The 232,249-nt window shown below is 39.1% G+C and overlaps 4 protein-coding genes, 1 long non-coding RNA gene, 1 other non-coding gene and 1 pseudogene across 10 annotated transcripts; 3 read left to right on the plus strand and 4 right to left on the minus strand.

Annotated features, from left to right (window-relative positions):
• Positions 1 to 811: 811 nt before the first annotated feature.
• On the minus strand, positions 812 to 6,683 carry MAP1LC3C (microtubule associated protein 1 light chain 3 gamma). 2 transcript variants are annotated; one of them, NM_001101058.2, is given in 5 exon segments: positions 813 to 1,518; positions 5,761 to 5,867; positions 6,071 to 6,126; positions 6,232 to 6,317; positions 6,501 to 6,683. In NM_001101058.2, coding segments are annotated over 4 exon segments (447 nt in total). In that variant the 5' UTR covers positions 6,290 to 6,317; positions 6,501 to 6,683; the 3' UTR covers positions 813 to 1,292.
• A 10,844-nt stretch (positions 6,684 to 17,527) lies between these two features.
• Positions 17,528 to 64,302, minus strand: EXO1 (exonuclease 1). Its single transcript, NM_001304987.2, has 15 exons — positions 64,053 to 64,302; positions 63,657 to 63,850; positions 62,062 to 62,235; positions 59,043 to 59,162; positions 57,171 to 57,294; positions 54,677 to 54,814; positions 53,563 to 53,775; positions 51,900 to 52,087; positions 51,113 to 51,209; positions 43,663 to 43,888; positions 40,893 to 41,139; positions 33,227 to 33,785; positions 29,563 to 29,664; positions 23,772 to 23,965; positions 17,528 to 21,032 (listed from the first exon to the last, which is right to left on the minus strand). Exons 3-15 carry the CDS (start codon positions 62,220 to 62,222, stop codon positions 20,894 to 20,896), a joined length of 2,508 nt encoding a protein of 835 aa, NP_001291916.2. The 5' UTR covers positions 62,223 to 62,235; positions 63,657 to 63,850; positions 64,053 to 64,302; the 3' UTR covers positions 17,528 to 20,893.
• Positions 64,303 to 72,995: 8,693 nt separating this feature from the next.
• On the minus strand, positions 72,996 to 194,017 carry WDR64 (WD repeat domain 64). Of its 3 annotated transcripts, XM_024976544.2 has the most exons (28): positions 193,611 to 194,015; positions 182,649 to 182,779; positions 176,207 to 176,309; positions 173,389 to 173,492; positions 170,434 to 170,463; positions 169,052 to 169,162; positions 165,451 to 165,665; positions 161,477 to 161,611; positions 151,206 to 151,285; positions 149,496 to 149,635; positions 134,995 to 135,121; positions 131,213 to 131,361; positions 129,014 to 129,137; positions 126,941 to 127,116; positions 118,798 to 118,974; positions 113,673 to 113,803; positions 110,927 to 111,028; positions 109,664 to 109,733; positions 108,753 to 108,789; positions 108,035 to 108,177; positions 101,872 to 101,977; positions 95,234 to 95,292; positions 91,903 to 92,012; positions 87,501 to 87,689; positions 84,743 to 84,848; positions 80,771 to 80,851; positions 79,854 to 79,967; positions 72,996 to 73,720 (listed from the first exon to the last, which is right to left on the minus strand). In XM_024976544.2, the coding sequence occupies exons 1-28, from the start codon at positions 193,753 to 193,755 to the stop codon at positions 73,637 to 73,639; spliced, it is 3,279 nt and encodes a 1,092-aa protein (XP_024832312.1). In that variant the 5' UTR covers positions 193,756 to 194,015; the 3' UTR covers positions 72,996 to 73,636. The 3 variants fall into 3 exon arrangements, with proteins under 3 accessions (XP_024832312.1, NP_001192367.1, XP_059731557.1); NM_001205438.3 differs by lacking the exon at positions 170,434 to 170,463 and having other exon boundaries at positions 73,637 to 73,720; positions 193,611 to 193,755; XM_059875574.1 differs by lacking the exons at positions 72,996 to 73,720; positions 79,854 to 79,967; positions 80,771 to 80,851; positions 84,743 to 84,848; positions 95,234 to 95,292 and having other exon boundaries at positions 87,535 to 87,689; positions 193,611 to 194,017.
• Positions 95,454 to 96,237, plus strand: LOC101907876 (protein-L-isoaspartate(D-aspartate) O-methyltransferase-like; annotated as a pseudogene).
• TRNAC-ACA (transfer RNA cysteine (anticodon ACA)) lies at positions 97,691 to 97,762 on the plus strand. Its single transcript has one exon. It is a non-coding gene; the product is annotated as a tRNA-Cys (tRNA).
• A 7,742-nt stretch (positions 194,018 to 201,759) lies between the features above and the next one.
• CHML (CHM like Rab escort protein) lies at positions 201,760 to 217,116 on the plus strand. 2 transcript variants are annotated; one of them, XM_059875699.1, is made up of 3 exons: positions 201,760 to 202,168; positions 203,957 to 204,114; positions 206,319 to 217,116. In XM_059875699.1, the coding sequence occupies exon 3, from the start codon at positions 206,648 to 206,650 to the stop codon at positions 208,601 to 208,603; it is 1,956 nt and encodes a 651-aa protein (XP_059731682.1). In that variant the 5' UTR covers positions 201,760 to 202,168; positions 203,957 to 204,114; positions 206,319 to 206,647; the 3' UTR covers positions 208,604 to 217,116. The 2 variants fall into 2 exon arrangements, with proteins under 2 accessions (XP_059731682.1, XP_005216928.2); XM_005216871.5 differs by having other exon boundaries at positions 204,029 to 204,114.
• LOC132342456 (uncharacterized) lies at positions 212,216 to 228,322 on the minus strand. The gene is made up of 3 exons (XR_009490837.1): positions 226,109 to 228,322; positions 225,591 to 225,678; positions 212,216 to 212,306 (listed from the first exon to the last, which is right to left on the minus strand). It is a non-coding gene; the product is annotated as an uncharacterized lncRNA (long non-coding RNA).
• Positions 228,323 to 232,249: the final 3,927 nt, after the last annotated feature.

Genomic DNA, 232,249 nt, shown 5'->3' on the forward strand with positions numbered 1-232,249 from the left:
GAGGGGATAGCTGAGAAGCAGGGTCATCTGTGCTGAAGAGCAGGGCACACACACTTAGAGACAATAACAAGGAGAGAACGCAGGGAATAGACTTTCTTGAAGGAGCAGTGTAGCCCTGACTTGGAAGCCCTATGATGCCTGAAGAACCAAGAAACTCCTCCTATCAGACACTTGGCAACAGGAAATCAGTGAGAGTATGAGACTGTTTCTATGTGAGAGTGTCCATGTGTAGCCTGTGTGAATCCAGTATTTTTGGTGCAAAGTTTGATTTTACTATGGATGCCTACCACATCTTTCTTCCATGTTTGCTGGCCCTTATCGCCTGGGTAGGGGATATAATTGGTGTTGTGGTGATCCAAGCCTTCCCTGGATATTGGTTGGGGCCTTCTCTCTGCTCTGTGGTTGTCAGAGCCCTGTCAGGGGCCGGGTCTACTCCACAGTTGTTGGTTTTTATACCAGATCCGCTTCTAAGCTGCAGTGTGAGGTGGGCAGAATGGGCAGGTTCCTGCTGGTAACTAAGCCACTGAGTACCCCTCTGCAGGAGGTGTCCGCCCAGAAGTATGCTCTGTGTTGTCACCTATCACCCTCTGTGTGCACTCACAAAATACACTGTTGTTGGCACTGCGCTCAGCCATGGGCATGCTGGCAATCAGCTCAGGTGCTCCAAAGAAACGGCACTCACAAACTTCTATTGTAAGGAAAACTAGTCATTTAAATTATTTGAAACTGAGCAGTCACCACTTTGGCATAAATTTGTGAGGGGCACAGACAGACTAAAAGAATATAAGGGGAAACAACCAAGTCAAGTGAATGGTGTGTAAATAACAATAATCTCTTTAATGACACAGATAAGGCCACTTCCCCTCTGCAGTCATTCCACCCTCCACCCCCACCAGCCCCAAATGAGGCAGTTCACGATGGCTGCACCAGGCTCTATGGAGACCATCCACAGGTCACAGGATCTCCACGCCCAAGCATACTCGGGACTCCTGCCCACCAAGGCAGATCACACACCTCCAGGGCCTCCAGCTTGGCCTCCATCACAGGAAACACTTAAAATACCTCCCTAGTTCATTGAGCAAGTTAACTACTTCTTTCTCAGAAAAGACTGACTATTTCCAAAATTTTCAAGAGCCACCAAAGAGGGTGAGCACAAAACACGGCAGGTCTTGCCTCATTGTCATGGTTGGTGCTGATCACTGCAGGGGGCTTTGCCCCCAGATCATCACTGCACACACAGAAAGCAGTCCATACCTCCTACACTGGTGAACGCACCGGTTACAGGACACGTGCTAGAGAGGATGGCAGGGCCTGTCCTCCCCAAGGCTGCTCGCATCCTCGGGGGCTGCTGATCCCAAGCAGCCAAACATCTCCTGGGAGGCATAGGTCATGTACACAAAGCCATCCTCATCCTTGTAGTCCCTGTAGATCTCTGCCATGGTCACATTCATACTTCCCAGGCTCTTGTTGTTCACCAGCAAGTAAAAGGCTTCAGTGGCCCCTAGGACCATGCGGCTCCTGGGTTGGGGAGGAAGGGGCAGGAAGGGGCAGGAAGGGAAAAAGTTAACCCGGAAGGGAATGATTGCTGACCCACAGCCTTTCTTACCTTTATTTGGCCAGTGTAAGCCTATCTACCCAAGATACCCACCTCCCTACTCCAGGGCTGTTACCCTCAAACTTTAGAATTATCTAGGAGAGTCCTGTTGAAAGTGGACTCCATCCCACAGGTTTTGGTTTAGTAGATCTTGGAAGCAGCCCAGAAATCTGTGGGACCGTGAAGCAGGCAGAACTTGCCCTGAAACGTTACTCTAGACGCACAGGCAGTCTAACTTCCACTCCTGCTGCTGCCCGGAGTCTTTCAGAGTGTCATTTATATCTATTTGCTTGCTTATACTAGTGACTGCTAAAATAGGAATTTATATCTGGTCATTACTTTTTTTTTTGAAAATTTTTATTTCTTTATTTTTGTCTGTACTGGGTTTTCGATACTGCGTGCGGGCTTTCTCCAGTTGCGGCAAGCAGGGGCTACTCTCTAGTTGCTGTTCCTGGGCTTCTCATTAGGGTGACTTCTCTTGCTGTGCAGCACTGGCTCTAGGGCACTAAGGCTCCAGCAGCTGGGTTGCACAGGCTTAGTTGCCCTAAGGCATGTAGAATCTTAGTTCCCAGATGAGGGGTCAAACCTGCATCCCCTGCATTGGCTTGCAGATTATTAATTACTGACCGTAAGGAAAGTGAAAAGTCCCTACTTAACTTATTTATATACAACTTCAGTCTTTGTTCCATTTCATTCCCTAATAACAGATAAACTAAGGCACAGAAGCTAAAGAATCTGATGGAAGTAAGCCAAGTGTCCATCAACACATGAATAAACAAAACGTGGTCCATCCACAAATGGAGTATTAATCACCCTTTAAAAAAGGAAGGAAATACTGACAAGTAAATGCTACAATATGGATGAATTTTAAGGACAGTATGTTCAGTGAAATAAGTCAGTCACAAAAGGATACCATATGATCTCACTTATATGAGGTACCTGCTGCTGCTAAGTCACTTCAGTCGTGTCTGACTCTGTGCGACCCCATAGACGGCAGCCCACCAGGCTTCCCCATCCCTGGGATTCTTCAGGCAAGAACACTGGAGTGGGTTGCCATTTCCTTCTCCAATGATGAAAGTGAAAAGTGAAAGTGAAGTCACTCAGTCGTGTCCAACTCTAGCGACCCCATGGACTGCAGCCCACCAGGCTCCTCCGTCCGTGGGATTTTCCAGGCAAAAGTACTGGAGTGGGGTGCCATTGCCTTCTCCGATGAGGTACCTAGCATAGTCAAATTCATAGAGATAGAAGGTAGAATGCTGGTTTCCAGGGATTAGGGGAAGGAGAGGATGGGAAAATCAGTCTTTAATGGGGACAGAGTTTTCCTGTAATGGTTGCACAACAATGTGAATGTACTTAAAGCCATGATCTGCTCGCTTAAAACAATATTTTATCACAATTAAAAATATAATAATAAAAGAAATCAAAGAATCTGCTTATCGTAGCTGTCTCTCTGCAGTAAATAAGATAAATTTATTAGAAACTGGCTAAAAGATTGTTCATTTTTCTGGAGATTTGAAATGTCTTCAAACTCCTAGATGAGCTCAGACTGTGAGACCATCCCATTAAAAACTAGAAAAAAAAATATTCTTAGCTCAAAAATGCTAAGTAAATATGCCTCAGTTTGCTGTGAATTTCAAGTTGAGAATTTCCTGAGTGGTGCAAAGAAAACACATAATGCTGTGTATTTTGACATGTCAGTTAAGCAGCTTTGGGGTGACATTTGAAAAAGGTTGTTGTTGTTTAGTTGCTAAGTTGTGTCATACTCTTTGCCACCCCATGGATTATAGCTCCCAGGTTCCTGTGTCCATGGGGATTCTCCAGGCAAGAATACTGGAGTGGGTTGCCATTTCCTCCCCAGGGGAACTTCTGGACCCAGAGATCAAACCCGCATCTTCTGCATTGGCAGGCGTAGTTTACCACTGAGCAATCTGGGCAGGAATCGAACCCAGGTCTCCTGCATTGCCAGCAGATGCTTTACCATCTGAGCCACCAGGGAAGCCCATTTGGAAAAGCATTACTATGCAAAAGTATAAATCCCTCCCCTTGGGTTGGGGATGCAAAGGAGCAGCCATGTTTGGCTAGATTCATAGGAGTTCTGAATTGTTTTAGTAGCAGAGCAAGATGAATCTGTTGGCAATGGCTTGCCCTGTCTGACCACCCTCCATCCAGACATTAGAGGCACAGCCATTACACCCTAGTCTTAGCTAGGAGGAGCTAAATTTATGTGGTGGGTGGGAGAGGAAGTAGTTTCAGAATCTGATTAACTAACATTGGATAATCCAAAGACCAAACCCTGACCATTGCACTGCTCTCATGTGGTGAGCAAATGCCTGTTCTACATGGGAAAGAGTAGCTCTGAAGATGGGGCTCCTATATTCCCACATCGCACCTTCATCTCCTTTCTTCTTCCACTAGGGTCTCATTTTATTAAGGGTGAGGAGTCTCCAAGAGTGAAAACTTTAGTTTGAATGTTGTTTAGCGTAGGACTTTTGGTCTGTGCTTTTCATTGCTGTTTGTGCAGCTCCCAGCACAGTGCATGATACATAATGGGTGCTTAATATCAGTGTGTTAATGACTTAATGTTAAGATTCAAGTCATCTAAACATATTAAGCACCCATTATGACTTAATGTAAAGATTCAAGGGCTTCCCTGGTGGCTCAGATGGTAAAGAATCTGCTTGCAATGCAGGAGACCAGGTTCTCCTAGGTCAGGGAGATCCTCTGGAGAAGGAAATGGCAACCCACTCCAGTATTCTTGTCTGGGAAATCCCATGGACAGAGGAGCCTGGCAAGCTACAGACCTGGGGGTTGTAACATGATTGAGTGACTAACATACATACAAAGATTCAAATTCTTAGGATGAAGGATGAAGAGTATGATAACTGGAGGTGTACCTACATGGAAAAAAGGAGGAAGTTGTGTCAAAATTCACTTTTTGGTGAAGGCCATGCTGTGCCCCAGCAGCCTGTAGGCTGACAGAAGGAGGGGTCTACACCCGACTGTGGTTCTCCTTGAGTTGCCCCAATTTCCATGGATTAACCTAACCCTTAAGTAGGTCTGAGAAGAATGTAGGGTCTTCGGAAAGAGCTCATTTTTTAAAAAATCATAATAAATTCTCAGATGAAACTGTCTGCATCAGCCAAAACTTTTGAGAGGTTATTTCCAGCACAGGGAGAGTCACATGCCAGCCATGTTTACGGAACCCTTAGTCAGCTATTTTTGGTTTCATATCATTTTTTATTGAGTCCAGCTGGCAGATGACAACTTCAATCCCTTAAGCTTCAAAGTCAGCAACACTGGTTTGACTACGCCTTCCCTTGTTCTGAATGGAAGAAAGAAGGATGTGGGGAAGGTGTGGTTCTCCTGCTCAGTGATTCAGCAGGTGGACAGTGCATTTTCCTACCCCAAATTCCCTCCCAGCCACAAGAGGGAAAATATTTAGAGGTAAAAAGCTGTCCTTGGGCTTTTATAATAGCTAAAAACAGGGTTTTGGACCAGTGTCTAAAAATTCTTAGAGAAATTTGAAGGTAGAAATTAAAACACAGTACCAGTAAAATGTGGAAACAAAGGAAAAAATAGCTGATACATCAATATTGGGAGTGCTCATTTATTTTAGGGCAGTAGCAAAATATTTGACATCATTTTTAAAATTGGTTACTCATGAGATCATTCTTTTTAAAGGCATAGTTGGGGCTCCCCTAGTGGCTCAGTGGTAAAGAGTCAAAGCGTCCGCGTGCTAATGCAGAAGACATGGGTTCTTCGATTCCTGGTCTGGGAAGATCCCACATGTCCAGAGCAACTAAGCCCCTGCACCACAGGCACTGAGCCTGTGCTCTAGAGCCCGGGAGCCACAATTGCTGAGCCCACGTGACGCAACTACTGAAGCCCACGCACCCTAGAGTCATGCTTTGCAACAAAAGAAGCCACCACAATGAGAAGCCCGTGCACCAGAACTAGAGAGTAGCCTCAGCCGGCCACAGTTAGAGAAAAGCCCACACAGCAAAGAAGACACAGCACAGCCACACACACACACATACACACAAGGCATATTGAAGAGAAAGGGGAAGCACAAATCATTCTCCTCCTCTCTGCCACATCCCATCTCTCATTGTTCCAAAAGCCCAAGCCCACACAACACACACCCCCACAGGCACTTAGCTACCTACCGAATGACGCTGAGGAACTGGGTCATGGTCAGTTCCTGTGGGACCAGGAACTTGGTCTTGTCCAGCCGGGGCAGGAACTTCTCCCTGGGGTAGCGCTCCACTATCACCTGTCAAGGGTTTCAACCTGAATCTCCTCTGAAGCAAATGTCAAAGGATACACCTCACTTTTCTATGTCTGAGGAACTTGGACTAGAAAGAAGGAGGTCATTGGCTGGGTTTTGGTGTTTCAAAGAATAGGCTCTCACAGCCCCCCTCCCCCTAATCCCTGCCTTCACCCTCACTCCCACTCCCCAGGACAATGGAGTCTTACCGGGATCTTGCCAGGGAACTTCACTCTGATTCCAGCAACTTCCTCTCTTCTGGTTGCTGTGAACATTTAAGATTAATGAGCACATCAGCATACACAGAAGTCTGTACCTTCCCTCACTGTCTCAAGGGCCAAAACCCAGACAGCTATTCTGAGAGCTTTACCTAAGCTCTTCCTCTGCTTGAAAGGTCTGAGGCTTGGGCTTTTCTGTGGAGTCTGCATTTTGCTCAACAGTTGTGTCTGTGTCTGCCTGGAAAAAAAAAAAAAAAATCTCACCACCAGGACCTAATTCATCCTTCCAGCTGCTTCCAAACTGCCGGCAGGAGCCCAAAGGAGGCTTTTATGTAGGGCTGTGTGACATCAGCCTTCTCCAACCCTCCCTTCTCCCCAGGCAGGAGGAGGTCAGTTCTGAGAAAGGAAATGAAACAGGCACCTGGTTGCTGGTTCAAGAAAGTTACTTCACTCACTACTATTTAAAAATTTTGTTTTTGCTAAAGAAATTAAATTTTATAATGTCATTCATTGGTCATCGAGGCTTCCCTGGTGGCTCAGAGGTAAAAATCTGCCTGACATTGCAGGAGATGCAGGTTCAATCCCTGGATCAGGAACATCCCCTGGGGAAGGAAATGGCAACCCGCACCAGTATTCTTGCCTGGAAGATTCCATAGACAAGAGGAGCCGTGGGGTGGCAAAGAGTCCGACATGACAGTGACTAAAACAAAAAGCATTGGTCCTCCCTATAAATGGTTCTATGAGGGGCCTTGTTTACCGAAACTTGGTCTCACCATGTCGTTCTTTCTCTTACCTTCTGGCTGAATTATTCAGCCTCTTTTCTACACTGAATTTCCTCACTGAGCTATCCTTATTTCAGCCTCTTTTCTCCACTGAATTTCCTCACTGAGCTATCCTTATTTCAGCCTCTTTTCTCCACTGAATTTCCTCACTGAGCTATCCTCATTTTATTACTCTTTATATCCTTAATTAACGTTTAATTAAGCAGTTGTTTCCTGATCTTTGCCTACGCCGTCTCTCCTTCGAATACCCTGGATCAGCTGGGGCTGGTCCCCGGCAAATCAGTATTCTGCCCCAAATCCAAAAAAATCTGCAAGGGAAACAAACACGGGGACGAGACAGCAGGCCAACACGGAGCGGTGCAAGTGTGCGCAGCATGGGGATGAGATGGCAAGCGGACACGGAGCGGTCAGGAGTGTTTGGGGCATGGCCCGGCCTCTCTGAGAATCCCCCAAGAAGATCAGTGCAAAGACTTCTCCATTTAGAACTACTGCCTTCAGCCATTTGAATAACACTGAAAAGCACTGAAGCATGTGAGACCATAGCACCCCCATCAGGGATCAAAGCCGTGCCCCTTGCAGTGGAAGCACAGTCTTAACCTCTGGACTGCCAGGGGACTCCCGAGGTTCCTTTGCATTTTAAGTTTGGGATCAGAGTAGAGGAACATGTCTTAAAAAGTGTTTAGGGGAACTTAATCTAAAATTATGCTAAGTTGGGTTGGTGGAGGGTGAGCCATACATAAGGGGATGAAAGCCCTATTTCGGGTGGGCTTGATAATAATGCAAATGAAGATGGATATGAGAAAGAAGGTGAAACAAGAGTAGGGTTAGTATTTGATGAAATAAAACAAAACAAAACTGAAAAAAAAAAAAATGGTTCTATGAGCCTAAGCTAAGAAGTTATGGGTAGAAACAGTTTCATGTGAGGACATTGTAATACTACAGTAATGAAGCAAATTGAAGAGTGATTCACCTTATCCTGAAATATATTGCTATTTTTCACAGTAAGAAATATTAATAGGTATTCCCAAAAGGTTGAACAATTTGTTCAGATAAAAATAGGTAAAACCAGCGTTAAAATCCAGATGTGTAGCAAAGTAGTATTTCCAACATATTTTGTTCATATTTTTACAGGTCTAGGAATGTGTGTAGAACACTGATTATTATTCTCAGTGCATTTAAAAGATGATAAAACTGAGATCCATGGAAACTGACTCACTGGTCATATGGACAAACAGACCCAGTTCTTATTCTCGGATCAGGGTGTTTCACCTGATTGTGCTTCTTTTATGCATTAATTATGGTTCTAGCGATTCAGCTTTCCCATTTGATGCTGATCACCTCCTTACCTTACATCCAGGAGCACAGTGGTCCCGCCATCTTATTCAGATATGTCCTAACAATAAATAGGACCATTTGGATTTCTTCCACTGTCTCTGAAGGTACCATGATTTTCATAGGTCATCTCTGGTTCTGTTCCATGCAGGACACTGGACATTGAAGTCTTCAGCCTAATGATGATGACATAGAGAAAACCAAACATTCTCTAGGTTTGTTGAGGGACACAAAGAAAAGTAGGTTAGTCAGCTTTTTTATGGGCTTCCCTTGTGGCTCAGCTGGTAAAGAATTCACCTGCAATGCGAGAGATCTTTGTTTGATCCCTGGGTTGGGAAGATCCCCTGGAGAAGAGACGGCTACCCACTTCAGTATTCTGGCCTAGAGAATTCCATAGAGTGTATAATCCATGGGGTCACAAAGAGTTGGACACAAATGAGAGACTTTCACTTTCACTACTTAAAACTTCTCCATTAAAACTTTTTTTTTTTTTTTTTGCCTTTTCTCCTGCCTAGGAAGCTAGGTAGGCTTCCCTGGTAAAAAATCCACCTACTAATGCAGGAGATGCGGGCTCAGTCTTTGGGTCAGGAATATCCCCTGGAGAAGGAAATGCCACCCCACTCCAGTATTCTTGCCTGGAAAATTCCACAGAGAAGCCTGGCAGGATACAGCTCATGGAGTCACCAAAGAGTCGGAAGTGACTTAATGACTAAAGAACAACAACAGGAACCTAGGACTTCATAAAGTTGCTGGACTCACTCTGAGTCCTTGAGTCCACAGGGAAGAGAGGGAACTTGGCCTCACTAGTCAGAGGGTGTCTTAGAAGGCTTGCAGATCCTAGGGCCATTCCTCCATGGACAATGTCCTGGGAGTAGGTTGCGGCAATGACTAGAGGTGCTGGCATTCTGTTATGGTCTGACAGTCTTCCACAGAAACATGATTGCCTTGGGACCCTTTTCTTTTCCCTTTCTTGGTTTTGCCTTCCTTCTCATCTCCACTCAATATCATCTAACCAATCTCTTAAGCTCTGGGCTTTAAAAATGTCTTTTTATTGCTCAAGAAGAAAGAATCTTACATATTTCATATTAACTTTATGATATTTTTCTTTCCTAGATACTTATACTTGAGAAAAATAATCATTATTTCCATTTAATGGTTAAAAATCAGAGACATCACTTTGCTAAAAAGGTCCATATAGTCAAAGCTATGTTTTTTCCAGTAGTCATGTATGAATTTTAGAGCTGGACCATAAAGAAGACTGAGAACTGAAGAATTGCTGCCTTTGAATTGTAGTGCTGGAGAAGACTCTTGAGAGTCCCTTGGACTATAAGATCAAACCAGTCAATCCTAAAGGAAATCAGTCCTGAATATTCATTGGGAGGACTGATGATAAGGCTGAAGTTCCAATATGTTGGCCACCTGATGTGAAGAGCTGACTCACTGGAAAATATCCTGATGCTGGGAAAGACTGAACAGGAGGATAAGGGGTTCACAGAAGATGAGATGGCTAGATAGTATCACTGACTCAATGGATATGAGTTTGAGCAAACTCTGGGAGATAGTGAAAGACAGGGAAGCCTGGTGTGCTGCAGTTTATGGGGTCGCAAAGAGTCGAACACAACTTAGTCAAGTCCACAAGCTAAGTCAAGTCCAACTCTTTGCATCCCATGCATTGTAGTCCCCCAGGCTCCTCTGTCCATGAGATTTCCCAGGCAAGAATACTGGAGTGGGTTGCCAGTTCCTTTTCCAGAGGGTCTTCGTGACCCAGGGATCAAACTCACATCTCCGGCACTGCAGGCAGATTCTTTACTGCTGAGCCACCAGGGAAGCCCCCTAACTTTAATAGATAAACATAAAGAAAGTTGGTTTTCACCCACATTGCACTCCAGTACAGGTAGGAGACTCCCTGTTTGGCATTGTTTCAGAAGAAATTCAAGTGTACATGCTGCTGTACAATTGAAATTCTGCCATCTCAAGGTTCTGTTTCCACAAGTTCAGATGAGAAAAATAGGTGGAAAAGAAACTTACACTTAGCCTTCTCAGACTTAAAGTGTTTAGCGTGGTAACATCTCAGAGTGTTCACTCATATTCCTTTGATGAACATTAATCATATGACCGTACCTATAGAGAGGCCTCTATCATAATCACTACTTTTTCCAACATAGTGATTATATTCCAAGCAATTAATATGTCCTTTATTAATTTTACATTTCAATATTCCACAAAAATAGTATGCATACCATTTGGTATTCATATACATACTTGGAAAAGTAAATGGCAACCCACTCCAATATTCTTGCCTAGGAAATCCCAAGGACAGGGGAGCCTGGTGGGCTACATCCATGGGGTCGCAAAGAGTCCGATGTAACTTAGTGACCAAAAGAACAAAAGCAAAAAACATACCACTTGGGGCTGAACTCTGGATCTTTTACCTACTAGCTATGTGACCTTATGGCAATTGATACAACCAACCTCTCTCTCTGCCTCAGTTACCCTGTTGTTGGGGTCCTTTACTGGACCGGACCTGGAGGTCCGGAGTCGACGATAAGAAAGTGGAAGAGAGAGAGCCGGAGGGAGGGAGACAGAGAAAGAGAGGAAGAAAGAAAGAAAGACACAGGGACTCAAGCTCTGATGGAGCAAAGGTGCTTTATTAGCAGAAATGCAGGCTTATATATCTTTAGTAAGATGATTACTCAGCTATTACCCAGGATGAGATTTTATCAATAGCCACAATACGGATAGTCTAACACATACAAGGTCACTGACGCTGAAAAGAGTCACTGCATGTCTCATCCCATGACCTCAGTCCTGAGAACTGCATGCAGCTTTACTCATTCTTGGAATAGGAACTGATAAGGAACAGAGAATCCTTAAGAAATAAAAAACAGCATGCAGGAATCCTCCTGTTAAATGTTCCCTGACACCCTGTGTGTAAAATAAAAATAATATCTACCTTGGGGGACTGTGAGCATCAAATGAATTAGTTAATATATGCAAACACTTACAAGAATGGCTTGTACATACAACTCAAAAAGTGTAAGTTAATGTTGTCACAATTTAATTGATGAACAGCTTGAGGATCAGAGGGGTAATGTTATTTGAAAAAGACAAGGTCAGTCTGGACAACAGACTTGGGTTATCAATATCACAAATGTCTTCATCATCACTATTTCCCTCATTGGAATAGGCAGGAAGCACACATCATGTTTGATACTATACTTGCTAATTACTACCTATATTTTCTCATTTCTTCTGAAAAAGAGAACTGAAGCTCAGAGAAAAAGTAACAAGCTCTGTATTGCACAGGTGGTAGGATCTGAACAACACAAAAACCATGCTGCTAACATGCTCTCGAATTTTAAGTTGAAAAGTTGGGAGTAGAAAATATTGTGCTCTAGGGGAAATATTTTCTTAAACATTTCTCTGGCAACCTCCTCATCTGCACAGTTCTTAAAGGGCCAGACACTGTCATTCCAGTGTACAAATCTTCAAAGTTCAGATCAAAATGAAGAATACCCCCTCAATACCTCCAAATGTAGGTATTAAACACTTTAAGTCTATAAATGAAGAATACCCCTTCAATACTTCCAAAGACTATTTCTTCCTTTAGTCCCCAAATACCATCACAGATGGTCTCTTCAGAAATCAAAAGATGGCATCCCAGAATAAAGGTGAGTAGGCTGCCTCCAGGTCCTATGGAGGTAAGTATAAATGATTTAAGGTCCTGCCCCACAGCTCCAAAAATCCAGTCATAATTCTTGGTATCCTTTAATGAGTCAAATTTTCAGGTGTTTGTGTCTTATTAAACAAAACTTTTCTGACATCAAAGCATCCCGTAGACCCAGGGAAGTAGAAAGGGGAAAATAAGCCTAATGTGAGTTTGGACCACAGTTTGAACACCAGGTTGGGGAGGTGGCAGGCCTTGATATCAGCCACAGAGGGAGTTCCAAGCCCATTTTATTAAGATCCTAGGCAAATTCTTGCTTCTGCACCTCTTATTTATTCTAATGTATGGATTGGCACAGTGGTAGAGAATCTGTCTGCTAATGCAGAAGATGCTAGAAACGCTGCTTTGATCTGAGTTGAGAAGTGCCCCTAGAGAAGGAAATGGCAACCTACTGCAGTATTCTTGCCTGGGAAATCCCATGGACAGAAGAGCCTGATGGGCTACAGTCCGTGGGGTCACAAAAAGGAGGACAGGACTGAGCACACACACACACACACACATTCCTGACAACACCTAACCGTTGGTCCTGTAGCCTCCTAACAAACCTCCATGTTTAGAATGGTGTGGCTAATTTCACTTTTCTGCAAACATATTCTGTACATCCCTTTCTCTAAGTTTTGGTCACAGAAAGCATCCCAACTGCCTCTTTACCTGTCTTGGTTTCACACATCCCATTCAAGGACAATCAGGTTCCAAATTCTAAAAAAGTTCCAAAGAAGAGCCTGTCTATTTCTCTGGGAACATTTGCTACGCAGCTGCTACTGCTGCTAAGTCATTTCAATCGTGTCTGACTCTGTGCGACCCCATAGACGGAAGCCCACGAGGCTCCCCTGTCCCTGGGATTCTCCAGGCAAGAACACTGGAGTGGGTTGCCATTTCCTTCTCCAATGCATGAAAAGTGAAAGTAAAGATGCTCAGTCGTGTCCGACTCTTAGCAACCCCATGGACTGGAGCCTACCAGGCTCCTCCGTCCATGGGATTTCTCAGGCAAGAGTACTGGAGTGTGTTGCCATTGCCTTCTAGAGTTACACTATTACAATCATTGATCAATATTTGCTATAGGTACAACTTATATCCATTAATACCACCAAGGGCTTCCCAGATGGCGCTAGAGGAAAAGAACCTGCCTACCAGTGCAGGAGACACAAGAGACGTAGGTTCATTCCCTGGGCTGGGAAGATTCCCCTGAAGGAGAAAATAGAAACCTACTCCAGTATTCTTGCCTGGAGAATTGCATGGACAGAGGGACCTGATGGGCTACCGTCCATGGGGTTGCAAAGAATCTGGCACAACTGAGTAACTTAGCGTGGACATGTGCAGTAACACCAGACATTTGTGTGTGTGTGTGTGTATGACATATAAACAGCTCTGGCTTATTCCCATCAAACATGTCCCTCACAGTGTAGAGGACAAAGACGTAACCAAAACATAGAACCTACCCTCACTGGGTAGCCACACTTGAGTCTTTCTTGTCTCTGTTCTGTATTCATTGGGCCATTTGTTGCCTAGGTCTAATCTTCTCTACAACAAAAACATATCTGTGAAGCACCCTAACAGTAATGGCATCTAGAATGATTTATATCACGAAATGGATTAAATTTTCCAAGGGAGGCTGTTAAGTGTTTCTCCTTCTTCTAGCCCCTTTTCTGTAACATCTTTCCTGTTATATATTTTTGTGGCTAGTAAAATCACTAAAACATTCCTCTTTTGGTTGAATAAATTAGCTTTCAAATCTTAATTACTATGAAATCTTGAGAGGGAGAATTTTCACTTTTTTCCAAAATGCAGTATAGAAATTTTTGATGCAACATTGTTTAAATACTGAAAACATTATCTAAACGTCATTAAGAAATAAGTTAATTATGACATGCATTTTATGGAGTTAGAATAATTAAAGGTAAACTAATCTATCTAGATTAGGAAAAGATGTTTAAATCCTATGCGGATTAAAACAAGTTAGTTTCAGAAACTGTTTTAAAGAAGTCACAGAAAACTTCATAAAAAATAAAATGCCCACAACCTGACAGAAGGGAAAATTAGGATTGGGGGTACTAATTAAGAGACTTGAAGTTAGTCTGTAATGCTGGAACTTTTTCATAAATGTGACTATATTTGTGCCTGACTTGTACCATTAAAAGAAACAAAAGTAAAATATTGTATGCAAGCCTGAGTTTTTATTTCCAGTTTTTTAAGGAATCTCCACATTGTTCTCCATAGTGTAATCTCAAAGGGTGAGTTTTTAAAGACTTAAAGACTTGCGGAATTCTTTTCAGACATTAAGCAATGTGGAGGAGCTGCCCTCTTGTGGAGCCTTTGGAATAGACTTTAAAATGTGTGTTAGTCGCTCAGTCCTGTCTGACTCTTTAAAACCCCCATGGACTGCAGCCCGCCAGGCTCCTTGATCCATGGAATTCTCCAGGCAAGAATACTAGAGTGAGTAGCCATTCCCTTCTCCAGGGGATCTTCCCAACCCAGGGCTAGAACCTGGGTCTCCTGCATTGCAGGCAGAATCTTTACCATCTGAGCTACCAGGGATAAATCAGAGAATTTACTGTTTGGGTCACAGGATTTTGGAGCTGTAATGTTTGTTCTATGAGAAAAAAAAAAAAAAAGACAACAAAAGTTCAATAGTTTACTCAAGGTCACTTAAGAGTTTTGGGCAAATCAGAATTATTAATATATATCAAGTCTTCTGATCCCTATCTAGCATTCGATTATTCTTCTGTCGCTGCTAAGCAATGAGTCAACAACTGTTAAACACTGACAACGTGTTTATAAAGACTTCAGGTGCTATACAATACGCAGTGCCCGGTGGCCAGAAGTCATGTGATAAGAACGTGAAATACTGATCATATTGCTAGGAACTTTCTAGGCATTGAGAAACAAAGGTGGATAATACTGATTGTGCAGTGGATTATAAAGTCAAATGTAATTGATATAGTTTTACGTTACCCTCAGGCTACATCTGGGCTTCCCAGCTGATAGCTGGGAAACTCAGCTGGTAAAGAATCCACCTGCAATGCAACAGGCCCCGGTTTGACACCTGGGTCAAGAAGATCCCCTGGAGAAGGGTTAGGCTACACACTCCAGTATTCTTGGGCTTCCCTGGTGACTCAGATCGTAAAAGAATGCATCTACAATGCGGCAGACCTGCAGACCTGGGTTTGATCTCTAGGTTGGGAAGGTTTCCTGGAGGAGGGCATGGCAACCCACTCCAGTATTCTTGCCTGGAGAATCCTATGGACAGAGGAGCTGGGTGGGCTATAGTCCATGGGGTTGGAAAGAGTCAGACACGACTGAGCGACTAAGCACAGCACAGCACAGGCCGCACTGCATCTAGTCATTAAACAAGCAACAATAAACAACAGTGTACTGATGGAGAGGGGCAGGGGGTTGAAGAGAGACCCCTTCTGAGACATAAGCGCATGAAGAAGGCTAAAAACTGAAGATAGAGCAGGAACACTGAAAAACAAACAAAACTAAAAACCCTAGCACCACACTAGAGGACTTTATTGTCATAGCAATAATAAACCCAAGCCAGTTAAACTCCTGAGTAGACTTTACAATGCCTCACACTAACCCCTAGTGGAAGATGCATGCTCATTTCCAAGTGTACTATTTACTTCGGTCACTACTTTCCTATATCAATATATGGCATACAAGTCAATCAGAAAACATGATACACACACACACAAAACAAGGAAAATGAAAACACTTTCAAGACACAAGATGCAGAACCAGACTCAGAGATGACCCAGATACTAGAAATATCAGACAAAGTATTTAAAATCACTATAGTTAATATGCCTTGCATAAAATATGGACCATATGTGCATGAGCGGGTTGGGGGAATGTCAGCAGAGAGACAGAAACTGTAAGTTAGAAATACAAGAAATAAAAACAAAAAGCAGAATAACCCAGATGAAGAGTCAGGGAAAGAATTGGTTAACTAGAAAATGGGTTCATAGCAATTACCCAAACTGAAAAACGGAGTAGAAAGTAAACGTAACAGCCCTAATAGCTATGTGACAACTTATAGCTTTCTAATGTGTGCAGCTGGAACCCCAGAAGAAGAGAGAATGGGACCTATATAGGGAAGTGAGACCGAGTTCAATTTGTTGTCACTTTATCCCATCTTTTCCTCCTTGTACTTTCACTGTGCTTCATGTCTTTCAAGAACAGAGGTTGTCTGGTGCCGACTGTCCAGTTAACTTTTGGAAACGAGGATAGTTGCTGGATTCCGTGCCCAAGGCACAGGATGTGTATCACTGAATTGTGGCAGGGCCTATAGTCTAAGGTACGTATTTTAACATTTTTAAGAACAGTGTATACCTTAAAGTTGATGGAGTTTATTCCCAACGGTACATAAATTAATGATGCCTCTTACAATCATATTTTCAATTTGATGGAATACTATTAAAATAATATGATTTAAAAAAATTGTTGTATGGCAGAAACCAACACACCATTGTAAACATTTTAACAAATATTTACATAAATGAAAAAAACAGAATATGAAGGGCCACACAAAACAAGTAAATGGCCTAATAAATTAGAAGGCCACCATTTTACTTTCTGACATCAATACCCTAATAAGCTATTATGAGCAAACCTTGTCATAATTCGAGAAACCTGGGTTCAATCCCTGAGCTGGGAAGATCCCTTGGAGAAGGGAAAGACTATCCACTCCAGTATTCTGGCCTGGAGAATTCCATGAACTCTATAGTCCATAGGGTCACAAAGAGTTGGACACTACTGAGCTCCCTGTAACCACCACCCTAAATTTTATAGCTATCGCTTCCTTATATTTCTCTTATTGTCTAATCACCAGAGTGGGCCTCCCTAAATAATTTAGTTTTGTCCTTTTTTTAATATGGACTTTTCCTCTCCCTTTCCTTAAAATTTATCTGTTGAGAATCCAAAGGCATTTAATCTGTAATTTCTTGCTGTCTGAATTTTGCTAATTGCACACTCAGGTTGCAGTTCCCTATTTCCTCTGTCCTCTGTATTTTCTGCAATTCTGCAGTTGGATCCAGAGGAATGATGTCTCATCTCCAATCCCGTGGCAAGACTAGAGGATGCTGAGTTCTTTCATTAAGAGAAATGAAATGTCTAGTTACAATGTTAATAGCAGCTGACACTCTAAACCTAAATCCATTAATCCACTGGGGATTGCAAAACAGTAATATCTCTTTTTCATTGTTAGAGCACTAAAAAGAGATTTATCTTCTGTTTGGTAACCCACTGGTACAGTATAAAGATGGGCATTCCTTGTAACTCAGTTGGTAAAGAATCTGCCAGCAATGCAGGAGACCCAGGTTTGATTCCTGGGTTGGGAAGATCCCCTGGAGAAGGAAGTGGCAACCCATTCCAGTATTCTTGCCTGGAGTATAAAGTATACAGTATAAAGATAGGGGAAATGCCTGATATTTCTCCTTTTACTTTCCCATATTCAAGATAATGCGTTGATACTCTGTCATCTTCTGAAGGTGACCAATTTTTTAAAATATGTTTATGATGGGATCAAACAAAGGACAGTTCCTATCTTTTCAAGATCAAAATCACCCATGTTTGGAGAGTGGGGTCCTCTTCAGGTGTCTCCTTATATTTCTCTTATTTTTGAATTTACATTTTTGAAATTACATATTACTCACTAAAGACTTCTGTTTTAACAAGATCCCTCAGGCTTGCTTTTATACGTCTTTTCCAAGCTCTCATTTCTTTCAGTAAAAAGTGGTATATTAAGACTAGTGATTGGGATGCTCATTGGTAAAGGATTGGTTACTTTTTTCTGGGTCTCTTTAGTATGTGTGGGTAGGTCTCCCGCACTGTAGGCAGACGCTTTACCATCTAAGCTACCAGGGAAGCTCTATGTATGTACACATACACATATATGTATATGTGTGTATATACATTCATAAGTTTACTAGTACTTCCAACTCAAGTTTATAACTACATTAAAAAAAATTAAGCTGTTCTGTATTTTGTCTTAATCTTTTTCCTAGACATTAAGAATCTTGGGGGTGGGGAAGAATCTTGGTTCTCAAGAAAATTGGGGATGAATTAAAATATCCCACAAATACTCGTTTACCCTATCCCACATTATATACACAACAGTCCTAAAATAACAATTATCAGACTACTTCAAACTAAACCAAATGTTTTGCATATGGTCTCTTCTCTGTAGCTGTACTGTCTATATCATCTGGGCACACAGTCATTGCATATCATATTTCCCTTTTAGCTCTCATTTTTAGTTGTACAAATCACTATGTTTGATGGTCATCATCAATAGTTATGGTGCTATTTCTCCAGTTATTTTGGTTATTTTCTGATTTCTCAGGAAGAGCTTAAGTGAGCAATAATTTCCAAATTCTTGTTTGATAGATGTTTGTATTCTTTATACTTGAAGGTGATTTTGTTGAATATAAAATCTTTTGCTTACATTTTCCCTTGAGTATCTGTAACACATTACTCAATTTCTTCAGGTATAAAGAATAATTGTGGAAAAATCTCATGATTATTATTTTTTTTCTTACATGTCACTCACTGTCCTTGCCTATCCAGAGGATTTTTCCTTCTTTAAAGTAACTTGTTGCTTACGTCTTGGTGTTAGCTGTTTGGGATCAATAATCCTGGGTGAAAGAGTGCATTTTAAAAATATTGTTTCAAATCTTAAAATTTAAAATTTTGCTGAAATAATAGGTTGTGTTTTCTTCAGAGACTCTTATTATCTGTATATTGGACCTTCTGCTCCATCTTCAGTATCTGTGACTTGCTAATCTTTTAAGGTGTTTTTTCCATTTTGGTTTTTTTTTTTTTAACCTATTTAAGGCATCATCTATCTGTATGATATTTGCTTGTGTTCCTTCTAGCTTTAATTTCTGCAATTTTTATTTCTAATGCTTTCCTGAGCTTGCCTTTTCCCCCCCCCGCCCCTCTGACTTTTTCCAGTTCGAAATTTCCTTCATATTCTATAGCATTTCCTTAACTTTTAGCACATTTTCAAATGTACTGGTTTTGATTGGCTCAGTGGGCCTTTCTGGTAGATTTTCATTATTTGTAGAGATGTTATACTGCTTGAGTCATTAAATCAGTTTTGTAAAGGACTGACCTAAACATTTTTCTGTAGTTTCTTTTTAAGTAAAAATAAATTTCCTAAACTTTGAGCAGGCACGGCTCATGGGAGCTTCTCAGCTGTTTTGCTGCTTTCTCAGTGTTCAAAGTATACTCAGGCAGTATCCTGCTGAGATTTCTTGGCCAACTCTTCCTCTTCCTTTGTGTCTACTGCCTCTTTCCCACTCAAGCTTTTGTTTTACTTGCCAGCAGTTTCTCTTCTGTGAGGGACCCTGTTCCCCTAGAAGGAAGCCTTGGCAAATATGGGAAATCATCTCAAAAGTTCATATGGACTACACTGCTTCAGTCCTTCAGATATAATTGCAGGCCTCATTTACCATTGGATTGCATAACAGTTTTAAATGCTGTTTGCAACTTGGTCTGCTCTGTGTTTCAACAACTACTCTGTAAGTTCTGTAAGTCCATTAGATGACCTATTGCCATTCTCTACTTCTCCCATATAGATGTCAGTACCTCCTTGCAGTCTTGTGGCTGTTGGTGGCTTGTCTTCACCTACTTACATTTTGGGATTTAAATACATGATGCCATCTGAATTTGTTGTAATGTTGTTCACTGGTATTTTGACTTTGTCATCCAGTTGCGGTTATGTGGGGGTTCGGAGACTGAAAAACTACAGCACTGTTGCCATTTCCCTTTCTCAATTTGTTCTGTAATAGGAAACATTCACAGAAAGTTCCATTTTGCTTTTGTTCTTTGTATACCTTTTTCCAGATTTTGAGAAAAAAATTGTCTCCATTTAAAATTTTTATGCTGTTTCTTAAAACATTATGTTTTTTTCCACTTGGACTCTTTATCCAAGTCCTCTACTAAGTCTCATAAAAATTAAACTGCTCTGAATCCCTTTCATTTATCCTCTATATCTCAGACACTTTTATAACTGTTTTACTTCTGGTCAGACTGTCACTTCACTTCCTTACTTCAGATCTTCACTTGCATACCTGGTTTTGGTTCCCATCTATTTCTTTGCAGAGTATGGACAAATCATCGATTCTGTAGCTTTAGTAGTAATATCTTACATCACACCTAGGACATAAGTTTTAAATGTAAGTTAAGGAATTTTTAGCCTACACTTCAAAACAGATATACAAGAGAAACAGGCTATTTTGGAAGTTTAAGAATATGAATGATATAAGTAGTTCCTTTCATAAGATGCTGAAAGCAATTTTCCTTCACTGTCAATCTGTAACCTACCAAGCTCTTCAGGGATGACAGAGCACTGTCCCATTTATGCAGTGATCTTTAACCCTTCCAACTACCCCTCCCATCCCAGCAACCATATTTCCAATTCAACCCTGAAAGACAAGAAAGGCAGGTGGAAAAAAATGAAAACATGGAAAAGTATAGTAATTTCTTATAGTACAAAATGATCACAGAATTGTGGTTTTCCATTTACCATCTTTGTATTTGACAACATTATAGAAATCTTTGGAATAGATTTTTGTTTCTTTAGAATAGATTTTTGTTTTAAAACTATGTATTTTGGCTGCACTGGGACCTAGTTGCAGCATGGGGACCCTTAGTTGTGGCAAGTGGGATCTAGTTCCCTGATCAGGGGTCGAACCCAGGTCCCCTGCATTGGGTGCAAGGAGTCTTAGCCGCTGTACCACAGGGAAAGTAGGAGAGTAGATTTTCCAAAGTTCTTTCTCTAGTTAGCTTCTTATAAAAATATAAAAAGCCAAACAAGAACAGTTACAAAATTATTATAAAAAATTGTGTTCTATTTAAAATAAATAGCATAGATCTAAGAACAAATCTTTCAGAATGGCCTCATTTCCAAACAGGACTCGAAATTGATAGAGATTCTCTTGCAGGCAACAGTCTCCCAGCTGCTTGCGTTTACTGGAATAGTGCTCTCTGAACAAGCATACATTCAGAATTGTTAAATATATCCTCTTCTTCTGGAGTTAGCTGGATGTTATCTTTGACTGGAGACAGGGGATCTGGCTTCTTACAAGAAGGAAGCTTTTCAGAATCTCTGCAAAATATAATAAAATGAATTTGGTGTTTTTATGGTAGTGTTTATTCGATAATAATCTGCCTGGACAAAATAGAGGTATATAAAGAGGATAAGAACCTCTACTGTATAATTTCTCTCAATTCATTATGTAACACAATCAAATTCTCCTCTGAGTATGCCCCACAGAATTTGAGTTTTGCTTCTTAGTACCCATTCCTGCTTTCTAAATCATCTTTCAAAGGAGGTACCACACCACTACTAAACAGACACTAGCTAAGGTAGAATGATTTCAGTAAACAAACTTTAGTTTTTTTCTTTCTAGCATCCTTCTCAAGTCTGGCTGAGAAGCAGCGTGAGTGAAGCATGAACAAACGTTTAAGCCCTATCTTTTCACTCCTTCCCCTCTCCCAACTTTTGGAAGGAAGTTCTACGTCTATAAAAACTAATCCTATTCCCAAGACCCTTTTGGGGGGTTTGTAATATTTAAAACTATTTTCATAATAGTATTTAGACTTTATATACTTTTCATACTGTGATGATACTTGTATCAATAACCTAAAAAAGGACACTTGTGTTGATAATAAGCTGCTGACAATGAGTCAACACAGTATCACCAAACTGTTTAAGAAATATTGATAGTACTAAAAGAAAAGTCAGTCTCACTATGGAAATTCAAATTTAATTATTTAGCAAAGGGCTTCTCTAAAATGAACAGAGATTGTTTGTTATTTCTAAGGAAAAAAAAAACAAAACCTAACAGCATTAGTTGCCAGAGACAAAAATTCAAGCTTTCCAGTGAAAATTAGAATTTTGGAAAACTTATATCTGTCCCTTGACGCCTTCCCAATACTTAAAAGACTGCTGGCAAGACTGTGATTTTTAAAAATATTGTATAATGAAATGTGTCAACAATTGAAAGATAAGCACAACTCAGTAAGTCCACATTTTTCAAATGATTTACACCAATGTTATAAAATTATGAATGAGTAAAAGATGAACACCAAAATACAATATGAGCCAGTAGACTGTAATATATAAAAATCAATTAATATGGTTTCATATCCTATATTACAACTTTTGAGAAACTACCACGTACTGAATTTTGGTGTAATATAAAAGAAGAAAAATTAAAATTAAATAAAAAATGCTATTATGCTAAAGTGCATTTACATGTGGGACCAGATTTTCTTCATATAACTCAACCAAAACATAACAAATCAAACAAAGAAGCAGATATAAGAATGCAGTTCAGTTACATTAAATTGGACAGAAAAGATCTGCAAAAATGTAAAACAATGTCATTCTCACTTTTGTTTTGAAAAACATAGTTTTGTAAAAATATACTATCAATTTTAAGATGAAATGAGATTGTTGTTATTTTAAAATAAATAAATATTTTCTAAATGTCCCTTTTAATAACAGATTAAAAACAGATATAACCCACATAAAGCAAAGTACTTTTGGGCTCTCAGTAATTTTTAAGACTATAAAGTGTTCCTAAAGGCAAAAAGCTTGAGAACTGCTGCTATATGGTTTAATCTAGACTTTACACAATGTAAGTAAAAATTAATTGTCCAGCACTTATTACAAAGTATTTCCACTAATACTATCTCAACTGATTGTGATAACAATATCTACTAGGTAAAGTTTAATCTTTGGCCACCTCATGCAAAGAGATGACTCATTGGAAAAGACCCTGATGCTGGGAGGGATTGGGGGCAGGAGGAGAAGGGGACGACAGAGGATGAGATGGCTGGATGGCATCACTGACTCGATGAACGTGAGTCTGAGTGAACTCTAAGAGTTGGTGATGGACAGGGAGGCCTGGCGTGCTGCGATTCATGGGGTCACAAAGAGTCGGACACAACTGAGCGACTGAACTGAACTGAACTGAATGCTGGGAAAGCTTGAAGGTGGGAGGAGAAAGGGACAACAGAGGATGAGATGGCTGGATGTCATCACTGACTCGATGGACGTGAGTCTGAGTGAACTCCGGGAGTTGGTGATGGACAGGGAGGCCTGGCGTGCTGCGATTCATGGGGTCGCAAAGAGTCGGACACGACTGAGCGACTGAACTGAACTGAACTGAAAGTTTAATCTTACCATCCCATGTAAGTCACCTCCCCCGACCCCTTTCTCTTTGCTTTTATTCTTGGCACATTTGCTGTAATAAGAACAAGAAAATAAATTAACTATAAAGTCATGCTACTCTGTGGTTAATTTTGTTGTCTAACGGAAGTAAAGTGGTTCAAAAAATGTAGATATATGCCAGGTCAACTTTCTTAAAACAGTTGGCCATATACCATAGAAATCTGGCTAATTCATCATAAAAACTCATAAACTCATTGATTCTTCCCATTTTAGATGAGGTAATTTAGGGAAACAAACTGCCTTAAGTCCAAAAGTAACCATACAGCATTATCTTTCCGTTCTCAAGTCTGAAACAACTTTTAGAAGGAAAAAAAGCTGAGGCACTTAAGCCCTGGAAAAGTAGTTTGCTTAACAACATAGAGACCCCAAAGCCAGACTGAGAACTGAGGTTTTCAGTTGGCCATCTTTTCACTAAAAAGAAGATACAGAAACTGAGACTACATATTTCTTACAAAGAGTCAGTTACAGGGACCAGAGGAAATTAAAGCTCTTAGGGTAAGAGAAAAAGAAACTGATTCATATGAAAATAGAAAGAGGAGACAGGAATTAAGATTATAGAAAAAAAATGATTTATACTATTTTAGAATCAGTAACACGGTAACTCACTTTTTAAATACAAAATTTTTCCAGAGTTCATTGATTTTGATCTGCAGTCCTGGCTTGTTCTCGGCATTGTGATGATTTCTCTTATGGACACTTGGTGGCTTCTTGCTCAGCCCACTGGCTCTGGCAGGTACTAAAGGTTTGATCTTGGTTGTAGAAAGACTGTCCACAGAACTGGATTTATACAGCCCAGGAATCTGAAGATTAAATGCTTGTTTTAATACTACTGTGTTAAAACAAACTACCTTTAATCTCAAACTTTATACACTGAAACAAAATTATTTATACACTGGAACAAAAAATAACCTATAATCAATGTGCAAAAGTGGGTTTAGGTCTGCAAAACTTATATAATATTTTTAACAGGTGATCCATGTACCTAAATTCAAGAGTTACAAAAGAAAAGACAGAAAAGTGAGTCTCTCTTGCTTCGTCACTGCGTTTAGGCAATTGCTATTACTGGTTTCCTGTGCAATGACTGAATTCATTTACATACACACACCACATGACTGGCAGCATACTAAAAATTGTGTCATACTACAATGTGTACTTTTTTTCCTTGCTTAATATATCTTGATTTTACCAAGTAATGTATCTTGAAGATTTTTCCATTTCACATATAGAACTGAATTTTGTTTTGAATAGGCTGCTTATCTTTTCCATTGTATATATGTACCATAATTTACTTAAACAGATCTCTACTGACATTTAAGTTGATCTATTGATTTTTGAGGTATAATTTACAATATTGTATTAATTTTAAGGGTACAGCAAAGTGACTCAGTTATATACACATATATATTATATATATATTCTTTTCAGATTCTTTTCCCTTATAGGTTATCACAAGATACTGAGTATATTTCCCTGTGCTATACAGTAGGTCCTTGTTATTTTATATAGGCAATGGCACCCCACTCCAGTACTCTTGTCTGGAAAATCCCATGGGCGGAGGAGCCTGGTAGGCTGCAGTCCATGGGGTCGCTGAGAGTTGGACACCACTGAGCGACTTCACTTTCACTTTTCCCTTTCATGTATTAGAGAAGGAAATGGCAACCCACTCCAGTGTTCTTGCCTGGAGATTCCCAGGGATGCGGGAGCCTGGTGGGCTGCCATCTATGGGGCCGCACAGAGTCGGACACGACTGAAGCGACTTAGCAGCAGTAGCAGCAGTGTGTATATGCTAATCCCCAACACCTAGCTTATGTCCCTACCCTACTTTCCCCACTATCCCCTTTGGCAACTTAAGTTTGTTTTCTATGTCTGTGACTCTATTTCTGATTTGTAAATCAGTTCATGTGTATCATTTTTTAAAAAAGATTCCATGATTAAATGATGTCATATGATATTTGTCTTTATCTGCGCCTTGAATCCATTGACTTGTATGCTGCTAGAAATGTGGAGCCATTAAAGTTTTGTTACTGTTTTTTTTTAGGACAGTATGAGTGTGGTAATATAAAACAAGGATTTAAAATTGATGAACCTAGTAGAGGGTGTATAAAGAATGGACAGATTCACACCTGAAAGATGAAATATTAAATTAGGATGTTGGTGATAGGAAAAAAGGAGAACAAGAAATAAGACAGAGAAAGAAACAGGATTTAGATAGGTATAGATGTCCTGATTGTTTTTCTTTAGCCCTTGAAAAAGAAGGATCTAGCTCGATGTTATAAAGAAAGAGGACAACCCTAAGATTTTGAAACTAAGTGACACAGAGCAAATATTACTACAGCTGATAAGTGCTTTAAGAAGCACTGGTTATAGGTTAAAAAAGAAAGATGAGTTTGATTTTATATACTGAAGATGGACACCAGGGAGCAAGAGGGAAGGTTCATCTGGGGAGCTGTCACCAAAACAGAAGTGTCAGTTAAAACACTGACAATGCAAATCTGAAAGTATAATAATAATAAAAAGATGATGGTTTAATGTTCAGACGTAACTTCTTTTGAGAAAGTACTTTCTATATCTTTAGTCCTATCACTGCAAATAATTTTAATATCTTTCCAGACTTTTTACCATGATTATACAAACATGGGCTTCCCTGGAGGTTCAGAAGGTAAAGAGTCTGCCTGCAGTGCAGGAGATCTGGGTTCAGTCTCTGGGTCGGGAAGATCCCCTGGAGAAAGGAATGGCAACCCACTATAGCATTCTTGCCTGGAAAATCCCATGGACAGAAGAGCCTGGTGGGCTACAGTCCGTGGGGTCACAGAGTCGGATACGACTAAGTGACTAACACACACACACATACAAACATACACAATATGCGTATTGTCAAGAGTTTAAGCAAACAAAAACACCATGCTATACATATTATTTAATAGTATGGTTTCCCTTTTCATTCAAAAATGATATAGAAATTTTTACAACACAGAATCTGTTTGAAAAAGTCTTTCTCACTCAGAGATTTTTAAAAGAAACTTATATTTTCTGTTGGCTCAGCTAGTAAAGAATCCGTCTGCAGTGCAGGAGACCTGGATTTGATCCCTAGGTTGGCAAGATCCCTGGAGAAGAGAATAGCTACCCACTCCAGTATTCTGGCCTGGAGAAGTCCTTGGACTATACAGTTCATATACATCTAGTCCTTGGACTATACAGCTCATACTTTTGGGGGTCCCCAAAAAGTCGGACATGACTGGGCAACTTTCACTTTATATTTACATATTTTGCATTTATATCCTTAATATCTTTCAGTTTTATATTTACATAGTATGAGATATGACCTTCTTTCAAATAGATGTACTAGTCACTTATTAAAAATGTTTGTAAAGTTTCTATGCTTTTACAAATAAACATAAGAAAGTAACATTATTAACTATATAAATATAGCTTTCTTATATAAGAAAAATAATATATGTCCACTAAAACCAACAAAGTATTTAATGTATTTCACCCATTTATTTTTTAGATATTTAGATTTTTTCCCCCAATTTTTCACTATTGCAACCAATGCAAGAATAAGTTGTCTTGTATTTAAATTCTCATTATCTCTTTAAGCTCAAGTTCTAGAATGTACTTACTGGGTTAAATTATTTGAACTCTTTCAAATTGCTTTCCAGAAATGGCACTGCAATTCTTATTCTCCTCAATATGATTATCTTAAGTAATTATTATCCTAATTAATTAATTATTGGGATAATTAACATACCAATTAATAGTATTATGATATCTTAAATGTGATTATTCATCTCAGCACTTTATACCCTTATAAAATCAGTAAATTAAAAACTTTTGGAAAAATAAGAGGTAAGAAATTATATTTTATTACTTTGCTGCTAAGTCACTTCAGTCGTGTCTGACTCTGTGCGACCCCAGAGACGGCAGCCCACCAGGCTCCCCTGTCCCTGAGGTTCTCCAGGCAAGAACACTGGAGTGGGTTGCCATTTCCTTCTCCAATGCATGAAAGTGAAAAGTGAAAGTGAAGTCACTCAGTCGTGTCTGACTCTTAGCAACCCCATGGACTGCAGCCTACTAGGCTCCTCCATCCATGGAAATTTTCCAGGCAAGAGTACTGGAGTGGGGTGCCATTGCCTTACTTTAATTTGTGTTATTTGATTACTAATGAGGTTGAACATGCTTTTATATGTTAATCATCCACTTGGGCTTTTTGCTTTTGTGATCTCTGTTCATGTCTCTTGCCCATTTTTAAGTTAGGAATTAGTATTTTGATACTGGCAAGACACTTAATACATAAAATGGGCTTTTGACTTATGAGCTTTCACTATGCAGGCACACAAATATTTATATAGTCTGACTGAAAAAAACCCTTGACTTATCAGGGACCCAGTTTCTAAAAGGCCTTTTTGCAATACACATCAAAGCTTTACATCATACCTGCCCTTGGACCAGTAATACCACTCCACAGAATTCATCCCCATGAAAAATTAAGAACGTGTATAGTACTCAAACATTTATCAACAAAATCTTCATTGCAGTACTGTTTGGTATAACAAAAATGTTTAGAGTAAAGGACAAACATAAGAAGATTAGTTAAACCCACACCATGGCATATTTTAGTCATTATAAGTAATGTTACTTAAGTACATGAAATAGATCTTTAAATACTATAAAGAAAAAAAAAAAGCAAGTTTCACAACTTAAACACCTATTAGGTTGGCCAAAATGTTCATTAGGTTTTTTCCATAAGATGGCTCTAATAGCACTTCCTTGTCTATAACTTCATTTGAAACAATTTTGTTAGATAGCATTGTGACAGCTTTCATATTAGTGTGCTTAAAAAAAAAAAAATAGTGAATTTCTGTGCAGTCATTTTAATATTGAAGATGGAATTTTAAAAATATTTTTGGCAATATTATACTTTATTATTCCCTGATAGCTCAGTTGGTAAAGAATCCACCTGCAATGCAGGAGACCCTGGTTCGATTTCTGGGTCAGGAAGACCCACTGGAGAAGGGATAGGCTACCCACTCCAGTATTCTTGGGCTTCCCTTGTGGCTCAGGTGGTAAAGAATCCACCTGCAATGCAGAAGACCTGGCTTCAATCTCTGGATTGGGAAGATCACCTGGAGAAGGGAAAGGCTACCCACTCCAGCATTCTGGTCTGGAGAATTCCATGGACTGTATAGTTCATGGGGTTGCAAAGAGTTGGAGATGACTGAGCAACTTTCACTTTCATTTTTCACTTTTCATTCCAGGAAAGGTAAAAATTTCTTGCTAGATGAAGATCCACGGTCAGGTAGACCAATTCAAGTTGACAGTGATCAAAGGGAGATGTAAACTGAGATCAAAGTTATACCACACAGGAGATAGCTCACTCACATACTCAAATATCCAAATCACATTTGAAAATCATATGCACCAGCTTGCTTATTTTAATTGCTTTGAAGTTTAGGTTCCATATAAGTGAAAAAAAAAAAAACCTTGACAGTATTTATGCATGTGATTTTCTACTTAAACATAATTAAAACATTCTGTTATAAGAACAAATTGTGACAGGCAATCAAAAGTGGACACTGTTCAACAATGTGGAACAGAAGAGATCACGGAACAGAAGAACTACCAACCATACTGAAGGACAGTCTTTATCCAAAGAAAGTGATGTATACCTGTGGCGGATTCATTTTGATATTTGGCAAAACTAATACAATTATGTAAAGTTTAAAAATAAAATAAAATTAAAAAAAAAAAAGAAAGTGATGTGCATACGGTGGAATTGGAAAGGAGTCCTTTATTGTGAGTTCCTTCTGGAAAACCAAACAATTAATTCCAACAAGTACTGCTCCCAACTGGACCAACTGAAAGCAGCACTAGATGAAAAGAGTCAACAGAAAACGTGTCATCTTCCATCAGGATACCACAAGGTTTCTTTGATGACCAAGCAAAAATTTACAGCTAGACTGGTTTTCTGATTTAACTGCCACATTCAGATATTATAACTTCGGATTTTCATTTATTTTGGTCTTTATAAAATTTTGAAAATAATGTACCTGGAACAATTCTTTATTCAAAATGATAAAAAGTTTTGGGAAGATAGAGTTACGAAGTTGCCTGGAAAATAGCAGAAGGTAGTGGAACAAAACAATGAATATGTTGTTCAATAAAGTTCTTGGTGAAAATGAAAAATGTGTCTTTTATTTTTACCTAAAAACTGAAGGAACGTTTTGGCCAACCCGATACAAATCAAGTACAAATATGGTCTTAAAGATTTGAAGGTAGACATTTTTGTGTAAATAAGAATACAGGCACTTTGAGTTTTAAATTTGCTTATATACATATTTCCTGGTAATAAGCATGCCCTGCTTCTGAAATTTAAAAGTAATTTATATAAGTGTTTTACCTTGTTTCTTAGAGGCGTGTCTTTCTTCGAAAAATGAAACAAGTGTAGCTTGGATTTCTGATTACCTTGTTTATCAAGTGACTTAAAATTGCAATCAGATTCCTAGATCCCCAAGATCGAAAAATAAAGCAAAATTAGATTTTTACTATCAAGATTTTATGACAACTGACCAATATTCAACAAAACATAAAACAAGTAAATTGAGAAAAATCAGTGTAAATAAAATGTAACTTCTCAGAAGAAAAAAAGTATTAAAAGCATGAAATACAATAAAAGAAAATTAATGTGGAAAGAATGATCTTTGCCAGTCTCACTACAGAAAACTAGTAAGAAATTTCAGCTGGAGAAGTAAATTGTATAAAATATAAATTAAAAAGCTCTAAGTGGGGTCTCCAGAACCAGAAGGAGCACACAGCTCTTCTTAAAATTGAAGGTGTTTATAACTGGTGGCTGAGATGGTAAAGAATCTGCCTGCAATGCAGGAGACCCGGGTTTGACTCCTGGGTTGGGATGACCCCCTGGAGAAGGGAATGGCAATACACTCTAGTATTCTTGCCTGGAGAATTCCATGGACAGAGGAGCCTGGTGGGCTATGTCCATGGGGTCACGAAGAGTTGGACATGACTGAGCGGACATATGCCTGAGATGAAATTGACTTCTACCCAGGCAAGAGATATGCTTCTGTGTGTACAAAGCAAAGAACAATGCTCAACAAAGTCACAGTAATCTGGGGAAAAGCAACTCATGTTCATGGAAACAATGGCATGCTTCATGCCAAATTTCTAAGCAACCTTCTTGCGTAAGCCATCGGATACAGAATCCCTGTGATGCTGCACCCTTTCAAGGACTTTAGAAAGTAAATAAATAAATTCAGGAGACTTTACATTTCTGCATTTTTCAAGAGGATTTAAAACATATATATATTTATCTTGGGATTCTACATAACATTATATACTTAAAAAGCAATCCAAAAGTCAAAAATATTCCTTTAATTTGGATTGTAACTTACAGAAACACTAACATTCCTTGCTCATAGTAGTGATGACTCTGGGCTATATTGTTTCTTAAAAGAAAGATCAAGAGTAAGATCCTAAGATTAATTAACCTCAAATAGGGTTAATGAACTTAATAAACATAGAGTATACAGTTGTTGCTTTTCACAGTGAACCACCAATGGAAATCTCCAATGCATTTTCTTCAGAATCATACAGTAAAAATTATATTCAAAATGAAACGTCAGTGACACTCTAAAACATTTTCTGAATAAAGAAAGATAACATAATTTTTAAGTTACCTGTTATTGTCCCAATTGTTTGACCATTAATCCTTTTATCCTAAGGGAAATTTACCACATCTGGTGGCAAGAGATGATTTAAAGAAAGATTTTTAGTTTAGTTTGTTTTTTTTTTGGTGAGGGGAGAGAATTTATGTTTCTATAACTGTAAGCACAAAAATGATTGCCCAGAAGACAGACATGTGGAGAGTTTTGTCAGCATGACGAGCTCTTAGGCTGTGAGCTGGTAAGCAAGCTTTACAAAGTTAGTAAAACAGGAAGATGTCTATTGGAAAAGGAACAAAAATACCCTAAAGGAGTTCAGAGGACTTGAAAGTATCCTCACAGAAAGAAAAACACCAATACAGTATACTAACATATATATATATGGAATTTAGAAAGATGGTAACAATAACCCTGTATACGAGACAGCAAAAGAGACACTGATGTATAGAACAGTCTTTTGGCCTCTGTGGGAGAGGGAGAGGGTGGGATGATTTGGGAGAATGGCATTGAAATATGTATAATATCGTATATGAAATGAGTCGCCAGTCCAGGTTCGATGCACGATACTGGATGTTTGGGGCTGGTGCACTGGGACGACCCAGAGGGATGGTATGGGGAGGGAGGAGGGAGGAGGGTTCAGGATGGGGAACACATGTATACCTGTGGCAGATTCATTTTGATATATGGCAAAACCAATATAATATTGTAAAGTTAAATAAAATAAAATTAAAAAAAAAAAAAAGAAAGAAAGAAGTTCAAGAAACAACTGTGATGGAAACCAAATAGTGCCCTGAGAAAAATGCAGTAAGACGTGGAAAATGAAAAAGATGGCATTAAAATGGAGGCTCATATTAAAAGAAACAGTCTTTAAAACAGTATGGATGAACTGAACACAAAGTGAGTGAACAGGAAAAGAGTAGCAAAAGTCTCAAGGGTTTGGTTTGGCATTTTGTTGTTGTTTAGTTGCCAAGTCCTATCCAATTCCTTTGCAACCCCACGGACTGTACCCCACCAGGCTCCTCTGTCCATGGAATTTACTAGGTGAGTACTGAAGTGGGTTGCCGGTTCTTTTCCAGGGGATCTTCCTGACCCAGGGATTAAAACCTGCATCTCCTGCATTACAGGCAGATTCTTCACAGATGAACCACCAGGGAAGCCCCTCTTACTTAAAAAACTGGAATGGATTTTGGATTTGAAGACATTAACTGATTTCAGCTTTCCCTAAATGAAAATTTGTTTCCACATTTTAACTAGGCTTTTTTCTTTGAGTCCAATACAACTCAAGTTTCCTTTAGGAACCTGAATAAAATATTTTCCTTTTGATAAACACAAGATATACTGATTTATTGGACTTCCCAGGTAGCGCAGTAGTAAAGAATCCACCTGCCAATGCGGGAGACACAAGAGATGTGGGTTTTATCTCTGGGTCAGGAAGATCCCTTGGAGAAGGAAATGGCAACCTGCTCCAGTATTCTTGCCTGGAAAATTCCATGGACAGAGGAGCCTGGTGGGCTACAGTCCATGGGGTCGAAAAAGAGTTGGACACAACTGAGCAACGGACCACAGGTACACAGAGACATACTGATTTCTTAGATGTTTAATATTCAGGATTATCAGACCTCAAAATTCTGTCAAATATTACCAAGGTTATAATTGTTCTTACAACTTGGTAACTACAGTTGTGAACATAAAATGAAGTATGTGAAATTAGTAAATTTGAGATAACTCAGATTTAAAGAATGCTCTTATGCCATCATGTCATTTTAAAATATGACATCACTGGGTCTTCCTAGTAGTTATTTGGAGCTTTGATTTTATTTAAGTAAGAATAAGGCTATTTTATGAATAAGAAAAAATGGCTAGAATGCTTTTATTAATTTAAACAGAATAACATAAAATCCCTTACATTACTATCTTGTTTTATCATAAAGGGGACTTACAACAAGAATAATAAGAGTAAAAAATTTATATATTTCTTAAGTATTAAAACTTAAGACAAACACCACACGTTAATAGGGTCATTTAGTTATAAGGTTTCAAACATTGTCTGAAGGATTTAAATATTAAATTTATAATAACTTCAATAAGCTTATCATTCTTAGGTCTTAAGTGTTCCACAACTTGAGACACTTATCAGTGGAACACATAAGTGATGATTCAAGATATACAGCTAGATTAAAAGTATAAGAGTCTAAAATATGAAAGATACAGAGAAGTCCTTCAGGTGAGTAGAACATGAACTTTCTATACAGTAAGGTCTAGAGTGAAAAATTAGAACAACCAATTATTTCCGTAACACGGGCAAAGTTTCCTCAATTACCTGATTAACACCCTATTTTCTCTTACATATGAATTTGAAACCAAAGGCTTCAGAATGTGACTTACGTCTGAATCTGAATCCTTACTAGAAGGCTGAGAAAGTTTTGATGCGTTTAAATTGTGTGGTGACAAGTCCATGCTTTCCTGAGACTGTGAAGAGCAACCCACGTCATGTAAGGGATGTGATTCATCACTTGACTCATCGCTTTTTAACGGAGCTATATCAGACTTCTCAGTATTCTCAGGCAGAGAGGTGGAAGAATCACTCTTTCTCCGGAACTGCTGCAATGCTGTGCTTGGAGAGGGGCTCGGAGTTCTTGAAATATCTCCAAGACTTCCAGACCAACTGAAACAACTTCTTAGTGTCCCCAAGGTGGGTGGTGATATGGTCCTCGTGAATGTGCTGGTCTTAAAAGACTGAGACTCTTCAGCCATCACAGTCACGTCATCTGGAATCTGCTCACTGGAATTATGCGATACACTGGTATCAACCAACTTCTTGTCCTCTAGACAATCTGGTTCACCTGCATCGGTTTCTTTATCTGTGACAGCAGTTTCAGCTAGAGGCTGGCTGCTTGCTTTCTTTGATATACAGTCAGCAGAATCCAGAGAATTGGAAAAAAACCTAACAGAAAAAAACAGCAGAAACAGTGCAGAAATATTTGAGTTTGCTCATGAAGGTGAGAACATTCATAATGGAAAGATGCTTGCTTCTTTTTAAAAATAAATATATTAATTTCATAAATAAATATATTTTACACATGGCTGATCCGCCTGCCAATGCAGGAGCCACAAAAGCTGTGGGTTTGATCCCTGGGTTGGGAAGATACCCTGGAGCAGGTAATAGGAACCCACTCCAGTGCTCTTGGAAAATGCCACGGACAAAGGAGCCTGATAGGCTACAGTCCATGAGGTCACAAAAGAGTAGGACACAACTGAGCAGACATGCATGACACTCAAATATTTGAACAGATAAAGAAATATGCAACAGAAAGGACACTTAATAACTATTGTCTCTTATTCTGTAATTTGAATACAAATTAAATAAATTAATTAAAATACTAGTAAAATGAATTAGCTATTTACCTCTCATTTTAGCTTAACTCCTAGTAGTAAACTGTCTGGGAACTTGTAGTAGCATACTAATCTACCAAGCTTTTTATATTCCCTAAATATTTCTATACTATTTTAAATATTGAGGTTAAGACTTCCAAATCAATTACTAAATTCTATATTTCTAAAGAGGTACTACTTACTCAGGGTAGTAGCTTTAAGAAACTCATTTTAAAAACTCCAATATAAATGAAACAAAGATTGCATCATTACTCGGAAGGATGTATTCAAGTAGCATTTTTAGGTTTAAAAAGGAAATCCTGGAGCATATGATGGGTTAAATATGAAACTTACAAAGAATGTACCTCAATAAGCATTAATTCAAAACCAAGATGATAAGCTGAATATTTACTAAATGCTCGAGAGTAAAAATCCTCTTGGCTTTTCATCAAATCATTAGCTCATGTGTGTGGGTATAAGGCAGAAAGGAAGCAGCATGTGAAAGGAAAAGTCTTATCTGGTTTTTCATTGAGCAGAAAACATTAGCTCCTTTATCTGATCACATAGTTCATTTTTCAGCAAACAATCACCTCTATGATACCCAAACATTTTTCTATGTATTATTTCATAGGTAAGATAAACTAGAATAACAGAGCCCAAGGTTGTAAAATTAATCAGCTAAAGAACAGAGGATGATGGGTGGATGGCATCACCAACTCAAGGGACATGAGTCTGAGCAAACTCCAGGAGACGGTGAAGGACAGGGAAGCCTGGTATTCTGCAGTCCATGGGGTCGCAGAGAGTCGGACATGACTGGGTGACTGAACAACAAAGAACAGAATTAAAACCCAGAACTCCTCCCAGTTCATGGTTGCTTCTTTCCAAATAGCCTGTGGTGTTACTTAACTAGATCTCAAAAAATAAATATGCATTACTCTAGGATAAGTATCTATATAATAAAGATAAAGACTTAAAACAGACTTTCAAAAGACAGGCAATTGGAGACAAACTTTTGCATATTTAATACACTTCCTGTTATGTTACATCAAAAAGAATGGGGTGGGAACGACCACTGGCATATATGTTAGTGACTGGGCACCTGTGCCAGCTGTCTGATTCACATAACTGCCGCTAGTCTTGGAACAGTCTTATACATATTATCTTCTATATATTATCTAACCCATATTTTATAGTTAAAAAAATAGGCTTAGAGAAGTTAAATGGCACGTGAAAGTCTAAGTAAAGAATAGAGTGACAATCCAATCCGGGCCGACCTGACTGTGTGCTCCTTTCAACGCACCACTACACGGTATGGCTAATCAACTATGACTGGGAGTCTTTCCTAGCACTGTTACTAACTGCACAACCCTGGGAAAGTTTCTTAACCTCTTAGAGCCGCAATGTCTGAGCCCCAAATAGAGAAAATAATGCTGAGCTGAATATCTCATAATACTGTTGTGAAGAATAACATATAAAAAAATCTTGAAAATCAGCTGAGAAAACTAATTTAATAATATCTAGTTATTATTAGATATTGTTATATAATCTAGATCAGAAAATTATACATCAGAAGTTTCACTCACAATTATTATTTCACAGGAAGTTGATGCAGAAAAAAAATATTTTTCTAAGCTTTTCTTAATACATCCTCTGAACTATTAGTGAAACATCTCACTAAACTAGGTAAAGCAGCTATTTACAGCTTCGAATGAAGATTTCGTTAAAGCTTCCACAATGACTCAACAGCCAAGACCTGAAGAGATACACAGACATTCTTCTCATTTGTTTTGCTTGTTTGTGCTCAGTCATGTCCAACTCTTTGTGACTCCTGTAGCCCGCCAGGCTCCTCTGTCCATAGAATCTTCCAGGTAGGAATACTGGAGTGGATTGCCATTTCATTCTCATTAGCTGTCTCCAAAGAGGCAGAAAAAGGAAATTCTATTTTTACCCAAAAGGAAAGATAAAACACAAATTTCAAAAATTTCTCCAAATGACAGAACTCAACTTTCTAGAATGTATAAAGCAACATATATCATCTAGAAACCCATTTTCCATTTGTGCAGCCACGTTTTCATTATTGCATTGTTAACAAACACCTTTAATGAGGGTGTTAATTCCTTCTTTAACAAAGGAAGAATCAAAATGATCATTTCACTGCACTGTGAATGTTTCCTTGAGAAGATCTGATGGGAGAAGGGTTTGACACATCCCCTAAAAGGAGCTTAGGGATTACCAGTGGTTCATTCCTTCATGACCGTTTCCCATCATCATGGTTAGACAAAATTGGCTGCAACCTAACTTATTAAACTTGAAAAAAAAAAAAAATCACATTCTAAGTCTTTTGGAGAAATACAGAAGCTGATAAATTTTCCTTTTCTTAGAACTCCGGGAGTTGGTGATGGACAGGGAGGCCTGGCGTGCTGCGAGTCATGGGGTCGCAAAGAGTAGGACACGACTGAGTGACTGATCTGATCTGATCTGAAAGTTACTAATTCCTGTTTCTAGTTGTGGTACTACTATCCGAATTCAATGAAACAGAGCTATTCATTGTATGTCTACCATCTACTGGGCACTATTTTACATACTTTACTTAGGTTAATAATTTAACTCCATCAGCAATCCTAAGATTGCTATACTTGAAGAAACTGAAGCACCTAGAAATTAACTTGCCCAAGTCAAACATCTCATGAGTAAACAGGACAGGATTCAAAATCCAGGTGGTCTAACCCCAGGGTCCAAATTCCTAACCCCTAAGTTATATTGACTCTTCAAATTCTTATCTTCACTAGCAGGGACTATGACAACAGCCATTGGCCCTCTAGAATCCACTCTTTACAGTGTGTTCAGAGTGGTCCATCTCGGGGTCTCCAACCTCCGTGGCCTGTTTGGACTAGTGAAGTCACTCAGTTGTGTCCGACTTTTTGTGACCCCATGGACTGTAGCCTACCAGGCTCTTCTGTCCATGGGATTTTCCAGGCAAGAGTACTGGAGTGGGGTGCCATTTCCTTCTCCAGGGGATCTTCCCAACACAGGGATCGAACCCGGGTCTCCCACATTGTAAGCAGACGCTTTTATCGTCTGAGCCACCAGGGAAGGCCTGTTTGGAACCAGGCCACAAAGTAAGAGGTAAACGAAGGGTGGATGAGCAAGTGAAGCTTCACTTGTATTTATAGTCACTCTGCATTGCTCACATTACCGCCTGAGCTCTGCCTCCTGTCAGATCACTGGTGGCATTAGATTTTCATAGAAGCGAGAATTCTACCGTGAACTGTACATGTGAGCGATCTAGGCTGCGTGCTCCTTATAAGAATCTAATGCCTAATGACCTAAGGTGGAACTGAGGTGGTGACGCTAGCTTTGGGCAGTGGCTGCAAATAGAGATTATCACAGGCAGAGATATACAGAGATCAAACAAATCACACGCTTGCAGACTTATATCAAAACCCTATCAGTGATGGCAAGTGACAATTATGCTGCATCTGGTGGCAAGCTTTATAGTGGTGAGTGAGTTGATATACTTCAGTTGTACACGTACATCTGGTAGCAGGCTTTAAGTCAGAATGCAATGCTTATTTTTAGTTCATGTGTGGCCCGCCCATTATTTTATTTACCACCTCTAATTCCTTGCCTCTTTTCCACCCTGCACACTTGTCTCAGTCAGTTTTGGTAAGCCCACAGGCTAACCCTAGTGAAAATGAGTAAAAAACAAACATTACTGGAGAACTTCTTTGAAAAGGGGGAAAAACCCAATGATGAAACAGCAGAACACTCTAAGACTGCCAACAAAAAGAAACCTGCATTTAAAAGAAAATACCAAGAGTCCTACTTAAATTATGGGTTCATTGAAACATGCAATTCACATTCTCCAGGCCTGCTTTGTATAATATGTGGTGATTAGCTATCTAGAGAAGCCATGAAACCTTCAAAACTACTTTGCCACATGGAGACCAAGCACCCGGGATTAAAAGACAAGCCTCTGGAGATTCAAAAGAAAAAAAATGTGAACATGAAGAAGAGAAGCAATTCTTGAAGGCCACCACTTCATTAAATGTGTCTACACTGAGAGCATCATTCTTAGTGGCTGACTGCAAGGCTAAAGTTAAGAAGCCCTTTACTCTTGGTGAGGAGCTGATCCCGCTAAGGACATTTGTCATGAACTTTGGCAGCACAGGTTCCCCTTTTGGCTAGCACCATAACTAGACAAACTGATGAAACAGCAGAGGAATTGAGGCATAATTGTTAGAGAGGATTAATGAGTCACCATGGTACACAATCCAGGTTGACAAGTCTACCGAGGTTGACAAGACAACAATGCTTGTTTTTGTGCGATCTGTTTTTTAGGAGGATGTGCATGAGGATATGTTATGTGCACTTCTGTTGGCAATCAACACCACAGCTGCAAAACTAAAGTCTCTGACTGATTACATACCAGGAAAACTGGTCATTTTGTGTTGAGATATGCACAGATGGAGCGGCTGCCATGACTGGACAGCTTTCTGGTTCCACTACATGGGTGAAAGAGCTCATTTCTGAATATGAGTCTGTGTACTGTGTCATCCATAGAGAAATGCTGGCTAGCTGAAAAATATCACCTGAACTTAACGTTTTGCAGGATGTGATTAAAATAATGTGATTAAAGTACACACCTTTAATTCAAGTCTATTTGCACAACTCTGTGAAGAGATGGACACATGTCTTCTCTTATATACAGAAGTGAGGTGGTTTTCTAAAGGTAGATCACTGGCTAGAGTTTCTGAGTTATGAGAGTCACTCCAGAGATTTCTTTTAGAAAAACAGTCACCACTGGTAGCACATTTCAGAGAAACAGAAGGGGTTGCAAAACTTGCTTGTGTGACATATTCAACCTGCTCAGCAAACTCAGTCTGTCACTTCAGGGGAGAACAACTGTGTTCAAGTCAGCAGATACAGTGGCTGCACTCAAAGCCAGACTGGAATTATGGGGGCGACAAGTGAACACTGGGATTTTTGACATTTATAGATTTTGAAAGAGATTGAGCCAGGGCCTTCTTTTTCCCAGCTGGATGCATGATCACCTGCCTCAGTTTTCACAAGAGTTTGAGCATTACCCCCCTACCACAAAAGACCCCCAGACTGGGAAGGAGTGTATCCGTGACCCATTTGTGAACAAGCCAGGTGAACAGATGTTGTCCATGCTAGAAGAGGATCACCTGCTTGAGATCGTAAATGATGGTGGCCATAAAAGTATGTTTGAGACAACCTCAAACCTCCATACGTTTTGGATTAAAGTCAAGGAGGAATAGCCTGAGATTGCCACAAAAACACTAAAAAGTTGGCTTCCATTTCCAACATCCTAACTCTGTGAAGCAGGGTTTTCTGCAGTGACAGCAACCAAAACGAGGTTATGGAGTAGACTGGACATAAGCAACATGCTTCAGGTGTCACCGTCTCCCACCACCCCAGGTGGGACCATCTAGTTGCAGGAAAACAAGCTCAAGGCTCCCATTGAGTGCACTCTCCCAGAATGTACCCCTTCTGCATTATGGTGAATTGTATAATTATTTCATTATGTATCACAATGTAATAATACTAGAAATAAGGTGCACAATAAATGCAATGTGCTTCAATCATCCTGAAACCATCCCCTCACCCGGTTCCTGGAAAAACTGTCTTCCAAGAAACTGATCCCTGGTGCCAAAAAGGTTGAGGACCATTGGTCTACCTAAACCAGGAATCAAATCACAACCCTCTCCTGATTAAAACCTTCTAAATGTTTCCTATCACCCTTAAAGACTCAAAGTTCCTTAGGTTGGGTCACAAGCCTTTCATGAACTGGCTTCCTTATTTTTCCTCCTTCATCAAGTATCTTCCTGCTCCTTTTTCATTCTTTTTCCAATTTACATTGTGGCAGAAGTAATAATAGCAGTGATCAAACAGCAAAGAGTTGCCCCCATGCTCCATACCTCTGTCCAAGTTACATGAGTCTGCTGGTAAAATACCCGGCTCCATTCTTTATCTGCTTCACTCACGAATCATTTAAACCTAGGTAAGAACACTTTACACGCGCCCCTTCCCTCTCACCCTTTCCAACCACTGTCTCAGCATTAGATGCCCGCAAAACACCTCATGCATGATTTTGTCACTGTACTTACCACAGGGTATGGAATGATTTTGTTACTGACCTATTTTTCCAACTAGGAAAACTATTCATTTCTCAAGAGCAAAAACTATGTCTCTCATTTCTGTAACCCAGCACCTAGTATTATATCAGATTAATATGAGATAATTAATTATATAATTAAATTAATTGTATTAATTAATATCAATTAATATGACAATTCCATAGTCATCTGTATTTAAATAGATTTATAAAAGTACTTTGTGAAATTATATTTAACTCTTAAACAAACTAAAAAAAATAGAAAAAAAGAAGGTGGATCCTCCCTGCCCCCTGGCAAAGTAACAGAGGATATTCTGATGCAAAATGCAGTAAGGTCTACAATTCTTATTTTAGTTCTGTATCAAGAGATAACAAAAGTAATAGAAGTCCAAGTGGAACTAAGGCAATACATGATAAACTGGATTAAGCCAAATCCTACACCTGTTTCATTAGATTCAATGCTATTCATAACAATGAAAATAAACACCAACAGAGTATATAATCTAATAGACACACAACATTCTATAGATGTAACAATACCTGCTTCTGGTGCCTGGAACCACAACTGCACCACTTTCTTCATTTTTTCTCTGCAAAAATGCTGCAAATTTGTTTCTTGTCGTAGGTGGTGTGCTTAAGCTTTTTTTAACAGTAGTTCCATCTACCAGGTCAGGCGTAAACAGTTCAGAAGAGTTCAGTGACTTGTTACCTTCACAACTATTTTTCTTGATCTTCTTTGTAAAGGAAGTAGAATATTGATCCAACATATCATCTTCTGACAGCTCTTCTAAATAAAAATAAGATTATTTGTAAGTTTTTCTTTCATGACTAGTTAGAGATTTGGTCTCAGTTTCACAGCCTATGTTCTATTGCCCTAAAGATGAAGTCTTTTTTTTTTTTTTGATTATGCATCAGAAAAGGAAATAAAACAATGATTAAAAAAAACTTCCCTTGGCTGTGTTTTACTGTTTCAAAATTAACTATGATTTAATGTCAATTATTTGTATGAATTTCAGGATACAATCAATTCTGCAAGGCTCTACACTCATTATACTATTTGAATATTAAAAAAAAAAAGGGCCTAATTTTGAATGCAAAAAAAAAAAAAAAAGAATTAAGTGAAGTGAAAGCCACTCAGTCATGTCTGACTTTTTGTGACTCCATGGACTAGTCCATGGAATTCTCCAGGCCAGAATACTGGAGTGGGTAGCTGTTCCCTTCTCCAGAGGATCTTCCCAACCCAGGGATCAAACTCAGGTCTCCCACATTGCAGGTGGATTCTTTACCACCTGAGCCATCAGGGAAGCCCAAGAATACTGGAGTGGGTAGCCTATCCCTTCTCCAGCGGATCTTCCAGACCCAGGAATCTAACCAGGATCTCCTGCATTGCAGGCGGATTCCTTACCAGCTGAGCCACCACGGGAAGAAAAAAATTAAACCTATGATTAATCTATGTTTGGTTTAAAAGAATGTTTCATTAAAACCAGGTGCTATACCTAATATATGTATATATACACCATCACTGAGATGGTTTTTGAGGTATATTTGATTGTCTTGTAGTGGAAAGTAATTTGTACTCTAGCTCTGATCCTCATTACACAGCTATAGAGTTCTAGAAGATTGTTGTGTAGCAATCTAATGGTATAAGAATAAATCATAAGACTAATTAACATAAAAGTGGTAAAGCTGAAATAGGCAAGCACATAGACAAAGCATTAATGTGCTTAAAATTAATCCAACTACTTCTCAGTCTAAATAGCTTCCACTCACATGGGAGCAAGTGCTCATGATTAAGACATGGGTAGAGCAGTGGAGGGTGCCTAAATACTAGAGACAAGGTGACACCTCAAATTCAAAAATGTACAGGTTAAAAAAAATACCTACAGGTCAGCAAACTTGTATAAACCAAAATCTGTTTATTACGCAGGAAACTGTAAGCTCTACAGAAGAGGAAAAAAAAATATTGTAGGATCCACAGAAAAGCCTTCACCAAGAAGTTACACTATGCTAACCTCATTTTCTTTTTATGATAATGTTGTTAGACTATCTATTTGGAGAAATTCATAGATTTAGTATATCCTGAATTGATCAAGACACTTCAGTGTCTCATATCATCATAGTGGACAATGCTTAGCAAAAGTTATTATATACTAGTTACAAGAATTTGCAGCGAGTTGAATAGCCAGACAGACTATTGCTGACTATTGGTCTGAAAGGGGGTCTGTCTCTACAACAGGGCTCTAGATTTCCACTAGAACTAATATGTGATTTTAGTAAGGTTCAAAATACAAGATTAATATACAGAAGTCAAGTGTATTTCTATATACTAACAATGAACCAAAAATTGCAGTTAAAAATATCATTTATAACGGCATCAAAAACCTGAAATATAGGGATAAATTTGACAACATATGTGCAAAGACCTGTACACTAAGAACTACAAAGCATTTCTGAAGGCTTAAACTAAAGAAGACTTAAATAAATGGGTCTGAAAACTTGGTATCATTAAGATGTCAGTTCTCCACAAAATAATCCATGCATGTGTCAAGTTGCTTCAGTTATGTCTGACTCTGTGACCCTATGGACTGTAGCCTGCCAGACACCTCTGTCCAAGGGATTCTCCAGGCAAGAATACTGAAGCAGATTGCCATGGTCTCCTCCAGCGGATCTTCCCACCCCAGGGATGGAAATTGAGTCCCTTACTAAGTCTCCTGCACTGGCAGGTGGGTTCTTTACCACTAGCACCACCTGGGAAAATAATCTATAGATTCAACTAAATCCCAATCAAAACCTTAGCAGGCTCCTTTTTTTTTTTCTTTAAAGAAATTGACAAGTTGATTCAATCTGTATGGAAATGCAAAGAACACAAAATAGTCAAAACAACTTTTCAAAAGAAGAACAAACTTACAGACTCACATTACCTGATTTCAAGACTGACTATAAAGGTACAGTAATCAGGACAGTTTTTCTGGCATAAAGTAGGAGGAGACCAATGGTACAGAATAGAGCCCAGAAAGAGACCTGCACGTATATGGTCAACTGACTGTCCACAAATGTCCCAAGACAATTCAATGGAAACAAATGGTGTTAGAACAACTTAATTGCCATATACAAAAAAAAGTGAACCTTGATCCTTACCTCACACCATATAAAAATTAATTCAAAATGGATCAAAGGCCTAAATGTAAGAACTAAAATTATTAAACTTCTAAAAGAAACAGGAAAAAAAATCTTAACAACCTTAGATTTAACAAAGACTTCTAAAATGTGACCAGTTCTCACTAGTATTTCACAAAAACAAAATACATACCACTTCTTGGTCTTTTTACAATGGATGACTTCCTTGGAAGATTTAACCCTTTAATACTAATCACTTGTTTAATGCCCACAGTACTTGGATTTTCCTTCACCTTTGTAGTATCTGAAACAATATCCAGTTCACGTCTAGGGCAATAATTCCTATGCCAAATGCTATTAATATTAGATGATTTTTGACATGCTTTGTCAGTCCAACTATGACTTCTTGATTGGGCAGGCTAAAGTAGTAAAAAGAAAAAGGTTACTTAAAGAAGAAAAATGGTTAAATCATTTCCCACTGTATCAACATAAATTATAAGCAAATAATTAAACTACTCCTTTGAACTGCTTTTGATGAAATATCCATCCTCTAATAACACTTTCTACTTTGCTAGTCCTATTTGCTGTTGTTGAGTTGCTAAGTCATGTCCGACTCTTTGGCAACCCCATGGACTGCACCCTGACAGGCTCCTCTGTCCATGGGATTTCCCAGGAACAATACTGGAGTGCGTTGCTATTTCCTTCTCCAGGGCATCTGCCTGACCCAGGGTATTGAACCCACGTCTCCCGCATTGCAGGTGAATTCTTGATCATTGAGCAGCCTGGGAAGCCCATTTGCTAGTCCTATACTTTTCCATTAAATGTGTCTTGTATCCCCAGGTCTGTTTTTCTCCTAATGAGGGTCAAGCAAACTTGTTAGATCATTTTAAGCAATAAAAAAATATATCTTCCTAAGATAAGTGGTGCAAGAAATAAAATTACACTTGAAGAAGTATGACCAGAAAAAAAATACTTTTAAAATGTGAGTAATATTTTAAAATGTGAGTAATAGTTCAATATGCAATATTTAGTTTAATAATCATATAGCAAATAAGCCTCTAATTACTGACATACCCTTTACAAAGGATCTGAAAATCAAAACCATAAAATTATATATTTAATCAACTATCGTATCTTCAGAACTTGGATGAGCTTAAATGGAAACAATCTTATTTACAAAACAATAGCTTCTTTAGTGGACAATATCTATGTATTAAATAGGCAAGTATTAGTGAACAATACCTATGTATTAAACAAAAAGCTACTTTGGTCTACACTGAGTCATGCATAAAACTTTCTCTGAGAAAGAGCTTATTGACAGTAAAGATTGGTAAATAATCATTTTTAATGCTAATACAAATTATTCACAATAAATATATTTTAGATGACAATGATCTGCTAAAAGGGTGCCAATGATACTCTAATAGAGTAGAAGAGGCAAAGGGAAAAATTAACAATGGTATAAAAAATGCTGGTACTAAGGGTGTGAGTTCCACGTGACAAAAGTCCCACTTGAATTTGGAATCTAATCTTTCAGTTAAAGAAAGGATTAAATATAAAAATAAATAAAAACGAATGTGACATTATTCACAATGTATTTTAAGAATGAACAACAATCAACTGAGAAAAAAGGTATAATAAAAAACAGCTTAAGCAGTATAGGTCATGGCATTAGATCTCATTGATGGTTTCATTAAAAAAAGAGAAATAGCAGAGTAGAAAATCTGATTGGGAAGAATACATTTTAGATAAATAATAATAATTAGTTTGATGTACAATTAGTGGTTCTGAAAGAAATGTCCTCATGAAATAAAAGATCTGATAAGGATTTGGTCTCATGAAGGATGGCCATCTTAGTGATCCATAACATTCCCAATGATATCTGAACATTTGCAATACAACCAATTACTTTTGAGTTTCTGAGACAAAGGAGAAACTTGAGAATCATTCTTGATGAAATTATATTAATATCAGTAATTCAAATGTGTAAAGAAGATAGCAGAATAAAGACTTTTCAGTCCCCTTAGTCTAGAAATTTACAAGGTAAATAAGTCACATACTATAATGTACAGCACAGAGAATACAGTCATCCCTTAGTGGCTGCAGGGGACTGGTTATAGGATCTTTTCAGATATCAAAATCCATGATGTTCAACTCCCTTACATAAAATGGAGTAGTACTGTCAGCCCTCCACATCCATGGATTCTGCATCCAAGGATTCAATCTAATTGGACTGCGGTTGGTTGAATCTGCAGATGCCCACGGATGTGGAGGGCTGTACAGTCAATAATATTGTGGAACTTCTCTCATGGTCCGGCAGTTAAGACTCTGTGCTTCCAATGCAGGAGGCATTGGTTTGATCCCTGATCAGAAAACCAAGATCCCTCATGCTGGCATGGCCAAATAATAATAATAAAATTATAATAACTCTGTATGGTGAAAGATGATAATTAGATTGATCATGATAATTTATTAATGTATATAAATATGGAATCCCTATGTGTACACTTGAAACTAATATGTCAATAAGAATTCAATAAGAAAAAAATCACGCCCAAACCAATAAGAAGAAACAAATGCAAACTTCCTCTGCAGAAAAATTAGGAGATATCTGTGATTTCCAAACCATAGTGAAGATAAGAGTATAGACAGAAAAATTTAAAGAACCTAGCCCAAAGAGGGAGGGGTAAGATAGGGGTGGAGATTAAGAGGTTCAAACTATTAGGTGTAAAAAAGCTACAAGGATATACTGTACAACACAGGGAATATAGCCAATATTTTATAACTATAAAGTATAACCCTTAAAAATTGTGAATCACTATGTTGTACACCTGAAACATATATTATAAATCAACTATATCTCAATAAAAAGATAAAAATAAAGAACCTAGCTTAAGAAAGATCAAACTCATGTGTCTGCAGAAAAGAATGACGTTAATTCCACATACAGAAACTTAGAGAAAGACTTGAACCAAGTACCATGGAGGCCGCAAGTAGGGGGAGGGCTGAGAAAAGGATTATATGGCTCCTGGGCCATCATCTTTGATCTGTCCAATATGGTCAATTCATACCCATCTGCCTTCAGAGCAACCAGACCTTCGAAACCCACAAACAGTAACATAAAAACTTCAAAAGGTGAGAAGAGCCATTTGTCTACACAGGGATCAAATGCAAGGTTAAATACTGAATGGTGGCACTAGCCCTACCCCTTTCTAAAGAAAGAAAAGAAAGTTAGTCACTCAGTCGTGTCAAACTTTTTGTGACCCCATGGACTGTACCCACCAGGCTCCTCTGTCCATGGGATTCTCCAGGCAAGAATACTGGAGTGGGTTGCCATTGGGTTGAGATCTTCCCAACCCAGGGATCAAACCCCGGTCTCCCACATTGCAGGCACTCTTTACTGACTAAGCCACTAGGGAAATCCACCCCTTCCTGGTCCACCCCAATTTATTTTCCCTAGCTTGCTCTTAAAATGTTTACATAGCTAAGTAGAAATTGGAGGATCCCATTTTTGAAAAAAGAACTGTACAAAGAAAACATGCTGATGTTGAAGAATTCACAAAACAAAGTCAGCTTGTTGCTAACGAGTTCAACCAAGAGTAATAAAACCCAAGACTATAAGCCCCACTCATTTACACAAAGCTTGTTAAGCTTCTCAGTGCCTCTCCCAAATAGGAAGAAACTGACAAGAAGCTAGGTGTTAGAAAAGTCTCCACCATAAAAGAGAAAAGCCAAAACACATAGGAAAAAAAAAAATCCAAAGCTAACAGAAATAATGCAGAGAGAAGAAAATGTACAAGAGAAATGTACAAGAAAATGTACATGTATTTAATATTAAAATTAATATTAAATTTCTGAGAGGAGTGGGAAAGAGGAGAGTATATTCATGAAATGAAACAAGGTCTTAGAAAGGGTTCTTAGATATGAAAATGACAGCAAAAACTAAATATTCATCAGAATTTTCTGTAATGATAGAAAAGTTCTGTGCTGTCCAACATGGTAGCCACTAAGGACTTGAAAACTGACCAATGCAACTGGAGAACTAAAATTTAATTTAATGTTAATTTAAATAACCACATACTTTGCCAACAAAGGTCCGTCTAGTCAAGGCTATGGTTTTTCCGGTAGTCATGTATAAGAATTGATGCTTTTGAACTGTGGTATTGGAGAAGACTCTTGAGAGTCCCTTGGACTGCAAGAAGATCCAGCCAGTCCATTCTAAAGGAGATCAGTCCTGGGTGTTCATTGGAAGGACTGATGTTGAAGCTGAAACCTCAATACTTTGGCCACCTCATGCGAAGAGTTGACTCATTGGAAAAGACCCTAATGCTGGGAAGGATTCAGGGCAGGAGGAGAAGGGGATGATAGAGGATGAGATGGCTGGATGGCATCACCAACTCGATGGACATGGGGTTTGGGTAAACTCTGGGAGTTGGTGATGGACAGGGAGGCCTGGCGTGCTGCGATTTATGGGGTCATAAAGAGTCTGACACGACTGAGTGACTGAACTGAACTGTGGTCAGTGGCTAACATACTGGATAGCACAAAGTTGAAAGACAAAATAGAAAAAAAGTCTCCCCCAGAAAGAAAAGAAGACAAAGACGAATAAGATAGAAAAGTTCCAGAATCTAAAGACCAGGAAAAACCAATATCTAACTAATAGAAGTTCCAGAAACAGAACAGAGGAAACAGAAAAGAAGAAACAGCAACCTGAGTATAAGGATTATGTAATTTGAGCTGATGAACATAAAGTTCTTTTTTAGTACCATTATACATTTGTGCTGTCTTAATAAGCTTGGCTTATTTCAGCTGACAGTAATGATTCTTCTCAATGCTCAACTTGTCACCAGTTTCTCTGTGGCCATCTTCTTTAGGCTCATTTCGTTTTCTTTCTCAAGGTGCTCTGATTCATTTAGCTGGTAAACACTGAGACATTCTTAGTCCAGCCAGAATGAACTACTTTGAGTACCTTTAATATGCTATCCTCTTCCATACATGCTATTCCTTTAGCCTCAAACCACTCACCCATTTTGAAAATCCCAACTCATCTTTGTAAATCCAGGACACACTCGAGCTCCTCTATTAGGAGACAGTAGAGGGCTTGGCTTGGAGTCAGAGCTTCCCCATTGACTAAATGTATGACCTGGCAAGTCACCTAATCTCTAATTGTTTCCTCATCTGCAAAGTAGAAATAATGGTACTGCCCTCAGAGGCTTTTTACGGAGTAAATAAGTTACTATGTGTAATGTGCTTAGAAAGGCACTTAGAAAACAGCTCAATAAATGTCTCTTATTATTAGTAAAAGGTATTCTCTCTTTCAGTGGAGTTAAGTACATCCCCTTTGTCTCCATGGAGCCTAGAATACATCTCTATTATGGGACATACCATATTTCTATGTATATAACCACGTGTCTCTCCCTTAGACAATGAGTATGTTACAAGCAAGGATTATGTTCTGTTTTTCTTTATATTCCAGAACATTCCAGAGTATGTTCATTATAATAATTAATGCTTAGTAAAGAACTGAATGGTGAGTAAAGGTAAAGATCTGGACTAGACTAAAATCTATGAGAAAGAAGTAACTATTAACCAGAAAGACAAAAAAGAAGTAGGAGGACTTAGCAATGAAAGAGAAGCCAGGGGTGGGGAGGAGCAAAATAGATGAAGGAGATTAAGAGGTACAAAAGACTAGGTATAAAATAAATAAGTTACAAGGATGTAATGTACAGCAGTGAATATAGTCAATACTTTATAATAACTTTGTATGCAGTATAATCTACAGAAATATCAAATTACTATATTGTAGAATCGAAACTAATACAGTTGACCCTTGAACAATGTGAGGGTTAACCTGAGTATACCTGACAGTCGGCCCTCTGTGTTTATAGTTCTCTATCACCTGCGGAATCAACCAACCATGGATGGTGTGCTGCTGCTGCTACTAAGTCGCTTCAGTCGTGTCGGACTCTGTGCGACCCCGTAGACGGCAGCCCACTAGGCTCCCCCGTCCCTGGGACTCTCCAGGCAAGAATATTGCAGTGGGTTGCCATTTCCTTCTCCAATGCATGAAAGTGGAAAGTGAAAGTCAAGTCGCTCAGTCGTGCCCGACTCTTAGCGACCCCCTGGACTGCAGCCCACCAGGCTCCTCCGTCCATGGGATTTTGTAGTACTGTAGTATTTACTATCGAAAAACATCCATGAGTAAGTGGATGTGTACAGTTCAAAGCCATATTATTCAAGGGTCAATCATATAATATTGTAAGTTAACAATACTTCAATTAAAAAAAATTAAATTCCAAATTTTATAGTCTGAGAGAATAATAGAGATCATGTAACTGACATTCATTCATTACAAAAAATGGTAAATAAAATATGGCAATGAATATCACAAAATCCTGCCTTTATGAAGATTACAGTCTATTGGAAAGAATCAGAAAATAAACAGTTGAGACATAATTTATGGTGTTGCTGCTGCTGCTAAGTCGCTTCAGTCGTGTCCGACTCTGTGCGACCCCAGAGACGGCAGCCCATCAGGCTCCCCCATCCCTGGGATTCTCCAGGCAAGAACACTGGAGTGGGTTGCCATTTCCTTCTCCAATGCATGAAAGTGAAAAGTGAAAAGTGATGTCGCTCAGTTGTGTCTGACCCTTAGCGACTCCAGGGACTGCAGCCTACCAGGCTCCTCCGTCCACGGGATTTTCCAGGCAAGAGTATTGGAGTGATGTGCCATTGCCTTCTCCGAATTTATGGTGTAATAAGTGCTAAAAAGAATAAAGGTTATAAAAAGAAGCTGATAAGAAATAGAGTTTGCTTTTTATTGTAGATAGATTTAAGGTTATAAGAAAGTACTTATGTAGACACAGGAGACATTTACAATTATTGTGGCTGGTACACAGATTAGAGACTGTTAAAGATGTGCAAGTTCTCTGCATAAAATGAGATAATTAGAGTCAAGGTGGTGGTGGTTTAGTTGCTAAGTCGTGTCCAATTCTTGTGACCCATGGACTGTAGCCTGTCAGGCTCCTCTGTCCATAGCATTCTCCAGGCAAGAATACTGGAGTGGGCTGCTATTTCCTTCTCCAATTAGAGTCGTAAGAACTTATTAAGGAATAAATTTGAACATAAGAGAGAACAGAATCTGGAAATATGAACAGAAAAGAGAGAACGATGGGAGCATACATCACAAGAGACATACTATTGGGAAAAAGTAGAAGAAAATAGGAAAGGACTGAATGACATATAGCAGAGGTAGTCAGTAAGTACTGCTAAACTGTGATTGAGAGAAAAAAAAGTTTTTACTCCCGAGAGGTATTTCTAGATTTGAGTCTTCAACAATGCCAAATGCTAGAGGTAGGATTGGGTGAGATGAGAAAAAGGCACTAAGCACTTGGTATATTCAAAAAAAATGTTCAAGTATAAAGGTCTTATATTTTGTGGTCACTTTTTAACAAAATTAACCAATATACCCATTGGTTCTAAGAGACATATTTTCTCTAGAATTGAGTTGTTTTCAATCAACACTCTGTACAGTGCTCACATGTAGAAATGTTTAAAAGATGTTTACTAAGTGAAGATTTGCCTTTAGTATTAGTTCCTAAGCAATAACAAAACATGCTTTTAGAAAGAAGTCTTTAATATGTTACCATGGCAGTGTCTGGATTGTAGTGATCAATCTGCTCGAGAGTATTTATATCTTTATTCCCAAGTGCTATTTGAAGAGCTATAGAATCATCAACATACCTAGGTTGGTAAGATTAAGGAAAAACAATTTTACTAACAACAAAACAAACAATACTGTATTAAGACAGCAAAGTGTGGTCTATTGTCAGAGAAAACCTTCAGGTTTATGACTTCAAAGGACCCTACTTCCTTTCCACATTTGGCTTCACTGAAACCGCATGATAGTTTACTAGTCACAGCAGGAGTTGGCGATTTTCTGAAGCAAAGCCCCATGGCATCAGTTATTCCCTGTCAAGGGAGATGGAGAGGAAAGCCCTGCCCAGGTGACTCACAGCTCCACATCACCCAGTATGTACGTGGCCAGTGGCTCTGCGGACAGCATCCTCAACTGGTATACTCACATGACCAGAGCGTTCTTCCTGATTAACTGAGCTTGCTTACCATGAGTGGTTCTCTTCAGTGCCACCTCTGGAGTATGTACCTTAAGAGACTGACTGTACATGTTTCTGTCAAATCAACCTAAGTAATTAGCAAGTTATAATGGATGAGCTTCAGGTTTATAAACAAATAGTTACTCTAAATTTTTAACTCGCATGATAATTAAATTTAACAAAATAAAGATTCCACTATATAAAAAAAAAGAAAGCCAAAAACAATTTGCCAGCTTTTGACTGAATGTCTAGCTAAAAATACCACCACAAAGATATGGAAGGAGTGCAAAGTTCTACCATTCTGGTTCAGAAAGGATACTGCCCAGCATAGCTTAGTGTTTTGGGATCAACATCATCTTCATAGGCATTCAGAGGGATGAGTTTCCTTTTGATGGGATCAAAAACTAGCTGATAGAGGAAGGTATTGTTGGCCTGAATAAATCCTTTGATGTAATCTTCTGGTACTGTTATGTTCATCTTGAGATAATGTCCAATTTTCCTGACGACCTAATAATGAGTATAAATATATTTATGAGTTATTTAATACCTGAAGATAAAGAATAGGGGAAGTATTATTCCCAAGATCCATCACTTTACATTAGAGAAGGATGAGGAGGGATAGAAAAATCAATTGCCTTTTTTGGGGGGGTAGGTGGAATAATTGCTTCACAATGTTGTGTTAGTTTCTGCTGTACAATGAAGTGAATCAGCCACATGTATACATATCTCCTCCTTCTTGGACCTTTCTCCCATTCACCCCAACCCACCCGTCTAGGCCATCATACAGCTACATTAAAAACCTCAACCGGTAAACACGTCATGACTTAAAATTCAAAGATATGTTCTTCGCCTTCAAAGTCTCTTTCATCCAGAAAGCAAAAACAAAACACACAATTACCTGAGAATTAAAAAAAAAACAAAAAAAACAAACAAAAAAACACAAATATTTGTAGATCATATTTCAAAAAAGAAGTCAACATTTTAACTTCTATTAGAGTCATGGATGATTAAAGCTGGAAGAGATGAAGAAGAGAAGACCCAGAGACCTGAAGTGATCCTGAAGTCACAGGCTAGTTAGTACATGTTGCTCTATTTCAAAATCTGCTACTATCTCCCAACCTTGAGATCTGTCTACTTCAGTACACCACCCTTGGCCCTGAGGACTCACATTTTATAATCTTGGAAATTCTGCTCTGCAAACTCTAAGGGCTTAAGAGAACTACCCAAGGTACAGTGAGGGTAGGAATAATCTACTTCATTTTTTAAGGAAAAGACATCAGAGAATTTATACAGCAGTGATGTAATGAGGTCTCAGAGTTTCTTTAGAAAATACATGACACGTCCTCAAATTGTATGAAGAAGTAAGAATCTGGCTATATTTTATTAAGCCATGTTAAAGAGATTTACATAAATGTGCAATTCCTTTCATAACTTTCATTTTTTTAGAAGAGTACTTCTCATAAAAATACAATATCAATGTTAAAATGCAATGCATTAATTATTGTTAATTTTAAGTGAATTAATAAACATTAAAATTCTTCTCTTTTAATTTCTGACTCAGTAAATTTCAATAGCTATCACCCATATAAACAAAAATAATTGTCACAAAGAGTTTTTAAGAGTGTAAAGGGATCCTGTGAGACCAAAAACTTTGAGAACCGTTACTACAGAGTAATAGGACAGAAACAAAAAAAAAAAAATCGTGCATTTTAACATTAATTCAACCCTAGAATATCTTATCCTGAAGTTTCTTTATATTAGTCTTCATTTTCAAAAAACTACTACTAATCTTCTGTCAACTGCTGAAAACAGGATTCATCTGCTGCTGAAAGCAAAGCTGTAGTGTTAATCATTTCTCCTTTCAATGACACAATATTGGTTATGGATATAATAGAATATTTAAGATCCACATTCTGATTGATTCATCTATTACTTAAGAATTGCTTAGAAACTGAACACAAGAGTTGGTAAGTCACTCTTACCTTTAAAATATCTGGATTGTTGGCTAGTCTTAGTAGTTTGCAGGCCTTGGCTAATCCAATTCCACGCAGTGATGAAAGATAGTCACAGCCTGAAAGAATGCACATGTAACGGAACTTCTCTTCTGTGAACACATCCCCAAGCTGTTTGCACATTCCCAGACGAGCCTGATCAACTTCTAGTCCATTTCCAAACTGGTCCATTTTTAAAATAACCTTCAAGAGGAAGGGAAACTGTGAACACCTGTAAGAGTCATTTTTATTTTTTATCATCTAATCCACTGCAGCATTTCTAAGAAATCTTTCCTGTTCTTTATCATAAGTGAGCAGACAGATACGTAGGCCAGGTAATTATTGTGAAATTTGCAAATAAGTTAAATTGAAACACAGGCCATGGCTGGACAATGTCATATGCCAGCACTCGATCGTTTAGCCTCTGGTGTAAAGAAGGCTCTTTCTGCACCTACTTCCTACCTGCACTACCGGGTTATCATGTCAAACAGCAATTCTTACAAAAAGCATTTTCTCCTTACCTTCCACTTTTACATATTAAAGTAACCCTTTGCTTAGTCTTAAAGTAATACATGTTACTTGTAGAAAATTTGGAAAACAGAAATTCAGGAAGAAAACAGAAATTGCCCCAGATGTCTTATCTATCACTATTACCCAGCATCAACCTTTTCACAGATCCTTCTCGACATTTATGAAATAGATAATATAAAATAGATATTAACAAAAATGAGATCAACGTATAGTTTTGTATCTTAATATCATAATAAAAATTTCCATTAAAGTTTTATACATAATTTTAAAAAACTGCAAAGCATCTCATTAGTAGATAAGTTAGCTTATTCATCTAATCTAATTGAGAACTATAAAGCATATAAGTAATCGTTATTAAAAAATAAGGCTACATACCACTACAGAATTTAGAGAAAACAAAAATCCTCTAACTTTAAGGGCTTAATCTGAAAAATCATTCAGATTATACAAATGTCAAGCAGCAAAACCTTTCTTCCCACTTTAAATAAAATTATTATTAACATCACAAGTAGATATTAGTTGCAGGTATTATATAAGATAAAAAAACTTCAGCACCTTTATTTATGTTAGGTACCTTTTTACAGCCAAAAGCAAGGAGATCAGAGTCCTCCGTAATTACAGCTTGTACAATGCCAGCCTTATTAAGATAGGCCAGCTGCGCATCCGCTTCATATGGGGCCACAAGACAATCTACTCCCTGAGACCGAGCAGCCTATGAGAAAGGATGAGTCAGTCTCAAGAACAGCATCTGGAAAGCACTGAACAACTTCCTGTATCAAACCAATTTATCACCAGCCTCAACATGTATTGAATACATGCTAGTATTATTTTTGGAAGTCATTTCCTTTGAAGTACAGGTTTCTACTTTTAGTCCTAAATATTGAACTATCAGTTCAGTTCAGTCACTCAGTCGTGTCCAACTCTTTGCAACCCCATGAATCGCAGCACGCCAGGCCTCCCTGTCCATCACCAGCTCCCGGAGTTCACTCAGACTCGCGTCCATCGAGTTGGTGATGCCATCCAGCCATCTCATCCTCTATCGTCCCCTTCTCCTCCTGCCCCCAATCCCTCCTAGCATCAGAGTCTTTTCCAATGAGTCAACTCTTCACATGAGGTGGCCAAAGTACTGGAGTTTCAGCTTTAGCATCATTCCTTCCAAAGAACACCCAGGACTGATCTCCTTTAGAATGGACTGGTTGGATCTCCTTGCAGTCCAAGGGACTCTCAAGAGTCTTCTCCAACACCACAGTTCAAAAGCATCAATTCTTTGGCGCTCAGCCTTCTTCACAGTCCAACTCTCACATCCATACATGACCACAGGAAAAACCATAGCCTTGACTAGACGGACCTTTGTTGGCAAAGTAATGTCTCTGCTTTTGAATATGCTATCTAGGTTGGTCATAACTTTCCTTCCAAGGAGTAAGCGTCTTTGAATTTCATGGCTGCAATCACCGTCTGCAGTGATTTTGGAGCCCCAAAAAATAAACTATGACACTGTTTCCCCATCTATTTGCCATGAAGTGATGGGACCAGTGCCATGATCTTCATTTTCTGAATGTTGAGATTTAAGCCAACTTTTTCACTCTCCTCTTTCACTTTCATCAAGAGGCTTTTGAGTTCCTCTTCACTTTCTGCCATAAGGGTGGTGTCATCTGCATATCTGAGGTTATTGATATTTCTCCTGGCAATCTTGATTCCAGCTTGCACTTCTTCCAGCCCAGTGTTTCTCATGATGTACTCTGCATATAAGTTAAATAAGCAGGGTGACAATATACAGCCTTGACATACTCCTTTTCCTATTTGGAACCAGTCTGTTGTTCCATGTCAGTTCTAACTGTTGCTTCCTGACCTGCATATAGGTTTCTCAAGAGGCAGGTCAGGTGGTCTGGTATTCCCATCTCTTTCAGAATTTTCTACAGTTTATTGTGATCCACACAGTCAAAGGCTTTGGCATAGTCAATAAAGCAGAAATAGATGTTTTTCTGGAACTCTCTTGTTTTTTCCATGATCCAGCGGATGTTGGCAATTTGATCTCTGGTTCCTCTGCCTTTTCTACAACCAGCTTGAACATCTGGAAGTTCACGGTTCACATACTGCTGAAGCCTGGCTTGGAGAACTTTGAGCGTTACTTTACTAGCGTGTGAGGTGAGTGCAATTGTGCGGCAGTTGGGGCATTCTTTGGCATTGCCTTTCGTTGGGACTGGAATGAAAACTGACCTTTTCCAGTCCTGTGGCCACTGCTGAGTTTTCCAAATTTGATGGCATATTGAGCTATATGTAGTCCTATATATTGAATCATATAGCCGCTAATAAATCTTTTTTAAAAATCAATGTATGAATTAGGGAAAAAGAAATATTGCTATACATTTGGTGGGGGGGGGGAGGGGAATACAAGCTGCAAACTCAATTTTTCAAATTATAGAAATCTACCATCTTAAGAATGATTGTGCTCTAAAGAACACAAGTCACTTGTTTCCCCACAATCTCTTACCACAGAACACAAGCCTGACACTGAACTGATGAAACTAACAGACTCTATAACTATTTATCTTCCCATTTGTTTATCAAATAGTTTGAACACAGACCTGAAAAGGGGTTGTGTGGGCTGTGACTGTGGGTGTGCTGACACTAAGATTTATGGTAATAGGTAATAAGGAAAGAAGCTTCTAAGAAGCAGGTCAAGTGGAAATGATCTGCTGCAAATCTCGTGAGCTGGCCAGTTGACTTCAAGAGATTTCTGACAGACACTCAAGAGTAAGTGTTGAAGATTATGAGAGTGGGGTGGGATTGAACCTCTAGGAATTTATTCCTTCTGTCTCTGCAGAAAACATTTATCTATGTAAGTGACTCATCTAGAAAGTGAGAGCTGAGCTGTTTGTTCCTCAGGATTTCTTCTTTGGAAATTGCTGGACTCCTCTCTTTTACCTAGATATTCTTCTCTTCTTCCTCTGACAACCAGCTTTCCTAAAGGTTAGACCCAGAATAATCCTCCTCCCTTCACCTCCTTGCTCTCCCATTAACCTAAATGAACCGTGTAATCTGTTACTTTAGCTTCTTGTTTAGCTCACTTTAATTACGTTGTGGGCCATAGTATGTGTGATATTAATAGACCGTATGAAACATTCTCTGGCTTCTGAGACCTTCCCTTCACGAAGAAGCTGCTTTCCCTTAAGGAGATTGGCTTGTCGTCTTCTGCAAGATTAAAAAAAAAAAAAAAGTGAGAAGAGGACTCAAAATATTACAATATTATACCCTTGAATTGTATTCAAGAATTTTTTCTGGAATAAAAAATGCTTGACTCATATGAACGTGCACACCTGTTCCTTGACTATGCTAACCCAGATCTTTTGGGCTTGTAGACAAAAATAACACGGATTTACAGTGCCCATATGCACAAGCTAATCATCAGACTTTCTCACAGCACTGCTACATGTCAAAAGAAAGTGAAGTAATGAAGCCACGTTAAGAAAATGTAAGTCACGGCTTTTATACCATTAAAATTAACTTTCCATTATAAAGGTACAACTTTACCAACCCCACTTAGTGAGGTTTACTTCTATTTGGGGCTGACTCACACTAGCTTTAACAACTACGCCCAGTGGTGTCTCCTGTACAGCATAATGACTCCTAAAAACCAACAGAGGATAAAAACAAGAATCGATGAAAGTAGTAGAACAGACCCTTCACTAAAATGCTTCACTAAAATTCTTAAAAGAAAATACAGAAATCCTTTTTAAAGTCTACTGTAAAAATACTAGATTCTGTTGAGTTAAATATGAGATACAATTTCAATTAAAACTACTAAAAGAATAAAAATAGAGTACATCACTTTTCAACTAGAAATAAGGGACAACAATAAGAGTGGAAAAAACAATCAACCCAGAAATCAAACAAGGTAGGAGGTATATATTAGTAATTAAGATCAAGGTAAAAAGAATAAAACTACAGTTTTAAAAATGACAAAGACTGATGGAATCGATTAAAAAAATTACAGTGATATATTCTTTATAAAAGGCAAACTTAAAACCAATGACATAGTAAAAGTCAACAGAAAAAGAAATTAGAAACATACAAAAGAAAATTGTTATGGCTATATTAACATCAGACATAATAGACTTTAGAACAAAAAAGCACAGAAATTTAAAAAGTCAGTGCATATTGTTCTTACATGCCAAAAAAATAACAAATTCTAAACCTGAATGCTACCGATAAAATAGCTTCAAAACAAACAAAGCAGGAAAAAAAAATGGACAGAACTACAAGGGAACTGACAATTCCACTATTATAGTGAAATTTTAACATACTTTTCTTAGTAATTGATAGATTAAGTAAAGTGAAAGTTGCTCAGTTGTGTCTGAATCTTTGTGCCTCCACTACAGCCAGTCAGGCTCCTCTGTTTATGGAATTCTCCAGGCCAGAATACTGGAGTGGGTAGCTATTCCCTTCTCCAGGGGATCTTCCCAACCCAGGGATTGACCCCAGGTCTCCTGCATTGCAGGCAGATTCTTTACTGTCTGAGTCACCAGGGAAGCCCAAGAATACCGGAGTGGGTAGTCTATCCCTTTTCCAGGGGATCTTCCTGACCCAGGAATCGTACTGGGGTCTCCTGCTTTGCAGGTAGATTGTTTACCAGCTGAGCTACCAGGGAAGCTCATTAAGTAGGATTAAGTAGACACACATTTAAAAAAACATTCAAAAAATCAATAAGGATATGGAAGATTTGAATACTACAACCAATAAGCTTGATTTACTGGACAGACATAAAACTATCCACTCAATAACTGAGGAATACTTTCCTTTCCAGCATACATGGAACATTTAAGGAAATCCATTTAGGTACGAGTTTAAAACAAGCCTTGACAAACTAAAACAAAAGAGAAATTAGTATCATAGAGACCACAATGTCAAACCTTAAATAATTACATTAAGGTATCACTTACTCTCTTCTAGACTTTTCCACTTCCTTTTTAGAAGGTAAAGTACATCCATCAAATACCAGGATAGGCTTGATCCCATGAGATAGTAACATATTTACCAATTTCATACAAAATCCTACATACCTATGAAAATGAAGAAAAATAATTAAGAAATATAAACTCTAATTTAGACTTGGATTCAAATCCTGCCTTGGATCCTAATGGGCTACTGGCTATATGTTTTCTTCAGGTGTAGATTTAAGACTTTACATTCCTGAAGTTCTGACATTGCATTATTCTAAATCTAATCTTTTTACCTCTCCACCCTCCCACCCGTTTTCTTTTGCTTTGAGAAATTTCAAATCTATTGAAAAGTTAAAAGAACAGTAGAATACCTGATTTCTCCAACAACACCATTATTATACCCAAGAAATCTAATAGTAATATAATATTATCTAATATACAGTCTATATTAAAATTTATCCAATTGTCTCAGTAAGGTTATAACCAGTGGTGACCTAATAAACGTGCAACAACCAGTTCTGGGGAAAGGGGTGCCTGATTTGTAGTGTTTGTCAATTGCCTTGACATGCGTATTCTACAATGGTGGATAAACTACTAACGCAGGCTCATTAAATGCTGAACTGGGAGAAGATGGTGTATAGGAAGCTCATGTAAGTTGACTGTAGCACAGCTCTGCTACAGTTTTCCCCCAGTGCAGGATGCAAACAAGAATCATGTATTGCATTTAGATTTTTATTCTGGCAAGACAATTAAAATTACTATGTGTAGAGTCATTCCAGGGTCACAAGGATGGTTCAACACATGTATATCAAACAAGGTGATACATCACATCAACAAAAGAAAAGACAAAAACCACATGATCATCTCAATAGACACAGAAAAAATATGACAAAATTCAACATCCATTCATGATAAAAACCCTTATGAAAGTGGGTATAGAGGGAACATATCTCAACATAATAAAAAGTTATTTATGACAAACCCACAGTGAATATAATACTCAACAGTGAAAGCTCAAAGCCTTCCCACTAAAATCTGAAACAAAACAAGGATATCCTCTCTCACCACTTCTCTTCAACATAATACTGGAAGTCTTATCCACAGCAATCAGATAAGAAAAAGAAATAAAATGTATTTAAATTGGTAGTGAAGACATGATACTATGAATAGAAAACCCTGAAGTCTCCATACATAAACCAGGGGAACTGATAGACGAACTTAGCAAGGTAGCAGGATACAAGATTAACATACAAAATCAGTTGTGTTCTTATATATTAACAATGAAATGGCAGAAAGGGAATGAAAACAACAATCCCTTTTGAAACACTTAGGAATAAATCTCACCAGAGAGGTGAAAGACATATGCTGAGAAGTATAAAACATTAAAAGGAAACTGAAGATGACTCAAAGAATGGAAAGATATCCCATGCTCTTTTAATTGGAAGAATTAATATTGTTAAAATGGCATATGACCCAAAGCAACCTATGGATTTAATGCAATATCTATGAAAATACCAATGACATTTCCCCCAAAACTAGAGTAAATAATCCTAAAACTTAAATGGAACCATAAAAGACCTAGAATTGCCAAAGCAATCTTGAGAAAAAAAAAACCAAAGCAAGAGGCTCCTGCTTAACTTCCCGGACTTCACACAATACTGCAAAGCTATAGTAACCAAAACAACACAGTATCAGCACAAAAACAGGCACAGAGATGAATGGAATAAAATACACAGCGCAAGAATAAACTCACACACCTCTGGACAGCTGATCGTCAACAAAGGAGGCGATCTAGACTACAGGCTTGTGGTTGCCAGAGGCCGGACCTGTGGAGTTCATCTGGTAATAAAAGATATCCCCTGCACTCTGGATAGCTCTTCCAGTTACTCAAAAATATTAGAACCCTTAACAAATACCAATAAATAGGAGATAAAGTTCTCCTCCTAGGGAAGAGAATTAAAAGAAACACTGAAGGCAGCACTGAAAAACTTGCAGTTTTGAACTATTACTGCTACTGCTCAAATTCAGTTCAGTTCACTCAGTCATGTCCGACTCTTTGTGACCCCATGGACTGCAGCACGCCAGGCTTCCCTGTTCATCACCAGCTCCCTGAGCTTACTCAAACTCATGCCCATTGAGTCGGTGATGCCATCCAACAATCTCATCCTCTGTCGTCCCATTCAAATTCAGTGGTAGAAAACAAATCACTTTCCAAAAATGATTACAACAGTTGAGAGTGGCTGAAATGCCCAGACTCTCCACTTTTGGGCAAATTAACTTGATAGGCCTGAAAGCCCCAAACACACAGCTACTTTTCAATAATGATTTCTCTATTGCTGTCCATCCCCACCCCCTCCTCCATTTTCTGTAAACAAAAAGGATCATTAATGTCCTTTGTGCTTAAGTACATCGGACTAAGATCTGTGAGCCTTTACTCTAGGAGATAAAGCATGCATTGCAGAAAAGAAAATACATAATAGTGTCCAAATCCCTGTGGAAAATCTCTGTCTAAAAAGCTATGCTTGCTTGTTTTTCTAGTGTTTCTATTTAAAAAATAAAGAAGGCATTTGTACTGCCTCAAATGAAGGCACAGAGTTATGACTGGATATCAGGATGGCCACAATTTTTGGCCCCAAGTGAAGTAAAAGGGAATGAGAACACCATGTCCCTTAGAAACAACTGCCTTGTTTGGCTAACAGGGCTTAGCAAATGTGTTGCCTATGAATTGTGAAATCACCATGGATTTGTAGAATATTGTTAAAAAGTTTTACCTTAGATAATAGAAAAAAGAAGAGAGTCTTTGGCCTTTGTCCATTAGTGTCCTAATACTCTGGCTTATTAGAAAGAATGGAAACTAGACCTATATCAAAGAGGGAAATGTTCCTTGGCAATATTCTAAAGCATATATTCTCACTTCTTAATAAACCCTGCACTGAATAAAAATGACTCATTTCTGAAAAAAGGTCATTGTAAGTCTCATTCTTAACTGGCAAAGAATTAATATAAGATCCAAACTTACTTTTCAGTAGGTTCACCTTTGGCTAGCTTTTCTGCACAAGCAACAGCTCCTTTGTGAAGCCAGCAATATGTATCCACAGCTACCACCTGCCCTTTATACTTCCTTATGTGGATAGGTTCAGAAGCTTCTTTGATAAATTGCAGCAATCCGTGTATCCCCATAGTGCCAAGTTAACTATATGATATAAAAAGAGAAAGGGAAAACAGCAAAATTTAAAGCAAAATATATTTACTGCAGTTTTGGAAAAATAAAGAAAAGAGCTTGGAAATTGATATAGCAACTGTTATTGTTCAGATATTTGAGAATCACTGCTCTTTAATATTTTAAGTGGGCCCCTCTCTGTCAAACAACCTCCATAGTCTAGTATCCTAATCTAATGCCACTTGATAGTTCCTTAGTGTTTATTCTTTCTAAAGTGCTTTCCCATTTGGAATCATGTTTACTCTAAGCCCTTAACACTGAACAAAGCAGGTAGAAGGTACTAAAAAAGTATGAGTCTGTCTTCTCTCCAAAAAGGCATTGCTTTATAACATCTATAAAACTGTATATGCTATGATATCACCTGCATCTGCACAGGCATTATATGAAATAACATGCAAAATACTTCATAAGACATTTCAACTGAAAATAAAACAAACAATTCTAGAACTAAAGGTGTACTTTTTTAGGACTGAAATTTACCACCTTCAGAATGCTTTATTCCAAGAAACCAACATTCTGTTAATAAGCAGTGGTGGTGCCCAGGGGCAACTCCATCAGACTCTCTGAAAACTATCCCCAAATAAGGAGAAACTGCACCTACTGTCCAATTAGTTTCGAGAAAAATGTTTTAGCTTTCCACCATCTTCCATCCAAGTTGCAGCCCCAAGCCTCCTTTCTATACAGAAACCTGTAGCTGCCAATCCTTTCCCTAGCAATTACTGTCCCCTCCTCCAAACCCCGTGACAAAAACTGAGCAGTTGCTTAGCATTTCCTAAAATAAATCTCTCACAAGAGGTATTAAGTCTGGGAGGAAAAGAAGAATGTACAAGATCAAAAGACAGACTCACGCTGATGATACCCTGTATCAAAGTTCTGATAGTCTAGTACAGCAGTCTTCAAATTTCAGTTCTTCCTACAGTCTAAATTCCACTCCTAGGGACTATGATTCATTAGTCCTCGAGTGAGGTGGGAATTCTGCATTTTAAACAAGGCAGGTCATTTGGATGCAGGAGGTCCTCACACCACAATTTATGAAAAACAATTAGTCTCCGACCTCTCAGAGGTTCCTAAAAAGAGTTTTCTTCTTCTGAGGAAAATTGACATAGTGTATGCTGGTGCTTAGTCGCCAAGCCGTGTCCAACTCTTTTGCGACCCCATGGACAGTAGGCTGCCAGACTCCTCTGTCCATGGGACCTCCAGGCAAGAATACTGGAGTGGGTTGCCATTTCCTCCTGCAGGGGATCTTCCCCACCCAGTGATCGAACTCTCATCTCTTGTCTCCTGCACAGGCGGGTTCTTTACCACTAGCGCCACCTGGGAATCCCCAAGGCGGATTCTTTACCACTGAGCTACCAGGGAAGCCCGACACAATACATATATTTCGTGAAACTTACAAGTTTCTCCTAAATGTTTCCTCTTTAGCACGATGAAACAATGAAGGAGATCGGGGGGTTTTAGGCACAAAGCGTCCTCAGGGGACCGCCCGCGGCACCCGGCAGTACTGACAGCACAACGTCATCGCTCCAGCCTCTCTCACGGACTGGAAGGGGGGCCCACACGCCCTTTCCAGAAGACACGTTCCTTTGGCCTGCACAACATGAAGAATATACTTGTCAAGCATTTGGAAGGTGGGAGCTTGCAGGTAAGCCTGCCCTGGTAGCTTCCTCAGGAAAACGAAAGGACCCTCCTTCAGTCAGCCAAACCGCAGCCCTGGTCTGGCTGAGCGCCCTCCCCTGGCCCATATACCCCCGCACCGTCTCCCAGGGCCGCTGCAGGGTCTAGTAACTTGCCAGATGCTCCTCTTCTGCCCCTAAGACCCGGGATATCCAAGGGCAGGGGCGGGGACCAGCCCGGATCTACCGCGTGTTCTGCACAGCTGGCTCCGCTTGCTTCCCGGGGAGGTCCCTCTTCTCCCGTCCGTCCGATGGCAACTAGGTGCGGACTCAGAAGCCCAAGGCCACGGCCCGCACTCACCTGTGCCGCAGCGCGCCAGCCAGCTGCGCCAAAAGCTAGAAGCAGGGACGCAGCGCAGCACGGAGGGCCGGACTTTTCAATTTGCGCGGGATGGCCCGAGACTCCGCCCAGAAGTGACGTCACCTCCTCTGCGACGTCTGCTCAGCTTCCCACGGCTCCTCGCTTCCTGCCTGAGACACCAGGTCCTGGCCACCTGGATACCTGTATCCGCCACCGCAGTCAGCCCCTGGACTCCGAAGCGTCCTTATGGAGGGTGAGCGGAGCTGGCTGAGCTGCCTCACAGGGCATGGCTCCCGGAACGCTCGTTGAGCTCCTTTCGCAGGCTGATGGAGTCGTGGATCTCTCCCAATTGCGGCCTCAGGTCCAGGCGCTGAAGCTGGGAGAACGCCGCCCTGTGTTTATGTTGAGGTTTCCAAACTTAAAAAGGGTCCTGGCTGGAATTGTCCCTAGTGCTTGTGTTGTGCTGCTTACCCTGGCTCTTAACAGGCGCTGCACGTGGTTCCAGGAACACAGAAAGTGCAACTTGAAGTATACATTCTTTGGACCCTTCCTGTAGACTTCCAGAAGTGGAGGAAGCGCTTACTAAGTAATTTAATTGATAAGTGACAGAGAGTCTTTACTTAAACTAACTGGACGGGCTCCTCTGCCCTCTTCTCAACTAAGACTCAACCTTGCTCTATAAAGACTTGAATAGTAACATAGTTTGTAACATCAAGTCCACATCCTTGGGGCTTCCCTGGTGGCTCAGTGGTGAAGAATCTGCTTGCCAGTGCAGGAGACACGGGTTCCATCCCTAGGTCGGGAAGATCCCCTGGAGAAGGAAATGGCAACCCTCTCCAGTATTATTGCTGGAAAATCCATGGACAGAGGAGTCTGGCGGGCTACAGTCTGCTGCTGCTGTCGCTTCAGTTGTGCCCGATTCTGTGCGACCCCATAGACGGCAGCCTACCAGGCTCCCCCGACCCTGGGATTCTCCAGGCAAGAACACTGGAGTGCGTTGCCATTTCCTTCTCCAATGCATGAAAGTGAAAAGTGAAAGAGAACTCGCTCAGTCGTGTCCGACTCTTCTCGACCCCATGGACTGCAGCCCACCAGGCTAGTCTATGAGGTCGCAAAAGAGTGGAACCCGACTTAGCAGCTGAACAACTACCACCACATCCCTTGGGTCACCCCAGCCCCACTTGAAGTGCCTAACTGAGAAAGCTCAAGGCTACCAAAAGAATTCAGCATTTGTTCCCGTTAACATCCAAAGACAAGATCTCTATCCCCAGCGTCTCTAAGAAGGGAGGAGGTTAACTTCCATAAATTCTGCTTAGCAGTCTCAGGTCAGTTCTCCTTCCCATTCTTTTTTATTTTTCACTCCCTGACTCTACTGAGTCACCACGCACACACACCCGTATTTTCTCTTGAAACTGCCCAGTCACTTCTGTACAAATCCAGGGTGAGTTCACTTCATGATTGACACTTTTCCTTATTGCAATATATTACTGACTGAAGTCTGTCCTAACCACCTTACCTGGTGTCCTGCTTTATCTTTGGCCTGGAGAAACTAACCAAGCAGTCATGAAAATGGGTTATGGTGCATAGACTTTAAAGACATTTTTTATTTTGGCAGCCACATGGGGTGAAACTTCGAGTCCTCATGATACTCTGGACCTGATTACTGTCTTCTTAGGAATATTGCAGAAAAAGAAATTGGAAAGAACCTTAGGTTAGACCACAGAATATACTCTTGGCCCAGGGATGGGCATGAATGATAAATTCAGACTCAATTTAAGGAGTTAAAGGAGGAAAAGTGATTTTAAAAAGGCTCCCATTTTGACTGCCCACTCTGCATGTTTTTCCTCATACTTCTTTTTAAAGTCTTTTCATGATGAATCTAACATCTATCATGTCAACATACCACCTTATAAATTGTTGGAAAGATGCCACTTGGGGAAAATATGCTAAGTGGGAACGTGGCTGCCTCCCCCAGGTCTAGTCTTAATAGCTGAGGCTAGGAGAGGAGGTCAGAAAAACGATCTTCCTCTGTGGTTCCAACACCTTGTACAGCAGTAGACCTCACTCTGGATCAGCTTGGAGCTGCCTGTAGTGGAAGTAGGGGGAACAGTTCCAAACTGTAGTAAGTGGAAAAGGGATCTAAATGTGGGTGGGGAGGGGGGGAGGGTGGGCCTTAGAAAGGAGCCCAAACATCAAAAATATGCCCACTGCATCATGAGACTTGACAGGTTACTGCCCTACGAACAACCCATATCTTTATTACTAATTTGACTCCAAAGGTTCTAGACAGGACTCTTGGCTATAGTGTTTAAAAACTAAAGAAGAAAATATCAGTTAACAATGATTTCCTAAACAGAATATTTTTACACTTTGAGAAGGTAAAACCATTTGAATCAATTCATGCAGTTACTTACTATTGGGTTGGCCAGAAAGTTTAGGTATTTCCATAACATCAATGCATGCCTTAGGTGTGCCTGTCCGTACTAGGTGATATGGGGAACACAAAGAACTGGTTACTGTCTTTAAGCAAGTTTCTGTACACAAAACATATATTCATCAAAAAGTGAAATCACAAATCATGATGATGTGTTAATAATTCTGAAATGAGTGGCACAGACCACACAATTATCAGCTTAAAATTCAGTTGTCTTATCAGCTCTCTGAAGTCTTTCCTGACATGTGCCCAAATATCCTGTGATGACCTCTGCCTTGACACTTCTCATATTATTTTATTTGACTTTGTCCCCCAGATTTACCAGATAATAATATAGGCCCAGTTACATTTGAATTTCGGGTAAACAGATACATTTTTTTAGTACAAGTATGCCTAATGCAATTCTAAAAAAATTTCCACGTGTATCTGAAATTCAGACGTACCTGGACAACTGGGTACATAGCACATCTTCTTCATCCATTCACCCATCAGTAGACACTTGGGTTGTTTTCACATCCTAACTATTGTAAATAATGAACATAGGGGTGCATGCCGTAATGAACATAGGGGTGCATGCTGCTAAGTCCCTTCAGTCGTGTTCGACACTGTGTGACCCCATAGATAGCAGCCCACCAGGCTCCACCGTCCCTGGGTTTCTCCAGGTAAGAACACTGGAGAGGGTTGCCATTTCCTTCTCCAATGCGTGAAAGTGAAGTCGCTCAGTCGTGTCCAACTCTTAGCGACCCCATAGACTGCAGCCTACTAGGCTCTATCGTCCATGGGATTTTCCGGGCAAGAGTACTGGAGTGGGTTGCCATTGCCTTCTCCATAGGGGTGCATACAATTTTCTAATTAGTGTTTTCAGATTCTTTGGATAAATACCCAGAAGTGGAATTGCTGGGTCATGTGATATTTCTAGTTTTAATTTTTTGAGAAATCTGCATACTATTTTTCATAGTGGCTGCACCAATAGTGTAAAAGCTTCCTTTTTCTCCCACATTCTCTCCAGTATTTGTCTTTTTTTTTAAATTTTATTTTATTTTTAAACTTTACATAATTGTATTAGTTTTGCCAAATATCAGAATGAATCCGCCACAGGTATACATGTGTTCCCCATTTTGATAATAGGCATTCTAACAGAAGTGAGGTGATTTGTCGTGGTTTTGGTTTGCATTTCTGTAATAAGTATCCTTGAACATCTTTTCATGTGCTTGTTTGACATTTTATATCTTCTTTGGGAAAATGTCTATTCATATCCTCTGCTTTTGTATTGTTTGGATTTCTTTTTTTATGTTGAGTTGAATGAGTTATGTATATATACACCTATAAATGTAGGTATATATATATATATATATACCTGTATATATTAATATTTATATTTAAATATACATCTATTTACCTATATGTGCTTGAACATCTTTTCATGTGCTTGTTTGACATGTTATATTTTATTTGGGAAAATGTCTATTCAGATCCTCTGCCATGAACATGGAATATCTTTACATTTATTTGGGTCTTCTTTAATTTCTTTCATCAGTGCCTTATAGTTTTCTGCATACAGGTCTTTTATGTCCCTGGTTAAATTTATTCCTAGATATTTTATTGTTTTTGATGTAACTATAAATGGGATTATTATTTTTTTGTTTCTCTTTTTGATAGTTTTTTATCAGTGTATAGGAATGCTAAAAACCTGTGTGTTGATTATTTTAAACTGAAACTTGACTGAATTTATTTTAGCAGTTTTTTTGTGGAGTATTTAGAATTTTCTATGTATAAAACAATACATGTTTATGAAGGATACTAGCCTATAATTTCCTTTTTTGGATTGCCTTTGTCTAGTGTTTGTATTGGGTTAATACTGATTTTGTAAAATGTGTTTGGAAGGGTTCCTTCCTCTTCAGTGTTTTAGAAGAGTTTTAAAAAGATAGGTATTAATTTTTTTGAATGTTTTATGGAATTTATTAATACCAGTGAAATCATTTGTTCCTGGGCTTCTGTTTGTTGGGAGTTTTTTATTATAGTTTCAATCTTGTTACAGTAATTGGTCTATTCACATTTTCTATTGCTTCATGCCTCAATCTCGTAAGATAGTATGTTTCTAGAAATGTATCCAGTTCTTGTGTATTGCCCACTTTGTTGGTGTATAATTTTTCGTAATAGTCGGGTATCATCCTCCATATTTCTGTGGTTATCAGTTGTAACGTCCACTCTTTAATTTCTCATTTTATTTATTTAAGGCCTCTTTCTTGGTTAGTCTAGGTAAAGGTTCTTTTCAAAGAACTAGCTCTTAGTTTCACCAATACTTTAGTCTCTTTCATTTATTTCCACTTTGATGTTTATTATTTACTTTCTTCTAATTTGGGCTTTGTTTGCTCTTCTTTTTTTTTTTCCTAGTTCTTTTAGGGGTAAAGTTAAATTATTTGGGATTTTTCTTGTTTTTTTTTTTGAGGTATCCTGTGCTGCTACAAACTTTCCTCTTAGAACCACTTTTGTTGCATTTATAAATTTTGATATGTCCTGTTTCTGTGTTAATTTTCTCTATATATTTGTAAAATTTCTCCTTTTATTCTTTGATGACTCATTCATTGTTACTCACTGTCCAGTAGCATGTTGTTTAGTCTCCACATTTTTGTGTGTGTTTTTTTTTCTTTTGATTGATTTCTAGTTTCATATTGTTGTGGTCAGAGAGATTGCTGGATGTGATTTCAGTCTTCTTGAATTTACTGATACTTTTTTTGTGACCTTACAGGTGATCTATCCTGGAGAATGTTCCATGTACACTTGAGAAGAATGTGTATTCTGCCGATTTGGGATGGGATGAAGTATGTATGTATTAAGTCTATATGATCTAATACCATTTGAGTCTAATGTTTCTATATTGATTTTCTGTCTGGATGACCACTGATATTTATTCTCAGGTGTTCCCAACTTGGTAGGAGTAAAATCTGCTAGCTTGGAATAAATCTAATTATGTCATCCTAAAAGGTGCTAGGATATCACCCAAAATATCCTAGCCACACCCAGAAGGTTGGGTGGACTTGGCTTCAACACTGGGCCAACTAGCAGATGGGATTTCAGGATATTATGAAATAAAAATAACCAGGATTTTGTGACCAACATTATATCTTCCACAATAAATGAATCCAAGAATTCGTTTAAATTAAATTATAAAAAGTATAAGCTTTATCTGCATTTAAAAAATTTATAATTAATTTGACTAAAAACAAACTTAGAAAACAACAAAGCAAACAAAACACAAGATATATAAGTGAATACTAATAAAAAATGGCATATGTCCAAGCTTGGCTTCAACAGATTCTTCGGACACTCTGCTGAAGTGTGCATAGTCTGACAGCTCTGGTTAATATTTCTTTGTTGTTTGGTCCTGTGTCAAAATGTTATATCCCTTATTCTATAATCTTGAATTTTCTGTATTAGTAGAGCTACTTAGTGAAGACAGGCCATTCCTTTGGTGTCAGAATATTTTACCGTCTCCTTCACCCTCCTAGTTTACTACTTTTAAACTCTGACCGCAAGTGAGGAGTAATCACATAGGGAGATTAACAACAACAAAAGTGATGCCTAGACCTTGCCTAGGAGGCTGAAATTGAAATTAACTATAACCCCTTCTCTGTTTTTTTTTCTGTTGCTGTAACAAAGTATGACAATCTCAATGGTTTAGAATAATACACATTTGTTATCTTACAGTTCTGGAGACCATATTTCTGAAATGAATCTAACAGGGCTATGTTCCTTCTAGAAGCTCCAGGGGAAATCTGTTTTGTTGCCTTTTCTAGTTTCAGCAGCAGCCTACATTCTTTGACTTGTGGCACCTCCTTCCGTCTTCAAAGCATATTACACCCAAGTCTGCTTCTGTTGTCAAATCTCTTTTTATCAATGTTGACCCTCTTGAAAGTAAAAAGTGAAAGTTGCTCAGTCATGTCCAACTCTGTTACCCCATGTAGCCCACCAGGCTCTTCTGTTCATGTGATTCTGCAGGCAAGAATACGGGAGTGGGTTGCCATTCCCTTCTCCAGGGGATCTCCCAACCCAGGGACTGAACCCAGGTCTCCTGCATTGCAGGCAGATTCTTTACCATCTGAGTCATGAGAGTAGCCCTTGACCCTCTTGCTGCCTTTCTTATAAGACTTTTGTGATTAGTTTTTGTGATTTGTGTTTATCTACATACCAGGATAAACTTGTCTTTAAACCCTTTTTCTCCCCATATGTCTGAATTGTAATGTAAATACTGCATTTTAAATCAGTAAGGAAATTAAAAAGACAAAATTTTTCTACATATTTTGTATATCATTAAATATTATTATTATACTGCCATTCTTAACAGTATGCTGACTAAAATATAATCATATATTACATAATGTGCAAAAATTCCAAAATATTTTTTTAGTCATAAAAGGGTCAAGAAATTGTATGTTTCTGTATAAAGAGGCCGGAGAGAATCCTTCAGTGAAAAAAGAAGAGGGATGCTAATTTAGAGCCCTGAATGCCACATTAAAGGGATTTAGTGCACGGCAGGGTATTCAATATTGTTTTATTCTAGGAAATCTGTGGGGATGAAATGACCTTCTTTTACAACTGAGATTAAAGACAGAAATGAAATCATTTTCATGAGGTCCTTTGAATTTTCATCTTTACTTTTAGAATTTTTTTAAAAAAGGAGTCTTCTGGGGGCAAAATGGATGAAGGAAGTTGAGAGGTAGACATCCAATTATAAAATAAATGTCACGAGGATGTAACATATAGCACTGTGATGTGGTTAATGATTCTGTGTTGTATATCTAAAAAGTTCCTAAGAGTAGATCGTTTGAAAAAAATTCTTCAGCAACCCTCAGGTACCTGCACTGTAGCTGCTCCCCCATGTGGTCACAGAGAGTAGATCATGAAAGTCCTCTTGAAGTGAAGTGAAGTCGCTCAGTCGTGTCCGACTCTTTGTGACCCCGTGGACTGTAGCCTACCAGGATTCTCAGTCCATGGGATTTTCCAGGCAAAAATTCTGGAGTGGGTTGCCATTTCCTTCTCCAGGGGATCTTCCCAAGCCGGGTTCGATCCTGGGTTGAACCCACCTTGTAGGCAGATGCTTTACTGTCTGAGCTACCAGGGAAGCGTGAAAGTCCTCTTAGACTTTTTTAACACAAAAAAAATTGTAACTATCTATGGGGATGGATGTTAAGTTAATTAGACTTGCCATGGTTAGTACATGCCTATGTATGGATGTGAGAGTTGGACTGTGAAGAAAGCTGAGCGCCGAAGAATTGATGCTTTTGAACTGTGGTGTTGGAGAAGACTCTTGAGAGTCCCTTAGACTGCAAGGACATCCAACCAGTCCATTCTGAAAGAGATCAGTCCTGGGTGTTCTTTGGAAGGAATGATGCTAAAGCTGAAACTCCAGTACTTTGGCCACCTCATGCGAAGAGTTGACTCATTGGAAAAGACTCTGATGCTGGGAGGGATTGGGGGCAGGAGGAGAAGGGGACGACAGAGGATGAGATGGCTGGATGGCATCAGTGACTCGATGGACATGAGTCTGAGTGAACTCCAGGGGTTGGTGATGGACAGGGAGGCCTGGCGTGCTGTGATTCATGGGATCGCAAAGAGTCGGACACGACTGAGTGACTGAACTGAACTGATACATAATAAAAGGTTTTTTTAGTTTAGTTTTCCAAAGTTGTTATGATTTTCAGAACCATAAAACCCTTCCTAGAATGTAAAGGCAGTATCAAATGCTCAGGGACCATAGGTTTTTCTTCCCATGTGGCCTTGTGCTTTGTGGAAAACAGACTAATACTTGACAGCAGAATGCTTTTATTACTCATAACCCTAAATATTTTCCCAAAGAGACCTGGTTCAGCCAGTCTTTAGGCTTTAATTCTTGATACCTTCTTCATTTGACTTATTTAAAATCTCATTTATTATTCATCAAATGTAGATGCTTTTATTTTTTACATGAGTACCCAATGGTAATTAATCATTTGATCAAAATACCAGAAGCAATTAATATGCTGCTGCTACTAAGTCGCTTCAGTCGTGTCTGACTCTGTGCGACCCCATAGACGGCAGCCCACCAGGCTCCCCCGTCCCTGAGATTCTCCAGGCAAGAACACTGGAGCGGGTTGCCATTTCCTTCTCCAATGCATGAAAGTAAAAAGTGAAAGTGAAGTCACTTAGTCGTGTCTGACTCTTAGTGACCCCATGGGCTGCAGCCTACCAGGCTCCTCCATCCATGGGATTTTCCAGGCAAGAGTACTGGAGTGGGGTGCCATTGACTTCTCTGTCAGTTAATATAGGTATCAGTAAAAGATGGACCCTGGCAACATCAGATAACCATTGAAATTCTAACATCTGGAATCAATATAGACTAATTGCAAATAACTTCTAACTTTAAGAAACTCTGGACATTTTCTTCCATATGACATTTCTCTAAATAAATAAGACAAATGCTAGAGGCCTGATTGACACTTTTTTTAATAATAATTCTTGTTGATTGCACATAGCATGACACATAAGTAATTTGCCTCCTGCTGCAAGCATTCTGATAATAATTCAGGTTATAAATTAGGGTGAACAATAGGGAGAGGTGGAAAGCTAGTCATTGATAACTGTATTATTTTAAATCTACTTTATGCTATTTATTTTCTTTTTTTCTTTATGTGTCATTTTCCTGAGAGTGAATGAGAAATATTGCCTATTTCAGTAAGTGATTTCCATGAAGGAAAAACATTGGCAAACTGGCTGCTTGCTACTTGCTTGATATTCAGAGATGAGGTCATCTGAGCACCCTGAGTAATCTTACCCACAGACAGGATGGCATGAGGATACAGAGATGGATAACAATATCTGATTGATAGACCCTCACTTTCATCCTGAAATAAAGACTGGAATATAATTGAGTCCTTGCCCTTTGATGTATAGCTCAGATAACAGCAGCCACTTCTGATTTTTCTCTTTTCACTTGGGGATGGCTGGGAAGAAAGAAGAAGCCAGGTTTACTTGTGGGACCAAATTTCTTTTCAGACTTCTCCTTCGTTGTACCTGAGAAATAAAGGACAGATAATTAATAACTGGATTATATGATGAGCACAATTTTTCGGAGTCAAGTTTTGCCACTAACTTTTGTAGAGGTTTTAATCCTCCTAAAAGAGGATAGTTAAATAATATCCTAAAAGAGGATAGTTAAATAAATAGTAGTTTAACTCTCCTGTGTGCCTCCAGGGTAAAAATGTGTTTAAAAAAATACAGGAGGTGGGGCTGCAGCAGGGCATGGAAGAAGAGCAAAGGCTTTAAAACTACTTAACTCTGCAGTTATCCATTCTTGGGATTTGTTGCCTGATCTGTAAATGGTTAGTTAAAAGAAAACATAAAGAAGCTTCCTAGGTTTTTGTAAGGTATAGATATTCTCTATTAATATCATCAGAGTCCACTGACTTACAAAAAAAATAATAAAGTCAAGTGATGATCCCACAAATGAGAAAGTTTTCAATTAGGTATTTTTGGAAGACATGCATATAGAAAGTTAAACTCATTTGATTTCAAAAGTCCAGGTTAAGAAATGTCTAAATTTGTCAGAGAGGAGACAGGATGGTACAGTAGAAGGACTCGAGCTTACCTCTTCTCATGAAAACATCAAAACCACAACTAACTGCTGAAAAACCATTAACAAAAAAGACTGGAACCAACCAAAATGACAAGGAGATGCAGGAGGGGTTCATTTGCAATACAACCTGGCTCACCAGAGGGACAAAACTTAGTTCCACTGGCCAGAGGATAGGTACCAGTTCCTTCCACCAGGAACCCTGCACAAACCTCTTAGGCCAGACTCAGCTACCAGGGGCAAACACCAGAAGCAAGAGGAGCTACATTCCTGCACCCTGCAGAATGGAGACAGTAAAAAGAAAGGCAAAAAGATAGCAGAGGAATATATTCCGGATGAAGGAACAAAAAAGTGAAATGGAGATAGGCAGTATACCCAAAAAAGAATTCAATGTGATGATAGTAAAAACCATTCTATATTTTCAAAAAGAATGGAAGCACAGATGAAAAAGAATATAAAGAATAACAAAGTTGAACAATAGAGTAACTGTGATGCAAAATACATCAGAAGGAATCAATAGAATAAAGGAGGCAGAAAAATGGATAAGTGAGCTGTAAGACAGAAGAGAGTGACATGATATATTTAAAGTGGTGAAAGGGAAAAACTGCAACCAAGAATACTTCTGTATAGAGAGGCTCTTGTTCAGATTTAAAAGAGAAAAGGTTTATAGCCAAGCAAAAACTAAGAGAATTCAGCACCACCAAACCAAACTAGCTTTAAACAAGTGCTAAAGGAACTTCTCTCAGTGGAGAAGAAGACCACAACTAGAAAGAAGACAATTGCAAATGCAAAAGCTCACCAGTAAAGGCAAACATGCAGTAAAGGTAGGAAATCATCCACTACAAATGTGATATCCCAAATTAGCAACCGTGGGACTTCGCTGGCAGTCTGGTGGTGAAGATTCACACTTCCAAAGCAGGAGGTGCAGGTTCAGTCCCCGGTCAGGGGACTTAGTTTTCCACATGCTGCACATCCAAAAAAAAAAAAAAAACCGCAATGATGATAATAGGCAAGTACAAATGCAGAACATTGGAAATGCACTTGAAATGTAAGAGAACAGTAACTTCATCATTTATATATGGACTGTATATCAACACTTTGTGGTAACTGTAAATAAAAAATATACAACAGATATATACACACAAAATAGAAAAAACAACACTAAACATAGCCATCAGATCATTAGAGAAGAGAACAAAAGAGGAAGGGAAGAAAAAAAGATGAAAACAAATTCAAAACTGAACAGAATGGCAGTAAGAACATACATTTTGAGAATTACCTTACATAAGATGATTAAATGCTGCAACAGTCTAAAGACTTAGACTGGCTGGATGGATATGAAAATAAAACCCATAAATATGCTTTCTACAAGAGATCCACACTACATCTAGGGAAACATACATACTGAAAGTAAGGGTATGGAAACAGATACTGCATGCAAGTAAAACTCTCTAGAAGCTAGATTAATAATACTTGTATTGGTTAAAATAGACTTTAAAATAGAGAGTTTTGAAAGAGACAAAGAGAGACACTACATAATGATCACGGGATCAATCCAGGAAGAACACGTAACAATTGTAAATATATGTGCTCCCATATATATTGGAGCACCTCAATAGATGAGGCAAGGCTAATATAAAAGGAGAAGGCAAGCCATAAAAGGAGAAATCAGCAGTAACACATAATAGTGGAGGACTTTAACACCAGCTTTCATCCATTGATGGATAATCCAGAAACAAAATCAATAAGGAAACACAGCCCTTAAATGACACATTAGACCAGATGGACTCAATCAATATTTATATAGCATTCCATCCAAAAGCAGCAGAATACATATTCAGGTGCACATGGAATTTTCTCCTGGATAGATCACTATAAGAAAAAAAAAGACAATAAAAACCTGTGGAGGCTAGCTGATTTGCAACCGAACAATGAGTGGATCACTGAAGAAATCAAAGAAGAATCTAAAATATATTTGGAGACAAATGAAATCATGATGATCCAAACCAATGGGATATAGCAATAGGAATTCTAAGAAGGATGTTTAGAGCAATAAAAGCGTACCTCAGGAAACAAGAAAAATGTTAAATAACCTAACCTTATACCTAAAGCAACTAAAGAAGAACAATCAAACCCAAAATTATTAGAAGGAAAGAAAGCATAGAGATCAGAGCAGAAATAAATGAAATAGAGATGAAGAAAACAATAGAAAGGATCAATGAAACTAAAGCCTGGTTCTTTGAAAAGATAAAATCAATAAAGCTTTAGCCAGACTCATCAAGAAAATGAGAAAATAAAGGCTTACTTCTCTTACAAGTAAAAAAAAAAAAAAAAGAGGCTCAAATCAATAAAATTTGAAATGAACAAGGAGATAAGAAACAACACAGAAATATAAAGGATCATAAGAGACTACTGCCAGAAATTTATGCCAGTGAAATGGACAAACTAGAAGAAATGGACAAATTCTTAGAAAGGTACAACCTCCCTAGACTGACCCAGGAAGAAATAGAAAATATGAACAGACCAATCAGAAGTACTAAAATTGCAACTGTGATTTTAAAACTCCAAAAAAAAGTCCAGGACCAGATGACCTCCCAGGCAAATTCTATCAAACATTTAGAGAAGAGTTAACACCTATCCTTCTGAAACTATCAAAAAAAAAAAAAAAAATCACAGAGGAAAGAACAGTCTCAAACTCAGTCTATGAGACCAACATCACCTTGATACCAAAACCAGACCAAGTTACCACAAGGAAGGACAATTAGAGGCTAGTATCATTGATGAATATAGATGCAAAAATCCTCAACAAAATACTAGCAAACAAAATCCAACAATACATTAATAGGACCATACACCACAGAGTAGATTCATTCCAGGGATGCAAGGATTGTTTGGTATCCACAAATCAATTGGTGTGATACACCACGTCAACAAGTTGAAAAATAAAAACTATATGATCTTAATAGATCCAGAAAAAGGTTTTGACAAAATTCGACACCCATTTATGATTAAAAACTCTCTAGAAAGGGGGCACACAGGGAACCTACATTAATATAATAAAAAAACATATATGACAAACCCACAACTAACATTATACTCAATAATGAAGAGGTGAAACCATTTCCTCTATGATCAGGAACAAGAGAAATTTGCCTACTCTTGCCACTTTTATTCAGCGTAGTTTTGGAGGTCCTAGCCAAAAATAAACTCAAAATGGACTAAAGGCCTAAATGTAAATCCAGATACTATAAAACTCTTAGAGGAAAATATAGGCAAAACAGACTTTGACCTAAACCACAGCAATATCTTTTTCAGTCCATCTCCTAGAGCAATGGAAATAAAAACAAATGTAAGCAAATTGGACTTAAACTCAAAAGCTTTTGCACACCAAAGGAAACTATAGACAAAACAATAAAATGACCCACAGAATGGGAGAAAATATTTACAAACAATGTAATCGACAAGAGATTAATCTCCAAGATTTACAAACAGCTGTTTGTATTTATCAGTATCAAAGAAAAAAAAACAATTAAAAAATAGGCAGAAGACCTAAATAGACATTTCTCCAACGAATACAGACAGATAACCAAGAGGCACATGAAATTTTCTCAATATCACAAATTATTAGAGAAATGCAAGTCAAAACTACAAGACACCAGCTCACGCCAGTCAGAATGACCGTCATCAAAAAGTCTACAAGCAATAAGTACTCCCTTATTGCTTGTAGGTAGAGGGTGTAGAGAGATGGGGACCCTCCTACACTACTTATTTGAATATAAATTGGTACAGTCACAATGGAGAACAGTGTAACAGTTCCTTTAAAAACTAAAAGTAGAACTACCATATCATACAGCAATCCCACTCCACGACATATATCCAGAGAAAAACATGGGCCAAAATTATACTTGAACCCCAGTGTTCATTGCAGCACAGTTTACAGCACTGTTTAGCTATGACATGGAAGCAACCTAAATGTCCATTGACAGAGGAATAGATAAAGAAGCTACAGTACATATATACAATGGAACAACCATAAAAAAGAACAAAATGATGCCACTTGTTGCATCATGGATGGATCTAGAGATTATCACAGTGAAGTAATTCAGGCAGAGAAAGATACGGTATTATTTATATGTGAAATCTAAAAAATTATACAAATGCACTTATTTACAAAACAGAAACAGACTCACTGACTTAGAAAAGAAACTTATGGTTACCAAATGGGAAAGGTTGAGGGGAGAGATTTAACAGGTTGGGATTAACATATGTTGTGTGCTTAGTCATGTCCGACTGTTTGTGACTCATGGACAGCAGCCCGCCAAGTTCTTCTGTCCATGGAATTTGCCAGACAAGAATATTGGAGTGGGTTGCCATTTCCTTCTCCAGGGCATCTTCCGGACACAGAAATCAAACCCACGTCTCATTGGCAAGCGGATCCTTTACCACTAGTGCCACCTGGGAATCCCTGGGATTAACATATACATACTAATATATAGAAAATAATCAACAAGGACCTACTGTATAGCACAGAGGAGACTAGTTAATATGCTGGAATAATCTATATGGGAAAAGAATCTGAAAAAGACTAGAAGTGTGTATATATGTAACCTAATCACTTTGTTGTACACCTGAACCTCATATAACATTGTACTGATAAATCAACTATACTCCAATATAAACTATAAATTAAAAAATGAAAATAGAATTCCCTGGTGATCCAGTTGTTAGCTCTCTGTGCTTCCATTGCAGAGGGCTTGGGTTTGATCCCTGATTGGATAACTAAGAAATCCTACATGCCGTTTGTTGTGGTCAAAAAATTAAAATTAAAATTACTACTTGTTAGATCTTCCTCTTAATATTTGATCAGTTTGAATAACTAGATACATGGCCATAGTTTAAATTAGGCTCATACAAACTTCCTAGAACTAATACAGCAGTTTTAGTTTTTTTAGGCTGTTTATTTTAAGAGACTGAGCATGATATTTGGAGTAAAAAGTTGACTTCAGGTTATGACTTAATTTTATATGATCTTTGGTAAGTCATTTTAATCACCCTTTTGGTTCCTTTTTTTCCCCCCAGTTCTAAGATGAATGTATAATATTTTATTTGTGATCTTTGTGAAAATCAAAGAATCATTTATAAAAATACCATGTTAGCTATAAAGTTTTCTGTTAGTTTTCCTACTAATACATGGAAAAGATTCTCCTTGACTTGGCTGGTGAGCCAGAAACTTACTGTTATCTTGGCTCCATCCTGCAGGTACAATAATATTAGAAAGTAAGAATGGCTACACAGCCATCAGATATGTCATGCCATACTGCCTGGCTTTTAAAATTAGTCAGTGAACCTAAGTTTGAAATTAACTCTAGGATGTTAATTTGCCCAGGCTCAGAGATCCTGCTTGATTTTTCTGTCTGTCCTGGAAATTTATGTTTTCCTTCTCACTGAGCTAAAACATATGCATCCTGGAATATTTGTAGACAGAGTCCAGACCTGAGATAATTTTAGGCCCAGAAATAAGAAATAATCCAAACCAAAATGGTATACATTATGGAATTCTAAGTACTAACTCACTTTTTCATGTTGAACATGGCTTCCCTTCTTCTTTCCATGAATGCCATCTGAAGATTCCCTTTGTGCTTCTGAACCAATTAGTGGAAGGAATCTTAGACTAGTGGGGCTTGGTACCTAGGAGCCATAAATAAAGAATAAGACATACTTAAGGTGATAAATTCTGTATTATGAATTCAGGGATGGGGGATAGGAAGTGAGAAGGTCCAACTGCTTTAAAACATACCCACCATCCCGGGAGTCCACTATTAATTCTGATGCTTTCCCCTTAGCAGCATCTATAGCTTAACTGTTTAATACCTGTAGGAGGTTATCAACCTGGTCTTGGGAAAGAGAAGTAACATTTTATAAAACAATATTATAAGTTAAAATTAGGGTGCAATGTTTTGTCTTTGGTTTATTATTCTTGGTTAATTAAACAACAGAGGTTATCTGGGTTGGAGACTTGAAGGAGAAGTAGGGATCTGGAGGGAAACAAGGGGTGGAGGAGTTATTGGCAGAGGAGCAGCACAGGCAAAGTCACAGTAGAGGGAAGAGCAGAGATGCTTAAGGAATGGTAAGTCAGCACACTGGAGTGTAGTGTACATGAGAGAATATGGTGGAAAATGGGGTTATACGGTTCAGGTGGAGGTCAGACCATGAGATGCCAGGCTAAAGGCATTTAGTTTTATCCTATAGGTGATGAAGAGCCAGGGTAAAGTCTGAAATACTTTTCTGTAGTATTGTTCAATGTGGAATGACAGAAAATGATCAAAGCCACTGACGCAGAAACCCAAAGATTTCTCTGGTTTTGGATTCAGCATGTTTATGGAATCATCTTTCTGCTTGGTTCATGTGATTGCTTGCTTAAGGTCAGGAATGAGATGCCAGATTCCCTAATTATTCTGGAACCACTCTAGTCCTAGATACCTCCAACTCACCCTGTATATGGGCAGAGAACCAAAAACAATCCCTGCCTCTCTGTTTTCAGTCATGAAACCTTCCAAGGCATGTTTTCGAATCTGCAAAGAGAGGAGTGAATGTTTAATGAAAAGGGCACTTTATATCAGTGGCAAAATTCCTGGAATCAAATTCTGACTCTTCCACTTATTATTTGCATGGTCTTAAGCAAAGTCTTTCCCTGTTGACAACTTATGAGAACAAAACATATATAGTAAGGTGCTACAAATGTAAGATTTAAATCTATTGTATTATATTACTAATAACAATATGTCAAAAAGAAATGAAAAGAAGTGAACAAATTTTACACAATTGTGAATGAAAAGGAATGGGTAAAATAAAATTGCTAGTAGAAATCAGATTCCTACTTGAAATGTATTTTTATATCAAGCATTAAACCTTTGTTATTTTACCAACCAACTGAGAAGATAAAGATGTGGTAAGAAGAGGCCAAGCCTTATAACATTGAGTGCATTCATTTGTTTCAAGAGCTTTAAAACCTTTCTAAAGGTTTCCCCAAATTTATTTAACATTTCAGTTAAATTACTTTAACGGTTACCACTTCAAGTTGGAAAAGAATATTAAATGTGAATATCAATCTTTATTTTTAGGTTGTGCTGTTCAACACAATCAAGCATTTGTTACGTGCTATACATGTATCTTTGCCCATAAAGAGCTTATGATTTATTGGTGGAGGGGAGAAGTAAGAGTCAGTATACCAATGGTTCTATTTCAGTGTAGAACATGGTAAGTGAACCTGTTATGAGACACAAGACAGGGAGAGATGGGGGCCTTTGGGGAAAGTGGAATTAACATTTATTGAATGCCTACAATGTACCTCATATACATTTTCTCATTTAATCCTCAAAAAAACTCTTTGAGAGATTAGATTATTAGTTAAGATAAAATAACACCTAAGATTAAACTGAAGTCTGTTTCATTCCACAGCCAGTCTCTTTCTTGCCTGTCACCCAGTCTTCTGGGCGAAGCTATCCGAGTTCCCTTTGGACAGAAAATGAGGGTTTATAAAATGGTTTCATTTGGAAAGTGTTAAATACTTATCAAACATGAAGTTGATGCTGTGAAAAATGACATATTCCGTTTTACAAATTGGAACAATGCCATCAACTCGAGGTTGTCACTGTCCCGTGCCCAGTCCTTTTCATCTTCTCTCGAACGTAATGACCATCTGAATGTTGTGTTCTTAACTCTCTTGCTTTTGTTTATATAATTTTACCTTTTATATAACTTTTTGCCAAAACAGTATTTTGTTTACTTTTGCCTTTCCTCTATTTTTATCAAAATGAAATGACTATGTATATATTCCTATGCACAACTTGTCTTATTCAGTAGTATGTTTCAAACATCCATCCGTGTAGGGAAGTGTTATTTGAGTTCATTTATTTTTACTGCTCCATAGTATTTTAATTTATAAATAGGCCATAATTTAGTTACCAGTTATACTATTGATGAGCATTTAGGCTGCTTTCAGATTTTTGCTGTGACAAATAGTACTGCTATGAGCTGTCTTGTTCCTGCCTCCTAAACACATGTTTAGGAATTTCTGTTGGCACTTATTCAGTTCAGTTCAGTTCAGTCGCTCAGTCATGTCCGACTCTTTGCGACCCCATGAATCACAGCACGCCAGACCTCCTTGTCCATCACCAACTCCCGGAGTTCACTCAAACTCACGTCCGTCGAATCAGTGATGCCATCCAACCATCTCATCCTCTGTCGTCCCCTTCTCCTCCTGCCCCCAATCCCTCCCAACATCAGAGTCTTTTCCAATGAGTCAACTCGTCGTATGAGGTGGCCAAAGTACTGGAGTTTCAGCTTTAGCATCATTCCTTCCTAAGAACACCCAGGGCTGATCTCCTTTAGAATGGACTGCTTGGATCTCCTTGCAGTCCAAGGGACTCTCAAGAGTCTTCTCCAACACCACAGTTCAAAAGCATCAATTCTTCAGTGCTCAGCTTTCTTCACAGTCCAACTCTCACATCCATACATGACCACTGGAAAAACCATAGCCTTGACTAGACGGACCTTTGTTGGCAAAGTAACGTCTCTGCTTTTCAATATGCTATCTAGGTTGGTCATAACTTTTCTTCCAAGGAGTAAGAGTCTTTTAATTTCATGGCTGCAGTCACCATCTGCAGTGATTTGGAGCCCAAAAAAATAGTCTGATACTGTTTCCACTGTTTCCCCATCTATTTCCCATCAAGTGATTTAGGAATTTCTGTTGATACTTGGTAGAGTATGCCTATTTTCAATTTACTAGATAATGCCTGTCACATAATTTTCCAAAGTGATTCTAGCAATTTACACTATTTCCACCAGCAGATTACTGTTCTGATTGTTATAAATGCACACCGATTGTCAGACTTTTTGATATTTGCCAATCTGGTGGGTATAAAATGCTATCTTATAATATTATTGATGTGTGCTTCCATGATTACTAATGAGGCTGAGCATCTTTTCAGTTACTTATTGTTTGTTTTTTCTTTTGTGAGGTATCCAAGTATTTGACCCTTTTTTAAACTGGACCATCTTTTCTGATTATTGATTTTTTCCTATACTGGATACTAATACTTTGTCAGTGGCAAAGTAGGATGGACTTTGACAGAGAGAGATGATGGTTATGGCAGAGGTAGCCCAGGTGGACTGTACGGACAGGAGACTGAGAGAAATGTTCAGGAAAAAACAATTAGCCTGATTTATAGAGAATCAGATTGGAGAAGGAAATGGCAACCCACTCCAGTGTTCTTGCCTGGAGAATCCCAGGGACAGGGAGCCTGGTGGGCTGCCATCTATGGGGTCGCACAGAGTTGGACACGACTGAAGTGACTTAGCAGCAGCAGCATAGAGGGTCAGACAATTATAGGTTAGAAATGGGAGATAAGTTTTAATCAGAGGTAAATTTGGTTTGTATTGTGGAAGATCTTGAAGAAATCCATTTTTATTAATCCATTTTAATTATTTCCAGTTGTTGGTGGTGATGATGTTCAGTCGCTAATCTGTGTCCTACACTTTGTGACCACATGGACTGCAGCACGCCAGGCTACCCTGTCCTTCACCATCTCCCAGAGTTTGCTCAAATTCATGTCCATCAAGTTGGTGATGCTATCTAACCAGCTCATCTTCTGACACCCTCTTCTCCTTTTGCCTTCAGTCTTTCCCAGCATCAGGTCTTTTCCAATGAGTTGACTCTGCATCAGGTGGCTTTAGTATCAGTCCTTCCAATGAATATTCAGGGTTGATTTGCTTTAGTATTAACTGGTTTGATCTCCTAGCAGCCCAAGGACTCTCAAGAGTCTTCTCCAGCACCACATCTTGAAAGCATTTAGACCTTAGCCTAAAGGCTCAGAGGCTATATTCATTTTTTAGAAGTTTTAGAAATTGAAATACAATAAATCGCAATGTACATTTCTCTTCTATTCTGCGCAAAGAGAAGTTTTTCTATCTGTGATAGGCAGAATAATGGCAACCAATGATATTCACACACTATTCCTCCCACCCCAAATCTGTAAATATATTGCTTCATTTGGCAAAAGGGACCTTGCAGATGTGGCTAACATTAAGCAACTTGAGATGGATCATCCAAGTGGGCCCAATCTAGCCACAGGAATTTTTAAAAGCAGAGAACATTTCCAACTGTTCAGAGAGACAAGATCACAGAAGAATAGGATTTTCTGGCTTTGAAGGTGAAAGAAGAGAACCACAAACTAGGGAATATGAGATTCTGCCTAGAGGCTCCGGAAGGAGGCACAACTCTGGCGACACCAGTGAGACGCAAGTCAGACTTCTACAGAACTGTGAAATAACTAACTTGTATGGTTTAAACCACCAAGTTTCTATTGACATGTAACAGCAGCAATAGGAAACGAATACACTGGACATATTAAATTCAGAAAAACAAAAGCAAAGTGATATTTTTTGTTGTTTTTTAAAGCTACCTTAGGAGAAGAAAGAGACTTGAAAAACTTAAAATCATGTTCCACTTCAAAGGCCTTAGGAGGTGTACGTTTGAAGAGCAAAGACATCGAGCTCATTTTTTGCCATCTGCATATAAAGATACACACACATATTAAAAACATGGTTAAGGACATACCTATGCCTACTCAACAAGTATCCATCATGCCCTTTGTCTGGGCCTCCAAATTCTCTGGCTCCCATGACACCAGTCCTAATGATGTGACCTTTGCACTTAACTCTTATTTCACTTCCCAGAGTTCCCTCCAAAGAAATCACCAAGATTTCTACTAAATCTCAACATTCCATGAAGTTAACTTCATTAATAGCCATTGGGGGGAAAAAAAACAAAAACAGAAATCTCTGGTATAAAACTAATGTTTGATTTTTTTTCATATGACTCAGGTCAAATTTCCATTATATTTAAAACTTACTTATGTGTATATTTTAAAAGTCATAACTAAGTATTAAAAATGTAAACATATGTCTTCTAAATGTAAACATATATCCTACTTTAACGTATCCCAAATATATCATACTGTTTCATACTTTGTATCTATCATTTATATCTGTCGCCTCTGCTTGAAAGTTCTCCATTAATCATTATTTGTTCCACAGTATATTTTGAGTGCCTACTATGTGCTAAGCACTGAACTAAGAATTGGATATATAAAGATACATAAAACATGCTCCTAGTCTTCAAGGAACTCAAGAGAATAGTAAATAAGATGCATATTAACAAATCAGAATATAGTGTTTTCAGTACTAAGATACATGGATTCTCAAGACTCAGCAATTACCCAAGGAGACTTATCAACTTTGCCTGGTGAACTTTGCCACATCCTGATGAATCTTGGCTCTACTGTCACACTTCTTACATTTTAGCCAGATGTCTTCCCCAGTGCTCCTTACTGCCCAGCTAAGACAAGCCTTGAACCCTTCAGTGTGGTTTGGCAATCATTTGGAACCCTCGTTAATTGTTCCCCAACTGTTTCTGTTTTGAACCAAGTTCTGTGTGGCTTATGAGTCTTAGCTTCAGTTCCTGTTTACAACTGTTCTACCGACTTTTGGACTACATGATGGCCCAGCCTTGACTTACTCAGGATTTCCCTAAAAGACTCTATCTTAGACAGTCCTCTCTGATTCTTTCCCCTTTGGACTCATCTTGTCAGATATTCCAGTTCTGAGTGAGTGAATGAGTGAGTGAAAGTCGCTTAGTCGTGTCCGACTCTTTGCGACCCCATGGATAGTCTAGGAATTCTCCAGGCCAGAATACTGGAGTGGGTAGCCGTTCCCTTCTCTAGGGGATCTTTCCAACCAGGGGATTGAACCCAGGTCTCCTGCATTGCAGGCAGATTCTTTATCAGCTGAGCTATCAGAGAAGGCCAAGAATACTGGAGTGATCTGCTGGATATTACCAGTCTAGGTATTCTAGTTCTGTGAGGGCTAGACATTTAGACATCTACCATTTAGGGCTGGGCTTTGCTGATGTTGAAAGCTCAGATGAGCACTAGTCACTTCCATTATGACAAATATTCAGCCACAGTCAAAACCAGGACTGAACTTTGCAAAAGCATAAAACAACTTTTCACCAGTATTTTATTCTTTACTGGGGACTGTTCTTCATCCCCTATGCCTATAAGCATGCTCAAGTCTCCCTCACAAACAAGCAAACTCATGAAACAAACTCTTCTTCAGTCCTACAGCTATTTGACTTCCTAGCAAAGTAACCTATGCGGTCATCACCTCACATCTCCCATTTATTTCTCAACCATGATGATGCAATTTTTACCCATCACTCTTTGAAACTTAGAATCATCAGTGACCCTTCAGCTGACAGACATGCAGGATCCACTGTTTGCTTTTCTGTTGTCCGATGTGATTTCACCGCCACATTCTACAAATATGTCCTCTCACTTTTCTTCCTCTCTCGTCCCTTGATTTCCATCGCACCCTTTGTTTCTGGCTTTCCTTTCAACCTATTGGCTATTCCTTCTTAATGTTTTTCACTGGTTTCTCTTCTTTGGACTGCTCTTTACAGGCCATTTCTTGATTTCTTCCTCAGTTTTCTGTTTCTGCTCACTCTGTATACAGGACCTGAGTGACTTACCCAGATTGAAAATCCTATTATGCTGATGACACCAAAACCTTTACCCATAGGTCTGACCTCTTTGGGGAGCTCCAGACAGATCTGTCTGCTCATTAAATATCTCCACTTGGAAGTCCCACAAACATCTCAGACTTAAACCTGTCCAAAACCAAATTCACCATCTTTTTCTTCAGACCTCCTCTTCCCCTTATGTATTGTATCATAGTGATTTCTGTAAGGCCCTCATGTTGGGCCTTAAAAGTCTTATTGTGCTTTGGCCCCTATAGACTTTTCTTGCTTTATATTATGCAAGATATTATATCGTCACTACTTGCTCCCTGGACCCCAAGCCTTGAAAGACTATAACATGGTCTTTCACTATTTAGTGTGTATGCTTAGGCAGTTGCCTCCTTGATCTTTGTTCAATTAAATCCTGTCTGCCCTTCTGTGATTATTTTAAGAACTCATGTTCTTAGAGGTACTATTATACCAAATTATAGCTTTTGTTTACTTGTTTCTCCCTTTCCCTCAGTTGCAAAATTACTGAAAAGTTCTGGGCTTTTCATCTTTGAGTTCTCCATGTTCAGCACAGTATGACAATATCATATAGTTTAATTTCATCTGCTCACCTAAAGAATCCCAAATGCTCTTACCTTTGCCGGTCAAATACCAGAGGATATTCATATGTTAGCTTCTTCTCTGTGAATTTGCTTTCTTCTTTTATTTCTATGGGATATTCAGTAACATCACAAGGCAAAATAAAATCACTTGTCTGTGATAGTTCAAAGGTCCTGCGCTGTCCAAAATATCCACAGTAATGACCATTGAGGGCATGCCAGAGCCTGGGGAAAGGCAAAGGCAGAGAGAAGAAAGTAACTGGAATTCAGTGGAAGTTACTCTGTTTGGGTCATTTATGTAGATTTTTCTTGGCCCAGCAGGGATTTTAAACTCGAGTCCAGAACTCTACCTATTAAATATGTGGAGCTAATCATAACATAAACATTTTTACCAGTTGGAATTCTAATCTACAACAATTTTGGAAATGTCGTTTTAAATCTATACTTATGATAACCACTTATTAAACCCAGAAGACCAGAAATGGATTTTTCCCAAAATAGTAGTGCTCATTCAACTTAAATTGACTCGTCTGTTGAATTAGGCTGTAGAATGGGCCATATCTCAGCTGTCTAATTTCTGTATCAGCATCAACAGAACTTATGGGAGGAGACATCTACTAACGGTTTCACTCTTACCAAAATCATTTCAACCGCCATCTGTATTTTCTACTATTATGGAAACGCCATACTATTTTTTACAACTGAGTTCTGGAATAAGGTGGCAAAAGAAGTGATTCTTTATACATATGCATTATTTCACTCCAAGAGGTCCTTCTAAATAACCCACATGGTTTAAAGTCATACAGAATGTCATTAGCAAGAGTATGTGTCCTATGTCTTATGGAAATAAGACACAAATAAAATAATGTCCAACAGATCTTCCATTTATGTCTTGATTTCAAGCTCAAAATAGCAAGTGATGGAAACAATCATAATGTGCCTACCTCAATGACCCAGGAGGAGAATAATCTAAATGGATTAAGAGTAGATTCTACAAAGTCTAGGTGGTATCCCAGTTCGAAGAGATAGGCACTGAGGAGGAGGTAAAACAGAGGAATCCAGTCAGGGGTCCTCACACCTGACAGTGGCCTGAGAATGTGCCCTTCCTTTCATACTTTAATTCCCCAGTGCTACGTAGATGTTTTTATGGACTTCCCAGAGACTTGACCAAAGTGAAGTTGACAAGCCCTCTCAACGCAGAAGTTAGAGGGGTGAGGGCCTGGCTTCAGGATGACTCTAAATTCATTGTGCTGGAGGCAAGGACTGAAGTAATTTTTGGTCTTGTTTTCTGGTGTTTCCTGCTTCATGTGCAGTGTTCCCAAATGACTAACCCCATCTCTCAGCCTGATTTTCTAGGAGTCAGATATAGATTTGGATCTTTACCCCTCTCTAGCCTCTGTCCCAAAGCTAAGCCTTTATTATGCTTTTTCCTATGATAAAATCAATCTTTTTGACAAACAAGATTTAGAGTGTTAAATGCTTCCCTGGTGGCTCAGTTGGTAAAGAATCTGCCTGCAGTGTGGGAGACCTGAGTTCAAACCCTGGGTTGGGAAGATCCCCTGGAGAAGGGCATGGCAACATCCTCCAGTATGCTTGCCTGGAGAATTCCATGGAGAGATGAGCCTGAGGGGCTACATACAGTTCATGGGATCGCAAAGAGTCAGAGACAACTGAGTGATTTTCACTTACACTTAGGAAGTGGCAGTGAGTATTAGCAGAAAGACTTATTTGTGAAAAGAACTGTATTCTGAGATAGCTGTTAATAGAGCTAGGTTTTTTGAACTGAGTATTTAGGGATAGCTTCACTTGAAGGAATTGTAAAAGTAATTTCTCCATGCCATAGATAACTGGTTTGAGCAGGAAAAGCTTATAAATGATAGAGGTGTGCACACATGTAACGTGTGGGGAGTGTGTGTGTGTGTGTATGTGTATTATAATGCCCAGTTAACACTTATGATGACAACTAAAAATAAGCTAGAGCAGAGACTCAAGGGACGGAGTCTTGGAAAACACCTATAATAATTAAATGTAATTTTCATGTCAGTTCATTTTTCCTATGAATAAAACAACAGATCTCTTTGACAGAGAAAGCAGCTCTGTTTGCCCTCAAATAACATCTTATCCTAAAGATTCATCTTGAACTCGGTATTTCTGAAAGATTTTCATCTTTCCATATTTCAAATGTTTTCCTTTTGTAGTGCTTCTTTTCTCAATGAATGACACTAATATTCATCTACTTTTATAATGCCTGGAATCATTTGACATCTATCTCTTACCTTCTCTTTCAGTTAAAGTTTATGTCTTCTGGATTTTGCCTCCTAGATAGTTCTCAAATCCAAAATATTTATTCCTAGCACTGTTACCACTCCCTGCGTTCACACCACTGTATTCACCAGTGACATTTAACTGGTCTTTGTGCTCCCGATATTGCTGCTCCAAAATCCATACCTCACACATTATTAATTTTAAAACATATCTCAAATTAAATGAGTGTTAGTCGTTCAACTCCTCTGCCCATGGAATTCTCCAGGCAAGAATACTGGAGTGGATAGCCATTCCCTTCTCCAGGGGATCTTCCCGATCCAGGGATCCAACCCAGGGCTCTTGCACTGCAGGCAGATTCTTTCCTGTCTGAGCTATATATAAACTCTACTAATTATGTTACTCACTCACTTAATATTTTTTGATGGCTGTTTATTTCAAGATGAAGATCCAAATCCTGAACAGTGTCTGCTACATGCTGTATGGTCTTGTCCCTGTCTGAATCACCAGGCTCAAGCTCATAGCTGGCTAGGGTCTTCTGAATTTCAGACCACGGTCATTCACACAACATAAAATATTTCTTCCTTTTCATCTTTCTTATGTTTAAACTCTTGAAAACACTTTGAAACCTCTTTATCTCCCTTGATCTTACCTACTTTTATGCCCTTAAAAGGCCAATTCATTATCATGATTTTTAATGTAATGTTTTAAACTTTCATTTTATATTGAAGTATAGTTGATTTAAAAAGTTGTGTTGGTTTCAGTATAAAACAGAGTGATTCCGTTATACATGTACATGTATATATTCTTTTCCAAATTCTTTCCCCAGGTTATTACAGAGTATCGGGCCTAGTTCCTTGTGCTATGTACTAGGTCCTTGTTGGTTATCTATTTTGAGTAGAGCAGTATGTACATGTCAATGGCAAATTCCCAATTTATCCCATCTCCCTGGTAACCAAAAATTCATCCTCTAAGATGTGAGTCTGTTTCTGTTTTGTGAATAAGCTCATTTGTATCGTTTTTTTTTTAAGATTCTGCATTTAAGTGATATCATATGGTATATGTCTTTCTGTGTGCCACTTGACTTAGTATGGCCATCTTTAGGTCCATCCATACTGCTGCAAAAGGCACTATTTCCTTCTCTCTAATGGCTGAGTAGTAGTCTGTTGTAAATGTGTACTACATCTTCTTTATTTGTCAGTGGACGTTTAGGTTGCTTCCATGTCCTGGCTATTGTGAATAGTGCTGCAATGAACACTGGCTTGCATGTATCTTTTTGAAATATGGTTTGAATTATATGTAGCAATTTGTCTCAAGAATGGTCATGAAATTTCCTTTCTCTTTATGTGTGTGTATATATATGTGTGTGTGTATGTATTTTTAGCGTTTTATGTATGTATACTTAGCATCACTAGGCAATTAAAAACAAGTAGGTTTGGTAGACCATGGCCACTATAGTTATTAATTCCAAAGTAGTAGATCTCTAAAGTCCTCATTAGAAGGGAAAAAAAATTTTTATTACTATGTATGGTGACAAGTGTTGACTTATTAAGGTGATCCTTTTACAATATATACATATATTGAGTCATTGTGTTATAATCTGAAACTAATATTTATTATTTAAAACTTCAGTTTTTAAAAAAGCTGATCCTAAGGGGAGGCTTTCGTCCTAGTAAATCATCTCTGTTTGCTCCAATTGTAGCACTGTGCTCACCCCTCTGAAGTAAGAGGAGCAACCAAGGAAGAAAAGAACCACAAAAACAAGTAGACTTTTAATGTCAATTACATTTTCATTGAAACAATTACTTCACTTTCACTTTTCTCAGCATTAGTTGTTCTTTCCTCTATTTTGTAATGACTTCTCATCCTGTGTATCCTGTAGTCTTCCCTGGGCTTGGGTCTATCTCTCTGAGCTACCCATATTGCTTAATGATTTGAAATAAGTCTACAAGAACACTTGTATTGAAAGTATACCTTTTAGTGTCGATGAGCATGGCATCTCATTTTCTTGAGTGTGGAAAATTACAAATTAGTGACTACCTTCTCAAAGCCCTTTGGTGCCACCTTTTATTTGTTTTAATCAGCTAATCAAGATTCCACTTATGGTATATGCTCAAAGTTTAACTTAAAATCCTTGACCTCATACAACCTGAATTCGCAATATGAAGGTCCATACCTTACTGAGCCATCGATGGAGGCAGTAAGTACCACTTGTTTCTCTTCTACATAGATTATTTGAACAATTTCTAATGAATGAGCACGCCAGGCAAGAAGCTGCTTGAATTTCTAGAGAGTAACAATAAAGCATATCTCTTTTAATAAGTACATACCGATCCAAATACAATCTTGAACAAAAACATTAATCATTAAAGAGCTAAGCTAATGAATGAATGGTGTAGACATCTGTACAAGACAGTGAAATCCCCACTCCAGTTATCTCTTCTATTGCTTGTTGAAGTACCAAAAATTCTATTTTTAGATATTTGTTAATCTATGCATATCCCTGGGACAGGAAATATCTTATACCTTTAGCAGCTTATCATTTAACTGAGGATTAGCAATTCATTTAGTTGAAAACTAGTAGAAGACTAGATGAAAGAAAATCTTTAGGAGAAGGGTTGTGGGGGGACTATATAATATAGTAATATTGTATATAATATATCAGAAGCAAGAGAAAGCAGAGTTAAAAGAAGATGACCAAAGGGGAGATTGGCAAGAAGACTTTTCCTATTTCCAAGTTTTATCCAGAGATTCCTGGCTAATTGTTTTTTTGTTTGTTTTGGAGGGGGGGTGTTGGTGGTGATTGAGGGATATATATGTTACTTACATACCACAAAGAATTAACAAAAGGATTGGACCCAGCTCATTCTCTTGCAAAGACATCTTGACACTTCAGGATGTGACTTATCCTCAAGTTTAGAGCCTCTAAATTGGCTCCAGCCAATTTTAAAGCATGTGGACTAGAGTTGTCAATTGGGAGACTTATTCTGTAGTTATATCCCCATAAAACATGTTCCTTCTCTGTTACTGATGAATCCAGACTAAGTCCTTACTTCTTGCTGGTTATCTATGTGGGAGATAGAATTCTGGCAGCTCGGAGTTCTATGAGACCCAAATTCATTTAGACTTTAACATGGTAAGTTAGGCACAATTCTTCCAATATTTCTTGACCTTCTGATTCAGTTCCCTACTCTTAGAGAACCAGGGTAAAGTCTACCCCCTTCTACTTATTTTCTCAAAGCTTTTCAAGAACATTGGTTGCCCGAAGGTTCTTTCTCTGCCACAGGACGGAATTCTCTTAAGGCAAGGATTTCATTAATATGGACCATATCTATAGTAAGAAATACAGTTTACTTCATGACCCAGTAAACACATGTGGTACCTGCACATGCATCTGAAACAAGTTTCAGTATCCTTCACAAAGGATACTTAATCTATATTGTGTATAATGCACAATTGATACTATCTGTTGTTCTATTCAATTGTATTGGGTTGGCCAAAAGGTTTGTTTGGCTTTTTCCGTAAAATGATATGGAAAAACCCAAACACACTTTTTGGCCAACACAATATTTCATTCCACTCCATTCTCTTCTATTCTCACAAAAGTACTGCTTGCCACTTATTAAACTGATTTTATGACTCCCCCTAGTGTATTACAACGAGTAATTAGAAAAAAACATGGAATAAAACTTTTTTCTGTAAGCATGTGAACATATATTATTTGTCTTTATGTAGATAGATTTTGACTAGTGTATCTCTTAGACTATTGGTATTCCATGGATCATCTTTTAAACAGTATTGCCTCAAGAGAACCAGATTAACCTCTGATTTATAGACTGACTTATTAAGTTTTCACTGTAGTTGTAATCCATAACTGAATCTTGTTTAATGCATGGTACATATTAGTGTATGTAATAATGAGGCGTTTTATGACCAGAGTCCATTGTGCATTTATAAATAGGCAGCCAGATACAAACTGGAAAATCACATTGTTCAAATAAAGAGAAGGTTGAAATGAGGTTGGATAGGGAAGAATTTAGATATGTTATTAAAATAGATCCTCTTCTTTTCAATTAGTGAAAATGCTTTTAAAAATCAATCCCACTATTATTCTAATTCAGTATCAACACATAACTTTGTTTTAAATATTTTCTCTGAATTTTGAAAGGTCTCAGTTGCCAGTTTGTAGGAAGTCCGTTTGTGAAAATGTAGGTTTTGAATTGTATTTTTTATCTGCTAAAATTAATATAATATTGATAATTATCACAGATAAGAGAAAACAATTAGATAACCTTCTTCTCACACATGATTCAAGCATATGATTGTTGTTGTTCCTATCACAGCATGCCATATAGTTGATACAGTAAGTTGAAACTTAGTGCTTTCCATTTGCTGGTGGTATGTATTACATGTGGAAAGAGCATTGGATTAGAGGACAGGAACCCCGATTCTGGCTCTGTCTTCATCATTAATTATGATGTGATCCCAGGCAAGCTGCTTTCTGATTTCCCTTCTGCAAATTGAAGATAGTCATACTGAAGCTAAGTATCTGAATTTTATAAAAGCTATAATGGGTTCTTGGAAACAAAAACTCTGTAGATCAAATGAAATAATGTTTGAAACAATAAGCATTCTAAAACACTCTGCAAAGAATCCCATCCTAATCTATGTATCTATGCATTAATATCAATACCTATAATCCAGAAACAAAACATTTCTGTTTAAGCTACTATTTGGCTTTTGGATTTGAAGTATTAACTTACAGGGAAATAAGCCTATGATAAAATAGTGCTTCCTTGCTGTAGTCTTTAATTAGTTTTGAATTTTTATAATATATGTAGATATATTGGCATATCCACACACGCACACAAGAAGTGCATTTTTTGTTTGTTTGTCTTAGCCATGCTGCAAGGCATCTGGTATCTTAGTTCTCCAATCAGGGTTTGAACCCGCTCCCCTTGCGATGGGAGCATGGAATCTTAACCACTGGACTGCCAGGGAAGTCCCAGGAAGTACATATTTAAATGGTTATCAACTGACATTTACATTGCATTAACACTAAAAATAGAATAACATATTTAATCATAAGGATGATTTTAGACTATAGGGGAAGAGTTTCTTGAAAATAATAATGTCTGGGTACCAGGCGGGGCTTCTAGGAAAGGTTATGAAACTTCCTTCTATGAAGTTGTATAAGATAAAGGCAATGACTGGAGGACTGCATGATGTATGATGCTCTTAAGCTCTGGGCAGACTCTAACAAATAAGTCAAAACATGAAGCAGATGCAGAATGACCAGCGGCTTGTTTGCTCACTCAACTCATTCATCCCCTATTTTCTCCAGTAGACCACTGTTACTTGTCGTATAGCTTAAGTTTCAGTAGTATCACATATGACTTGAGAGTAGGTAGTCTTGTCCTGTATTTCTAGCTTTTGTGGCATTTGGCACAGAGAAATGCTCAGTAAATGTCTTGATTCATTAATTAAACTAAAACTGAAGTTCTTACCTTTTCATCATGAGGTGATTCCAAGAAGGAACTGATATTGCAAAGGATAACGTGTCCTTCTGCATGAAATTTAAACATTGGAATTTTTAATTAGATATTCTCTTGTCTAAGTAATTATTAATACTACTCAGACTTGTTTTGATCAAGTTGTTTTGATTTCAGCATTTAAAATGGTAAGTAAAATAGTATCTGAGAGGTGTAGTGCCGCTGCAGCAGCTACAGCAGGGACTCGAGCAGGGTGGTGACCATGCGGGGGGTGGTCTCACTCTTGGAGACACCCCAGGGCACCACTGCTGCACTGGTTCTGTACCTGCTCCAAGTGTTCTTAGCGATGGCCTAGAAATGTGGTGATGCCAGCCCCTCAGAGCTAATCCACAACCTCCACAAAAATGGAATCCTCAAGGTAAAGTATTTGAAGTAATGTTGGCCTCAGACTGCTCCCACTATGCGAAATAAAACCTTTATATGGATTCTTCACAATCTATGGGGTTCCAAGCAACAATTAGTACTCCACATATGCATGCATATGTACTAGAACTTCTGTCTGATCAGCTGCATGAAGGAGCTAAAGCTGTAGGAGCTGGAAGTGAGACCCTTAAACTGCATGTTTTGCATGTATGGTTGGGTCGACTGGAAAAATCATAGGAATTGATGACATTAAACAGCTACTAAACTATTCAGTAAATAATGTTGGAAAGGATGATCCAGTGCTTTTGTTTCCAGGGAGACTGCAGCTGCTTGTGGGGGGTGGAAGATGGAGTATGCTGAAGAAGCCCCTTATGGTGCTATTCAGGAAGGAGCCACAGACCCAGCTGTGTCCCCAGGCACTAATAGACCAGTTAAAGCCTGCCAGAAGATTGATATTACAAGTGGTCTGCAAGTGAAAACCAGATATTGGAGTAATGTGGCAAGCTACGTGTTGGCAGTGTCAAAATGAAATCTCACAATGTGTGATGTGGACAGAAAGGTGATTCAGTTATATACGTATATCCTTTTTCAGATTATTTGCCATTATAGTTTGCTGCAAGATGTTGAATAATATTTCCCTGTGCTATATAGTTGTTCAGTCACTCAGTTGTGTCTGACTCTTTGCAGCCTCATGGACTGCAGCACACCAGGCTTCCCTGTCCTTCACAATCTCCCGGAGTCTGCAAGAACTTACGTTCATTGAATCAGTAATGCCATCCAGCCATCTCATCCTCTGTCATCCCCTTCTCTTCTGCCTTCAATCTTTCACAGCATCAGAGTCTTTTCCAATGAGTTGGGTCTTCACATCAGGTGGCCAAAGTATTGGAGTTTCAGCTTCAGCAACACTCCTTCCAGTGCATTTTCAGGATTGATTTCCTTTAGGATTAACTGGTTTTCTTTCTCCTTGCAGTCCACGGGACTCTCTCAAGAGTCTTCTCCAACACCACAGTTCAAAGCATCAGTTCTTCAGTGCTCAGCCTTCTTTATGGTTCAGTCGCACATCCATACTCAACTACTCAAAAAACCATAGCTTTGACTATATGGACCTTTGTCGGTAAAGTGATGTCTTTGCTTTTGAATATATTGTCTAGGTTTGTCATAGCTTTTCTTCCAAAGAGCAAGCACCTGTTGTTTTCATGGCTGCAGTCAGCATCCACAGTGATTTTGGAGCTCAAGGAAATAAAGTCTGTCACTGTCTCCATTACTGTATACTGTGTTCTACGGTAGGACCTTGCTTGTCTGTTTTATATATAGTAGTCTGTATCTGATGATCTCAAGCCCTCAGTTCAGTTCAGTTCAGTCGCTCAGTCGTGTCCGACTCTTTGCGACCCCATGAATCGCAGCACGCCAGGCCTCCCTGTCCATCACCAACTCCCGGAGTTCACTCAGACTCATGTCCATCGAGTCAGTGATGCCATCCAGCCATCTCATCCTCTGTTGTCCCCTTCTCCTCCTTCCCCCAATCCCTCCCAGCATCAGAGTCTTTTCCAATATTGACCCTAATTTATCCCTCCTCCCCCACTTTCCTGTTTGGTAACCATAAGTTTGTTTTCTGTCTCTGTGAGTCTGTTTCTATTTTGTAAATAAGTTCATTTAAATAAAGATAGCTTTAAATAAATGTTGTAAATCTACTGGTAATACTGAATGCAAACATAAATAATTGTTTTCTACAATCTCCAGAAGACTCAGGTAATTGTTAATACAAAATAATACATTGAGACTTTTGTAAGGTAACTTTGAAATGAAAAATTAGTTTTTAAAAGAGGAGACATAGAATTTAAATATTAGTATAATAGCAATATCTGGATGCAGATCTCAAGATTACAGTAGAAAATAAGGGTTGGCTGTGATAAGAAGAAGGGTAGGCTAAGCTTGAGAGAAGAAAAGAAAGCTTAGGCTTAATTCAAAAGAAGAGAGGAAATAGGAAGGAAGCATTAAAAAAATAGTGTTACATGAAAAAATTAAGACCAACTATATTGGTTATGGACTTCCCTGGTGGCTCAGATGGTAAAGCGTCTGTCTACAATGCAGGAGACCCAGGTTCAAGCCCTGGGTTGGGAAGATCCCCTGGAGAAGGAAATGGCAATCCACTCCAGTCCTGGAAAATCCCATGGACAGAGGAGCCTGGTAGGCTACAGTCTACGGGGTCGAAAAGAGTTGGACACGACTGAGCGACTTCACTTTCACTTTCATATTGGTTATAACAATAAAAGTCCCCTATAAAGAACAAATAATCCCTTTCTTCTCGTGCATGACTCCCTTTAGAATGAAGGTCAATGCCACATAACCCTTTTAAGATTATAAATAAAATCTTTACATTATTCCCAATATGCAAATAAGGGGATGGGAGTCCTCTACAGAAATCCTACAGGACTGGGGAAGCAGACTATTGGAGGGCACAGCAAAACCTTATGCTCACCAGGACCTCGGAGAAAGGAGCAGTGACCCCACAAGAGACTGAGCCAGTCTTGCCTGTGAGTGTCCAGGAGTCTCTGGTGGAGCATGGGTCAACAGTGGCCTGCTGCGGGGTCAGGGGCACTAACTAAACAGTTCATGGAGCCATGGCGTGCTGACATAAGTCCCTTTGCAGGAGGTCACCATTATGCCATTAGCCAAAACTACAAGGAGGGAACACAGCCCCACCCATCAGCAGAAAATTGGATTTAACGTTTACTGACCATGGCCTTGCCCACCAGAACAAGACCCAGATTTCCCCACAGCCATTCCTTCCTACCATGAAGCTTCAACAAGCCTCTAATCCTCATCCATCAGAGGGAGACAGAGTGAAAACCACAATCACAGGAAGTGAACCAAACTGATCACATAGATCACAGCCTTGTCTAAATCAAAGGAATTATAAGCCATGCCATGTAGGGCTACCCAAGGTGGATGGGTCATGGTGGAGAGTTCTGACAAAACGTGGTCTACTGGGGAAGGGAATGGTAAACCACTTCAGCATTCTTGCCTTGAGAAGTCCATGAACAGTGTAAAAAGGAAAAAAGATGTGACACTGAAAGATGAACTTCCCAGGTTGGTAGGTGCCCAATATGCTACTGGAGATCAATGGAAAAATAGGTCCAGAATGAATGAAGAGGCTGTACCAAAGCAGAAAGAACACCCAGATGTGCATGTCTCCTGTTGTGAAAGTAAAGTCTGATGCTGTAAAGAACAATATTGCTTAGGAACCTGGAATGTCAGGTCGATGAATCAAGGCAAATTGGAAGTGGTCAAACAGAAGATGGCAAGAGTGAACATCGACATTTTAGGAATCAATGAACTAAAATGGACTGGAATGGACAAATGTAATTCAGCTTACCATTATATCTACTACTGTGGGCAAGAATCCCTTAGAAGAAATGGAGTAGCCATCATAGTCAGCAGAAGAGTCTGAAGTGCAGTACTTAGATGCAATCTCAAAAATGACACAATGATCTCTGTTCATTTCCTTGATTACTATCACAGTAATCGAGGTCTATACCCCAAACAATAATGCTGAAGAACCTGAAGTTGAAGACCTACAAGAAGACCTTCTATGAAGACCTACAAGACCTTCTAGAACTAACACCAAAAAAGATATCCTTTTCATTATAGGAGACTGGAATGCAAAAGTAGGAAATCAAGACATACCTGGAGGAGCAGGCAAGTTTGGCTTTGGATTACTAAGTGAAGCAGGGCAAAGGCTAACAGAGTTTTACCAAGAGAACACACTGGTCATAGAAAACACCCTCTTCCAACAACACAAAAGATGACTCTACACATGGACATCACCAGATGGTCAATACCGAAATCAGACTGAGTATATTCTTTGCAGCTGAAGATGGAGTCACTATACAGTCAATGAAAACAAGACTGGGAGCTGACTGTGACTCAGATCATGAACTCCTTATTGTCACATTTAGACTTAAATTGAAGAAAAGTAGAGAAAACCACTGTGCCACTCAGGTATGACTTAAATCCCTTATACAGTGGAAGTGACAAATAGATTCAAGGGATTAGATCTGATAGACAGAGTGCCTGAAGATCTATGGACAGAGGTTCATAGCATGGAATAGGAGGCGGTGATCAAAACCATCCCCAAGAAAAAGAAATGTGAAAAGGCCAAATAGTTGTCTGATGAGGCCTTACAAATATGTGAGAAGAGAAGAGAAGCAAAAGACAAAGGAGAAAAGGAAAGATATGCCCATCTGAATGCAGCATTCCAATAAATAGCAAGAAGAGATAAGAAAGCCTTCCTAAGTGAACAATGCAAAGAAATAGAGGAAAACAGTAGAGTTGGAAAGAGAATTAGAGACACCAAGGGAACATTTCATGCAAAGATGGCACAATAAAGTACAGAATGATATGGACCTAACAGAAACAGCAGATATTAAGAAGAGGTGGCAAGAATATACAGAAGAACTATACCAAAAAAAAAAAAAAATCTAATGATCCAGATAACCACAATGGTGTGACCACTTACCTAGAGCCAGACATCCTGGAGTACAAAGTCAAGTGGGACTTAGGAAGAATCAGTACAAGCAAGCTAGTGGAGATGGTGGAATTCCAGCTGAGCTATTTCAAATCTGAAAAGATGATGCTATGAAAGTGCTGCACTCAATATGCCAGCAAATTTGGAAAACTCAGCAGTGGCCACAGGACTGGAAAAGGTCAGTTTTCATTCCAATCCTAAAGAAGTGCAATGCCAAGGAATGTTCACACTACCCCACAATTGCACTCATTTCACATGCTAGCAAAGTAATGCTGACTTAGCAGCAGCAGCAGGCTTCAACAGTATGTGAACCAAGAACTCCCAGGTGTTCAAGCTGGATTTAGAAAAGGCACAAGAACCAGAGATAAAATTGCCAACAACTTTTGGAAAAACAAGAGAATCCCAGAAAAACATCTACTTCTGCTTGACTACACTAAAGCCTTTGACTGCATGGATCACAACAAACTGTGGAAAATTCTTCAAGAGATGGGAATACTCTATCACCTGACCTGCCTCCTGCGAAACCTGTGTGCAGGTCAAAAAGCAACAGTTAGAACCGGACATGGAACAACAGACTGGTTCCAAATCGGAAAAGGTGTACATCAAGGCTGTATATAGTCACCCTGCTTATTTAACTTTTATGCAGAATACACCATGGAAATGCTGGGCTGGATGAAGCACAAGCTGGAATCAAGATTGCCAGGAGAAATATCAATAACCTCAGATATGCAGATGACACCACCCTTGTGTAGGAAAGTGAAGAACTAAAGAGCCTCTTGATGAAAGTGAAAGAGGAGAGTGAAAAAGCTGGCTTAAGACTCAACATTCAAAAAATGAAGATCATGGCATCTGGTCCCATCACTTCATGGCAAATAGATGGGGAAGCAATGGAAACAGTGATAGACCTTATTTTCTTGGGCTCCAAAATCGCAGCCATGAAATTAAAAGATGCTTGCTCCTTGGAAGAAAAGGTATGACCAACCTAGACAGCATATTAAAAAGCAGAGATATTACATTGCCATCGAATGTTCATCTAGTCAAAGCTGTGGTTTTTCCAGTAATGTATGGATGTGAGAGTTGGTCCATAAAGATGGCTGAGTGCTGAAGAATTGATGTTTTTGAACTGTTGTGTTGGCGAAGACTCTTGAGAGAGTCCCTTGGACAGCAAGGAGATCAAACCAATCAATCCTAAAGGAAATCCATCCTGAATATTCATTGGAAGGACTGATGGCTGAAGCTGAAATTCCGATACTTTGGCCAATTCATGTAAAGACTTGACTCATTAGTAAAGACCCTAATGCTGGGAAAGATTGAAGGCAGGAGAAGGGGATGACAGAGGATGAGATGGTTGGATGGCATCACTGACTCAATGGACATGATTTTGAGCAAGCTCTGGGAGATGGTGATGGACAGGGAAGCCTGGCATGCTGTAGTCCACGGGGTCGCAAAAAGTCAGACACACCTGAGCAAGTGAACAACAGTCCTATACCCAATTTAATGACAGAAGAAATCATATGTCTTGCTTTAAATACAGAGCTAGAAATGAAATAGGTTCTCCTGACATCCTTTCATTCTTCTGTTTATTTGGCAGCTTGGGTATCCTTCCGTTTCAATAACTGTCACAGTGTTATCCTATATCCATTTTTATATCATGTAGGTTGTTAAGATACCTGTGGCCAGCTGCATAACAGCAGTGACTTACCCGTATTTCCAGTCAGTAGTATTCTTGTACATGAATCAGTGAACAGCGATGTCAGAGAAATGGCAGCATGTTTTGTGAAAGGTAGAATATCTTTCAGTAGTCTTCCCTGTATAAAATATGATAATAAATTATATAAACATCAGTATTGGAGTTGAGTTTATAGATAATTTATCCCAAGAGCTGTATACTAATTATAATGTGATTTCTCTTCTAATTATAACATGATTTCTCTTCTTCATAATAAAAATAATTTGAAATTATGATGCTTTTGAACTGTGGTGTTGGAGAAGACTCTTGAGAGTCCCTTGGATGGCAAGGAGGTCCAACCAGTCCATCTTAAAGGAGATCATTCCTGGGTGTTCTTTGGAAGGAATGATGCTAAAGCTGAAACTCCAGTACTTTGGCCACCTCATATGAAGAGTTGACTCATTGGAGAAGACTCTGATGCTGGGAAGGATTGGGGGCAGGAGGAGAAGGGGATGACACAGGATAGATGGCTGGATGGCATCACCGACTCGATGGACATGAGTTTGAGTGAACTCTGGGAGTTGGTGATGGACAGGGAGGCCTGGTGTGCTGTGATTCATGGGGTCGCAAAGAGTCGGACATGACTGAGCGACTGAACTGAACTGAACTGATAAGGACTTATTTCCTTGAAACTAAATATTAGTAAAAGTGGGGTCAACTGTTAACTATAACCATCTAGACTCTTAACTGCACATCACCTCTATACTTGTAGGTTGTTTTCTATCACTTCCGATAACCCTCTTCATGCAGTTCCTCAACCCCTTTCCAGTGATATATTCTCCTTTTAAATAAACATGATTTTCATATTTAAGTGTTTCTCACTTACTTTAAGCCAGAATGTTGTATTTGTCCTTTCAGAAATACCTATTTTTGAATATTGGTACAAGACAGATTGCAAGAGATTCAAACTTGGCAGGTTGTTTTTCAGTGCTTAGTGTAAGTCATCACTGACTTTCATATACATTTCTGTACTTACTTGGAGAATAAAAGTCAAAACATAGGAAGAAAAATTTTGAATCTGATACTTGTTTCCTGAGATTTAGTTGGATATGATATTTTCTCCTCCTATTGTTCACACACTTTTATTATTTACCTATTTTGGAGGGAGGGCGAAATGTCACTGCTCCAATACCTGGATCGTCTCAGAGAAAATCATTGTTTACAGTATTTCATAGCATTTTCAAACCAAGAAAGTGAAGTCGCTCAGTCGTGTCCGACTCTTTGCGACCCCATGGACTGTAGCCTATCAGTTTCCTCCATCCATGGGATTTTCCAGGCAAGAATACTGGAGTGGGTTACCATTTCCTTCTCCAGGAGATCTTCCCAACCCAGGGATTGTACTTGGGTCTCCCACATTGTAGGCAGATGCTTTACCATCTGAGCCACCAGGAATCAAGAGTTTCTCACTAATAAGTTAGAATCAACTGATCAGTTGGAGGTTTTATACAGCAGACAGTATGCTGTCCTGTGTTGTTGAACCTATCTGCCATACAAAACTTGCTGTTTTCTGAGTTTCCCTCTAGAGAGGAATCCGATAAGTGATGCCATCTCCCTTGCTGTTCACCATCATCAGTCTACTCAAATCCTTACTTCTGTCATTTCTGTCCACCTAATTCAAACCCCCTGCCCTACTTTCCACCCCCAAATCATTTAAAGTCTTTCAGTAAATGAAAGTTATCTCTTCATTGTAAAGTGTTTAGGACCCTCAATATAATGTAATAACTTCTTCCAGTAGCTTGGAAAGCTAAAATTTCATGTATAGTCCACATTTCAGTGTTCTTACACTGTTTAATGATGTATTCATCATTAATATTATATGTTATTTAAATCTTAGTTTTCTGAATGCTGTTTTAAGCCAACTTTTTCACTCTCCTCTTTCATTTTCATCAAGAGGCTCTTTAGTTCTTCTTCACTTTCTGCCACAAGGGTGGTGTCATCTCTGTATCTGAGATTATTGATATTTCTCCTAGCAATCTTGATTCCAGCATGTGCTTCATCCAGCCCGACATTTCCATGATGTATTCTGCATATAAGTTAAATAAGCACGGTGACAATATACAGCCTTGATGTACGCCTTTCCCAATTTGGAACCAGTCTGTTGTTCCATGTCCAGTTCTGTGATTCCTGATGTGCATACATATTTCTCAGGAGGCAGGTCAGGTGGTCTGGTATTCCCATCTCTTTCAGAATTTTCCACAGTTTATTGTGATCCACACAGTCAAAGGCTTTGGCATAGTCAATAAAGCAGAAATAGATGTTTTTCTGGAACTCTCTTGCTTTTTCCATGATCCAACAGATGTTGGCAATTTGATCTCTGGTTCCTCTGCCTTTTCTAAATCCAGCTTGAATGTCTGGAAGTTCACAGTTCACGTACTGTTGAAGCCTGGCTTGGAGAATTTTGAGCATTACTTTGCTAGTGTGAGTTGAGTGCAATTGTGCAGTAGTTTGAGCATTCTTTGGCAGTGCCTTTCTTTGGGTTTAGAATGAAAACTGACCTTTTCCAGTCCTGTGGCCACTGCTGAGTTTTCCAGATTTGCTGGCATATTTAGTGTAGTACTTTCACAGCATCATCTTTTCAGATTTGAAGCAGCTCAGCTGGAATTCCATCACCTCCACTAGCTTTGTTCATAGTGATGCTTCCTAAGGCCCACTTGACTTCACATTCCAGGATGTCTGACTCTAGGAGAGTGATCACACCATCCTGGTTATCTGAGTCATGAAGATCTTTTTTGTATAGTCTTCTGTGTATTCTTGCCACCTCTTTTTAATATCTCCTGCTTCTATTAGGCCCATACCATTTCTGTCCTTTATTGTGCCCATCTTTGCTTGAAATGTTCCCTTGGTATCTCTAATTTTCTTGAAGAGATCTCTAGTCTTTCCCGTTCTATTGTTTTCCTCTATTTCTTTGCACTGATCATTGAGGAAGGCTTTCTTATCTCTCCTTGCTATTCTTTGGAACTCTGCATTCAAATGGGTATATCTTTCCTTTTCTCCTTTGCCTTTCATGTCTTTTCTTTTCTCAGCTATTTGTAAGGCTTCCTCAGACAACCATTTTACCTTTTTGCATTTCTTTTTCTTGGGGATGGTCTTGATCATTGCCTCCTGTACAATGTCATTAAGCTCTATCCGTAGTTCTTCAGGGACTCTATCAGATCTAATCCCTTGAATCTATTTCTCACTTCTATTGTATAATAATAAAGGATTTGGTTTAGATCATACCTGAATGGTCTTGTGGTTTTCCCTACTTTCTTCAATTTAAGTCTGAATTTGGCAATAAGGAGTTCATGATCTGAGCCACAGTCAGCTCCTGGTCTTGTTTTTGCTGACTGTGTAGAGCTTTTCCATCTTTGGCTGCAAAGAGTATAATCAATCTGATTTTGGTTTTGACCATCTGTGATGTCCCTGTGTAGAGTCTTCTCTTGTGTTGTTGGAAGAGGGTGTTTGCTATGACCAGTGCGTTCTCTTGGCAAAACTCTGTTAGCCTTTGACCTGCTTCATTTTGTACTCCAAGGCCAAATTTGCCTGTTACTCCAGATATCTCTTGACTTCCTACTTTAGCATTCCAATCCCCTATACTGAAAAGGACATCTTTTTTCGGTGTTAGTTCTAAAAGGTCTTGTAGGTCTTCATAGAACCATTCAACTTCAGCTTCTTCAGCATTATTGGTCAGGGCATAGACTTGCATTACTGTGATAGTGAATGGTTTGCCTTGGAAACAAAGAGATCATTCTGTCTGTTTCTGAGATTGCATCCAAGTACTGCATTTCGGACTCTTTTGTTGACAATGATGTCTACTCCATTTTTTCTAAGGGATTCTTGCCCACAGTGGTAGATACAATGGTCACCTGAGTTAAATTCACCCATTCTGGTCCATTTTAGTTCACTGATTCCTAAAATGTCAATGTTCACCCTTGCCGTCTCCTGTTTGACCACTTCCAATTTGTCTTGATTCATGGACTGAACATTCCAGGTTCCTATGCAATATTGCTCTTTACAGCATTGGACTTTACTTCCATCACCAGTCACATCCCCAACTGGGTGTTGTTTTTGCTTTGGCTCCATCTCTTCATTCTTTCTGGAGTTATTTCTCCACTGATCTCCAGTAGCATATTGGGCACCTACCAGCCTGGGAAGTTCATCTTTCAGTGTCCTATCTTTTTGCCTTTTCATACTCTTCACGGGGTTCTCAAGGCAAGAATGCTGAAGTGGTTTGATATTCCCTTCTCCAATGGACCATGTTTTGTCAAAACTCTCCACTATGACTCATCTGTCTTGGGTGGCCCTACACGGCATGGCTCATAGTTTCATTGAGTTAGACAAGGCTGTGGTCCATGTGATCAGTGAGTTTTCTGAGATTGTGGTTTTCATTCTGCCTGCCCTCTGTGGGATAGGGATAAGAGGCTTATAGAAGCTTCCTGATGGGAGAAACTGACTGGATGGGCGGGGCCATGCTCAGTAAATCTTTAATCTAATTTCGTGTTGATGGATGGGCTGTGTTCCTTCCCTGTTGTTTGACCTGAGGCCAAACTATGGTGGAGATATTGAAGATAATGGTGACCTCCTTCAAAAGGTCCCATGCAGGCATTGCTGCACTCAGTGCCCCCAACCCTGCAGCAGGCTACCACTGACCCACACCTCCACCAGAGACTCCTGGGCACTCATGGGCAAATCTGGGTCAGTCTCTTGTGGGATCACTGCTCCTTTCTCCTGGGTCCTAGTGTACACAAAGTTTTATTTGTGCCTTCCAAGTGTCTGTTTCCCCAGTCCTGCATAAGATCTGGCAGCTCTATGGTGGGGTTAATGGTGACCTTCTCCAAGAGGGCTTATGCCCTATGCCATACCCACATTGACTGCACCCAGACCCCCTGCCCCTGGTGCACTCCATTGCTGTCTCCACAGAATACAGTCAAACACAGTTCTGGCTCAGTCTCTGTGGAGTCTCTGAGCCCTGGTGTGCACAAGGTTTGTTTGAACCCTCCAAGCGTCTCTGGCAGGTAAGGGGTTCAATTCTAAATGTGATTTCACCCCTCCTACAATCTTGCTGGGGCTTTTCCTATGCCCTTGGACGTTGGGTATCTTTTTTTGGTGGGATCCAACGTTCTCCTGTTGATGGTTGTTCAGCAGTGAGTTGTAATTTTGGAGTTTTCACAGGAGAGGATGAGCACACATCCTTCTACTCTGCCATCTTCATGACTTCATCTCCATTACTTCATGGCAAGTCGATGGGGAAACAATGGAAACAGTGACAGACTTTATTTTATTTTATTTATTTTTTTGGCTCCAAAATCACTGCAGATGGTGACTGCAGCCATGAAATTTAAAAATGCTTGCTCCTTAGAAGAAAAGCTATAACCCACCTAGACAGCATATTAAAAAGCAGAGACATTACTTTGCCAACAAAGGTCCATCCAGTAGTCATGTATGGATGGGAGAGTTGGACTATAAAGAAAGCTGAGCACCAAAGAATTGATGCTTTTGAACTGTTGTGTTGGAAAAGACTCTTGAGAGTCCCTTGGACTGCAAGGAGATCCAACCAGTCCATCCTAAAGTAAATCAGTCCTGAGTATTCATCGGAAGGACTAATGCTGAAGCTGAAACTCCAATACTTTGGCCAGCTGATGTGAAGAACTGACTCGTTGGAAAAGACCCCTGATATTGGGAAAGATTGAAGATGGGAGGAGAAGGGGATGACAGAGGATGAGATGGTTGGATGGCATCATCGACTTGATGGACTTGAGTTTGAGTAAGCTCCGGGAGTTTTTGATGGACAGGGAGGCCTGGTATGCTGCAGTCCATGGGGCTGCAAAGACTTGGACACTACTGAGTGACTGAACTGATTATTTAAATATCCAATGAAATATATAGTGGGATGTATTTGTAGCTCAATGTAAAGAAAGATCGGAAATACAGTAGTTGTCTTAGCAGTTTTGATGATTTGATCTTTTGAGTTACAAAATTGACCTAAATTTTTGAGTAGTATTTTCAGTGAGTAGACTGCAAAACCAGCCATTTGGCTAGAAGATTGAACACTAATAAAATTAGATGCTATATCGAACCTTAGGGGGCTAAGGTTTATTCAATAATCCTTTTTATCTTTCCCGTTCTTTGCTGTTCCAGGTAAATGACAGGCCCTGACCTCCATAGTCCACAAGCGGAGATGTCCGTCCTCATGTGCAGTGACGAGGATAGGTGGTGGTTGAGCATCTGTTTCATTGGTGCCTCCGGGAGGCTTTTTGTCCACTGGCTGTTGCTCTCTCACAGCAACATCTGTTTGCTCACCTGTTGGAAAATTAGTGAGTTACCAGTGTTTGTTGTACTTGGCATTTCAAATTTTATAGAATATAAAAGAGGAAGCAAGTAGGAAAATAGAAAAAAAAAAAAAACTCACATTCTTTTCCCTAGAATTAAAAAAAAATTTTTTTTTTAAATCTTAGAGAACTTCAGTCAGTGCAGAGAACAAAAAACTTTTAACAAATGGAATCCTGTATTACTGGAAAAAACTAAAAGAGCTCATTTTGGGTTCTATTACAAAAGCCTCTGTACTGTACATGGTAGTTAAAACTAGGTATACATCCAGTATGAGTCCTATACAGTAAAAAAAGGCTTATGAATCTAGTATAAGCTTCAGGGCAGCAGGCTGGAGACTAAGAAGCTCAGTAGTACTTTGGATTTTTAAAATCTAAAGTTAATAGTTATAAAAGCATCATAATAATGTAAACTCTGTCTCTTAGATTACTGAATCCTATAGCACCTCAGCATTTAGTCACAAAAAAGAATATACATTAATTCTAAGTAGTCTCACCTAAACTCCCTGTGGCAAAGAAGTGAAGAAAGGGAGGCGATTTCATACTAACCTTTAAGCTCACTCTCATGTATGCTCTGTTTGCTTCCCTGAATTTGGGGAAAAGAGAATATTTATGGTATTGTAAGGAAATGTGATACACTGAATGAATAGATTTTTGTCATAGTTAAATTTATATCTCCAAGCATTAACTTTAAAGTTACTTTACAATTAATTCTTTGAAAAGATGCATTGCAGTGATTTTCATGTTTATAAGTAGGGTATTTATAACACAGCCTTTTCCTAGTGGCTCCAGTGTAGCATAATAACGAGAGTAATTAAATACCTAGAGCTTGCTACATTCTTGGTGTATAATGTCTCTAATTCCATTAACAACCATACCAGTTAGGTTCTACTATTCCCTTTTTGTATTGCTGAAGAAATGGAAACTCAGAGGTTAAGTGACATCTCTAAAGCTTGGATTTAAGTACAAGTCTGTTTGATACATCCTTACAAGCTGATTATTTCCACTATGCTAGTGCTTTTAAAATAATTTATACAGTGAAAACTTTCCTTCAAACAAAATCTCAACTAGAAATAAAAATATATAAAAAAATATAAAATATGAAACCAAGAACACAGTTTGAAAACCATTTCATTACATTGTGTTGTAACATAATCACATGCTGTCTCTTTCCTCTGTGAAATGTATATAATACTTTTTAGCAAAAGAGATAGTCTAAAATTATTATTTAATAAACATAAAAATAGCCTATGTAATTTATTTTATTCATGAAATAAATAAATTTATTTATTTATTATTGCATATAGGAAAGCCTTGAAAAATAGTGGGAAAAAAGATAAAAACAGTTTAGACATTGCTTTTTAGGGAAAACAAAAAAGATTTTACCTACTACGTGCAACAAATTATTGAGCAAACATTGGCAATAACAGGAAGGCACACTCTCCTTTTCTCTTGCTTACCTTGCTACTCTGTGGACCCTTGCTAGAATCACACTGGGATGAAGAACATACAGAATCCTGACTTGATCTCCTATAAGGAGAGGGAGGAAGCCCAAGGAGGAAAAGTTAAGATATTTTTTCATACTCAGAAGGTGCTCTCCTCTGTTTTAATTTAAGCTGGTTACTTTTTTTTTTTTTTTTTAGCATCTCTGGATTTTAGTGTGGATACTGCTCAGGTGTAGGAAATAAAAATCTGTTCTTTCCCACTGTTACGGCTACATTTAGTCCCAGAGGCTCTGACACTGAAATGGTGAGGAGTGAGGTGGCTGTGAGGAGGCTTGGAAAACCTAGTAACTTCTGCTCTATAGTTTCTAATTCTGCTACAATGGGCTGAAAACTGGCATAGTGTTCTGGTGCAGATATATACAGATGAGGTCCTCAAAATATTCTCAGAACATTTCAAGTCAAGGAGTAAGGAAGATGTTATATTCTGGCTCACTTCTGGATGATGAGATAGTACATAAGCCTTTGATTTCTCTCCAGAGATGTGTTTTTCATTGCCTATTGAAATCAGAGCTCTCAGGCAAATATAAATAGGAAAAACACCTTTTCTTAAACTTAAAAAAAAAAAAAATCCCTTGCTCTCTTGGAATGGATGATGATTGCTCAGTTATAGCGGATGTCATATGAAACCTGCTTCCATATGATCTTTCATATTTTCCCTATAAATCTTTTTTTTTTCTGCTTTATATCAGTGCTGATAGAGTTGTATTTTAGCTGCAAGTGGGGTCAAGTGAGCAGTTTTCCTCTCTGCTGTGGGACTGAAATGGTAAGGGGAAACTGGATAACTACACGGCAATTAGATCCCCCTAGGGCCACCCATTTACAAAAACAGTAATAGGGAAGAAAGCTGAAGCCAAGTATGTCAGTCCAAATATATCTCCCCTCAGTTGTGTGTGTGTGTGCTCAGTCATTCAGTTGTGTCTGACTCTTTGTGACCCGTGGACCGTAGCCCACCAGGTTCCTCTTGTCCATGGAATTTTTCAAGCAACAATACTAGAGTGGGTTGCCATCTTCCTCCTCCAGGGGATCTTCTGGCCCCAGGGATCGAACCCACATCTCCTGCATCTCTTGCATTGTCAGGTGGAAGCTTTACCACTAGTGCCACCTGGGAAGACCCTTCTCTCAATTGTACCTTCCTAAATGCTGGGATGAGGAGAACTCTTTTTATATCATCCACTTAAGTCCCAGACAGTATTTCTTGATCAGTAAGTGCTGAGTTACCTTACACATTCAGGATTACGAAAGAGAAATAGTATGTCATTAATTCTAAAGCGTTTAGGGTCCAAATCAGGGTCTACAGTGAAGCAATCTTCTGGTCTATACCTAGGAATAAGCATACATTCACAAGATAAAAATTTACAAATAAGGTAACGTACATTATTATATATTCCACGCAGAGGTAATCAACTCCTGAAATGTTGATTATCATTGAACATGGAGAGAAAACCCAAAAGTATAGCATTTGAATTCTTTCTTAATAAACATCTATATAACAACATGATCTTTTAGTGTTTAGAAGTCTTTTAATTCAATCAGTTTGTCTATTAGTTCAGAGAGTGAACTTATACAACCTCCTGGAAGTTTCATACAGTTTAAAGAATACATTTCTACTCTTTGAATAAGTACAGTGAGAAATTAGAATAAAATGTAGTTACTACCCTCAAGCACCTTATAATTAAGCGGAAAAGGAAAGCAGGTAATTCAGTAATCATACTATTCTTCCTGCTCCAGTCTCCAATTGACTCAGATTCCCAAAAACACCTTCCTAGGTAGTTTCATGGAAGCAGAAGGCTGGTCCCCCACCATCTGCCCTGGCACTTCATAGTAGGCTTTTAAAGCCATGTTTGATATTCCTTATAGGAAATAGATGTTGTAACAAACTGTTCTTTTTCCTTTAGTGAAAATTACCTCTCCTAATTTGGATGGACAAGTGATGAAGGACCTGCTGGGGAGTGAACCAAGCTCAAAGGAGGAGACTGCAAATTTGATGACTTGTTGAGCTCCAACTTTTTATGTATTTCTGCTCCGCAAGTGAACTGCATGGTAAAGTGGATTATTCATTACCAATAACAATTTCTAGTTTGCACCCTCAAAAAAGCATAGGACTTGGAACAGAAAAAGAAGGACTATTTCTCCTGACTGGAGAAGGGCTGTTAGACAAAGTTTGAGGTAGAGGTAGAGATGGCCATCCTTAACTTTAGAGTCTTTAAACTGGACCTGGATTACTTTGGACAGTTAAATTATATGTTTTGCAAAATACTCCAGTGATTCTAAATCAATTGTTTTAATATAATCACCTTTTTGTGGGAAGAGGACACTGTATGACCCATTGTAGTCAGTTATTCTTCTTTGGGTGCTGGATTTGCATGCATCCCTTGGCAAACTGCCTAGCCCTTCAAGAATAGATTCAAGAAGAATCTCCACCTTTGAACTGGGAATATTCTCAGGGGAGCTGCAATCTCTTTTAAGCTGTGGCAGTAGGTTATGGTCTTTGCATTTTTAGTCTAGTAGCTGCTTTCCCAAAATAGTGAGTCATACATAAGCTGACACAGTGTGAAAACTGTATTAATAAGAAGATGAGGAATTGTGTGGTGTTATTATTTAGGAATAAAGTGACACGTATACAGTCTGTGAGAAAAGCAAGGATTGGAGGAAAGGAACTGAAGGATGACAGGAATTCTAGGGGCAGGGCCCAGCAGACCCTGGGCTGAGGTAAAGAGGAAGGGTTTGCAGAAACAGCTACTTCAGCTTAAGGTTCAAAGAAAAGCATACCCAGAGTCCCAAAAAGAAAGGAATATTTCCTCCCAAAACTTGGCTAAAAGTAAAAACTCTGACATGGACTGAAAAGGGGCATAGAGTCCAGGAAGACATATGCAGGTACTGTAGCTAGGAGAGGCAGAGATTTCTTTCGCTTTTTCTTCTTCTTTTCCCCTGTCTTCTCTGACTCTCTTCTCCTTTATACCTCTTTCCTTCCCCCAAATGCTTAAATAGAATTTATTTTATTTTTAATTCATTGTTAAGGTTCTTGGCCATCTTATACCTTGAAGTACAACTTTAGAAACTCTCTAGATATAGGGTGATATACGGCCCTTACTTAGAGCCCAATTACACAACTGAGGAAAGGTTATTATTTTTAACCCATCCATAACAAATAATACAATGTTACATTATATCCCTTATAACCAATGGTAAGCATATTTAGAACTAGATTTCCAGGGGAGGGTAAATTTTGTGGAACAGAGCAAATCTAGTTGGTTGAGATGTAGAATTGAATATGTAATGCCCTTGTTAGTACTGCCCTGTAGTATTGGGTGGAGCTCTTTTTCCATAAGAGCTTATGGAAAAACCCAAAAGAACTTTTTGACCACCCCAATAAACTGGATGTGTTGGAGTGGTGAATGAGAAGGAAAACCCATCTTAATTACCTCTCACCATTTGACGCTGGTGTCACTGGGAATACCAGACAAGATGGGGGACGGTAGATTGGGAGGAAATCTTGGGCATGGGGGGCTTTAAGGGTCTTGTTAGTCATCCATATGGTAATTGCTAATAGGCAATTGGATATGTGTGCTTGAAACTCTTAGATTATTGTTTAAAATTACTACATATTTTAAATATTTGTTAAAGTTATATATTTGGACAAGATTATACATGGAAAGCATATACTAACTTTAGTACATACTCTTTGTACATAAAGTACATACTCTAGTACATACTCAAGAAGAGTAAATGTAAAAGCACTTGGGAATACAAATAATAAAGGTTTACTTTATTCATATCATTATGGGATTTAAACACTTAGTACATACCCTGCTTATAAAGATAACCTCCAGGAAAGGCTCCTTGAGAAAATTATCATCACTTTTATGTATTGCTTTTTTTTTTTTTTAAGTAATGAATGTTACTTTGACTCTTCTGCAGTGCAGCTTTTTAAGGAAATAGTATTTAAGGAAACAATTCAACTCACACTTCTTTGACAGTTGATGTTACAAAATTCCATAAGATGATCACACCATTTAAGGTTCCAGCAGCTATCAAATTATATCCTTCTGTTTGTAATAGATCAATGCAGTTCACTTCTATACTAACAGCAGGATTCTGAAGAGGGAAAGAAACAGACCCAGTGACCATCATGAACACAGTATCTAAGCACCATGCAAAGACAATGTGTATACTTTGTTCTCTCATTAACTTAAACCAAAAAAAGTATATATTTAAATCCTAAAGCATGAAATTTAGTAAAATCTAAATTATTTTGGCATAAAATGCTTTAATTTGTAGAATTTAATAAAGCAAGAAAAAATATACTCATCTGTTGTCTTCTTCCTTCAGCCTAAACTATCAACCATTAAATTACCTTCCCATCTTTCTCTTCTCTTCAAACTTCTTGACAGAATATCCTATATTAGCTCTTCTAACTTGCTGACCTTCCTTTCACCCATGGCCTAGCTTCTGCTCCATGCCACTCTATGAAAGCTTTTTCTAAATATCACTAGGGACTTCTTTTGCCAGTGCTATTTGATATATTTCAGTTGTCTTGCCTCAAGTATTTTTTGATACCTACTATGTTAGGTTCTTGGGATATATAGTTAAACAAAATGTCAGTAAACCCAGAGAAATTTTTAATAAAATTCAAGCATTCAGATAACTGCTAATTCAGATAAAATGTTAATTACATACAATTTTTTTTTTTTTGAGAATTTATGTTTTATTTGACAGACGTCCAGGAGATAGCATCTTAAGTAATCCTGGGAAAACTGCTCCAAGGAAGTGAGGAGGAAGCTAGGATATATAGGAATTATCCAACAAAGGACACAGAAGATTACAGTTAATAAAAGAAAACTCAATTTAAGGAATTTAACACTTTTCTATATATGAGAAGATGCAAGAGTTTGGGCTCTGTTCATTCCTTTGATATGCACCTCAGCTATCTGGGGCCAGTATCCTGTTTTCACATCCCGAGTTTCCTCAGGGCTCACCATCAGAAGTGGCTGCAGTCTGATGGCTGCTAGATGGTAAGTATTCTTTGTTTCCTTCCTGAGTTCCCTCAGGACTTACCAGCTCACCGTCAGAGTTGGCTACAATCACTGATGACTGTGATATCTTTTTTTACTGATATGGCAGATAATATTTTATTTCTCAGTTCTTTACCTTGGTCCAAAGTTTGAGCAATACCTGGGAGACATTTCATGACCAATTTTTGTCCCATGGTGCTAGGACATTCTTTTTAGATTTGGCAAAAATTTTTGTTGATATGCCACTTTGGATGTTAATTTCTGAATTAGGTTCTGTTGATAATTAAAGATTCTCTGGATCCTCTGTCTTACTAGTCCATTATGATCCAGGAAATGTTTTCACCTTATTGCTTCTTTCCGTACCTAGAATCACACTATTAGAATTATTTTATGTGTCATAAATGTGATCTATTTCCTCAAAATGTTTAGCCATCATTAGTTTTGTCACAGGGCCTAGTTATAAGTTGGGTACAGTAAGAGACAACAACCTTATAAAATAGACAGGATATAAGTAATACAGCTAGTAATATTAACAAAGTCATAGGGCAGCATGGAGGCACAAAACACATTTGGAAATGAAGAACAGATTAAAACAACGATTACATCTTTGTTTACAAAGCTATACTTTATCAACTTTGTTGTAAGTTATAGCATAAGAGGAAACCTCGTTTGGAAAACAAAGATTAAAACTAGTATATTTTCCAAAAAGTCATAAAGTTATAAACCATGTTTATCAGTTCATCTGATCCCATAATGTTAATTCCTGTTGATCTGGATGAAGTCATCAGATTTTCCATTAGAGTTTTGTTTTGAGAGTTCTGGGGAAAGATAGCATGTCTTTCAGTTTATCAGTCATTTTTTGTTGTTCATTTGCTAAGTCATGTCTGACTCTTTGTGACCCCATGGACTGCAGCACACCAGACTCCTCTCTCCTCCACTATCTCCTAGAGTTTACTCAGATTCATGTCCATTCAGTTGGTGATGCTATCTAACCATCTCATCCTCTACCACCCCCTTCTCCTTTTGCCTTCAATCTTTCCCAGAATCAGGGTCTTTTCCAGTGAGTCGGCTCTGCACATCAGACGGCCAAAGTATTAGATCTTCTGCTTAAGCAACAGTCCTTCCAATGAATATTTAGGGTTGATTTCCTTTCAGATCAACTGGTTTGATCTTGCAGTCTAAGGGACTCGCAAGAGTCTTCTCTAGCACGGCTATTCAAAAGCATCAGTTCTTTGGCGCTCAGCCTTCTTTATGGCCCAGTTCTCACATCTGTACATGACTACTGGAAAAACTACAGCTTTGACTATACAGATGCCCTAAAACAATAAAACAATGGTGGCATGAAACCCACATCCTGCCCAGTGAGCTCAGTAAGTTAATGACCCCTGGGACAGGATACCTAGTAGGTGCTCATTAAAAATACATGCAGTGACATACAAAAGTCTTAAAAACCCACTAAAGAATATTTTAGTATATACTGTGTGATTCAACTTACATAGCATTCTAGAAGAAGGAAAAACAAATCTAAAAAAAATTAGAGCAGTAGTTGTCTTGAGTGAGGGGCAAGTATTGATTGGCAGGGTTTAAAAGTGTGTTTTATCTTGATGGGGTTTGGATTGTGTTTTGAATATATTCCTATTCAAATTCATTGAATAGCACACTTGAATTCTGTGCATTTTATTATTTTTAAATTTTACTAAAAAAACGTAAATAGTAAATTCTACTTGAAGATACATATACTGAATGTGTCTGGGGATGATATGTACTGATATCATCATCTTACTTTGAAATACATTTTAAAAACAAGGAGGATTGAAGGGTGAGTAGGGGATGAATATGTAACTACATATGCAATGAAGCAAATATTGCAAAATATTTGTAAAGAGTAAATTTTAAGTGAAGGGTTTTATAGGTGCTCATTATATAAAGCTGCCAGTTGTTCTATATTTGTGAAATTTTTCATAATGAAATGTTGAGAAAGAAAAACCTATGAACCATACACTATTCAGAAAAGAGATTTTATAATTACAAAGACTTTTTACACCCCTGGAAGTCCACCCATGGACAGAGAATTCAAGGATCCTAAATTAGGGCGTTACGGACCCTGGTTCTGTAACTCTAAGGATGTACTACTAAGGACTTGTCAGGAGATACTTCTTTTTATCTGTGTGTGGAAAACAATATTGGTTTCTTTCAATCTACTTACAATTTTGAAAATCGGAGAATATCCTGTAACAGAAATAGTCTGATGATATATTTTCCTTATTTAGATTTTTTAAACAATATTTAGGACAGCAAGAAAAAAATTAACCAGATATCAATAAGTGATATCACCAGAGCAATATAAGAAGCTTAAAAAATAAAAGCTGAAAACAAAAGGTTGAAATTTTATTAACTGATATTTGAAAATCTAATTAAAATCATATAATGTAAACATGGTGAAATAATAATTAGCCAGAAAATGTGAACAACAATTTTGTGACCTCTTGACATGATCCCAAACTTACCCTTCTTGTCGAAATCTAGGAGACGTTAAAACAACCTAGCTATTTTTAGATAGATGAAAACATGAAATGCTAATGGACTCCCTGAGTGGAGCTGAAAGAATAACTGTGATTATTTTCAAGAGTAGTTTCTAATAAAACTGTTGAAACCTCATCTACACCAAGCTGCTCAGAAATTAGCATTGCCATGGCAAAAGTGACCATACACAAAGTGAAAACACAAATAAGAAAATGGGAAAAAATATTTGAAACTTCTCTCACAGAGGACTGATATTCCTAATACATATTCCTAATCATTTTACATATATGTGTATATTCTTATATTCCTAATATATAAAGAGCTTTTTAATACATTAGAAAAAAGAAAAATCTAGATAGAAATATAAACAAAGAATAGACAAATGATGCATGTACTTAAAAATATTTAATCTGAAAACTTGTCATACCTGAAACTTATCCAGAACTACTAGGGTCATATCAAAAGAACTCAGAAACCTGAAGTGTCCAACTAGCTTGAGATGGGACAATTTAAGAATTAATCAATAATGCAGTAGACTGAAACACATCAAGAATATTTAAATTTGTGATCTGATAATGATACTAAACAAATAAAATGCACTGACCATTTTTGTAGGATGCTAGAAAACCAGTTTCTTACTTTGAAAACTGATAAATGCAAGAAAACAGTCAGTTACTTTGATTTCCTGTCTGAACTGTACCTCAACCAAATAGTTGATCATAGTTTTTGCTTAGAGACACATTCCAGCTAACAAATTAATCAGAGTAAGGTAAAATGGCAACTCTGAATGAAATAATAAACCTAGGTAGTGATCATTAATGGCTGCTGACATCCCCCCCCAAAAAAAAATTATGTGAACTTTGATGGAGGTAATGACACGTGTACTATAGTGACCTCCATGTAGTATAGAGTCTTTTTTTTAAATCAAAGCTGTATGCACCAGACATAATTACCAGATTAAACGAAGTAAAAAAGAACCTCTTCAATTTACCACAAGGGTGCAGTCAGCAAAATCTGGAAAATGAGAAACCAGGCACCAATTGTCTAGTATCGTTAAGAAATGAATTACAAGGGGAAAAAAGATAGGGAAAGATGATTACAGCTTTAAAGAGACATCAACCAAATGCAACAAATGGGCCTTGATTGGATTCTGGTTGAAACAAACTGTAAGAAGTATATATTGTATGAGAAGATCTGGGAAAATTGGAAACTGTGATGTGATTATATTAAAGATGTCTTATAAATTATCTTAGAAAATATTTGAGAAAATACTGGTACCATTGTTCTATTTTTGAGTCATTACTGTTTAGAGATACATACTGAAATATTTAGGGATAAAGTTACACAATGTTGAGGATTTGCTTCAAAATAATCCATCCATTGACAATGGTCATGAGGAAGTGGTAGAAATAATGAGGAAAAAAATTGGCCATAACAGATACTTTTTGAAGCTGGCTAACAGTACATGAAAATACATTGTATTATTTTCTCTACTTTTGTATATGTTTGTAATTTTTCATAATATAAAGGAAAAAAACTCAAGAAGAAACTTACACCAACACGCTGAGAAAAGTTTTTCTCAACTATCAGCTCTACATCTGGGAAGGGAATAGCCATGCTCCTTTCTTTAGTAGACACCCTTAGATGCACAATACGATTCCCACTTTGTAGGACAGGCACAACATCAGGCAGCTCCCATATCACCGCAAGGTAAATATCATCTTCTTTACCCTTTAATAGAAATCCAGTGAGTACATGAAAAATTCAGTTAACTATTTTGAGCTGTTTTAATGGCATAGAGAAAAATAGAACATACAGTGATATACTTACCACTCAGCTTTATCAGATATTAAGCTTTACCTGTCCCTCACTAATATAATTCCTCTTTCTTTACTTTCTAGAGGTAACTAGTAACCCACATATGGTTTTAGTCATCAAAGTTTATACCCACATGCCATATTCAGGTATTAGTCATATATATAGCTTCCCTGGCAACTCAGATGGTAAAGAATCCACCTGCAATGCAAGAGACCCATGTTTGATCCCTGGGTCAAGAATATCCCCTGAAGAAGGAAATGGCAACCCATTCCAGTATGTAGAGAATCCCATGGACAGAGGAGCCTGGGAGGTTACAGCCCACAGAGTCACAAAGTGTCAGACACGACCTAGTGACTAACACTTTTCATATGTATGTTACATGATATGATATTGCTTTCAGGCTTCTAACCTTTTTATAAAATGATATCAAACTTTATGGTTTCTTACTCAACTTGCTTGTTTCACTTAATTTATTTTTGAGATTTATACAAGTAATTACATGGCACTCTAGTTCATTTTGGAGAGGGCAATGGCACCCCACTCCAGTACTCTTGCCTGGAAAATCCGATGGATGGAGGAACCTGGTAGGCTGCAGTCCATGGGATTGCTAAGAGTCAGACACGACTGAGCAACTTCCCTCTCACTTTTCACTTTCATGCATTGGAGAAGGAAATGATAACCCATTCCAGTGTTCTTGCCTGGAGAATCCCAGGGACGGGGAAATCTGGTGGGCTTCCGTCTGTGGGGTCGCACAGAGTTGGACATGACTGAAGTGACTTAGCAGCAGCAGCAGCAGCAGCTGCTAGTTCATTTATTTTTAACTGCTTTATAGTATTGTATGAATATATGACTATTTACTTATCCATTCTCCTACTGGTGAGTGTTCAGGCTGTGACTTTTTCACTGCATGTTTTTATGGACAAATGGCATATTTTCTAGCACATGTACCTGGTGTAGAATTATTAAATTGTAAGATATGTGCATCCAGTTCTTTCTTAACATTCTTGTCAAAATTTGGTTTCATTTGAATTTTTAAAAATTATTTTTGGCTATCTGATAGTTTTAAAATAGAACATTTAAATTTTTTTAAATTTATTAATTACATTAATCACATTTTCCTAATTTTGTAAGTTGACCGTATTTTTCATGTATTTTTGAACCATCTGATTTTCTTATCTGTTCTTTGTCCATTTTCTGTTGGGCTGTCTCTTTTTCTTCTGGATTTGTGTTGTTTCTTTTGATAGTCTGGTTCCTAATCTTATTTACCTGGCATGCATTTGTCTTTTCACAGTCTGTGACTTGTTTTTCTACTTTGTTTTCTAAGACAGGTTTTTATTTTTAATTTGACTGTAGTGAAGATATCTTTGTGATATCCCATTTATTCAGGTTGTGCTTATGTCCTTTAAGATCCCCACCACAAGAGCCTTGTATGTTATTGCTGGATTTGTTTTAGGTACCTTTGATTTGTATTTGCTATTGTCATCATTCTTTCTGTTTTCTAGTTGGTTATTGTTGGTGAGATGCTTTTAGTTTTAGAATTTTCAACTTTTATATGGGAATAAAAGCTACTTTGTAAAGGTTATTTTGTTGGCAGAGCAGGGATCTTTGTAGGTTGAAAGGCCACTTGTGGTAAAATGAAGAGAATATTGGTTCTAGGCATGGTGACAATGTGTTTCTAGTCTTAGTTCTAGTGAGACCTTGGACAAAGCATATATCTTTATGGGGCCTTATTTTCCTTAGTTCTTAGACAAAATTCCTATTTTTAAAAACTTTATGTTCCTAGTTGTAGACCTAACATCTCTGTTATCTCATATTCAAAAGTGTGAGCCAATGGTACTCCTATATATTAATTGATTCTTTAGTGTTTGCACCATGGGATTAGAAGGAATCTCAGCAATATCCAAATAGTGATCAGATATTGATATACTGAGCAATAGCTAGGTTAGGGTCGTGGGCTCCCTTGATGAGATAAATTGGCTACAGTGGTTTTAATACGTTTAGCTGGTTTTAGCTGAACCATTTCAGATAGTAGCTTTCAGACTTTCTGAATTCACAGAAAACTAAATTTTAAAAAATATTTTAAAAGATTTATTTAGAGTTACTATTTCATTTTACCAAGAAAGGACATGTGAAAGTGAAAGTGAAGTCGCTCAGTCATGTCCGAATCTTAGCGACCCCACGGACTGCACCCTACCAGGCTCCTGCGTCCATGGGATTCTCCAGGCAAGAGTACTGGAGTGGGTTGCCATTGCCTTCTCCAGGACATGGGGGGGACCCTTATTCAGAGACACTCCTAGGATGAGATTTGAGTGTGATGTTTCATCTGCAAGTATCCTTAAATCCCCAGAGGTGTGTGTGGAGGGGGCAATGTGTGCTATGGTTTATGTGTAGTTTTCCTTGCTTCCAAGGACGTAGAGGAGTATCTGAACATGTGTGTAACAGCCTTTGGTACTTTTGAATTGGGAAGAGAATGGGCAGCAGAAAGGTGTACTGATGGTGTCTCAACAGAGGACTGCTGTGGGGAATGCTGAACCCCAACCCTCAAGAACACCATGGCTGTATATCCTCCCTTTGGGATTGTCACCTCTTGCATTTTTCTAGTAGCCAAAGCCCAGTGAGAAGAAAAACTGTAGTTAAATGGGCCTAGAATCTAGAGAGAATAGACGAAACATGCAGAACAGATCCCAGAGTAGCTAGAACTTCTGGGAAGTACGATAACTTGAGCAGTTCAGTCAGTTCAGTCACTTAGTCATGTCCAACTCTTTACGACCCCATGAATCACAGCATGCCAGGCCTCCCTGTCCATCACCAACTCCCGGAGTTCACCCAAACTCACGTCCATAGAGTCTGTGATGCCATCCAGCCATCTCATCCTCTGTTGTCCCATTTTTCTCCTGCCCCCAATCCCTCCCAGCATCAGAGTCTTTTCCAATGAGTCAACTCTTCACATGAGGTGGCCAAAGTACTAGTTTCAGCCTTAGCATCATTCCTTCCAAAGAATACCCAGGACTGATCTCATTTAGAATGGACTGGTTGGATCTCCTTACAGTCCAAGGGACTCTCAAGAGTCTTCTCCAACACCACAGTTCAAAAGCATCAATTCTTTGGCTCTCAGCTTTCTTCACAGTCCAACTCTCACATCCATACATGACCACTGGAAAAACCATAGCCTTGACTAGACGGACCTTTGTTGGCAAAGCAATGTCTCTGCTTTTGAATATGCTATCTAGGTTGGTCATAACTTTCCTTCCAAGGAGTAAGCGTCTTTTAATTTCATGGCTGCAATCACCATCTGCAGTGATTTTGGAGCCCCCAAAAATGAAGTCTGACACTGTTGCCACTGTTTCCCTATCTATTTCCCATAAAGTGATGGGACCAGATGCCATGATCTTCATTTTCTGAATATTGAGCTTTAAGCCAACTTTTTCACTCTCCTCTTTCACCTTCATCAAGAGGCTTTTTAGTTCCTCTTCACCTTCTGCCATAAGGGTGGTGTCATCTGCATATCTGAGGTGATTGATATTTCTCTCAGCAATCTTGATTCCAGCTTGTGCTTCTTCCAGCCCAGCGTTTCTCATGATGTACTCTGCATATAAGTTAAATAAGCAGGGTGACAATATACAGCCTTTGACGTACTCCTTTTCCTATTTGGAACCAGTCTGTTGTTTGAGCAAACCTGAACAATATTTCAGTTCAGTCGCTCAGTCATGTCCAACTCTCTGCGACCCCATCGACTGCAGCATACCAGGCTTCCCTGTCCATCACCAACTCCCGGAGCCTACTCAAACTCATGTCTATCATGTCAGTGATGCCATCCAACCATCTCATCCTCTGTCATCCCCTTCTCCTCCCACCTTTAATCCTTCCCAGCATCAGGGTCTTTTCCAATGAGTCAGTTCTTTGCATCAGGTGGCCAAAGTAATGGAGTTTCAGCTTCAGCATCAGTCCTTCCAATGAATATTCAGGACTGATTTCCTTTAGGATTGACTGGTTGGATTTCCTTGCAGTCCAAGGGACTCTCAAGGGCCTTCTTCAACACCACAGTTCAAAAGCATGGGAGTTCAAAACAGAAACAAAAACCAGCACATGATCTTCAAGTTTAAGAATTTGGTTGATGAGTTAAAGGAGACAGTGCCTGGCTGAGACTTGAACTAATAGCCTAGCAGTAGAGAAATATTTCAAGAGTCAGCAAAGCTAAAACAAAACAAAAACAGAGAAAAATATAAGAAATCTGGAGGACAAATTCAGAAGACCTAATGAGTCAGACACGACTGTGCAAGCAACTGAACTGAATATGCAAATAAAATGAGTTTCTGAATTAAAAAAAGAAACATATGCCAAAGAGACATCTAAGAAACGAATAATAATACAACAAAAATCCCCTGAGCTGGAAGAAGTATGTAGGACTTCAGATTGAGTTTCCTGTGGAATTGATGAGAAGAGATACAAACAGAGGCATAGACTTTAAACTCCAAGGACAAAGATAACATCTTATAAATGTGCAGAAAGAATAAGTTGCTTACAAAGGAAGAAGACTCAGACCAGCTGTGGATTGCTCATTGACAGCACTGTCACTTCAAGACAGTGCAGTTACATATAGACCTAATAAAAGGTCCTGTAACTCATGAATGGAGAAAGAAACAGCAACCCACTCCAGTATTCTTGCCTGGAAAATTCTATGGACAGAGGAGCCTGGCAGGCTACAGTCCATAGGGCTGCAAAGAGTCAGACATTACTGAGCGATTAAGCACACACACACAGGCACTAAAACTTTGGTCTGCTATTTACTTACTATATTGTCATCTCTTTAGTACCAGCTGGGAGATTTAGAAAATATTTTATCCACAGTGTTTCATGGCTTTCAGTGACTTTCCTGAGTAGTTATATAATATAGAATCCTGGGATTTAGAAAAATACCTACTGTATGTGGAGCACACAAAATATTTCTTGAATTGTGTTGAGTTTAGTTGGAAATCAGAGGAAAGCAGTCTTCTCTGACTCCCAGATTAGGCTAGGCACCACCTGCCATCATTAATTTCTATAGCACTTTGTGTAAGCATTCATAACACATATAACAGGTGGATCAATATCAGTCCTTCTTATTAAATTATAAGTTCCATTGTGAAATGGGAGATATCTTTGTGGTTCATGGTAAACATTTGGTAAATGGTTACTGAAAAAAATGAGTGAATAAATGAAAGTATTCCAAAAATTAAGTATGTAAATCAAACCATATTTTACTTTGAATAGGCAGATAATAAAATGAAGAAAGAAAGTGAAGTCTCTCAGTCGTGTCCGACTCTTTGTGACCCGTGGACTGTAGCCTACCAGGCTCCTCAGTCCATGGGATTTTCCAGGCAAGAATACTGGAGTGGGTTTCCATTTCCTTTTTCAGGGGATTTTCCTGACCCAGGGATTGAACCCAGGTCTCCCTCATTGTAGGCAGATGCTTTACCATCTGAGCTACCAGGGAAGGCAGATAATGTGATAAGCAAATAATAAGATATCAATAATAATAAAAATAATGTTTTCAACACTCTCCTTAATGTAAATTTTCCCCCTCAAGCATTAATAAAATACCGTAAAATGCCCCATAGATCTACTATTGTATACCTTACAAGGGGTTTCTTATATTTCTTCATTCTGTCAGTCCTTAGTGAACACCTACTCTGGGCAGAGCAAGAATACAAATATGAATAAGAGAGATTTTCAGTCCTCATCAAGTTCAATCTATGGAGTTCAGGAGACATAAAAAATCAGAATAATCAAAGCAAAAACTGCTATTGTAGATCTAAAAGCAATTTTGATGTGGGAACAGCACCATGCTACATTTTGCAGTTTTTAAAAAGGAGTGTTTATAATAGCAGATTTTGCTGGGATTGCACTAACTTAAAACAGAGAAATTAATACATTGTCACATTTGAGAGTATATTACTAATAAGTTCCTTTCTACAGTGCCACTTTTTTAGGGAGTAAGTGAGCTTGTTTTATTTATTACTTCTTTATTTTTTAAACATTATAGTAATTAAAGATTCCAAGGGATAAGAGGGTGGAGATGAGTTTAGTTTTATTTCATGTCTCTAGAAATTGAGTAGATTTGTAGACCAAACTCTGATGAAAGTAAAGTTGTCAACATGAATGACTGCATGAGCTGGGGCAAGGGGTGTGCACGTGTGTGTGTCAGGACCAGGTGGTAAAAAAATGGGAAATAAAGAATAAGATTGTTCAGTCTAAAGCCATCCATTGAAAAAAATGGTAAGCTATACGAAAGACTAGTGCCATCTCTGGCCAAAACTTTATTCAGGTCCAAAGTTACAGTTTCCTAATGACCTCTTTGCTTTGTGTCATCTTTTAGGTTCTTCCTTCACAGGCTGAAAACCCACAAGTGTCTATCCCAGTTTTCAAGGATAATGCTACCTGCAGGTTCTGTTTTCCAAAGGAATATGGCTATGTTTAGATGATACTTAAATTATTGCTTTATTTTGTCAATTCAGCAAAAAAAAGAAAAAGAAAAATCAGACCAAACGTTGATTTAGTCATGTATTGACTTGGCTATCAACTTGTTTTCACTTTACTACAAATTACTTAATACATAATTAAATAGAATTGTGTTGATTCCTTGACTGTTTGTGTCTAAATTATCTAAAAGAACATTAATCGTTTTCCTTTGGTCTTTATGTTATTCAAATTTTAACCACATTTCTCAGTATTTCATCTTATATATTGAGGAAATTGTGTCCCTCAGTAAGAATTCCACATTCTCATCATGGCAAAATTATAAAGAAAATCTTTTAAAAGAAATTTACAGCTATTTCTTTCCACTGAAGAACTTCCTTTCTAGTACAGGGCCATTTTGGATTGTTCAGAGGGCAAACAAAGATTAGTTGAATCAAGGAAGTTTTTCACTCCTGTCTTCAAAGGGGGAAGAATAAGGGCAAAGCATTCTTGAGTCCTAGGCAGGGAAATATCACTCAACAGCCAGAGTAAATGATACAGTTTTCATTTTAAGCATGAAGAAGGCTTTAGTGTACTTAGGTGGTAAAAGACACACAGGAAAAACAAATTTAGTCTACCTACTACTACTACTACTAAGTCACCTCAGTCGTGTCCGACTCTGCCCAACCCCAGAGATGGCGGCCCACCAGGCTCCCACATCCCTGGGATTCTCCAGGCAAGAACACTGGAGTGGGTTGCCGTTTCCTTCTCCAACGCGTGAGTGAAAAGAGAAAGTGAAGTCACTCAGTCATGTCCGACTCTTAGGGACCCCATGGACTGCAGCCTACCAGGCTCCTCCGCCCATACCTCAATCCTTCCAAAACATCCTTAAACAGATTGCCGTATTAACCGTTAAGTACACAAAGCAGTTTTGATGACAAACTGAAAAAGTGACTTGAACGTCCCTGAATGCATTATGGGTTATATGGTTCCGAGAGGAATCATTGCTCCCTTTCATAAAGCCTACTGGGGAGCAGCTCTGCCGGTGCTGCTGCTGCTGCTGCTAAGTCACTTCAGTCATGTCTGACTCTGTGCGACCCCATGGACGGCAGCCCACCAGGCTCCCCTGTCCCTGGGATTCCTCCAATGAGAATATAAACCATGTCAGAGGTGGTAGCTGTATGTAAATTTAATCTTCTTGATATCTACTCCAGAAGGATCCTGCTAATCCCTTCAGCAAACATTGGATGGGCAGTGTCGACCAGCTATTCTTTTTTGCTCTTTGCTTGGACATGGGCAGGGTTAATTAGGAACATCCTAGGAAGGCTGTGGAGAAATACTATCCTCCGCTGGCTGGCAAGAGAAGAGTTAAATGGGGATTATCCACGCTCAGTTGATTTTCCCCAGAAGAGCACATAGAGTATGTGGAAATGGGATTGCAAACCTGGATCATTTTGATCTTTCCGTTGCGCTCCAAAGAGAGGAGCAAGTATTGGTGTTTCTCCTGAGCTTTCAGGAAAATCAGGCGGTGCAGCCAGTGCTCTTCCTCTTTCCAGTCTTTCCCTTCTGGTAACACCTTCAACTCTTGTCCACTGCCAAAGTCCCAGATTTTAACTGTTCCTGAACACACAGAGAAAAGATTCTATAAGCAAAAAACATTTCTAGGAGGAATGGCTTTTATCTCAGAGAAAATCAATCTAATTGAAAGCTTTCTGCAATTTATCCTAAGTTTATTCCCTATTGAGACTGACACATAAGTCTCCTTAGCATTGCTGTGTACAAAGTATATTTCTGTATACTTTCATTGTCATAGGCTGATAAAAAATGAACAGGACCAGGCAATGTCTTGAAATTTGTGAACATATTCTTTGAAATTCCCAGACTCTCCTGTGTGAGTTTTCTGTCTTCATTGGGTCTTTTCTGCTTTTATTATCCCAACGCTTTCCAATTTGCTAAATACTCTCCAATATCTATCTATCTAAAATCATGCCACAGTGATTATTAACAGTAAAAGGTCACTCCAATAGTGTCAATTCCTAAGGTGCTAACATGTTTTAGAACTAGATCCTACTGGGTAATAAAAGGATTAAAAGAATTCCAGCAGGTAGAAAACAAAATGTTTGGAGTTGTTGGTTACATAAAAAGGAAATGCAAAAAGCGTGTCGAGTTTCTTCTTACATTTGGAATCATACATTCTAATTAATTTTGTTCGTGTAGGAAATCCTCATGAAAGGGCCAGGTGAAATGATAGCATACTTACTGAATGCCTGTTTCTAGGTCATTACTCAATGTAGAGAATTATCATCTAACATGGATTTTTAGAGTGACCTCAGGTTGCATTTATTCATACTCCATCAACTCAGCATTCTGGATTTTATTTCATGTATATTGTTATCTGCTCACACTTTAAAAACTCTGACTTTTACTCAAGATACTCAATCCATCAACTGGCTTACAAACAAGAATTTATCTAGTAAACATATCCCTAAAAGAAATATGGGCTTCCCTGGTGGCTCAGCTGGTAAATAATCCACCTGCAATGTGGGAGAGCTGGGTTTGATCCCTGGGTTGGGAAGATCCCCTGGAGAGGGGAATCACTATATATATATATATATATATATATATATATATATGTATATATATATAGTGATACAGATGGTCATTTTGTCTCTCTCATGGGAGTTCAGAATAAGGTAAGGTGAAAGGAGAGAAGGCTGGTTCCAACAAGTTCTATGAACTCTCCACAGCAGCAAATGACACAGCCCAACTGGAGCATGACATTCTCTCAGGGGTGACATGACACATGCCCTTAAGCATCTTAGACTTATAAACAAGTCCAGTATAGGATCCTAAATGTGATATGGCAAAGTTGGATGGATGTTTTGTCTGGTCCCATATTTTCAGTAAAAATATTATGAAAAGCACTAAATAGAATGTCTGTGTCAGCTGATGGGGCTTCCCTGGTGGCTCAGTGGTAAAGAATCCTCTTGTTAATGCAGGAGCCATAGATTCAATCACTAGGTAGGGAAGATCTACTGAAGAAGGACATGGCAACCCATTCCAGTATTCTTGCCTGGGAAATACCATGGACAGAGGAGCCTGGAGGGCTATAGTCCATGGTTGGGATCACAGAAGAGTTGGACATGACTGAGCAACTAAACACCAGTAATAACTCTTAGCTGATGGTACTCAAAATTAGAGGGACAGAATGAGTCAGTGCAACTCAGATAAATCTCAGTCAAAATGGACTGAGATGGTATACATGAAAGACTTTGCAAACTGATAAGCATCTATATAAGTAAGGTATTTATTATGATTAACACCAATATCAGGACATTAATGCCCATTAGAGAAGAGCCTAGCACTGTTCAGTCAGGCACAGCAGTCTCACTGGCATGCTTACATATTCCAGCTCGATTCACACTTCCCCTCTAACCCAAACAACTTGTGACGAGATCCTAGAACAAATTCTTGGGACACTAAAGAAGGGGGGGCATATTCTGGATATTAGTCTGACCATTATATGCTCCTGTGGCAAAAATAAATCCACTTTCATCGATAGCTGCAGCAGTCAGTTCAACATTGAAGCCATGAGGGTCTAAAATCTGGTATATTTGGAGGCCAGTTTCAAGTTCCCAAACCTACAAGAAAGAACAATAAAATACTTCATGAGACCTTCAGTTTTCATCAATTTTACAATATTCAAAATAACCTCAAAATTGGCACAGGGCATACCTAACACCTTTTCCAACATTCTGCCATGAATGTTGGTTTAATCAAAGAAAGGTCTAAAAGATGTAGTCTAATAGTCACTGTGCTACCCCAGAGTGTTTCTGTAATATATATAGGTGGGATGAGACAAACCACAACTGTTCCAGGCAGCCCCTGTCTATCTAGGAAGCAGTCAGATGCTACTCTCAGCATGAAGCAAGCTTAGCAGCAGGCTAGAAATGTAACAGGAGGTCAGTGGACAAAGAAATAAAGTTGAATGTATTCTCTGTTGTCATTTATCCAAATTGTCTAGAGATCATGGGACAGAATCTACAATTAACAGTGTGAAATCTGAGACAACCTGAGGAAAGGGCTCACTGACCTTTCCAAGGAGTGTTCTGATTAGGGACACGGGCCAGTTCTTAACAGAGAGAACAGGAGAGGAAGGGCAGGGGAGGCTGAGACTTCAGAGAAGGTTGAGTGTAATCAGAAAGCCTAGAAACATGTCAAAGCTCATCACTATCTCTTTAGAAATGCAGTAGAAGCGTGAGACCTGCAGTCTCGGTCTGAATCTTTCTCTTCTCATGGATCTGCCAACTTCAGGTGTCTATTAGATTTCCAGTAAACAAACTGAACTGGCAGCACAGTTTGAACTCGAGGTATTTGGAAACAGGCAGCATAAACAAAGGGCCAGAGCCGGGTAGGGGCACAGCTCCTCCAGGGAACCGAAAGTCAGTTGTCGCAGCTAGAGTGAAAGAAGGAGAGAGGGAGGAGATGTAGCTGATGTAATCACGGGTCTGGAGACCAGACAACAGGGCTATTGACTGAGCTGTGGTGGAGCCAAGATCTGAATGAAGTCAGGCTGGCCCTAAAGCCCATGCTTTTAATCTGTGTGCTCCCCTGGGTGTAGATGAGGTCCCAAAGGGAGAATGAGGACTAAGGACCACTACAGGAAGGGGTCTCAGGGGCCACCCATTTCCTGGCCTAAAGTATGATATGTCTCCAACCAGTCAGGTATGAAAATTCACCTAGATGTCTTCTTTTCCCCTCCCTACCTTGCAAGGAAGACACTTTCCTTTTAAGAGGTCAGTATTTCATGAAGACAGCCAGGTTTTAGTTTCCCTCTACTTATTCTGTAGGCATTTTTAGAAATAACTGATAATTACATGAATTTAGGAGATTTTGTCCTGAGAAGATCTCCAGCAGATGAGCACAGAAGGTCAAAGTTTGAGAGGGAATTTGAAGCGTCTCTGAGAAATGCTTTCTCCTGCTCGCTATGTCTCCTTTTGGAGAGCATGCATGAAATAAAAGGATAAACACTTCAGGCAAACACCTCCAGCCATCACTGCTAGAAGTCAGTGGTCGTAAATACAAATACAGTTAGTGTGGTCCAGAACTCTGGCCTCTGGGGAACACGTTAATGACATGGCCTGAGGATTGCAGAGGAAAGGACATTGGTATTCACCTCAGAAAACCCTGGGTTCGTATCCCAGCCACGATGCTTACTAGTTATATGAACTGAGGCAAGTTGCTTGATCTTTGAATCCTAATTTCCACATCTTTAAATGGAACCTCACACAGAAAACTAGTGTGAGGATTAAACAAGATTGTGGATTTAAGACACTTGGCACATATCCCGCACCTATAGGGGTCAGAGTAAACATCTATACATTTCTTTTCCTTCTTCTTAACAGTCTCCTATAGCTCAGTTTAAAATTTTTTACACACACACTAGGCTTTTTCCCTTGACATATTTCCCTTAAAATTCCTGTTTTAATCATAAGAACTAGCTTCATTTTTTTAAATTGAACTTGTAGCCTAAAAGCAAGCAGTCTGAGCTGCATTAAAAAGCTTACTTTTCATGTATTCATGAAAGCTTAAAAATAGCTCTAACATAAGGTTCCATCATATATGCCATTACCTTTATTTAATCACTCAAAGACTCATCTATAAGAGAAAATTCTATCTTTGCTTTTTTCTTCCTGAGGAGTCAATATGTACTCACCTTAATTATGGACTCAGAGCAGATGGTAAGTACTTGGTGAAAATATTTGTTGTAAAGCATGACATTGATTTCTCGTTCATGGGTGTGAGGGACCTGTTTTGTATCTTGTATCATCCTAGTTAAAGGATACATGTCCATAACACTAGATCCTTGAATAGAAAAAAGAATCTCATAAATAACAAATATTAGAAGATTTGAACCCCAAAGCATTTTATTCAACTAATTGTGTTTGGAACTAGCTGATCAGTGAGATTATTAATGCCTAGGAGACCGAATGAGGTAAAAACACATTCATTTATTCAAAAACATCTTTGACAAATAAAACAAATATGATTTAGCCAGAGAAAAGCATTCATTTGCGGCTTCATTAATTTCCAAGTGTAGGGCACTTGGACTTCCTTGATATCTTCTTTTCAGTGACCACTATTTTCCTACTTTTTATAGTCTAGTTTTTTCCTTCTTTAGAGTGCCTGCTACATTATCTTGTGTACAGTAATAAAGATGGTGGCCACCTTTTTGCTGATGGAAAACTTCCACTTAGTGACTGGGATATGTTAGAAAGCTGTTTCAACCAACAAATAGTAAAGCACTCCGTAAACATGGTCTTGTGCTTCCCTGGTGGCTCAGTGGTCAAAAAAATCTACCTACACAATGAAGGAGATGAGGGTTTGATTCCTGTGTCAGTAAGATCCCCTGGAGAAGGAAAGGCAACCCGCTTCAGTACTCTTGCCTGGGAAATCCTATAGACGGAGAAGCCTGGCCAACTACAGTCCAGGGGGTCACAAGAGAGTCAACCTAGCAACTAAACAGCAACAACAAAACAAGCCAGTGCTTGCAACAATATTAAATAAGATTAATTTCCAAATTGCCATAGTGAATTAGGTGGAGAGCAGGTATTTCTTACTTGCATTTTTTAAATTTATGTGTTTATTTTAATTGGAGGACAATTACAGTATTGTGATGGTTTTTGCCATATATCAACATGAATCAGCCATAGATACACATGTGCCCCCCCAATCCTGAACACTTCCTCCCACCTCCCTCCCCATCCTATCCCTCTAGATTGTCACCCAGCACCTGCTTTGAGTGCCCTGCTTCATGCATTGAACTCACACTGGTTATCTATTTTACACATGGTAATGTATATGTTTCCATGCTATTCTCTCAAATCATCCCATCCTCTCCTCCCACCGAGTCCAAAAGTCTGTTCTTTACACCTGTGTCTTCTTTGCTGCCCTGTATGTAGGATTGTCAATACCATCTTTCTAGATTCCATATACAAGCATTAATATACAGTATTTGTCTTTCTCTTTCTGACTTACTTCACTCTGTGTAATAGGCTCTAGGTTCATCCACCTCATTAGAACTGACTCAAGTGCATTCCTTTTTACAGCTGAGTAATATTTCATTGTATACATGTACCACAACTTCCTTATCCATTCATCATGGCATTTGGTTTGCTTTTATATTAATCCTATAAACTGCAAGTATGATTTAACTCTCAAAATCAACAATGTATTCTGTTTTAGTGTAATGTCTAGAAATATACATAAGGATCTCAAAGCATTCCACAGTTCAAACAGAAATGAAACTTCTTCCTAATTTATTGGTGTGGAGATTGAGTTACCAAAGGCTGGCCCTTCTTTTTCTCAAGTCTCTCCATAGAAATCTCAACTGCAGCAAAATTTTCAGCAAGAGTTACTGAACACTTTCCTAAAATGTTTGAATTCTAAGATAAAGTCTACTCATGTGTAAAGAGAATGAAGGAAGTATTTCTGGTAGTATTTCTGGCTCTTCTGGTAGTATTTCTCAATTCAAATATCACAGGGTGGAAATCTGAGAGGGATGCGGTAACCAGATAATCAAACAACACATGGAGTGCCTTCATATTCTACTGACTGTAATGGATTTTATTTGAACTGACAACAAAGCTAGATATGCTTATGAACAAGCGGCAATCCGCTCCATGTTTGGCTAGATATACCATTTAGCAGTATAGAAACAAAGCAATACAGAGAAAGAAAGTAGATCCAGGAGTCAGAAACTTTGGGACTGAATCCCACCTGTGTATCTCAACTAACGTCCTTATACTAGTCAGCTGAAATAGTTAATATTTAGTCTTATCATTTATAAAATAAGATGAATAATAATTCCTACTTCAGTGGTGGTTGTGCAAATGAAATAAAGTCCATGAAAGCACTTTGTGAAAGAACTAACCAAATGGTAGTTGTCTTATTAGAGTAACAAAAACAACAATGGTGACAGTAACAACAGCATATTCTATAACGTGGTGTTGCTGTCCCTGGGGTGTATAAGATTACTATGGCTGCTTCATTTGAACAAAAGCACAAATTAAAATCTGAGAGCTAAGCTTCATGCAATTCTGATGTCACATTGATGGTTGCAGTCAATGTATGTGATATTAGTGATTAAGCAATACACAGAGCTATATTGTTGTAAGCAGAGTATTATCCAAATTATATAAACTTAGGAAGAAATTTTGATCTTAGGGTTCTCTTTTGTGTTTTTGCTTTTGCCTTGATATTTGAAGCTTTAGTTACTCTGATGATAAATGGGATGGAAATGCTGAGCTTAGTAAATTAAACATGCAAGTTGGGGCACTAAGAGAAAACTTGATTGTAGCCATTTTTATGTTATTCTTAGAGGACATAGTATAGAGGAGGGGTGCTTACAACGAGAGTTAATTTCTGTTTTAGAAGGTAGAAGATTATCCATCAAACATGAAGTTCTAGTTCACTTCTAATCCAGAAAACACCTAAAAGTTAAAAATAACTCATATTCTCCACCAGGAGAGATAGCATCAATCATTTCTCTGCCCTATTAATCCCACAGGAACTCAGATAAGGTGGTCAATAGGAAATGCGTTCTGGGTTGGTGTTACAGAAGGAGGAACTATTGTTAATACTATTCATGTCTTTGAAAGCTTCTTCTGAGGATATGCATGTGAGCAATGTTCAACCCAAATGTCTAACAGGGTCTTTTGTTTCTTTAGTAAGCATGTTTATCAGGGGCAGCAGGAAAAGGAGAAAAAAAATCTGTGAGCATCAGTGCTGGTGGCTCTGTCATTCAGAACCCTATCCTCTCTCTTCACTGTCCTTTGTCTAGAAGCAACGGCAGATGGGAAGGTCAACACCCTATCCACTGAGTAACTGTCTCAGTACCAGAGTACATGGGGCCAAACTGCCTCCCTGAAGAAAAGGAGCACTGACAGCATGCTGGTGCAGCCATGCTAAGATGGGTCATATTCCTGCTCCAACACTCAATGCAGAGCTGGATTTGCCCTGTGTGTAGCAGCAGCCTTAACCCCACCACCTTGCATCCTAGGTTCAAGACCTCATCCACCAAGCTATAGAAAAATAGAAAGCCATAGAAAATAGAATTGAATTCAGTTATCTATTGTGAGGAATCACAGTTTATACGTTTCCCATCTAGTTTTGTTTTTCTTCCGGTCAGTGATCAAGTGTTAGTTAAAAAACAGATTTGAAAAAATTAAGATTTTATTTCTCATTAACTGGGTGCAGGGGTGCTAAGTCGCTTCAGTTGTGTCCAATTCTTTGTGACCCTATGAACCATAGTCCGGCAGTTTCCTCTGTCCATGGTATTCTCTAGGCAAGAATATACTGGATTGGGTTGACATGCCCTCCTCCAGGGGATCTTCCCAACCCAGGGATAGAACCCATGTCTTTTACGTCTCCTGCATTGGAGGGTGGGTTCTTTACTACAAGTGCCACCTGGGAAGCCCATTAATTGAGTGCACTTACCTGTAATAAGCACACGATGATTGGAATCAAATATCATAGAGTAAATCTGCATGTCTCCTGGTCCTCCCTGGCTATCGTGGAAGACTTGTAATAGTGAAAGAGTCTGTATATCCCATACTCTGAAAACCTGGAGGTATAAAGAACAGGGGTCACCATTTTTCTACTTTACTTTCCCTACTCAAAGCTATTGAGGTGAACCATCTTCAGAATCTGCGATATGCTCTTAAAAACTTGCAGGAAAGTATGATTTGTATGATGAGCACTCATTTGCTAAACTTTAATTTGGTTCTTGATTCAATTGTTATTCATTAATGTCAGAAGAAAATAAAAGCAGTGATTAAAAGTTTGCCAATAGGAACTAGACTTTTTCTGTCCTCAAAAAAGATAGGGGAAAGACATAGAATTTATTATCCTTTAAGAATCTGGACAAAGAATAAAGGGCTGGTTATGACTCACAGTTTATCTGAAGCCATATTTCTCTTTACACTATAGATTAGAAAATAGAGACACAGCATAGTTCAGGTGGAGGGTTTCAAACTGCTCATTCATGACTTAAGATGAGAACGTCTTACTAAATGAGGTTTCTAAGAACCTTCCCTGTTCCTGTCCAGGAATGAAGAATTACAGAAAGCAGTTCTTAGGGATGGTATAGATATAGGAGGGACTTCCCAGGTGACACTAGTAGTAAAAAAAAAAAAACCAAAACACCACATCTGCTAATGCAAGAGACCTAAGAGATGCAGGTTCAATCCCTGGATCCAGACAATGCCCTGGAGGAGAAAGATTATAGGTAAATACATTATTAGTGCTCTGCTTTGAGGAAGGAAAGAGACCTAGGTTAGTTACTCAGATAGAACTTGGGATAATATAATAGAAAGAACAATAAAATACAAATTCAGCAAAACTGGGTCAAGTTTGCTTTGTCACTTGAAACAGCTAGTCTTAGTATTCTTCATTATTCTTTTTTTCCTTTTTCAGAAAGTTACATTGTGATTAAACTTCAGGGAAGAAAAGTGATTTGATCAAGGATTACAAGTCCTAGCATGCATCAGCATGAAATAATATTTTTATGTCATAATAGTCATTATTATATACATTACCTATTGCTATATTATATAGTACTTCCTAAATTGGAATATTTGTTGAATAAATGAGTGATAATTTTATAGAACTACATATAAAGATTTGATAAGTAGTTTTGTTAACAGAGGTATTAACTTCTTACTTAAGACAGAGTTCAAAACTTCATTATTGTGAAGGCAGGTTGGTACTTATATGCAGGAACATAAAAATGTCAAAATCACGTGATCAGAAGCTTGGGTCACATGTATACCTTCTACAAGCCACTATTACTCAGAACCTGTGCAATTGTTACAAAGGAAGTCGTTACTTCCTTTGTGCTAGTAAAAATGTAAGTTTAGGAGGTAGCTACAATATTGAAACTTATCACTGTTTGCATGACAGAGTGGAGGAGTCCATTAGGACAATTTATGGAGTTAGGTTCAGAGCCTATTTATGAATTAGGTTCAGAGAGACAAGTAGGGGAAGTGGAATCAAGGGGTGTTAAGTTTATTTCTGTTTTGTTTCCAGTTCTATTGTTTTGTTTGAGATGCTTCATGGTTGGCGGTCTTTTCACTGTTCATGTATGTGCTCTGAACTGTGATTGGAGGAAAGAACAAAGTGAAAGTGAAAGTTACTGTTGTGTCTGATGCTTTGCGACCCCAAGGACTTCTCCATGGAATTCTCCAGTCCAGAATACTGGAGTGGGTAGCCATTCCCTTCTCCAGGGGATCTTCCCAACCCAAGGATCAAACCCAGGTCTCCCAAATGCAGGTGGATTCTTTACCAAATGAGCCACAAGGGAAGCCCACGGAAAGAACAAAGGATGAAGCAAAAGAGGCTTTGGGTTTCAGTTCTAGTCCATCATTTAAATTTCTTAAGCCTTCCGTTTTCTTGTTTCTAGAATGGACATAATAACACCAGCACTCTCCACCTCAGTGAATCGATGTGAATATCTTTTGAAACCTGTGATGTTTTCTGCACAGTGAGTCTATTTTCTACTTCTTTTGTGTGTTTTTAGGGAAGTGGTGATTGTTGGCAGAAGGCACAAAGACCTTCCTCATTATGTTGCATCTCTCCTCTAGGTTCTTCTGCTGCCCTCTCCCCTTAGGTTGTTCTAGTTACTGTGATACCAAACTGCTTCCAGTTCCAAAAACCTCTTTTTCTCTGTTGTCTCAGCACATTCACACATACTCTTGCTACCATCTACTGTTTCCTCTCCTCACTCTTATCTATCTAGCTAACTGCTGCTCTTTCTTTAAATCTGTCATAAAGATTATTAGCATTAGAGTTCACAATGCTACATCGCAGCCTGGGTAGGAGGGGAATTTATGGGAGAACGGATACATGCATATGTATGGCTGAGTCCCTTTGTTGTCTACCTGAAACTATCACAACATTGTTTACAGGCTACACTCCAATATAAAATAAAAAGATTTTTTTAGAAAAGAGTTAGAGTTCAGGTCACAATAGTGTAATGAATTTGCAGTATGGTACCTCGATGCACCATTTCTTCTCCAAACACAGACAGTCAAGTTAAAAAGAGAAAGCAGAAAGAAACAAAGCAAGATATGTAATCTCTGTAGATCCAACAAAGCTAGAGGAGGTGGAAATTCCAGCTGAGCTATTTCAAGTCAAAAATGATGCTGTTAAAGTGCTGCACTCAATATGCCAGCAAATTTGGAAAACTCAGCAGTGGACTCACAGGACTAGAAAAGGTCAGTTTTCATTCCAATACCAAAGAAAGGCAATGCCAAAGAATGTTCTAACTACCACACAATTGCACTCATCTCACATGCTAGCAAAGTAATGCTCAAAACTCTTCACGCGAGGCTTCAACAGTGCATGAACTGAGAACTTCCAGATGTTCAAGCTAGATTTAGAAAAGGCAGAGGAACCAGAGATCAAATTGTCAACATCCATTGGATCATCAAAAAGGCAAGAGAATTCCAGAAAAACATTAATTCTGCTTTAATGACTATGCCAAAGCCTTTGGCTGTGTGGATCACAACAAACTATGGAAAATTCTTCCAAAGATGAGAATACCAGACCACCTGACTTAAAATTGGGAAAGGAGTAGTCAAGGGTGTATATTGTCACTCTGTTTACTTAACTTCTATGCAGAGTACATCATGCAAAATGCCAGGTTAGATGAAGCACAAGCTGGAATCAAGATTGCTGAGAGAAATATCACTAACCTCAAATATGCAGATGACACCACCCTTATGCCAGAAAGCGAAGAGGAACTGAAGAGCCTCTTGTTGAAAGTGAGAGAGGAGAGTGAAAAAAAACTGGCTTAAAATTCAACATTCAAAAAACGAAGATCATGGCATCCGGTCCCATCATTTCATGGCAAATAGATGGGGAAACAATGGAAACAGTGAGAGACTTTATTTTCTTTGGCTCCGAAATCACTGCAGATGGTGACTGCAGCCATGAAATTAAAAGACGCTTGCTCCTTGGAAGAAAAGTTATAACCAATCTAGGCAGCATATTTAAAAGCAGAGACATTACTTTGCCGACAAAGGCCTATTTAGTGAAAGTTATGGTTTTGCCAGTAGTCATGAATGGATGTGAGAGTTAAACCATAAAGAAAGCTGAGTGCCGAAGAATTGATGCTTTTGAACTGTAGTGTTGGAGAAGACTCTTGAGAGTCCCTTACACTGCAAGGAGTTCAAACCAGTCAATCATAAGGGAAATCAGTCCTGAATATTCATTGGAAGGACTGACTTTGAAGCTGAAACTCAGATCCTTTGGCCACCTGATATGAAGGACTAACTCATTGGAAAAGACCCTGATGCTGGGAAAGATTGAAAGCAGGAAGAGAAGGGTATGACAGAGGATGAGATGGTTGGATGGCATTATGGACTCGATGGACATGAGTTTGAGCAAGCTACAGGAGTTGTGATGGATAGGGAAGCCTGACGTACTGCAGTCCATGGGGTCACAAAGAGTTGGACATGACTGAGCGATTGAACTGAACTGAACTGAACTGGATAGATCCAACTAAGAGAGGCATACAAAACAATGAATGGGCTCCAACCAGAGCCCGGGCACTGTCTGGGGCAGAGTGGCAGCAGGGGAGCAGCTCTAGCAGGGCAGACAGGACCACAGGCACTCTCACCACTCTATGGCAGTGCCCAGAGCAGGTCTCCTGGTTCAGGAAAAGGAGACTGAGAAGGAACTAAACCAAAGCAACCTCTGGTTCAGGGACTAGATCTATTTCTAAACTGAGGCGTACATGCCTATGTGAGGAGATATGGAGTAGCAAGCATATAGATACACACATATGCACACACACATATACAGACATCATGCTCCTAAATATTAAAAAGAAACCTATTTTTAGAAAAGTTTAGAGGACATCTTTATGAACTTGAGTTTAAAAATTTATTTTTAAGTCATTATTTTATCTTATTTTTCCATCGTTTTTAAAAGTGAATAAGCTAAGCAAATATATATTTTAGATTCTTTTCCCATGTAGACCATTACAGAGCATTGAGTACAGTTCTCTCTGCTATACAGTAGGTGCTTATTAGTTATCTGCTTTATTTATAATAGCATATTTATGTCAGTCCCAATCTCCCAATTTACTTCTCCTTCTTTCTCCACTGGTGACCCATAGACTTGTTTTCTACATCTGTGACTCTATTCTGTTTTATAAATAAGTTCACTGATACCATTTTTAAAAGACTCCACATATAAGCAATATCATATGATATTCGTTTTCTATGTTTGACTTACTTCACTTAGTATGACAATCTCTAGGTGTATCCATATTGCTGCAGGTGGCGTTATTTTGTTCTTTTTATGGTTGAGCAATATTCCATTTTATATATATGTACCACATCTTCTTTCTGCACTCTTTTGTCAATGGACATTTAGGTTGCCACCATGTCTTGGCTATTGTAAATAGTGCTGTGACGAACACTGGGGTGCATATATCTTTTCAAAATAGTTTTTGTCCTTGCTGGATATATGCACAGGATTGCTGGATCATATAGTAACTCCATTTCTAATTTTTCAAGAAACCTCCCTACTTTTTTTTAGAGTGGCTGCACCAATTTACATTTTCACCAGCAGTTAAGGTTCCTTTTTCCACACACCCTTTCCAGTGTTTATTGTTCTAGATATGTTGATGGTGGCCATTCTAATTGGTATAAGGTGATATCTCATTAAGATTTGATCTGCATTTCCCTAATAATTAGTGACGTTGAGCATCTTTTCACATGCTTGTTGGCCATCTGTATGTTTTCTTTGCAGAAATGTCTATTTAGATCTTCCTCTCATTTTTTAATTGTTTTTTCATACTGAACTGCATGAACTATTTGTATATTTTGGTGGTTAATCCCTTGCCAGTCACTATGTTTGCAAATATTTTCTCTCATTATGTGGGTTGTCTTTTCATTTAAAATTATTTTTAATTGGAGGATAATTGCTTTACAATGTTGTGTTGGTTTCTGCCATACAACATGAATCAGCCATAAATACACATATGTCCCCTCCCTCCTGAACCAGATCACTTACTCTTTCCTCTGCATCATTCAATTTACTACTTATGGCTTTTTAGCTCAGCTTTCATCTTGGCAAATGATTTTTTTCTAATTTTAATTGGCTCTTCATTATAATTTCTTTTTTTTTAATATTGATAGGCATTTCTATCAATAGCCTTTCTTAATTTCTTCAGTATTTTTATTATCTTGGGCTCTAGTAGGCTAGACAGGTCTGTTTCATTGTTTGTTCTTTCACTGGAATTCTCTTGATCTTTTAACTGAGAGAGGTTCCTGTGCTTCTTCATTTTACTTATATTTCTCTATGAGTTTTAACAGTTACCACTGTCATTTTGAAGGGCTGCTTTCATGTGAGACCATCCCTATGTAGCCCGCATGAGTCTAACATTTTTGGCACAAGGGCCCTTTTTAAGTCTGGATGCCTGACACGTCTTTCCTCAGTGTGCGGCTCTTCTTTTCACTTGAACACTTAGAGGACGATGTGGGGTTATTAATTGTCTATTTTCAATTGTTGTATCTCAGGGAATAGGGAGGCTGAAGAGGGGAGATATGGGGGAACAGCCAGTTGGTGGAGTAGTCAGAACACAAACAGTAACTATCGATTATATGGGCATGGTGTTTGGTGCCCTGAAAAAATTACAATAGTAACATCAAAGGTCACTGATCACCATAACTAATACAGTGTTAATTGTGGAAACATTTGGAATACTCAAAGAATTCCTAAAATTTGACACAGAGACACAAAGTGAGCAAATGCCATTGGAAGAACAGTGGAGATAGACTTGCTCAACTCAGGGTTGTGGCCAACCTTTACTTTGTAAAAACCTCAGCATCCTCCAAATGTAATAAAACAAAGCACAGTAAAACAAGGTCTGCCTGTATTCTATTATCCTCCTCAACTTTCTCAAATGGCTCACCCAAGGTCATAAATTAGAGCCAGAACTTAAATTTAGTTTTACCTGATTTCAGAGGCCATGTGCCTGGAATTGAGATAGGGCAGGAAAAAAATCTTCACTTAGGACAATATCTTAGACATAGTCATGGATAAGATAAAGTCCAGCTGAGCAGCAGGCCAGATGGGCAAACCTCTGACTTGCTATGAGTTATCTATCCACTTGGCACTTGGTTTCAGCACATTGCTTCTTGCTCTAAGCCACACCCACAGCCTAGTTAAGCTTTACCTTTCCTGGGGTCCTTTCATATCACTTTCCAAAGCGAAGATTTAAGAAAATAACAATGTGTAAACACTCATTTTCATCATAAAAGCATATTTCCTTCTCAGAAAAATAACCACTGGTAACTATAGAGTTGTGCTTGGGAAGATCGCGTGCGTGCTAAGTTGCTTCGGTCATGTCCGACTCTTTGTGACCCCACTGACTACAGCCCGCCAGGCTTCTCTGCCCATGGGATTCTCCAAGCAAGAATCCTGGAGTGGGTTTCGATGCCCTCCTCCAGGGAATCTTCCCAACCCAGGGGTGGAACCTGTGTCTCTTACGTCTCCTGCATTGGCAAGCGGGTTCTTTCCCACTAGTGCCACCTGTCAACCATTATTCTTGTTTTTGTTAATAAAATAAAAACAACTGAAATTTATATTTCTATTTTTTCAATGTTTGTCAGTTCTTCAGGAGCAATAAATGTGGCATAGCTATTAAATACTTGAGCTCTGTAACTAGAAAAAAAAATTTTACCAGTGCAGGAGAAAATAATATCCTGGTGGAAAGTCTGCAAATCTCAGAGGAAGGATGAAAATCTACTTTAAGAGCTTAGATAAAGGCACAGTGTAGGCACATGACTACCCATGGTGATTTATTAAAACTTGATGTGATGAAAGCTAATTTATATGAAGTAATATGAAGGAATGTTAAATGTGTAAAACCTGGCTATGATTTTTGCTGACAAGGAGGAGAAAGTGGGGAGGGGAAGGAAATTGAGAAGGAGAAGAGGAAGCTGGCTTAAGCAAAAATATGTATGTGCCTGGATTGCTATTCTTTGTGCCTAAATTGCTCCTTTCCAAGATCTTCATGGGGCTGGCTGCTCTGGTCATGGCAGGTTTCAACATTTATGTCACCTCTTCAGAGGTGATACTCAGTCATATCACATTGTTGTATTTTCTATTCATTGGAATAGTTAACATTCTGTTTTCTTACATGATTGTTACTTTGCTTGTCTCCCTCTTCCCCTAGAATGTACACTTCCTGTGGAGAGGGCCCTGACTGCCTGGTTCAGTTTTCTGTCTCTAGAACCCAGAACAATACCTGAAACAGAGAGGAAACTCAAGAAAGAAAGCTTGCTGAATAACTAAATGAATGATCTCTCTGTAACAGTCTTGTGAGCTAAGCACCACTACAGTTTACAGACAAAAAAACTGAGGGGAAAGATATTAAGTATTTTGCCCAAGTAGAGCTGCTAGGGTGCTTGAAAGAGCAGCACTGAAAACACTCACTATGTCTAAAGGAAACTAGAAAGCTTATCTCTGCTGTCTCTTCACCTCTGGACATGAATGGCCTGAACTTCTTTTGTTTGTTTTAATTTATTTATTAATTGAAGGATAATTGCTTTACAGAATTTTGTTTTCTGTCAAACCTCAACATGACTCAGCCATAGGTATACATATATCCCCTCCCTCTTCAACCTCCCTCCCATCTCTCTCCCCATCCCACCCCTCTACGTTGATACAGAGCCCCTGTCTGAGTTTCCTGAGACATATAGAAAATTCCCATTGGCTATTTATTTTACATATGGTAATGTAAGTTTCCATGTTACTCTCTCCATACATCTCACCCTCTCCTCCCCTCTCCCCATGACCATAAGTCTATTCTCTATGTTTGTTTCTCCATTGCTGCCCTGCAAATAAAGTCTTCAGTACCATCTTTCTAGATTCCATATATATGCGTTAGTATACAATATTTATCTTTCTCTTTCCAACTTACTTCACTCTGAATATAGGCTCTAGGTTCATCCACCTCATTAGAACTGACTCAAATGTGTTCCTTTTTATGGCTGAGTAATATTCCATTGTGTATATGTACCACAACTTCTTTATCCATTCATCTGTCGATGAACATCTAGGTTGCTTCCATGTTCTGGCTACTGTAAATAGTGCTGCAAGGAACAATGGGATACATGTGTATTTTTTAATTTTGGTTTCCTCAGGGTATATGCCTAGGAGTGGGATTGCTGGGTCATATGGTGGTTTTATTCCTAGTTTTTTAAGGAATCTCCATCATAATGTTTTAGTTTTTATGTCTCAACAATCTTACTGTCTTTCTAGTACCATTTTAAAAATTAAAAATAATTTCCTTTGTTGTGCAGAAGCTTTTAAGTTTAATTAGGTCCCATTTGTTTATTTTTTTCTTTTATTTCCAATATTCTGGGAGGTGGGTCATAGAGGATCCTGCTGTGATTTATGTCGGAGGGTGTTTTGCCTATGTTCTCCTCTAGAAGTTTTATAGTTTCAGGTCTTACGTTTAGATCTTTAATCCATTTTGAGTTTATTTTTGTGTGTGGTGTTCTAGTTTCATTCTTTTACAAATGGTTGACCAGTTTTCCCAGCACCACTTGTTAAAGAGATTGTCTTAATCCATTTTATATTCTTGCCTCCTTAGTCAAAGATAAGGTGTCCATAAGTGTGTGGATTTATCTCTGGGCTGTCTATTTTGTTCCACTGATCTATATTTCTGTCTTTGTGCCAGTACCATACTGTCTTGATGACTGTGGCTTTGTAGTAGAGCCTGAAGTCAGGCAGGTTGATTCCTCCAGTTCCATTCTTCTTTCTCAAGATTGCTTTGGCTAGTCGAGGTTTTTTGTATTTCCATACAAATTGTGAAATTATTTGTTCTAGCTCTGTGAAAACTACTGTTGGTAGCTTGATAGGGATTGCATTGAATCTATAGATTGCTTTGGGTAGTATACTCATTTTCACTATATTGATTCTTCCAATCCATGAACATGGTATATTTCTCCATCTAGTAGTATCCTCTTTGATTTCTTTCACCAGGGTTTTATAGTTTTCTATATATAGGTCTTTAGTTTCTTTAGGTAGATATATTCCTAAGTATTTTATTCTTTCCGTTGCAATGGTGAATGGAATTGTTTCCTTAATTTCTATTTTCTCATTATTAGTGTATAGGAATGCAAGGGATTTCTGTGTGTTGATTTTATATCCTGAAACTTTACTATATTCATTGATTAGCTCTAGTAATTTTCTGGTGGAGTCTTTAGGGTTTTCTATGTAGAGGATCATGTCATCTGCAAACAGTGAGAGTTTTACTTCTTCTTTTCCAATTTGGATTCCTTTTATTTCTTTTTCTGCTCTGATTGCTGTGGCCAAAACTTCCAAAACTATGTTGAATAGTAATGGTGAAAGTGGGCACCCTTGTCTTGTTCCTGACTTTAGGGGAAATGCTTTCAATTTTTCACCATTGAGGATAATGTTTGCTGTGGGTTTGTCATATATAGCTTTTATTACGTTGAGGTATGTTCCTTCTATTCCTGCTTTCTGGAGAGTTTTTATCATAAATGGTGTTGAATTTTGTCAAAGGCTTTCTCTGCATCTATTGAGATAATCATATGGATAAGCAAGGTGAAAAGACAGCCTTCAGAATGGGAGAAAATAATAGCAAATGAAGCAACTGACAAACAACTAATCTCAAAAATATACAAGCAACTCCTGCAGCTCAATTCCAGAAAAATAAATGACCCAATCAAAAAATGGGCCAAAGAACTAAATAGACATTTCTCCAAAGAAGACATACAGATGGCTAAAAAACACATGAAAAGATGCTCAACATCACTCATTATCAGAGAAATGCAAATCAAAACCACAATGAGGTACCATTTCATGCCAGTCAGAATGGCTGCAATCCAAAAGTCTACAAACAATAAATGCTGGAGAGGGTGTGGAGAGAAGGGAACCCTCTTACACTGTTGGTGGGAATGCAAACTAGTACAGCCACTATGGAGAACAGTGTGGAGATTCCTTAAAAAACTGGAAATAGAACTGCCTTATGACCCAGCAATCCCACTGCTGGGCATATACACTGAGGAGACCAGAATTGAAAGAGACACATGTACCCCAATGTTCATCGTGGCAGTGTTTATAATAGCCAGGACATGGAAGCAATCTAGATGTCCATCAGCAGATGAATGGATAAGAAAGCTGTGGTACATATACACAATGGAGTATTACTCAGCCATTAAAAAGAATACATTTGAATCAGTTCTAATGAGGTGAATGAAACTGGAGCCAATTATACAGAGTGAAGTAAGCCAGAAAGAAAAACACCAATACAGTATACTAATGCATATATATGGGATTTAGAAAGATGGTAACGATAACCCTGTATACGAGACAGCAACAGAGACACAGATGTATAGAACAGTCTTTTGGACTCTGTGGGAGAGGGAGAGGATGGGATGATTTGGGAGAATGGCATTGAAATATGTATAATATCATGTATGAAACGAATTGCCAGTCCAGGTTTGATGCATGATACTGGATGCTTGGGGCTGGTGCACTGGGACGCCCCAGAGGGATGGTACAGGGACAGAGGAGGGAGGGGGGTTCAGGATGGGGAACACGGGTATACCTGTGGTGGATTCATGTTGATGTATGACAAAACCAATACCATATTGTAAAGTAATTAACCTCCAATTAAAATAAACAAATTTATATTTTAAAATACACAAGGAAAAGAAAAAAAATAAAAAATTAAAATTAAAAATAGTCTTATTATAAAAGCAATGTATATTTTTTGTTAAAAAGATATAAATACAAGAAAAAAAAAAACACAAAAAGGGAAAAAAAATTAAATCCATCCACAACCTTGCTACCCACATAATCACTATCATCCCTGATAATATATGATAGACACATATATTAAAAATGGGTTAATATCTTACATGCTATTTTATTATATTTTGCATAATATATTGTGTATACATTCTCATATCAATATTCATCCATATGATGTTGAAAGTCTATGTGACAATTTCTATGATATAAAAAGAGATATCATAAATTGCTGATTTAAGGGGAGGAGGAATTAGAGAAAAGTGGTCAAATGATACAAACTTCCAGTTAGAAGATATATAAGTACTAGGGGTGTAATGTATAACATGATAACTATAGCTAACACTGATGTATGACATATATGAAAGTTGCTAAGAGAATAAATCCTAAGTATTTTCATTACAAAGTTTTTTTAAGAGCATTTTTTTCAATTTTTGGTTTCAGTATTAGATAATGAATGTTCATTAAACCAACTGTGGTAATAATCATTTCATGCTGAATATAAGTCAGATCATTATGCTTAATGATACATTAATGTTAATCTCATACAGTGTTATATATCAATTATATCTCAATAAAACTTAGGGAAAATAAATTACTGAATAAAAGCTTTATTTTTAGAAACTGAATTTCTCACTCTCTATCCCTTACCTTTCCTTTTTATTTTCCTTTTTATTCCTTTTCTTTTTTCTTTTTTAAACCTATATAAGCAATAGCACCATAAACATCCTTTTACATTGGTCTCCGGGCACTTTTCTGATTATTTTATTAGAATAAATGCCCCCCAAATTTTTGCCACCTTTACCCCCGGCAGCACTATGTAAACATGCCTATATTCTTTCCCTTCTCCTTCCTTCATCCTATTTTCCTACTGATTTGTTAAAGTTTTTTTATTTGTATAAGAATATTATTCCAGTTTATGTCATTTATATTACACGCTCCCCCCTCTGTTATCTGTCTTAACCTTTTCTATGCAGATAAGAAGGTTGTCTGGGGTCAGGATAGACACAAGATTGGCTACGTTTATTTAATGCAAGTATACAGATGTCATTTTTCTTTACATGTGCAAAATTGGGATAATTACAGGATTGTTACCAGCATCAAATAAGTTGTGATGTAAAATAATGAGGATAGTGCCTGACTCTTGGTAAGCATTTGATAAATGACAGCCTTTATAATAATTACAGTTTGAATATTCATATAGTCACTTTTTTTTTCTTTAGTTGTAGACGTTACACATAGGAATTACCTGATGGCTATATGAATATTCACCTGTGTTTTCTTCCGGAAAATTTTACAACTACTATGGTTTTATGTTTTACATTTAAAATATTTAATCCATATGGAATGTATTTCATTGGTAATTATGAAGTAATGATTTGATTACTTATTTTTTCCTAATATGGTTAATCAGTTTTCCCAACATTTATGAACAAACCATCTTTTGCTCATAAACTTAAAATGCTACTTCTATCATATATGAAATTCCCATTCACACTTATGTGTGAATCTTCTTTTGTTTCATAGATGTGTCTATTGCTGCATTGACTGCTGTTCTGTTTTATTTATTGAGGCTTTATTAAATGTTTTAATATCTGATAGGGAAAGTGTTATCTTGTAATCTTATTTTCTAAAGTTTCTAGGATATTTTTGTATGTCAACACTTTTATAGTAACTTTAGATTTGGCAAACTGAGGTCTAAATAATCCTTTCCTGTCTGTGCTAAGTCGCTTCAGTCATGTCCGACTGTGACTCTATGGCCTGCAGCCCACCAGGCTCTTCTATCCATCGGATTCTCCAGGAAAGAATACTGGAGTGGGTTGCCATGCCCTCCTCTAGGGGATCTTCCTGACCCAGGGATTGAATACATGTCTCTTATATCTCCTGCACTGGCAGGTGTGTTCTTTACCACTAGAACCACCTGGGAAGCTCCTAAATAATCCTAAATAGCATTAAATATACATAGCTTTATTTGATGCAGAATATCTTTTACAGTACTATACTCTCATTTAGGAAAGTCCCTACATTCATGTTCTTAAATAAATGTACCTCAGAACTTCATAGTTATCTTAACATTAATAGTGAATATTGTTTGTTAAGATTATTTCTAGGCATTTCATACAATTTTGCTCTTGTGAATGCTATCCATTTGACCATTTTTTCCTAACTGGTTTCTATTCTTACACAGAAATTTATTTTTATAAATTGCAATCATGAATATAACTACCCACTTTACTGAATTTACCTGTTCTAAAACTTTAAGCTGGTTTTCTTGAGTTTTTCCAGCAATCACATTATTTGCAAATATGCAGTCACCTCATTTCTAATAGTCATGTCATTTTTTCTTTTTTATTACTTTGTTTAGAACATTTAAAACACTGTGTAGTGATAGCAACGACAACAGAAATACTTTTTTCTTTCTTTGCTTTCTTAAAAATTGAAGTATGGTTGATTTGCAATGTTATGTTAGTTCCTGGTGTAGAGAAAAGTGATTCAGTTATACAAATATATATACTGATTTTCATCTTCTTTTCCATTATGGTTTATCACAGGATATTGATATAGTTCCCTGTGCTGTACAGTGGTGGTGGTCTAGGCACTCAGTCGTGTCCGACTCTTGCGACCCCATGGACTGCAGCCCACCAGGCTCCTCTGTCCAGGGATTCTCCAGGCAAGGATGCTGGAGAGGGTTGCCATTTCCTTCTCTGTGCTGCACAGTAGGACCTTTATTTTGTTTATCTAATAGTTGTTTATCTAATCCAAAACTCCTAATTTATCTGTCTCCCACCCACTTGCCCCTTTGGTAACCATAAGTTTGTTTTCTGTGTCTAGAAATCCTTATTTTTCCTGTCTTTAATGATCACAGAAGGGCCATATTATGTTTTACTATTGAGAATAATGGCTCTCTTCCCAGTGTTATATTCCTTTTACTCTTGCCTTTAAACATATGTTCTTTCTTATGTTGATATCAATAGAAACAAAGAACAGGGACTTCTTATTTTCTTATCCATATTAACAATATTTTTCTCTTTGACTATCAGCTATTTCAGTGAAAAACTGTATGCATCCTATATTTTCCAATAGTTGACTTTAAGGGAAAAAATTGTTCTGTTTCATTTTTGTTGTTTTCTTTTGGTTACCTTTGCAGAAGAAAGGCTGATAACATGTTGCTCTTTCTCATTTGTCACGATCTCGGTGATACTGAACATGTGCCCCACAAGTTTCCCCACTGGCTTGGTGCTGATGTTGGGGTGCCACAACCGGAGCACTTTATCATCTCCTGAAAGAAGGACATGTGAAGATTGTTTATGTTCTCAGGGATGCAGATGGTCACAGTTTAAAGAGTCTTTCTCAACTTTAATCATATCCTAATAGCTCAGCTGGTAAAGAATCCTCATGCAATCAGGAGACCCCAGTTTGATTCCTGGGTCAGGAAGATCTGATGGAGATGGGATAGGCTACCCACTCTAGTATTCTTGGGTTTCCCTTGTGGCTCAGCTGGTAAAGAATCCGTCTGCAATGAGGGAGACCTGGGTTCCATCTCTGGGTGGGGAAGATCCCTTGGAGAAGGGAAAAGCTACCCACTCCAGTATTCTGGCCTGGAGAATTCCATGGACTGTATAGCCTATGGGGTCACAAAGAGCTGGACACGACTGAGTGACTCTCACCATCTTTCTTCTAATATCAAATCACAGTCTGTTTCTTCCAGGATGCTATGATTGACTTGCTTTGGATCTGCTTCTTCTTGTCAAGGCTGTTTTGTAACCACTGTATCTACATATATAAATTTGAATTCTCATAAATATTCTATGAGTTCTTTTCTTGATTTAATATGTCCCTACTCATTTATGCATTAATGTATTGTGCGTGCATGCTCAGTCGCTCAGTTGTGTCTGACTGTTTGCAACCCCATGGACTGTAGCCTGCCTGGCTCCTCTGTTCATGGAATTTCCCAGGCAATAATACTGGTGTGGGTTGTCATTTCCTGCTCCAGGAGATCTTCCCAGCCCAGGTATCAAACCTGGGTCTCTTGAGTCTTCTGCATTGGCAGGTGGATTCTTTACCACTGCACCACTTGGGAAGCCTGAGATTGAAACTTAGAGGAGTTGAATAACCTATCCAAGGCTTGCTAGTGAAAAAACTAGTATTTATTCCTAGACAGTCTGACTCCAAAGCCCAGGCTGAAAGCCATCACAGGCTTCATATCCCAGCTTGACAGATAAAGAGTCAGGCCAGCAGGATAGCTCAGTCGTCCCATCTTTCTCCTCAAGTTTCTTGTATTTGTCATCTTTCCTGTTACTCTCAGCAGATAATCTGAGCCCTTAAATGTTGGTAGTTTTAAGCACTCTATCGTTAGTCCACTTCTCTGTTAATGCTAAACCATTGGCTTTTGATCTTTTTGTCAAGGACTCCTTTGAGGATTTGATAAAATTTTGGACTGTCTCTCCGGAAAAATATGCACGTGGACACAGTTATTCAGCCTAAGGGGCTATAGGACTCCCTTAAAGTCCACACATGGGCCCCAGGCTAGGAATTCATGCTCTCACACAATGAAACATTCTAGAGAGATTAAAGGTAAACTGTAAAACAAACAAATTTGTAGTAAATATAGGAGAATTTGTTTCACACAGTCTCAGGCTAGGGAGGGCCTTTCTAAGTGTGCCACCACACCAAAAAGACGCAAAGAAAAAGAATGACAGATTTGACTTTATACAAACTTAAAAATTCTCTAAAAGGTCTTATTAGCAGTAAAATGCAATAGCTGTGTGAAAACTCTGTAACTGTGCTAATTAAGGAGAGCACCATTTGCCAAGTAGAAAATCCCTGTGTAACGTGGACTGTCCTCTTACCTCCAGTGACAATCACGTTTGCTTTTATACAGTAACAGAAAGTGTTTGCTCCTCTTGGCATGGAAAACTCTCTGACAGGCCTGCAAAACACAAGCTAAATGTAAAACTTGTTTATTTTTCTTTCTAAAGTTAATTCCAACTTATAAATAATGTTCAAGAAGTTCATCTCTAAGTCATTGTGAATCTATTTACCCACAGGAAAAAAAATTGTAGGTAATGATTAAATTCTTACTGACCCACAGAATCTATTTATTCTATGATATGATATTAATACAGCATTTGCATTGTTTCTGTTTAAAAAGAAATCCATTCCTCTGCCCTGGAGCTGAGGTTGTGCTGGTGTTAAGAATGGACAGATATATCACCTCTTAAGCCAGAAAATACATTGTTCAGCTCAATGAGTCTTTTTCGTAGAACAAAATGGCAGGAATGTGTTTGGACATTTCTCCCTCTCTCATTACCCACATCCAACATTCTGTCAAGTCTTGTTGATTTTACCTCCTAAATAGACAGGAAATTGACCACTTCTTCCCATTTCCATCGTAATATCTTGCTTTGGGCTTCCCTTTGGTCCAGTGGTTAAGAATCCACCTTGCAATGCAGGGGACATGAGTTCGACCTGTAGTCCAGGAAGATCCCACATACCATGAGGCTACAAAGCCCATGCACCACAACTTCTGGGCCCACAGATCCTAGAGCCTGTGCTCCCAGCAAGAGAAGCCACTGCAGTGAGAAGCCCACACACCGCAACAGAGTAGCCTCTGCCTACTGCAACAAGAGAAAGTCCACATGCAGCCAAAAATGAATAAATACATTAAAAATAAATAATATCCTGATTCAACTCTCCATCCCCTCTTACCAGAACTACTGCAATAAACTAATTTCTCAGCTTCCACTATTTTCTATTCCTCTTTCCCCAATCCCACTCCAAATCCCGTTAAGTTGCAGCCAAAGTGACCTTTCTAAAACATGAATTGGATCACATCACTTTTCTCCAGTGGATTCCTGATGCTCTCAGGAATACCAGGTTCCATCACTTGGCCCACATGGCTTAGGTGGCGCTGGGTGGTCCCTGTCATCTTTCACCTTCTTCCTCGCTTTGATCCAGCCTTGTAATCTCTTCAGCCTCCTTTCTGGCCTCACTGAACTCTCTTCCTCCTCAAGAGCTTCTGCACAGGCCAAAGATGTTTCTCCCCTGGATTGTAGCCACACTAGCAACCACCCTCCTCCAGGTGTATGTGCTGTGCTTAGTTGGTCAGTCATGTCTGACTCTTTGCAAACCCATGGACTCCTTTGCAAACTCACCAAGCTCCTGTGTCCATGGGGATTCTTCTGGCAAGAATACTGGAGTGGCTTGCCATGCCCTCCTCCAGGGATCTTCCCAACCCAGAAACCGAACCCAGGTCTCCCTCATTACAGACAGATGCAGGTGTCTGCTTGAATATTAATTTCTCTGAAAGGCCTTTCCTAGACTCCACCCTCCTGCCCCCACCAACTACATTAAGCCTTTTGTGTTATTTTCTAGTCTGGTACCATGTTATTTTCCCTTAGGCATAAAGCACCTGACCTTAGTCTACTCTTGTCTTGTATGTTTCCTTTCCTTTTCTTTGTTCATAAATAAAATGGTAGTATATACTATTCTGTTCCTTGATTTTCCACTTAATAATAAATCTTGAAGATCTTTCCAAATATGTACATTAAAAAACTTCTTATTCTTTTTAAAATTGTCATACAGTATTCCCTTGAATGACTAAATCCTTTAATCTGAGGAACATCAGACTGTCAGATTTTTTGTGATTACAAATAATATTGCAATGAGCAGTCTTGTAAAAGTGTCATTTTTCTATAAGTTCTTAGAAATGATACTGCAAGTCAAGGGATACTTGCATTTGTAATTTTAAAATATATTGTAGTTTCTTTTTAATTATTTTTGCCCACTGGACTACACTTCTTTAAACGGGGCTCTTTCCAAAAACTGGGCCTTATAAAGCATAATTTATTATATATAGCTGGTATTTGAGGGCTATCTTTGAGATAATGAACCTAAGGGACTATACCCAGAAGCACCTTGGATTGCAATTATCACCTTAAACTTCAAGTAAGAATAAATTTTCTTTGTAAGTGCCCAATTGTGGATTTGGGTTATAAAAGAAATAGATATGAATTAAACACAAGCTGTAGAGTTCTCAGAACACAATCACAGAGTCAATGAGAGAACATGGAAATGAAATCTGATGGTTGGACATCATGTCTACAGGAATTCTTGGAAGAGTACTGAGACAAGAGACTAATTGGAGAGGAGAGCCTAGGGCAACAGAAATACAGAAGACAAGCGATTCAACAAGAATTTATAAGGAGATATAGACAAATTTGTGATTTATTATTTGTGAAAGTTGAGGGGAAAAGGAATTATGTGGGGTTGCTAAATTTTTGCCCAGAATGATTTGATGGATCATGGTGCTGAAATAGGAGGGAAGGGGGCATGGCACAAACGTTTAAAAAATGATGTAGCCTGAAAACACGACATAGACTGATTAGAATTAAATAGATCCTCAGATGTTCAAGAATCTGGCTGCAATGCAGGAAACCTAGGTTTGATCCCTGAGTCAGGAATATCCCCTGGAGGAGGAAGAGCTACCCACTTCAATATTCTTGTCTGGAGAACCATGGACAGCAACCATGTAGCCGGGCAGGCTACAGTCCCTGGGATCACAGAGTCGGACACAACTGAGCAACTAACACTTTTCAAGATGGCAAGCTAGTCAACTTCCGCTAGACCTTGAGCCTCAGTATATACTCATTGTACACCAGCAAGTTAAATGACACACTCACAGGCGCCATGATAGTTCCAAGTACTACCATCAAAGATCAAAAAGTGGGCAGAGGCCCATTTCTGAAAATTTCTGCCCTCTCCCCAAAATAGTTGGAATAATCCTCTCACTCATTAGTCTATGAAATTATTAACCAAACCATATTTCAAAGCCTTTCTCTCTCCTTCTGAGATGGCCTACACTGTCTATGGAGTATGTTTCTCTCCAAATCTATTTCTTACCTATCACTTTGTCTCTCACTGAAATTTTTCTGTGATGAGACATCAAGAACCTGAGCTTCATTAAGTCCTGAAACCAGGTGTGTGATCTCAGCTAAAAGGTTCAAGTCCCAAACTGAGGTGCACAGTTTCAGCTGTCAAGTCACGAAAGGACAGTGGTAAGGTAAGAAAACACGAGAGTTAGCTCTCAGTCCTAAAGGGGCCAATAGGACACCATGAGCCAGGTGTACTGGGGAGGATGCTCTGCCAATGTCTGCTCATTTTTGACTGGTGGGTCAACCCTGTATGCTTATGCACATCCAGCAGCAGGTCCAAGACAGAACTATTAATCTCTGTACTCTTTGACTCTGAGTTTTTGCTCCTACATTCTTAATCACTCCTGCTATATTTCTTTCTTTTGTTAACCCCAGAACACCTGTGTGACCACCAAGATGAACTTCTTATTTTACTCCCCTCTGTCTGATCCCTACAAGTGTTGACACTTTATTCCCAGCTTGCAGCCAGAGCAACTCCCACTCATCATGGACACCACTGGGGATAACTTCTGTTCTATTCCCTTTCAGCAACTTTTCAGGTACTAACACCTGGTTGGAAAAATACCTCGGAAGGGATAGCATCTAAAATCATAAGGGCAATCCTTGACCAAATTATGGATGGATTTTGACTTGAATGGAATTTTGGATAGCATAGGAGTTAAAGACATCTCCTCAGGTTTGGGTCTGAAATGAATCAGACTGCATCAATCCCAACAAATTACCCCTCTGGGCCATATCCTCCAGGATTGGGAAAGATTCAGACAACAGAAATTAAAAAGAAAAATATTTATTAGGTACATAACCTACCATATGGGCTTCCCTGGTGGCTCAGTGGTAAAGAATCTGCCTACAATGCAGAAGACACAAGAGACACAAGTATGATCCCTGGATCAGGAAGATATCCTGGAGAAGAAAATGGCTACCCACTCCAGTATTCTTGCCTGGGAAATCCCACGGACAGAGGAGCCTGGCGGGCTACAGTCCATGGGGTCACAAGAGTCAGACATGACTTAGTGACTAAACCACCACCAACAACAACCTACAATATAAGTTAGGAAGCCAAGAAAAGTGACACTCAGTGGGTCCCTGAGTTATACTATATTGCAGTTAGGAGCCGCTTTTTCAGTAGGAGCTACTCCCTGACCGCTGGGAGGAGCGATTGCCCCAGGGGAAGCCAGGGTACTAACCTCAGAGGTCACCCTGCTGGCCGAAGCCTCTCCTCCAGCTAAGGCTATTACCCCAGGGGGAGTAGCTAGAGATGAAAAGAGGTGCCTCCCCTCATATTCAGGAACCTCTTCTTTGTACCCTGAGATACTCAAAGGGCCCATCCTTAGCCCAGCTTGCACTCACAGCGATTATAAGTTACCAACCAACTGCCCCTTCAGTTTTGCCTCTGAGAGAAGGCCCTGATAGAAATCAGGGAACAGAAAGAGGTCCATGTACCTTTCGCAATGTCTGATCTAAGTATGGCAGAGGACAAGTTGAGAAGTTTATCTGAGGATCCTGAGCTTTTACAAAGGGGTTTACCCAACTAGTGAGAACTTTTGATCTCACCTGAGGAGATTTACAGATCTTACTATCCTGCTGTTGCACCCTCAAGGAAAAGCAGCGAACAATACTGGTGGCCAGAGCCCTTGCAGACCACCTGGCAGCCCGAGTCCAGTAGACCCATGCAGGGTCTACCACCAGGCAGGGAGTGACACTATCCCTGAGACAGACTCACAATGGATTACCAGGCAAATTCTATTGATAGAGATAGGACCATATGATTAACTGGTTAATAGAAGATATGAAGAAACTTGGGCTTCCCAGGTGGTGCTAGTGGTAAAGAACCCACCTGCCAATGCAAGAGACATGAGACATGGGTTTGATCCCTGCTTTAGGAAGATCCCCTGGAGGAGGGCATGGCAACCCACTCCAGTATTCTTGCCTGGAGAACCCCATGGACGGAGAAGCCTGGAGGGCCACAGTCCATTAGGTTGCAAAGAGTCGGACATCACGAAAGCAACTTAGAATGCACACACGCGCACGTGCACACACACACACACACAAAACACACAAATAACCTTAGAGTAAAACCTGTTGATTATGAAAAAGTAAAAGAGGTCCAACAGGGCAGGATGAACATCCTACAGTTTTCCAAGGGAGACTAGAAGAGGCTTAGGAAGTACAGAGATGTAGATCCCTTCTCCTCCAAAGGACAGACCCTTTTGGCTATGCATTTGATAGCCCGGTCTGCCCCAGATATCAGGTGCAAAATTCAGAAAGCTACTGCTGGTCCTCAAACTCCAATGAGTGATTTGCTCCAATTGGCTTATTCAGCTTTCAATAATGGGGATATTGCCAAAAAGGCTGAACGCACCCAAAGAAATATACTAAGGGTCCAAATGCTTGCAGTGACTTTGTCTGCTCAGAGACCACCAACTGGGAGGCTGACTTTGCTGAGCCAGCCTGTTCCTAGTGGACCACGGGGTCCATGGGTACCCATACAAGGCCAGTGTCCTCTGTGTGGACAAAGGGGGCATTGGAGGGAGGATGGCAATCAACATGCCTTTGCAAACAGCCAGAGCACTGGAAGAGGGAATGTCCCAGATGCCAGAGAGTGACCACTGAGGACCACTAATGGTTTCAGAATCAGAAGACTGACAGGGCTCAAGGCTGAAAGCTTCTCTGCCTAGAGATACTATCTACATAACTAATGTTGAGCCATGAGTGATCAGTGATGTGGTGGGCCACTTGATAGAATTTCTTGTAAACACTGTTGCAACCTTCTCCATAATAACCCAAAGGGTTGGAAACCTTAGCAATCCTAAGGAATATGTAACGGAGTGTCAGGGCTTCCCTGGTGGCTCAGTGGTAAAAGAAGAATTCACCTACTAGTGCAGGGACTTGAGTTTGATCCCTGGCTCAGGAAGATCAGAAATGGCAACTCACTCCAGTGTTCTTGCCTGGGAAATTCCATGGACAGAGGAGCCTGACAGGCTATAGTCCATGGGCTTGCAAGAGTCAGACATGACTTAGCAACTAAACAACAACAGAGTGTCAGGGAGGAGACAAGGGCATGGTTTCCTGGAACCCCTTCTGTGAAACATCAATGGCCAATTGTTTTCACATTGCTTTCAGTTTGTGCCTGATTGTCCCATCCCTTTAACAGGGAGAGATTTACTAACTAAATTAGGGACCACTCTGTTTCTGGAGGAGCAAGGAGATCACCCTCATTGCCAAATGGTTCTAACGGAAAGCGAAAAGGAACAGATTGAAGCTGATATGGAACCCTTAGTACACCCTGGAGTGTGGAGTATCGAGATTCCAGGCTTGACCAAAGATATCCAGCCAGCGGTTATTAAGTTAAGACCTAGGCAGGAATATCCCTGCAAAAAGCAATACCCCCTAAAATCAGAGACACAGAGAGGAATCTTTTCCCTTAGTAAAGGAATAACTTGGATGGATTGATGGTACTCGGTCAGTTACCATGTAATATGCCAATATTGAAAGTGAAAGTCGATTGGTCTTGTCCAACTCTTTGTGATCCCATGGACTGTAGCCCTCCAGGTTCCTCTGTCCACAGGGATTCTCGAGGCATGGATACTAGAGTGGATTGCCATGCCCTCCTCCAGAGGATCTTTCCAACCCAGGGATTGAACTCAGGTCTCCTGCATTGCAGGTGGATTCTTTACCAACTGAGCCACCAGGAACACATTTTCAAACCAACTAGGGAGTATCAATTTGTACAAGATCTAAGGACTGTTAATGAAGCAATGGAATCCATCTACTCTATTGTGTCTAATCCTTATACTATCATGACTCACATGCCCAAGTCCAGATGATACAAATATTTATTGGTAGTGGTAGACATTCACTGGATGGGTAGAGGTTTTTCCCACACAGAGAGAACAGGCCTCAGAGGTAACAAAACATTTGCTTAAGGAGATAATCCCTATTATCTATTGAGGATTACCTCAATCTATACAAAGTGATACCTCTAAATTTACCTCTAAAATGCCCCAGCAAGTAGCTAAAACCCTGGGGGAAAGTCCTCCCTTCATACAGCATAGAGACCCCAATCCTCAGGGAAAGTGGAAAAAATGAATGATACTTGGAAGTGAAGTATAGCCAAATTACGCTGAGAGACTCAGGAAAACTGAGTCCAAATATTACCAATTACTCTAATGAGAACAAGGGCAGCCCCCAAAGAAAAGCTAAGATGCAGTCCCTATGAATTAATGTATGGGAGACCCTTCTTAACAAGTGATTTTGTATTAGATGAAGAAACAGCTGTGCTTCTCCGGTGGCTCAAATGGTAAAGAATCTGCCTGCAATGCAGGAGACTCGGGTTCAATCCCTGGGTTGGGAAGATCCCCCCTGGAGAAGGGAATGGCAACCCACTCCAGTATTCTTGCCTGGAGAATTCCATGAACAGAAGAGCCTGGCTGGCTACAGTCCATGAGGTCCCAAAGAGTCAGACATGACTAAGCAACTAACACACAGAGAGATTACAAAGAAATTATGCTGTAAACTCAGACCAAGTACAACTTGTCCTGATAGATGGGAGACCCCTGTAATTTAATGATCACTCAAAAATGGATGGAGGAGCCTGGAAGGCTGCAGGCCATGGGGTCGCTAAGAGTCGGACACGACTGAGCGACTTCACTTTCACTTTTCACTTTCATGCATTGGAGAAGGAAATGGCAACTCCCTCCAGTGTTGTTGCCTGGAGAATCCCAGGGACGAGAGAGCCTGGTGGGCTGCTGTCTATGGGGTCGCACAGAGTTCAGTCACACGACTGAAGTGACTTAGCAGCAGCAGCAGCAGCAAAAAGCTATCAGATCATGGAATGAAGCAGGCCTGCTTAACTATAAAGTATGAGATATGCCCCGAGTCATTAAGTGAAAGAAAAAAATGTTACCACCTTTCAGCTGATTTGAATAAGCACTATGACAGTCCTAGTTTGACCTCATACGGTCAGACACTCTCCTGCCCAATAGGAATGAGGAGCTAGTGATGCAAGCCTGGCATCTACTTGAAGAATGAGGAAGAAGGCAGTCTTTTCCCCCTCCCTCACTTTCCTTTGATTATAAAAATGTAGTGCACTTAATCCTCAGGGCAGAATCCCGCCAGCCTGTTTGCATTTCTCACAAATGTCCTATGTTAGTGAATCTACTTCTTGCCTATCACTTTGCCTCTCACTCAATTCCTTCTGTACTTAGGCACAAAGAACCTGAGCCACAGTAAGTCCTGACACCAGGTGAGTGATTCTAATTAAAAAATCGTTGAGTTCAGGTCCCAGTCTGGCTTTAGCCTGAGTTCGAGTCCCACCACGTGGGCTCAAGTCCCATTCTGAGGTGCACCATTTCAGTGCTACCAAGAAAAGTTAAAATGCTATAAAAGGCATAGATTAAAAGGTGAGGGAAGTAAAATTTAGCTATGAACAATACATCTAAGGGGCTATGAGATATCTAGGTGGACATGGTGAGCAGGTATAAGTAAGTCTAGTTTCAAGACAGCTTGGGTTTCATCAGTATACAGGTATTAATATATTGGGATGGAGGAAAATAGCTCAAGATTTTGCATAGAAAGTGACTATTAAGGTTGGTTAAGGACAAAACTCTGGAGAATGCCACCACAAAAATAGCAGATGCAAAAAGAGAAATCACAAGGGAAAAGAACAAACATAAGATTCTGGGAGAAAACTCTGGCTTCCCAGAAGCCAAGAATAGAGTTTTAGGGAGGGTGATCAGTAATACTGCCCAACTATCTTCCAAGGTGGCTGTGCTCCTTTTACATTCCCAGCAGCACTGGATGAGAGCTCCTGTTGTCCCACATTCTTGCCAGCGTTTGATGGCAATGTTTTGGATGTTGGGCACTAGAGGTGTGTAATGATATCTCATTGTGACTTTAGTTTGCATTTCTCTAGTGATGTAGGATGTGAAACATCTTTTCATGTACTTATTGCCATCTGTATACCTTCTTTGGTAATGTGTCTGCTCAGATCTTTTGCTTATTGTTCAATCAGGTTGCTTTATTGTTGTATTATAAGAGTTCTTTGTATATTTTGGATAACTGTCCTTTATCACATATATGTTTTGCAAATATTTTCTCCTAATCTAGGGCCTGTCTTCTTGTTCTCTTGATGGTGTCTTTTTCAAAACAGAATTTTTAATTTGAATGAAGTCCAGTTTGCCAATGATTTCTTTCATGCGGTTGTATCTTAAATGTTATTGCCAAACCCAAAGTCATCTGGATTTTCTTCTAGGAGATTTATAGTTTTGCATTTTATCTTTGGGTATATGATCCATTTTGAGTTGTTTCTCTAAAACTTGTATAATGACTATGTCCAGATTGAGAGTTTTTATCAGGAATGGGTGTTGGATTTTGTCAGGTGCTTTTTATACATCTATTGATATGATCATGTGATCACACTTTCTTCTTTAGCCGTCCCTAATCCCAGAAAGTTCTCTTGTGCCCACTTGGGATCCCTGCTTCCCCCTGCTCCCAGGCATCCAGTAGTCTACTACTTTCTATTTCCACCAATTTGTCTTTTCTGGGCATTTCCTTTAAATGGAATTCTTCATATGCACTTTTGTGTCTGGCTTCTGTCACCTACATAATGTTTTTGAGGGTTATACATGCTGTAGGATATATCTCTCTTTAAAAAATACAATGGCTGTTTTATAGTTACTATATATTAGTATAACCTTGCTATACATCAATATAACTATTAATAAATATCTAACTAGGGAGTAACTAAGATTATACACTATTCAAACTCACCTGTCTATAAGAGAGCCATTTTGTGTATTTATTAAACATGAAACATGATGATTGTGCTACAGATACTCATAGGTAATTGGCTAGTCAATTGACCTATAAGAATGATTTTTAAAGTATAAAGTTTTACCAATAGAATTATGTTTGGAAAAAATAGCTATATCAACATTGATTTATTTTAATAGAATATAGCAATAAACAACAAATGAGCAGAATTGCTTCAAAGAAAAGAGAAATCATGATCATATTTGTGTAACTTCAACTGCCTTCTGGAAAATCTAATTAATCTTGTTGAACAAATGGAATATTTAACATCTGATTCTTCTAAGAACCAATTTAAAAGCTCCAAGGCTGCCGTGAGTTTAAGGAAAACACCTGAAAGTCACAAAATGTTTATATATATAAACAATTGTACTTACAAATTATCCTCAATTCTTTTCAAGGATTCCAAAACTAATGAATGAACGTTGTCTAAGGAGCAGGATCCAAAGCAATGTAAGGCTGAAATATATCTAATTTTCATAACCCAGTCATTATGTAGCTTCCTTTTAACACTGGGAATTACAAGAAAAAAGGGGATTATGTTAGACTCACAGACACATCATGTTGAATTTCTATTTGGTATTTCACTTTTACTTTAACCAAATTGCAACTCTGAGCTATAGTAAAGCCTCCATGTATTAACCCCACTCCAGTACTCTTGCCTGGAAAATCCCATGGACGGAGGAGCTTGGTGGGCTGCAGCCCATGGGGTCGCTGAGGGTTGGACACGACTGAGGGACTTCACTTTCACTTTTCACTTTCATCTACTGGAGAAGGAAATGGCAACCCACTCCAGTGTTCTTGCCTGGAGAATCCCAGGGACGGGGGAGCCTGGTGGGCTGCCCTCTATGGGGTCTCACAGAGTCCGACACGACTGAAGCGACTTAGCAGCAGCAGTAGCATGCATTGTGCAACTTTCAACTGTTTACGTTTTCACCATCTCGCATATTTTAAAATAAAAAATAAAAGTTTGTCATCAGATTTTGAGCTGTAGATTCAGAATTAAATTTTAATCTAGATGAATTTCAGTCCAATATTGACCCTATCATCTTTTGTTGCTGTTGTTTAATCGCTAAGTCATGTCCAACTCATTTGCCAACCCATGGACTATGACCTCCCAAGCTCCTCTATCCCTGGAATTTCCCAGGCAAAAATACTAGAGTGGGTAGCTGTTTCCTTCTCCATAGGATCTTCCCAAACCAGGGATCAAACCTGAGTTTCCTGCATTGGCAGGTAGATTCTTTACCACTGAGCCACCAGGGAAGCCACTGTCATCATTACCCTTTTGAAAAAATTCTGTTTTATAATATTTTTTATCTTATATGAGTCTGTTTCATAATATTTTAAATCTTATACGAGTCAATTCATTTTCATATTTCCCATGAGTACATTCAAAACTGAAGAACAAGGAGGTTTGCAATCCCAGATCACTGGTGAAGCTGAGGCTAGGGCAACTGCCATATGTGTGCCACGTCTGTGCTCAGTCGCTTCAGTTGCATCTGACTCTTTGCGACCCCGTGGACTGTAGCCCACCAGACTCCTCTGTCCACGGGATTTCCCAGGCAAGAGTACCGAAGTGGGTTGCCGTGCTCCCAAAAATAAAACCCGTATCTCCTGTACCTCCTGCATTGCAGGTGGCTCCTTTACCTCCTGAGCCACCAGGGAAGCCAGTGTATTTGTTTCCTCAGTCAAAAACACTGGTTGAGCTTTATGGCCTCAATCCTAGGTACTGAGGACATAAAGATGATTAATGTAAAATCCTTATCATCAAGTATCTTAGATTGTAGTTGAGAAATAAACATGTTTATAACTCAAGGCAGGAAAGTTTGACAATATTGGATGAAACAGAGTGAAGAGGGGATTTCTTTTTTCCATGTCACATTGTGTTAAATTTTGAACTCTGGATACTGGCTACTTTTTTAAATTTCTACAATGTTTTTGCCTCAACACTCAACCTAAGTATATATATATATGTGTATGTGTGTGTGTCTGCTTAGTCGCTTAGTCATGTCCAACTCTTTGCAACCCCATGGACTGTAGTCCACCAGGCTCCTCTGTCCATGGGGATTCTCTAGGCGAGAATACTGGGGTGGGTTGCCGTGCCCTCCTCCAGGGGATCTTCCCAACCCAGGGATCAAACCCAGGTCTTGCTCATTGCAGGCAGATTTTTTACCATCTGAGCCACCATATATACTTCAGTCTCAAATAATTTAAGTCATGCCCAAGAGTCTCAATGGTAAAGAACCCATCTGCCGATGCAGGAGACTTGGTTTCGATCCCTGGGTAAGGAAGACCCTCAAAAATGAAATGGCGACCCACTCCAATATCCTTGCCTGGGAAATGCCATGGACAGGGGAGCCTGGTGAGCTACAGTCCACAGTCGCAAAGAATCAAACACTGCTCAGTGACTAAACAGCAGCAACAGCAGACACATATCTCAGTAAAGAGAAGATTCACGTCTCAGCATCTAAGAGGCTATCATAACAGGAATAAAGTGCTTGATAATGGATAGAACAGCCTATCACATTTTGGGAAAGGCTCCCATTAGAGGCTAGTACTTTGGTGGAACTATGTCATACTGTTCATATATGAAAGATGGAAAATGGAGCCAGACAAGTATTATGTCATTCTTAGGGTTTCAGCAATGGACTAGTCTTAATTCTGTTGTAGCGATAGCTGTAAATGAGCTTTTAATTACATATTCTAACTCTGGTATAAAACATTTGCTATATTAATAACAAAATATAATCCTGTATTTTTAAGTTTTTTTTCTTACTGTGAAAGAAAAATTTTGTTTGTACAAAATTTAGAAAGTAGAAAAACATAAAGAAGAAAATAAAAGTCACTTCTCTTAGGTTCCAAAGACAATCATTGTTAATGTTTGGGTATATTTTCATTCAGCATTTTTCTTTCTGCATAGAAGTACACAGACACACACGGACATATATACATATGGACATCTATGCGTTTTAAAAATTAAACTAGATTCAAATGTACATAGAAAAACAAAAGTATTTTTACTTCATATTATATTATGAACATTTTCCATATTATTAAATATTTTTCAAAACATAATTTAATGGGGATGCATGGCATCCTCTAATATGGTTATACTGTGATTTATTGCATGCCTTTGCTGCCTTAAATATTTTTTAGGACTCTGATAAAAATGTATTTTACATATAAATGTGTTACACATGCATAGACACTTTTAAAATATGTAAATATACTTATAGAATTTATATAATATTATACATTTATATAATGCATGAATTATTTATTTAAATGGTTCCTTATTTAAATTAATCATTCCCCTATTGTTGGACACTGGATGTTTCATTATTAGAAATAATGCTGTGATAATCATGCTTAAATTTTTAAACACATGGGGATCACAGGCCTCAATGCATAAATGTTTTTTAAGATCTTTGATGCATCTGCACAAACTGCTTTCCAGAAAGGGATTCAATTCATTTTTTCACCACAAGCAGTAATCGAGAATGCCTGTCTCACAGCATCGTACCCATTTTTAATCTTTTCTAATTTTGTAAGTGAGAAGTTGTATATGACTTTAGGTTGCACTTCGATTAATAAAAAGGTTGTGTTTAGTCAAAAGTCTGTTTTTCTGCTAATAAAATTAATATATACCTTACTCTAAAAACTTCAAAAACACTACAGTTATAAACAAGACAATAGAAATCACCCATAATCTCATCAGTTGGAGATATCTGTTGTTAGCATTTTTGCCTGATGATCAGTTTGAAACATTCATTGACTATTTCTACTGTGTGGGTATGTTTGTAAATTATCTGTTCATCATCTTTGCCAATTTTTATCTTGAGAAATTATTATTTTTAATTGAATTCTAATACCTATTAAAGATTAGTAACCCACTGTCTGTTATATTTTTATATTTATCCCAGTTTGCTATTTATTTTCAAGATATTATCTTTTGATTTTGTGTATAGTCAAATCTATCAAACTTTTTATCTGAGTCCTGTATCCATTGTTTTTATGTTTAGAATCTTCTTGCAGATTTAAATACTAGGAAACAGTCATATGTACCTTTTCCTTTTTTATGATTTAATTTTTCATTGAACTCTTTAATTCATTCAAGTATCTATAGATTTTAACTGTCAATAGCATTTGAAATAGGGATTTCAGTTGCTGATTTTCCTGTCTTCCCTGTTATAATGGGAAGTCCCTTGAGGTGAAAAAAACAAAAAAGAAATTCTTTTTCAGCTTTGTATTTAAAATATCTACCATGGGGTCTGGCATATTATTTTCATTATATAAATACTTGAACAATGTCTATATTAAAACTATTGGAATATCCATATCATATCCTTACCTTTTGAAGTTCTTTGAGTCTAAGACCTGATTCTGTAATCTTTTTTTGGATTTTGCCTGCTTTAATCCAAAATCTTCACTATTTACTGTGAATTTGCTCACAAAACCACCATCGTCCCCCAAGAGGATATCATCTCGGCAGAGCTGGTCAGGCAGAGACACTACACACACGCAGAGGAGGCAATGATCCATAGGTTTTATGACAAAATAGTTTTCCTAGAAATAGAAGAACACTTTAAATGTTATTGTGTTGCTCTAAGTATCTACATATTAAATTTAAATATTGCTCTTATTCTTTATAAGATTTACTTTTCTGATGTTTTTCATTTTAGATACTCCCACTGTTAAAGGGACTTGAAAAAAACAAAGTTAACTAAGTAGAAGTTAATGAACACTTGCTGTGAGCCCAACACTGTGCTTTTGGGTGTTTTGTTGGAGAAAAGTGTGAGGTATCTATCTTTGGCCCAATAAATAATGAGATTTTCTGATATATAACTATGAATATTCCTTTCTTGAATTTGTAAGGCAATATTAACAGGAAGAAAAAAAAAAAAGTTCAGGTGTTAAAAGACCATTGAAATAAAAATGAGTGGTAATGGGAAAATCTAATATCAAAGTCCCAATTACTTTACAAGGAGAAAAATATCCTAACATCTACATGTATCCAGAAATATTCAGCAAGCATCTATCGAGCTGGCTCTGTATTATCAAACTGGGTTCACTAAGCTATATAGCCATTGCTTTCCTGGAACTTAGTTTCTACCTAAGAGAGAAGAAAAAAGTATTTTAAAATTTTTAAATCTGTCTTGTTTCCTATAGAATGAATAAAACTTGAACATATTGACAGGTTCATTCAGTTATTCAACAAATATTTATTGAGCACCTACAATATGGCAAGAACCATTCTAGGCACTGGCTGTTCAGATCAGATCAGATCAGATCAGTCGCTCAGTCGTGTCCGACTCTTTGCGACCCCATGAATCGCAGCACGCCAAGCCTCCTTGTCCATCACCAACTCCTGGAGTTCACTGAGACTCACGTCCATCGAGTCAGTGATGCCATCCAGCCATCTCATCCTCTGTCGTCCCCTTCTCCTCCTGCCCCCAATCACTCCCAGCATCAGAGTCTTTTCCAATGAGTCAACTCTTCGCATGAGGTGGCCAAAGTACTGGAGCTTCAGCTTTAGCATCATTCCTTCCAAAGAAATCCCAGGGCTGATCTCATTTAGAATGGACTGGTTGGATCTCCTTGCAGTCCAAGGGACTCTCAAGAGTCTTCTCCAACACCACAGTTCAAAAGCATCAATTCTTCAGCGCTCAGCCTTCTTCACAGTCCAACTCTCACATCCATACATGACCACTGGAAAAACCATAGCCTTGACTAGATGGACCTTTGTTGGCAAAGTAATGTCTCTGCTTTTGAATATGCTATCTAGGTTGGTCATAACTTTCCTTCCAAGGAGTAAGCGTCTTTGAATTTCATGGCTGCAGTCACCATCTGCAGTGATTTTGGAGCCCAGAAAAATAAAGTCTGACACTGCTTCCACTGTTTCCCCATCTATTTCCCATGAAGTGGTGGGACGGATGCCATGATGTTTGTTTTCTGAATGTTGAGCTTTAAGCCAACTTTTTCACTCTCCACTTTCACTTTCATCAAGAGGCTTTTGAGTTCCTTTTCATGATGAACCAAAGTTTCTGACTTTGTGGAACTACTATCCCAGTTGGGGGAGACAGATGAATAAAACAGATAATTCCAGATAATAGGATGTACACTTTAAAAAATAAGCCAGTGCGCTGTGATAAAGAGTTACTGAAGAGGTCACTTTGGGTCCCATGGTTATGGAAGTTGACCTTGGATCTGGGATCTGAATTGGTTGAGAGGAGGATTCAGAGGAGGTTGAAAAGGAGGATCCTAGGAGAAGAGATTAATGTCAAAAAAAGAGAAAGAGAAGAAGCTATGGAGCCTTGTTCTGGACAAGGCAGGAGGGGATGGGGGGTGTTGGATACAGAGAGTGTCAAATTTTGTTTTTAGAGAGAGGAACAAAGAAAGGAAGGAAGTAGTGTTGCATTCTTAATTAAAGCTTAATTAAGGCTGGAATTTGAAAGAGGACAAACCTTCCAGACTCAGTATTCTCAGAAACAGGAAGAAGTTAATCTGCTGAAAGGGAACACTTGCCAGGAGTGGGAAAGTGAGTTGGCAAGAATCAGAAACAGGCTGATAGAAGACGCTGAGTGCTCAAGCGAGGTGGCAGACCCTTACTTTGTAGCGATGCCAAATAGTGTAGTTCTGAGTTCTTCTCTAGCAGAGCTTAGCCACTGCAAGGGAGTAAAGCAGGGCTATAGCATCTACCTGAGATTCAAGTTTTGAAGGACAGAGATTTAAGAGATGACCCATCTTGGGGGTAATATGAGAAGGGACAGAGAGAAGAAGCAGGGGTACTGAAGCATGGAAGAAGATGCTTTCAACACAGTGGAGGTTTCTATGAGAATGAAAACCAAGAGTGAAAACAAGAGAGTGAGAAGGAAGAGATTATAATCAAACTATATGACACGAGATAGTGACACATCACATATTAAAATACATTAAGCAAACAGCTGTCTTCTTTAAAATCATCTTGGCGTCATTAGTTGGCCAATATTATGGACAAGCATAGGAAATTTACTTTTCATTGAGACTAGTATGGCACAGAGGAAGGGTAAATTATTTCTTAATCTTCCATGTCAGTCAAAATCAGCCTGCTTCCTGAGGGTGTATTTATTTAAATAAATACGCCCTCAGGAAGTTCTTAGTGATCTCACCTCTCCCTGAGCTCTTGTTCTTTTTTACATTATACTTTTCTGTACCATTGTATTACATGTTATGTTTGTTCACGAGATTCCTCAAGGCTGAGTTTTGTTTCAGTACAGGGAACATGTTCTTCTTTGTTTCTGCAGATGCTCAATAAATACTGTAAATTGGTTAAGCCGTAACATTTCATTTACTGAAAGGATTAACATTAACATCTACCCCATTAGATTCTTTTTGCCAGAATTAAGGTATTTGATTTTAGTAATTCTCTTGCCAAATAAAGCTGGACTGAAGGGAAAGTCTGAACTGGATAACATGAGCATAATCAAAGATAATACTTGGATTCAGAGAAAGGTGTAAAATGAGAAATGAACTAGTCAATCTCTCGCTCTCAAAAACAAAACAAATTAAACATACGCTAAATGAAAATATGTTCCCTTTTAATTAAGGCTCAGAATATTACTGCTGGGCTAGACTATTTTATTAACAGTTAACCCCTGATTTTATGGGCTTCCCTGGGGGCTCAGCTGGTAAAGAATCTGCCTGCAGTCCTGGAGATCTGGGTTCGATCTCTGGATTGGGAAGATCCTCTGGGGAAGGGAACAGCTACCCTCTCCAGTATTCTGGCCTGGAGAATTCCATGGACTGTATAGTCCAAGGGGCTGCAAAGAGTCGGACACAACTGAGCAACTTTCACTTCACTTTCATTTTATATATGAGGAAACTGATGTTCAATAGAGAAAGTGAGTTGCTCATATCCTACCTGTATGGAAAAGACAATCCAATTTCTTTGAGTATTTCCCTTAACACAGTACCTGGCTGCTCCCTTGAGCTTTATAATCCCAGACAATAATAGTCCTTTCGGTAGTAGCAACAATTCGTTTCAGCTGTGAGAGGTAATCGCATCCTGTAATCCAGGAGGTATCCTGATGGAAAAACATGGAATCAGAATGTTGTGTTTTGGACTATATTGTGTTTTGTTCTATCACATAATGACTGGCTACTAAGGAGTAGATTAGTTACATTAAAAGCCCCATTTTGCCCCCTTATTTGCAGAGGAGCCACACAATATCTCTTCTTTGATGTCTTGACAAGAGGGTCTCATCTTTTTCCCTTTTACCCTGAGTTTCTCAGCACCATCAGCTGGAGAATGGCACAGCCAGGGCCTTGGCACAGCTCCCTGGAAGCTCACAGCCACTGGTCAAGCAATCATCTTTGTGCACTGTTCTTCTGCATGAGAACACTTCTTCATAGGAGGTAAGACTAGATTTAGGGCGCTGATTAAGCAAGTTCTCTGGCCCTGTCCTCCTGCTTAACATTTTTAGCTGGATAAGACCTTGGTGATCATCTGGTCAGGGATCAACTTGAGGCCAACAAGTTTGCCTCATGCCTTCCAAAAGCCACCAGGTTGGCATGGCCTGGACCCATATACCACTGACAGCACACGATGTTACAGGAACAAAGGCTCCCACTGGGGAGTGTGTCTGTGCCAGAAACGGCTCCCGGTGCTCCAGGTATGCCCTGAATCTTCTGTAAAACCCATTAGGAATTTTAAGAAAGTTTAAGAAACAGAGACTCAGAGACTCCTCTGCCTGGTACCACAGTGCATTTCAGTGCATACAGGTAAGGTGAAAGCCAACCATTCCCTATCCCTCATAAAGCTACGGTGGGATTCCACAATGGGATTCCACCATGAGAAGCCATGGATTCTACAGTGGGAAGTCACCATAGCTTTACAACATTTGCGACAAGATTGCTGTTCCAATTAGTAATATGGATTGAATCAATTACAAAATTGCACTCAAATTTTTTATGCTGTTTTCAAGTTTAAAATGTTTTCAAATAACTATCACTGACTAGTTCCTTGTCCTCACAATGTGTGGGTTTTGTCCTTTTTTTTTTTTTTTTTTTTACAGTCCTTAACAGTGAGCACTTAGAAAAGCAGCCAAAGCTTTTAAATTGAAGCTTTCAGGGAATAATCAATTTCCAAGCAAATTAACTCAGAAAACAAGATCTGTGTCCTCTTTGCTGTTACTCAAGGTTTAGTTTGGATCCTAGTCAATAAAGATAAAACTACAACCTATGAAAACATCTTATTCTCAGAGCCTATTCAGGCTCTTCACTGAGATTTTGATTGGTTATGGAAGAATCATCATCAATCATTTTACCTTAATTAAGAATTTTAAAAAGTACTTACTGTAACATTGGTACTGGTCTGAACTTTCATCTATTAAAAAAGAAAAAGGAAGAGAATAATGAACCCCCGTTGGCACTATGCTTAAAGATGAAAATACTGGGTATAAAGCACTATGTTATCTCCTTGGTTTAACCTCAGCTGTCATTTCTACCTTCTGTGAGTCTTCTGGTTCCTCCTGCTTCTGAAAAGCCTGTCTCTGTGGAATAACGCACTGTTTGCTTTGGGCAACTGTAGGCTTCTGTGTCTTATCTTTAAGCCCAGTTACTGTGCTCTTAAACTTTATTAATTATTTTGTTCCTTCTATTTGTACAGTTCCTCACATTCTTTAAATATTCAGAGCAACCTCTGACACTAAAATTTGGGACTGTAAAATAATGCTAACAGCAATGGCAAGAATGGTAAATAGGTCAATATGAATATAGATCGATATAGGAAAAAAAAGCATTTCATTTGAAAGTTATTTCTCAAGTTACTGAGATTTAAGAACATTCTATCTAGTGGGTTTTCTCTTTTATTCAATAAATGTATGTGTATGTGTTGTTTCGCTCAGTTGTGTCCTACTCTTTGCGATCCCATGGACTGTAGCTCACCAGGCTCCTTTGTCCATGGGATTCTCCAGGCAAGATTACTGGAGTGGGTTGCCATTCCCTTCTTTGGGGGATCTTCCCAAACCAGGGATGGAACCCAGGTCTCCTGCATTGCAGGCATATTCTTTACCATCTGAGCCACTAGGGAAGCCCCAATAAATACGTATTGAGTGAGTATAATATCCTAAGTACTATACTAGTGAAGAATCATAGATTTATCTCAGGAGAGCTAGTAAGTACATGAGCAGCCTCTTATACCCTCCTGTTGTTGTTGTTTAGTTGCTAAGTCATGTCTGAGTCTTTTGTGACCCTGTGGACTCTAGCCCATCACGCTCCTCTGTCCATGGGATTTCCCAGGCAAGAATACTGGAGTGGTTGCCATTTCATTCTCAATAGTATTTTCCCAACCCAAGGATCCAACCCTCATCTCTCGTATCTCTTGCACTTGCTCTTCACCACTGAGCCCCCAGGTAAAGCCCTCTTATACCCTTAGGGCATGTTAACTGCTCCCAAGGTAAAGGTAAGGGTCTGAAGTTTATTAATGACCTAGTTTCTATTGCATGCTCAAATGGTCTTTGGAGAAGTTTAGAAAATGGCGTTCTAGAAGGATGGATTATGCGAAAAGAAGAAAATGTGAATCAAAGAGATTACTCGAACTGTTATTTGTAGTCATCACAGACTGTCTTTCATCTGAAGAGTTCAAAAATACTTTTGCAACCAGGGACTTTTTTTTAAAGGAACAAATAAAGGGATTAGAGAAATTCCTCTTCTATTTCTCTCCATCTTTAGTGGAAGACACTTTAAAATTCCCTTATCTGATCTAAAATTTTCATAATCCTATGTGTATATGAAAGAGAAAGAGACACACACGTATCTCTGGAAATTTGATAATGCCATCTCACTGAATTCACATAATCCTAAACTATTTCATTATGAACATCATAATTTTTCTCCTCACTGTTTTTCTTTAGATACCATATTAGTTCTATTTTTGAGGAATTAAAGGTAAAAAAAAATGAAAAGGATAATAATGCATAGAGAAAAAAAGAGACTGAGGAAGATTTTCATACTTAATGAGTGTTCAACTCTTTGTAACCCAGTGGACTATACAGTCCATGGAATTCTCCAGGCCAGAAAACTGGAGTGGGTAGCTTTTCCCTTCTCCAGGGAATCTTTCCAACCCAGGGATCAAACCAAGGTCTTCTGCATTGTAGGCAGATTCTTTACCAGCTGAGCCACAAGGGAAGCCTACTTAATGAGGCAAATCCATTTTTATTTTCACGTTATTTGTTCATAATTATAATTGTCATTATTTACTAAGGGTTTACAATGAAGCTAAGTGATTTGTATTGATGAAATCATGCAAACAGCACAACTACCTAGGGAGACATGTCCTCTGGTCTGGATGAGGAGGAACTGGGGCCTAGAGGTAACATGCATAGCTATGGTGGGGGTCGTAGGGGGAGCCAGTCTCCACACCTGCACTCAGAATCTCCTGCTGCACCTCTGGGTGCAGGTGGCTCCCTTTGACGCAATCTGTCTGCCTGTGATGAAAATCACTGAAAGGCTGAAAATCATTGTTGAAATTTTAATCGTGTGATAATTATTTTAAACATATTTTATTTGTCTAAAGCTTGACTCTACTTAAAAATAAATTAATAATTAAATCAATTTTTGTATATTTAACACCAAACACTTGTCTATATCATATTTTATCATGTCATCATACATTCCATTACAGTCCCTCATATTTTGAAAATAGAAGTCCAAAAACACAAATTTAGAAAGAAATGACATTAATAATAGCAATGCCTTAAAATGTGTCCATATTCATTATCTCATTTGATGTTCACTACAGTGCTCTGAGGGCGGGGAGACTGATCCTGTTGTCCTCATTTTACAAATACGAGAAAAAGAGACATGAAAAGATGTAAGTTGGCTCATTAAGTTCCCTGCTTAACATATAGGATGGTAAAATAGAGGAGCTAGCATCTGAGCCTTTTTTTAAACCTCAAGCACAAGGTTTCGTTTTGGAAGCTTTCATTACTTGGTAGTATTATGACAAAATCACTTGACTTGTGAGTTTTTATCATTTTATTTGAGAAATTATCTAAGGGCATCCTTTAATTGTGTTGATGCACGTGGTTCAATAGGTTACCCAGAGGAACAATGACAAATGTGGTTACTAAATTCTCAAAAGCTGCTCTGGGGTTGAGCAAACTTCTTGTTTTAATAATACTTGGTTTTATTTCTTGGAATAACTCTTAAATATGGTTACGGTTTCTGCTGCATCTGATACATAGGCATAATGCATAGACAAAACAAAAGAGAAAGGTAGGAGAGGAAGGAAACCAAGCTCTCAAATTACCTGGCTATTGAAGACTGTTATCATTCCTTTCTGAGAAGCTGTTATTAGTAAATCCAACTGAGGGATCTTGACAATGCACTTAATCACATCCCGTCTTCTACTCCCTGTGAATGGCACACACTCATTTCAGCTCCTAGCAGTAAAGACCCTAAAAGTCACTTGTTAGAGTTTTAATCATAAAAGAAAAAGGAAACAACCAACGTTAAGCTAGAAAGGCTCTAGTTACTTTAAAACTAAAGTAGAATAAAACCAAAAAAAATGAGCAATGATTGCTTTTTAATTATCCTTAGAGATACTAATCTGACTTTTTAATGCTTTCCAACTAAACGTGGTCCATGATCTCCCATAGAAGCTGTTAAGATCACAACATGCACATTTCAGAGAATGAGTTTTCCAAATGTCTTTTAGAATTATTTCAAGATCTTCACATTCAGGAATCCTTTCTTTGAACTGTCACCATGTGATTTACACAGAACGAAAGTCTAATACTATCTCAGGCTTTCCAGTACAAAAAAATGAAACTGCCTTAATACTGTTTTAGGCTTTCTTTTTTTTTTTTTAATGTATTTTGGAGAAAACACTTTCCTGTTTCTTTGCCTATGTGCTGAATGATAAAGCCACACATATTGAGCCTCTTCCCAGGATGATTTAAATCAAGATTTTATAATTGCAAATGTTTAGGGAGGAAAAGCAAGGGAACAAATTTCATACTCCAGTATTATCTGCCTAACCCACACATTCTCAACAGAGAAATTATTTTCTCCAAAAGGGTACAAATTGGTTCTTGGTGGGCAAGGCATGTAAACAACTCTTACTCTCTGTGTCAAAGTTCGGATGTACATACAATCCATAGGCAGAGACACAGTATCTGAGATATTAAAATGTCTGAAGCTTGGGGAAATGAGGTTGAGAGGGAGTTGGGGATGGATTTTCCTGCAGGAAAATTTTCCTGCAGGATTTTCCTGCAATTAGGAAAAAAGTTCCAAAAGACTGCTTGGAGGGGTCACTATGAAAAAAAAAACACAAAAACTGTTGAGAATATTTTATGCCAAGCCACCAACATGTTTCCTGCTTCCATTCCCTCCCCACTATAGACCACTTTAATCACAGAGGCCAGAACATTTGTCGAAGTGTAACTCCGGCCAGGCCCTCTCACAGTTGTTTGTCTCAGAAGTCTTTAGTGTGGCCTCAAGGCCCTGGACATCAGTGCCCTCACCGCTGCTGCGGCTCTAACCTCCCCCTCTTCTGCTGTTCTCCCTCCCCCACCACTCCACTTCAGCGTGGAGTGTGTGCTTTATTCGCGTATCTCCTCCACGTCTTTCCCAACTACCCTGTTTTAAGTCCCAGCACATGTTCGCGTGTCCAAACCAACTTCAACTTCCTCCCACACTCCTGCTTTATTTTTCTCCACAATCTGCTCATTTTATTATTTTTTTCTATAGTGCTTAATTTAGTCTTTTTTTTTTTTTTTTTAATTGTCTGTCTCTTCCCCCATTAGAATATAGATTCCATGAGGTCAGGGATTTATGATTGTTTGTTCACCACTGTGTTCCCAGCACTTAGAAAGTCACCTAGTTCACAAAGCTGTTTAGTCACTAAGTCATGTCCAGCTCTTTTGCAACCCTATGGACTGTAGCCAGCGAGGCTCCTCTGTCCATGGAATTCTTCAGGCAGGAATACTGGAGTGGGTTGTCATTTCCTTCTCCAGGGGATCTTCCCGACCCAGGGACTGAACCCATGTCTTCTGAATTGGCAGGCAGATTCTTTACCACTGAGCCACTAGGGAAGCCTGGCTTACAAAGTAGATCTTAACAAATATTTGTTGAGTGAATAAACAAGTTACAGAACTCAATGGCCATCTATAAAGATGCTTTTGAAATTCTAATTTAGGAGGCCAGAAACACGTCTCCCCTGGTCACTGGCCACTCAAGTGATGACAGCAGGATCACCGCTGCTCCCTAGCTTCTGTTCTTTGATGACAGTTCCCATGGAGAAGCCCGGAGTTTAGGCTCTGGTGAGCTCTATTGTTGGGCTAAGGAAGGGTCAAAAACCAGGGTGGGTTTTGTTCACAAAGGACTGAATTAAGTTCAGGGTTTTTTTTTTTTTCTTCTTTTTTAAAGAACACCAGATTTGATCTAGACTATGTCCTTCATCTCAGAATTTGAGATGAAATGCTTGAGGACAGAGACAGATTCTTTCCACATCCTAGACTTCTCCCACCCTGGAGGGAAGAAAAGAAGGAAAACCCATGGCTTCAATAGTGGACAGGGAAATGAATTCACGGGACCCAGGCTCAAATTTTACAGCAAATGACATATCTAAACTGGAGACCTCAAACTGAGCTAACACTCCTCTGTTATTGACCCAAATGCACAGTCTGAGAGGTGTTAAGGCTAACCTCTATAATATAATCAAGGATGGGAGCTTGGGAAAGAGCACTAGTAAGTGAAAACTTGAAAATTCAATTTTAAGAATATATATTTTTAAAAATGTGATTGATCCATTTGGTACTGGAGCACACATTATTGAGGTGACACTGTGGAGAGATTTAACTTGAGATCTGAACCATTTCTGAAAAATGGGAGTTTTCCCTCCTTATATTCCCTACTTAGTGTCCTTCAGAGCAACGATAATATTTCCAACTCGACTGCAAGTTTCTTCTGATACTGCATTTGAAGCTGTCACTCCCCTCTCTTGTTATAAATTACTGATCAAGTAAATAAGATGGAAAATGGTTCAATGGAAATGTATTCCCACTATTTATTTTTGATAAAATATTAAAACCCATGTTAATTTGTTAGGGAAATTAAATTATCACCTGAAATGACAACTCGCTGTTTTCTAGAAACGAGGAAAACCAAATTTTCTTCATCCATTTGGTTAATAAGAGAATCTTCTTCAGAGGAAAAGTAGCCAAAGATCTGAAAATCCAAACAACACAGGTAAACACTCACAGTATCTCAGAAATGGCTATAGACTAAGAGATTTAATGTCAGTTGAATCTGAAGGCTTACTTTGAATTAACAATCAACACATTGCTTTATAAATACAAAGTTCTGATATAAATATCAGAAGGCGGTTTAACATTATTCAGCATACTGCATGCTGATGGGCATGAGTTTTGAGCAGTCGTAGATTTTTCTTTCCAATGGATAAACTGATGTCCCAGGCTGATGTCCTTGCTCAGACTGATAGTTCAATTAGGAGCTGGCACTTGTTTGGAAATCAAATCAGTCTTCATCAGACAGTTCTCAGTGCTCAATTGAGAACACTGATGCTGAATTTTGCCACTCTCAAATAACTATTCCTACCCATTTTCCATAAATCTTCCTGAGCAAGACTTTTCATTTCTTTATTGGTGGTAGGGGAGGGGGGTGGGGGTTGGGCTTTCCCTGGTGGCTCAGGCAATTAAGAATCTGCCTGCAGTTCAGGAAACCCAAGTTTGATCCCTGGGTCAGGAAGATCCCCTGGAGAAGGCAATGGTTACCCATTCCAATATTCTTGCTGGAGAATTCCATGGACAGAGGAGCCTGGTGGGCTACAGTCTATGGGGTGGCAAAGAGTTGGACACAATTGAGAAACTAACACTTACACTCACTTTGGAATTTTACTGTTCCAAATCCTACCCTCCAGGAATTGCATTAATCAATTACTATAAAAAGAATATCTTGAAGAAATAAAGTACTTTTTATTTGTGAATAAATTGTCAAGATTGTGTAATTCCAAGGAATTTGAAACATAAGATAGCTATTTTTTCAGTTGTCTTATGATAAGCAGAAATAAAGTTCTTAGAAGTTAATGACACTGTATTTCTCATAAACTTGAGATTAGCTAGTCTTGTTAGTAAATGAGTAGAATGAGCTTCTGAAACTCAAGTGTGGATATGAACCACTGGATCCTACTCAAGTGCAGTTCGGACTTGTAGGCCTGGGAGCGCACCTTTCTAAGAAGCTGCCCGTGAGGGACCAACTATATATCAGTCTGTTATAATAACATTTGTTTATTTTGATGTAGGTAATGGCTTAGCTTTATGTGTTTACATATCCTTCCATCAGTTGTTTCACAAATGTTGCTACTTCCTCCTTTACATTCTCCCACATCCAAACCTCACAACATCTATCAACTGCCTTAATAATTTCCTACAATTAGGTTTTATTCCTTGGGAAGACCAAGATTATCAAAGACTCTTTTGTATTTTTCCATTTTTTTCTTCCCATCAGCAAAACCAATATTCATTAAAAGATTAAGAAATTTATTACTTTTCAGAAATTGAAGCTAACTTTCCATGAGTATGAAACATTCTGCATGCAGCATCTAATTCCCTTTGAAGGATCGAGAGCATGCTGAAAGGAAGGCCGGAGGTCCTCATGCCCTTGCTAACTGTCAGGTGGGGCTGCCCCTACCTTTCAGAGGCCTCTTTTCAGTCCTACTACTTGGGCCCCTACATCTCAGCACCAGCAGTGGTGCTTCACGTCCTTCACACTTAGAATCTTCTTCCGCCTTCTTCTTCCCTTTTTAAGGACTCCTGTGACTACATTGGGTCCACCCAGATAATACAGGACAGTCTATTTTAAGGTAACTAATTAGTCATTGTAATTGCATCTGCAAAGTCCCTTCACAGTCAGTCAGTCAGTTCATTCGCTGTCGTGTCTGACTGTTTGTTACCCCATGAATCGCAGCACGCCAGGCCTCCCTGTCCATCACCAACTCCCGGAGTTCACTCAGACTCACGTCCATCGAGTCAGTGATGCCATCCAGCCATTTCATCCTCTGTCATCCCCTTCTCCTCCTGCCCCCAATCCCTCCCAGCATCAGAGTCTTTTCCAATGAGTCAACTCTTCGCATGAGGTGGCCAAAGTACTGGAGTTTCAGCTTTAGCATCATTCCTTCCAAAGAACACCCAGGGCTGATCTCCTTCACAATGGATTGGTTGGATCTCCTTGCAGTCCAAGTCCCTTCACAGCAGTACCTAAATTACTCTGATGTTTTATTGGATGACCACAGGACAAGAATCTTGGGGCGGGTGGCTGGCATGGGGGACATCTTTAGCATTCTGCCTATCACATCCTCCTTTTATAAACACAATTCAACACAATAAGCTATTTGTGCAAAATACAACACAAATACCAATATTAGCAGGCTATTTAACTTCAGATAGTCGTGTGAGATAATTTTCAGATAATAATGTGAAATGACAATAGGAATGAATATTTGTGTTAATATCCTCTTTGCAAGTTCTAAACTGTCCACTGGGTACCTTTGCTGCTTGCCCGGTCAGTACATTAGCCATGCAATCTGTCATATATGTGGTTTACAGTCACATCTATGATAGGTGCCATCCTATAGGACATCTGCTCTTATGAAAATGATACATTTTGCTATTTTTAAGCTTAGTGATACAATATTGCAATACTTACCATAAGCAATTTCCAAAGAATACTAAAAACATCAAATTACTAACATTTATTGAGAAAAAATTTGAGATATTATACAATATAAAGGCCTTTCAAAGAGACCCCTCTTTAGCTGTCTTTATCTGTTATTACACTTTGAAAAAAAAGGTTTACAAAGAATGTTTTTAAAGAACAAAAAACATCTACTTTCTTGTGATGGGCTGTAGCCTCAAGAATCTCAAAATTTCTCTTTCAATGGTTTAAATTTCAGTCTAGTAACCAGTGGGACATTTTAGAGAATTTTATGACTATTGATGATGCTTTACAGTGTTAATTTTCCTTTTAACTATGTTATTTAAAGGGCTTGCTACATGCATTAAGTGATTCATCTTTTTTAACTATACTTTTTTTTTTATTCCCTGATTACCTAAGGAACACATGTTCAATGTAGAATATTTGGAGAAAATAAAAAGCAGATAAAGAAAAATAAAAACCAGTATGCAACTCATTTTTAAACCTATCCTGGAGCATTCTTTTCTCATTTTTGAAGTTAGCAAATAGTTTCAGGTTTACAGTATTTTTGTTGCTTAGTCACTAAGTCATGTCCAACTCTTTTGTGATCCCATGGGGCAGGAGGAGAAGGGGACGACAGAAGATGAGATGGCTGGATGCCATCACCGACGCAATGGACATGAGTTTGAGTGAACTCTGGGAGTTGGTGATGGACAGGGAGGCCTGGCATGCTGGGATTCATGGGGTCACAAAGAGTCGGACATGACTGAGTGACTGAACTGAACTGAATATACAAAATGCATGAAGGCAGTTTTAAATGTGCAATGAACTTTGAGAACCTGGCTATGATAAATTGGATTTTTTGAAAATGTAAAAAAAGAACTAATTTTATTAGATTGTCACAGCTGTCATATCAGCATGCATTTTTTAGAAAAAACATCAAATTGGTGAATTTTTATGTAGCCATTTTTAATATTGAATAAAGGAAAAAAGCAACATTTTGGCATATTATGCTTCATTATTTCAAGAAATGTTAAAACATAGTTGCAATGCAAAAAAAAAAAGGGCAAAAAGTTTGTCCTCTGTATGGAGAAGGTGCCATGACTGATGAAACATGTCAAAAGTGGTTTGCGAAGTTTCATGCTGGAGGTTTCACACTAGACAGTACTCTGTGGTCAGGTAGAGTGGTTGATGACAATCCAATCCAGACACTCACTGAGAACATCAATGTTATACCACCCAGGAGATAGCCACTATAGTCAAAGCATCCAAATCGAGCCTTGAAAGTCACTTGCACCAGCCTGGCTATGTTAATCACTTTGATGTTTGGGTTCCGCATAAGTTAAATGAACAAAACCTTCTTGGCTATATTTCCACATGCAATTCTCTACTGAAATGTGATGAAAACTTTCCATTTTTTGAAAAAAAAATTATGACAGGCAATGAAAAGTGGATACTGTATAATAATAAGGAGTATAAAATATCATGGGGCAAGTGAAATGACACCACCACACCAAAGGCCGGTCTTCATCCAAAGAAGGTGATGTAGTGTACATGGTGAGACTGGAAGGAACTCCTCTATTATGAGCTTCTTCCAGAAAACCAAAGGATTAATTCCAACAAGCACCACCTACTATTAGACCAACTGAAAGCGGCACTCAATGGAAAGTGTCAGGAATTAGTCAACAGAAAGTGCATAATCTTCCATCAGGATAATACAAGACCTCATGTTTCTTTGATGACCAGGCAAAAACTGTTACAGCTTGGCTGGGTAGTTCTGATTCATCCACCATATTTTCCAGACACTGCACCTTCAGAAGTCTTCACAAAATTCTCTTAATGGAAAAAGTTTCAATTTTCCTGAAGACTGAAAAAGGCACCTGGAACAGTTCTTTGCTCAAAAAGGTGAGAAGTTTTGGGAAGACAGAATTATGAAGTTGCCTGAAAAATTGCTGAAGGCAGTGGAACAAAGCATTGAAGACATTGTTCAATAAGGTTCTTGGTGAAAAATGAAAAATGTGTCTTTTATTTTTATTTAAAAAGCCAAAGGAGCTTTTTGGCCCACCCAATATATCCAGTGATCATTTTTGGATGTGAGAGTTGGACCATAAAGAAAGCTGAGCACCAGTCAATCCTAAAGAAAATCAGTCCTGAATATTCATTGGAATGACTGATGCTGAAGCTCCAATGTTTTGGTCACCTGATGCAATGAACTGACTCCTCAGAAAAGACCCTGATGCTGGGACAGATTGAAGGCAGGAGGAGAAGGGGATCACAGAAGATGAGATGGTTCGATGGCATCACTGATTCGATGAACATGAGTTTGAGTTGTTAGGTTAGATAAAAGGAAATCCTGCTGTTTGCAATAACATGCTGGACCTTGAGAGTATTATGCTAAGTGAAATAAGTCAGATACTAAGAATCAGGGTATGTGATCAGCTTGTGCTCACAATAAAAATCAGCTTGTGCTCAAATTCCCTGATTAGCTGATGGTTGGAATCTCCATTTTCAGTTTTCTGGTTCTAACTAGTCTGGGGGCTACATGCCAGGGGCATACTGATGCAGTGAACTTCTGGTTAAAGTTGCAGTCAACCTGGTGGGTGTTTTAATATCTGCAAAAGTTAGGTACTTGCTTCATACTTAGGGTTATGTCTTTAAAACAGAATCTGGGGTCTTTAGGATAGATCTGTTATGTTTAACTCTTTTAAGCTATAGCCATAACTGCTCGAGTTATAGGTACTCTCCTGCCTGACTCTCCTGTCTTTGTTTCTGCATTCTGTACTTCCCAAACTTTAACTGCTAGGGCCTGTCCTTCACTCTACACGGAGAGCCTAGGGAGTCATGGTATATTTCTATAGCTGCTTTTCCCAATCAACAACAAGCAGGGACACAGAGCAGTTTGTATTGTCCCAGACCTACTGGGAAGGTCCTGCAGGCTTTTTCTTGGTTTCAGTTTGGGAATTTTGTGTTCCTTAAAGAAATACTTTTTTGTTTGCAATTTTTCCCCCAAAATTAATTGATGAATTTATTTGTTTGACTTTGACTTTGAGGATCTGAGCTATCATTTACTATTGGTTTCTGATTTTATCAAATTGGAATCAATTGAAATATTACTTTTAGCTTTCCACATAGTCAATTTTGTGATGGCCCTATATATAATTGAGAAGATGTATCTCTTCTAAATCTTTGATTCAAAATTCTATATACACATATTTACTAGTTCCTTAAATGTGATAGTCAAATCCATTAAATCCTTGCTATTTCTTTTTCTACTATATCTACTGATTTTTCAGAGACAGCCAAATAATTTAAGAGATCATTTTGATTACTCTGTATGCAGTGTGCAATTTTTTCAATTCTAAGTTACCTCAAATCCTTTTAGATTTATAAACATATCTATAGAATGCAGTCTTCTGTGAGTTTTAAATGAGGAGTGAAGAATTTCCCCTCTCTTTTTCCATAGTTCACAGATTATTTTGCAATCAAATATGCTTCTTCACATATGTTCTTCCAATAACACCAGAACGATATCTAAGGAGTCAATACCAGACTGATAAGAAAATGACTTGGCAAACGTAAGAGCTGGTCAACCTCATTCTTCTCTTAAAAATATGGATATACTGAAATTTATATACATTGACACTACTGAAAAAGAATATCTCATTTAGAATGTAATGAAAACCTTACTCTGTCTGCCTTACTCACTTAATTATGGGCAGTGCCTTGCCTTTAATGGGTATAGGCATTGAAACCACGGCACACTGTGGTTAACCCCTATGGGGTTAACACTTATTTTTTGCTGAACAAGGGAAAATAATACCAGATTTTCATATTATAAACAAGAAAAGTGGATACCTCACACCAGTCTATAGATGCATCTGGGTTGTTGCAGAGCTTCCTATAAAAGCATTTCACATCTTGACTCTTCACTTCTGGACCAAAGAGTTCCTGTACCATCTTGTAAAACTTGTCATAATCAACTGCATCTGCATTGTAACAAAGCACAAGAACATTGTCAGAAAATTCAAAGGACTATACTGCATTTTTAGTTGCTTTTTCTATTTTTTAATTTATTTCCTGGTGGTGATGGTTTAGTTGCTAAGTCATATCTGACTCTTTGTGATCCCATGGGTTGTAGCCCACCAGGCTCCTCTGTCCATGGGGATTCTTCAGTCAAGAATACTGGACTGGGTTGCCATGCCCTCCTCCAGGGGATCTTCCCAACTCGAGGATTGAACCCATGTCTCCTTCACTAGCAGGTGGATTCTTTACCACTGAGCCACCTGGGAAGCCCAATCTATGTCCTTATTTCAACCTATAACAACTTCTAAAGTTTAAAGATCTTTCCATGGGAACATAACGAAGCTCTTGGCTAGAATATTATGTAGTCAGAAAGAAATAATTTACTTTGGTGTTTAGTATCTCCCCCATAGATTTTATTTCAATTATTTTAGAAGTCTTGTTCAGGAATACAAAAGTAAGAAAGTGAATTACTTCTTTCCTATTAGGAAGAAGTTTTACTAACAGGAGTATTTCCTCAAACTAATATTTGTTAGACAATAAAAGTGAGTAAAGAGCATGTCTTCTTTTGTTTTGTTTTTTTTCTCACCAAAATTATATTATTTCTTCCATTATGTCGTTAGTTCATCTCAGCATATTTTTACATATTATGTAAAGTGAGGGTGTTTCATTCATCTCTAAGAAGCAGACCCAAGACAGATGCAGAATTGCAAGAAATTTACTGGGGGTGGGGAGAACTCCTGTGAAAGAAAGAAGAATGGGAACAGGAGTATGTGATGAGAGAGTTCAGCTCATAATAAAGTTCTGATACATGTTAAAGGAAAGAGAGGTGAATTCATTCAACACATGAAAGACAGGTCTCCATACCACCTTTCAGTGGAACTCCCACAGATCCTGAGCCCTCACTTGCCCCTTACTCCTCTTAGGTCTCAGCAAAAAGGTTGTTACTGGAAGTCGTCTGGTAACAACCTACGTGCAGGTTCCTTGGTTCCCAGAATTCTCCTGCCCCTACACCCTTCTAATGCATTATTTTTCACAGTTTATCCCAATCCTTTACATGCAGAACCTATTCAGTAATGTTCTTTGTATCTACTGTCATTATTTGTGTAACTTCCCTCTTTCTCTTTACCATTTGCAGTTGTTCTGTAATTGTTGAAAGGCTCCAATCTGTTTTTCACTATCTCTTCTAAAATCTCTCTCCTTGAAATAATTTTTACTAATGTCAAATTTCCTAAAGTCTTGGATAACATCTGACTTTTCCTGAATTTTTATCACTAACTTGCCACGTGCTGCTGCTGCTGCTAAGTCGCTTCAGTCATGTCCGACTCTGTGCGATCCCATAGATGGAAGCCAACCAGGCTCCCTGATCCCTGGGATGCTCCAGGCAAGAGTACTGGAGTGGGTGCTAGACAAAGTAAAAAAAAAAAAAATCTGGACTCTAGCTGTATGCAGGTCAGGAAGCAACAGTTAGAACTGGCCATGGAACAACAGACTGGTTCCAAATAGGAAAAGGAGTACGTCAAGGCTATATATTGTCACCCTGCTTATTTAACTTATATGCAGAGTACATCATGAGAAACGCTGGGCTGGAAGAAGCACAAGCTGGATTCAAGATTGCCGGGAAAATATCAGTAACCTTAGATATGCAGATGACACCACCCTTATGGCAGAAAGTGAAGAGGAACTAAAAAGCCTCTTGATGAAAGTGAAAGAGGAGAGTGAAAAAGTTGGCTTAAAGCTCAACATTCAGAAAACGAAGATCATGGCATCCGGTCCCATCACTTCATGGGAAATAGATTGGGAAACAGTGGAAACCGTGGCTGACTTTCTTTTTTGGGGCTCCAAATCACTGCAGATGGTGATTGCAGCCATGAAATTAAAAGATGCTTACTCCTTGGAAGGAAAGTTATACCAACCTAGAGAGCATATTAAAAAGCAGAGACGTTACTTTGTCAACAAAGGTCCATCTAGTCAAGGCTATGGTTTTTCCTGTGGTCATGTACAGATGTGGGAGTTGGACTGTGAAGAAAGCTGAGTGCCAAAGAATTGATGCTTTTAAACTGTTGTGTCGGAGAAGACTCTTGAGAGTCCCTTGGACTGCAAGGAGATCCGACCAGTTCATCCTAAAGGAGATCAGTCCTGGGTGTTCATTGGTAGGACTGATGTTGAAGCTGAAACTCCAGTGCTTTGGACATCTGATGTGAAGAGCTGACTCATTTGAAAAGACTCTGATGCTGAGAAAGATTGAGGGCAGGAGGAGAAGGGGACGACAGAGGATGAGATGGTTGGATGGCATCACCGACTCAATGGACATGGGTTTGGGTGGATTCCGGAAGTTGGTGATGGACAGGGAGGCCTGGTGTGCTGTGGTTCATGGGGTCGCAAAGAGTTGGACATGATGGAGCGACTGAATTGAACTGAACTAAGCTTTGATAATTATTGATTTTTTGTGAGCCATACTAGTAACTTAATATTTCTAACTTTCTAGTTTCCCATGTTTTAAATGGACATAATTACAATCACTATGAAGAACAGTTGTTGACTATTTGACACTGTAAACACACATGTACACAAACCACACCATTGACTGAATGTTGATTTTGACAAATTTCATGATTCACTGGGGCGTAGCTATTGAGTTACAGGACAACAAGGAGCTAGACACAAATATACATTAAGCAACTTATGTGTCAGAGCTGAGCTAGACAGTGGTCATAGAATGGAAAACTAGGTAGGCAAGACCCCTTCTTCTGGTAGTTTATATTCTAATGGGATAAACAGAAAATCAAGTGAATAAAATATTTATGGGCTATGACAGGAAAACTAATTATTAGAGATGGACATTGGATTAGTGGTTATCCGCATAACAGGGCATGAGAGAACATTCAGGAATGGTAGAGATATTCTCTGTCTTGATTTAGTTGATACCTACAGGTATGTTTACATATGTCCAAATGTATTGAGTTATACACTTAAGAACAGTGCGCTTTCTATGCTTTACTGTACGTAGGTCATATCTTAGTAACAATGTGAGAATCGTTGAGAGTGAGATAAATGCTCAGAAGGAAATCAATAGGGAGATGTGATGTTAACAGAATTATCCTATGCTGGTGAGTGAGGGTGGACCCGAGGGAATCCCTTTCTAAGGACAGGTAAAAAGCAACAAAGCTGAGACCTGATAAGCAAAAGGAGTCAGACATATGCTAAAGCTAGAGAAGAGCATTTTAGGTAGAAGCTGACAAACACAAAGATGCTAAGGCAGGAAAGAGCTTGGTGTGTTCTGGAAAAGTCAGTGATATGAAGCATAGTGAAGACTGGGGAAAGTTATCATGAGGTGAGATCAGAGAGGAAGGAGGGCCAAGTTAGAGTTAGAAGTTTGTATTTTATTCTAAGCATGGTGGTGAGCTATTACCAGAGCGTTTGAAAGACCCTGGTTGCTATAAGGAGACAAGGATGAAAACTATAAAGTTAGTGAGGGGTTTGAGTATTTAATTCAGGTTTCAGATGTGGAGGCTTAGGTCAAGATGATACATTTATGCCTCTTTTCTCTGTGAGTGTGCTCAGTTGCTCAATCTTGTCTAACTCTTTGCCACCCCATGAACTGTAGCCTGCCAGGCTCCTCTGTCCATGGGATTTCCCAGGCAAGCATACTGGAGTGAGTTGCCATTTCCTCCTCCAGGGGATCTTCCTGACCCAAGGATTGAACTCACATCTCCTGCATTGGCAGGTGGATTCTTTACCACTTAGCCACCTGGGAAGCCCACCTATTTTGTCCACTTAATTATTAATAACAATCCCTTTCATTCTTGAAAGTGTCCTTAGCTGAATGATAAATGGTATAGGCACTGATGGTAAATAATCTGCCTGCAATCCAGGAGACCTGGATTCAATTCCTGGGTAGGAAAGATCCCTGGAGAAGGAAATGACAACCCACTCCAGTATTCTTGCCTGGAGAATTCAATGGACAGAGAAGCCTGGGGGGCTACAGTTCATGGGATCGCAGAGAGTCGGACATGACTGAGCAACTCATACACACATACACACACAGGCACCAAAGAGAGATCAGTGAGATGGTGAGATATGGCTGGAAGTAGAATTGCAAAGACTTGCAACAGCTTGTAAGTTTGGGGGACAGAATTTGTGAGTGAAGGACAGGCTGGATTCTAGAGTAATGGTTATTATTGGGAGAGTTTGCCCTACCTATTTGGCAATATCTGCAGACATTTTTGATTGTTACAATGAGGAATAAAGATGCTACTGACATCTGGTGGGTAGAAACCAGAGATGCCACTAAATATTCTGCAGTGCACAAGATAGCCCACCCCCACTCCTGGCCTTACACACATACCCATAGAATACACATACAGACAGAAGAAAGAATTATCAAGCCCCAAATGTCAACAGTATCAAGGTTGAGAAACCTTGCTCTAGAATGACACTCAGGTTTCTGATTTCAAAACTGAACAGATATTGGTACTATTTACCAAAACAGGGGAAAACAAGTAAGAGTCATATTTCTTGAGAAAAATAAACCATTCAATCTTGGTAATATTAAGTTTGAAATTCATATGAGAGATCCAAATTGCTTAGCTGTTTTAAATTCATACCAACTAGTAAAGATAGATGTCTCATTCTAAATGCCACTGGATAAGGAATGTAAGACTTTTCTTTCCTCAGATGATTTTAAGTCTATTGGGTAATTAACAAGAAGATTTAAGAGCAATATTGCACAGATGAACTCCTACAATATACTTGATATAGTTTTTGAGGTAAACAACAGTGCCATTAAGAAACATTCTCTGTAGTTCTCAGCTTCTTGCCAATCTTGCCTATGGTGAGAGGTAGATCCGATTTGGGGCTCCCCAAGTGGCTCACTGGTAAAGAATCCACCTGCCAGGGAGGAGACACAGGTTCGATCTCTAGGGTTGGGAAGATCACCTGGAGAAGGAAATGATAACCCACTCCAGTATTCTTGCCTTGGAATTCCAATGGACAGAGGGGCCTGGTGGGCTACAGTCCATGGTATCTCAAAAGAGTCAGACACAACTAAGCAACTAAACAACAACAACAAAAATGAATGTATGCCAGTATTAGCAGTCTGATCAAAATTCAGATACATTTCTCCCTTCTCAATCTTTTAGTTTAGTCCACTAGTACATTACACATTAGTTATAGTATAATATACTATAAAAATGTATATATATATGTCTATAATATATATGTGTTCTCTCTCTATAAACATAAATATATGTATATATATGTATATGTGTGTGTATATAAACATATATACTGCTGCTGCTGCTAAGTCACGTCAGTCGTGTCCGACTCTGTGCGACCCCGTAGATGGCAGCCCACCAGGCTCCCCTGTCCCTGCGATTCTCCAGGCAAGAACACTGGAGTTGGTTGCCATTTCCTTCTCCAATGCGTGAAAGTGAAAAGTGAAAGTGAAGTCGCTCGGTCGTGTCGGATTCAGCAATCCCATGGACTGCAGCCTACCAGGCTCCTCCGTCCATGGAAGTTTCCAGGCAAAAGTACTGAAGTGGGTCGCCAGTGCCTTCTCCAAACATATATACTAGAGAAAGAAATTTTCATTGTGGCTTTGTAATTGCAAGCTTGTAGATTTAAGCAAGGTTTATTTGTTTAGCACACATTTAAGGAGTGCTTCCTGGCTTCAGACTCTGGGCTAACCCTAAGGTTACCAAGTCTTCAAAGCACTCACAGTTCAATGCTGGAAAGAAAAGGCAGGAATACACACATGTATATCAATTTCAACAAGTTAAGATTAGCAGTAAATTCCTTAAGATGGCAATCAGTTCAGTTCAGTTCAGTCGCTCAGTCATGTCTGACTCTTTGCAACCCCATGAACCACAGCACGCCAGGCTTCCCTGTCCATCACCAACTCCCGGAGTTCACTCACACTTATATCCATTGAGTCGGTGACGCCATCCAGCCATCTCATCCTCTGCCTTCCCCTTTTCCTCCTGCCCCCAATCCCTCCCAGCATCAGGGTCTTTTCCAATGAATCAACTCTTTGCATGAGGTGGCCAAAGTACTGGAGTTTCAGCTTTAGCATCATTCCTTCCAAAGAATACCCAGGACTGATCTTTAGAATGGACTGGTTGGATCTCCTTGTAGTCCATAGGACTCTCAAGAGTCTTCTCCAACACCACAGTTCAAAAGCAGAGATGGCAATAAAGTGCATCAAAATTTCTAAGGATGGCTTTGCTCAGGAAAAGTTTGGAAGCTTTTGTAAAGAAGTGATGTTTGATTTGGATCTTGAAAAATGAGGAAGTATTCATAGACCCTCAAAAAGGGAGGAAATGTATACCACTTTGCAGGGATGATGCGTGCAAAATCAGAGTCGTTAACAGTATGCCAGGTTTGGAAATGCTGAGAACTTAATGTTAGGACAGAAGGTGCAGGCAGGGCAATTCCAAGGAGCTACAACTGAAGTAGGTTAGGGGATGATGCCAAGTTAATGTATATGGATTTTAAGGGTGCTCTAATATACTAGGAATATGGAAATTCTAAACGGATTTTTAATGGAAAATCTCCCAGCAGAACTATACAGAAAGGAATCACTCTTGGCAAGAAAACCATTATATAAAGAAGCTGTTATAATAACCCAAGAGTGAGATGCCGTGAAATAAACAGTCAACATTTATACCAAGACACCTGGCTTAGGAGACTAGTTAGTTGATGTCTATGCTGTAAGACTGAGAGACAATGCAGGCAAAGCTCAAGAAAAAAAGAGGCAAAGAAAGAATGAGAAGAGGAAAAAATAAGAGGAGAGTGGTGTTAATGAGTGACACAGAAGAGAATTTCTAGAAGCAGTAGCAGCTAACTGTTTATGCAGTGAAATGGCCAACTAAGCTGGAAAATATAAACAAGTTGTTGAATTTGGCAGGCATATTAGGTGATCGAATACCTTGGTAAGAGGATTTTTCAGCAAAGTGATGAAGGAAGCCATACTTGATTGAAAGCGAAGTGGTGACACTATGCGGATATTTAGCAGAGAAGCAAAGGAAAAACATACAAGCTTTAGAGAAAGTCAAGGTAAGGACTGTCATCATAATTTCAGTTTTAGAGGACAAAACCAGTGGAAAAGGAGGATTTTGCAGTTGTTGCAGCAAGGTAGTAACAGCTCTGGAGGGGAGGAGGCATGGAAGAGAGGACAGGTATTGCTTCAGGTAATTTGGAAGTGGAAGAAAGAGAGTTTGAGAGAATTCTTATCTTTTGGCTTTGCTTTCACTTATGATGTTGGAAGCTTGACTGAGAGGAGGTGAGATCCCATTGAGGACTGAGAAAAAGTGCAAGGGTTTGGAAAATCAGTTACAGAGAGAGTTAAAACAAACTAACAAGGGGACTAGGGAAACATGAAAGCTTATTGAGTAGTTTAGAAAGCCCAGCCAAGTTCTTAATCGTTTAACAAAAGCATATCTATTAATAAAAGGTCTGAGTCAGCTCTAACACTTAGGAATTGAGTGACTTGAACAGATGATTTTTACGTATCTCTTATTTGTTAACAAATAAAATGGAGCTAATAGCAATAAGGAGCCTGGCAGACTAGAGTCCAGTTCAGTTCAGTCATTCAGTCATGTCCAACTCTTTGGGACCCCATGAACTGCAACACGCCAGGCCTCCCTGTCCATCACCAACTCCCAGAGTTTACTCGAACTCATATCCATCGAGCTGGTGATGTCACTCAACCATCTCATCCTCTGTCATCCCCTTCTCCTCCTTCCTTCAATCTTTCTCAGCATCAGGGTCTTTTCTAATAAGTCAGTTCTTCGCATCAGGTGGCCAAAGTACTGGAGCTTCAGCTTCAGCATCAGTCCTTCCAATGAAAATTCAGAACTGATTTCCTTTAGGATTGGCTAGTTTGGTCTCCTTGCTGTCTCAGGGACTTTCAAGAGTCTTCTCCAACACCACAGTTCAAAAGCATCAATTCTTTGGCACTCAGCTTTCTTCAATGGTCCAACTCTCACATCCATACATGACTACTGGAAAAAACATAGCTTTGACTAGACATCCATGGGGTCACAAAAGAGTTGGACATGACTTAGCAACTCAACAACAACAAAAATAGCAATGACAGTAATATTTGCCTTTTAGAATTGTCATGAGAAGTAATTAAATTTTATTTATTAAAATGATTTGTAAATTCTTAAATACTATCAACTACAAATTGGCAGTTGCCAAGGGCATTTGCCATCTGCCTTTGCTGGGATTGAATCTGTGCTGCTGTAGCAGCTGACCTTTGACACTCTGAAGGGAGTTCAGTGTGGAGAGCAGGGGTTCCTAGGTGGCACTAGTGGTAAAGAACCCACTTCCCAATGCAGGAGTTGTAAGAGACTTGGGTTTGATCCCTGGATCGGGAAGATCCCCTGGAGGAGGGCATGGCAACCCACTCTAGTGTTCTTGCCTGGAGAATCCCATAAACAGGAGGTGGGCCGCAAAGAGTAGGATAGGACTGAAGTGACTTAGCATGCAGGCACAAGCTCCAGGAAAACTGGTGGAACAGGTCTTTAGATAGTTAGATATTTTCAGGAACTGATTTAATGATCCCATCCCTTGCAATCTCCTCCTATCTACAAAAGTCCTAAATCCCTTAATGGTGACATCAGCGCCTTGTGACTAGCAGAAAATCTTTTGTAAGATAAGTGCTTGATTGCATGAACTCCCATTTCTCCAAAATCTCATATGTTGACCTTCCCCCACTACATCTTGGAGCAGTCTCTCAGGCATCTGAGGTGCTGTCTCCCAGACTGCAGTCCCCATTTTGCCCCCAATAAAATTAAACTCGCAGCTCTCAGGTTGTGCATGTTTTTTAAGTCAGTAAGACTATTCAAATAATACTGGTTCGGGTTTGAACACCCAAAGTCAACATTTTCACTTATTTATGACTATGTTGTTGTCATTGTTGTTCAGTCACTCAGTCATGTCCTTCTCTTTGCAACCCCAGGGACTGTAGCCCAGCAGGCTCCTCTATCCATAGGATTTCCCAGGCAAAAATACCGGAGTGAGTTGCCATTTCCTACTCCAGCCTGGCATATTAAGAGGCTGGCCATGCTGACCCTCTAGCAGTTATGTGGGCCCCACTACTTCCCTTACAACAGCAGGATTTGTTCTGTTAGAATTTTACTCTACCATTAAGCCTTGCTCTTCACTGCTATCCTCAATGATCTGAAGCTACACACTACATCACTCCCCTTCAACCTTGACCATGGAGCTATACGTTCAGTTCTGTGTTGGTATCTGATTCTAGTAATCCTGGCAGATCACTGCTCACCACCATCTCCTTACCTTGGCATGCTTGAAATTATTCCAGCCTAGAGACTGGTAGGCTGCAGTCCATGGGGTCGCTAAGAGTTGGACACGACTGAGTGACTTCACTTTCACTTTTCACTTTAATGCATTGGAGAAGGAAATGGCAACCCACTCCAGTGTTCTTGCCTGGAGAATCCCAGGGGCGGGGGAGCCTGGTGGGCTGCCGTCTATGGGGTCGCACAGAGTCGGACACGACTGAAGCAACTTAGCAGCAGCAGCAGAGACATGAGGAGAGGCCCAGCGAGAACCATGGTGAGGCAGGAAACTTTGCCTTACTTATAAAATTCTTTATGATCTTGTGATACGCTTAAGGAAAGTGATGGCAGGTAGTTCATGTGGCTTACTAATGATCACTATGCACTAGTCACTCAAGTGGTAAAGAATCCGCCTGCAATACAGGAAACCTGGGTTTGATCCCTGGTTATGGAAGGTCTCCTGGAGAATGGAATGGCTACCCACACCAGTATTCTTTCCTGGAGAATTCCATGGGCAGAGGAGCCTGATGGTCTGCAGTCCATGGGGTCACAAAGAATTGGACACAACTGAAAGCTCAACATTCAGAAAAATAAGATCATGGCATCTGGTCCCATCACTTCATGGCAAATAGATGGGGAAACAGCGGCTGACTTTATTTTTTGGGGCTCCAAAATCACTGCAGGTGGTGACTGCAGCCATGAAATTAAAAGATGCTTACTCCTTGGAAGGAAAGCTATGACCAACCTAGATAGCATATTCAAAAGCAGAGACATTATTTGCCAACAAAGGTCCATCTAGTCAAGGCTATGGTTTTTCCTGTGGTCATGTATGGAGGTGAGAGTTGGACTGTGAAGAAGGCTGAGCGCCGAAGAATTGATGCTTTTGAACTGTGGTTCCCTTGGACTGCAAGGAGATCCAACCAGTCCATTCTAAAGGAGATCAGTCCTGGGTGTTCATTGGAAGGACTGATGCTGAGGCTGAAACTCCAATACTTTGGCCACCCCATGTGAAGAGTTGATTCATTGGAAAAGACCCTGATGCTGGGAGAGATTGGGGGCAGGAGGAGAAGGGGACGACAGAGGATGAGATGGCTGGATGGCATCACTGACTCGACGGACATGAGTTTGGGTAAACTCCAGAAGTTGGTGATGGACAGAGAGGCCTGGCGTGCTGCGATTCATGGGGTCACAAAGAATCAGACACGACTGAGCAACTGAACCGAACTGAACTGAACATTCAGAGAAATGAAAAGAGCTTCCTCAAGTCCACTTAGCTATTCAAGGACAGAGTCAGATGAGGAACTGTACACCACCCTCCCATTCAATGTCTTTGCTATTCAGCTATGTTGCCTATCCCTGTTACAAGAAGTAATTAAATTATATTTATTAAAGTAATTTGTAAATTATTAAATTCTATCGTCTTTCTGTTTGATAGTATTCCCAGTTCTAATCAACAGAGCCAACTAGACTGCCCCATGTTCACTGATCTTACCTTCTTTTGGGGCAAACACGCCGGCTCTTTCATCTCTTTTCTGGGCTGCTACGTGTTCAACCAATCTTTCAAACCCTCTCAAGGCTGTCCTGAAACTGCTAACCTGCAGTGCAGTGTTGATATGTTTTTCCTCCCTGATATCCATAAGGACATAGGGAATCTTTTATTTTGTCCAGAAATAACAGTGTAAATTTGCCAACTGGGAAAACCTTCCAGTTGTTGCAATGCCTCCCTGCTGCCTCAGTTTTTGCCCTAGGTCTCATTCCTTTGATCTTAACATCCCATACTGTGGGTAGGAGTATAGCAGGGAAAACACTGACTTAGGTCTAATGCATTTCATATAGGCAAACACTTCAGTAAAACTCCTGACCTCATAATGTTACCAGTGTCCTTCATATGGTCCTTATTGCATCATAATACCTTTGTAACATCCTCCTTCCTTCATAAAGAGGAAATTGAGATTTCTTTCTCCACAAATTTGTGTGTATGCATGTGTGGGTGTGTGTGGGGGGTGTGTGTATATACTCCCTAAGAGGAAAGAAGAATGGATAAAGGCCAAGTTTGGAAACTGGGCATTACCTTCTCCCCCCATATCTCTTTTCACCTCATTTTGCCTTCCTCAGGATATGCCCTGGAGAGTAAATTCACATTCACTCTTGCAGCCATATTTGATTGGATACCTGAACTTCTAAAGATGAAAATGTATTTCAGTATCTGACCTTTCTATGACAAATGAAGATGGTCTTTGAGGTCACAGAGAATAAAAATACTTTTTCTTCCTTTATGTATTGTCCTTCAATTAAAATAATAAAGCAAGTCAGTATGAGGAAGAGGTAATTCCTGACTGAGAGGAAAGTTCTTTCAAGGTATCATTAGTTGAATGAGAAGAAGCTATCTCCTTGTCTCCTTTCCTCTAATTGCAAGCTCCAATACTCCAATACTATTGGGGTGCAATTGCTATTCAATCAAGTTTTCCAATATTTAACTCTTTATGGGAAGGAGAGATTGTCCAATATTTTATCCACCATGAGCTAACTTCCTATGCTTTAGGTGAGTTAGATGAAGTCCATCTTTAAAAACATCGGCAAGACCTTGCATTCAGAAGTGAATCAGGTAGCATTGCTGGGTACCTCCAGTTGTAATACTGTCTCCTTAATATTCATCTCTGGCTACTAAAAGGACAAAATAAGACTTTTATGTAGGAAAAAAATCTCTTAATTTCTTTTGTTCCTTCTCTTTTCCCTTTAAAGCTTTCAAAATATAGGTAGTGACACAGGAAGGACCACTTTTCCTACCATTCTCATGCATTCTCATTTTCATTCATTCAGCAGATATTCACTGAACACCTGCTTCACATTAGGTACTATTTTAGGCACTGAGGAAACAACAGTGAACAAAAGAGCTTATTGAGCTTTCAATCTGATGGAGAAGACACACAAACAAGCAAGTAAGTAATATGGCAAAAGGTGATAAGTACGCTAAAGAAAAAGAGTAAAAGTATGTTGGGTTGGGGGATAAGTCAAAGGACATGGATGAGGGAGCTCAGAAAAGGACTCACTAATAGAAAGACACCTGGACACAAACCAGAGAGAAGGAAGGTAGCAAGCCATGTGGACAAATGGTAGAAAGGTATTCCAAGAAAAGCATGCATAAAGTCCCAATATCAAACTGTGCTTAATATGTCTGAGAAACAACAAAGCAGTCATGTGACTGGGGTGATGTGATATGGGAAGAGAAGGTGGGGAGATAACATCACAGAGTCAGAGGTGGAGCCAAATCTGTTGTAAGGACAGTCTATACAGTAATCACTAATCTGCTATTGAGTAGAATGCTGATATCTGAGTCACAATTGAAAACGATTGTTTCAACTGCTTGTTAGTCGCTCAATCGTGTCTGACTCTTTGCAACCCCATGAACTGTAGCCCACCAGGCTCCTCTGTCCATGGGATTTCCCAGCAAAGAGTACTGGAGTGGGTTGCCATTTCCTTCTCCATTCAACTGCTTAGTAAAGATAAGTTGAAGGAGAGAAATAGTAGAAGCAGGAAAACCAACTAGGTGGCAATTTCAGTAATCCAAGTAAGAGATGATAGTGGTTTAGATGAAGGTAGGGCTAAGATGTCAGGCTGTATGAAGATAGATATGATAGAATTTGCTGATAGATTAGATGGGAATGTGATAGCAAGAGAAGAATCAAGAATAATTCCAGGGATTCTGGGAGGATAGAATAGTTATTCACTTCTGGGGAGCAAGTCAGTGGGAGAAGGAGATTTTGAGAGGAGAATTAAGAGTTCAATTTGGGATGTGTTAAGTTCGAGATGTCTATTAGATAAACAATTGTGGATATCGAATAGTCAGATGTAAAAATCTAAGGTTTAGGGGAGAGCTTAAAAATCATCAGCACTTGCTCTGCTGTGTATAGTTGCTCAGTCATGTCCAACTCTTTGCAACCCCATGGACTGTAGCCTGTAAGGCTCCTCTGTCCATGGAATTTTCTAGGCAAGAATACTGAAGTGGGCTGGCATTTCCTACTCCAGGCGATCTTCCCAACCCAGGGATTGAACTCACATCTCCTGCATTGGTAGGTGGATTCTTTACCACTAAACCCCTGGGAAGCCACCATCAGCACTTAGGTGGTATTCAAAGCCATTAGACTAGATGAGATCTCCTTGAAGAAACAAAAAACTGAGGACCAAACCTTAAGCATGCCACTGTTCAGAGGTCAGAGTGATCAGGAAGAACCACTGATGGAAACTGAGTAGGAGTGGCCAGTGAAGTAGGAGTCAAGAGAAAGGAGTATTTCAGAAACCAAGAGGAGAAAGTGTTTTGAAAAGGAAGGAGATGTTGGAAAGACTAATAGTTTACTCAGTAAAGAAATTCAGCTATAGGTGCAAAGAGAATTGACATTCAGAACTTGAAGGTATGCCAGATTTTCTTTAAAAAAAATAAAATAAAAAAGTTCAATTACATTCACTCACTTATGTTTCCTAAAACAGGAAACGGTTTAGATATATTTGGCCAGAATTTCCTCAAGGCTTCTTCCTCTTTTCACTGGGGATCAAAGTTTAGACAGGCCTGGGAAAGATTTGCTCCTTGGAGAGAGATTACTTGGTTGAGTAAGGGTCGAAGTTTCCTCTTAGCTGTCATGTGCATGACACAGAAGGCTAAGGGTTATCAGTGATCCCGAACAAGAGTGGCAGATAAAACCTGTCGTCTTGGAGACTTCCCTGGTGGTCCAGTGGCTAAGACTCGGTGCTCCCAATGCAAGGGGCCCAGGTTCAATTCCTGGCCAGGGAACTAGATCCCACATGCTGTGACTAAAGATCCCACTCCAATGCAGCAAAATAAATAAATTAAAAACAACAACAAAAAAAACCCCAAAGCCTGTTTCCATTGACACTGTCATACTTTGTAAAAGATTTGTTTGAAATATAGATTGTAATGAATTAATGCTTCAGTGTGGGAGGATACTAAAATAGACTTCTTCCTGTCTCACCAGAGGTTCCATGGTACAATAGGGTTGAGGAATTCCCCCATTTTTTTTAAAAAAAAAGGGCTATACAGCCCATGAAGGATGATGTACAGAGGCACTGAGAAACCAATTCTTCACACGTAGAAGGCAGGTTCATTACAAGGTTGAGGAGACCCTTAATGAACACCTCCAGACAAAATTTTTAGAGTAGTCATGTGACCATAACTTTGGGAGGAGCTCTATTGGAGAAGACTTCCTGAAGGTCTAGGGACCCTAATCAGGGTGTTAGAGGGAGAACTAAGGCTCCAGCTAACAGAGAGGCACTGCCCCTGTCAACAGAGTTGTGGGAAAAATATCTCCAGTGACCTCAGGTCCTCTAGAGACTCCACAGATCACCCCAGGATAGAAAAAGGCAGACTGAAAATTTGCATAAGCAGAGGGCACCAACATCAGATGGCAGCTTTACCAATCAAGGAAGATTTTCCTCAAAATCCCAGAGGGGCCCAGAGCAGCATCAAAGGTGGTGCTTAAGGAAATGGGAGAAGCTGGTTATTGTTCCCTCCACTCCCACTTCCCCATCCCCCAAAAGTTCTCCAGGCTACAGCACACTGTTTTGGAGGGTTGACAGATGATTTTTCTATGAATTTTAATGTGTCAGTATTACAATATTCCAGACTTTATATTACTTGAAAGTGATCAGAAAGGCTTTGAGAACTGATAAAATGTCAACCAAGGGCAGTGAAGAATAGGTGGAAAGAAAATATTTGAAATGAGTAGTACCAAAGAGAATAAAATTACTTTTTGCTTGCACTGTGCTGGACAAAGGAGCCTGGCAGGCTACAGTCCATGGGATCGAAAAACAGTTGAACAGGACTTAGCAACTAAACAACATGCTGAGTCCAGCTCACTCAGTAAATTGGTTACATTTGTATATACTGTACTTTTCCTACTTTGGGGGAGTGAGATGCAGGCATAATTAGCATATGCTTTTTATTGCATTAAAATATACATCACATAAAATTTACCGTTTCAATCATTTTAAATGTACAATTCAGTGACATTAAGTAATTCACAATTCTGTGCAACCATCTCTACTATCCATTTCCAGAACATCTGCATCACCCCAAACTGAGGTTCTGTACCCATTAACCACTAATTCCCCATTTCTTCCTCTCCTCTGGTGACTGCTACTCTACTCTCTGTTACTATGAATTTGTCTATTCTAGGTACCTCTTATAAGTGGAATCTACAATACTTGTCCTTTTGTGTCAGCCTTACTTCACTCAGCCTAAGGTTTTCAAGGTTCATCTATGTTGTAGTATGTATTAGAATTTCATTTATTTATATTACTGAGTAACATTCCATTGTATGTACATACCACATTTTTTATTCATCTATTAATGGACATTTGCTTTATTTCCACCTTTTGGCTATTGTGAATAATACTGCTATGAAGACTTGTGTACAAATACATGTTCCAGTCCCTGCTTTCAATTCTTTTGGCTATACTTCTAGGAGCAGAATTACTGGATCACTGATAAATGTGTTTAACTTTCTGAGGAGCTGCCAAGCTGTTTCCACAGTGGCTACACCATTTCACATTCTCAGTAGGGGCACAGCAGGGTTAGTATCCTCCACATTCTTTTAATGCTTTTTAGTTTCCTTTTTGTTGCTGTTTTTAGTTTTTGATAATAGCCATCCTAGTAGGTCTGAAGTGGTATTTCATTGTGGTTTTGATTTTAAAGATCCTTTATTTTAAATTTTATTTAAATTTTAATTAGAAGATGCTCCCAGGAAGGAAAGCTATGACAAACCTAGACAGCAAATTAAAAAGCAGAGACATCACTTTGTGACAAAGGTCTATGTTGTCAAAGCTATGGTTTTTCCAGGAGTCCTATACAGATGTGAGAATTGGACCATTAAGGAGACTAAATGCAGAACTGATGCTTTCAAACTATGTGCTGGAGAAAACTCTTGAGAGTCCCTTGGACAGCAAGGAGATCAAACTAGTCAATCCTAAAGGAAACCAACCATGAATATTCATTGGAAGGACTGATGCTGAAGCTCCAATCCTTTGACCACCTGATGCGAAGAGTCAACTCATTGAAAAAGACACTGATGATGGGAAACACTGAAGGCAAAAGGAGAAGGAGGTGGCAGAGGATGTGAAATGGCTAGACAGCATCACTGACTCAATAGACATGAATTTGAGAAAACTTCAGGAGACAGTGGAGGACAAAGGAGCCTAGCATACTACAGTCCATTTCCTTCCATGGTTGCCATTTCCTTCTCCCTGGATCTTCCCTACCCAGGGATCAAACCTGTATCTCTTTCATCTTCTGCAATAGGAATCAGATTCTTTACAACTTGTGCCATCTGGGAAACCCCCAGTATAATAGATAACCTTAACAATTCATAGTATTATAAAAAAAAAATCTACCAAAATTCTTAAACATTTACGAAAAGCCTCTTGTTCCTTTTTTCTTTCACTATTATTCCTCTTACATAGGCATTGCCTTGGACTTTAAAGCCAAAGTCATTTTACTAAAATAGCCAAGAAGCTGCAGCCAATCACTGCTCACCTACTTCCCTGTCCTTATTTTGCAATTCTCATTCCACCCAGCCACATTGGTTTCTTTATTTTTCCTCCAATATGTCAAGCATGGACCCACTCCATTACATCTACCCTGTGCCTGTTATACTCAGGGTGGCTATGTGTAACCATGCTGTACAAAATAACAAACTCTTCCCTCCCTCCCAAATACCTTTCATCTCCTTCAGTTCAGTCACTCAGTTGTGTCTGACTCTTTGTGACCCCATGGACTGCAGCTCGCCAGGCTTCCTTGTCCATCACCAATACTTGGAGCTTACTCAAACTCATGTCCATCGAGTTGGTGATGCCATCCAACAATCTCATCCTCTGTCATCCCCTTCTCCTCCTGCCTTCAATCTTCCCCAGCATCAGGGCCTTTCCCAATGAGTGAGTTCTTCACATCAGGTGGCCAAAGTACTGGAGCTTCAGCTTCAGCATCAGTCCTTCCAATGAATACTCAGGACTTATTTCCTTTAGGAATTAAAGATAATCAGGAATTATCTGCCTTATTTATCTTTTAAAAATTTTTATGTATTTATTTACTTTTGGCTGTGCTGGGTCTTCACTGCTGTGTGAGCAGGGGCTACTCTGTAGTTGCAGGGCTCGGTAGTTGTGGTTCCCAGGCTCTGAAGCATAGGCTCAGGAGTTGTGGCACACAGTGTTAATTGCTGAGGCATGAGGGATCTTTCCCCACCAGGGATCCAACCCTTGTCTACTGCATTGGCAGGTGGATTCTTCACCACTGAGCTACCAGGAAAGCCCTGCCTTATTTTTCTTAAATCCACATTCACAACACTACATATGTACTTAGTTGATAATTGTCTGTTCTCCCAACACCACCACAATGTAAAGTTTATGAGCAGGGACTCAGTACCAAAGAATGAATGATGCTTTAGGGAAAAATATGAGTCCTTCTTCATTCATTCAACTAATATTTATTGAGACTTTACTGTAGACTAGACAGTAAACATAGTCGACATTAAATATATAGAACTTGTTAAACGGTTGCATAAATCTAAGATACAAAATTATATGTTTTTTTTGTTTTTTAATAAGTGGTTGGGTTAATCTCACAGGTAAGTCCAGACTGGAAGCCTCAAGAACAAATCAAGATTTTGAGGGCAGCACACTGCCCCTCAGCTATTGCTCAATGCACCATGATGGAGAGCCACCCTGCCCTGACATTTAGACCTTACCTCCAAGACACTTGTAATGGGAGTTCACAGACCCTACTCATTCTCAACCCATCTTTTGAATACAGGTGGGAGGAGGCACACACCTTCGTGGAGGGCAGGTCCTTTGCCCTTGAGCAGACACTGTGCAGGCCAGCGGTGCTCAGGACAGCTTGCGGGTCTGAATAGTGACTGCATCCTCCTTGGGCCCTTTGTGGCTTGCGTAGAGGCAGTGGCGCAGCCCTGTAATGACTTTTCGGTTCACAGACCTGTGTTTAACTTGCTATCTCTTCACAGTATAAAAGGTCAGAGGAAGTGTTCTGCTTCAGAGATCACCTCTGCACCTGCTAGATGTGATGTGGAGCTGGAAGGTGATCGTAGCAAGGGCCTTAGTGACTGGGTGTATCCATTTTTACTGCAGGGAGGACACGAAGGACAATATGAGCAGGCCTGGGGTGCTGCCTGGGTTTGCATTAAATGTGTGACACCATTTGGCAGCGGTTCCTAACAGCTTCCTGGAAGGAGAGAAGCCAAGGCTAGGGGTCGCTCGTGTAACCCCCTCGTGAGCACGTGGTGGGCCAGAAACCCATAAATGTTCCTGAAGGAGTGAGTGAGAGGTGAACGCCAAGAGGTCTTCCGGCTGGGCTGGGGGAGGGGTGGCGATGCGAAGTGAGGAGCCACCGTGGTCGATCTCCCTTCCGGCTCTCATGGACTGGGAGGGCTGGAGCCAGCGTACAGGTTGGGGAGGGAGAAGGGGGCCAAGTGAGCTCGGACTCCGTTAAGACTGCGACAGGGGACGGGATTAGGCGGTGCGCCAGGATGGGTGGGGCTACAAGGCGAGTAGGGGCGGGGCCACAGTGGCAGGAAGGGGCGGGGTTACGAGGCGCGCCGGGGGCGGGGAAAAGGTCCGGAGCCGCACTAATACCATCTAATGCCTCGGGGCGCCCTGCGCCCCGCCCGGAACCGAGCGCGCCGGCCCCCGTAGTGCCAGCGGGGAGGCGCGGCGGCGGCTGGCGGAAGGGCAGGGTAGTCAAGCCTCACCCTGCCTGTCAGCGAGGGCGCCTACGAGCGCGTGGTGTTTTGCTTGGCTCCGTGGGGCTTCCGGGCGTGGGCAGCAACCTGCTAGTGCTCGTCATCTACCTCAAGTTACCGCGGCTCCGCAGCCCCGCCCGCCTCCTCCTGCTCCACGTCAGCCTCGGCGATCTGCTACCGTCCGTCCTCCAGGCCGCCCTGGCTTTCGCGTTCCCCCTGAGGGGCAGCAGGGTTGGGGGGCACCACGATCGGCGAGTGGGACGGCGAGTGGGCTTCAGCAGCAGCCTGTGAGGTGAGTGGTCGGAGTGGACCTCCCTCCCGCTCCTGCTCCCGGCCCCGCCCCCTCCCGCTTCGGGACCTCAGCCTCGCGGCGGGGCTCCCCTGTGGTCACCTCCCCACTGACCTCTATTCCTCTGACCTCCCCTCCTCCCCAGCCCGACTTTTCCCTCGTGACCTCACCTCTCCCCCATCTCGCCCCCTCCGCGCACCTCTCCTCCTCCCCCGCTGACCTCGTCCTCCTGCGCTCGCTCACCTCCCTCTTTCCCTCTGCTCACCAGGCCCCACGCCCACCCAAACCCCAGCCTGTCTGCAAGCCCCCGCTCCCCGGTGGGCCCAGTTCCTCCATACCCCATCTCTGGTCGCTGTCCTGCTCATCTACTTCTCTGCTTTCTGTCTCCTCATTTAATTCAACAGGGCACGAGACAATGGCTTATACACTTTGAGAAAAGAAATTAAGGGCCGTGGAGTTAAGAGATTCAAGGAAAACGGTGATTGATCTGTGAAAGTTGGAGAGGGTGATGAGATCTAATTCCTATATTAATTTCCTAAAATGAGAGATAGAAACTTAACATAGTCGCGATGTGTAAATTCTTTTTAAAAATTTGCCCATTAGCAGTTGTAAACCTTTGATTGCTTCCTAGGAAGTGAGATAGTTTTATTCAGGTCCTCAGAATGCACACTGGCATGTACCCTATTAGCTATTTTTTCTGTGTTTTCTTCCTTATAGTTTCCAGCACACGAAAGTCCCAGGTGAGATTGCAAATGGATGAGAGAATCCCAACTCAAAATGAACATATAATTAGCTGTGAAACCAGTAGGTTTCATTAAGTAGAACTTGATAATACAATACTCTTAACCCAGATGCAAGATTTAAATCTCACTAACATTTGACATTTTGAAGGATGAACCACCCCGCTGTTTCATTGAAGACATTATTTTCTAAGCTTGAAAAAGAAATTGTCATTTTGTATGTGCTCCAGAAATTTCATTTGTACAAAAGTTTGAAATAGAAATGTATATTTCTCAGGTCTTAAATTTCCTTAAAAAAAAAAATCCTGAAATTCATTGATAATTCATTACTGCTTTTATCTTGGCAAGTTTACAAGAATAAAATCATTGTAGCATTATCAAGAGTATTTTCTTATTCACCAGCCTTCTATGTGATGACAAACCCGCATATTATATTTGTTATGATTCCTTTTTTATATGTTGAGGGACACAAGAAAATGCCATAGAAATCATAATTTTATTCGATTGTCTCAATGATTCTAATATTCTACTACTACCTACCCCTTCCCCAATAAGCATTTAAAGTTCTTATCTTCAAGAAGTGCATTTTCTGTGCTGGGAAATTCAGTTTCTATTCTAACTCAGTGCCTGGGAGTTTGGAAACAGGGGTATGGTGAGTTTTTTCTTAGTACCAGCATTTGTTTTCTTCCTCGTCCCTTCTATCTTGTGGCCTCACCCTACTGTATCTCCTTTTCTCTTCCATCCTTTTCCTCCCTCATCATCCCTGCTCCATTCCCACCCCAATCTGAAAGGATTTTCTAAGACTGCTAAAAATGTTCACCACACAGTATTTTGCCTGACCACTACTCTTTTTCTGGGCATTTAGTTAGTGCTTTCAACAATGACTTTAACCTGCCTTTAAGTTAGAGGTGGAAACTCTGGGACAGAACGTTCTGAGTCTTGTTCAAGCCCTGGGAGACAGGTCAATAGTGGATTATGATAGAGCTGAAAACATTTTTGTTGTTTAATTGCTAAGTCGTGTTTGACTCTATTGTGACCCTGTGGACTATAGCCCACCAGGCTTCACTGTCCATGGGATTTCCCAGGCAAGAATACTGGAGTGGGTTGCCACTTTCTTCCCCAGGGGATCTTCTCAACCCAGGGATGGAACCTATGTCTCCTGCACTGACCGGCGGATTCTGGAGTAAATTCCAAACATTGTGCTTCTAGGTAAGAGTTAAAGATAAAGAGAGGGAGGGTGCTTTCCTCATGTTAGCCCTAAGCAAGAACTAACTAACCCTGGAGTAGTGAAGGGCAGGACATTCTAAAATATCAAAAGTGACTGCTTACTTCAGAGGCTTCTAGAGAGGCTGCTCTGTCAAGTGGAAAGACCACTGGCCTGATGGTATGAGCATGGGTCCCACTCAATCCTGTGGCTAACCCGTCATGTGGACTCTCCCAGTCACTTAATATCTCTCCAGCCATCAGTTCTCTTACCTGGGGTTACAGGGTAATTGAGCTAAATGTTCTTTAAGGTTGTCCTGTCCTGCCTTGTGTTACGAGAATTCCTTTGATACCTGTAGGTTAGGAGGTGGCTGGTTTCAGCACTTATGGCTTATATCGTCTCTTACTCCCAAACCTCTGCTAGGTACATAGGTACATACTATGTAGGTACATACTAGGTACATACTATGGTTACGCTTCTTCACATACCCTCATGGGTTCTGTCTTCCTCTCCACACTCTGCAGGAAGAAAGCAGAATAAGTAATTCACATATATATATATATATATATATATGAGTAGGCCAGGCAACCACTTCATTCTGTGCTCAATTCCTGGTTTCTTAGGGAGTGCTGAAAGCAAGTAGAATCCCTAGTATTCTTCAGGGAGAGGCTTTGACCAGACAAGACTATGAAGATTGCCATCTCATTTGAACTGGCAATTCAGTGAATTCGTCACTTTAAGTTCCAATTGAATGGCTTGTTATATGGGTATCCAGGATAATTAGTCATCTCAGCCTAGGCAGACCCAGTATGCACTGATCTAGGTTTCAGTAAGTGTAGCAGTAGGGAAAATCAGAGCTTAAGAAACTTACTCTTACCATGCAACGATGAGTGATAGAAAGGCCATCAAGCATGTGGTGTGTGTAATACTTCCAGGTGACTTTGCCTTTCAGCCCTTTGGCTATTGCACCTCTGGCAACACCTACCACCATGCAGGTGTTCTGCACATGGAATACAACCAGAATGATGCTACAGATTAACAGGAGAGACTTTCTTTACTACCACCTCCTACCCCTTCAAAAATAAGAACAACAAACAACATGCTGATCTTGGCAGAGGATGTTTAGACAGACCTTCATCTTGAGATGAAGAGATTCAGTCTCAGAGCTAGGGTCTTATAAAATGCACGTCACCCTATGGTGACGTGGGTTTTAGAAGCTGTACTTCAGTCACTCGGTTGTGTCCGACTCCTTGTTGACCCCGTGGACTGCAGCACGCCAGGCTTCCCTGTCCTTCGCTATTTCCCAGAGTTTGCTCAAACTCATGTCCATTAAGTCAGTGATGCCATCCAACCATCTCATCGTCTTGTTGTCTCCTTCTCCTGCCCTCAGTCTTTCCCAGCATCAAGATCTTTTCTGATGAGTCAGCTCTTTGTATCAAGTGGCCAAAGATTGGAGCTTCAGCTTCAGCATCAGTCCTTCCAATGAAGTAGATGTTATTTTATATTGCAGTGTTTTAACATATGGACCCAGGACTTTTCCTTTTTAACTTACACCTAAAAAACACACCTGTGCATATGCACATTTATATAAGGATTCTTACAAATACATTTTCAGTAGACTAATTCTTTTATATACCTAAACATTTTAATATGCTATTTTATTGAATTAATCCTTTTCTGATTATAGCAGTGGCCCATTCAATTGAAATAGTCTCATGTTGTTCCCATGAGAGCCTAAAGGTGGGTGGGGCATGAGAAAGTCTTCTGTTCATTTGTCTTAGAAGCATCCACAGACTGTATGGGCCACAGAAATATGCATAATCATAGCAGCGTGCACATAGTATATAGTATGTTTCCATAAACAGTGGAGCCACCTGTTCCTTGCAATTTAATCTCCTAGTTGTGCACCATTTATTCAAATACTTAAAACCAAAAGTTATAGAATTGTATTATACTAATTCTTTATTTTTGTGGGATGTTGTTATATCCATTCTTCATTGTTGAATTGCCTGACTTGGAGGAGTCTATGTCTTTTGCTTATTTTCAAGAAGTTAGAAAACGTGAGAAAGCATGTAATGACTTGCTTTAGTAGAATCTTATGTCCTGATATCAAGTTGTGCTCCATAGGATTATAATTATTGATGCTTGAAATTATTATTCTCTTAGTGTTGTTAATAATTGTATTCTTTCTTGAATTTTCTCCTTTCAGAGCAGAATTCCAGTCACAAATGCATATGTGATACATTTTGACATTCACTGCTAAGATGAAACACAGAAATGAACACCGTATACTTGTTTTATTATTCTCAGATATGATTAGATGTACTTTATCATGGTTTTATGCTACTGACCTATAAGAAAATAATTCTAAAAAAGGATAGCAGTTGAATACCTGGGACCTGCAACTTCAGTATTTCTGGGATGATCTGGAATATCACAAGGAGAGATTTTATTACAGTGTAGTCACACCTTCTCCGAACCCTCAGCCCAGATTCGTATACATTTTCTTCATTAGACGTCACCAGACACTTTTCCAGGATGGCCAACAGTCTCCCAACAGAATTTGATGTGATAGTGATGGGGACAGGTCTGCCTGAATCCATCCTTGCCGCTGCATGTTCCAGAAGTGGTCAAAGGGTTCTGCATCTCGATTCAAGAAGTTACTATGGGGGAAACTGGGCTAGTTTCAGCTTTCCAGGATTGCTATCCTGGTTGAAGGAACATCAGCAAAACAGTGACACTGGGGAGGAAAGCCCTGCTGCATGGCAAGACATGATCCATGAAACAGAAGAAGCCATCCCTCTTTGCAAGAAGGATGAAACCATTCAACACGCCGAAGTTTTTTGTTATGCCAGTCAGGGCATGGATGGCAATATTGAAGAGCTTGGTGCCCTGCAGAAAAATCCTTCTTGTGTAGCATCTAGTACCCTCATAAAACCTCTGGATTCTGCATGCTTGTCTGAGGAAACACACTCATCACACATTACTAGCTATGAAGTGCCTACACAAGACACTCCAAAAAACAATGAAGAAATAACTGATACGGCAGAAACTTCTGTGAAAGAAGAATATTGTGGGTATGATACTTATAAACACACAGTTTCAGATGGCACTAAAGATGAAATCAAACCTGTACTGGAAGACAACAGTGTGCCACCAAAGAGAAAAAGGATTGCTTACTCTCAAATAGTTAAAGAAGGCAGGAGGTTTAATATTGATCTGTCATCGAAGCTGCTTTATTCTCAAGGACTGTTAATCGATCTGTTAATCAAATCAAATGTTAGTCGTTATGCTGAATTTAAAAATGTCACTAGAATTCTTGCATTTCGAGAAGGAAAAGTAGAGCAGGTGCCTTGTTCCAGAGCAGATGTCTTTAATAGCAAAGAGCTCACTATGGTTGAAAAGAGGATGCTAATGAAATTTCTTACATTTTGTTTAGATTATGAACAACATCCTGAGGAATACCAAGCTTTCACACAATGCTCATTTTCAGAGTACTTGAAAACCAAAAACTTAACCCCCAGCCTCCAGCATTTTATACTTCACTCGATTGCCATGATGTCAGAATCCTCTTGCACTACAGTAGATGGCCTTAAAGCAACAAAAACCTTTCTTCAGTGTCTTGGACGGTTTGGCAACACTCCCTTTTTATTTCCCTTATATGGCCAAGGTGAAATTCCCCAGTGTTTCTGCAGGATGTGTGCAGTTTTCGGTGGGATATATTGTCTTCGCCATAAAGTACAATGCCTTGTAGTTGACAGAGAATCTGGAAGATGTAAAGCAATTATAGATCACCTTGGTCAAAGGATAAATGCTAAATATTTCATTGTGGAAGATAGTTACCTGTCTGAGGAAACATGTTCAAGTGTGCAGTACAAGCAGATATCCAGGGCAGTGCTCATTACAGATCAGTCTGTCCTAAAGACAGATTCAGATCAGCAGATTTCCATTTTGATAGTACCTCCGGTGGAACCAGGAGCATATGCTGTCCGAATCATTGAATTGTGTTCTTCAACCATGACATGCATGAAAGACACCTACCTGGTACATCTGACCTGTTCATCTTCCAAAACAGCAAGAGAAGACTTAGAATCAGTGGTGAAGAAATTATTCACCCCATATTCTGAGACAGAAGTAGACAATGAAGAACTTCCAAAGCCAGGACTCTTGTGGGCTCTTTATTTTAACATGAGAGATTCCTCAGGAGTCAGCCGTAGCTCATACAATGGCTTGCCTCCCAACGTTTATGTCTGCACTGGGCCTGACTCTGGACTCGGAAGTGAGCATGCCGTCAAGCAAGCTGAAACACTCTTCCACGAGATCTTTCCAAGTGAAGAATTCTGCCCCCCACCTCCAAATCCGGAAGACATTTTCTTTGACGGTGATGAAAAGCCATCAGAGCCTCTTGGAACCAATAATATAGTAATGGCCAAACTAGAATCCTCTGAGGGAAGCAAAAACCTAGAAAGTTCAGGGAAGCACCTTCAAAATTAGAAAAAAAAACAAACTGGAAATGCTACTTTGGGCCTTCATCCTGGCATCAGAATATTCTCATTTAAAGGACAGTTTCCTATATGAGTAATTAGATGTGGTTATATGATGAATGCCATGCAGATGTTGTCTATAATTCTCTTTGTGACTTTTAGTCATTGGATGCCTTTGTTAACCTATCAATGACGGATGTATTGGTTATTGGACTTGTTTTTGTTTCAGAATGGGCTCCATGACCCAGAATTAGCTTTATTTTAGTACTGGGTATATATGTGAGAGTTCCGTGTTAGCAATGGTGCTTAAAGGAAGATGATATTATATCTGCTGATTATCTTCAAATTTTATTATTGTCTACAGAACGGTGATATCTAAGGAATATTTAAATTATTTTTACAGCTATTACAGTTGCTACCACCTCTGAGAAGTGAAACACAGAGGAAATTACGTGGGTCTTTTGTTTATAATATAAACATACAGATATGGTGGCAGCAATAGCAACTAATGCAAGTGCCAATGTGATAAAATATGTTTGTAATTGTTGGAAGAATAGTTTTGCATGATCTTTTATTTGTGAAGGTGATGTTTAGAATGTATCTTGCAGTTTAATTCTCCTGCTTGACCCTTGTAATCAATGAGGCAGTGATGTCATCCCAGTCTTATACATTGGAAAGAGTCAGAGAGTTCAGTTAGTAGTTGCAAAGCTCATTCTTGGGAGGTTTGGTCCAAAGAAAATCTAGGGGGAAAGATTAGTTCTGGTTCAATACTTCAGAAAATTTATGCAGAGCACTGCTCTGGCACCTAAAAGAAAAGAACTTCTAAGTAATTCAGGCTAAAGAAAAAATAAACTGCTCCAGGAAAAGATATTTCAGAATGCCTATTCTGAAATTGCTAAGGAGAAACTTGAGTGAAACATTTTTATCCTGGGAATACAGATGGTTTTAAAAATCCATCTGTGAGTAGATTTCCCAAGATTTCACAATGAAAGTGAAGTATATCATTTTGTTGGCCCCACCACTTTAATTAGTAACACTACAGTTGTTAGTAAATCAGAGGAAGCTTTACCATGCCCCTTTGGTTGTGTCCCAGCAAGTAACAAGGTGGACGCCTTCATAATCAGCTCCTGCCTCTTAGCTGTTATCTAGAAGATAGAAACATTTTTTTCCAGAACCACCAGAAGTTATAAAGCTGCTTATATTCTAGCAGGACAAGCTTGTGGAACTGTCAGAAAAAGTAAACTTCCTTCCTAAGTCACCATTTCCATTCCTCAGAGAATGATAATCCTATAGGAAATAAGCCCTTTAATTATGATTTTTTGCCCGGGAACAGAGCATTTACTATGTGCTACGCACTCCAGTACTCTTGCCTGGCAAATCCCATGGACGGAGGAGCCTGGTGGGCTGCAGTCCATTGGGTCGCTAGGAGTCGGACACCACTGAGCGACTTCACTTTCACTTTTCACTTTCATGCATTGGAGAAGGAAATGGCAACCCACTCCAGTGTTCTTGCCTGATGAATCCCAGGGATGGGGGAGCCTGCTGGGCTGCCGTCTCTCGGATTGCACAGAGTCGGACACGACTGAAGCTACTTAGCAGCAGCAGCAGCAGCACGCACTTATTGTACTCTCTCATTATAGTTTCTCAACAACTCTGTGAGGCAGATAATACATTTTCAGAGAGAAAATAAAGACAATAATTCACTCTGATTCGTGGCAGAGCCAACATTGAAATCCAGGCTTTCATGATTTCAAAATCTTTCAACCTCTGTTAACTGTTAGAAGAGTATAGGTACTAAAGGAGAAAGAAAAGATTACTGGCTCATGAGAACCAGTCTAGCATTGCTAGTGAAGCAAAGTAGGCAGACAGCTTATTACTGAGTCAGAGAAATAGGAAAGTAAAGATTAATTAAAAATGCATGTAACTTAGAGCTATGAATCTCACTGTAGTAGAATTTGTCTGAGCTTTAACACAATTATTTTAAATTTACCTTTTGATTATGATGTTATAAAAAGTAACATGTTACTAGGGCAAAGTACGCTCTAAATAGACTTTTGTTGCTCTTCTGTATGTGAGAAAAATGAAACAAGAACAATTTAAGTAAATTTCAACTTACTGAATTAGAGAAGTCATGAATTGATATTAATATATATATTTTGAATCTAGCAAATCTGTTATTGGTTGGCTTCTAGGCTTATACTTATCAAAACAAATGAAATGTCTGAAATAGACCTAAAAATTAGTTATTAAAATGTAAAAGAATTTGAGATGTTAAATTAAATGGAAGTGAAGGTAATCCAGACCTATTGAAAATATTTTAATTTCAATATGAGGAATATTTTTATTCATAAGAATTTGAGAATATCAGTGAGATGTTGCAAAAGATGATAGAACCACAGTAATAGAAACAGGAAAATGTTAGATAAAATCAGTGTTTTAAAAACTAAGAAATGAATTTATTACTTTCCTACTTGAATACAAATAAATTGGAAATAAATTATTACCAAAGAAAAGCATTTTAAAAATTAGAGGAGAGTATAATTTTTTTTTTCATCCTTTTTTTTTTTTAAAGATTTATTTTTGATATGGACCATTTTTTTAAAGCCTTACTGAATTTGTTACAATATTGCTTCCTTTTTATTTTTTGATTTTTGGCTATGAGGCATATGAGTAGGATCTTAGCTCCCCAACCAGAAATTGAACTCACACCTTCTGCATTGGAAGGAAAGTCTTAACCACTGGATCACTAGGGAAGTCCCAACCTAGTATAATTTTCTGACAAACCCATTTTACTCTTATGGGCTTATTGGTGAACTTTTTCAAATGTTCAAAGAATAAATAATATCTATGTACTAGAAAGATGATATACTAACACTTACATTTTGAAGTTAATATCGCCTCAGTACTAGGAGGAAACATTTTGAAAAGGGTCTCATCTGAACAAATGCAAAATACTAGCAAATGAAAAATAGTTATTTACTGTCACTCAGAATTATGCGGTTAGTGTTCAACAGAATAACCATTAAATCAATATCAACAGAACAAAGTAGTAAAAATTCAAGGAACTAACTACAGGTAACTTTAAAAATACTAATAAAAATATTTATTTATCTCTGTTAATGACTTTGTGGCTTCTCATTGTGATAAGTAATTATTAAAACCAAGAACTTATATCATTCCTGTTAGGGGAAAATAAGAAACAAATCTCAACCAGAAATTAAATAATCTTGGCACTATTTTTTATATATAGTTGAAGAAAACTCATCATTGTAATAAATCCTTAATAAGCATATGTAAATGAGAAAGATAAGGAGAGCACAAATTTTTTTCTATTAGTATGGCTTTTAAATTAGTGAAACTAATCATAAACATAAAAGTATCATAAACATAAAAGTATCAAACATAAAAGACTAATTCAGAAAATTGCAGGATATATAACATTTAAAAATTAATCTTATTTCTAGATTCCAACAATGATAAGCTACATTAAAGTGCTTGGGTATTAGTATATGCAAGCCATTTAAAGAAAGTTACACAACTGTGTTGGGATAAATTTAGAAAGATGCTTATACAGAAGCAGATTGAAGGAACTATATCCTAGTGTAATGGAAGGGAAGTAAATAGGAAATCTGAAAACCAAAATTGTAGTCCTCACCTTACTACTTACAGTTGTATAATCGTGGGAAAATCATGCCTACTTTTCATTTCATCATCTATAAAGTAGAAATAATGTTTTCAGAATTATTGTGAGGGCTAATGTAAATGAAATTATGTCCAAAGAACTGGCAATAAGGTGAAGTTAGTACGTAAATTTGCTACACTTCCACTTAACATGGATGGATGGATGATTTATATAATTTGACAGAATTATGATAATTTAGGCTAATAAGCAAAGATATGTCTTTTTAACTTTAGGAGGAAAAAGGGATTCTTGCATCCCAAGAGATGGGGTAAAACCTACCTGCATTATACAAGGATAAAGTACTCTATTTTTTAAAAGGTAAATGCAAATCCATAAGGCTTACTAGGCAAATTTATGAAAGAATTAAGTTCAAACAAGAAGATAACAAATAGGAGTTAATTCTTAGAATGATACTCAGATTGCCTAATATTAAAAATGCAAACTAAGCAACTTTGATGTAGTTCATGCAAAAAAATTTTAATTGCATGTATCCTCATACCAGTGGCATTATTATATTCGTTTTTTGAAGAACTATTTAGAAAAATATAATAAGAACCCTATAACCAGTCTGTCTTTTGATAGATCTAATTTACTCTGAGTAGCATATGCCCAGGAAAATATTTTAAAAGAAAAAATGCTATTTGTATAAAGATATTTCTAGTGAGTGCATTTATTTGAATTTCTAAAAGAGCCCAGTAATTGGGAACTGGATAAGTAAATTTTCATGTATTGCTATTGCTTTCATAGACTGTTAAATAGCCATTAATAGTATTGATATATGTAAAACTGTATGGGAAATGTTTAAATGAGCCTCAGAAGTGTTAAGTTATTGTATTTACTGATTGTGTAAAAATTGAGGTCTCTACGTTAGAAAGAATCAGCATAAAACATTGTAATTAGAGTGTAACATTAAGAGGCCCTTTTCTATAAAATATTGATGTGTGAAATAAAAAATAAAAGATTAATTGATAAAATGGTTTACTGAATTAGAGACAGTATTATTGATTTCTTTGAAACTTCTAAAATCCTCCTTTAAATTAAAAATATATATTTAAATGTTAGTGTCAAAAGATAATCTTCAGAGGCATGGACAGGTTTTCCAGCCCTTGTGGTCAAGATGGATTTTGTGTCTTATGTATCTTTTCTCAGTTGCCCAGCATTAAGGTATACTATGACTATAAATAGACTTTTCCCCTGCAATGGTGACCTCAGAACCAGAGGTGGAAATAATAGAAATGATACTAATACATTCCAGGACATCAGCATGAAGCCATTGTATTAAACACATGTTGTATTGACACATTCACAGAATACACATACTGTATTCACACATTAAAGTGTGTGAAAGTCGCTCAGTTGTGTCCGACTCTTTGTGACCCCATGGACTGTACAATCCATGGAATTCTCCAGGCCACAATACTGGAGTGGGTAGCCGTTCTGTTCTCCTTTCCCTTCTCTGGATCTTCCCAACCCAGGGATTGAACCCAGGTCTTCCACATTGCAGGCGGATTCTTAACCAGCTGAACCACAAGGGAAGCCCCACACTAATTAAAAATATCACCCCAAATCCAAGAACAAACTTGGAGGCCAGGGGAATGAAAGTTGGGTTTAGACCGGCAGTGAGAAATGAAATATTCCCTACCATATCAGTAAACAAGGATGTCACAGTCACTGTAGTCCTCCAATGTGAGCTGGTGAGCCTCATGGGCACTTAGGAAGAATAGGAGCCATCAGACCACACCAGTTCCTATGGTGAGCCCTGAGGGAAGGAAGCTCAGGATGTGGAAACACAGGCTACTGTCCTGGATAGCAGTGAGCCCAGACTCTTGCATCTTCCACACATGCTGTTGCTGCTGCTAAGTCGCTTCAGTCGTGTCCAACTCTGTGCGACCCCATAGATGACCCCTGGGATTCTCCAGGCAAGAACACTGGAGTGGGTTGCCATTTCCTTCTCCAATGCGTGAAAGTGAAAAGTGAAAGGGAAGTCGTTCAGTCGTGTCTGACTCCTAGCGACCCCATGGACTGCAGCCCACCAGGCTCCTCTGTCCATGGGATTTTCCAGGCAAGAGTACTGGAGTGGGGTGCCATTGCCTTCCCACACATAGAAAAGCACTAAATTCCTCAACTTAGTATATCTGGTTTTCTTTAATTAACAATAATCTTTTGATGTTCATGCTACCTGCTCTTTGTTACAAAGCTTCCATATAACCTGGCTCCTCCCCTCACCTCCTCAGAGCAGTTCTATCAGAGTTACTTGAGATGCTGTCTCACAGGCTTGAAGTTCTAAGAAGTCTTGCTGAATAAATCATAACACTCAATTTTTAGGTTGTAAATATTTTTTAAGTCAGCAGTAGTGGCCAAGCCTGTGCCTGAGGAGTGTTTTCAGGGAGACTGGTGCCAGGGAGAGATCTCAGGGTACTGAGGATGCTGGCAGACTCTTTCTTATCAATCTGAGAGATCCAAATCAAGGTGATTTAATTCAACAAACAAAACCAAATCAAGGTGATTTAATTCAAACAAACAGTTTGAACCTCAGTTGTGGGTTATGAATTTGCATTGTTCTAGGGATTAGAAATAGGAAAATAAATGACAGATTCCCTGTAGCTGAGCACCAGTCCCTTAGAGGATGTGTGTTTTATTTTATCTTAATTTTTCTATCAATCATACTCCCCATTATAACCACCTCCTCTCTCTCCCTCCACCCCAGAAGAAAAGGAAAAACAAAAATGTGATTTGTGATGCATGTACCAGGGGGTACCAAAATCTTTGATTATGCAGTTGGAAACAAGTAGCTTAATAAAAGTTAAAAGGTAGATCAGTTAATACTTTCTGAAATCTTTTTCAGTTAACATTCAGTTAATTAATTTTCTGCCATTAATCAGAAGCTTTCTGGCCTGCCTGGGGAATGGAGTGAGGAGACGGTATGAAAGATTGGTTAGGGCCCCAGAAGCCCAAAGTGTTAAGAGGTCAGGGAGTAGAAGTACAAAGAAATCAAAATGAGAGAAGCAGATCACAAAGTTTCAAAACCAAAAATATTCTGATTAGGATAGTTTTACCTACCTTAGTCTTGGCAAGAAATTTGGTAGTCATGGTTTTATTGCATTAGAGTAGTTGCTTCACTTTTGAAAATTTAAACATTTTTATTTCAGTATTTCTACTCTCAGAAAGGGACATTGTTTCCAGTGTAGTTCTTACTCCTTTAGCCAACAACCATATGTATATGATTCCTTGGGCTTCCTTGGTGGCTCAGGGAATGAGGGCTCAACCGAGGGCTTCCCTGGTGGCTCAGATGGTTAAGCCTGTACTGCAGGAGACCTGGGTTCGATCCCTGGGTTGGGAAGATCCCCTGGAGAAGGAAATAGCAACCCACTCCAGTACCCTTGCCTGGAAAATCCAATGGACAGAGGAGCCTGGTACAGTTCGTGGGGTTGCAGAGAGTCAGACACGACTGACTTCAGTATATGTATATTCACATTTCAACAGCAGGGGGCACAGTACCTCCAGCTTTCTGTAAGGCATGAACAAAGATGCTGAGTGATTCAACTGAAAGAATTTAACGTGAGTATTAACCGTTCTGCTACAGCATTTGTAGGATTTTTTCTCCTAACAATTACATTTTTTATATGAACTTCAGGACAAGTGTGTAAGGTAAGATAGGGCAGATATTTATATCCGTTTTACAGATAAGACTTGGAAGAATTAAGTGACTTGACTTGCCTGGACTCTCTCCTAGTAAATATTCAGATCCATTAAGTAGAATTGAGATGTAGCTTCTGCTTTGCCTTCATTCATGATGGTTATTTATTGCATATAAAAATGCACAGCACATCACTATTTTAAAAGTGGTTGTTTCTAGAATACATTTATTTTTTAACAAATAAATCATCTTATAAATTACAATTTGTGTAATTAAACAGAGTCAACTAGAATTGGAAGAAGAAGGGAGTTTAAGCTCACACCTGAAATCAAAGCAAACTGTTTCTCCTGTTTTTATGTCAAGAGCTTCATTTCTATAATATAGTATTTTTATTTGTTTCTGTTGATATCCTATAATTTTGACATTTGCTTGTTATATAGGTTTTTAATCCTTAGTACATGAATAAAGGGATAGATATCAGAGGAAAAGACATGACTTTGGATTTGAAGGTGCAAGGTTGACAAAGTGTAGTAGGAAGATAAATATGTATTTGTAATTCAGTCAGAAGGAAATATATATTTAGGCATTTTACAGTTTTAAAGAAACAGGAATCCTAGGGGATACTAGTGCAGTGGGGTTTATGTCAATTCTTTTGATTATAGGTCATAAAATTAATGCCCCTGGGCATCCCATTTCTGTTTGACACTTTTACTTGCTCATTCATTCATCTTGAGAAATGGAATATTTCCTGCCATATCAGTAAACAAGGATGTGGTGACCAGGAACGCCAGCCGTCATGGATGGAGAGCTGGTGACCCCTGAGGGAACTCAGGAAGGAAAGAATACCTGCCCTCTTACAGCCATCAGTCACTCCCTTCCATGAGCCCTGAGGAATGTCAGGACATGAAAACAAGATACTGGCCCCAGAGAGCTGAGGTGCCTATCAAAGGAATTATTTCAGTGAGTTCATTCTCTTGCATCGTCCAATACATAGAAAAGTGCTAAATCCCACTACTTTGGATATCTGGTTTTCTTTAACAATAATCTTTTGCTGTTCCTGACTACCTGCACTTTATTGCAAAATTTCCATGTAACCTGACTCCTCCCCTTGTTTCCTTGGAGCAGTTCTCTCAGGGTTGCTTGAGATGCTGTCTCCCAGGCTTGAAGTCCTAAAAATTCTCACCAAATAAAACATAACTCTCAACTTTTAGGTTGTGGATATTTTTTAAGTCTACAATCTCATACATATAAAAATAAGAACAGAAATATTATGAATCAGTATGGGGAAGTATTAATTTTACTTCATTTAATTTCATTATATGTGTTTATCTTTAATTGATTGGTACAAAGACTTTGTACTAAATAAACCATCCATATGGTTGGAAGACTAAATAAATATATGGGTGGAAGACTAAATTTCAGTAATGAAGAAATTTGGGGGAATGGACTGCTGAGGGAGAAGCAGGAAATCTTGTCTTTAGCTAATTAATGTAGTTGTTAAGTTCCTAAAATGATTTAAGTGAAGTATTAAAAAAAAGCTGTAAGTCCTTTTGTTCCTTTAACAATTCTATTTTATGACTACACGCCATTATTTGCAATGCCCTCTGTTGCTGAAACAAGTATAAACCAGGTGTGTATTAAAAGGAAAAAGCAAAAGAGAACTGCACTGGAAGTAGTTTGCAATGAGATCGTAATCTCTTTTAAAACAAAGTCTGTGTGTGTTGTACCTCTGTATTCCCTACATTGTCTTGCACTTCACAGGCATGCAAAAAAATTTCGCAAAATGGAATACCCACTAGCAGTTTCCAGCACCTCTGTTCTTCTAGTTTAAAACCGAGGAACAGAGTACCACTGGGAACAGTCTGGGAAAATGTATCAAAAGCCATAGTCCTGGATCTTTGTACTATTAGCACAGGTAATTAGTTTTAGGGTAAACCTACGTGAGTGAATAAAGCTACTTAAAATAGGGGACATTTCAATAATCTATGAAATGTTTCATCTAATCATTTTACTGATTTTCTCCCATCAAGGCAATGGTTCTCAAACCAGGGTGATTTAGCTCTTTGGGGGACATTTGACAATGTCTGGAGACATTTTTGGTTATAAAAACTCGGAAGGGGCTGCAACAGGCATCTAGTGGGCAGAAGTCCTGCTAAACATCCTAAGATGCCCAAGATAGCTTCCCCACAAGAATTATTCAGCCCAAAATGTCCACACTGCCATGCCAGAGAAACTGCATTCGAGTAAGAGTTTCTTTTATGCACCCCACTTTAGACTTTCTTCCTCAACATCTTCAGACTCCCTCAGTGCTTCTTCATCAGGGTCACTGTTGGTAGAGACTGCTGTCTGTTGCCCCCTTACATACCATCCCTCTACTCCTTCATCTCTGTTCCCTCACAAATTAGCAGAGGCTTCCACCCAAAGGTTCATGATAAACTCCAAAACAAGATTCATAGATATAGTGAATATATCTCATCCTGCCCCAATTTTCAGATACAGACTAGATATGTTGGGGAGTTTTAGAAAAAATCATTCATCTCATTCGGGTATAGAATAACTCTGCAAAGCAGTTATAGAAATGAAAGGATGATATTTTTGTATTGTTTTTTTAGTTATTTTTGTCGGGTTCTCTTATTGTTGTTAGGGGAAACATACTGATTGAAACCACCCACCCTGGCCAGGCACCATAGTAACCATTTGCATGAGTTGTTTTATGACAGGAGATCCTGATAAAGAATACGGAACTAATAAGCCACCACCAACCGCAAGAGTTCAGGAAAGGTCTAAAGGAGACACCGCGTGGCCATCCACTTCCCAGAATCCCTCTTGCTAACACTCATCTTGGCTGAACGATGCATGTGCCACCAGGAAAGACTCAGAATTAGAATGATTGGCCAAAGACCACCCGGAAACTAATCCCATCACCATAAAACCTGAGACTGCGAGCCACGCGGCAGAACAGCTTTCCTGGGTTCCCTTACCCTACTGCTCTCCACCTGGGTGCCCTTTCCCAATAAAATCTCTTGCTTTGTCAGCACATGTGTCTCCTCAGACAATTCATTTCTGAGTGTTAGACAAGAACCCAGTTTCGGGCCCTGGAAGGGGTCCGCCTTCCTGCAACATTATATTTTAAATATCTTTTTAAAAATACGTTTCTCTCTACACACTGCAAACAGCTACCTCAAATCAACGTAAAAGTATTTTAGCATACTTTTTTTGGAGGAGTATTATTTACCTGACAGGCTATGGGCAAGTGAATCAAATTATATGTATATAATAATATCCCATGAGTTTCAGAGAAGCCAATATAAGACTAAATAAACCATCCATAATTGAATCATATTCACACTTACTGATCTTTCATTAAGCAATGAAATAGTAAAGCAGTTTGACATTTTACTATTGTTTAGTTGCTAAGTCATGTCTGATTCTTTTGCAACCCCATTAACTGTAACCTGCCAGGCTCCTCTGTCCATGGGATCTCTCAGGCAAGAATACTGGAATGGGTTGCCATTTCCTTCTTCAGATCTTCCCAGCCCAGGAATCAAACCTGCATTAGCATGCATATTCTTTACTGCTGAATCATCAGGCAACGCCCCCACCCCCCCCCCGCCCCCCCCAGCTAGTGATTGATTAAATGTGAGTGCTACAGGAAAGGAAGAGAAACCAGGACCCAATAGAGGAAGAGCTAATGGACAGGGACCTGTTATGAATGCAAACATGATGCCCTGACCAATTTAATGCAATAACCTCTGGATTGTCCTGGATTAGGAAAATTCCCTTCCAGGATTCCAAAATATACACTCTTTTTTTTTTTTTCCTCCTGGACTTGCTGAACTCCAAGGATATGAATCAGAGGATGCCAGTATCTTAATTACCAGAGTCTGTCTGAGACTTAGATCAAATAGAGAACAACCAAACCAGTGATGGGAGGGGAGAAACATAATCCTAGTGATATATTTCGGGTCCTTAATTTATGTGGCTCACATTATATTTCTATTGGAAATACAAAACTGGCATAGAAATAGGAGATGAGTCAGGACAGAGGTTATAAAAACCAAGGTGAACTTTAAAAAGAGCCTGGTCTAAAGTGTTGATGCTGCAAATGTTTTATTAATAGCAAATGATGGGTCAATTGATAAAATTATAGAGCTATGGTTTTAAATTGAAGAATTCTTATGATTCAAATGGGGATGTCTTTAAAATACAGATTACCAAATACCACTCTTACATTCTGGGTCAGTGAGTATACAAAGAGCAATTGTAGTTGATTGCTGGACGGGTGGTAGGTTGTCATGCATATGACATTAAAGCAAGTATCTTATGATAAGGTAGTAGGGATTTAGTTTATCTTCTGTTGGATAGTTTAGAGAGTTGTACTGAAGGCATTAAAGTTCTGTACACTTTCTCACCTAACAATTATATTGCCAGAATTTATCCTAATAAAGTAATCATGGATGTGTGTAAATATATAGCTAATAGATTATAATACCCATGGCTCACACTTGTTAAATGTGTACCCTATGCCAGGTACTGTTATAACTGCTTTATGCATATTCATTAACTCTATCTTCATCCCAATTCTGCAAGGTAGCTAGATAATATACTATTACCCCATTTTATAAAGAAATTAATGCACCAGGAGATTGACTTTTTCAAGGTCACATAAAAAGTGGAAGACATGGAACCTGAACCTAGGGCCCTGGGTTGTGCTATCTCTTCTCATAGCACTGTTAGAAGAGTGAAAAATTGCAAATACTCCAGAGACCCACAGTGTGACATCTGAGGGAGCACATGTTCCAGAAACGAATATACCACTGAGCAAATCATTCAGGTCCCAGCCTCTGGAAACACATTTTATCTTCTCCTGACCCCCCGAAAGATGAGGAGAACAAATCTGGTCCTACTTCACAGCCCTGCTGAGGTCAATCTTTACCAAAAGGGAAAGCCTTTCATTGGCCATGACTGCACTCACATCTCTTTATGTTGTTCAGTTGCTAAGTCGTGTCTGACTCTTTGCAACCCCTTGTACTGCAGCACGCCAAGCTTCCCTGTCCTGGAGATGGTTCTCCCGGAGCTTGCTCAAACTCATGTCCATTGAATCAGTGATGCCATCCAACCATCTCATCCTCTGTTGCCCCCTTTCCCTCCTGCCCTCAATCTTTCCCAGCATCAGGGTCTTTTCCAATGAGTCGGCTCTTCGCATAAGGTAGCCCAAAGCATTGGAGCTTCAGCTTCAGCTTCAGCATCAGTCCTTTCAAGGAATATTCAGGGTTGATTTCCTTAGGATTTCCCTTAGGATCTCTTTATGGCTCAGTGTTATTTCTTGATACGGTCCAGTCCTGAGCTCCCACCATGTGCACTCAACTCTCCTATATCTTCAACATCTTTCCAATATTTTCTCTACCTCCTTACTTTCCCTTAAAACTTGGTGCCCTCAAGGACCTGATTTCTCACCTCCAGGCAGGAGCTGTTTTTTTTTTGTTTGTTTTTTGTTTTTTTTTTTTGATGGTGAGCTGATGTTTCAATAATGGACCATGAGAGAAAATGAAATAGAGTTTATCACTCACAGCCTTGGAGGAAGGACATGGCACACCTCAGTGGGTCACATATGGAGGTCAAGGCAGAGTGCAGACAGAGAGGGTCAGGACCTGAGACACATTACAATCCATGGGTTGAGGGCTTTGGGGTTGGTGGACTAAGGTCAGATCGCGCAGTTCAGTTCAGTTCAGTCGCTCGGTCGTGTCCGACTCTTTGCGACCCCATGAACTGCAGCACGTCAGGCCTCCCTGTCCATCGCCAGCTCCTGGAGTTTACGCAAACTCACGTCCATCACATCAGTGATGCCATCCAACAACCTCATCCTCTATTGTCCCCTTCTCCTCCTGCCTTCAATCTTTCCCAGCATCAGGTTTTTTTCAGATGAGTCAGTTCTTCGTATCAGGTAGCCAAAGTACTGGAGTTTCAGCTTCAGCATCAGTCCTTCCAATGAATATTCAGGACCGATTTCCTTCAGAATGGACTGGTTGGATCTCCTTGCTGTCAAGGAACTCTCAAGAGTCTTCTCCAACACCACAGCTCAAAAGCATCAATTCTTCGGCACTCAGCTTTCTTTATAGTCCAAATCTCACATCCAAACGTGACCACTGGAAAAACCATAGCTTTGACTAGACAGACATTTGTTGGCAAAGTAATGTCTCTGCTTTTTAAAAAACTGTCTAAGTTGGTCATAACTTTCCTTCCAAGGAATAAGCATCTTTTAATTTCATGGCTGCAGTCACCATCTGCAGTGATTTTGGAGCCCAAAAAAATAACGTCTGACACTGTTTCCCTATCTATTTCCCATGACGTGATGGGACCAGATGCCATGACCTTAGTTTTCTGAATGTTGAGTTTTAAGCCAACTTTTTCATTTTCCTCTTTCATTTTCATCAAGAGGCTCTTTAGTTGTTTCCTATTATTCAAGCCAAAAAAATAGGAGGGTTTTGTCAAGTTCCACAAGGACATCTAGTCACCAAATAGGGGATATGACTTGGTTCTCAAGCTTGTTATTCGGTCACTCAGTGTCCAGCTCTGTGACCTTATGGACTACAGCATGCCAGGCTTCCTTGTCCTTCACCAACTCCTGGAGTTTGCTCAAACTCATGTTCATTGAGTCAGTGATGCCACCCAACCATATTGTCCTCTATTGTCCCCTTCTCCTCCTGCCTTCAATCTTTCCCAACATCAGGGTCTTTTCCAATGAGTCAGTTCTCATCAGGAGGCCAAAGTACTGGAGCTTCAGGAGGCCAAAGTACTGGAGCTTCAACTTCAGCATCCGTTCTGCCAATGAAAATTCAGGATTGATTTCCATTAGGATTGGCTAGTTTGATCTCCTTGCAGTCCAAGGGACTGTCAAGAGTCTTCTCCAACACTACAGTCCAAAAACATCAATTCTTTGGTGCTCAGCCTTCTTTATGGGTCTGCTCTCACATCCATACATGACTACTGGCACAAGCATGGTTTTGACTAGATGGATCTTTATTGGAAAAGTAATGTCTCTGTCTTTTAACATGCTATCTAGCTTTGTCATAGCTTTTCTTCCAAGGAGCAAGTGTTAATAGACTTGTATTTAAGCTCCCGAGTTCTACCCACTCCTGTGCCTTTCTAACTTTCTACCACTTAAAGCAATTTTGGCACCCAGCTACTCAATTACTCAATAATAATAATACCTTCTATATTACCATTTTACTAACTACCTTTATATTCTCATTTAATACATACACAAATACACACAATAAGCATTTTGGTACAATTATTCCTATGTTGCTGCTACTGCTGCTGCTAAGTCGCTTCAGTCGTGTCTGACTCTGTTCAACCCCATAGAAGGCAGCCCACCAGGCTCCCCCATCCCTGGGATTCTCCAGGCAAGAACACTGGAGCAGGTTGCCATTTCCTTCTCCAATGCATGAAAGTTAAAAGTGAAAGTGAAGTCGCTCAGTCATGTCCGACTCTGTGTGTCCCCATGGACAGCAGCCCACCAGGCTCCTCCATCCATGGGATTTTCCAGGCAAGAGTACTGGAGTGGGGTGCCATTGCCTTCTCCGTATTCCTATGTTACTGGTGTGCAAATTGAGGTTCAGAAATGTTAATTAACTTTCCCAGAAACGTGGTAGTTATGCATAGAAATTGGAATTGAATTCAGGACTTTGGCCTCAAATGCATTCCTCTATCATAGAATTTATCATATTGTTTCATAATCATTTACTCTCCTGTTTATAATTCATCTTTTTTTTTCCATTGTCTAACACAGTGCCTGGCATATTATGTGTGCATGATGTATGTTTATTGATCAATGCTGTAAATAGTGCATAATCATCAGGCTATATCACAAAGAACTTTACTGGACTCAAACTAATACATGCAGTTAACATTTGAATGCCTCTTTTCATGTCCATGCTTTTGTATGTACTATATCCTTGAAATATCCTTTTCAACTTGATAAACTCCCTCCACATTGTCCACATCAAAAAATAAATCTTTAAAAACAAAGAATGAGAAGAAAATTATACTATCCTCTAATTTTTAAAATGCTTTTCTTTGGTAATAATTTTTTATTTCAATTTATTTGTATTCAGGTAGGAAAGTAATAAATTCATTTCAACTTGATAAATTCACTCCAAATATTGGTTTCTCTTAAAATCTTCCCCAGCAAAGAGTTAAGTATTTCCTTTACTGCATTCTCCAGGTCCCCAAACACAGCTCAGTTTTAGTACTTATCACATGCTTATAATTATTTGTTTACATGTCTGTCTTCTCATGTGTCTGTGAGATCTTTGTCATATCTGCAGGCAGAGGGAATAGCAATATGAAAGCAGCTGACTTTTGTTTTGGTTAGGGTTTTGCTTTGAGAATTTTTGGTGCATTTTAAAATTTTTATTGAAATATAATTGACTTATAATGTGCTAATTTCAAGTTTACAACAAAGTGATTCATTATACATATATATATACATATGTATTTTTTCAGATTCTTTTCTCTTATAGGTTATTATAAACTGTTGAATATAGTTCCCTGTGCTATACAGTAGGTCCTTGTTTGTTATCTATTTTACATATAGTAGTGTACATACGTTAATCCCAAACTCCTAATTTATCCCTCCCCACCTTTCCCTGTGGGTAACCATAAGTTAGTTTCCTATATCTGTGAGTTTATTTTTGTATAATTTCATTTGTATCATTATTTTTTAGATTCCACATTCCAGTATTCTTGCCTGAAGAATCCCAGGGATGGGGGAGCCTGGTGGGCTGCTGTCTATGGGGTCACACAGAGTCAGACACGACTGAAGTGACTTAGCAGCAGTAGCATAAGTAATATCATATGATATTTGTCTTTGGGCCCTCCCTGGTAGCTCAGCTGGTAAAGAATCTGCCTGCAATGCAGGAGACCTGGTTTGATTTCTGGGCAGGGAAGGTCCCCTGGAGAAGAGATAGACTACCCACTCCAGTATTCTTGGGCTTCCCTGATGGCTCAGCTGGTAAAAAATCAGCCTGTAATGTAAGATACTTGGGTTCGATCCCTGGATGGGGAAGATCTCCTGGACAAGGGAATGGCTACCCACTTCAGTATTCTGGCCTGGAGAATTCCATGGACAGAGGAGTCTGGTGGGCTACAGAGGACTCATGGGGTCACAAAGAGTTGGACACGACTGAGCACCTAAGCACAGGACAGGCCTATTTCACTCAGTGGGCGGGAGAGGAATAGGTACATACCTATGGCTGAGTGCTTTTGCTGTTCACCTGAAATTATCACAGCATTGTTTGTTAATCAGCTATGGACTAATGCAAAATAAAAAGTTTAAAAACAATTTAGGGGAAAGCAGAATGGAAACATGGGTCTAAGTAGTTGATCATTTATGTGTGTGTTTTTATGTATACATGTCTAAGAATCAACACACAAATTAGATACTAATGTGTATATGGAATTACTAACATTTATGAATCACTGGATGTGTTTAAAGAGGAAAGTAATCTATCTTTCAACGTTTATGTTACTGAATCCAAGCTCATATTGCTCACTGAACAATAAGCCAATAAGTCAAAGATGAGTTATTGGGGCAAGGAAAAGAACCATCTTACCTGAATGTGAATTCATGCCTCTTTTATACTGAAAGAAGAGGCAGTAAAGTCAAACACTTACTGGTTCCAGTCAGCCTCCAGAAGAGATATGTTCATTTCTTCTTTCCAAAAGTCTTTCACAGGTGGGCCTGGTCAGGATGTTTCTGGACCTAAACAAAGTTATATTAGTTTAATGTTTAGTTATTTTAGTTTAAACTCCATTACCTGGGAGTCAGTGTTCCCAGAGATGGGTCATTATGTATAGTTTAAGCTTATAGGTAACATCCCTTTAGTGATTAACTTATAATAGAGTACAATGTTTCTTCCCTAGTACAGTCATATTTATATTACTCAGCTCTTTAAACTTGTGGCAAAAAAATTTTAATATATATCTTTAAAACTATGGGAGTATACATAGTTTTTTAAAATTCTATTAGGAAAAATACTAGAAAAAAAATTGAAGACCCCTACTGTAGACCATGGACAGCCACAAAAGGCATGGTCAGACTTGTACAAGCCTGGTAATGACTATTAGTTCTACCTCTCCACATATCTGGAGTCTAAGAGGCTCTTAGAAGAACTCAAAGAGGATTGCTTTACCTTTGTAGAAGTTCTCCTTTCAGTCAGAAATGCACACCCTGACACTTTGTTAACACTAAGCTCATCTTTTAAGATCCAACTTATCTTTCAATGCTTCATGAAGCCATTGGGATTTAATTTTTCTGGTTTCCAATCCAATTCCAATGTTCGCTCAGTCGCGTCTGACTCTTTGAGACCCCCCATGGACTTTAGCCTACAAGGCTCCTCTGTCCATGGAATTTTCCAGGCAAGAGTACTGGAATGAGTTGCCATTTCCTTCTCCAGGGGATCTTCCCGAGCCAGGGATCGAACCTGGATTGCCCGCATTGCAGGCAGACACTTTACTGTCTGAGCCACCAGGAAAGCCCACTGGTTTATTGTTGCACAATAAACTTATGATTACATATCATCTTACACTGCCCACCTTACACTTATGAGTTGGTCTTGGCTTTACAAGAGTATTGTAATCTCCTTGAGGGACCACGTGTCTCTGGTTTCTCCTACAAGACGTGCTCAGCAGACTGTTGTTGTTTAGTTGCTAAGTTGTTGTTTAGTTGTTTAGTCATTTCTGACTCATTGTGACCCCATGGACTGTAGCCCACCAGGCTCCTCTGTCCATGAGATTTCCCAGGCAAGAATACGGGAGTGGTTTGTCAGTTCCTTCTCCAGGGGATCTTCCCCACCCAGGGATTAAACTGCATCTCCTGCATTGGCTGGTGGACTCTTTACCACTGAGCCCACTCAGCAGACTAAGAGGCACTTAATATGTACGTGATCAATTCACATCTTTACAGGGTAAGCAAGGTCATCACACTTGCCCTGTGGATGTTGTGCGGTAATAGAAGTTGCCCCACAGTACAATAGGTTGTGTAACAACAAAATCCTGAGTTTTGAAATCAGCCAGTCCAGTCCTGAGTTGTCAAAACTATCTTCACCGTCTCTTACCCATTTTGAGCCACAGACTGCTTTTCTCAACAACAAAAAAAAGGATGGGGGACATATTCCATAGAATCATTGCCTTGGGGTTTGTTTCATAATAGATGCCCAGTTTGCAATAGTCACCTTCCCCTTTCCTGTCCATAGTGTCAAAAGAAATAGAGGTTTAGGCTTAACATCAGTTAAAAAGTATGTGTAACACAGTTTTAATACAGTCCATGCATTTTCATCCCCCAGGATGTGTTCTGGGAATCAACTAGAGTATAACAAGCAATTAGGACTCAGGATTGAAATCCATTAGTAAATAAAGTATTAAGGGGGGAAAAAGGCTGATATGCGTATTTTGCAAGAAAGGGATGTAGTTTAGTTCTGTTTAAATGAGCCACACTGGAAGACTATATCTGTGTGACTAGGGCTGCTGCTTATATGCACCCATGCTACTGGGAGGACCTAAGCAATGCAAGGTTTGCTGTCTCTAGGTCTCTACTAACTAGTCATGGAGCAGAATAATAGTAATTTAATTCAGGACTTGAAGCCCATGGTGCTTGCTAAGACACAAGCATAGTCAAAGATTAGATAATATTTTATATAATAATAATATATATTATATAATATATATAATATATTATAAATATATTATATTTATATCTTGGGACTTCCTTTGTGGATGCAGGGGATGTAGGCTCGATCCCTGGTCGGGGAATTGGGATTCCCACATGCTGTGGGGCAACTAAACCTGTGCACTCCGGAGCCTGAACATCACAGCTAGAAAGAAGCCTGTGCACTGCAAGGACGAGCCCTCTGGCTGCATCTACAACCCAGTGCAGACAAATAATACATAAAGAAAAAAATTTTCTTCGACCGAAATAATAAGGGAAATGTAGTCAACTCCTGCATTCTGACGTCACAAAGCTGGACTCCTATTTCAACGCTGAGCACAACGAGGCTTTTAGTGAGACCTTGTGCACCTTTATGACTTCCCTCATCTCACCACACCTTATTCTCTGTCTCTGCGTTATCTCGTTTTTTCATAGTGCTTCACTAGTTTACCTGTTTTACTTTCTGGGTTGTTTTTATCTCTTCTCTTTTACCCTCCAGACTGTGATAAGTTCCACAAAATGCTTGCTTCACTCACCACTTTATGCTGAGTTTCTAGCACAATGATTGACACATGTACTTAAGGAATAAATGAGTGAATATATGAAAGTTAAAATTATACTAATTTATTGTTTAAACCATAAGAGCACATTTATTGGTCTGTAAAGTACACTGAGATTTGTTAACCTACAACATAATTATTTGCACTAAACTTCTTTGCCAGTAAAGGATTAAATCATGCTGAAACTGAAGATCTAGCTAGGCTTTAACATCAAGTATTAATACATAATTAAATGCCATTATACTTAATAAGAAAGTTTGTGAATTAAATAAAACCAACAGTATTTTATTAGAGTCAATTTATTATGTCACTATTTTTAGATTTTCTTCTAGAATATACTCAGTTAAAGAAGATAATACCAGTTTTTCAGAAATAAATGTAAAAGGTGAAAACTAGTCATCACTAGTTCTGAAGACAGCATATCTAATTGGATATTATTTGGTCTCCAGAATTTCCTATTATATTTAAATTTAAACCCATCATTTACTATTATTATCACTATTTTCTGAATTATTTCCTTCTACCATATTCCAAAACTTGATCTTTCAGTCACTTATGTATTTACTAAATACTCAGTCATTTATTCAGTGAGCATTTATTGACTAGCACATGTATCAGACACTGGGAGTAATAATGTCCTTGTAACAAAATATTTATCATGGTATAACCTAGTCTCCACACTCCTACCAGTTATCATGACACCAGTTTTATTTTCATTCCCCATCAGAATCACTTTTCCTAGAACCGTTCTTTTTTTAAGCACTTTAAATGATTTAAAGCACTTTTTTTTTTTTTAAAGATTATTTATTTTTGGCTATGCTGGGCTTCATTACTGCACAGCACTTCTCTAGTTGGGGCAAGCAGGGGCTACTCTCTAGCTGCCGTGCACAGGCTTCTCATTGTGATGGCTTCTCAGTTGTGGAGCCCTGACTCTAGAGTGCTCGGGCTTCAGTAGTCGTGACTCCTGTGCTCTAGAGCACGGATTCAATAGTTGTGGCACACAGGCTTAGTTACTCTTCGGCATATGGGATCATCACAGATCAGGGATCGAACCTGTGTCTCCTGCATTGGCAGGTGGATTCTTTATCATTGAGTCCCCAGGGAAGCCCTCCTAGAACCATTCTTGATCCATGCATTCAACAAATGTTTATGCCGCTATGTTCTAGGGATCTCACAATTTCATTTTCTCCCTCATGTTGAAGGGGTTAGCGGTCTTTCAACCACTACTTGGTCCTTCCAACCAAGTGACAGGAGGAAACAAATGACAAGCCAAGCAGCTGACTATCCCACTCCACCCCGCTCCACCCCACCCCACCCCATTCCTTTAGCCACAGGAGGCACTTTTTGATCCAGTGTTGCTGTGCTAAGATGATAATCTCCTTAAAGTAACTTTTTCCCAAACCTTGAGCTGCTCAGTTCAGTTCACTTCAGTTGCTCAGTCGTGTCTGACACTGCGACCCCATGAATCACAGCACGCCAGGCCTCCCTGTTCATCACCAACTCCCGGAGTTCACCCAAACTCATGTGCATTGCGTCGGTGATGCCATCCAGCCATCTTATCCTCTGTCGTCCCCTTCTCCTCCTGCCCCCAATCCCTCCTAGCATCAGGGTCTTTTCCAGTGAGTCAACTCTTCATATGAGGTGGCCAAAGTATTGGAGTTTCAGCCTCAGCATCAGTCCTTCCAATGAATACCCAGGACTGGTCTCCTTTAGAATAGACTGGTTGGATCTCCTTGCTGTCCAAGGGACTCTCAAGAGTCTTCTCCAACACCACAGTTCAAAAGCATCAATTCTTCGGTGCTCAGCTTTTTTCACAGTCCAACTCTCACATCCATACATGACCACTGGAAAAACCATAGCCGTGACTAGACGGACCTTTGTTGGCAAGGTAATATCTCTGCTTTTGAATATGCTCTCTAGGTTGGTCATAACTTTCCTTCCAAGGAGTAAGCGTTTTTTAATTTCATGGCTGCAATCACCAACTGCAGTGATTTTGGAGCCCAAAACAATAAAGTCTGACACTGTTTCCACTGTTTCCCCACCTATTAGCCATGAAGTGATGGGACCAGATGCCATGATCTTCGTTTTCTGAATGTTGAGCTTTAAGCCAACTTTTTCACTCTCCACTTTCACTTTCATCAAGAGGCTTTTGAGTTCCTCTTCACTTTCTGCCATAAGGGTGGTGTCATCTGCATATCTGAGGCTATTGATATTTCTCCAGGCAATCTTGATTCCAGCTTGTGCTTCTTCCAGCCCAGCGTTTCTCATGATGTACTCTGCATATAAGTTAAATAAGCAGGGTGACAAAATACAGTCTTGACGTACTCCTTTTCCTATATGGAACCAGTCTGTTGGTACATGTCCAGTTCTAACTGTTGCTTCCTGACCTGCATACAGGTTTCTCAAGAGGCAGGTCAGGTGGTCTGGTATAATTTTCCACAGTTTATTGTGTTCCACACAGTCAAAGGCTTCGGCATAGTCAATAAAGCAGAAATAGATGTTTTTCTGGAACTCTCTTGCTTTTTCCATGATCCAGCAGATGTTGGCTATTTGATCTCTTGTTCCTCTGCCTTTTCTAAAACCAGCTTGAACATTTCTGTCCTTTATGGAGCCCATCTTTGCATGAAATGTTCCCTTGGTATCTCTAATTTTCTTGACGAGATCTCTAGTCTTTCCCATTCTGTTGTTTTCCTCTATTTCTTTGCACTGATTGCTGAGGAAGGCTTTCTTATCTCTCCTTGCTATTCTTTGGAACTCTTCATTTAAATGGGAATATCTTTCCTTTTCTCCTTTGCTTTTCACTTCTCTTCTTTTCACAGCTATTTGTAAGGCCTCCTCAGACAGCCATTTTGCTTTTTTGCATTTCATTTCCATGGGGATGGTCTTAATCCCTGTCTCCTGTATAATGTCAGGAACCTCTGCTAATTGCCCCCAAAATAATGTCTTACTCAAAAAAATGTTTTTCTTAAACTATGTTAATGAAACTATGTATCTTGCTTGGAGATCTGTTTTCCTTCAAGGCATGACAATTGTTTTATGGATACAATATATCTTGCCCAGAGACAACTCTTACCTAGTCTTTGCCCCTTGTGCAGATGTGTATGTTGGGGGAGAGAAACTCAGGTGCAACTCTCTCAGCCTTGGTGTGTTTCTTTTATCTGTGATCAACAGCTTGCTAACAAGTATAAGATGCCTTGCTAAAACCTGGCAAGGGAGTGTCTTTTCTACCCCCTTCTGATGTCTATGTCAGAAGCTTTCTCTTTCTCTTTTATACTTTAGTAAAACTTTGCTACATAAAATCTCCAAATAACCAAGCCTCCTCTCTGGCCCCAGATGGAAATCCTCTGCTCTGGAGGCCAAGAATCCTGGTGTCATCCACGGGTCATAGTTGCAACATTTCATTATCTACCCATATATTTTGTAGTAGATTTTTGTCTTCATTAACCACTCCCTTTACTCACCAGGCAGGTCAGAAACCTCCAAGTAATTCTGACTCCACTCTCCTCTCTGTTCACATTCAAGAAGTTGGAGGATTCTGATGATATTAATTGCTGAATGTCTCTGGAATACAGACTTCACTGTTCATACCTATAAAAATATCCTAATTCAGGCTCCATCATATCTTTCCTGGACTATTGCAAAAGCCTGCTAGATGGTTTCCATGCATTGGACTGTGTTTCTGATTCTATACAGCTGCTTCAATGACTGTTTTTTCAGAGGAAAAATATAGAGGAAGAAAAGGAGAACTTAACTATTGTCACTTCTATGCTTAAAAAGCATGACGATGTAATGGATTTATAATTTACTATTTTAAGCAGAAAAAGGCCAAAAAGGAAAAGAAAAATAGGAACAAACAACCAAATGAAAACTTTAGCAAGAAATTAACAGCCTTTCTTAGTAAGACCCTATCTGCTCCTTGTGACGTTATCTTTCCTTTCTAGTTATTCTCTGAGCCCCAGTGTCTCGGAATCCTCTCCTCATTCTTAGACCATTTTCTGTCGTTTATTGTCTCCATGTTCCAGGACATAATTCTTCCTTCTTCCTGGAATGCACTTCGCTTGCCTTAT

Source organism: Bos taurus, chromosome 16 (genome assembly GCF_002263795.3).
Source record: "Bos taurus isolate L1 Dominette 01449 registration number 42190680 breed Hereford chromosome 16, ARS-UCD2.0, whole genome shotgun sequence".
NCBI lineage: Eukaryota > Metazoa > Chordata > Mammalia > Artiodactyla > Bovidae > Bos > Bos taurus.

Coding starts and splice junctions, on each gene's coding strand:
- MAP1LC3C (XM_059875306.1), bottom strand. CDS start 6,289: ATGCAGACTCCACAGAAAAGCCCAAGCCTCAGACCTTTCAAGCAGAGG. Junction 6,127..6,231: donor CAAGCAGAGGAAGAGCTTAG/GTAAAGCTCTCA, acceptor AAATGTTCACAG/CAACCAGAAGAGAGGAAGTT. Junction 1,519..5,760: donor CAGTTCCTCAGCGTCATTCG/GTAGGTAGCTAA, acceptor TCCCCAACCCAG/GAGCCGCATGGTCCTAGGGG.
- EXO1 (NM_001304987.2), bottom strand. CDS start 62,222: ATGGGGATACACGGATTGCTGCAATTTATCAAAGAAGCTTCTGAACCT. Junction 51,210..51,899: donor ACACTAAGCTATGCTGGGCA/GTATCCTTTCTG, acceptor TTACCAACCTAG/GTATGTTGATGATTCTATAG. Junction 29,665..33,226: donor GTAAGGATTCAGATTCAGAC/GTAAGTCACATT, acceptor TTGGGGATCTAG/GAATCTGATTGCAATTTTAA.
- WDR64 (XM_024976544.2), bottom strand. CDS start 193,755: ATGGATATCAGGGAGGAAAAACATATCAACACTGCACTGCAGGTTAGC. Junction 165,666..169,051: donor AAGCTCAAGGGAGCAGCCAG/GTACTGTGTTAA, acceptor TTCTATTTCTAG/GAAAACTATTTTGTCATAAA. Junction 84,849..87,500: donor CTGGTATTTGACCGGCAAAG/GTAAGAGCATTT, acceptor CTTTATATGCAG/ATGGCAAAAAATGAGCTCGA.
- CHML (XM_059875699.1), top strand. CDS start 206,648: ATGGCCAACAGTCTCCCAACAGAATTTGATGTGATAGTGATGGGGACA.